Below are 273,927 nucleotides of genomic sequence, written 5' to 3'. Positions count from 1 at the left end.
TTGTATCCAGAAGTGATGTGAATCAAAGATTACTAAACAATTACCTTTGTGTTTAAATGGCATTCATTTTGGAGTGGCAGAAAGCTGCAATGAAAGATTGGGCATAGTGTTCATATTTATCCATTTGTTTTGAAACATTTGAAATCTGTTTTCTCATTTACCCGGCAACCCATGACCTCTCAAAACTGAGGCAGAATATTCCATAAGAGAAAATAGATGCATCTGAGAAAACAAAATTTACTAATGATTATAGAAGAACAAAGGCAAATTATGAATGGACTTATAATGATAAGGGAAATTTCAGCAGCAATTGAAAAGAGTAAACCAGAAAAGATATCTAGGCCAGATGGGCTAGTATATATTATATATGTTTTGAGAACGAACGTTTACAGCCTTTACAAGACATGATGAATTCTATTTTACAAGGTGGAAAAAAATGCCAGAAACTTGGAAAGAGGCTAACATAATGCTAATATCTAAAGAAAGACAGCACTTAACTTTAGCAAGGAATTTCAGACCAATATATTGATGAATAATGATTATAAGCTGTTTATAATTATTTTAATGGGAAGATTGAAAGTAATTTTATGAGACTTTATTTATGAGGATCAGTGTAGGTTTTTATTAATGTTTAATCTAACATTATCTTTCAAGACAGTTGAAAGATAGCAAGAGCAAGAACACTTTGACTTATATACTGCTTTACAGTGCTTTACAGCCCCCTCTAAGCAATTTACAAAGTCAGCCTATTGCCCCCAACAATCTGGGTTCTCATTTTACCAACCTCGGAAGGATGAAAGGCTGAGTCAATCTTGAGCCAGTGAGAATTGAACTGCTGAATTGCTGGCAGCCAGCAGTCAGAAGTAGCCTACAGTACAGCATTCTAACCACTGCACCACCATGGCTGAAAGATAATGTTAGATTAATTAATGTGTTTTATATTTGGAACATTTGGAACAACATAATGAAAAACAAGCTGCATTGATCTTTCTATATGCAGAGAAGGCTTTTGACAACTTAAATTGGACTTTCATGTTTAAGGGTTTTGAAGATATGAGTTATGGAAAGAATTTTATAAAATGGGTGAAATTAATTTATACTTAGACAGTGTAAATAATTATTAATGATGATTTAACCAAACCATGTGAGATTGAAGAAGGAATAAGACAAGTTTGCCCATTGTTTTCTGTTTTGGTTTATTTTAGTTCTTGAAACATTAAATCAAAATATTAGAAAAGATGAGAAGACATGAGCACAATGATTAAAACAATAGTGGTTAAAAGGTTTTGCAAATGTTTTTGGTGTTGACTTTAGCAGACCCATTAAAGGAACTGAATTTCTAATGAAATTTCTATATAGCTGCCCCGAGTCACCTTATCAGGAAGAAATTTTAATAAATAAATAATGAGTAAATTAAAAGAATTTGGTGCCTTAGCTGGTTTAATGATTAATAAATGAAATATTTTTGTTAACAAAAAATAGGAAGACACAAAATCAAAGAGAGTTGACGAATAAAATTGTCAGGCTCTAAACACCAAGAAATACATGTTGCAATTTTTCTAAGCAGATATCTTTATTGTCTCTCACCTATAGACAGAAATTTTGATGAGCTAAAGCAGACTACTTGCATCATAAAACATATACCCTGGAAATTATTATGGAGGAGCTGTCCACATCCTGTTACTCTCACACAAACTATCTACGGTAAACTGTGTTGTCTCTTCCTCTAAACTACACTCCCTCCCTCCTGGGAATCCAGACAATATTCCATCACAAAAATGGCTTTTTTAAATCGAGAAGAAAGTAAAATCTTTGGGTATATAACTATGACAAACATGAATTCTATGCTATTTCAAAATAATTATGTTAAGAAGTGGAGTGAAGTTAAAAAAGATATGTCAAAATGGTACAAGTTACAGTTGTCATTGTTAGGTAGAATTTCTGTAATTAAATGAATGTTATCCCTAGAATGCTATTTCTGTTTCAGACAATACTTGTTTTGACAAATGATATACCATTTAAACAATGACAGAAGGACACATCTAAATTAGTATGGCAAGGGAAAAAGCATGAGTTAAATCTAAGGTGTTACAAGATGTGAAAGAAAGAAAAGGATTAGAGCTACTAGATTTAAAACTATATTTTTGCTTAACTTGGATGAAAGAGTTGATTTTGTTAAGGATTAGAAGGATGTTGGATTTAGAAAGTCATGATCTGAGATTTGGGTGGTGTAAATATTTATGGTACGATAAAACTAAGGTGAATGTAGACTTAAAAATGATTATTTAGCCAGGCTATACTTAAAATATGGAATAAATGTAAATTTAGGTTCTGCCCAAAAATATATTTGTGGCTTTCAGCACAAAAATTATTTTGTAGATGAGAAATGAGAAGTAAATACACAGAGTTAACTTACCGTGATGTACTAGAATTCTGTCAAAGGGATTGTAAAGCAAATTCAAGAGAAAATCTGGTAATAGAAGGATTTCCACGTCAGTAGATATTTTTATGTATATCAGAAGGGTTTAAAGTAAATAAAATATTTTTTAATTTTGATCAAAGTAAGACTTATGTTCAAGAGAATATTGTGCCCCCTGAGGTAAGATCTGCCCCTTACTTTTGGATTTCCAAAAGGGCTTGATGGGGCTATGTCATACTGGAGGTGGTTAATGGACTGAGATAAAATCCTCAACTTCTCTCTGTGTGCATCTTGATCCCTTCTTTGCCATCTTTGTTAATTTTTAAGTCAATTTGAGTGTTAATATTATTTTAATGTTTTATCTTATCATTTTTATTGGTCATAAGCCACCTAGAGTCACCTCTAGGAGATATGGGTAGCATATAAGTTAAATAAATAAATAAGATTGAGTTTGAAATAGGATTTTATACAAATGATGAATATGCTAAAATGTACACATTTTTGTTGAAATTTGAAAGAGGCAGAAGAATAACAAATAAAAGAAAGTATGAAAAATGGGCTAAAAACTTTGGTTATAATATACAAATAGATCTATGGGAAAATATATGATTGAAAGGAATGGAATTCACCTTCAGCATTAAAGAGAATTTATCATTAGCATTTGTCACCAGAGACATTATCTAGAATATATAAAGATACTTTGAATCTTTGCTGGAATTGTGAACAACAGGAAAAGATACAAATACATATATTAATCCATAAGATTTTAAAGATTAAAATACAAATAAAACCACAGATTTTTCTTTTGGGACTAATGGACAAACAACGAAAAAGTGTGTGTGTGTGTGTGTTTGTGTGTGTGTGTGTGTGTGTGTGTGTGTGTTGGAAAAAATTGACATTTCCAACAATAGCAGAATGACTGGTGAAGATGATGGAGCTTGTAGGGATGGCTAAATTAACCTCTTTCATTACAGGAAAAAAAATCTATTTATGGCTGGTTGGAAACTCCTTATAGAATTTTTTTGCATGAAATAAAAAAATGCACTCTTGATTTGTCATTCTGATGATTAGAAAAAAATGGATAATGAAAAAAAAGATTTAGGTTAGGTTGCTTTTGATATTGCTACATAGATAATAGAAAAATGTGAAGATTTTTTTTGTAATCATAACGTAAGAGACAATATTGTAATTGTACCTGTATTTGCTGTAGAAGAAATGGAGGCGTTTTCTATTTTTTTTTAGTTTTCTTCTTCTATATTTTTTCTTTTCTTTATTTTTTTTCTTTGCTTTTTTATCCTTTTTTAGCTTGTGTTAGTTTTATGTTCTTTGTAAATCTTTAATTAAAATTTTATAAAACAGAACAAAGGACCTCTCTAAACTGGACTCACAATTGCAAAAGCAATTCAGTATAAGCAAGTATAAAATAATCCATGCTGGCACAAACACATCTTGCCTATATATTAATGGAATTTGAATTGCAGTGATCAACCAGGAAATGAATGTTGGAATCATGGTAGACAGCTTTGTGAAATGTCAGCTGGTGGGTAGCTGTTATAAAAAGGCATATTCCGTGCTTAGAATCCTTACGAAGGGAATTGGAGGTAGAACTCCCCATTTTATTTGTTTGTTTGTCTGTTTATTAAATTAGTATAGCCATCCATTTCAGAAGTATGACTCTGAGCAGCTCACAACAAAACAAAAGAAATAGCAAAAACAAACAAACAAACACAACAGCATAAAACTATTCTAAAATAATTAAAAATTCAGTAAAAGATAATCACAGCCTGTGAATATACAGCATACATCTATTTAACGTAGCTACTGCCAAGATTTACCACTACTGCCAGACCCCCCAGACATGATGGCACATCCAAGTTTTCAGCTCCTTTCTAAAAGCCAAAAAGGTGGGTACCAGCTGAAGTTCCAAGGCACCATGGCAGTAAAGCTTCCCTTCCTGGGTCCAGTAAAATGGCATTCCTTTGTAAATGGGAAATGTAGCATGCCTGTCCTGCCAGATCTAATGGGATGGGTAGATATAACTGAGGAGAGGGTGATTCTTTAAATATCCTAGTCCTGTGCTCTGTAAGGCTTTATAGGTTATTACCAGCACCTTGAATTGCACTCAGAAGCACACTGGTAGCCGATGCAGCTTGTGGAGCAGACATACAGCGTGTGCTACTCAAAGAATGCACATACTGTAACTGCTTATATTGCCACATTTTGCACCAGCTGCAGCTTCCAAATGCTTTTCTAGAGCAGCCCCATGCAGAATATGTAATAGTAATCCATTCAGAAGGTAACCGGACGACAGAGAGCAGAGTTTCCTGGCGAGGAAAGAGCACAGCTGAACAATATGCAGCTGTGCAAAGGCTCTCCTTGCCAAAGTTGCCACCAGCTCTTAGTTGGAGTCCAGAGTCCAGAAGGATCTCCAGACTGTAGGCATCAAGTCTGTTTCAGGCTGTGCAATCCTATCCAGAAAAAGAGGTTGTAAATCCCAAAACAGAAGGCCCCACAACACAAAGCTAGGATGGAACTGAACCTTGTTGCTCTGCATCCATACCCCCACCTCCAGACATTGAGTCAGGACATGAACAATAACAAAATTTAATAATGATGCCATAAAAGTTATGTTAAGACTGTGTGCAAGAAAAGTGTTCAATTCTCGTGATAGAACCTTGAAAAGAATATCCCAGAGCTAGAAAAGCTATAAAAAGGGCATCCAAGCATCCACAAGGAACTTGGAATGAAGGAGAATAAAGAAGAGATAACATATAAAATCTTGCATGGCACACATAACATGGAGATAAATAAATTTTCTTCCTCTCTCACAATGTGGAAGAACTCAAGGTCACTCATGAAACTAAATGCAGAGGGATTCTGGACTGCCAGAAGGAAATGCTTTTTCTCACAATACATATTTAAACTGTGGAATTTGCTGCCAGCAGTTGTAGTAAAAGCAGACAATTTGGATGGCTTTAAAAGGGGACTGGACACGTTCGCAGAGGATTAGGCTACTGATGGTGATTAACATTAATGGCTGTTTACTGCCTTCTCAATCATAGGCAGCTAGCACAAAAAACTAATTGCTGGGAAGAGACAGAGGAAAGAGACAGTTGTTGAGCTTCTGAGCTTCTGAAATGCATCCAGTTGGCCAATGTGTGAACAGAATGCTGGATTAGATGGATCTATAGCCTGATCCAACAGGATGTTTTTATGTTCTTACAGATGGACTGGATATAACACTGGAATTTTTCACTTCTTCACACCCGTTACCCTATACTTTTGCAAAATATAGACCTCCCTCTCAAGATTAGCTGAAGTCTGGTGCTGGAATGGTAGGCTGACATTTCTAACTCTAAATGTACTACGGACCTAATCAATGTGACTATGTTGCAGTGTTGAGTATGCTAACCTTGCAGAAGAGCAAAAACCAATCTAGTCTTTTCTGAAAGAACATTTTACATATGCAAATTATTTTGCACATGCTTCAGGGAACAATGCTACAAAAGAGAATCTCTGTAACCTCATCCAATAATGCTGTGAAGCATTTTGCTGGCAGTGGTAGCTTCCATGCCCAACCAGATGGCTTAGCATTATTGAAAGTTTCTTCTAGTAACTCTTCCTGCATTCACTTCTCTGGCAAGAATTATTTTTGCACTATCAAAATTAAAGAATATGTCCTTGATAAGGTTGCCAACTTGTAAAACTTAATGGAAAAAAAAGGTACTTGAAACTGGGGCCCACTCCTTTGAATCCTTCACCAGAGCTTAGTACAAAACAAGAGATAAAAAGAAGAGGATGAACTGAATGTTATTGAATGGATCCATGAGCAAATCCTAATGCAATAGTTGTACGTTCAATTACTGAAAACTTGGCTACAAATCAGAGTATGGACAGATTTTATCCTTTGAGTTTCTGGCATTCTAGCTTGAAAGAAATAAACAGCCCAGTCTAGTTAGAGATCACCTGTAATTCTAAACTAATATAATTAAACACTTGAACAGCTGATACTAATAATATTTATTAAATGATTCAGGTACTACTTCTTACCTCAATTATCCCATCTATTCAATCATGAAATAGTTAATAGGATGCGGTGTAATTAGTGTCTGCATAAAACAGCCAAATGCAGGGCCAACACAGCTTATCTCATCATTTAGCTTAGCGGTGCTCTTGAAGGAATAGTGTAGAATATTAATTATTTCTCTTTTCTCATGTATCCCAAGCACTTCCTGCAGTTACCCAGCAGTGAAATCTCTAAATTAAAGGAATTAAATGTATGCATCTAGCCTGGCTTGCTGGATAAAGAATGACCTAGGCAAGATGGGCAGCTACACAATTTGAACAAATACATATGTATTTATTCATATTTAGAGACTGAACTTTTATAACTTGCTTATGAGCTTCCCACTAAGCTTCTTCATAAATGGAGCAGATGGGCCTCTTTGTCTCACCTGTGAGGCTTTTCTAACTGTCTTAATTCATTCCGGAATAGAGTCGCCAGGAAATTACTTTGCAGACTTATCGCTGAAGCTGAGACAGAGCCATTTCTAGTGATTGGAAGAATCTTCATAAGTTCATCTAGCATTATTAAAATGATATAAAATTTGCCCTCATTTTGCTACAATGGTTGAATGACTCTAGAAGATGTTATAAGTCACTAATGGGGAATGATCTGCTTATGACTCTCCTGTCCACATTTCCCACTTAATTGTAATATAAAGTTTGTGGTAAACCTAAGTTAAAATTTTTTCTATAATCTTTTATTTTCTACAAGGGAAATTCTTTTTAATGCATAATGGGAACTATTTCTAAAAGGCATAGTCACACAAATCTAGGGAAAACACTCAGGTATTTCATATGTTTTAAAATTAAACTTTGCTTTTTTGGGATATCTGTGTACAAATTATTCATAAACAAATTTTAATATAGATACCTGCCCAGAAAAGTCAAAGTAAGGTAAGATATAAAAACATGTTAAAGGCTATAGAAAATAAGCATGCCTATCAGTTTGTCTTTCAGCAAATTTGTTCTGTGACTTACTGTGCTCACTTAGCAATCATTTTGTGAATAGGCAAACCCCACATAGTGGCCATTTTGTGAGAGCAGTAATGATATGCTCTTAATCATCCAAATGTGCCTAAAGGTCCAGAAATTTTGCTTGTTTTGTCTTAGTTAATTGGTGTAGTGGTGAGGGTACTTGCCTAGAAACTAGGAGCCTGTGAGTTCTAGTCCCATTCTAGCATAAAAGCTAGCTGAGTGAGTTTGGGCCAGTCCTTCTCTCAGCAAAAGCCACCTCACAAGATTGTTGTTGTGAGGAAAATAGGAAGGAGTTTAAAATGAACATTCTTTACTTGAGTTATAAGCAAAGTAATAAAGGCGAGATAAAAGTCTAATAAAGTACCTTTCCAGTCTATTCAGAATCAAAATGCACACAGTTCAGCTGGAGCGTACTTCCTGATTACCATTCTACAAATGGTCCCAACACTTGGAATCGTTATCATAATTCATATGAAAATAGAGCATTTCAGTGAGTTTTAATTGAGCAACTCGTATTAATTTCTCCCTTTTTAATTTCCCTTGTAATAACATTTAATCATGTAAACCTGAAGTCATATACAGTAGTCCAAATGTTAATTTATAGCTTTTACTGCTGTTATTTGGCCTGTTTCTATAGCTATAATGTAATACAGGAAAGAGTTTACGTCCTATTGATTTCAACTGATAAGAATCAAATATGAATTTATATCTCTACTGATATGATAGAAATATAGTCTGATTTAGCTGGAAGCCCCAGGTTGGAGGATGCCAAGTTAGACTGATCTCTTGTGCAAGGAAGTCCCACATCATGGGTGATAGACAGTTTCTCTGTCTGTGCTCATTTGCAGAGTTCCAATAACAGTAGCACCCACACCAGGATTTCTTTTGTATCTCCTAGAGATGGATAAGGAATCAGTCTTGCAAATGGCCTAATCCCAAGCTGAATAAATAAGCATTTAAATTGCACCCAGAAGTAAAAGAACAGGCAATGAAGTTGATGTAAAGCAAAATTAATATTTTAACTACATAGACAGAGAGTACCACCTCAGGCATTTGAAAGCATGGAAAGAAATTAAGAAAATTAATTAAGATAACCAGGGTACAGACTCATTGGCAATTGTTCTTCTGTGCTGCTAGCAGTTGAGTAGAGCAAAGGAAGGCTTTAGCAAGGCCTATTGTCAAGGATGAAACTTTGGCAGCTACCTGCCTCTGCATTTCAACTTGCCTTTAGATCAGTGGTTCTCAACCTTCCTAATGCCGCGGCCCTTTAATACAGTTCCTCATGTTGTGGTGACCACCAACCCCACATCCAGCTGGCCGGGGGGTATCAAAAACTTGACCAAAAAAAAAAAAGGAAAAAATGGGAAAGTATAGGTAGTCTTCGACTTACAACAATTTGCTTAGTGACTGTTTAAAGTTACAACAGCACTGAAAAAGCGAATTATGATCATTTTTCACACTTATGATTGTTGCAGCATCCCCAGGGTCATGTGATTTACATTCGGATGCTTGACAACTGATTCATACTTATGACGTTCACAGTGTCCCAGGGTCACGTGATCAATGGCCAGGGGGCGTGGTCAGCTGATCACTCAGGTTGCAGAGTGCCTGTGAGGGGGAATCTGTGGGTCTCTGGGATGGGACTGGGGTGGGTGCCTGCCTTCCTTCCCTCCCTTCTCTCCCCTTGTCCCTTCCTTCCTTTTCTTCCTTTCCTTCACCTCCCTCTTAGTCTCTTCCTCCTTCCCTCCCTCTCTCCCATTTTTCCTTCCTTCCTTCCTTTCCTTCACCTCCCTTAGTCTCTTCCTCCTTCCCTCCCTCTTTCCCATTGTCTCTTCCTTCTTTCCTTCCTTTTCTTCACCACCTCCTTAGTCTCTTCCTCCTTCCCTCCCTCTCTCCCATTGTCCCTTCCTTCTTTCCTTCCTTTCCTTCACCTCCCTTAGTCTCTTCCTCCTTCCCTTCCTCTTTCCCATTGTCCCTTCCTTCTTTCCTTCCTTTCCTTCCCCTCCCTCTTAGTCCCTTCCTTCCTTCCTTCCTTCTTTGTCCCTTCCTTCCTTCCCTCCCTTCCATTGTTCCTTCCTTCCTTCCCTCTCTCATTGTCCCTTACTTCCCTCCCTCTTTGTCACTTCCTTCCTCCCCTCCCTCCGTGCCCGGGAAGGGACAAGGAGAGGGGGACAGGCTGCCAGAGGCAGAGGAGAGCTCTGCCCAGCTCACTTGCTAAGCTTCACCAGAAAACATGCCGCTTGCTAAGTTAGCAGAAGCCCCAGGATCAGTGCTGGGCTACAGCTGATTCGCGCTTCTGCTAAATTAGCAAGTGGCATGTTTTCTAGCAAAGCTCGAGCAAGTTTGCTGGGCAGGAGCCAAGGAGAGCTGCTACAGCTGACCTGCTTCTTGGCTGCTCTGCAAAAGCATGGTTCAGCTGTAGAGGTTTGCCCCAATCCTGAACAAGAGGGAAGGAAGGAAGGACGGAAGGGACAAGGGGAAAGAAGGAGGAAAGGAGGGACAAAGAGGGAGGCGAAGGGAAGGAAGGGACAATGGGAGAGGGAGGGAAGGAAGAAGAGACCAAGAGGGAGGGAAGGAAAGGAAGTTCCAGCCAGTAGAGGCTTGGCAGCCTGGCTGCCAAGAAACAGAAGAGCACAAAGCCAAGGAGAAGAAGGTGGCGGTTTCCTTCCAAAGGGGGCTCCTTTTCTCCACCCCTTCCCTGGGTTTGTGGGGAATGTCTCATTACCAATGCTGACAGGTGCTCCTTCGAGCCTGCCGCAAGCTTTCTCACCCCCTTTGCTTCTCTCCCCCCCGCTTTTGTGAGGATTGTGGCGCTCTTGGGAAGCCAATCGTACTTTGAAGCTTAGAAGAGGAGGAGGAGTCCCTTCCTCCTTCCCTCCCTCTCTCCCTGTCAAGCCCCGGCAGGCTCGACATGAACGGGCAGAGGAGGAGTCGAGGATGGGCGGGGTGACAAAGGAGACCAGCGGCCGTTGCCAGACCTCCCGGCTGACAAGCGCAAGTTCGGGGGTCACCAGCTAATGGGCATAGGAGTTGGGTGCTGCGGCGGCCTCCCCTTCACTGACCTGCGTGCACGAGAAGAAGTCAATCCGGTTGCTGCACAAGGAGTCTCTGGAGAGGGTGGGGCCTTGCTCTGCGCCTGCGCTCTTCATGCTCCCCCTGTAGGGCACATTTGGTAGAGTTCGTGCAGACTGCTGCCAAGCAGCATATTTTTCACAAACAAGTGAGGTGGAGCGGAGGGGGGGAGGGAGAGAAGGCGGTTGACAAACCCTGCCTAAGACCATTGGAAATATGTGTTTTCCAATGGTCTTAGGCGACCCCTGTGAAAGGCTCTTACGACCCCCAAAAGGGTCGCGACCCACAGGTTGAGAACTGCTGCTTTAGATTAAGGAGGGGAGGTGTTACTTTCAAGTGGGTAGATGGAGAAATGAAACTTCTTCAATTCAGCTGAAGACCATGAGAGCTTAAAACATTGCCAAGGACACTAGAACAAGTGTGGATTTGGAGCAAAGGGTTCCCATAACAAAGTGAACTTGTAAATATGGATTATGAAAGATGTTGGGGGTTTGGCTGCAAAAAATATTGTTTAAGCCTATGAATTGGTGTTGGAACCTCAGAGATAGTTTTGCTTTGACACAACTAAGCAGTGTATTCAATAAACAGTAAGATTTTCGGAAAGGAGTGAACCTGGAGTTTTATTTGGATTCTCGAGCTGGATGTTGACACCTATACAGTGTATAATAAATGATTGTAAGTTGCTGTCAAATTTTTCCTTTGTTTTGCCTGAAAAACTGTTTTGCTTTTGAGGCTATTTCAAAGCAAAGTTTGCCAGGTTCTCGTTACTGCATTCAGCCTTTTTATTTAGAGTTCTCCGCTTATAAATAAAGAAACAATGCTCTAATTTTCTTTATCATTTCTTTTTGGAGACCTGCCCTTTACAACACACATTTTTCCCGATTCCATGTTGAAGGAGGTCAGTGACCCAGTAACCCTTGATAATGTCATGAGTAATGAGAATTTCTTTTTAACTACTGCAGTGTATTCCCATAACAAATTTTCCTCCGGTGTTGTTGAGTCATATAAATTAGACTGTACACTGTACAATAACAGAGCTGCTGCTTATTCACATGTTCCAAAGGCTGCAGTAGACTGTTACAATATCCTGTTTTTGTAAAACTCAGCAGCCTCTTAAATCCACATGTAGCACATGGTGCAAACATGTGCTGCTTGCATCCTCTCTGTTAACCTAATACTTGCCCTTTTGTTTATAGACTACAGTACATCGGTAGAAAGATAAATCTTTCTTAGCGTTAAGTCTTAAGAGTAAATTACCTCTACATATATGGGAGCTGTGAAAACAAAAGCGTAAGAGAAGCAAAGTGAGGCTACTCCATCCACCCTGAGAATGAAACTGTCTATTTTGCAATTCTTTCAAAAATTCAGAAGATCTGCAAAAAAAAACCCAAGGGAGAAATTAAAAAGACAAAAACAAAATGTGTTAGCCTTCAAAATCAAGAACATGTAAAATTCCAACAACCATCCTTTGCACATCTTTGTTAGTGCCTCTTGCCTCTGGTATTCCTTTCTGATTGAGATCTGTGCTCCCCATAAGCTGTGGAATCGTCTGTAGTCTTTAACCTCAGGTTTTCTTCCATTTAAGTAAGACAGATTCTGCCAATGAAGCCTCATCTTCATTTGCAGTCTTACCTTGGACTGCACGACCCTCTAGCTATGTCTTGCTACAGGGATTTCTGTGTTTAGTTCTGCCCTCTTGCTGGTCTAGGTCTAGATGTCCATAAATTTGGTGAAAATAACTATCAGTTGCACTTTGGGGGAGAGGAGAGAATGGGCAAAATGGAAAATATGCATGACTCCATTGCCTGCCGCTCTGAAAATTTACTACTATAGAATGAATAGAATAGAGCTGGAAGGGACCTTGGAGATCTTCTAGTCCAGCCCCCTGCTCAAGCAGGAGGACTTATAGCATATACCTATATTATATGTCCTGGTTAATTTAATGAAGAGACACTTACAACTGAAGAATCTAAAGGAATGTTCCATCAACTACTTTTCTAGTTAAAAAGTAATTTTGCAATGACTCCAAATGGTTTGGTTTATTTTAAACCATCCTCTAAACTGGACTGTGCATAATATACAAATGATTCATGTGTGTTTGGGTATGCACCTATATGTGAGTACATTTGAGCAAAATTTTAAGCATTTTGGGACTCTACCAACTAAAGCAATTACATTGACATTTAAAATTTGAATTAATTCTTCTGTCTGACATAAGGTAGGCATCAAGATTATTGTATGGGATGAGGATTCCTGGAAGAAGGGATTAAATTGTTTGTTGGCTATGATCCAGTGAAATAATTTGTTTAAATAACAAGACTCTTTATTAAGCAACTATACATGATCATAAAAGGCATAAACATATTCATAAAAAGACAAAAACTATAAACAGATGAGGCCCTGTTCATAAGCTAAAGGAAATACTTGGCACTGCAGAATGATTCTGCTCATTTATTTTATTGATTTCTCTCCTGTTCTATTTTGAGGCATTTCATTTTCTAAGTCAGCTTACAAACTGTAGAACAAAACAGAATGACAGAACATCCTATGAAAGCAATGCCTGATTATGGTTTTGGGCAATGAATCAGACACTGCTACAACTTAACTGGCTAGTTATATGAAGAACAGGTCTTTGCAAGGGGTTTGCCATCTTGTATTGACATATCTCCCTCATTTGTAGATAAACATAGAAATGAATACATAGAAATTAATTTGCATATGGAAATTAAGTGGATTGGTAACCACCTCAGAAGTCCTATTCAATGTGCCTCCAAGCCCAATAATCTGTTACCATGGCAACTCCTCTGTCTTTCAGGCCTAATAGCCCTATAGTGCTGCTTCCCAAAGAAGAGAAAGACCAGGGAATAAAGATAAAACATCACTTTGACCATTAGCCAGAAAACACTGCTGTCCAAAAAGAAATATCTAAATAAATGAGGAAAAAACAAGGCAATCTTTTTCACTCAGCACATTTATATATAATTCACTCATTTATCCATCCAATATAGCGGCCTAAACAATGAAAGAAAATTGATTGTTATGGGACCAGCTTGACAAAAACAGCATTTTTAAAAAATTCTTGTAATGGCTGCATACATTCTATTTTTTGACAGAGAATATAGGTGCATTTGTTTTACAACAGGAAAGAGAGTAGTTCATGGTTCATAAAGGAACAAAAGGAATGCTCCTTTCTTGCCTTTCCCAAAATATTAAATTGTTTGTTTCTATGAAGAAGTTAGAAGCCAAAAGGAACAGGTAGTTCAATATTACAAATATGCTTATTTTTAATGGACAGGCCCAGAAAATGACACACATTCAAATGCCAATCCATTTTAGAATTATAAGTGCAATCTATCAATACTGAATTCATAGAATTCATATTTGTTCAGTGCATGTTTGTCAGCAATACAGTTCCACGGATCATGGCCCTTCTAAAAAAAATACAATAAGGTAATAGAAATGAAGGATTAGACCTTTCACCATGATAAGCTGGATATTTTATCAGGTCACTGAAGATGCTCTAATATTAAATACAGGTAGTCCTTGACTTAAACCACAACTGAGACTGGAACTTCCATTGCTAAGTAACACATTCATTAAGTGAGTCATATCCAATTTGATGTGTGAATACAGCTTTCCCCATCGACTTTGCTTGTTGGAAGCCTCCAAGCAAGACCACAAATGGCAGTCTTGTGACTCCAGGATACTGCAACCATCGTAAATATATACCGGTTGCCAAATGCCTAATTTTTATCCTATAACCATGGGGATGCTAGGACCATTGTAAATGCGAAGACTGGTTGTAAGTCATTTTTTTCCAGCACTGTTCTAAGTTTGAGTGATCATTAAATGAATAATTATAAGTTGAGGGCTACCTGTGATATTCAATTTCTAGCATTAGCAAATGATACAACAGAATATATTGTTTCCTATCAGAGGAGGACAGAAATTTAATAGTTCTGCAACATATGTTGTTGTAGGATTGAGCAAGTTACAAAAATCAACTACCATTGCATGAGAGATAATGAGTAACACCACTCTCACCAGAGCTAGACTGAGAACAGCAGCATCTGGAGGATCACAGGCTTCCCACTCCAGCAGAATATCTGATATTGTCTATCTCTTTCTCAATAACAAGGTTAAACATTAATTTGTTTGATCTCTACATCATCTATGTCCTTGGAATATGTCCTATTTTGAGCCAAATTATTGATTCATCTAGCTCCATGTTGATGACTCAGAAATTCAGAATTCCTAGTAAAAGTGGTAGCAAAAAAATCAGACTTCAGAGTGCAACTACTTTAGACTGAGATAATCATATATATGCAAAGCAGTTACTCAGGCCTGCTTCTTGATATAGAAGGTAAACTCCCTCAAATCATGTCTAAATCTCAGTGAATTAATAGCTACATTCCTGTACGTATCTCTGCCTTCCTTTAAATTCACTATACTAAAAGGTAAAGCAGATATATTTAAGTAATGCAAGAGCATCTGGAATTTGCATAGTGCTGAATCGATTCTCCTGCTTCCTATAACTTTCAGTCTGAGATTGAAAGGAGAAATGTTGGGGGTGGGTGGAGTTCTATAGAGAATCTATTGTTCTTGTCCTATTATTGGCAGATTTCTATTCTTTGATTGTGGCTGGGATTAGTTTTGGGTGAACTGACCTTGAAAAAGGTATGAGAGAGAGATTAAGGGCAGGAAGAAAAGGGTGAGAATTTCAGAAAAGATAACACAGTCCTGAGAAAGAGGAAAGTGTGAGAAAGAAACTTAAAATAAGCACACTTTGATTTTGTTTAGTAGAAGAGGGGAGAAAAAAACTTGGTCAGGTCTTCAAGGTTCTGTTACATTATCTTAACACAATAAAAATATTCTTGGAATCCCGAATAGGCTTATTTTGTGACTTGGCCTATCTCAAAGAGCTGACACCAATCTCAAAATCTCTTCAAGTTTCTCTTTTACCAGAGCCTATCTTGTAGGGCAAATTAAAATTCAGGGACTTCGAGGAAGAGGAACAGTTTGTCACCCTGAATATTGGGGAGGTGGAATATAAAATAAATAAAGTATGAATAAAGTCAAACAGGGTAAAAGTATGTTTAGAATGTCGGTAAACTCCTCCTCCCAATGACAAAATGTAGTTGCCTCCTTCACTTAGCACCGCATTCCCCATGTTGATGAGGAATTGCAATCTAACACATTTGAAGGGCCCAGATTAGGAAAGGATTCATAGCATAATCTTTTAAACCAGTGGTTCAAATTTTCTTCACCCTGGGCCTCCTTTTAATATCTTTTGTGGCCACGGACGATGGTCACAAACCACCAAGACTTAACTCAAGATTTAAAGCATTAGACTGCATCAAATATTTTTTTCAATTTTCTCATGGAGGGCCTTTAAATTTGGAGAGAAGGGGAAATAAATTAATCTGTTAATACACATGCTCCTATTATAATATCTTTATAAGACAGCTACTCTCATAGCCGATTTATACCTTGATTGTTTTTAATTGAGGCAATAGGTTTAAGAAGCTGAGTTTCACAAAACAAGCATGGAAAATCAAGATTTTGTTCTATTTCCCATTCCGTCTTGTTTTCATTCATTCACTCACTCATTCATTCAGATTTAACTGCAAAGAATCATAACATTTTTTCAAACCTTTGTGGACCCCCTGTAACAACCTCTCACCTCCCAGGGGTCCATGGATCACAGATTGACAACCACTGCTTTAAACAACAAATAAGCAATAACATTTCTTCACTGTAGAGCAGTGCTTCTCAATTATTTTCTGTCATGCCCCCCTAGGAAGAAGAAAACATTTTGCGCCCCCCGCGCGACTGTAAATAGTATCATTTGTCTATAAAATTGTTATAAATACACCTCTGCATAACACTGTATCCTTATTAACGTATATGAGAATAAAAAAAAGAAAGAAATGTGGATCAATTTACAACAAAGAATAGCTTTATTAACTGTAGCAGAAAAGATTTAAAGGAGCACAATATTAAAAAAAAAAACATACGCCTCGTCATATTTCCTCGTCTTAGCCTTCGGAAGACTTTCTTTTATCTCCTTCTCTCCTTCTCTCTCCGCCTGTCTTCTCATCCCTGTTAAAAAATTTTTTTCTGTACAGAGGACAGATTTCTGGGTCTAAAAGTCACACGGGCGGGTTTGGCCAATCAGGATAGAGTATCATGTCTATCCAATCGGGTCCTTTGCATGTGTCACGTGCGTTGGCGGTCATGTTGTCCTCCACGTCAGGCTGCTACTGGGGCTGCGCTGGGACAATCTTCAGTGTTCGCGCCGCGCTGCTCCCTCTCTTCAGCTCTAGAGTTGCTAGGCAACCAATGCCGTGTGGGACGCCGCTTGCGAGTGAGTTGGATGATCTGATCTAGAAATCCAATATGACAGTATTTGCCGAGGTCAAACGAGCCCCCCTTTACGGAGCCCCACTATTTGAGAAGCACTGCTGTAGAGAAAGAAATTTATTTCAGAATTTGGGGTAATATAACAAAATGCTACCTGTATGCTGCAGATTGCTGCCGCTCCTATGGCTCAGTTCACACATTGCCCCTAAATTGTAATGTGATTTGCTTTTATTTTATTTTAATGTTCTATGGGAACCCAGCCTTTGTCATTTATGAACCATAGTTTATGTGGTATTAATGTGTGAAATCTAGCCAATTACACTATAAACTATAAATAAATAAAAACCATCATTAAAAACATGGATAAGCAAGACGTGTCAACCACATCAGTAACTAATAACAAATGCAAATTCAATAATCATCCAGCTGAGCTGTTTATTACAGGTAGTCCTCAACTTATGACCACAATTAAGACTGAATCTTCCATCATTGAGGGAAGTGCTTGTTAAGTGAGTGTCACCTGATCACTTTGTTCAGTGATCTGAGTCCCAGCTTTCCCAATTATGGTTCAGCAATTACACAGGTCATTAAGTAGAGTGTGTGTGGGGGGGTGTGCCTCAGGGGCAAGGGAGGCCAAATGAATTTTACAGGCACATGGGCACACAGGAAGCTACCATAGGCCAAGAGGCCCAAACTGGCTACCACAGGGCCCACAGGCACACAGAAATCTGGAGCCATTCTTTTAATCATTCAAGAGGCTCCTTCTCCAAATCACATGAGTTTGCAGAATGAGGCAAAGAAGGCTGCACCTCACATTGGTTAGGTGTACCTGTCAGTAACTGTACAGTAGTAGCCAAAATTTTGGAAACCTTTTGGGAAAAGTGTACAGTAGAAATGCCACCTTTGGTTAAGTTTCCACCAATTTTTCTTCTAATTTCTTTATAACTTTAGCCTTGTTCACTTAATGATACTATTTTACATCGCTTTCTGGGCAACCAGTCAACTCTTTGCACCCTTACTTTAATTTTATTATATTTTACAAGCTCACTAAATGAAAGAACACAAAAAAACCCAGCCAACTTGATAGTGATCACGTAACACATTGACAAATGTCCTCCTCTCAGCTTCAATACATGACATCAATAACTGAATCCTACGGTGATTTGATCACCTGATTGGCTCTCTAAACACTCATGCTCATTGGCTACAATCAGATGAAGGAAAGCTACCTGATATCAGCCTAAGCAAGTTGTGCTTCCTTTTTCTTGTTATTTCATAGAATACAGTACAAATAATTGAACAAACTTTGTTTCATTACATTCTTGATTAAATTATCTTTCCATTGATATATATAATTTTATGGTACTACTCCCCCCCAAAAGTGGTGTTATTAGCCACCAAATCTCAAAAATACACTTTTCCCAAAAAGTTTCCACAATTTTGGTCACTACTGTAGAAAAATGAAAAGATAAATGGAGCAATTTCTGCTTGCGAATGGGCCCTGTGATAGCTAGTGTGGGCTTTCTGGACATGGTGGGATGGGGAGTAGGCCCAATCCCCCAGGGCCACAGCAGTAACTGGGTGTGTGGGGGAGATGTGGGGAAGGGATAGGTGGGTGTGGCAGTTGCAACACCCCTGCGGTTGGTCTCATTTCAATAGTTTCCTATAATTTTTGCACTATGGCAGTGTTTCTCAACCTTGGCCACTTGAAGATGTGTGGACCTCAACTCTCAGATTTCTGACAGAGGAATTCTGGGAATTGAAGTCCATACATCTTCAAGTAGCTAAGGTTAAGAAACTCTGCCCCTAAAGCATGGGCAAATGTTACCTATGAAGTCAATTTACTGGAATTAACTACAATAAAGCCAAGGGTGGGTGAGGCAGGTCACCAATATCTATAAACAAGCCGGTACTCTGCAGGACTATAAGTAGCGTGTAAGACAATAGGACATTGCTGAACAAGATTTAAATTACAATAATTTAACAACAAGAGCAAAAAAAAAAAAAAAAATTCAGCATGCAAGCCACCTAAGTATTTGCAGAGCTTTCCCCATTGTTATGTTAACTGCTCCTGGCTTTGATGGCAAGGCAAGGTCATAGCTGTAAATGGACTTTATTTTTTAATGGGTGATGAAAAGGGCATAACATTTACTTCTGCGAACTTCCATCTGGGGATCTGTGAATTAACCAAACCCAGCAAATATCAAGATAAAAAAGTAAAATTAAAAAAAAAGAATGTTTATAGCTACAGCCTTATTGCTGAGGCCAGCAACCACCTTTTTGAAAGGACATGCACGATGAGGTTGGAACAGAGATGATTCCTAATTTGGCAGTGCTAAAATGAAATTAAAATAATTCACTTTCCTCAGATGGAGCATTGCCAAATATGCAGCTCAGTTCTAGCATGCTTTTTGGAAATAAGCCCTTGTATTAATTCAGGAGTGATTACTCCTATTTTAAAGGTTAGAGAGTACATTCTTTCTTGTTTGAACTATGTTCTTCTCGGACTTGTTGGCTTATTTGCCTATTCGATAGTTTGATTATTTTGTGAATTCAACATTTCCTTTGGGGAGAACTCTTTTTTTGATAACAACTAAAAGATACTTTTATTCTTTTGAGAGGCAAACTTGAGTAGAACTGCTCATCACAGACAAATGAAAAATATCTGCAGTGGTAAAACTTGTGGGGCAAAGCTTATAGGGTAAGATCATTGAGAAACTGAAATTTAAAAGAGGGTTTATATAGAAAAAGAAAATGATTAATTTTTGCTATCACTGCTGTGTTTGTTATAAAAATAATAAGGGAAATTAGTTGTTAAATATCTGGTGATGAAGATTCTCAGTTATCCATGTAGAGTTGTCTGAAAGTTGAGCCATGGCAATTGGACTTTTCTTTTTTGGGTTTCACTATTTATCCAAGTAGTTTCTTCAGTCTGAGCAAGTTGGTTAGGAGGACCTCATATAAGTTGTCCAGGTGGCTTCATTTCTCTCCTAATAGGCTTATTAGTTCAGGAGGCTGCAAGTCATTAAGGGCAGTTGTTCTTAAATCTTTGTCTTAGGTGGGTTGCTAAGTGTGACCTTCTTGGTGAATTTGTGAAGTGGTCTTAATCTTCCTGGGGCCTGATGCAAGAGCAGCATTAAAAAATGGAGGATAGGTTGTGCCTGAAACCTCCATCTTTATTGAGGGAAGGATTTTCCACTTTGGCATAAATGGATTCCTTCACTTCTCTCTCAATCTATCTTCCTTGTCCAAAATGTGAACATTATGGTCCTAAGCTAGATCATCCTAGTTGTTAGGCTATTTTTTTAATTAAAAAATTAACAGCCTAGAATGCCCAAAAGCAATTTACAAACAATCCAAACCTGACTTTGGACAAAACAGTTCAACAAGTAAAACTTGCTGCAAACCGTAATCCTAAACTATTGAATTCAAACATGGTCATGAATCTCTTTTTAGGAAGCAATCCTGCCTATTGCTGACTCTTCTAAGTGAAGCGATATATAGTTCACTACTATTTGATGCTGTTTTTGATGCTGATTTCAGTATCCAGCAAGCTACAAAAAAACAAAAATTGCTGAGTACACATGGCAACAAAGACCTTTACTGTTATAGAAGCTAAATGGATTTTAAAAAAAGAGAGCTATAAATGCAAGACATTTGCAAAAGGTAACTAATTTTGATGTGGATTTATCAAAGTATAACTGTGCAGCACTTTCTCTGTCGTCTGCCTTCTAGATATGATGGATTGCAGAGGGCAGAAGTTAAGGGAATTACATTTTTATTAATATGTTGTCTTTCTAGATTATTTCTCCATTTTATTCCTACTGCTTTTGTTCCTATTTTTATACTCTAAAACTGTAAAAAGTACTGGGTGATGTAATAAACCCCATTGTACCTGCTTACATAACTTTACACTGTATATAAACATCTTGTTCTTTGCATATTGCCTTGGCTCTAGAATAAGAAGAATAGCCTTTGAAACATCACTCTAATGTTGTTTAGCTTTCAGGTAGGTGGGAATTTGTCTAATTCTCAATAAGAATATGTCTTGCCTTTCTGTTCTGGTTGCTTACTCTGGCAAAAGGCAATTTTGTATATAGAAAATGCTGTCTTATAAAGTCATCATGCAAGTTCTGCCATTCATCATGCAAGTGGCACAAATAATTATATATTGAAGGATATAAGAACATCAGAAGTGAGCTACAGTAGTGGCCAAAATTGTGGAAAACTTTTGGGAAAAGTGTACAGCAGAAATGCCACCTTTGGTTAAGTTTCCACCAATTTTTCTTCTAATTTCTTTATAACTTTAGCCTTGTTCACTTAATAATACTATTTTATATCGCTTTCTGGGCAACCAGTCAATTCTTTGCACTATTACTTTAATTTTATTACGTTTTACAAGCTCACTGAATGAAAGAACACAAAAAAACCCAACCAACTTGATAGCGATCATATAACACACTGACAAATGTCCTCCTCTCAGCTTCAATACATGACATCAATAACTGAATCCTACGGTGATCTGATTGGCTCATTGCCAAAACAAGATGACACCTGACTGGCTCTCTAAACACTCATGCTCATTGGCTACAATCAGATGAAGGAAAGCTACTTGATATCAACCTAATGAAGTTGTGCTTCCTTTTTCTTGTTATTTGGCTAGAACCTTTCACAGAATACAGTACAGATAATTGAACAAACTTTGTTGCTTCATTGAGTTTAAATTATTCTTGATTAAATTATTTTTCCATTGATATATATAATTTTATGGTATTACTCCCCCCCCAAAAGTGGTATTATTAGCCATCAAACCTCAAAAATACACTTTTCCTAAAAGGTTTTCACAATTTTGGCCACTACTGTAAATCAGATTCAAATCTAACTAGCTCTCTATTCTAGTCTACATCGCTGCCTATGAGAAGTTCAGGATAGAAAGTACCCTTGCTTGCTTGAATTTTCCAGCAATATCCTGTTTCTGATACAGGGAAGATGATAAATACCCTTCATGACTGTTGGCTATTATTTAAACCTCTTTTGAAACTATCTAGCCTAAAGCCCTCAACATAGTTTGAGGTCAAAGGCTCTCTCAAGATTCTCAAGACTCTCTCAAAGGTAAAGGCTCTCTCAACTTAAGTTTACCGTATATTCCGGCGTATAAGACGACTTTTGAGAGCGTCGAAACAGCCTCCGAACTCGATGGTCGTCTTATACGCCGAGTCATCTTATACGCCAGAAATAAGGTAGTTTCTGGCATATAAGACGACTTTCTAGACATGCGACTCGGCGTCGATCGTCTTATACGCCGGAAATAACGTAGTTTCTGGCATATAAGACGACTTTCTAGGCATGTGACTCGGCGTCAATTGTCTTGCGACTCGCCGTCGATCATCTTGCAACCCGGCATCGAACTAGGGGGTCGTCTTATATGCCGGGTCACCCTATACGCTGGAATATATGGTAAGTCCTAGTGATTACATGGATATGTGTGTTAAGCACCAATACTGTAGTGGATTGTTCTTGCCCTTGTCCAATATGTTTTTTTTTCAGTTTCCTAATCTGACCTATAGCCATAAGATCTCTGGATGGTTTCCCTTCCAAGTACCAAGCATGATTGACATTGTTTAAGTTGTTTGTTTTGAGATAGTCACAGTTAGTTTATTATTTTGTGGGCTTTCAAAGTTGATCCAAGCACAGTGAAAAGCAGTAGATTTTGCTTGCCCTGAATCACCCACCATTTTGCTTCAGTGGAAGAAGAATGATGAGAAAGGGAGAAGCAAATACTTCCTATCAATTTTCTCCAGGCTAGACATAATTGTCTAGATATTTCCACTGTCTATTTTATACAGCTGAAATGAAACAACAAGAACATCAACAACAAAAAGCAGAGATCTTGTCAGTGAAGGGCAATTGTTCCAGACATCATCTTTATTTCATCATTTGCAAAGGTTGCACTTCTTCATTTATGCTAAAGAAGCCATAGATTATTTTAGGGAAGAAGAAGATACTTTGGTTGCACAAGATCCTAGATTCAGTCCTTGGCTACTTTAGCTAAAAAAAAGAAATAGAAGGTTGGGAATGACCCATATTTAAAATTTCTTACAGCTATTTGTTGTGGTATTATAAATTGCACTAAGCTAGACCCACTGATACTATGGCAGCTTAACTGCCCATATATAATAGAGTTGGAAGGGACCTTGGAGGTCTTCTAGTTCAACCCCCTGTTCAGGCAGGAAATCCTTTACCATTTCAGACAAATGGCTGTCCAGTCTCTTCTTAAAAATTTCCAGTGTTGGAGCATTCACAACTTCTGGAGGCAGGTTGTTCCACTGATTGTTCTAATTGTGAGAAAATTTCTCCTTAGTTCTAGGTTGTTTCTCTCTTTGATTAGTTTCCATTGCCTTCAAGTGCTTTGGAGAATAGCATGACTTCCTTTTCTTTGTGGCAACCCCTGAGATATTGGAACACTGCTATCAGGTCACCCCTCGTCCTTCTCTTCATTAAACTAGATATACCCAGTTCCAGTAATTGTTTTTTATATGTTTTAGCCTCCAGTCCCCTAATCATCTTTGTTGCTCTTCTCTGTACTCTTTCTAGAGTCTCAACATCTTTTTTACATCATGGTGACCAAAACTGGATGCAGTATTCCAAGTGTGGCCTTACCAAGGCGTTATAAAGTGGTATTAACACTTCATGTGGTCTTGATTCTATCCCTCTGTTAACGCAGCTTAGCACTGTGTTGGCTCTTTTGGCAGCTGCAGCATATTGCTGGCTCATATTTAAGTGATTGTGCACTAGGAATCCGAGGTCCCTCTCACAGTTACTACTATTGAGCAAGCTACTACCTATACTGTTCCTGTGCATTTGGTTTTTCTTGTGTAAATGTAGAACCTTATTTTTTCACCATTGAATTTCATTTTGTAAGATAGCACCCAATGTTCAAATCTGTCAAGATCCTTCTGTATCTTAAGCCTATTTTCTGGAGTGTTGGCTATTCATGCCAATTTGGTGTCCTGCAAATTTGACGAGATCCCCATCTATCCCCTCATCCAAATCATTGATGAAGATGTTGAAGAGCACTGGGCCCAGAAGAGAACCCTGGGGCACCCCACTACACACTTCCCTAAATGTAGATGCACTTCCATTGAGGACCACATGCTGAGTATGGCTGGTCAGCCAGATGCAAATCCATCTGGTGGTGATGCTGTCTAACCACATTTTTCTATCTTATTAAGTAGTAGGTTGTAGTCAACTTTATCAAATGCCTTCCTGAAGTCCAAGTAAATTATATTCACAGCATTCTTCCTGTCCACTAATTTTGTCACCTGGTCAAAGAATGCAATAAGATTTGTCTGGCACGATCCGTTTTTGACAAACCCATGTTGGCTTTTGGTAATGACTTTGTTTGTCTCTCGGTGTTCGCTGATTCGTTGCTTGATTATCTTTTCCAGAATCTTCCCAGGTATTGATAGATCTGTAGTTTCCTGGCTCCATTTTCCCCCTCTTTTTTGATGATGGGAACTACATCAGCTCTTTTCCAGTCCTCCAGTCCTTTCCCAGTGCTCCAGTATCTTTGAAAGATATAGTTCAGTGATTCTGAGATCACATCTGCCAGTTCCTTCAGAACTGTGGGGTGTAATCCATCTGGTCCTGGTGATTTGAACTCATCTAAGGTGGTATATGCATATACCAAATGCCATATGCATGCATGGAAACTAGTAATGATGAATTGAAGATACTCCAGTTGCCATAACTATAGAGCCAGGTAAATTCTAGCGCAGAATTCTTGTCACTACCTATGGTGAATCCAACTCCCTTTTCATAAGCATGGTTTTAAATTATTTAGCACTGATTTATAAAGAACCAGTAAATTAGGAAAGGAATTAAAAATGTAGATATATGGTTTGTATAAATACATTGGGGATTCTTTGATGTTCTTAACTCTGCTCAAAGATACTGAAAAAAAAGAGTAAGAATAAAAGTAAAAAAATATATGTAAAAAGGATTGGAAACAATGTTTTTGTCTCTGCAAGACCATTATAATGAAGATCCCCACAGCACATTACATTTTTTCGCTTCTTTCTGTTGTCCCTTTTTTTAAAATAACTTATCAAAAACTAAGCAATCCAATCACCATTGCCAAGGAAACTAGAGATTGACTGAATAATAGGAAATTCATGTCCCTTCAGTGTGAAGTATCAGTTATGTTAACTTTCTTAAAAAGAAGCCCTCATTCTCAAAGTGCTTTTGATTTTTTTTTCAATTGTTTGGGACATTTTCACTGAAAACCATGGAAACCATATTTTATGAAGTCATGAAATATGGTTTGTGAACAATGCCAGGAAGCGAAACATAAACGCAAATTCAGTAAAAGGAAGGAGGAAGTAGTGGTGATGAAGAATCTTTAACTTCCCTGCATCAGTTAGTGTGATACTGCAGTGTTTAAACAAAGGTTGTAAGTTAATTCTACATAAATGGAAATTGTTTAGACTGATAATAAATGTGAATACACATATGAATATGTGTATTCGGACCCAGAACAACACAGTACACCACCACCATTCACCCTCACCAGACCCAAACCCAAGCCCAAACCCATCCCTCAGACGAAATGCAACCATCATCCAGAAGCCAAACCACGACATCACCAGCTGCTGCACCTCCCTCCGACCCCCATACAAAGCAAACAGACACGCCATGAACACAGAGCTAGACCGCAAACTCGGAGCCAAACCAAAGCCCGGCATGTTACATCACGGCCTTCTGCTCTGGACATCACATCACAGAACTCAGGAGGTTACAACGCTAAAGCTCAGGATGTTACAATACAGCCAACCACCCAGGATGTTGCAACACAGAACTCAGGATATCACTACACTAGATCTCAGGATGTTACCACACAGGTAACGACTCAGGTCGTTACAACACAAAAGACTAATGGGCACACAGCCAGCACCTCAGCTACTCAGGATGTTATGAAACAGACAAACAATCTGCAAACAATAACTCCAACACAGCCAACCAACCCACCTATAGCAACTAAGCCAGCACTCCACACACCCCCACCAATATTTATAGAGAGACGGCAGCTCCACTACACTTTGCTCGCACAAGCACAAAGCCGAAGACCCCAGCCTGAAGATGACAAGTGGGATCTCGTCGAAATGTTGCCAAGATACTTTCAATCTTACACAGAAAAGGACCCGAATACGCCAAGACCTGCATATACATACATACATACATACATACATACATACATACATACATACATACATTTCCATTTGCTCCTGGAAGCACGAAGCCGAAAGCACCAGCCTGAAGATGACGAATGAGACTTCGTCGAAACGTCGCCAAGACACTTCCAATTTGACGCGGGAGAAAACCTGAATAACCAAAGACCTACATATATATATATTTATAAGAATATTAAAAACAAAATGGTGATTCCTGGGTAGACTCATGTTAAACAATAAAATATACGAACACCAGGAAGTTACAAAACTATAAAAAGTTTTAATAAAACCAGAATAAAACCAAGCTTTCACTGGCTTCTGCCAGCATTATCAGGGTAGCGTCCAGTCGATGGGAGAAGCTATTTATAAATGTGGCGCTCTTTGCGCCCGGCTTCTTGACCTCGTCATGGGTCCCAGCCCATATATATGTGTGAGTGTGTGTGTTTTGTGTGTGTGTGTGTGTTGTGTGTGTGTGTGTTGTGTGTGTGTGTGTATGTATATGTGTATGTGTATGTATATATATGCTTTTTTTTGGATTACTAACAAAGAGTTAAAGGGGGACTGGGATAGCTATTTCGAGCTAATTAATTCTCATCAGCCAGCCATACCGTTCTAAGATTCGAACCTGGGCTGCTTGTACATTAGGCAGCTGTGTTGACCCCTAGGCCACAGGCTTTTTCTCACTTTGTCAGCTGTATTAGGGAGGGAAGAGACAGGGGAGGAGATAAGTCTTGAGTGTTTTTTGATGCACCCTGTTAGCCCAAATATGGAAGATATATATATATATATATATAAATACTCACACTCACTCACACACACACACACAGGAAAATGGATTGCATATAAATTGAATAAATAAATAAAATTATCTAATGTTTGCTTGTTCAAAACTAAGATTTCTACCTCACCAACTAGATGCTCTATTTAGCAATATACTAATTTTGAAAGCATGTTATTGTGGTGGGTAACCAAAACAGACTATGAATTTTGTCACTTTGATCCACTATGCTATTTAATTATTTCCGTTCTTAAAGTATTACCATGGGAGTGGTAATGTTCTACTCTAGAATTCTCATTCAAGAGATTTCAGCCTACACTGAGGTTCTTCAGTCAAACATTGTTCAACATTTCATATATGATATGACAACCTTGGATTTGTCCCAGTGACTATCTGGCCTGTGCCTAGAACAAGGCATACCCTTCATTTGGTATTGGTTTGAATAGTCTTGGTGATTCAAAAGTAGAGATGCTTTATGTGACTCTGTTGTCATGGGGGGTTCGTTCCATTGTCAGCACTAGATTAATTACTGGTTATGACTCTCCACCGGTGGTAAATCAATTTAAATGATCAACCCCAAATGCTTGATGGATCCAGATGCTTCCTGAATTCATTTATCAGAGAGATTGCCAAAATCATGACTATCCTATTGTTTAATGAATTATGAGAGCTTCAAAATCAATGAAAAAAAATACCAAGATGAATTAGAGAAGGTATAAATCTCATTGGAATCCTAATCCATGGTGGCAAAACCAGCAGAGAATATATAGTTCTCTGCTACTATCTTGTCTGCACGTATTGTTTTTCTGTCCTGTGAATCATCAGGGAAAGGAAAGCTGGAACATGTGCTGGCAGTCGATCTGCTTTGACTGGGACTTGTTTTAAGCAAATCATGTTATTGTAAACCTGCCCATTGCATGACATCCAATTTTGGTTTCGTTTGATCTGTAGACATGGCTAAACCGTAAGGACAGCCTAATATTACTATTAGTTTCTAGCTAATTAAATCAGTGAACATGGGCAATATTCAGAGCTAACAGAGGTGATTAATTCCATTGTGCATGGAGGACATGTTTCCATCTACACTAAGAATGGAACCTTTCATTATCTCAAAAAAGCTGGGTAATTACAGTATAAGCTAATCTCAATTGTATTATTTCTGGCCAATTTGGTAATGAAAAAGCCACTTGAGTAACATGTTTGTTGTTGTTGTTAGTTGCGAAGTCGTGTCCGACCCATCGCGACCCCATGGGCAATGTTCCTCCAGGCCTTCCTGTCCTCTACCATCTTCTGGAGTCCATTTAAGCTCATGCCTACTGCTTCAGTGACTCTATCCAGCCACCTCATTTTCTGTCGTCCCCTTCTTCTATTGCCCTCAATCTTTCCCAGCATCAAGCTCTTCTCCAGTGAGTCCTTCCTTCTCATTAGGTGGCCAAAGTACTTGAGTTTCAACTTCAGGATCTGGCCTTCTAAAGAGCAGTCAGGGATTGATCTCTTCTAGGACTGACCAGTTTGGTCGCCTTGCAGTCCAAGGGACTCGCAGGAGGTCTTCTCCAGCACCATAGTTCAAAGGCCTCAATTCTTTGGCGCTCAGCCTTTCTTATGGTCCAAATTTCACAGCCATACATTGCAACTGGGAAAACCATGGCCTTGACTATACGTACTTTTGTTGGCAGGGTGATGTCTCTGCTTTTTAGTATGCTGTCTAGATTTGCCATAGCTTTCCTCCCCAGGAGCAAGTGTCTTTTAATTTATTGGCTGCAGTCCCACTTTGTGGTGATCTTGAAGCCCAGGAAGATAAAATCTGTCACTACCTCCATTTCTTCCCATCTATTTGCATAAGCCCTATCAAACGAACAAACAAGTAAATGGTGGCTCCAGACATACATAAAAATTGTTGATTCTGTACCCATTTCAGTTGGGCTTTTAACCATGATATGGAACCAGTGATTACTTTGGTGGATAATATATACCAGGAACCAGTGGTGTAAGGTGGAAGAAATATAGTCCTACTAATTTTTCTGGATATCTTTCTGGCTGCAATAGTGAAGAATATACCTAGCTCAGGGTTGAATTATTAGGTACTCAGTGTTCTTTGAGTTTGCTTTTTTTTCTTGCAGATATTTTATTACTAGGTTAGTTAATGAAACATCTGCAAGAAGAAAAGCAAGCTCAGAGAAAGCCAAAAAACCAACAACTGTGCTGGCTTTTAATATTTTCGACACTTATGAATCTGCCTGGACTCTTAGCACAGAAAAATTCCTTTTAAAAAGGTCCCTGCATTTAGAAGTTTGTTGAATATCTTTTTGAGTTAGAAAACTTATAGAAAAAGTGTTAAATATTCCATTTCAACCTGGCTTCTAAAAGAAAGATATCAATATTCATAAATGTATTTTAATTATGTTGCTTTTAATTTCTTTGTGCATCTTATTGTTTAGAACAGGGCTTTTCAACCTTTTCACCCATTGTACCACTTTTAGGATATGGCAATATCTGAGTACCACCAGTTGCCTAGCAAGGTGTCAAAAACTTGACCCCCCCCCCAAAAAAGGAAAAAAGTGATAAAGTACAGGTATTCCTCGACTTACAACAGTTCGCTTAGTTACAATATCACTGAAAAAAGTGCCCCCCAAGGCACAGCCGAGCAAGACACCTGCCTGTAGTGCTCTTCCTCCTGCCCGAGGTTTTCATTGTTGTGAGCATTTCTGTTGAGGATTGGCAGAGGGGGTGGGGTAGGGGGTGTTTGGTTTTTATTCCCCCCATCTGCTGGATGGTTGCAGCAAATTTTGGTCACTTCATATGACCCTGGGACACTGTGACCATCATAAATATGAATCAGTTGGGAGGCATCTGAATGTAAATCACAAGACCCTGGAGATGCTGCAACAGTCCAGCTGATCGGCACTTCTTCTGGGCTCAGCAGAGGTGCCAGATCAGCACCAAGCTCCAGCTGGAGCCTGGCACTGATCCTGGCGCTTCTGCTGAGCCCTGACAGCCCTGCAGCTCCAGCCAGCTCTCGCTCAGGCTTGTGCAGTGCTGCCACCGGTTCAGCTCATTCCCCTCCCCCCACCACTTTTCTAGGATGGTCGCGTACCACCTGCCAGGTGCCAATGTACCAGAGGTGGTACCTGTACAACTGGTTGAAAAGCCCTGGTTTAGAAAACCGCTTAAACTACCCACGGATTAGAAACTCCCCTTTAGTCAAAATGACTCACAATGGCATTCCAGTACCTTAGGTTTTTTTGAGTGGGAGAAATATTTTTGTGTAACAGAAGAAAGAAAGAAAGAAAGAAAACAAAGGGAACCTCTCAGAATTAGTCACCTGTTGCTTGCAAAGCCAGAACTAAAGGGTCATTTTAATCTCTTTGGCAGAACATGAGGTTTCCGTCAAGGAAGCTTTATAACCTAAAGTTAGTAAGTAAAATATTTATTAAGTAGAATATCTATTTTTAACTAAGGATGGTTTCAGTTCTATTATTTATGTATCTATACATATTCCATCACCTGCACTCTTGTAGGAAATGTGACTTGAAGCACTCTAGGCTAGAACTGGCAATATTGAGGGGGGGAAAGGGAGGGGCATGAAATACAGGCATTCCTTATACGGTAAAATAGCAAGTATTGTCAAAGAACCCAGCGGCAGGCCGTTCTCCAGTAGGGAAAGTATCAGTAGGGGCCATGTGGACAGTTAGTTACATTTTGCTTCTATGCACATAGGTATAGAGAGATGGCTTGTGGCATTTCAAGAAAAAAGAACACTGGTCAAAATAAGCTGGTAATCTGTCAAAATGTAAAATTACCAACCCAGATGAACAAGGACCTTTGCAGGTGAAAAATAAATAGAGATCATCACTGCAAGAAAAATGGTAAATGTTACATGGTAATAAGTTCAAGTCAGATTGAAAAACTACCTTTTCATGCATTATTAATAGTTTTACCCCATGCATGTCTACCTATGTATGCAACCTTTGTGGGGGGAGGGAGATGTAAGGCTGTATGTGAGTCATGTGGAATATGTTGGGAGTTACATGTGGGTGGCAAGGAGAACAAGGTTTGGTCAAAACAAAACAAAATGGTGGTGTCATTCTTTCTAACTTACCAAGTCTTTAAAATTTAATTTTATCTTCTTTTTAAAAAAAATCAGCAACAGTTGGGGAGAGACTTGGGAGCTGCTGAAACAAATTGTGGAAGTGACATGTTAGAGGGATTTTTTAAATGCTAAACTTATAGCCATGAGTATGATAACTGGTACTGAATGAATAATCATTTTGGAATAAGAATGTTCCAAAAGGTTAATTCCTCCTTTTTGAGGAACACATTTAATTTGGTAAATTCCAACACATTCCACAGTGGTTTTTCAATGGTTCAGAGAACAATTATTTTCCTTCCTTCCCTCCCTCCTCTCCTGCCTGGCACAGTAGGTTGAACGGGCAGCTTTAGCAGACAAGGAACATCAAGAGGATTTACTTGAGATCTTTTTGCCATTAAATACTCAAGCTCAGACGAGTCTTCTCCTTAGAGAAAGCTGGCATTAATAATTATCTAAATTCTTCCAGACTGATCTCTTAATTCCAGTATAGGTTTCATAGTATATTTCTTTTTCCTTTTCTTTCCTTATACTATGTTATCATACCGAGCATGTTGTGGAACATAACGTACAACAGATCTCAGATATATGATCGCATCTCTGGGAATACAGGATGAACAAATCTGCTTGCATTCTTTGTTTAACAGACCACAGACAATTTTGCACATGCATTTGGGAACTCATTTTCTCTTTAGATCCAGAGGGAAGGACTCTTCCTTGAGACCACGTTAACATTTTTTTCCTCCAATCTTTGACTCAGAAGGGCTGTAAATTGTGCTTCCCCCACAATCTATCTCTAACACATTTTAGCAACAAGCCAAGCAATCTTGCTGTCTGTGCAGTTTTTACTTTGGGGCATTTACAGCCTAGTAATTGCTAGATTCCCTGCTATCCTTTTTGCCCCTTCTCAGCATCATTTGCCTCTAGAGAATCCAACCATCCAGCGCTGTTCTGAAGGGATGATATGGTGGGCTGGGTTCAACCCTTCCTTTTTATTGATTTATATTGTAATATTATTCACTATGGCTTTGATGATGATAAGGTGGATCACCCATGCAGCAGATTTGTGGCGGTTACTCTGACTGCATGGGACAGATGCCCTTTCTTTTCTGGAATGAAATTTACAGTTCACTTTCTGCTCACATTGACTCAGAAGGCCAAGGACTGCAATAAGAGAACTCCTGTCTGCAAATTCATTATGATTTTGATTGTATGTGGCACACAGGCAGAGTTGAACAATGAATGTATCCTTTACTTGCATTCATTTTGCAATTTCTAATTCTAATCTGGATAGCCATTAGATCGCAGCATCTACGAAACTCTTTCATAGGATAGTTGATCCTGTGGGAGATTGGGAAGCCTGTCAGGGAAACAGGACGGATTGGAATAGCTGATTTAAAATACAAAGCAGAGAAACCGAAATATGATATTGTATTTATCTAACGGAAACTGGCTGGATTCTAGGAGGCTTGCAGAAATTAACTGTATTATTGTTCTTCTGGATCTTTCTTTTCTCCGACCTGAAGCCTATCTCTCCTGTAAATTATTTTTGATCTAACAAACAGCTCTCTTTTACCATCTATTCCATTGTTGTGTACAAATTTTCTTTACTGTCCAATCTTTTCAGCAGTATACACGCACACATGAAACATAATAAATAGCAGTAGCAGTGATGCCGCCCAGCAAAACTCTAGTCTCCCTGGAGTGCCTAAATAGTGGGCTGAGAATGATATAGCAACAACATCATGAGGACATGTTTCTCAAAAACAGCAAGTTAGCAAAGTATCTTCAAGCCATCACAGGAAGTGAGGATCACCCTTAAGATTCAAATCCCCATTTAGCTGGGTATCTTCAGGTCAATCACAGACCACTTGATCTTCAGCCTAACCTGTTTTGTGGGTTGGGAAAGGGGCACAAGAAAATTATGCTATTTCAAACTCCTTGAGGGGAAATGTGGGATGAAATATACAATAATAAATGAAAAGGAAAGATGTAAATACAAATTAAACATGTTAACATACACTTTTTAGTTATTAAAAAGTCTTTCTTCTTTTCCATAGCAGGAATGTTAAAATTTGGTAAGCGTTATCAAGCAGAACTAGAACTAGAAGTAGAACTAGAACTAGAACTCAGCAGCCATTAATCACAGAAACCAAGACTGGATCTTTCAGTACCACTCTGATCAAGACCTTGGTTTGCTGATTGTCTTCTTGTTGCTGTATTGTATGTAACACAGAAGAGGGAGGACTAGCACAAATTCACAAGAACACAGTCCTTCTTGAAAAAGCCAAGACTAGAATGGTGATGTCTAGTCTAAGTGCAGTTAAACATAAGTCATTATTTAAGACTACTGAAGTTTTGGATCATGCTCTTCCTAGCCTGGATGTAGCCAATACAAAGGCTTCTTTCCCATCCCATGCATCTATCATCTGGGAGAGTGAATCAAACATGCAGCCATGTTGAAAAGAAGTAGTCAAATGGCCCTGTAAGGAAACACTATCAAGTGATATAGGCTCAGCTGGTACATAGATGAGTAGAGATTCTGCTTACAGAAAATCTGTTAAAAAGCTGAGGAGGTATGTGCAATAGTATATGTGGCGGTAGAAGAGAACACCAAGAAGGTACAGGCAAGTTAATGTTGTGTAACCAGCTTGCTTGCCTGTTGTTGGGTTTTGGATGGACTGAAGGTGTGAGGGAGTGCTTTGACTGGCTAGATTGGTTGTGATGTTAGAAGAAATAGGTGGAGGTTAGTTTGGTCTTTTAGGGGAAAAATAAGGTAGCTTTTGAAGGAGACAGAGAGCCTTAGATTAAAAAATATAAAATGGAGGAGACAGAAGACTAGAGTGAAGGAAGCAGCAGCTGATATTAGTGGTAGTGAAAAACTTGGTATTAGCCTTGGGAAAATAGCAGAATGGATTAAGAAAGTATTCAAGCTGGTGAATTCAGTCAGTTTTGCTCTAAGCCTATAAATATGTATAACAAATAGAGAAGATGTTGAAAGTTAAAATTCTATGAAGATGAAAGCTTTATGGCATTTGCTGAGATTTATGATTGAAAGAAAGGGGTAATTATTGAAGTTCCATTAAAAGTCTCTCAGGCTAATATAAACTGTCCCTTGGGGGGGGGAACGATAGGGTTATACATTTAAAGTTTGAACTTCACTCACTCTTGCAGGAGAGTTAGTTTCCTCCACAACTGTGCAATTTCCCAGCATTGGTCATGAGCTTCCTGAGAAGCTACATTGACTATCAAGAGTTTGTCACATATGGTCTGACATTCTTTCTTTGCATTATTGTGTAGTCAGAACTTCAAATACATGGTTAACTGGATTGGAGTCAAGTATGTTCTGGTAAATGTGGTGGTTTGAACTCATTTAGGCCTGGTCAGTATGACAGGCTGCCTATTCCAAGTTCTGGATATATAGGGAGAATCATCATTACCCAAAAAACAGAGGATGGATGACTACTAAGCGAGTCAGAAATATTCAAAATGTATGAGCAACTCAGGATCTCTCCTATAAAGCTGCTGGTGAACATTTCTTGGAATATTTTATTGCCCAAACATCATCTCCTTGAGGGTCTACAATTTATTTTGATGGGCATGTGGGAGTAGCTATCAAGCAAAAATGGGGCTCTGAGCTCCTGTTAATTAAAAAGAATTTTTTTTGTATTGTTTACTATGTAGGTTTTTTATATAGCACAAATGGAGAAAAAAAAAACCTTAGAAATTCTCAGTTATTTTGAAGGCCGTATAAGTAGTGTTGGGGATAGCAACTTTTAGAGGATTTGTGAATTTTAGAAACTTTTCTATACAGCTAATTCTAGAAATCTTCAGATGGAACGCACATAATTTGGTGACTATACTGTAGGTCAAGAACTGAATTCTGTTTGCTTACTTGTTTACTTGGAAGTGTTCCCTGATTTGATTTCTATTCAAGAAATATGATTTCTGGTAACCCTGAATTTTAGAATCCAAAATTGTATTGCTCTTTGTAAAAAAATAGAGCAGATGGAAGGGGCATAGGAGTAGCTATCTTTCTTAAGGAAAACGTAAATTATATAAGAGTTTAATTATGCTGAAACATTACTGGAATGAATTTCAGTTGGAATTTCTATGAATAAATCATCTGATCTTTTACAGATTTGTAGCATTTATAATCTGTGTTGCCCTCATTTACAGTTGGGCTGAATCATCTACCAATATGAAGAGAATTTATATACTATAAGGAGATTTCAACAACCAATACACTTTTATGGGAGTAAAATAAAATGAATAGGAAGGGGGAAAGTTTAGTGAAGGTTTGGATTTTACATTTCTTAATGACACCCTGGAATGTGAGAGAATTCTTCAGAAGGTTTTGTTAGATAAAAGTCAGTTAATGATCTTGGCTTTTTAAAGTTAGGATTAAAAATTCATCTGGAAACCAACCTAAACACAATCATTGGGAAGGGCAAATTGTTGGTTTTGAGGTGACGCAGAGCAAATCGTCAACACCTCAGATCAGGGGTCCTCAAACTTTTTAAATAGGGGGCCAGTTCATTGTCCCTTGGACTGTTGGGGGGCTGGACTATAGTTTGAAAAAAAATGATTATAACCAAAGCTTCCTTAGCAATAGGATGGGAGCCCACCAGGATAGGCCAGGAGGAGGGGGCAAGGGGATGGCAAAAGGGCAGCAGGACAGGACTAAGGCAGGACTTCCCTCAGATCCTCCCTCCCTCTCATTCCAATCTCCTTCCTTCCTTCCTTCCTTCCTTCCTTCCTTCCTTCCTTCCTTCCTTCCTTCCTTCCTTCCTTCCTTCTTCCCTCCCTTCCTTCCTTCCCTGCCTCCCTCTTTCTCATCTCCTTCTTTCCTCTGTGCCCAGGAAGGGACAAGGAGAGGGGGAGAGGTTGCCAGCATGGTCGGTGGCCATGGCTTGAAAGGCCACTGTAAATTCCTGGACAAGAGCTGCACAGCCTTAAGAGCAGAGTGGCAGGAAAATATTTGCGATGAGGGAGGGATAAAAACAGGCAAGTAACGCAGCTGGGGAAGTGTCACCCTCCATGAGGAATGAAGAAAGGCACCATCGGCTGGAGGTGACCAGCAATTGGCCCTTGCCCACTTTACACACTTGGCTCTGTGGGCTCCGGGGGAGAGGACACTGTGAGTGGAGTGAGAGTCGGCATCTGCCGCCCAGCCCCTAGCCTGCCCACTTTTGGCAGGCAAGCGCCATGCTCTCCTCACAGCATGGAGAGGCTGTGCCGGCAAGGTGAAGATGGTGAAAAGCTGAACCTGCTTCAGTGTGCTCACAGGAGGCGGTAAGCAGTACAGTGCCTGGCATCCCAGGTAACCATCTTGCTTTCACCCAGGACGCCAGGCCCTCTGCTGCTCACCACCCAAGATGGGCAGAGATGAGTAAGAACAAACAGATCATTTTTACTCCTCATTATATGGTCCTTCCAATCCAGAAGATCTGAACGGTCAAGCCTAGCAAGGCTGATAGGGAATTTCTGAGGAGTCTCAATTTTCCTCTCCCTCAGAGGCCAGCTATTTCCACTGGTGCGGAACTCACACTTACATATAGCTTCATGGACTGACCAGTTGGCTGGCAGCCCCTGGGTGGACTTAAGTGCAATGCAATGTACCAATAGCAGGGAACTGATTGGAAATTGTAACAGCAACCTGTGGGAATATGGGATCCAACAGAGGTAGTTATTGGGCTATTGTTGATTGATTCAGCATGCCTGTGACCTTTCTATGTACACAGTAATTCTTACAGATACTTCTTTTTAGAGGTTTCAGTAAATCAAGGAAAGGAAAATCTACTCCTGAGTCTAGTATAAAATGTCCCTCTCTTCCTTCTACCAGCAGGGATCCTTAGTTCAGAGTTGCCTTGAACTGTGAGATAGGCAACAAATGAAGTTCATAATAATAATAGTACCAATAATAATAGCAGCCTTGGGTGCAATCCCAAAAGAACTGGAATCACCATCAGTCAATTGCAAAAGGCAGCTTTACTGGGAACAGCAAGGATGCCTTTAACACCATCAAGCATTCATATCTGCCGATCCCAGGTCCTTGGGAAGGACTCGCTAGGTCAGACATGTCAAACACACGGCCCGGGGGCCGGATCTGGCCCGCGAAGTGGTTTCATGTGGCCCACGAAGCCATCCTGGAAACAGTGAGGGAACGGCCCCCTCTGCCTTGGCCCTGGCCCATGCTGGCCAGGAACCAATGTAAAATTTTGTGGTGGCCATCTATGCTGAAACGCATTCAGTCTTAGCTCCATAAGCCCCCCCCCACATGGCCTGAGAGGAACAGTGAGGCTCCTCCAGTGGACCATGCCTTGGCACTTGCCCTGGTCCCACCCCCTTCTGCCAGAGACCCTTAGATCTGTCCCATTCCTGCCCAGGCCCCCACAGGCACCCTTGATGTGAACGATGTAGAGCTGGCCACACCCACCCAGTAGACCACACCCACTCCATGCCCACCCAGTAGGCTGCACCCACCCTGGCCACACCCACCAGGCCCCCTGAGGGCAACCGCAATGCTGATGCGGGCCTCAATGAAATTGAGTTTGACACCTCTGCGCTAGGTGTACAAAAATGCCAACTCCAGCCTGGATCTCTGGCTGACTGTGCAATGAACCATAATAACCATAATAATAGTGAGCTCCCTCCATTCGTCAGGAGCATTTAGGTTTTGGAAGGGCCTGGACTGGTTGCTATGAGTGCAAGTGCTGCCAAAGGAGGATCTGAGAAAGTGGATCTTACACAAACTTGTTTCAGTATTTGCAATTTAGCAAAACTCACTCTTGTCCAGGGAGCTGGAGTAGATATGTTGGTGATATTATTCAACGGGAAATTGGTTTTTTAAAAAATAATAATGTACGGTAATGTAAAGTTTTTCTCTTTAGGGGTTGCATTCTGTTGCATGAAAAGTTTAGTTAATAAATTAGCCTAATTTATATAATAAATTATTATAAATTTATGGTGGTTTCAGGATTTCCTAATTGAAAGAACATTGTAAATTGGAGTAGGTAATACATTATCCGACTTTGCAACCTGTGGTAAATGGAATCCCCTAGGGAAGTGTGGTTAGCTGCACACTTTTTAATATAAATAATAAATTATTTGCCTTCAATTCTCCTACCAGCTGTTGAAATAAATGGGCTAAATTGATTAAAAATAGGAAAATGGATCTAGCTGTGAGAAAACAGAATGAAGCTTTAATTAAATAGGGAAAGCAGGGAGACTTTGACTAGCTTGTAATGAAGGCAGCTTAAGAAAATGCTGTTCAATTCATTCTTCAGCTTTGATAATGATGTTCCGTCTGGCCGTGGTTATCATGGTCCTGGGCTGATAAATTCCTTCCGTCCACCTGTGCTAAGAAAGCAAAGACCAATCTCATTCCATTCCATGGGTGGCGTCTTGAAACCATATGGTTTCCATTAATGGATTATTTGCATAACCATCCTCCACTGGTAAACATAATCATCCTCCTGGTATCTGAAAACTTCTGTCTGACTCATCTACCAACAGAGTAATGGGAAAAGGAAGAAAATATCAAAGGGCTACAAGGGAAAACTAACAGGGAGGGAAGGAGGAAGGTTAAGCCTTTCATTGGTTTACTAACGTTAATTTTTTTTAAAAAAAACCAACTCCAGTCTTTTACTGGTCTACCTTGGGAAAATCTATAGGAAGCTTATCACAAAACAATCAGAGGTGATGGGGCATTCCCACTATAGCACAGTAACCATTTGAACAGAGCCATTGGCCAACAATGAAACAAGCTCAGGGAGTGGACAGAGCAGTACAGTTTTCATTAGCAGAAATCAGAAACACTAATTTTAATGAAGAGGAAGAAAGAAGAAGTGGAGGTTGTCTTTGTGCATTCTTGTCCTCAAGAAACCATTAGTAGACTGCTGGGGTATATAGTACATGTGGATGAGCCCTAGGATGGTGGCACAAATGCACAGAGGAGTTAAAGCTAATTTTAAATTTTTAAGTACATATAGTTGGAAACATACAGGGAGTCCCTGACTTACAACCACAATTGAGCCCCAAATTTCTGTTGCTAAGCGAGACAGCTGTTAAGTGAGTTTTGCCCTGTTTTACAACTTTACTTGCCACAGTTGTTAAATGAATCACTGCAGTTATTCAGTTAGTAGCACAGGTGCAAAGTGAATCTGGATTCCCCCTTGATTTTTCTCGTCAGAAAGTCATAAAAGGTGATCGCATGTCAGCAGGACACTGCAACCGTCATAAATATGATCCAGTTGCCAAGCATCCAAATTTTGATCACCTGATCATGGGAACACTGCAATGGTTATAAATGTGAAAAAACATTCATGTCACTTCTTTCAGTGCCGCTGTAATTTCAACAGGTCACTAAATGAATGGCTGTAAGTGAAGGACTACCTGTACCCTAACTGTGATTAAGTTATAGATCAAATATTATCTAAACAAAAAATAAGGTGTAAGACTTCAGTAGAACCGCTATTACTATTCTTGAGTGTTTTGCAGGGAGTAACAAAGGAATGGTTTTTAGTATTTGAAAATTGGCAAGTAGGAGGTTATTAGTAATCAAGAAAGTTTAGGAATAAAAGTATATGCAGGCAGTGGGGAATTTACTATCTCTGGAAGGGAGATGCTATGTATTATTTTCATTACAGAAATAATGTGTGTTTTTAGTTTAGATGTGATTGAGTTGGTATCCTGCTCCCTTATATGCAAATAATCTTTTCTTTTCTGCATGGTTATGAATACTCCCATTGATAAATATGAATTATAGCAGGAAGACTTGTCTATATTGTATACAGTTTTTACTGAGGGTTCAAGGGAAGCAACATTAGGAACATGTGGCTCTTTCTGTTCCCACCGTTAAGAGTTTATAAGAGGTACCATTTCTTGTATTGTCTTCTAGTTACAGTATGTCAACTGAATTACTAGCAGTATTTTTAGCTTTGGAATGGATTCACAATACCTACATTGAAAGAGTGGTAATATTGTTAGATTCTTTATCAAGGTTGACTGCTGACTTAATAGAGGAGTGGGATGTAAGAATGGTATGGTGAATGAAATTTGATTTCAGAACATGTACTGTAATTGCAGTTATAGGGTTTTTTTTTATTCATATCTATCTGTTGGATCCCAACATTTTAGGAGATGAAAAAGTAGGAGAAAGATTTGTGTCTTGCGGATGTGGATATTGCTTTGCTTTGCTTTTCTCTCCTTTGACGATTAAATGTGGGCTTAAATGGGGAAATTAGAAATGAATGGCAGAAATAATGAGAGTTGGAACGTACTGCATCAGATTATCTTCCTTCTGTCCTAATTCACTGATTTTTCAGGAATGTTACTGCCTTGGTTGGGTGAAGCAGGTTAGTCTTTCCAGGCTCTTATTGGTCATTGCACACTAAATTGGAATCTCTTCAGAACAGTGAGCAAATGCAGCAGGATATGTGATGCTTGTAGAACAGAAGAAACAATTGATCATCTCCTTTGTGACTGTTTGCATTGTAACAATGACAGAAGTCTCTGACAGGTGTTCAGATTCCTTCCTGAAGTCTGATGCTTAGTGACAGTGATTCAACTTTGCAGATCTTGTGGATCTTTTTGTGAGATTTGTGTTTCATGATTTCGTGGATTTACACGTTCTTTCAATAAGTGGCAAAAATAGAGCCTCTATTGCCCTTTCTTTGATATTAATCCCTGAGAAGATAATGGAATGGAGAAATCATAGAATGTTAATTTCAAAATGGGTATACTTGTGTTCAGATTTCAGGTAGCACTGAAACCTTTTAAATGACCTTGGTCTAGATAGCCACTCTTTATTCGATTAATCTGTGATACAGGGCTGACAGTGTGATAAACTTCATGTATTGTGATAAAATGTGTACTTGGAGAAGGAGTGGGAGGGGAATCTTGGCAAGAACACCACACCTCCCAGGAAAGAGGTAGTACATTTCAGGGAGAAGTCCAAAATAAGACAGACTGCACAGTCCTGAACTGGATAGGAAAGAAGGAAGCAGTTCAGGGTAGCCACACCTTAGAATCTCTTAGGATATAACTATTCAGTTAGATGACTATAGCTTTAGTCTGGTAAGATTCTGTCTATCAGGTATAAACAAATAAGGAACTGGACTCGATTGGATTTCATGGTGACATCTTTGGGCTCAGGCCTGGCACATATGTTATCCTTTTGCTCCTTAGAAGAACAAAGGAATATAAATATATTAACTATAAGTGCTCGCTTGCCTTTTGCAGGAATTCTTATACATACCAGAGTACCTAGGCCAGGGTTAGGCAACCTTGGCTCTTTTATGACTTGTGGACTTCAATACCCAGAATTCCTGAACCAGCCATGCTGACTCAGGAATTCTAGGAGTTGAAATTCCACAAGTCATAAAAGAGCCAAGGTTGCCTACCCCGGACCTAGGCAGATTATCCAGGGCTGATGGTATTGCTCTTTGGATCCATCCAAAAAGGATCATCTAGACTCTATTTTTACTTTGCTCCCAGGTTTTACAGTATGGGAAGATATGGTTAAAAATCAAAGGGGCTAAGCACTGTTGCTAACTTCAGCTAGACCTGCGCTGAAGTGACTTTGTATAACAGTCTCAGTACCGAAATGGGAAGGATTAGTTTAACCCTTTTGCAGTGGAATGACTGCTATGGAATTAAAAACCAAAGGCGTGATGTTTTAGTTCTACAAGTGAAATTTGCTTAGCTAAAGAATGTGTTGACAAGGTAGTACATTTATATAAACCCTTGTAATTGGAAGGATGCTTAAAATTGGTGTTCTGCCACTTGGACTGAAAAAAGATTTGAGGCTTTTCTTTCTCAGAGAAATAAAAATGATTTTGTGTTCCCAATCCGTTTCTTAGCTGCCAGGCCTGCTACGTGACACACACAGTCAATATCCGTAGCTCAGAGCATAACAAACAAATGGACACAAGAGACCGGAAAGAGTTCTGAGCATTAATGGGTTTACAGAATTTCTAGTGGCGTGACTGAATAGTGAAGTGCTTTTAATGCAGCTTCCTTCTCCAGAACAGCTATCTCTGTTCTTTCAATCAGACCTTGATTAGTTCTCTTTGTCCTATGTCTAAAGAAAAATCAGAAAGCTGTTAAATGCCCTCAACAGCATCCGCATAGGTGAGTTCTGGTAAAAACCTGGGTGGTGACAGGTTACAGCTTGGTGACTAACTTTTTCATGATTCGTGGTTTACACATGGAAGGCATGTAGACTATATATTGGTAAAGATTCATGTATTGTTTTCTATTAAGCTGTGTACCAAGACAGCAGGCAGTAATATAAGAGAGTCTGTATAATAACCATGTCAATTCCACGCATGGGTTATAGATTTATGAAACTGGTACTATGTACAGCTTCAGGCAAAGAAGTCATTATATGCCTGTATAAATTGTTCCAAGTGTCTGGGAAGAAGGTCATGCCTTCTACTCTCCTGCAACTACCACCATTGCCACCACCACAACACTAGTGGATACAGTGGTCATTAGTTCTGTGGCATCAAGAATTGCTACTCCTTGAATTCTAAGCACCATGGTAGATAGAATGTTTTCTCACTTAAAATGCTTGTAAAAAAAACTAAAATTATGGAATTAGTTAAGGGACTGTATGGAGAAATAGCAGAGCCTTCATTTTCTGTTGAATGTTTCATTGGAAATGTTTATTCCATACAGCAACAGCTGGGCTTGGAGGAAAGCTGGGTATTTGAAAACAATAAAGAGCTCAGGAAATTCCCTCCCCCCCCCAAAAAAAAGAATTATAGCCTGGAGTTTGGGGTATAACATGAATAAGAACTATATGTAAAAGTATAGAAAGTCTGGAGAGTTAATATTGCTGTTAATATAAGTGCTGACATGCTGGTCTGTTCTTATTTACTTGGAAGTCAATTCCACTAAATGAGAATGAGACTTACATGTAAATATACATATGAGAGCAGCCTTGTGGGAAATTTATATAAATAATAAGTGTGCAATTCTGAATGCCAAGTAGAGCTGATTAAATTTTGACTATTATACAGAGAGAAAGCTGGTTTGGTGTAGTGGTTGAGAAATCAGGCTGGAAACAGGGAGACCAAGGATTCTTGTCTTGTTTTAGACATGAAGCCAGCTGGCTGACCTTCCTCAGTCACTTTCTCTTAGGCTCCAGGAAGAAGAAGGCAGCAGCTGAGCACTTCCAAAAATCTTGCCAAGAAAAGCGCAAGGAAGTTCAAGGAATCAACAGAAATCAGCACTGACTCACAGGGACACCTCCCCCCCAAATTATAAAGAGACCTTCTGCATTAACGTACTATTCCACGGGTACAACTTTATAACAAAATGCAAGCTATCTTTTGGGACTGACATTTAGGGCTGAGTCTCTGAATTGGTGAGTGACAGAGGACAAGTGTGGAGGACAAGTATGTCATCATATACTTTGGAATATCTTGCAGCTGGAGGTGAGATCCACCCCCATCCTTTTGGACTTCCAGAAGGGCCTTAAAACCTGGTTCTGCTGATTGGCTTGGGGCCCCAATGGGGCCACTCTACAATGGAGGTGATTGGTGGAGTAATAGAAAAGATCCCACCTCTCTAGCACTCATGTTCTTGGTTTTTATCTAATTCTTGTTGTTTTTATGTTTATGATCTTATGTGTTGTAAGCCACTCACAGTCATTTTGTATAGTGAGATGGATGGTATATAAATGTAATAAACAAACAAACAAATAAATAAACAATCCATTATGTTTTTCTTATTGTGATAGGATTGGTGGGGCATTACCACTAACATACACAAACAAACAAACAAACAAACCTGTTTTATATTTTGAGCTCAATTTGTGATTGCTGGGTGTGTTCTCAAAATTTCACATGTGCCACAGATCCATAAAACTTAGAAAACTGCAATAATGCTTGTTTTACTCTAAGCATTTGTCCTTCCAAGTAATTGTTTTAAGGGGTGTAGGTATGATGCAAATATCGGACTAAACACTAGATGGTAGGAGAGAATTGCTTTTTTTAAAAAACCCTATGGCTGCCATCTGATGGTCATCCAATTTCTTTTCAAGTTTATTCTTTATGAATTGTAAATTATCTTAGTAGAATTTGTAGAATAAGCATTCCGGAGACCACACCAGCATATAGCATATCTAATGTTCCCCAATGATCCTCCACATTTCCAAAAGAAAAAACAATTGCAACCAATACTAAAACATTATCAGAGGTGTCCAATCCATGAAGGGATGTGTTGTTTATTAACCTACAGTCAGATGATATAAAACTAATTTCACATTATTGAAAACATCACTATTTTAGCAAGACACAATGTTCAAGCGCATTATTCCACAAAAATAAATAATGTTAATTATTTTGGCTTCTTTCAGCTTCTTAAAAAATGAATTACTACAGAGTTTTTAAAATGCATCCTAAATGATCAATATAATAATGATTCTAAGCATACTAATGTCTTTTTTGAAGAAGAAGAAGAAGAAGAAGAAGAAGAAGAAGAAGAAGAAGAAGAAGAAGAAGAAGAAGAAGAAGAAGAAGAAGAAGAAGAAGAAGAAGAAGAAGAAGAAGTAGTAGTAGTAGTAAATGGCTGCAGAGAATAGTTAGCAAGAAATGCACAGTGATGGGAGGAGTATGACTCTCTAGGCCATACCCTTCAATCCCACTTCCCTCCTGCCCATTTACCTGGAGTTAAGCCTCACTTTAACCAGTCTTCTCCTCATTCCTTGTGAGATTCTCACAGGGGATTTTACAACCTGAGCAATTTACTCATTCACTATAGACTAGTCTTATTATATTCCAAGTGATTATGGAAGAACCAAGGTGAGTCTGGCGGGAAACGAAGACATTCTGAATGGATGTGATCTGGGGGGGGGGGAAGTATTCTGTTAGATTCTCATGAATAAGAATAAGTTGAACAAAGGTAGGACAACAAAGTATGAGTCCTTTATGGAAGATATTTGAAAATAAATCTATCTTGAAGCGAATGAATGTCGATGTAAAAAAAAAAGCTATTGAAGCTGCTTATAATGGAGTAAAAGATTTTTTTATAGACTGCCTCAAAAGACAACACCACTAATGTGGGGGGAGGGATAGAGAGAAGAGCTTGGAATCATAATAAAAATCCCACCTCACCCCAGCTGTGTTCAGTGTCAATTGAACTGCTGCAACCACCATCTTGCCTGTTTTGATACCACCTGGGGAGGCCCCTGCTCAAAAATGTGGAGGGTGAAAATTGAAAGATAAAGTGAAAGAGGCTGTTGATGAGGAAAAAATGCACCAAACAGAAGGTTTGCAGCAAAATGAGAGAATAATAATTGATGTAGATAGATTAAAAATGTTTGTACAGCAAAAACTATAGTTGTAAACAATGGCTTGAAATGAAGCAAGGAACAATTGAGATTAAAAGAGGCAGAGAAAACGCAAAGCGACCTTGAAGGAAAAAATGGTTCAGAACTTGATAAAGAGGGCTAAACAATGAGCTTCTGGCAAAGTGAATGGAATTAAGAGTTATGAAATGGTCTGGAATAAAACTAAAATTAAGGAGTACTGGAAAGAGTATTTTAAATATATATCTGGAAATGCTAGTGATATGTCAAAGAATAGATTCAATAGAAATATTGTAGATATTACTTTCCAAGAAAAATGGATGAAAAGGAAATAACAAATGCTGTAAGAATGTTGAAAAATGCTAAGACTGCAGGTATAGGTGATTAACTTGAAAACAATTAAAATATGGTTATGGTATGCTCATGAAACAGTTTCATGGCTTTTTAATATCTGTATGAGGATTGCATCAATGTGGATAAATAGAATGCTTACTGAATAGTGTGTGGGGGGGGAAATAAAGATGTTTGATGTTCCCTTGGTTGTTTGATGTATTTAAGGAAAAATAGATAAGGAATACAGGTGATGACACTAAAGGTGTGTTGCTTGAAGACATAAATATATGAATATCTTTTATGCAGATTATGCCTGTGCAATTAACATAATTATGCAAATGTTAGATTTTATAATTTGAATAATGAATCTATAAATTAACAAAGACAAAGTAGTTTTTAATAGAGAAAATGAGTGAATAATTGCAAGATATTCACAAAAGCTGAAAAATTAAAGGAAACAGATGAATCGGTATCTTGTTGAAATGTTTCTAAATATGGGGAAATGAATGGAGCAGTGTTTCTCAACCTTGACAATTTTAAGGCATGTGGACTTCAACTCCCAGAATTCCACAGCCAGCATTGCTGGCTGTGGAATTCTGGGAGTTGAAGTCTACATGCCTTAAAATTGTCAAGGTTGAGAAACACTGGAATAATGGAGACTTTTTAAGATTAGTAGATGCTGGTAGAAAGGTAGTAGGTAATATGTGATATATTGTGATGGACGAATGTTTGTCTAAAAAAATGAAACGTAACTCTATACAAGAGTGCTTTTGCCGACTTTTTAAAGTGGAAATGAGAGTTAGGTATGGCAGAAAAAAATATAAAAGAACATTGAATATAATGGGAATGGATGACTTCATGGAGTGCTGTATGTAATAAAATGAGAATGGATAGGATCAAGCATAAACAGGTGTTCAAAGAATGTGGATTGAATATAAAATGAGTGATCAGTATGAAAAGAAGTATTTTGGAGTGATTTGGTCTTGCAGAGAAAATTAATGTGAATCAACTGTAAAAGAAATGTATGAAAGAAGTACGAATGGATTATGAGGAAGAGCAAGACCAAGAAAGTTGTGTTTGGATAGAATTGACAAAAAAAAGAGAGAAGTTTAAATAACAAAATGTAGTACAAGAAACACTGAACACAATGGAAGCCACAATAGTTTCAAAGATAAAATGTATGGAGAGCTTTGGTTAAAAAAAAAAAAAAACATGGCACCTTATTTCACGCCTTTAAGGTCTTACTATTTGGGGGCCTTTTTCCTATGCAGTGCTGCTTACTCCAAAGGGAATAGCATGATGGATACATATGTACTTATGAAAGAAATAAAGAAAAATAAAACAACCAAAAAATAAAACAGGAAACATCAGTTTAAATGTCAGCAGCCACATGTAAACATATTTCACACTGAATGTGTTGTGATATGCTATACAGATGATAAGATGAACACTGTTCTTTTCCAAAGGTCTCACAGCAGCCTCCCTCAACTCTGTGGCCTTCAGAGGCGTTGGGAGACAACAATGCTCCAAACCGTCAGCCAGTTGATCATGCTGACTAAGGAGTCGAAGAAGTGAGAAATCCCAACCTTTCTAGAGAATACCACATTGGGGATGGCTAACTTTAGATGGGAAAGAGAGGGTGTGGGGAAAAGGAGAAGTCAAGGATAAGATGTGCACTAAGAATTAATTAGGTAATTAATTAATTAATTAAAAATAAAAATATGACTTGGGTGGTGACAAAAGGAAGGACAGTTAAGATGATGCTTTATCTTTAGTACCTATCTGTCAGAAATTGTGTAGGGTCTCCTGTTTGGGCGGGGCGGGGGTTGGACTAGATGACCTACAAGGACCCTTCCAACTCTCTATTCTATTCTATTCTATTCTATTCTATTCTATTCTATTCTATTCTATTCTATTCTATTCTGTCCTCTTCACCCTTGCTCTATCTTATTATTCTCTTCTTCTTCTCCCAAAGAAATCAAGTTTCTTATATCTCTTCCCCAAAAGGTTTTGGCAGTTTTCTCCACCTAGCTTCAGCCTCTACCCTCTGTGACTTTTTTGCTGGATCTTTTTAAAAAGAGAATGCAGTAGTTTTAAACCACAATTTACATTTTTAATGAAACTTCATAACTCTGATACCCAAATGTGATGCAATATTGATAATGAGCTCTGCATCCAGCAAGCAGATTGCCCGAGAAAGCTTCTTAAGATCTTATGCAATACATAATAAAATTGTTTGTAATAAAAGGATCCACATCCCTCTAGCACTGCAAGAATTTGGCTTATGTAAAGAACTTCCTTCCTTTATTACTTGGCTGCAAATGTCAGGCACCAGGAAAGAAAGGGACTTTGGGGAAAGGGACAGGGAGAAAGAGAAACCCTCATAGATGTCAATCTGGAAGAGGAACTGCAGCAAAATGCAGCAAACTTCAGACTGAGATCTTTGCCTGCTGCCTTCCAGAGCCAAAGAGTAACCCATCTTAAAGGCGCAGAGGGCCTTTTAAAAGTGGCCGTTCACTTGCAGGGTGCACTATTGCTGAACCATACACCCAAACTCGATTATGCTGCAGGTTCTTCCCCCCCCTCCCCAAAAGACATCAATCCAAAGTCATTGTGTCAAACAAGCTGTGAATCTGGCTGGCCGCACTGAATTGATAAGAGTTGCAGAAAATTTATGTTTCAATTTTAAAAAAAGTGGATCAAAGCTCCAATCCCTAGTGAAATTTCTACAGGAGCTTCTTTTCTTGACACTTCTAGGCCGTTTATTTTAGCTCTGAGTTCCTGGCATCTAGGGCAAAAATATACCATAAGCCATTAGAGGTAGAGAACAATAAAACAACCCACAACTGTGGGCAAATACAGGGAGTAAGCAAAATATATGAAAGAGTTTCAACAAAGGGGAAAAGAGTACACAGCCCTTATCCAAATCAGTGCAGCCTTGTGAAATTCCTACAGGAATCTGCATAGTTTAATCGGATTGAGAGTCGAGTCGAATCAGTTCTGAGGGCACCTTCCATCTCAGTTATTGCACAATTTCTCTGAATGGGCTTTCAGTCTATGTGGGTTGTCTGAAGCATACATGCCTGATCATAGCTTTGGCAAATCCTCTTGGTAAAGCTGCCCAGCACTTGGCCTTTATTAATGGGGGTTCTCTGGTATGTTTCATTGGCTGCTCTTCACAAAGGGGCTAGAACCGTAGCCTGAGACAGTTTTGGAAAAGAAGAACTATTACAATAAGGAGGAAAGGGCTAATCTTCCAATTTAGCATCTAGAAAATTGGGATCGTGCTTTGAATATGAAAATACTGTGCTTCAAAAATTTTGGAACTTATTAAAGAAGTGGTTGGAAGAAATTTTGCAAATAGATATAGAAGCCAAACTGGAATTTTTCTTATTGGGAATTATAGAAAGAAAATATAAGAAAGACACAAATTATTTACTACTGCATATAGTAACAGTGGCACGAACAGCCTTCGCTCAAAAATGGAAAGAGAAAGATACTCCAACCGAAGAGGAAATATTATTGAAAATTTTCAATTGTGCTGAAATGGATAGACTTACTCAAGGACAAAAGTGAAACCAAGTACTATAAAATCTGGGAACAATTTTATGATTGGATAGACAATAAGAGGATAGTGAAGATAAATCTACAGTGCTAGAATAAAATATAGATAGACAAATGTATATTTAAAAGATAGATATATAGAAATAAGGGAAAAAGTGTTAATAGTATATTATAAATAATGAGCAAAGTTCAAGAACTATATGTCTATATGAGTACTAATACTATTGTAAAATGTTGGAAGATGTATGGAACCAGTGACGTCATATCTATGTCCAATGTGTTTTTAATTTTATATTATTAATAAAAATTTAAAAAAAGAAAAAGAAAAAAAAGAAAATACTGTGCTTGAAGAAAGGTAGAGGAAGAGGCAGAGGACTGAGCAGTCTTGAAAGCATTTTCAAATCCAAGATGCCTGCTGAGAAATGAAAGGTACTGATCTACCTGCCAGAATATCTCCCCCGATAATCAACTGTACACACACAACGAATCTCTAGCGATCTCTTTCCTGTGGGTTATTTTGGAATACTCTGCATTTCTGAAGCCCTTCACTAATTAGGGAACTGGAGTCTATTTAAACAGCAAATACTGCCAATACCAAGTCATGCTATAGACTTAGAAAAAATAAATAAATTTCTGCACCAGAAAGAAACGGGGCAGCTGCTTCAAGTTCATCTTTGCTGGGTGGAAATTTGTTCCACAGGAATGGTGTGGGATTCCCTTGAAAAGTTGACCTGTGTATATTGAACAACGGACTAGAGCATTGCTGGCTGTGGAATTCTGGGAGTTGAAGTCCACATGCCTTAAAATTGTCAAGGTTGAGAAACACTGCAAGTCTACATGCCTTAAAATTGTCAAGGTCCACATGCCTTAAAATTGTCAAGGTTGAGAAACACTGCAACTAGACCCTGAATATTGATGCAGCTGTTCCTTCATCCATCTCTCTCGCTGTGCAAAATAGCTTTTCCTGATTTGCTGTCAGTCAGGTATTTGGTCTTGCAGCAAGTAGCTGAGTTCAAGGTTGGAATAATATAATGCTGAACAAGTCTTTCAACAGCACTTTCTGAAGGTCAACGGGTATGGCTACAATCGCTCAGTAAGGCAGGCCAGGTTTGGTAAATGTGGCTGAGAAGCAGTGACCTTCCTAAGATGACCTGCTGTGTTTATTGCTGAGATGTTTTATTCTTGGCTCTTTTTTTTATTGTTGGCCACCCCGAGTTTGTTTTTATTAGAAAGGAGACGTAATAATCGCCCAAATAAATACATAGATCTGAAATCATTGTTATTGATTTGTACATCACCTTGATATCTGACGTGATCAAAATGGCTAAAACAAAGGGGGGGGGGGCAAATCAAATTCCAAAATAAATTTGTAGGCAGTCTAATTAAAAATCAAGACAGTGATAATAAAATTATCATTAAAGCAATTCTGACTAATGATGTATGTCTTTATATCCTTTCCGAAGAGAGAGGCAAATACAGGCAATCCTTATTTAATGGTGAAAAAAGCAAGGTTCTACATTTAGGCAAGAAAAACCAAATGTGCACATATAGTATAGGGGGTACCTTGCTCAATAGCAGTAACTGTGAGAGGGACCTCGGAGTCCTAGTGGACAATCACCTAAATATGAGCCAGCAGTGTGCTGCAGCTGCCAAAAAGGCCAACACAGTGCTAGGCTGCATTAACAGAGGGATAGAATCAAGATCACATGAAGTGTTAATACCATTTTACAATGCCTTGATAAGGCCACACTTGGAATACTGCATCCAGTTTTGGTCACCGTGATGTAAAAAAGATGTTGAGACTCTAGAAAGAGTAGAGAGAAGAGCAACAAAGATGATTAGGGGACTGGAGGCTAAAGCATATAAGGAACGGCTGCTGGAATTGGATATGTCTAGTTTAATGAAAAGAAGGACGAAGGGGGACATGATAGCAGTGTTCCATTTTCTCAGGGGCTGCCACAAAGAAGAGGGAGTCAAGCTATTTTCCAAGGCGCCTGAAGGCAGGACAAGAAGCAACGGGTGGAAACTAAGCAAGGAGAGAAGCAACCTAGAACTAAGGAGAAACTTCCTGACAGTTAGAACAATTAACCAGTGGAACAACCTGCCTCCAGAAGCAGTGAGTGCTCCAACACTGGAGGTTTTTAAGAAGAGAGTGGACAGCCATTTGTCTGAAATGGTATAGAGTTTCCTGCCTGAGCAGCGGGTTGGACTAGATGACCTCTAAGGTCCCTTCCAACTTTACTATTATATTATTATTATTATTATTATTATTATTATTATTAGCAACCACTTGTTTGAACTGACAACAGCATTGAACAAGTGGTAGTTATGACTGTTCGTCATGATTATAGCCATCACAGCATCCCTGTGATCATGCTATCACCATTTGTGATCTTCTTTGCTGGCTTCCTATAAGCAGAGTCAGTAAGGGTAGCCAGCTGAAGGTTGAAAATGGTAACCAAATGTTGTCGTCACTTAATGACCCACTATGATTTGCTTAACAGCAGCCACCAGTAATTTGCATTACTAAGTGGTGCAGTGACATGATGTCACACTTTACAGTAAGCAATCAGTAAGCAATCGAGATTCCAGTCCCAATTGCCATTGTTAAGTGAGGACTACTTTATAATATGTAAGGAAATATTTACTATAGTTCAGTGACAACAGACAAGAAGGAACTTTCTAAATAAATAACCAACAGATGTTTACAAATGCAGTACCTTCAAATTTGTTCTTCCTGCATATCTAGGGAGTTTTATAGCAAGAGGTGCAATTCCTTCAGGCAGCCAGTTCCTATGTGACATAAAGCTTTTAAGATTTAAACAAAACCTTACATTGAGCCCCCAGATCAATTGACAAACAAACGAGTTATTCAAAATGTCTATCATATGACCCTGATATTGTGTATCAGTTAGTAACTTAGCTGTTGAATTTTCCACCAGCTGAAGTGTCCAGATACTTTTATACGGTTGCCCCAGATAGATATCTATTGCAGTAGCCTAGTCAATGCATGGATAACTGTTGCCAACTTCGGTTGGCTGAGAAATAGTTATAAAATGGTGCAATAAACATAAGCATGCCAGCCCACTCATTGGCTCCCACTGCTATCTGCAAGTTCAGAAACAGATGGATTTCTTGGCTTATAGGTCACGCTTTCAGAGATTCCTTTCCATCAGTTCTCAGCTTTTTTTGTTTACACCATTTACCGTTTACATTAGATTTTCTTTTCCAGATAGAAGGCCTTATCCCATTGTCCCCTATGTGTTCAACAGCCAATTCTCCTTATGAACAAACCATTTACAAATTCTAGCCTTATACATCCCGCTCTTATCCACAATCTATATCCATTTCTTTCCACTAATCTTCACAACGAAAGAAGGAGAATGACTCCAAACGAGATCAATTGCACCTGGTTCATCTGAACTACAAACAAAAGCCAGCTGGAAACCTGTTCCCTTTTGTTTTAACTATGGGGAGAATTATTCAGAAGCAAAAAAAAAAAAAAAAGCCCACAGGTTTTTTTTCTACTCTGTCTAAATTTTTTAAAATAATGTCATATACTTTGGAGAGAGAGGGAAAAAAACTATCTGGGGAAAATGTGACATCTTTCAAGTTCTTCTTATTGTGAATGAATTTGTCCAATCCTGAAACAAGAATTTTCATTGATTATATTAGATTCACTTTCTCACTTGCAGGGCATTCCTGCCATAACATGGTTATCGCTGATAGCCCAAACAGAAGCTTTGCTACTTTGTCGAAGAATAAAAAATGAATGTCCAGGTGCTCTCCTGATGCTTGGAATTACATCTCCCACGTTCCCTATTAACTCAGCTTACTGGGATTTATCTCCCAAAAACATTTGCAAAGTATCACCTTGCCGCACTTTCATTTTTTTAATAAAATTGCTTCAAATGTAATTCTTCTTGTGGCAAGAGTTCTGCATCAAAAGATGCAGCCAATTGGTTTCATATTGAGAAGAATATTGATATCCTCACCAGTTGCACACAATCTAATTATGCACCAAATCTAATTATGCCTGGAGAATCATCCTTAATGGCTCAACAAGTTAATGTTGGAGTCAAAGGAGTATATTCAGGTAGTCCTCACCTTATGATCACAACTGAGCCCAAAATTTTCATTGCTAAGCAAGTCAGTTATTTAGTGAGTTTTGCCCCATTTTTATGACCTTTCTTTGTTAAATGAATCATTGCAGTTGTTAAATTAGCAACACAGCTGTTAAGTGCATCTGGCTTCCCCATTGACTTTGCTTGTCAGAAGGTCGCAAAAGGTGATCACATGACCCTGGGACACTGCAACCGTCATAAATACATGTCAGTTGCCAAATGTCTGAATTTTGATCATATTGTTATGGGGATGCTGCAACAGTTGTGTAAAATATGGTCATAAATTACTTTTTGCAGTGCAATACTAAATGAATAGCTATAAGGCAAGGACTACCTATTCCCAAAATGAGAGAACAATTCCTGTCCCCATGGTATCTGTATCCAGCTGGGATAGTTAAAAATCAGAGCTGCGATTATAAACTAATAATAATATGATAATAATAATATATCATACCTTCAAGTCAGTGTTGGTGACTGCCTGAATAAGTCCCTGCAGTTTTCTTGGCAAGATTTCAGGAGTGGTTTGCCCTTGCCTCCTTCCTAGAGCTGAGAGAGAAGTAACTGGTCCAATGTCAGCCATCTGGCTTTGTATCTAAGGGGAGGTTACAACTCAAGGTCTCCTGCTTTCTGCCCCAGTGCTTTAACCCTTACGAACTGGGTTTCTCTAGTTCCAGAAACAAGCCAATCTCAACGGAAGAGAATATATGTAGCTCAGGATTGAACTATGGAGTCTCTTCATAACAAGATGCCTGCAGGTCTGGTAACAAGATGCCGGCAAGCAAACAATCAAGCTCAGAGAACACCAAGACTCCACAATCAATCTCATTTTACTCTACAATGCTTTGCAAACACAATTATTGAGAGAGCAAGGAAATAGCATGAAGAGGAACAGTGGGGGTAGGCAGAAATTGCAAGCCTGCAAGACACCTAAATACCTCATTGTCTCCAGCCTCTAGTCCACGGGTTCTCAACCTTGGCAACTTTAAGACTTGTGGACTTCAACTCCCAGAATTCCTCAGCCAGCTTTGCTGGCTTTGCTGGCTGAGGAATTTTGGGAGTTGAAGTCCACAAGTCTTAAAGTTGCCAAGGTTGAGAACCCCTGCTCTAGTCAAATGTCCTTCAGATATGCTATAATCCCTAATCACTATCATCCATAGTGTTGCTGGTGGGGAGTCATGGGAGGTTCCCAAGACTGAAAATATGCATTTTATAGAAACCAATGGGGCTTCAGCACTTTTTTTTCTTGTTTCTAGCTTACATCATGCGGAGAAAAACTTCACAGTTATACAGTGAAGTCATATATAACCTATGAAGTGTACAAATAGTTGAATGAAAGAAAAACAAAATTGAAGAGACTTGTCCCTCTCTATTTACTGTGTCAGCTCCATATGTATCATTGTGAGCAAGTTTTACTCTGGGACATGTTTCTTTTCTTTGCTATAGGAATCTGAATCTTTTCTTGCTCAATATAATACCCAAAAGATGCTCTTCTTCATGGAACTCTTAAACACAGGTAGAGATTCTGTGGCTGTCGGTATCTCTCCACTCTTACTGGCCATGCTGGCTAGAGCCGCTAAGAATCATGGTTCAATAATACCTGGAAGGCCACAGTCTCTCTCTATTCCTTCTTTTAAAAATGACAGATATTTCTTAACGAAATGTCAATTCAACACATTCAATTTTGCAGCTACTAAGATTGTTGGGCGAACAGGCACAAAAACAGCCAGGGAAGAGATTGAAGCCTGGGAAACGAGTTCTTTGTCAGTCAACAAGACTTCTGATTTATCACCAGCTTATCAAGTACTTAGGAGGTGAAGGCTTGGCAGCACAAGGAAACCATAACCAATGACTTAATCGCCAGCCATCAACATTCAAGTTAACAACTAAAAAGCCAGATACAACTGGCACCATGTAAATACCACCCACAGAATAGCTCAAAGCACACACTCTGCTAGAAAGAAGTTCCCTGAAGATGGGCTCCAGCATGAGTCCAAAAACTTTTAAAACTAAACCTTGGTCCAGTGATTGACCCAGATAAGATCCTGCAACATGATCCTGGGACACGTATATTTGCCTTCATTCATGTCAATGTGTCATCCATAAATCTGTTCTTGGAGGTGAGGGGAATTGTTACTGCTTTGAAACATTGATTTCTTTCTATATCAGGGGTTCTCAACCTTGGCAACTTTAAGACTTGTGGACTTCAACTCCCAGAATTCCTCAGCCAGCTTTGCTGGCTGAGGAATTCTGGGAATTGAAGTCCACAAGTCTTAAAGTTACCAAGGTTGAGAACCCCTGTTCTATATGAACAAGCAGATTCTAGCTTGTTCATATTGAAAGTAGCTATTTCTATATGAGCTAATTATATAGAAGCATTATCTTGATTTAATGTCCTTGCAGGGAAATGTATATTACATAATTTATCCTCATGCAGGCCAAAGAGATACATTCCTTTGTTTCTGCTCTAAGAACCCCTGAATTTGTCAATAACCCTGGATTCCTTGAGTGTTTCATTCTTTAAACTCATGTTCTTTATAGGGCAGCTTCCAGATGCAGCCTTTGGTTACTTGTTACTTCTGGACGTATAGCCCAAACATCTGAAGAGCACCAATTGAAGAAACGCTGGTGTAAACAAGGAGTAAGTTGTTTTTTCCCCAAACAGCAGTAATTCTTTTTTCCATGAATACGTGTGGATTCCTACCAGTTACATTTCCCGTCCGTCTATGCATCAGCCTGAAACACCATCAGAGTCTCCTTCATTTGTCCCTGGGAGCCTTGCAAAGTGTAACATCCTCTTCCAGATTGTGACGACAATGAATCACAGGCGGGGAGAGAGCTCCAAGAGAGCACTAGGGCCTGCTGGCTCCTGGCCCAGAACATGTGCATTTGGAGGGAGGCAGGGTTGAGTTTTCTGGTTTTTGCAGCTCCCTTGATGACAGCTTTGCTGCTGCTGCTGCTGCTATTGTCTCCCTTTCTTAGGGAGGCCAGCTTCAACTCCCTCTTAAGAGGTGCTCAGTGGAGCCACTCCTGGTTAATGCTTAAGGCTGAGCCTGGGTTCATTGACAAATCCAGGGGTTCTTAGAGCAGAAACAAAGGGGTATATCTCTTTGACCTGCATGAGGATGAACTGTCTGATTCCCCTGCCAGCACAAGCAGAATCTGCTTGTTCATATAGAAAGGAATCAATGTCTCAAGGCAGCAATTCCCCTCACCACCAAGGATAGTTTTATAGACGACACTGTATTGACCGTTAAGAAATACATGTAATTTTTTTAAAGAAGGAACAGAGAGAGCTTGTGGCTCTCTAGATATTACTGAACTATGATTCCCAGCAGCTCTAGTCAGGGCTTTAGAAGGCTTTAGAAGAATCTTTCTTGGCATTTCCTTAAGGAACCAAACAGGCGTTAATGGCAGAAAACACCCCAAGCTTCAGATTAGTTGCTACGTTTGAATCTAAAGCTTTCAAAACAGGAGAGAAGTACTTTAAGAAAGTAGATGGAAAGAATGCTGCCTTCAGAGAGAGGGAAACAACAGAGAAAAAAGAAAGCACAGCTTTCCAAGGTTGAAGAATGGGAAGGGAGTCCACTCAAGAATCATTATAGGCCTGAGGATCTAACTCGGCAGTTCCTAAATTTTCTGAATGAGGTCAGGTAGAGCACTGCACAAGTACTGAAATATTCAGGCAGCCTTTCTCAACCACTATCCTTGAGTGTTTACATAATTTACCCATTCCCCATCTTTCTGTCCCTTTTTTCACAAGCATAGATGAGATGAAGAATGATTGATGGAAATGAAAAAGAAAGCCCAAGAGGGATTAAATTAAGTTTCTTCAGATGAAGCCTTGGATGCAAGAAATGATTCTAGACCGGGGTGGGCAACAACGGCCCCTTTCCTGAGCATGGCTGGCTCAGGAATTCTAGGAGTTGAACACAGGTTGTAAAGGGTCAATAGTTGCCCACCCACCCCACCCCACCCTCACTCTGTCTAGATTGCCTTATCATTCTCTGCTCTACTCAAATCCTCTGAAAATTTCCAAGGCAGGAGCACACTTGAGAAACACGAATGCCTACTTTTGTCTGTTGCCTGTGAAAAAATAAGGCTACATAAATCCAGGCAACCATTAGACGACAGCAAAGAAATATAGAAACCTTGCTGCTATTTCATGAGCAGATGTTTGCAGCCTTGATCTGGTTGCTCTAAGAAAAGAGAAAGAGGAGAGAGGGAGGAGAAAATATGTAGGACAGACTGGAGTCCTCTATTCCTAGAGAGTGACAGGTTGATGATCTCATTTCGGTTAAGATGACCCAGAAGCCCACCCATGCATGAGGTGGGAGGTGGGGCTGAAGGTATCCTTTTAGCTAATAAAGCCCCAAAAGTCTAGCAGAGACAGTGACCTACTTTCCACTGCCATAAATCTAGTAGGATTACTCTGGAGCAGGACAAACCACAAGCTGAATGGGGAATCAACCCCAAAGATTAACAAGATATTTTGAGGAGATTGTTGTCATTATTTCGTGTTGCCAGCTCTCCATTGTAACTGTGTGTGTGGGGGGGGTTGGGTTAATGATGGCTGGGAAACATCTTTCTTCTGATCCCTACTTAGAAGCGTTCAGAACCACTGTCCTCCTCACCCTCATCCTCACGGTTATCAAAACGAACGATGTTAGAAAAAAATAGAGATGGAAGGGACCTTGGAGGTCTTCTAGTCCAGCTCCCTGCTCGGGCATGAGAACTATACCATTCCAGACAAGTGACTGTCTAGTGTCGTCTTAAAAATCTCCAGTGATGGAGCGCCCACCATTTCTGAAGGCAAGCTGTTCCACTGGTTAATTGTCCTCGGTGTTAGGAAGTTTATCGTTAAAGTGGGGTGCTTTCCAATAGCAAGATTCGGGCTTGTGAATCGTCCCTTCAAAACCTAATCCGCCCTCCGGGTCACTGTCCGGGTGCTATTCAGGGAAGGCTGAGTTTTGCCGGCCACGCAGGGCGCTCTTCTCCCAGCCCCGTCATTGGGTGTCGCGCCTAGCCGACCAAGCGTCGGTCCCGGCAGCCTGGGAGGGACGCCTCGGAGGCGCCTGGAGGCCGTCCCCGCACGGGAAGGGCCCAGGCACTCTGCCAAGTCCTGGAAGGCGGGCCAAGCTGATGCCAGGAGGCAGAAGGAGAGGGAATGAGTTTCTTCCGCTGACAGCGCCGAAAGCGCTTCCCGCGAGGCGGGCGGTGGTCGCGGGAAAGTTATTTTCCTAGCAGCCAATCGCCTGGCTTGGAAAGGGCGGGGAAAGGGTGCAAAGGACGGCGGCGCGGGTGCGGGGCGGTAGTGGCGCTGGAGTCTACAAAAAACATCCCGTCCTTCTCGCTCCAGTACAGGGGTTCTCAACCTTGGCAACTTTAAGACTTGTGGACTTCAGCTCCCAGAATTCCTCAGCCAGCAAAGCTGGCTGAGGAATTCTGGGAGTTGAAGTCCACAAGTCTTAAAGTCGCCAAGGTTGAGAACCCCTGCTCCAGTAGGTGATGCGGACATCCCGCCCTCCTCCTCTCTCCCATTTCCGCTCGGGAAAGAAGAGAGGGAGGCCTACCCTGCCTCTAGGGGCGAGGGCGAGGGCCGGAGGGACGCCGCGCTGCCAAACTCCCAAGCGCAGCTTTCAGCTGCCAAACCAGGCCACGGAGCCATTCTGCTTTTATCACAGAGAAGAGCGACCGAAGATCGGCCGTGGCAAGTTTTTTGGGGGAGCAAACTGCGCTCCTCGACTCACAATCCGGCCGGTTCCACGTGGAGAGAACAACAATCCTTCCCCACCCTCGCCGCGAGCCAAAATGAAACCTTTCTTGGGTGTCCCCGGGGGAAAAAGGAATCGGAAAAGAGAACTAAAATTATAGTTAGGCACGTTGGTCTCTCTTTCTCTCTCTCTCTCTCGAAACGGGCAGGTGAAGAAGCGGAGAGAGACTTCGCTTCTCTTTGCTAGTTTGCCCAAACCTCGGGCTCTCGCTCTCGTTATCTCGCTCTTACGTACTATTTTAGGTCGTCCGCACGTTTTTCGTTTGCCCTCCTAGAACTGACTCGTTCAAATCTGACGTCCTCTTGTCAAACGCAGTACAGTAGCAAACCTAAAGCTGCGGTAGCAGCTCGGCTTAAGTAGTACACAGGGAGAAAAGTTACGTTCCATAGACCACCGAAAGACACAGGTTTTCTGTTCGACTGAGACGCACACTACAAACGAGCCCCCCCCCTGTATCTTTAGACGGTCCTATGGGGGTCCTGGACTACGGGGGGTCCTGCAGTCCCAAATTACGTTTAAAACGAGACTGTCCTGATGATAACCCGCCTCCATTTTACACACTAGGCATTCCCCTCTTGAACATAAGCACGCGTTAGACAGCAATTATTGCAATTTCACACGGGAAAGTTGCACATAGGCGGATACCCAGCGCACCTCCCTCATGCATTCACAACATAGCCCTCCAATTCCTGACAGCCGCTACATTTTGCCCGAAGAACTTCCAAGCGGCCACTTTCTTAGAATTGTTGGAGAGTAATTCCGGGAGCCCATCGCAGATCTGCTTCTGTGCTTAAAAACCCCTCGAGGCACGCGGTCCTCAACAGCAATTTCCCACCGTCCGAAGAGAACCTGCCCTGCCGCACAGGCGCACGCCTTACGCATCCGACCGGGCGCCGGTTCTTTCCTTGCGTGCGCAGGCCGCGCCCCCTCCCTCCCCCCCGCAGGTTGTCCCTGCGCGCCGTTCCATTTATCGCAAGGAGGAAAGCAGCAAGTACGTGCAATCACCAGACCTACTCAGTGTCCCTCTATTTTGACTCAGACCTCCTGAATCAGGAAACTCGAGGGCTACCGAGCAATTAAACAGGGATTCCACCCTATTATGACGTCAGTGGCGTTGTAGCCCCTCCCGCCCTCTATAAAAGGAGCCCGCGTACCGCAATCGGCTCAGCAGTTCGGTGGATAGTTCCATGGTGCTGAAACTCCTTTTGCCATTTTTTTTTCCCGGAGCTCCGCGCTGTTTGGGATGTCTGCTCCGGTCATGTTTGCCGTGGTCCGCTGCAGCTTCGTGTTGGTCTCCCTTTTCTACTTAAAAGGATGCGCCCAGAATTTTGGACAGACTCGGTTTATCTGCACCTCGGTGCCGGTGGATATGGACATGTGTACCTCTTCTATGCAGAGCAGCGGTAGCACCGAAGACATGAAGACCACAGTGCTACAGCTCCGGGAAACGGTGCTCCAGCAGAAAGAGACCATTATGAACCAGAAAGAAACCATTAGGGAACTGACCACGAAATTGGGCAGGTGTGAAAGCCAAAGCACTGTAGAAGCGGGCCCTGGTGAATCTAAAACGGGTGGGGGCTCCGGCAGAAAGCAGACCGGCTCTTCCAAAAACACGATGGGAGATCTCTCCCGGATTCCAGCTGCTGAAACACTGAGCCAACTTGGGCAAACTTTGCAGTCGCTCAAAACAAGGCTAGAAAACTTGGAGGTACAACTTTCTCCTTTTTGTTATTTCTTAAATCTAGGCAAGCAGACACTTCAGAGTTCGCTGTGAGTTGTCCAGTCTTTGCTGATTTCCACCTTGTTTTAATGGTGCAGCTTTGCCCTGCATCGGAGGCAAAACATTCACCATCCCATTCAAAATATTCTCCATCGCCCAATTCTTTAACAGATTGACGTGCTTCTTTTTAATACAGCACTGCTCTTTCACTCGGTAAGCTCTGAATGAGTTTAGCTGTGTCAGAGTAGTGAGTCTCAGAACGAGCTTCTGGAAAATAATGCTATGGTGTTAATTTGGTTTTCCCCAATCCACTTACTCTCTTTGCTTCTCCCCCAACCTTGCACAGCAATTCAGTAGGATGAATTCTTCGAGCCAAACCAATTCCCTGAAGGATATACTTCAGAACAACATTGATGATTTGGAAAAGCAAGTGCTCTCTCGAATTAACAGCCTGGAAGAAGGAAAGTACAACTCCAAGAATGAGTCTGAAGAAAGAGGGAAAATAGAAAGCACTTTAACTTCTCTTCACCAAAGGATCAGTGACTTAGAGAAAGGTAAAGCAACCTGGATTGAAATAGGTAGGGCTTATTCTGAATAGTGACCCACTTGGAGGAAAGTGGCTTTTGCATGTCCTTACACACACACACACACACACACACACACACACACACCACTGTAATTTACATTCCTTAGTAGCAGCAGTTACTATCCTGGGATGAATTGTGAGTTTATGAAACTGGGAAGGGCAATAAATAGGTTCTATATAATTTTTCTAAAATAATATTGGTCCACATGGGAAAAAATACTATTCATTAGTGAAGTATCTTAGCAGATAGTACCTAATGCACACGCCTTAATATAACTGCTTTATATAGATTGAGTTCTATCCTCTAAGTGACCTAGAACAAGCAATAGCACTTTTTTTTTCTTCAGACTCCAGTAAAATCACTGCATCCATTTACATTCGTTGCTCCTACTGTGTGTGTATATAGAGAGATAGAGATATAAAAAGATATTAAGAGTAAAAAGAGCGAAATGAGAAAAAGAGCCTTTTTTCTAAGTGCTGCCCATGTGATTAGGATTAGTGTGCTGAAATGTGTTGGAGGGATTTGAATACTGCCATCTTAAGGCTCATTATATAATGGAAAGAAAGAAAGAGAGAGAGAGAGAGAGAGAGAGAGAGAGAAAGAAAGAAAGAAAGAAAGAAAGAAAGAAAGAAAGAAGAAAGAAAGAAAAAGAGAGGAAATAAATTTTAAGGTAAACTGTGTTCAGGTCTATGTGTGCTAGCCTTGATGCTGAGAAGGCATTCCTACAAAGCTTCAGTCCATATCTTTGGCACTGCCTCAGTAGAACTATCCATAATACTGTGCATGTCTACTCAGAAATTAATCTCATTAAACTTGCTTCCTGATAAATGAATTAGCATCACAGCCTTAGTAACTATGCAAACACAGAGCAAACTCCCTTTCTTATTTTCCTCCAGGTCAGAAAGAGAATAGGCCAACGGATAAATTTCAGCTGACCTTCCCTTTGAGAACCAATTACATGTACGCAAAAGTGAAGAAAAGCTTGCCAGAGATGTATGCATTTACAATTTGTACGTGGATAAAATCAAATGCCTCTCCAGGTGTAGGTACACCCTTCTCTTATGCAGTACCTGGACAAGCCAATGAGTTGGTACTTATTGAATGGGGTAATAATCCTATGGAGATCCTTATCAATGACAAGGTAAGTGTCATTCTTTCAGTGAAGAAATATGCATGTATTAATAAATGAAAATTAAAGGAGGCAAATTACTCATTAAACATGTAGATAAACAATGAAAGCTTTGCACTTGTTCTCCAAATATCATTTGCACATGAGGAATGTGTTTGCAAATCTTTGGTGCTAAATAATACCATAAGTACTGGTATTAAAACACAGTTCTATTTTTAATGTAAGAAGACAAGATGAGTTGTTAAAAAAACTTCAAGTTTCAATATATTCTCTAGGGCAAGTAAAATAAATCTAGTTTTTTATATGGTTCTGAATTAAACTATTTCATTTGACCAACATTTCAAGAAGGACTATTATGCACAATGTAGTTTTTAAAACAAAAAAGGAGAACTTCTAACTTTAGTGAAAATTTGGACATTCTCATAAATATGACCAGCTTGTTTGTTTCATCCTTTCAATTACACTGTGCCTCCCCAAATTTATCAAGATATATTCCAACTCAAGCAATACATTCTTCTGAGGCTTAACAAATGACTTCTGTTTTAAATACTGAAGAAATCAACTCTCATTTTCTCAAATTTCCAGAACTGTAGAAATACATGACAATGTTTTCAGACCTGTTTCCTTATTGTCATGGTATTTAAACCTGCAAATCTAATTCTGTGTCCTTGAACATAAAACAAGCATTCTCATAAACTGTACTTCCGATGCCATTCTGTTCATGGTTACTCAGAAGTGAACCTTATTAAATTCAAAAGGATCGATCCCGGATAAGTGCATTTTGCTTTAGACTGCAAACTTTTCTTATCCTTCAGATAATGTAAAATGGAGCTCAAAAAGTCCCATGGCTACTATGGAGATTTGGCAAAATTTCCATCTTAGTAAATACAACAGACTTGGAAGGGGTCAGCGGCCAGATCTCCAATACAGTGCACAATATATTGGGGGAAATGCATATCTGCAGCAATTCTTTCAATTTTCTTTCCTCAGGTAGCAAAGCTTCCTTTTGTCATTAATGATGGGAAATGGCACCATATCTGCATTGCATGGACAACTCGGGATGGTGTCTGGGAAGCTTATCAGGATGGCACCCAGCGAGGCAATGGGGAAAACCTGGCCCCTTATCACCCGATCAAGCCCCAAGGGGTCCTAGTGTTGGGGCAGGAACAGGTAAGGTTGTGCAGTGATCACAGCAAATGGCTATTCTCTGCAGCAGGGATAAGCAGAAGTCGGATTTGTGGGCTTAGAACTAAAATCTTGAGATCCACCAAATGAGACCATGTGTAACACACATAATTAAAATGTGAAGTCCAAAAAATGGTTTTGAATGCCAGAACTGAATGCCATTCATAATCTTCTAATATACATACAAAAAGACTCCTGGCTATCCCTCCTAGTCACCCTCCATTTTTTCCCCCGATTTCTGCAATACGCTTTGATGGAGGGCAGGTTATAGTTACTGCTGTTAAAAAAAAATCCATGCCCATCTGCTGCAGATCACCCAGTGATCTACATAAATAATGATCTGCTCATCCTTGCAGTAATTTGCTGTCATTTCATATAAAGACTAGGGTAGAAAGTGCTAAGCATTAGAAATAGAGAAAACTTCCACTTCAGGTCTTAATTGCATTTAGTAACTTCAGGATTTGCTCTTCTGAATTGTTCCAACCTGATACAAGATCCCCTTCAATTCCAGATTGTGTATATGTGTGCGTACTGAAATCAGCTGGGACTGAGGGTTTTATGCTCTTCTGTTTTAGGTCTGATCATCCTAGTCACAGGCTCCTGGTGCTAACATCACCTGATCATATCAAAATACCTTAACAGCCAAAGCATGCTTTGTTCATACATTATAATGTTTCCTGCAGCTACGTTCCCTTGAGTTTCAGCTTTTAATTGGTTAGATATGAATAGATTTCCCAGACTTGTGATAGAATTTCCAAGCTTTGTTCCCCAATAGTAAAGATGGTAGAATTTACTTTGTTCAAAATAATAGCAGAAGGGAAATTAAGATTGGTGGATGGGTGGGACAGTAGGAAAAATGCTTAAATGAGGAGGAATCCAGAATGCATAGGAGCTGAAGAAGATTAATCCATTTCTTTTTGTGCCACGTATTTAAGCTCTATATACACATCTCTACACACAACTGCATATTATAAAATACATTAGCATAGATTTTTCCTACTGCACAAATAACATTTCCAAGAGATTCTTCTGCAATAAGACTTAGGCACCAAAACTACTAATCAGTAATCTGTATCAGTTTTTGCTAACCTGTACTTTTGGGATATGTTCAGTTGTAATCATCCATTTCTCAGCTACCTGTGCATTGCAGTTCCAATATATTTTGAAGGTATTAGATAAGGAAAGAGGGGTTTACACAGAAATGTCAATGTGTCACTTCTGCTGTATGATAGTACTATGTTTGGGGAGTTCTGGTCATCATATCATAGATTCAGACTGACCTGAATATTTCCATGTAATTACCAATCCCAAATCATCTCAGATTCTTCCCCTCCCACTTCATAAAAGCAGGCTGTTGTTTTCCTGACCATTTACAACTCAAATAACATGGATAAATTCTCCTTAACAATACCACTCATCCACCTGAAGGAAACTCAGTTGTCAGAGATAGAAGGACAAATACTGTATATTCTTGCTTTGACACGGTAACTATTTCACTGAAAAGTTTAAAAGTTTTCAGAATCAATTTAAAAATATTGGTACACATTATTACATAGCAGCAGAAAGAACAAACATAAATATAGCCAGTTAGAGATAGGGTGAAAGAACAATAATTCAGTACGTAGCTATTTAAAAATCTGGGCATTAAAAAAGCAATTCTTGTAGCTGATTATTAAGCAAATAGGAATGGGATGGATTTTCTTACGAACATTTTCTACCTTACCTCTTTAAGGCACACCAGGAATATTAGAACAGTTCTATATGTTCCACAGAAAATGCACTTCAGGGACTGAACATTCTTGTCTTTATTCAATTTCTCATTGAGCTTCTTTAATGCAGTCTATTCTAGCTGACCTTTCCTTGCTACCTGAAAATCTTTCTGGCTCATTTCAAGTGTTTATTATAACAGGTTTTAAGATGGTCAATGCCGCGTTCATTCTCTGGAGAAGGAAAAAGCACCCTGTGTACATGATGCTGCACCTGTTTGCAGAGAATGACCTTTTCAAACCTTTGATCTTCATTTTTTTTTCCCATTCAAGGATACACTTGGTGGTGGATTTGATGCCACCCAGGCATTTGTGGGAGAACTTGCTCACTTCAACATCTGGGACCGAAAGCTCACCCCAGGGGAGGTCTACAACTTGGCTACTTGCAGCACCAAAGCCCTGCCTGGGAGTGTCATAGCCTGGTCTGAAACTAACATTGATATTTACGGTGGAGCCACCAAATGGACATTTGAAGCCTGCCGTCAGATCAACTAAATCTGCCACACTTTCCCTTTCCTTCTCCCAGATCCACTCAACCCCAGGTGAACAGACATTCTTCTCATCCAGGAATGATTTACAGACAACTTGCCTTCCTTTTTTTTCTTTTCTGTCACTTTCGAAAATCATGTTACTTGTCCTAAAGAACCAGTATTTTATCGGGAGGGGGGGGGAAGTCTAGGAATCTAGGAAATGTACATGGAGTTCTTGATACCATTCTAAGACCACCTGGAACTTTGCAAACTGACAAAAAAATGAGAAGGTTCCTAGTTTTTTCTCCCACTGCTTTATGACGTCACAAGATGAATGGTCTGGTTTTTCTGGCTTGCCAACTTCGTTTGAAGCCTGAGTGCCTTTGGGCTGGTGCAACTCTTTCAGCACATTTGTCTTCATTTGCATATACTTTTTAAAGGTTATCTCTATATATTCCTACTCTACTCGATGTCTTTTAAGCAGCCATTCTCCTCTAGGCAGATACTGATTTTTTTTAAAAAAAATTGTATTTACAATTAGTTTTCCAAGTTAATGGGATGGCAAAAGCTTTTGAATGGTGCATAAGGAGGCTGGATAAGGATATGAGGGGAGGGAATGGTTTATTTTTTTAAAATTGATCAGGTCCTCTACTGTCCCTCACCAGTGGTGTTCACTACTGGCTAAAGCCAGAATAGGACAGGGCCATCTTTGCCCTTTCAAATGTACAGGTAAGACTCGGGAGCATTGCCAAGCTGAGGATCCTGGGTGGCTTGTCCAGATCTGGGATAATTTGTAGGAGCAGCTGTTGCTAATCCATGTCAATGCAGCTGTAAAACAGCCTGCTTTCCTACACTGCCTTTATTTTGCTTAAAGCCTAAAAGGATCTGCCTCTGTTAGCCATCAAGCTTACGTGAAGTCTAGAGAGCCATCATCCCAGAGACATTAGCTACTCTTTCTTCCAAAGCAATGTGGCCTGAAGACAGCAGTGAATTCCCAAACCCCTTCCTGGTTGACCTTCCCTTCTCAATTTCATAGCCAACTCTTCCCCTCCAAAAACAATGCATCTTGGACTTCTAATGGAAGACTTGACAGAGAGATGGGATCATTTTCTCATCCCTTTGAGACATTCCACACCCTTGCTTAACCTCCTTTACTCTAAGAGCCATAAATCTGAAGGGCTTGTTGGGGGGGAGGAGGGAGGGAGGGGCGGGGAGGAACAGGAGTCAGATCCAAAGTATGTGGTTACCTTCTGACTTCCATGGCCATACTTGCAAACTGAGAATTTTGTCTTTTCAGTATAAATGGGGCATCATTACAGGGGGAAGGATAGCCTAGTACAATGAGCCTTGCTTGGACCTTTCCCTAAAGGGCCCTGTGTCAGGTGCTGTGTCAATTTGTTCAAACAGTTTCCTTTTTGAGAGGTGAAAGGGAATGGAAGAACAGATTTCAGCCAACAGAGCTAAGCAGCCAAGCGAAGGGCCAGTCTTGGTTTTGCTCCATAGCCCCAGAGGATGGAGGAGGGACAGCTGTACAGCCTTTCATGAATCTTTTTGGAAGTAACCCTGTGCTGTACTTTTGAAGCATACAAGGAATAGTGGCCCGAATGAAAAAGTAGATTCTTCGCAAACTTTTGTGAAGGAGACAAGGTGCATTTCTGTTGTAAAATCCATTGTATTAAGGGTATCTTGAAAAGGACCTAAAAATAGGAAGGCATCTTGGTTGTCTTCTCCTATGGGGTTGTGCTTTGTTTAGATAAAAGAACCTACTTCCCCTGCACACACACAAACACACATCTTCAGTGGCAACAACTTGCAGTTCAGTGATGTTCCTTGCTTTGGTTCCCATTTATGGTACTCTTAGATTTCTGCAGGCTTCTAGGGAGACCAGGGGTGCACTGCCATTTCTTGCATGTTTCAGTAGGAGCCTCAATTGTGTTTCCTCAATCTAATGCTTGCCTCCTTGCATGGGCTACTGCAGAGCTGTGGGGGCGTTTGCCAAGCAATAGTTCATGCTTTAAAAAGAAATCATTCAAGCACATTAGTCGAGGTCAGGGGTGGCTGGACAAAAGGCAGTTTACTCATGCCGTGTTCTTCCCCCTGATAAAAGCATGACCTTAAAAACAACAACAACCACCACCTAAAAGACGAGCAATGGACTTGTTGACATTCATATCAATGGGGACTGTTTCTTTCAGCATGCTCTTACCCCAAATGTTTTGGGATGTTAGCGTTCTCCATTCAGCACCCGAGTGATTCCAAAGAGGTGCTGTTTATGCCCTTCTGTTGCTCAATGAACACTGTGCTTTTGGATCAGATTAACTGATATTTACCGAAGTGCATGTCCTTGGGGTTGTCCCCTTTAGTGTCACTTTGGGGTAGCCTCTTCCATGCCAGATTTCCTCGGAAAGAGACTTTCAGTGTTGCTTTCCTGGACATGGACTAGATAGCAGACCACCCTGCCCCAAAACCAAGGCTACTGCTTAATACAATTGATGCTCCCTCTTGCACTGAATAATTCATGCCTCTCTCAGGTGATGTCCTTTTATACAAGCAAAATGAGCACTAAACAAGCAGCACGCGTGTTTGCCTGAATATTGTCTGACAGTTTCACCACATTCCTAGGGAGGGTTTTCGCTGGCAAAAAAAAAAAGCCATCATGGTTTGTTTTGTACGGACCACTGTGTGAGCTTTCCTCTGTTTTAGGCAGTCAGTGAATCAGCCTCCTTCTGCCATTTGATTCCAAACATCCATAATTAAAAGTAAGTTCTATTTGCATCTAAGGAGCCTACTTGCAAAGAAGGCTTAAATTCACAGATTAAGTGTGAGATTAGTTGAACTAGCATTCACCTTCCCTTGACAGTTTATCTATTGTTCGATATATCCAGGCTTTTTGTTTAACACAAACACTCACACGCACTCACGATCTCTTATATATATTTAAGAAAAAAAGTTTACTTACCAAGAAAAGGGTATTTTTATTAGAAAAGAATATATTGAAAATAAACGGGTATTCCCTGAAAAATGCTTTTAAACTACAGAGGAAGGGTAGACAGAACAAGAAAGTTTATTTTGAAATATATAATGTTTTATATGGTTTCTGTAAAAAAAAAAAGGGGGGGACAGACTTCCTGGTTTGTACGACTGTATTGCAGCCCTCAACCTTTTCAATCGGTCTTTCCCTTTTGAACTTGGTCAAGGCATTTTTCCTTGGCTGTGAGAAAGAAAGGGAGAGGATTGTAAGATGTTCGAAACCCTTTGAGTAACTCCAAAGCTGTGGCAAATGCATATGCAATTGGATAGGCACAGAAACAACTCAGTGCTAAGGATGCACTCGCACACAAAGCTGCTGCTTGTCCTACAGTGAAGAGGGTCGTAGAGTCCCTCACCTGACAAAGCTGTGCAAGAGAGCTAAGGGGAAAGAAAGCCCACCTAAACGGAATCACCAAAAGAAGCCCTCTAAATAGCTTTCTTTTAAATAACACCACCCAGCAGCGTTTCTTAAACAGTGCTCTTTTAAGCTGACCAGTCAAATTGTACCTTGTAAGATCAACCTGCTAAAGCAACTTATTTTGACACCTTTTTTCAGTATAATCTGGTGAAGGGGGAAAATCGTGACATGGTCAACGAATTCAGTCCAAATTGCATGCCACTTGCCCTATAAAGGGGGGGGGGAGGATAAAGTTACAATTGTATATACTGTACAGTGTGAAAGACAGTATGTTTCTTGAGTTATCATTCTGTTAACCAAAGCTGTATATTTTCCTATTTCTTGCTATTAGTCTTTATTGGATTTTGAAAGAGTTATTGTTATATCTGACATCCAGAGAACACATCAGCAGTTCTTAAAATGCACAGTTTCTACTAGTTCTTCATGCTTTCCCCTCCATTTTATTGCTGAAACTACATGAATTGTCGAGTTTATTTTTACACAATAAAAAAATGATGAAAGACACGAGGTTGCATTCATTTTCCTCCCCACATAATTTCTTTCCCCAGAAGAACCTGGACACTGGGTACTGTCTCACTGCCAGCTTTCTTAATGCTTCTGGGAAGAGGTTGCTGAGCTGCTGAGATTCACACTCAGATCATCCACAGAACTGCAGCACATCTGCAAAGCCAGCTCTTGCCAAAGAGGTGCAACTCCCGACTAGATGCCAAAAGGCTAAGACCTGCTCAAAACATTCACTTCCATTTCTTCTGTCTAAACAGTTTTGGTTGCTCAGTTTTTTGGCTGCCTTTTGCTCTAGTACCAATCTGTCACAGACTTTTTTTGCCCCCCCCCCTTTTATTAATTGCCTTGATTGAATTTATTTCTGCACTCACCCGTTGTGTATTTTTTTTTCTACCCCATGCTATAGTAGGTTGGGGATCAAGACTGCAGATATCTTCCATTTCTATGTCTTAGTGATCTTTTTTTAAAAAGTTTTTTATTTGTAATACAATTAAAACAAAATTGGACAAGTGTGACATTCCAGAGTAAGTATTCCAAATAGTTTGTTTCTCGTGGTACAAAAAGGTAATACACCATTCTTAACCTCTATATAAGCCTCATCCTTCTATGTAATACAATTAAATATACAATTATATGTACAATTATATATACATTTCAATCCTATCATTAACTTGAGATCTCAGCAGTTCTTCTTAATTCATACCAATGGTAAAATTTGTCCCAGATTTTGAAGTATTCGAGTTCTGTCTTGTCCTTCATAATCATTGTAAGCCTGTCCATCTCAGCACATGAGAGGATTTTATACAGAATCTCTTCTTCCGTTGGGATTCCTTTATTCCTCCAGTTTTGAGCAAAGACCAGTCTGGAAGACCAGTTAGAATGTGTAACATTAAATAAAGTACGCCTTTGTCGTACTTTTGCGTGGTTATCCCTAATAGGAAAAGTTCTGGTTTTGGCTCTACCACTTGCTCTAATATTTCTTCCAACCATTCTTTGATCCTATTCAAAAATCATCCCACCACATATGATAGTATGTTCCAATTGTCAGATTACATTTCCAACATTTAGAGGAGACATTAGGACACATTTTAGCTAATCTTAGGGGTGGGAGATGCCATCTATAGAACATTTTATAGAGATTTTCTTTGTAAGAGGTGGCCAAAGTAAGCTTCTTGTTTCTTGCCCATAGTTCTTGCCAGATGTGTAGATCAAAATTAAGACCAAAATCCTTGCTCCATTTTAACATAGTCACTTTTACTTGTTCCTCATACATTGCCAGATCTAACAAATAGTGGTATAATTTTTTAATCATTTTATCCTCCGATCCCAATATTATTTTATCCAATTCTATTGGTTCTAATTTAATGCCTAACTCTTTTTTATCTTTCCAATATCTCGCCTGCAGTTGCAGGTATGCCCACCATTCTAATTCTGTCTCTTCATCCTGGAGGGTTTTCCTGGATTTCAATTCCCCTCTTTCATCTAAAATGTTTTTATATGTTATGATCTTATCTAATTGGGTAAATTTTGAGTGTACATATATTTTTAACTGTGTGATCCAACTAGGTACATGGGTATAAATTGGTTGCCAAATTTTTATCCTTACATCGATAAGAGCTTGTTTAATATAGTGTCTTCGAAAATATTTATGTATTTTATATTTATGATCCCATAATATAGCATGCCATCCTATTTGTAGGTCATGGCCCTCCAGACATAATAGTCTCCTGTTCTTTAATAATATCCAATCTCTTACCCATACTAGTGCTATAGCCTGGTAGTATTTCTCCAAGTCTGGAAGGCCAACCCCCCCCCCTTTTCCTTTGAATCCTGCAATACTTTTAATTTAATCCTTGCTCTTTTTCCTTGCCAGATAAATTTGAGCATCATTTTATTCAAATTTTGAAAAAAAATCTTTTCTAGTTTTATAGGTATGCATTGGGACAATATGTCTTAGTGATCTTAGAGGACTTGTAGCATGGATTTCTGATGCACATTGTCTGATCACATTCTCAATCTTGTCATCTCCTGGTAGAACCACAGTTCCATGAACTGGTGAGATCTGCCAGTGAGACAGAATTAAAAGCTGCAAGTCCAAGAACGAGCAGAACAGCCTCTAAATTTCTGAAGTAATACAGTTTATTGATACAGAAGTATGACTTAGTAAGACCCTTTATCTAGACAGTGGTTCTCAACCTTCCTAATGCTGTGACCCTTTAATACAGTTCCTCATGTTGTGATGACCCCCAACCCCCATCCAGCTGGCCTGGGAGGGGGGGCAGGAAGGCCGCTCTGCTGGCTCCGCCCAGCCTGGTTGGAGAAATGCCATTCCTCTCCCTCTTTCTCTCTTTCTCTCTCTCCTCTCTTTCTCTTTCCTCTCTTTCTTTTCTCTTTCCTCTCCCTCTTCTCTCTCTTTCCTCTTTCTCTCTTTCCTTTCTTTCTTTTCTCTTTCTCTTTCCTCTCTCTCTCTTCTCTTTCTCTCTTTCGTCTCTCTCTTCTCTCTTTCTCTCTTTTCTCTTTCTTTCTCTCTTTCCTCTCTCTTTCTCTCGTCTCCTACCATTGCTGCATCTCCTTCTTCCTTCCCGGCAGCCTGGACTCCGGCGCGCCTTCTCAGCCAGTGGGGCCAATGGTCGGGCTGGCTGGGGATCACAGGGGTTGGTCTCCCTTCGGCCACGGCTTGCAGGAGGGCTGGCCTGCTCAGTGGAGCCTCCAGCGGGCCGCTCCCAGCACGGATCCCGGGACTTCTCCGGGCAGCTCCAAGGCCACGAGGCTCTGGCCGCACTTTTCCCAGGGGGTGGGGCACCCGGGCTCAGGGCCAATCAGGAGCCCTGCAGGAGGTAAGTCCACCTGAGAGAGAGAAGGGAAGCGAAAGTGCCTCTCTGTCTCTCTCTCTGCAAATGGCGGAGGAGGCCATGCGGAGACGGATGCGGAGCGGTGTCTCCGTTCCTAAGACCATTGGAAATATGTGTTTTCCAATGGTCTTAGGCGACCCCTGTGAAAGGATTGTTCGACCCCCAAAGGGGTCACAACCCACAGGTTAAGACCCACTGACTAGAGCCTAAAATTTCTCTTTTCTACTTCTAAGAGATCTAACATTTAGATCACGAGGGAGGTATGTTATTTCACAGAAGAAAACCAAGTTACCACATACCTTCTTCACCAGGAAATAACAAAAATTAGGAAATGAAAATGGGAAACAGTGAAGAAATGACCCTCAAGATGCAGTTTAGGATGACAAAGGCCACATTGCTCTAATAAGCCACCAGAAATTACACATCAGTTTCTGCTTTAACAGACACAGGTAATGACATCTTCCAAAAGTCAACTCTCCCCTCCCATTTTCATTGCCTCCTATTTTCTGGTTGTCAGGGAAACACCGTCTTGGAGCTGGGCTCTTCACCATTAAGTGCAAACAATTCTACCAAAACACCTCTTCTCTCTGAGAGAGTTTTGATATTGGAGTTTGCCCTATTTCTTTTTAAAGAATTGTTTGCAAAATAAATAAACAAGGGAAATGGAAAGAGAGCTGCTCTCCTATTTATAGACATTCAATCTTGTTTCAGGAGTTCCAGAGAACCAGACAGATTTATTCCCATAGATGTTTGGGATACCTGTGACCAGAATTTCAAAATCAGCAGTACAATGTAGCATTCTAAAGATCTGGTAGAAGACTTGATTAAAAGAAACTGCAAGAGTCTCAGCTTCATCCCCTTGGTGAGAGAAACAACAATGAGGGAAATTATCCCTCCTGCAATTCTGGTGTTGGACTATTCAGTTACAACCTGGAATTAAGGAGAAACTTCCTGACAGTGAGGACAATTAACCAGTAGAACAGCTTTCCTCCAGAAATCGCGGGGGCTCCATCACTAGAGTTTTTAAAGAAGAGGCTGGACAGTCACTTGTCTACGATGATATAGGTTCTCCTGCTCGAGCAGGGGGCTGGACTAGAAGACTTCCAAGGTCCTATTCTATTCTATTCTATTCTATTCTATTCTATTCTATTCTATTCTATTCTATTCTATTCTATTCTATTCTATTCTATCCGTATAATTTTCCAGCAGAAGATCCACGTTAAAGTGCAAGGGAAAAACTCTGAATTATGGATTCGTATGATCACCCTACAACAGTCTTTCTAACAAACAGAAAACAATCAAACCACCAACAAATCACCATTTTTTAAAAAAGAGATCCATGTATCTGGGTAACTGGACAGGAAACATTATTAATGATTAAATTGCCAAACAGAAAAAAGAATAGGCTGGTAAAGGAGCAACATGGCTTCTGCAAACTTCTCCAGCCTTTCAGAGATTTTAAAGATTGTCAAAAAGTTTCTCAAAAGGCATCATATTGTAGAGTTAGTTAGGGATGAGTGGCAAAATGGCGATGTTTGCTTATAATGCAAGATTATTTAGGATAGCTAAACTGTTAAGGCATTGGGCTTGTTGACCAGAAAGTTGGCAGTTCAAGATCCAAGCACGGTACTTGCCCTATCTCCTGCCCACCTAGCAGTTTGAAAGCATGCAAATGCAAGTAGATTAATAGATATACTTCAGTGGGAAGATAATAGCATTCAGCATAAAGTCATGCCACATGACCATGAAAACGTCTTTGGACAACATTGGCTCCCTCGGCTAAGAAATGGAGATGAGCACACACCCTCCCCAAGGTCAGACATGACTATACAGGGGAAACATTGACCTTTTTTTTTTTAATAGCCCCTTTCCCAGGCATGATTATAGGAGACATCTGCATTTTCTTTGTGGTAATGAAATATTCTGTTGAGTTTGGGTGTGCATGTATGTGTCTCCTTTCTTCACAGGTTGCATATCCATGTGTGGTATGTGGGTGTGCACACTCTGTGAAGCATAGTGCAGGCTGCCTACATTTGGAGATGTGAGCTGGGAGAAAAAAAGGGGGTTTATAATGGGTGAGTCAGCAGCATTCGGAGTCCCTGCCCAATCGCCACTCCAGCAGAGATGCATGGAAGGATCTAGTCCAGGGATAGGCAACCTCGGCTCTTTTATGACTCATGGACTTCAACTCCCAGAATAGCTGACTCAGGAATTCTGGGAGTTGAAGTCCATGAGTCATAAAAGAGCCGAGGTTGCCTACCCCTGATCTAGTCTATCTTCAAACCCCACCTTTCTTTTGTTGAGTTCTCCCACCGTATCAAATTTGGTTTTGCTCTTCTGTACTGCTTGGAAGAGTGATTCTACTGATGGACAGATAGACAGAACGCCATTGCATAATTACTTTCCAATGTTCTGTGGGGGTGGAGAGATTAACGAAGACAGCTATGAGCTGCAGAAGTATTTTTGCGCGCTGTTTCTAGCAGGGAAGTATACAAACATTCATACTGCACTTGAGTGCAAATAGACATCTAAAGCAGCAGTCACCACAGAGATCTTGGAGTGATAGAGTAGCGGAGAGCTCAGTGTTCAGCTGCTGGAACTGAAAATAAAACAGCCAATATGTAATATCGTTATATAAATGGATGATGCAATCCCACTTAGCACACTGTGAATATTTTTCTTTATCACACCTCAAAATGGATATCATAGGGCTGGAATTATTCTGAAAAGCCTAAGCAGAGCAATCAAAAGCTTGGAGCAGCTGTACTCTGAGGGGAAAAAAAATAACTTGCTAAAGTTGATCAAGCTTATAAAAAAAACAAGAAATGGGAAATATAATCAAGATTCTGAAACTGTGGGCAGAAAGTAGGGAAATAGATAAGGTAAAATCTTTTCTCTTCTCATGATATTAGAATCTAGGGGTGATCTATTGAAATTGAATAGATTTAGACAAGAATTAGAATTCTTGTCTAAATTGTAATTTAGAATTAGACAAGGGAACTATGTCTTCTCTCAGCTTGTAGAATGGACTTTCAGAAGTATAGTAATGGCCATAAACTTGGGCACTTTAAAAAACAAAGATTAGAGAGATTCATGCAGCATGGTTATTTATCATAATGGTTGTGCGTCACTTCGAGTGTGAAGCAATAAAACATTTAGTGCTACCTAGCAGAAAAGAAAACTGGAAGGATGCTACAGTACTTGTGTCTTGCATAAAGGCAACTTGATGATTCCTTCAAAATATACTTTGGGTATATTTTAGTATCTGTTGGCGGATCTCCCACTAACAAATCTAAGCAACTCATAGCTGAACCTTTGTGTACTAGTAATTCATTACAGGTAGTCCTTGACTTATAACAGTTCATTTAGTGACTGTTCGAAGTTACAATGGCACTGGAAAAGGTGACCCTTTTTTGCACGTATGACCACTGCAGCATCTCCGTGGTCACGTGATCAAAATTCAGACGCTTGGCCACTGGCTCATATTGACGACAGTTGCAGTGCCCTGGGGTCATGTGATCACCTTTTGCCACTTTCTGACAAGCAAAGTCAATGGGGAGGATGACCTGTATTCTAAAATCTGATTCATGTCAGAATTTCATCAACAGGTAGAGAGAGCTGGTGTTTAATACCAGACTTGCATTTAATTAGTAATAAATCAAAATCAGGTCAGGACTTTTGAAATTCTGAACATAATCCTTTTAGGATTCATACATATTTTTTTCTTCAAAGCATGCACATATTAAAGGCTCAGCATTTTTTTCCTTTTAGCTGCTTGCAGCACATTCTTTGATGTTTCCATTATGCTTCTTAGTTGTGGTATTCTATTATTCCAATTATGTTTTTTTTTCTTTTTGTTATTTTGCCATATATTCAAAAAGAAACAATTCTTAAGCATCTCGTCATAATAATACTATTCATAAGGAGGATCTTAGTAAATGACCAGTGCTGTCATTTCTGAATATATAAAGATATGATTCAAGATAACATCACCATTAGGACTATCAAATGTGCACGTCTCTTTTCTTAATCATTAATAGGAAATTCAGGCAATGAGTAGTGATTGAACTGGAGCCAAAGCGGGGCAAATAAGAAACATATATATTGAAAAGATATATTCTCAAGGAAACAGTGAAATTTGTATACCACAGTAGACGAAGTATTTTATCTTAAACAAAGGGGAGGTGAAAAAAAAAAGATGTACATAAACATGTCTAGACAGAAATATTCTAGAAGTGGGTTGAAAATGCTTAGTAGCCAGGAAATGATGTATGACGCTTATTGAAGAAAATAGAAAAACTAGAATGGACATATAGGTTTAATACAGTATCCCGCAGGAAAACATACCTCTACTTGTATTACTTCTGTTTCAATTGGACCTATGACCTGAAAAGGATACTTATAGTAGTAATACTAATGCTCTCTGTGTGAATCTTACATTTATATCCTACTTGATGGCCAGGCATAATTTCAATATTATTACATTATTATTTACATAATTATTTTTCATACTTTTTTTTCTTAAGGATAACCTCTTCAGTATGAGAAATAGCTTCCATCTTTCTAACAAAAGTGTTAAGGTTTATAGATTGGAATGTGAGTTCAACTGAATTCTGACAGAGACTTCTGCCCCCTGCTATGATGTTAATTTGCTCTTTTTACATAACATCCTCTAGTTTCCAGTCAGAACTGGCCAAAACATTTTTTTAAGTTGTTTTTTTTTTAAGTTGCAACCCAGGGTTCCATCTTCTGGGAAATAAAACCCTCTTACCAGCAAAGAATAAGCATCTCTTCATTTTAGATAACACTGATTGTGTTTTCAAGTGCTTTCTATCAGTCTTTAACCCAGGTAATGGACGATGGTGCTGTGGGTTACAAAGAGATAAAATCAGAGAGGAGGCGTGTGCAGGCATATGCAGGGTCTCTTTGGTAACAGCAAAGATAACACCAAGAGGCAGTTTGAAATTCAAGACATAAGCTCGCATTATGGGAAAGCGAATGAGGGAAAGCAGTTGATAGACTGATTGGTACATAAATAGTACTTGGCCATGATTCATCTTAACCATATTATCAGTGGTGAGATTCAGCCGGTTCGCATCAGTTTGGCAGAATCAGTAGATAATTTTTTGTTGCCCAGGCCCAGAACGGACTTCTGGAAGTGGCATCCACACAGAGAACCGGTTGTTCACATATTTGAATCCCACCACTGCATATTACATAAGCCTTGATGGCGGCATTTGTCCAACTAGCTAATGCAAATCAAATCAACCACATTAGCAACTTGGTGTGATGACTGAATCCGGTTATTAAATGGAATCCAGGACATTTCTTAATAGCTATAACTGCCCTACAGCCAGCAAAGCACAGCTGAACTAAAGGAAAGTCTTCATGGAATTCACTGATACCTTGCAATCATTATCTCATTCTGCCTCCAGATATAATTGCAAGAGGAAGGGGGGGGGGGGAATACTGTGTTCTACTCTTTAACCATGATGACATTAATGGTTATATATCCTTACTTTAGGATAAATTGATAAATTGACACAAATGATTCAGGATATCAGGGCAAAAACCAGCTATAACTGATTGAAAACTTTAGCATCCAGAATAATTCTTCAGGATGAAACTAAGCAACAGCAAAACAACAAAAGCACAAACTTCAGTCACAAAGGAAAGAGGAGAGAAAACCTCCAGTTTTGGATTACATTTTATTTACCTAGTTTGTTTGTTTGAAGTATTTTCATCCCAGCCTTCATCCTGGGAGACTAAAGCAGGATGCAAGAGAGATTTTTAAAACATGATAGCAATTCTTCCAAACTTTACCACTAAAATTATAGAATAGCACAATAAAAACAATCACAAAAATATAAAAGCAGCAGTGTGCACAAACAAATGGCATGGTACTTTTGAAACAAATGATCCTATTAATAAATTCAGAGAAAACTAGTCCAATCAGAGTCATATTTTGTGAGATGGGCAATTATATAAGGTTGATTCATAAATACAGAAAATATAGTTAGCCTGGTATAAAAAGATAGCAACAACAGATTTGTTTCATGATCTTTACGTGGCACTCACTACGTGTATATGTAAGTTTCTATGTAATTACTCCTCTTGTTAAGCATCTAATGATGTGGAAAGCAATGATAATTTTGTTGACCCATTAAAACAAATCTATTTTTCATAGTATAGGAGAGCCATTTTGGATTGTAAAAGTTTTTCTCTACTAAGGATATTCATTTTTCCCCTGCTAATAATTATTGAAGTTCCTCATTGATTCACCTTCTCATTAGTTTTTCTTGCTAATGTATAGATTCTTCCATTAGAAGAATCCATAAGTCTGGCAAGAAACTCTATAATCAAGAGTAAAAAGCCACATGATAATAACTATCAGATGTTCTAATATAACCACAGTCATTTATTTTAGAATAGTACTTTCATACATGAGTAAATTTACAGTATATAGACACTGGATCTTTTGGGCAGGGAATAAAGGGCTCTGATTTTAATATATATGATATTTGGGGTTTGTTTGTAAGCCTATACTAATTATTCATTTTAGAATAATTAGATTGGGAATATAATTAATGTGCTAGTCTAGGCCCTGATGTGCTGCTAAATGCCTTCTCAAAGCTTTTCTTCCTTATCTATTATGAGTCTCTGTTGGAGATTTGAGTCTCAACAAATCTCCCATCAGCACTGACAGAACAAGCCACTGGTACATTAAAAAGGAGAGCAAACTCCATTCCCTTCTAGCACTGAAGATGTTACCTAACTGGGTAGAAAAATGTCTGCAAGCAAACAACCAAGCTCAGAGAACACCAAGGACTCTACAGTCTCACTTTTGTTCAGCCATCTTCAATCTGTGTCCTCCAAATGTCTTACACCTATAACTTTGAGAACGTCTAATCAACCTTATTGGCTAGTATTTGGAAGTTGAGTCATGGAAACTAGACTTCCTCTTCCTCATCATCATTCTTTTTCTTCGCCTTGAAAAGAAGTTCAGTTGCCCTGACTCAACTTCCAGACAACTCTGGATGACTGAGAATCTTCATTGATTTGCTGGCTAGCAATTCTGGAGAAGTCCTCTGAGAGAATACCATTGTTCTCTATTCTCCTCCTCTATGCTGTTTCTTTCCTTCCACTTCTCTATGATTTGAGCTTTCTCATGTCTTCCTTTACAATTACTGGTGCTGGTTGCATGTAACTTCCTCACTTCTCTTTCCACACAGACCCTATTTCCTTATAAACTGAATAAGCACATGCATGTGTGTGCATTTTGTCTAAATGTAGGTGTTATGATTTCATTTCATTCAAATGAAAAGAGTCATAATAATCAATGCTCCTCTCATCAATGGTTTCTCACCCCACAAAAACACAATAGTGAAGTTATTTGATTGTCATGGTAAGATTTGGAGTTAGAAAACCTTCAAAAAATATCTTCTTTATTATGCATTAAAAAAAGGCATCCACAAGGGTCAAAATAGAAAATGCCATGAATCATGTGTTCAAACCTCATCCTTTTTTTTTTTTACATGCTTTATGTAGTTCTGAGCAGGCTACATCAAACTGAATTATAATCCTGCTATGCCAATGATCTTGGGGCTACATTTGGCTCTCTGGCTAATTTCTCAGAGCCTCAACCCAACTGAACATGCTTAGATTTTACAATATTCTGTAGAAAATTAGTTCAGACTTCTGGGGAGATTAATCTGATCCATTCTGGTGGTGCAGAAGGAAAGAGAGAAAGAAGAGAGTATCAGGAAAGCAGAGGGATGTCAGGAAGAGAGAAAAAATACTCCACACAGTTTGAGATTTGAGATCTGCCTGATAAATCAAGTGCTCAAATCCCCACCCATCCTTTAAATGCAGTCTGCCAAATTGCTTCCAAAGGGCACGGTCCTCCCATGCTACCTACTATCTTTGCTTAGGCCAGGTAAAAGTGACCTTTTGTTTCTTAGTCCTCATCACTTGCCTGTATAGATTTTCTGAAAGCCTGCAACAAACTCTTGCAGATCATCTTGTCTCATTCTCACATTGCAACTGATAATTGGTATTTTATGAAGCCAGATGGAATGCGCTCCCTACATGACCAGCCTCCCTGCCTGTCCCCCCATGCTAACATGACTGCAGGATGGTGCCAGCAAGGATTCCTTCCAAAAGCAACTTCTTTTCTGGTTTGTTACTCAAAAGTCATACAACCCCAGGCTCCCTTCGAATTATTTATTGGGTTTTGGCAGGCTATCAAGGCTTACAAAATTAGTCTCAAAGCCAAAATATTTGGTGCCATGGATCTTGCCTGCTGACTGATGAAACACTGTTATTGCACTGTTCTATTCCATTTAATTTTTTGCTCCAGACTCCTGGCTTTTGATGAAATAAGTTTTTTTCTCTCATGCACACTCTTTCTCCCCAGCATTCATTTACACTTATTTCCCCAGTGCATTATCCCAGCTCTCTGAGCAGAGCATCTACAAACATGTTCAAATCTTTGCTGTGACACTTTGTTTCTGTTAGAAATGAATTGTAGAATCAGGAGTAGAAGGGATTTACCAGATCCTCAATTTCAAGTCACAGCCAGAAGCATGAACCTGCTTTGACCTCTCTTGGTCTATGCATCCTCAGCTCCAAAAACATTCCATATCACTAGAAATACCTTCATACAGCCACCACACAAAACAACTCAATAAATGTCTATCTTGTCCTACATACCTTGAAACAACTTTTTCCAGCCTGCCACCATTCTTAGAATAAGCTTCATCTTCCCAATGGCTAGTCAAAACATTTTCACAAGCATTTGGATTCCATAACCGCTTGCCTTGCTACTTTAGAATAAACCCTTTACAGAATTCACCTTTTTGCTGGAAACCTTGTTTATTCTCCCAGTTCCTTGTGTCCAAGTGCAATAACGTCTGAGGTTCATCACCTAATTTTGCCCTGAAATTAAAATGGAAAATTATTTGGGAGACTTTTTGCTGAGGAAGCACATGCAATGACGTTTAAAAGAAGCAAAATCTTTGGGGTTGGTTCACACACAATTGAGGATGGCATGGAAAATTTTAATAAAATCAGGATGTTGTGAGAAGTGTTTCTAGGAACATCCTGGTGGGTGGAATGTCTGTAGCTGCTAAAGAAAAATTAGCCAAGATACAAATACAGACAAGTCACATTGAGATTACAGTATGGACCGGAGTAATTAAGGAACCCAAATACTTTTTTAAAAAGAGCTAGAGTATAAATTACTTATTTATGTCTGTTTCAGGGATGGTAGTTTACATCTTTTCTTGATAAATCCATAGTACCGGCCATTCTGCATCATCATTAGCTCGTTGGTACACTCTTGAGTAGACATCTTTCCTGAAAGAAGGGAGCAAACATTATTGTAATTGGAATACAAAGTTTGTCATTTGTGCCTCTCCAGAGGCTAGGAATGACTAGGTCAGTGGTGGTGAACCTATGGCACATGTGCCAGAGGCGGCACTCGGAGCCCTCTCTGTGGGCACACATGCCATGCCCCAGAGATGGCAACCACCCTCTTCAATCAGCCGCCCACTAACTTGATGAGGTCCCACGTGGCTGGATGCATCCCAGCACCCATGCACTTGCTGGCCTTTGTGTGTGGGGGCCGATGGTGTCAGGCAGCAGCCACCCCGGCCCCTGTCTCGCCTTGCCCTGCGACATGGCACCCCCGCCCTGCCTCACTCACCCCACAGTCTCCTACCCACCACCCCACCGCCAGAGACCCCTGGATCTCCCCCAACCCTGCCGGCATCCCTCCCCAAGAACAACATTGGCCACGCCCACTCTGGCCACACCCACCCATCTGCCATGAGCACTGTAGCCATGCCCACCCGGCGGGCCACACTCACCTGGCACCCGGCAATACATAAGTGCATTTTGGGTTGAAGTTTGGGCACTCGGTCTCTAAAAGGTTCGCCATCACTGGACTAGGTTGTGAGGCTCAAAGAAGGGGATAAAGAAGTTAAAGGAACCAAGAAAAAAATATTCAGCACCATGAGTTGTGAACAGCAAGGAAACCGTGAAGCTGAAAAAAAAAATCCAGAGAATGACAGCAGATGGACCACTATTTCAGTGAGGATAACACCCACAACCCAAGAAGAGAGGTCACCAGTACAGAGAGGCCCTCAAGATCTTAGGTTTGGGCAGATCTAACTCTTTGCCTTGTCAGTCCATATTTAAAAAGGAACATTTCCACATTTGCAACCTAGGATGTAAAATCTGTTCTTAGACTGAGAAAAATGAACAAGGATTGGAGAGGAACCTGGGTTTCTATGACTTAATTAGTAAAAGTGGAAGCAGTGTTGATCATTAAACATCCATTTTTCTTATAGATATGGAACATTATTTGGACACCATAACATGATTTTGGCTTTTTTTTAAAAAAAAAAAATTGATTTCATGTTAAGTCAGAACCTTCATTCCACTAATGACAAGTTACCAGACAGTCATAACTTGCATGACATTTATTATGCAACATGAAAGATTTCAAGAGGATCTGGGGGGGGGGAGAGAAGTTGGAAGAATTGTGCCTAGCATACCGCTGTGATGACACATTTCAAGTTTCTTTTTTTGGGGGGGGGGAAGCATTCAAATGGAAAACTTTCTTTTAAACTTTCCTAATTAGGAGAAGTTAGTTGAAACTTTGAATGCTGGCATTATGACAGGTTCCTGTCTCCTGCCTGATTTTGCCATTGACACAGTCTTTGGGGGATGAAGGCATGAGATTTAGGAGGACAATAACAAACAAAACTCTGAACATGAACAAGCCAGGCTCCACTAGAATGGATACATTATAGATGAGAGTTAGAGATAGATAGATAGATAGATAGATAGATAGATAGATAGATAGATAGATAGATAGATAGATAGATAGATAGATATGTGTGTGTGTGTGTGAGAGAGAGAGAGAGAGAGAGAGAGAGGGAGGGAGAGAGAGAGAGAGAGAGAGAGAGAGAGGGAGGAGGAGAGAGAGAGAGAGAGAGAGAGGGAGGGAGAGAGAGAGAGAGAGAGAGAGAGAGAGAGAGGGAGGAGGAGAGAGAGAGAGAGAGAGAGAGAGGTACTGAGGAAGACCTGAGGATTTTCTGGAATGCTAAGGGGATTCATGATGTGGTTAGGTTAAAGACTTCTGGCCATCCAATTGCTAATCTTGCCATGCAGGAAAATAAAACCCAAAGCTGCAAACAGAATTACATAGAATGTAAGAAGAATGAACATGAGGAAGTTCAAAACAGTGAAAGGTGAAATGAATTGACTAAAGTTGATAACTTAGGCAATATGGAGAGGAATACATTCAATCAAAAGATCATACTATTTATATTACTCAGAACACAAAAAGCAGAAAAAGAACATCATTTCTTTGACTGCCGGGAAGGATATAGTTAAGTCAGACAATACAATCCTTTAATATGATGGTTATCCAAGTTTATGCTCCAAAAATTGATACGAAAAAAGAGGAAGATGGCAAGTTTTATGGCCAGGTTCAATCTGAAATAGGCAACATTCAAGCATGATAAAGGAATGCCAAGGCTGGAAATAGTACAGAGGATAACATAATTGGGCTGAATGATCTAGGAACAGAAATGAACTAGGAGAACAATTCATCATTTTCTGCCAATCTGGAGATGTATTAATTGTTATCACATTCTTTAGACATCTCAAGACATAATAGCAAAGAAATTTCATGTTCTTATTCAGATGCACTACAGCCAGTGTCTTCAGACTTGGCCCTTTTATGTCCTGTGGACTTCAACTCCCAGAGGAATTCCTGGCTGAGGAATTCTGGGAGTTGAAGTCCACAAGTCATAAAAGGGACAGGTTTGAAGATCCCTGCACTACAGTAACAGAATCTTGCAAGCCTGATTATGCCTTACTTCCTCCCATTGTTATATTCATGAGTTAAAGGATGAGACATTTACACATACATTCTTATTTTTGACTTAAACCATATTTTGACCTTTGCTGGTTTGATAACAGATCACTCCTCTCTATATCAAGGTCATCCTCTTGACATTCTACACTTGGCCATGGGTTAATTATGGAAGAGATTATGATTGCTCATGTGTCAACTCCAGTCAAGCTAAAACTAAACGTTTTCACAAAATGTTTGCTGTTTTCAAGGAGAACCTCAGTAATCGCTTTGAGGTCCTGATCCTCACTGACAGAAAATTAGATGAACTATGGAATGCGATCAAATTTTTTAAGGATAAATATGAAAAGAGACTGCCCAGTACCAAGAAACAGAAAAAAGCAAACTGGATTTCAGAACAAATGGTGGAAATTGCCAAGAACAGAAGAAAAACTAAAAGCCCAAAAAACTAATATTTTAGGAAGGAACTTAACGAAGAATTTCAGAATGCTGTTGGAAAGGACAAAGAACAGTATTACAAAGACATCTGTGAAGACATCAAAAATGGAAACAGACACACAAAAATAAGGAAACTCTTACTAAAGAGGTTTCAACCTCAAACTGATTGGACAAAAAAAATCAAACAGAAATGGAAGGAGTATAATGAAATACTGTACAATATACATGTCAACATTCAAGACACTTTAGAATATATTTTTTATTCAAAAAACCTCTAGTACTCGGAACTAAAATTATATCAGTACAATGGTCATTACTTTTGGATAGGATGACTGACCTCTCCCTTTTCTTCTTTTTTGTTCCCCTCTAGATCTATTTGTTTTAGGGAGGATATTGTTGTTGTTGATGTTGTTGTTGTTGTTGTTCTAAAATGTTTTTAACAATTTGAACCACCCAGAGTTGCTGGGAGCAATAAATTATTATTAAACCATTTTAGAAGACTACAGGAAATAAACCTATGAACAAGATAGTCCACATAAAATATCACAAAACACGCTGCTGCAGCAGATGAATGAGACAAGGTTATATACTCTTCTCTTCTTTATTCAAAATATATTGAGGGAGGCTGGATTGAAACAAAATCAGCAGGGTTTTAAACATGGATGAAGCAATTACCTGTGCTATGTTGGTGACATTACTCTGATAGATGGAATTGCAAATGATCTGCAATGTCTATTAATGAAAGTCCAGGAAGCACAGTGAAAAAAGGAACTATAATTAAATATAAAGACCAAACTAAAAGCAACAGGTACCACAATCGGCTTTAGAACTGACAATTGAATTGATGGATAGCCTCTGCTTTTAAGAATTGGCTATTAATAGTACAAGAACCAGTAGTCAAAGAAACACCCTGCAGACTAGCACTTAGTGGGGTATCACTGATGATCTTGGAAAAGATATTCAGGCGCTGTATTCTGTCTATACCTATAAGGATCAAAATTGTGGCAGGTTTTTCCTGTGATACCCTATGAATACAAAAACTGGACGTAAAAAAAACGTCCAAAACAAACCTGCTTTTAGGGATTATATGCATACCCTTCTAAGGTTTAGAATAATAGGGAGGAAGTCTCACTTAGCACCTGCAGTTTGTGATGTTTGACACTGCAATGTTTGACACTGCTTTATTATACACGCTTTTGGTAAAGAAGTCTACATGCACAAGGAAGAAAGGGGGAGGGACCAACCTCTATTTCCTAAAGCAACATATAACTGTGCTTCAGAAGCATTTCCAGTGCTGACAACAATGAAACTCACGGCCTCTTTTTTGGTCTTCTTGTCTCAAGAGTTGGATGTTTGGCTGCAATTTTATTTTTAAGACCTGCACTAATTTACCTGGTTTCATAGGAAGAAAAAATATTTTTTAAACTTTTATTTTTATGGGTTTGTGTTAATTTTTTGTTGTCTGTTTATATTGAATAATTTTCTACATTTGTAAAATGTAAGAGGTATATATAATATATGTATATTTCTAACCTACAAAATGAAACTTTTCTTTTCAAAATTTTTTCTTAGAGGAGAGAAAAATATTTTTTCAGGAAAATTTTAAAAAAGCAGCAGTGAAAGCTCCTTTTTCCCTTGCTTCCCTCCTTCCTGACCCTTTTTGAAGAGTGAATCAATAACGTGATCTAAAGTGGACGGATGAACACAAAGAGGACATAATTATGTATGTTTTTTAATGCAGAGGTCCATGCTGTTCTTGTTCGTCTCTTTGGTTTTCTTGTTTTTGTTTTGTTTTTTACAGGCAGAGGGCCATTGAGTAGGGATTCAGAGGGGGTGGGGTTCTTTTTTCTTTTTTTCTCTAGCAAAGGAGGAATACAATCAGCGTTTTGTATTCGGAATGTTGTGCAATATTTTGGAACAGGATATTGGCATGTCTAAAGATTTAGTTAAAAACAACAAAGGTTGATCAAATCTGTACAGTTTCTATTGTTCCAGATTTTTTTTAAGTTTGTATTAAAAGCATGATACATAAAAAAAAAACTGGACATAGAGGAAACAGGAACAGGATAGAAAAAATATTGTCACTTTTGCATTTTAATATTGGAAAAGACATTTGTGAATACTATAGATATCCAAGAAGACAAGCAATCTGACCTTATAACAAATCAATCCAGAGTTCAAGCTACGATATTTTAGACACAAAATGCAAGGAACCAGTTCTCTTGAGAAGTCTGTAATGTTGGGAAAGTTGGAAGAAATGAAAATAAGAGGACAAGCAGGAGTAAAGTAGATGTTTCGGTACATCTAAAATGCCAGGGTGAGGATACAGGCAGTCCTCACTTAACAACTGCTTGTTTAGTGACTGTTCAAAATTATGACGGTGCTTAATTAAGGGAGTTACAAGCCATGCCCGAAGTTATGCAGCGCTCTTACAGTAAAAATTTGGGTATTTGATAGCACACTCGTCCTTACTAACCTTCTCCCTGAAGGGCTGCAGCAAAAATGAAATGAGAGAAATATACCAAAAATATGTGTATACAGTAAATAAAAGGTAGTCAAAGAGGAAAAGGAAAGGTTAAAATCAAAAGAGGCAGAAAGATTTTGGTAAACATTTTTAAAATGTTTTGGAAGTGCATGCAAGGATTAAATAAGGAACCCACTGCCGAGTGAATACGATTACAAATAAAAGCAATGAAATTATTTGGAATGGAACTGAAATTGAGGAAGTGGTGAAAGATGCATTTAAGGGATTTGTACAGGAAGGATAGTGATATGTCAAAGAATAGAACTGTAACAAATGAGATACATATTAGTGCCCAAGAAAATAAAGATGAAAAAGAAGTTACAAATGCTGCCAAAATGTTGAAAAATGGTAAGGCTACAGTGTATTGGGCAGAATTCTGACTGAAGCTATATCAATGAGCAAAATTGAAAAGTGCAGAGTGGCTCAATAATCTTTCTGTTATTCAAAATTGTGTCGATACCATGAGAAAGTTAACTGTTGACTGAGAGAAACAGTATGATAAACTGTTTTGAACATTTAGGGATTTAAAGGGTGATTGTTGAATGCATTAGAGTGGTATATGATGGAAGTATGTACATAATGAAACACTTTGCAAATAGTTTGAGACTGAGTGGGAAATAAGACAAAGAAGTCAGATGTCCTCTTGATTATTTAACATATTTATGGATAAATGTACAGTGTAAAGATTGCTTGTATGACATTAGGGATAGGTTGGTGGGAATGCATGTTTATTTTGTATGCAGATGATGCTATGATGGTGGCTGAAAACTTAACATAACAAAGCTGAAGATAGTTTACTTGACATAGAAAATAGAGTGAATGATTGCAAGTTATATATGCATGCACTAAAAACTAGTGCATATAAATGAATTTGGTAGAATGTTTATTAAAGATGGGAATGATAGAAAATTTTAAGATGTCCATATATTGTTAGTAAGGTGACAGGAATATTTCTTTTTTTAAAGATATACTTTTTAATTAAATAGTTTTACAATACTAAAAGATGATACAAACTGAAATCAGAAAAAGAAAATAATACAAAGAAAAGAAATACAAAGGAAAAGAGAAAGAAGAGAAAAGAAAAGAAACAGAAAAAAGAATATCTAAAGACCACGGGTTGCAAATTTGGTGGTGATGCTGTCTATCCCACATTTTTCTAGCCTACCTTTAGATTTTTCCTGATTTACCCTCCTCTCACTTTCATGTAATGAACTTGGCAGAAGCGCACACTTTTGTTTTTTAAAAGAAATATTCCTCTTGTGAAAAAGGACCTGGGCAAGGATTTATTTTTGGATTTCCAAAAGAGAGTTGCTAAAAACTCAAAGAAATCTTTGAGGTGAGAAAAAAAAACAGAGATTCAATCCTACAGCAACTTGATAAATTAGAAAAGAAAGGAATATAAAGTTGACTTGTTTGATCAGGGTTAAAATAAGAAATATTTTTTATTAAATTCTAGAAACCCTTTATACAGTTTTTGCCATTTTTGGATAGAAATGACAATGCTCTTTGGATCTGTGAATAGGATTGGGGAGGAGGGTATGGAAAGAAGTGAAGTATGTATGTAATTTCAGAATGGCTGAGAAATATTAATTTGCCCATACTTGTTGCAAAGAAGATTGGAGTTGCTTCTTTAAATATTCTTTTTTCTGGGAGGCTTTTGTGAGCCTTTCTTGCTTTGCGCTTGATTCCTGTTTCTTTAAGGGTACAGTGAAGGGACTGGGAGGGGGGGTGCATTCTTAGAAGGCAGAGAGAAAGAAGAGAAGAGAGAGAGAGGAAGAACCGCCGACCAGCCAGCTGGTAGTGGTGCATATTAATAAACATGGATAAATTATCATACATTTGTCAGTGCAAAGGGAAAGTGATTCAGCAAAGGAACTGCCACTGAAGAAATTAAAACCGGTACTATTTTCCTTTTTTTCTACAGTTTGTAACATTTTATTAGATAGAATAAAATACAAAAATACAAAAGCAAATAGTAGGACACAGTGGGGAGGAAAAAGGGGGGGAAAGTGAGGGGGAGAAGGGAAAAAGAAAAGAAAAGGTATTGACTTCTGACTTCCTCTGTTGCAGTAGAAAGAAGCATTAACACTGAACCTCAACGTTTTACTTTTCCATAATATTATAAACTAGCCATTTCTATAACAACAAATGAATCTAATCCATAACACCCAAAATCCGCCCTCCCCCCCCCCCCCGGTCAGTGATAGCAAATCTTTTGGGCCCCAAATTCAGAAAATGCCTTACTTGACTCTGCTGGTCTGTCACACAAAACACTCTCTGAATGAGAGATAAACAATTCTCTATGTCCCACCCCCATCTAGGCCATGCTGAACAGTGGCACTCACGACAGCACTGAGGTTGGGCCTAAAATAGAGTCCCGTACCTTGATTTCAGCCCCAGAGCCACTACTGCCACTTAAAAGGCTGACTCAGGCCATTCCCCAAAGCACACAAGCCTTGGAAAATGGAATGATTGCTCCCATGGCCCAGCGCTTCCCAGAATCTGAGGCACCCAACTTCTCTCCAGGCAATAGTTTCTTTTTGTTGACATGTTGTCCTGGCAACCTCCCAGAGGTTGCTCTGAGTTGCATGAGCGTCAAAGAATGCTCTTCCATGGTCTTCTGCAGCCTCCAAAAATCACATGACGACAAGGCATGCTTTGGAGAATATTTGTTGTCAGGTGTTGATGAATGCTGGCATGTCACCCAAAATGTTGTGGCATGTCACCTTTGACACATGTGTCAGAATTTCGCCAACACTGTTTTACATGCATTCAATACAAAGGAGTTGCTGGTTTCAAGGATGTACCTAAACAAAGTCAGAACAGAACAAAATAAGCCAGCATCACCTGGAGGACCTGCAGTTCCACATCCTAGCTCAGTTGTTTGTAAGAGAAGAAAACAAAAGCTGAACCAGTGGCCTTGAGTTGAAAAAACAAATTTGGGTTCTGCTATTGACATGACTTCTGATCAACATTCAGCCAGCAGGCCCTCCCTCCACTCAGCATATCTTACCTGTTGATTGGCAAATGCACACGTTCTAGAGGTTGACCCTGACCCACAAATGAAGATTTCCCTTTACTGTGGCAATTGCCTTAATAATCACTTACTGTTAGCAGCAGACATCCCCAGTCAATTCTGTACTGGAAAGTGAAAACAGTTCACTACTCTAGCCTTTTGCCAGATTCTCTTGTTTCTTACTCCTTACTTCCTTTTCACCATTGCATTATTTCCTTCTTTGGGATACACTGTTGAAGTCATGCTAACCACAATTCCTCCTTTTAACATTTGCAGCAAACAAACCGCAAGGTAAGTGCTCTCCTTTTCTAATGATCGGAGGGGAAAATGTAAAATATATTACTGGATATCATTCAAGAATGTATGTGTGTGAATCTCAGTGATAAAACACCATTAAGTTGCTATTGAGTAACACAGGAAATAGATAATTTCCATAAGATTTGTGGTTTGAAATCATCCCTCACTTCCTTTTTTAATATTCTTAAGCTTTGGCAGGCTGAAGTGCTCTTCCAGAACTAAAGCTATTAAAAAGAAAGCTGAGGATGCTTTCAAACATATTTTCAAGCTTCTCTGGCTTTTTCACTTGTTTTCCAGGCTTAGAATAACATACAGGGCTGGCATACTCCAATATAAGTTTGCTACCCAGTGATTGAAGCCTCAAGGGATGTGTAATGAATCTTTGCTGATCAAACTGCACAGATGGGATACTGCAAATACTTTTCAGTGGAAAAAGTCTCACATTCAGCTGCATCAAGCAATGAGAAATCAAGAGATTAACAAATGTGGCTGAATCATCCTGATAATCACTCAGTATCGGCTTCAATTATTTTGTCCACGATTAAGAAGAAAAAAAGGAAGAGTAAGCTTAGCTGGTTAATTGGTTTGTTCTTGCTCAATTTGACATAGGGATGTTTCTGGCCAAATTAGTCCTAGAAACAGTTCAGCAACCCATATGGAATAGTTTGGGACTAGGGAGCTGCAAACACAATTCATCCTCCACCTTGAAAGTTCATGGGTGACTTTATATGAATTACCAGTTATGGTGGTAAAAGGACATTCCACCAATAAACCCATGAGCAGCAGTCACTGTCAAACCTATGAAATACACCCACCCACACATCCACACTCAATACATGTGAAGCGTTTAAAGAGCCCTTGTAAGAAAACATTCAGAGCAAGGCCTAATTCACACTGAATTCAGGAGAGGAATCAGTGCATCAAATTGTTTATACTCATTGACTGTATCTCAGAGATAATAGGTTAACATGCTGACCTAATAGGAAGAGATGAATCAAAATAAGGTGACCCAGATCACACTGTGAGAGGGACCTTGGGCTCCTAGTGGATGATCACTTAAGCATGAGCCAGCAGTGTGTGGCACCAGCCAAAAAAGCTAATACAATTCTTGGTTGTATAAACAGAGGCATAGAACCAAAATCATTTGAAGTATTAGTACCACTTTATAAAGCCTTAGTAAGGCCACACCTGGAATACTGCATCCAGTTGTGGCCACCATATTACAAATAAGATGTTGAAAGTTTGGAAAAACTGCAAAGAAGAGCAAGTAAGATGATTAAAGGCCTGAAGACAAAAATATATGAAGAACGTTATAGGAATTGGGTATGGTGAGTCTAGAGCAGTGGTTCTCAACCTTTTTAATGCCGTGACCCCCAACCGGTCGTAAGTCGAGGACTACTCAACCGGTCGTAAGTCAAGGACTACTCAACTGGTGCAGCACCGTTTGCAGAATGGGACTTTTGGCGGGCTCAGCAGGGCAGAGACAGCCTGGACAATTCCTATTGGCTTTTGAAAGGGAGTAGCACAGCTAAGGAAAAGGAGAAAAAAAATGGTGGACTGCGTTGTTTGGCTACCCCCGTGAAATGGTCGTTCAACTCCAAATGGGGTCCCGACCCACAGGTTGAGAACCACTGGTCTAGAGAAAAGTAGGGGTGACATGATAGCAGTGTTCCAGTATTTAAGAGGTTGCCACAAAGAGGAAGGGGTCAACTTATTTTCCAAAGCACCAGAATGCAAGACAAGAAACAATGAATGAAAACTAATCAAGGAGAGAAGCCACCTGGAATTAAGGAGAAACTTCCTAACAGTGAGGACAATTAACCAGTGGAACAGTTTGCTTTCAGAAGTTGTAGGAGCTTCATCATGGGAGATTTTTAAGAAGAGACTGGACAGCTACCTGTCTGAAATGGTATAGGGCAGTGGTTCTCAACCTGTGGGTCGGGACCCCATTTGGGGTCGAACGACCATTTCACGGGGGTCGCCAAACAAGGCTGTCCGCCATTTTTTCCCCCTTTTCTTTGGCCACGCCCCTGGCACCCGGTGATGTATAAGTGGTTGGGGGTCACCACAACATGGGGAACTGTATTATGGGGTCGCAGCATTAGAAAGGTTGAGAACCACTAGTATAGGGTTTCCTGCTTGAGCAGGGGGTTGGACTAAGATATCCAAGGTCCCTTCCAGCTCTATTCTGATTGATTGATTGATTGACATCCTGCTGTAATTGACACTGTATCTGCCTTTTCCTTTGTCTTGCCTTTGCAATGTAGTAGGCCAAAAGTATATAAGATCTGGTTCTGCTTTTGCTCAGGGTTGCTCAGTAAAGGGCCCAAACCAGTAGTGGGATTCAGCCAGTTCGCACCAGTTCAGCAGAACCAGTAGCTAATTTTTTGTTGTCCAGGCCCAGAATGGACTTCTGGCAGTGGCATCCACACAGAGAACCAGTTGTTCACATATTTGAATCCCACCACTGGCCCAAACAATGATGCTTGCTAAATAAAAATTCGTTGCATCTTCAGAATGATTTGGTTGTTTTAGGTGAGTCAGGTTGGGCCACAGCCTGGCTCTCAGCCAAACCTACTTCACAGGGATGTTGTGCAGAAGAAACTGGAAGACATGCATAACAATCATCCCATGTTCCTAAAGGAAAGCCAGGATATAAAATGTATGAATGAATGAGAGTTCAGTCTGGACCGTGCTTTCTCAGCTTGGTGCCCTCCAGATTTGTGGAACCACAACTCCCATAATATCTAAGCTTCAGATGATGGGAACAGTAATCTAAGGCAATCAGAGGGTCACTTTAACCTATATTTTTGTCCTTTTTACGACCCTGTAATCCCTTAATTCAGAGTAGAATCTGGACAACTGAATGGAGCTGAGTGATGACTGGCTGCCCTTCCTGATGCCTACATGGAGTTTGTAGCAGATATTTGTCTTTGCGCTGTGAGAAAGAAACATCTGTCGCTACCTAGGATCGAACTCTCAAGCTTCTGAGTGGGAGGCAAGTGTCTTCACCTCTAGGCCACCAAGCAACTGAGCTCTAGCCTATACTATTGTCCCCAAATGTCTATTGAACAGACAAATGCCTTCCCTTCTTCCTATGATTTTTAATAGTTATGGCTGCCCATTGCTTCTCTTTTTTTGATACAATTTATTGTCTTGTTCAAAGCGACTCCACTAACACCAAGGCAACAGAGACCAAGGCTCCAGTACCACCAAGGGAGAGGAACAAACAAACGGTTTCAGACACAACGTGGCAGGTAGCTGAACCAAAGGACAGGATGGCGATTGCTATTCAAGGAGGCCAACCCAAGTAGTCATAGGAGAATAGGGACTGCCAAGGAGATGCTGGAAACTCAAATTGAATCCGAAAGTTCCACTGGGGAAGCTTTGGGGATTTGCTAGTAGATGAATCAATTCCAGCATCGTCCATTTGGCGACCCAAACAATGCATTTTTATGAGTTTCTAACATCTTGTTATGTTTAGTCAAAAGTATCCAGGGCACATTGATTCTCAGCCACTAATATAAAGAGGGTGAGTCAGATCAAGAGAACATAAATATGCCAAACAGAATTAACTTACCTGGCATATATTAATTCCTGTCTCAGCTTGATTGGTCCAATTTAAGATCAGGTTTTGGGGACACGTGCAGCTGGAATACTCATAATCAGATTCGTTTTCAGCTAGAGGGCTCGGCTGGATTCTTTCTGCAAAAACCAGGCTCGGTTCTGCAATCTCAATTCTGTAACTATATATGAACCATATACAAAGAATGCCTTTCTTTGCACTCAACTTCCAAAACTAGAATTGGAAAGAAGATTCCTCAGGGCAAGAACCATTTAATGCTCTGAGCTTCAGCATTTCTCCTAGTAGAAGTGAAACTTGAGTGCTCATTTTGGCATGCTGAAGGAAATCTACTGCAACATCTTTTTCCTAATGGTATTCAAAGGCCACATCCAACCAGCTGTTTTGCCAGATGTCCATCTCATCCTAGAGCCAGCAGGAAACAATTTTTGCTATCTCCTTAGCTCACCTTCAGGTGCACCTGGAACAGATCTGTGTGCACGGCTCTCCATGCAGTCTTAACATGCAACATTCTCAGAGTTGGCTAAAATTCCAGCCCTACCTAGCATTTTTTTCACATGTGAAACACTTTCTATAAGTGGCACACACAATTCTCTGGTTATATTGCAATTTTTTTCTTTTTTCCCCATCATGCTGTTAACTGAGTAAAAAACCTACATTATTCCGTGAAACTATGGGTGGACAACTTGACTATTCTATTGTCCATTAAGTGGCAGCAAAGAGAGATTTTTGTACCTTTTGGGTGACCACTGATACTTATCTGAATATGTCCAGCTGCTGGATAAGTCCTGTTAAAGAGCTGGAATTAGCAGTGAGGTTGGTGTGGAATCTGTAATTTACCCTGAAGATTTGAGGAGAGAATAGGAGGAGTCAGAACTCCTAAGAGCAGCTACCACTGGAAAGTCCATTCTCTGCCAGGTCAAGCCTTACAAAAGCCTCAGACTCTTTATAGAAACCAGTCCCCTGGCCAACCAATATATTTAAAAAGTAACCACAAAAGTGGGGATTCCAATCTTCATCAAATACAAAAAAAGAATTAAGAAGGGGGAGAGTGGGTCAAGGACTACTTGGAATGGGGAAGTCCCACAAGAAGCTTGGCAAACCAAATTTGCTGACATGAAACACATCACTTTAGGCTGCCTCCTCCATGTGATGAATGTGCATTAAGATACCATTCATCACCTATCTGTAACATCTGGAGATACAGCAGAAGGGAGAACAACCCATTTCCAGAGCAGTGTCTTAAGCCATCCTTGGTAAATAAGTTACAGCCAGTGGCATCGAGAGATGTCTCCTTGGAAGTGGCTAGCAGCAGGCAAAGAGACTGGGTAGATTGGCTCTAAGTATCCTTTTAATTGTCCCTCATCTCCAATCTTAGGCCTTCCAGATGTGTTGAAATGACAATATCCATTTGTAGAAGTTTCCCAGCCAGAATGTTCAAAGTCTAAGGAATCATGTGAATGCCAGCCCAACTAACAGGGACAAGAATAGGTTTGGAAGGGTTATTGTTGCTTCCCAGAATTCAATACACAGGCATGATGCAGCCTGTGCTTGAGGCTTGGAACATAGACTAATAGAGTTGGAAGGAACCTTGGAGGTCTTCTAGTCCAACCCTCTGCCCATGGCAGGAGATTCTATACCATTCTGGACAAATGGCTGTCTAGTTTTATCTTGAAAACCTCCACTGATGAAGCCCTTACAACTTCCAGAGGCAAATTGTTCCAACTATTAGTTGTTCTCACTAGTGAATAAGGTGCAATCATCTACATATATGAAATATTAATCCTATGTGGGCTTATACCTAGGTGTACAAGACTGAACTCTAAAGGACATTTACAGTCAAGCTATTAGGTCAATTTGGAAATGGTTTCCCGTGGGGAAAAAAATCCTCCCGTAGTACTGCTGCTTATTTGTCAGGTATGCCGCTAACTCTCTGAAAGGCTGGGCTTCCTTCGAATCTGCTCATTAAAGGAGGCAAGTTGGCATTTGCCTTGCAACTTTGCTCAGGAAATGGTAAGTACAAAGTGTGCACTGTTAGGGAGGTGAGTTATGTCATAAAGTGGGTTAGACACCACATAAGTGACACTGGAAATAAGGTGACCTTGTTTCAAGGCATCACCGTGAAGCCTTTATTTCTCCCTTTTTCATCCAAACAACAAAAGCAGACGAGCTGGAAAAGAGGCCTGTTCTTTTGATTGTACCCAACTGCACCTCAGTGGCCTGGTTCTGCCATAACAATAAAATTTGGTATCAGCTGTCTCAGTCTGAGAGCATCTACTGAGGGATCCCATGTGTATTGCAGTAGCTCTTGCCTGGAGTGTGATTATTGCTGCTTTTGTAAAATGAGAGCATCCAATGTAGTACACAGGTATGTTCAAGCAAACTCACATTTTCTGAGCAGGGATTGGATATGTAATGGGTACAAAGACACACTGTATTTAGTCTTTTTGAAAATTTGCAAAATTTCCTGAAAGAGGGAGAATATTAGTAAGACTCAGGGATGTACACAACTGGTAAGCAGCACAACACCAGTATTCAGCCATCCTGGCCATTGTTTAGTGTCCTTTCCTCTCTCCATTATTGATCTACTGACCTACTGTTTCCTGTGATCCTACACCAGGGTTATTCAGACTTGGCCATTTTATGATTTGTGGACTTCAACTCCCAGAATTCCTCAGCCAGCATGCCTGGCTAAGGAATTCTGGGAGTTGAAGTCCACAAGTCATAAAAGGGCCAAGTTTGAAGACCCCTGCCCTACATCTTCCCAAAGCCACAATTCTATACCCAGGGGTTCGCCATGTCAGAATTATTGGATGACTTCTTCCTGAACCATTTCCTCCTTCTCCCATTTAGAACTGTCTTCTTAACAGGCCAATATGCAAACAAAGCTAAACTTTGGAGATGAAGAACAACCAAATGTTATTCAAAGGCTGTCTGTGGAGAAAACAGTTTTTGAGGAGGGTGGGAGATGAGTTTCTCCAACCAAGACAAGATTCTCTCCTGGATCCAAAGAAGAAGAGAGGAACGGACTGGTGGGTGGCATGTTGAGAATAATAACTGAACTTCAGGCTGAGCAGTTGTCTTCTTTCAGCCAATCTGTCGAATGTATGCGAAAGGCCAAAGAATTGTGCAACCTGGAAAGCAGAGCCTTGACAGCATCTCCAAAGTACACAATACAAAGTGGCAATCGTCTGTTAAAGAATACCATCTTTTCGCCCCTTCCTGACTTCCCCAAACCTCCAATCTGGCTCTAATTTCCTGAAAGAAGTTAAAAAGGAGCCAGGAAAGCAAAGTGCCACAGATTATAAAGGCTCCCCAGGTGCACTTCTGTGGGCAATGTGAGAAGAAGATTTTCTGTGGGAGATGAACATTAGAAAAACCACAGTATGACAGATGGAGGTGGGAGACTAGAGAAGAACATGGAGCAGGCTGAAGCAATAAAGCAACAGCAGCAGAGGGGAGCCTCAGCAATTCCTTAGCAAAATAATGGGGGGGGGGTAGTTTATCTCCTCCTAGTTCATGCAGCCAGGTGTTTGGGGAAGCTTTTTTATGAGCAGCATGCTTTTGGAACAAGAGAAAGGCTGCCTTCGTTTCTCCTGCAACACTGTATTTGATTGAGGATTATCACTGATTTGCTAAAAGAGAAACGGGGGGGGGGGTACTAATGGCAACGTAAAGAAAGCAGGAAAATGGGCTTTACTAGGGAGCCAACCTTTTCCCAGCATTTTTTCTACTTATTGCCTGCAAAAGCCCGATAGGCCATGATGCAAAAGAGGCCATGATGCAAATAGTCTGCAATTCAGTCTCAGTTTTCCATTCAGAAAGTCTCAGGGAGAGGGCTGGAAAAAATAGCTATGCAGAATTCTAGGCAGCCATTGCTGGCTAATGTGTATAAGGTTGTGCTAGATCAGTGATGGCAAATCTATGGCACACATGCCAAAGGTGACATGCCCCAAATTTGGGGCAACGTGCCTGCATTCACCAACACCCAAAAACTATTCTTGAAAGTACACCCTGTTCTTGCAAAGTTTCTGTAGGCTGTGGAGGCCACATGAGAATGGGGTGTGCTCTCGCATGATCTTTGGAGTGTCGGCAAGTTGTACAAGAGAGCCATGCTCTTGCACAGGCTCCAGAGTCCCCAACAATCATGTGAGAAGAGGGTGTGCTTTTGCACAGTTGTCAGAAGCTGCAGAAGAGCGTTCTCCAAAGCTGCTTCAAGAACAAAGGTCTTTTGCAACCCAGAGCGCCCTTGGGTAGAATGCAGGGGCCTGTCAATAGAAAGAGAATAGCACCCTGAAAGAAAGCAGTGCACAACAGATCCTAAGAAATGCTGGGCTGAGGGCCACACAAAATGGATTTTGTAATACTTGTGTTATGTACTGAGTTTGAGAGCAGGTGCACCCGAACAATAAGCAGACCACGTGGTCTGCCCAGGGAGACTTGCTGTTGCAAGGAATGAATAAGCATGCAATTTGAGCGGGAAAGGCTGTTGCAATGATTGGCTGGCGACGCCCCAGGGAGATTATATAAAAGGGGGTGAAGCCATTTTGTTGTTGTTCTGTTTTACTTGAATAAAGACTTATCTATGCATGACTCTGACTATTCAGTGCCTACCAATACGAAGAACAGAACTTGAAACATGGTTTTTGTAGTACCTGGCTAACCAACACGGGTCTTCTTGCATTTTAAATTTGCTTTTTCAAATGTAATGCTAATCATTTCCCATAAACTTTAACCTTCAAGAAAAGCCTTTCTTTCTGAAACCAGGACTGGCAGGAGAGCATTCAAGACATTGTAAACAACAGTTTCATTTTCAGCCGTCCTCAAGCCTCCATGAACAAAGAAAATGTTCAAGCCCAACCTTGGGAAGCATTGAGAATGTATTCTTACCCACACCCGTGTTGATGTTTTTGTTTTGCAAATGTTTCCTTTACTCAGAATACGGTGCTCTTTTCTATGGCTCTGCTCACATATTATTGGATGCTTTGATTCTTGTGATCTAACTGGACAGATGACTATTTCTAAATCAATCAAATTTTGCTCTGAAGTTCTTTGTTGTGTTAACTATCTCAAAATGTGCAAAAATCTCTTAGACTTTCTTACCTGAGATCACCTTGGAAGAAAGTCAGATAAGTGGGGAATGAATGGAAGAGAGAATGGCAGTGGAGACAGCAGAGGTCATGCAGTCTTATGCTCTGCCCATTCAAAGAGGCAGAGGAAAAAGGGAATGGCCTTGAGGGACAAGAGGAAGCTACCAAAGCAATGGCCAGGAAAAAAGCCCTGAAGAAGATTATAGAGTAAATGTCTCAAACAAACTCCCTAGTTCTCCTAAAGGTAAAGGGAGGGAGGGGGAAGCTCACTCAGACTTGCAAGATTCTGATGCTAATACATTTACAATAAGAGTAGCACTTTTCTATATAGCATTGGTTTCTTAGTCTGATCTACCTTGAACGGCTGACATAGAAGGATGGGGTGGATGGCACTATACCACAGTAATATCTAAGACCCTTAGTCAAAAAAAAAAAAAAAGATGTCAAGGATGGGATAGAGTCTAAAGTTCACTATTCTCAGAGTTCTTAAAAGCAAAAGCTTAAGACCAAAGGACACGACATTTGACTAAAATCTGGCTCCTAGAACCAAACATTGTCTGATAGCAGAGTTAACCCGTTCGTAGGAAGGGCTGAAGGAACCAGCTGTATACCCAGAATTTGGATAGGAATGAACACCAATATCCTTGAAATCTCCAAAGAAAATGTTTTTTGTAATGGGCATCCATAGATGTAGAAAGCAATCTTGAAAGGATTCTGCTTTAGGAAAAGGCCAGCTGGAGAAGTTCACTTCTCACCACAATACTGTTCATGGTACCACTCTTTTTAAAATAGGAATGGGCCACCTGTGGTTCCAGCAAACTGCACTCACAATACATGGCTGGGGTTGCACAAACTGTAATTCAGCAGGAAAATAAGGGATGATGTGATTTTCATTCCTCATTTTTCCCGCTGTGCCAAACAAACAAACAAACAAAAAAAACCTTAACCACTGATGTTAATAGACAATCCCAATATTTGTGGCCTCGTTGCTGGGAAACTGATATGTACAGACTGTGCTGTTTCACTGATTAAGTTTTCACACCTTGTGAGTGGAGATCCTGCTATTTTCTCTGCTACTTGAATGCCTCCATCTCCGAGTCCTTCATTTCAAAGTAGTTCAGCTCCCAGAGCTATGAGTCCATGATCTGCCTGTTTGGTAGCAAATTGGACTGGGCAGGTGCATATTTTTCTCAACCTCACTTTTCATCAACCTTCCCAACACAGTGTATTACACAGGTTTTCCCTAGAACTTCATCTGAAATAAGAAGTGTAGGTGCATGTAAATTTGCTTCTTATTTGCCAGCTGGCTGTAAAACAAGATGAGAGTAGCACTTACAGAGGGGCAATTCCCTTTAATGCTAAAAGGGTCAGTCTTAATTTACCTTCAGAGGGCTTTGGGGCATAAGATGCAGGTGGCTGGCTGATGGAACTCATTCCCCTTTTCATTAGCAAGTGTGAAAAGAGTTACAGTCTCAGAAGTCCTGAACATCGTTAGATCACAGCTGTGATTGATTAGAAGCCACTTACAGCTGTTACAACTCAACAAGGCATAGCAGAGATCCAGAGATTGGTTGTTTTTCACTTCCGGAATCCCAATGATCCAGGTAAAGGGAGGGTGTTAGTTTTATTGTTAACTGACTGGTTTTCTCTGTAAGAATTGGCAAGGTGGTGGTATGACTCTTGTATGATTCCCTCAAAAAATGGCTGTTGGGATTCAACTTTAGATAGTGGCATTTAATGGAGAAATGTCTTCTTACTGGTAGTTCAATTTGCTTGGTCAAATTAGGCTTTGCAGCAAACAATCTCAGAAGAAATCCTGAGGATGAATCTTCCATGTTCTACCTAATTAACTTCCAAATCTTGGTGCATCTTTCCCATGTGAGGCAGTTTTCATCATCTCTTCACCAATACAAACCAAATCTAGATCTGACTACAAATTGTCATTTTCTCTCAGTGACACAGCTTGTGTGGATCTCTCTCTATATATATATGCTTAAAGTGAAGCCATAATTAACAAATAAGCCTGCTCATATATCATTTCCTCATCCCATCCTGTGTGATCCTTCTCTCTCCTTAATTAAACATTTATTTATTTAGTATCTTGCATTACAATTGTAATCTGTTAATTTATTGTTTAATTTTTAAGCTATCAACCCATCAAATTTTTTTTTTTTAAAAAAAACTGATTAGCCACCAAATTTTAAGAGGCTTGTCCAAGCAGTCTCCAAGAATCAGACACTATTCAACAGAAGAAATAAATAAATAAAACTACAATACTGTTAGTGAGTTCCCGGTGATACCCTAGATTTGCTGGGAGCACTGTGAAAAGATTACTGAGATATTAAGGGCATCATGGACAGAGAAAGCTAGGAAACCTCTGCTGTAAATAATTCAGATTCACACTGCACTAAGCCGTAGTTTGGTTTGCTTGGTTTTGACCCAGCATTTGGTGTACATGAAAGTTAATTTTCACGTGCATGGTCAAAAGCTACCTGGTATTTGACCTGGCTTTCAAACAAGTAACTGATGGAAATTTTCTCTCCCCTTTTGTTTAGAATGGGTGGGAGAAAAAGAAGTAAGATAATTGAGCATGGTTATAAATAAAACTTGCATTTGGTTCTTAGCCATCTCTTTTGTAAAGGTTTCTGTTTTCTTCAATTGTTCCACATCAGATGTTCCTTGATTCCTGCATGCTAGACTTTCCAAGGCATAGAGTGTCACATGAATCCAACCAAATTGCCAAATTGCCCCCAACAATCTGGGTCCTCATTTGACTGGCCTTGAAAGGATGGAAGGCTGAGTCAACCTTGAGTCAAATCAGGATTGATCTCCAGATTATGATAGGTGCCTGCTGGGGAGAAAGCAACCTGGACAAATGATGTTGTGTGCATGAAGACATCATCATGCAATAATAGATTTGTGTGGGTGGTTATGATGCAAGTACACAGTCACATTGTGACTGCGTGCGTGTCATTGTGTGCATGTCATCATTCGGACCCCATCATGATTTTTCATAGGTGCTAGTATTTCTAATATGTATACAATTTTCTCTCCAGATGAAGTAGTTCAGCATCTCATTAATCTGGTGCCACTTGCAGCCCCTTACTATTTGACAAACACAGATTTTTGTTTGAAAATAGTGCCATCTTCGCATTCTACGGTACCTATATTTTTTAAAAACAAACAATGTGAAAAGACTGTGATGAGTATCCCTGAGATGCAATTCTTAATTCTTATTACCTCCCATACTTATATTCAGGGTGATGTCTTTTGTTTAACCATCAGTCACTGTATTTTTAATATCTGCCTGACAAAATTCAGCCTGTTTTCCTCTATAGTTCTATTTACTTGATTGATTACACTTCAGAATGCCTGGACAATCTGTGTCTGATGCCAGCAACATGCCCTGGAGAGCTGGATAGGAATGGGGAGATTATGTTCTAAGGGATGGGAAAAGGAGATGGTCTGGATTAAATCAGTGGATTAACTCAGCTGGGTGAGGGGGATGCTTCATCCTCCCCGAGTATGCACCGCTATTTTTTCTCTCTTCCCACAATCATGGCAATCCTATGTCTACCAGTAAAGAAGAATATTTGTAGCTCAGGATTGAAATGAGGGATCTTTGGTGCTCTCTGAGCTTACTTGTTTTCTTGCAGACGTTTAATTACCCAGTCTAGCACTGGTGATGTTACTTAGTTTGGGTAATGAAACGTCTGAAGGAAACAACCAAGCTCAGAGAGCGCCAAAACCCCCTCAATCCTATGGCTTATTTTCAGAGCTCTGCTCACCCTTTTTCTCTCTGATGTCCTCTTCTTGGTGACTTGTGGTTTGCCTTAGAGCAGTGGTTCTCAACCTGTGGGTCAGGACCCCATTTGGGGTCGAACGACCATTTCACGGGGGTCGCCAAACAACGCAGTCCACCATTTTTTCCCCCTTTTCCTTAGCTGTGCTACTCCCTTTTATTCTATTGGCTTTTGAAAGCCAATAGAATAGACTCTCTTGAATAGAGTCTAATTCTATTGGCTTTCAAAAGCCAATAGGAATTGTCCAGGCTGTCTCTGCCCTGCTGAGCCCGCCAAAAGTCCCATTCTGCAAACGGTGCTGCACCAGTTGAGTAGTCCTCGACTTACGACCGGTTGAGTAGTCCTCGACTTACGACCGGTTGGGGGGTCGCGGCATTAAAAAGGTTGAGAACCACTGCCTTAGAGTGTCCTTGAAATGCCTTCTTTTTTATTATCAATTCAGTTGCATTGCTTTGCTTTCCTAAAAGATATGACTTCTCTTTGGAGAATCATCCAGTCCTGCCAGCAACTTCTTCATTTCCCAAAGGAACACTACCAGCCGGAATACCAAGAATCAGCTGCAGAAATGGGGGAAGGGAATATGGTGCCTGAAGTGAGAGCCTTGCTGTTTTTCTTCTCTAGCAGAGCAGGAGGCACTTCTGGACAGTTTCCCCCCCTCTCCAGAAATATATGAATAAACTTTCTAGATGGGAGAAAGCAATGCAATTCTCTCCCCCTTTGGAGACTGCCTGAGGTTGGGCTACAAATCCCCAAGGCTGCAACAGCGTTGATCATGCTGGCTTAGGAAGATAGGAACTGTAATACAATGAATCTGGAAAAAGCTAACTGAAGGAGAAAGAATCAAATCTCAGTTGTTTGCCTTATTTTTTTTTCCTTCCACCTCTCCCTCACCCTTTTGCCCCTATTCTCCTTCCTCTTTATTTCCTTTCCATTTTCTCCTGAACTATTCTACCTCTTCTCATCATCCTTGCCTCCTTCAATCATTCCAGCTCTGCCTGCCCTTTCTTCTCATGCTGGTGCTGTCAATTCATTGTTCCATCATTTTTCTTTTTCTCATCTGAGCCTTGCGTTTCCTTCAGCTAAATGTAGTAGCATAGTGATTAGGACAGGGAGGTTATCTTGCTGGAAAAACACGCCATACGTTCTAATGAAATTTTGGACAACAGCTAGGAAAAGGTACAAAAAAAGTGTTGTGGAGACAAGCTATTTTAGACGCCTCTTCCCATCTAGCCCCTGCCCCCCCCCATGTGGGAAGGACATTATTTCTTAAATCACAGAGCAGTATTTAAAGCAGATGTGGCCATTCAGCTGAACTACAGATCCCAGGAGCCCTATCTAATAGTGAGAGACAGTGGAAAGTGTAGCATGGCAGCATCTGGAGGGCCACGGGCAGTGAGTGTATGTGCTGCATGACTTGAATTGTCCGGCAAGAACCAAGTGTTAAATATTCAGTAATTTTGCAAACGTTTAACAGCACACACCTAGCATGCCATTCTGCTTTTCCATGGCTAATGGAGTGGGACAGTAGCAACAATAAAGCTAGCAGAGCTGACTGTTAAACATTTACCAACACACCATTAGCCACAGGTTTTATACTCTTTGAGAGTAGGGTACTGTTAGCTACTATAGCTATTAATTCATCTCAGACTATGTTGGGAAGAATGATGTTGAGCAGGCATGCTTCCAAGTGGCTTGAGTAAAATTAGAAGTTCTGAATAATGACTATTCAATTTAAAAAAACCCTATTATGACCAGGGATGGAGGTGGGGGAAAGAGCTCAGTTCCTTGGGCAGATTCTGAAGAAGCTGAAGTTGGTCCCATTTCTTCCCATTATCCCTACCCAGAATAGTCCCTGTTGGCTAGGCTGGAGGGCAGTGCTGGCACCGGGGGACACAAAGGCGCCCCAGACTATTGACCAAGGAGAACCTCTTCTCCCATCACTCTCAATATATTTCTTTTTTGTGTGAGAAGGAAATTTTGGAGTAGCTTCAGGCCAGATCCCTTTTACACACCTTTCACTGATCCTGTACAATTTGCTCTCACACATATCTATAGTTGTATATCATAATCAAATGAGAATCACCACCATAAGAACATCCTGTACTTGCAAACCTCTTATAGATCAGAAGATTCATAAATGATACATTTAAATAATGTTCTCCCGTTTTTAAAAAAATCTTCACTGTCAGTGCAACAGGACTAGTAAAGAGTTGGCTGCAAAGGAACAGCACATTCGTATTCAGACCTCTTGAGGTTACAGCTTTGTGACAGGAGAACTACTCTCAGGTGTAGTTCTCTCTACCTGCCCCTTTCCTAAAAGTATATCTCTTTTGGGGCAAAAAAGGATCATGTTCACCAAAGAATGCCATGGCTCTCAGGCTTTCTTTGGCTAACGTTGAGGCCAGCAGCATTCTTGCAAGTTCAATGATTCTGCTGAGGCAGGGGTCCCCAACCTCGGTCTGTGGACCGGTACTGGGCCATGGCATGCCAGCAACCGGGTCACACAAACAAGCAAAGACCCATCCGTGGGATGCAGGCAGCACACAAAACCACGTCCTCTCTCCACATAACCGGTCCCAGGTGCCCAAAAGGTTGGGGACCTCTGTGCTGAGGGATGTGTCTGTTCCATGCAGAACTAAGCATTGTGAGAGAGCCCCTGCAAGAGCCTTTTGAAACAGACCAGATCAATACCACCATTAGAAGAGACGTCAGTATTATGACTGTGCGGGCCACTTTAGCTGACTGTGTTCAGCAGGTCAGCGGTTCAAATCTCACCGGCTCAAGGTTGACTCAGCCTTCCATCCTTCCGGGATAGGTAAAATGAGGACCCAGATTGTTGGGGTACACCGCTTAGAGAGTGCTTGCACTTAAAGCGGTATATAAGTCTCATAAATAAATAAACCTTCCAGTAAAGGCTTGTGGAAACAGGTCGTGTGTTTCAACTATACCTGTACTGAGATTGTGGTAGGACCTATCACTATTTCATATCTATAGAATGTTTTCCTTCCTTCCTTCCTTCCTTCCTTCCTTCCTTCCTTCCTTCCTTCCTTCCTTCCTTCCTTCCTTCCTTCCTTCCTTCCTTCCTTCCTTCCTGTATAGTAGCATGTTCATCAGAATAGTTTATCTTCCTGTTTAGCAGTAGTATCTGGAGCTGCCTTTCTGCCCACAGGACATACTCTCTTGATGCATATGCAAATGAATGCTGAAAAACTACTTTTAAACCAAGTCAGATAAAAACATTTAGTTAAATCCATCAACAACCCAACCAAACGGAAATTTTGCATTTGCCCATGGGGGTCCGCCATTAACCCTGGACACAGCTGTAACAATTATGGGAACAATTTTGATAATAAGGCAGACGACCCTGTGTCTTGCTAGGTGAAGGAAACCAGGACAGGTTGTCCGGTGATGAGCAATTGAGAGGAAAAGTCCTGCAGGTATAGCTCTTCAGATATCCTGGACCCTCGAGGAAATAAGGAGCCCCTTACTTTGGAAATGTTTGACACTTGGTTGTGTTTGCACAATGCAGCCAACCTATTACATTAGCCCAAAGAGTGCAATGGCTCAGCGGTTAAAGATGCTGAGCTTGTCAGCTGGAAAGCTGACTGCCAGATTCGAGACCCAAGTGCCGCGTGTCGGGGTGAGCCCCCATTACTTGCCCCAGCTTCTGCCTACCTAGCAGTTTGAAAGCATGCAAATGTGAGTAGATAAATAGGTACCACTTCGGTGGGAAGGTAACAGCGTTCCATATGCCTCAGCATATAGTCATGCCACATGGCCACAGAAAGGGTCTTCGGACAATGCTGGCTCCCCCAGCTAAGAAATGAAGATGAGCACCACCCCTTAGAGTCAGATATGACAGGGCAAGGGAAACCTTTACCTTTATCACAATAACCCAGCCAGAGGGGTTAGTTATGGTTCAATATGTCATGTGAATCCAGAAAATCAAGTTTGAGGAATAAAACATAATTCAGTTAACTACAGCTAAACAAGCTGTGAGGAAGCAGCCCCAGAGCTGTGAGCCTCATCTAGAGATGCTGTCCTGTTGAGTTCTACGTAGAAAATTGGAAAGGGGGGAAGGAGTGCTCCAGCTGCCAGCAGCGCCGATGGCAGGTTAATTGGATCTCCAGTTTGTACAAACAACTAGATATCAGGTGACATTTACTGAGGAAGCTAATTGATATATGAGCAATTTGTCACAGCAGCCTTCGAAACTGTCAGGCAGATATTCCCCCATGTGCACCCATCTCCAGCTCACCAGAAACAAGGTTTGTGTGTTAATCAAAGAGCTTTAATCACACCAGTTGCCATCACCTGTTGCAGAAGGTATTAAAGAGGCCGTTGCTTTTCTAAAGACTTTTCAAAGGCTTTTGGAATTGCTTTGAGAAGCCATTAGCTGCCTGGGAAAAGAGCTGAAAGTAGAGTTGTTAACGAGACCACACAGGCTGCAAGACATAAGCTTTCCTCCCATCAAGTTATTTCTAGAGCTAGGCCATTATTTGTAGGCATACTTTATCATCTGAGACTTTATATGGCAGGCAGACACTTCTTCAGCATAGCTTTTCTAATTGGAGATTACAGCACCAGCAGAATTTCTACTCTCTGTACTGCACTGAAGCTAATTCTGAGCTCTTACAGATGTTCTTGAAGAGAGGGCACAATATATGCCCTATGTCCAGGTAATACCAATAGCAATAGCACTTACACTTACATACCATCTCTTTACAGCATTTTATAGATGGTTTATAATGTCAGCATATTTCCCCTGACAATCTGGGTCCTCATTTTACCCACCTCGGACGGCTGGAAGGCTGAATCAACCTTTAGTCAGTCAGGATCAAACTCCAGGTTGTGGACAGAGTAAGCCTGCAATACTGCTTTCTAACCACTGCACCACCAGTTAAAGTTAGCTTCCCTTCAGGACCCCTTCTACGGTAGGGGGCCTGGGACATCTCCCAGAATTCTCAAAGCCATAATGAGAATTTTGAGAACTGTAAATTACAGCAGGCATATTGTGCTGGGCTGCAATAATCTGGGTAACCATTAGATGGCAGCAAACACCTCTTTTGCCAGCACAGATGATAGGCCAGGGGAGTCAAACTCGTAATCTCATGTGACATGTCGCAACGTACTGCAACTTTTTGCCCATTGTCGGAGCTGGGGTGAGCATGGTTTCAGCATGACCCATCTGGGCCAGCAGTTTGGCAACCCTGTGATAGGCCTATTGTACTCTCTACACATCTGGCAGACATCACACTAGGAAAGAGTTTGATGAGAGGACCGATGCTGCAAATAGTTCTTGAAGATTAAACCAAGTTTGAGAGGGGAGAGATTTATTGCTTGAAGTATTGGTACAATGTTTCAAGAAGGAGAGAGTTTGAGAAGCAGGACCACGAGAAGAATGAATAGCCCCTGAAAACTCTAGCCACTGATTGCAAGGCAGGCTAGTCTAATTTTTCCTCATTTACATTCTGATCTAAAATACGTCAGCTCAGCCTGATCCAGGTCAACGAGATTCATTCTCAAGTAAGACCGTAAAATGTGGTCACCCCAGGGATTAGCCGACTCTTTGTGCCCAGCCTGAAAAAGTGCCACATTTTTAAAAGAGCTGTTCCATTCAAAACATATCCCGGTTTTCTAAGCAGAAATGCTGGAGGGAAATGAGAGGGAAATGTCACCGGCTGAAGAGTCATACTATCTCCCTGCTCAAGTGGTCCCAGGACTACCTGCGTCAGGCTTCCTATCTCTCCCTCCACACCTTCAGCTCTTAGTGATACTGTTGGCTGTGAATACAGATAAGAAACAATACAAGGCCGCAGATCTGTCCAGCAGTAAATCAAGAGAGGCACAGTCTGCCTTAAAGGATGGTATATCACAAAAGCCCAGCTGCTGGTGCTGCCACAGCCCAAGCCAAAGTAAGGCCAGAGGTGTCATTTAAAAAAAAATACCCAGAATAAGTAAATTAAGGCTCTCCATCCTCCTGAGATTTAAGAAACTAGGAATGGTGCCTAAACGCAGCACATTGTAGAGAAACATTTTTGCCTTGGGTAAAAAACAATGCCCAGCCATCCACTTTCTTCCAAACCAAGTTGTTTTCTCAGCTTCATAATCTCCTTCTCCCATTAAAAGAAACCGGGGTTTTCACTGTAGGTCAGACAAGGATATCTTCAAAGGAACTGATTGCTGACAGAGGCAGGCATCTGAGCAGTTCCTTGCTCCCTTTGGATATTGCTGAGCCCTTTCCTGGCTCAGAACAGACTCACAAATAACACAGCCGCCTTCTCACTGGCTGAGACACCTGCTGTGCTCCAGCAGCTTTCCATACCTGATAATTTGTGGTTGTCTGTAAGGATGTGATTTGTGGACAAGCAGACAAGTGGAAGCTAGGAAAATGGAATGGAGGGGAATGTAGGTGACTTCATGTGTTACGGTATCTTGCCTGGGGTGCTAAAGCCCAACTGAACTCACCAAGGTGGAGACGGAGTCACAAAGCTTTATTCTGCACAGAAGGGCAGGAGGAGTTCCCCTCAAAGCCCACTCCTCATTTGCTGAGGGTCTTATAAACCAGTGGTTCTCAACCTTTTTAATGCCGCGACCCCAACCGGTCATAAGTCGAGGACTAACCAACCGATCGTAAGTCAAGGACTTTCCCTGCCCGGGAGCGCCGCGCATGCATGGTGCCGCCCCCTGTGCTGGCCGAGGCGTAGCTGGCAAGCGGCAGAGAGGAGGTAAGGCACCTGCCGGGCCCCACGCGCGCCAGCAACCCTCCCTGAGCCCACCGGCCTCCCACCTCCCACCCCTGGCCCTCTTTTACTTACATTTTTAGTAGTTGCTCAGCAGGGAAGGGTGGAAACTTCCAGACAGCTCGCCTTCGCTGCAGACAACTTGCAGCACCATTTGCAGAATGGGACTTTTGGCGGGCTCAGCAGGGCAGAGACAGCCTGCACAATTCCTACTGGCTTTTGAAAGCCAATAGAATTAGACTCTATTCAAGAGAGTCTGTTCTATTGGCTTTCGAAAGCCAATAGAATAAAAGGGAGTAGCACAGCTAAGGAAAAGGGGAAAAAATGGCGGACTGCGTTGTTTGGTGACCCCCGTGAAATGGTCGTTCGACCCCAAATGGGGTCCCGACTCACAGGTTGAGAACCACTGTTATAAACAAAAACCACAATCCCCCCCATGTCACAAAGTCATAAGATTGTTTCCCATTTTTTACAACAGAGGTCCCCAACCTTTCCAGCTCTGCAGGCCAATGGCGGTGGCGGCAGTGGGGGGGCAGAGGGTATGGTTTTGTATACGTGCACCTCAATTGTACAAATGCAGCTTTGTGTGCTTGTTTGCTTGCACGCCACTTGAACAGCCCATTTCCAAACAGGCTGCAACCCGGCATCAGGCTGCAGCCTGGGGGAGGGGTTGGGACCCCCTGCTTTACAAGAATATATTTTACAGATATTAGCAAAAATATGAAATATATGTCCATGTACATAGATTAATGTCAACTATATATTTTTACAAGCAATGTTTGGCTAGCAACTTATTTTTTTCTTAATATAAATCAGCCAGGCTTTCTGTTTTCCTAACTGCCATTCACCTTGTCCCACAATTCATTTGGGATAATGTTTGTGCTTAACCAAGCTTTTTAGTTATTTATACATATCTATTTTTGTTTTAGTTTTCTCCTTATCACTTGCACATGTCCATGTGGTTTTCTTGGCAACTATATAGACATACTTTTGCCATATCTTTTTCCAGGATGCTAGATGCCTAAACTACCCTAGCATATAGCTATAGGGTTTCTTAGTGTTAGCCCATCCAAAAATTAACCAGGTTGCATCTTGTTCTTTTTTTTTCAAAATCAGCCCAGGAATGGTTTATCATTATCCCCTGTGTAGGTGTGACACCATTTGGGCAATCTTCCTCTGCAGACTGAGGTTATAAGCCATTTGGTTAAGAAGTCCAACTTGTAGAAAGGTCAGAAGCTGAGCGATTCCCAAGAAAGACATGGCCAGTCTCTTAAGAACCTGGAAAGAAAAGATACCGATAAGCTTGTCAAGGAGAAGCTACATGAACCTTATTTGTTGGAAAAGAAAGATCTTTGTTTGATATTCCATTCAGAGATTGTGGGGGAATGCAAAATACAAACATTCTCCTCCTGTTCCTTTCATTCACAAGTATCAATCCAACACAAGACAAAATGAGATGGCCCTTGTGATTCTTACACAAGCTTTAAGCAGGCCCCCAAAGTGTGAAAATACTGGGCTTTTTCTCAGATATCGAGGAGAGAGGTTTTGCTAATCTGTTAAGCGGCCCTCTTCTTTCCCATCTCTTTCTTTTCAGCCTATGCCTGTTCCCCAGTTTACACAGCGTTTAATACATGTCAGTTTTCATCTCCACAAGGTGAGCCAAGGCTGCTGTTTCCAGCTCTCTTGGAATAAAGCAGAGTGATTGCCTACAGCCAGGAAAACAGCTGCTACATATCTGACAAGAGAGTGGTAATGGAGCCTCATACTGATTACCAGAGGAGGCTATTTTCTCTCTCAACATCTGCACACGCTCGCCCCTTTAGAAACACCAGCAGTGCAGCACTTCTGGGCTAACCCTGGTTATTTCTTCTATTACAGGGGTTTACCAAAGGACAGATGCTTCAGAATTGCAGCATGGATTACATAACACGGTAGACGAGAAGCTGGTTGACTAGCTTGAGACTCAATCTGTTGTGTAAACCCAGGTAGTACGGTTAGTTTATCACTGGGTTGGGCAAACCCAGAAAACAAAACAAGATGGCCTCCGTGTAGTCTTTGTATTTCCAAAAAGAAAACAGAGAAATATCCAGGTGAAAGGCTTCCTCTAGCCTCTTTGTAAAGAGTCATCCATGAGGCACTGCATGCCTTCCTGAATTTCCCAAAGTTTCTGGTTGTTCATCCACAATCGAACATTTACTACATGGAAATAATTTAATAAATACTCAATTACTAATGGTACAGATAGTCCTAGACTTACATTCATTCATTTAGTGACCGATTTTACAACGGCATTGAAAAAAGTGACTTATGACCATTTTTCATATTTACGACTGTTCCAGCTTCCCAATGGTCATGTGATCAAAATTCAGACACTTTCAATATTTATGAGGGTTGTGGTGTACCAGAGTTGTGTGATCACCTTTTATAATCTTCTGTCAAGCAAAGCCAATGGGGAAGCCAGATTCACTTAACAGCCATGTTATTGACTTAACAACTGTAGTAAGAAAGGTCATAAAGTGGGACAAAACTCACTTAAGAACTGTCTTGCTTAGCCACAGAAATTTTGGGCTCAGTTGTGATCGTACATTGAGGATTACCTCTACTATAAACAACAACAACAACAACAAATAGTCCCATTCCCTCTTGGAGGGTCAGTGATGACCACTTTGGGGAACCCTGGTTTAGCGCTTTCTCTGTACCCATCCTATGAATAGGAAAGAAGAAGTAGGATCCCTGGAGTACTACTGAAGCTGAACCACTTTATTTTCTGTTAAGACACCTTTTCAATTGGCCCAATCAAAACAGCTCTGACTAATTACCTATGTGGTGATCACACATTGCTCTTCCTAGTGGTCCAAGCCATTATGGTCAATGATGAAAGGTGTTAGGAGCTATATTGTGGGTATGTCTAGTTTAATGAAGAGAGGGACGAGGGGGGACATGATAGCAGTGTTCCAATATCTCAGGGGCTGCCACAAAGAAGAGGGAGTCAAGCTATTCTCCAAAGTGCCTGAAGGCAAAACAAGAAGCAACGGATGGAAACTAATCAAGGAGAGAAGCAACCTAGAACTAAGGAGAAACTTCCTGACAGTTAAAACAATTAACCAGTGGAACAACCTGCCTCCAGAAGTTGTGAATGCTCCAACACTGGAAGTTTTTAAGAAGAGACTGGACAACCATTTGTCCGAAATGGTGTAGGGTTTCCTCCCTGAACAGGGGATTGGACTAGATGACCTCCAAGGTCCCTTCCAACATTATTATTATTATTATTATTATTATTATTATTATTATTAGTATTAATCTCCCATGGCCTTTGAGAGAGAAAAAAGCCTTCCTTTTCCTCTCCAAAACACTTTTGTCTGGAATATATCATAGGTGACTCTGTTCTGACAATGCCATAAACTGACTGGGTTAAGAATGGAATAATATGAAACGGATTATACAATTGAGAGTGGCAACTCTAAAAAATCTCCACAACATGGCAAACTGCTAACTTTAAAGGACAAAATACCCTGGCCTTTCACATCCTCTTCCTCTTTCCCTCCTTGGTCAAAGAAAATAAAGGAAAACTTTACTGAGCTTCTGTATCAGACAGAATTGTCTCAGAAACTGATCTTTCTAGCTTTCCTCATCTCTGCTGGGCAGGCCAGATTGTTGTGTCATCCTCATGGCACCTCTCAACATTACCTCATTCCCAATTAATTTGGATGTCAAAGGCATGCGTCATATTTCCCTTTAATTTACAAGTCCTTAAAATAAGACTCCCAGATTTCATCTGCCACCAGAAAGCAATATGCCAAATTAAAAATTTGGCTGACTTCTCCCAAGAGCAGAGTTTCTTAAACTTTTTTAAGACCCCCTTCCCAGGTTTAAATATGAGGGAGAATCCCCAAAGAGCTTATATTTTTATGTTTATATTTACCATATTAAAATTAAATGGATACATTCTCTGCTGCTGCCACTTATTCATGTTTGTTTGATGGGACTTTAATACTGCCTTATTTTTCAACATGGACTGACGAATAATTTGTGGTCTTTGAGGACCCTTCAGAGAACCTCGGAGGAATCCCAGAAGTCCTAGGACCCCACTTTAAGAAATGCTGCCCTAGAGAATAACAATAACAACAACTTATTTGGGTGTTATAGTCACTCATCTCACATGCATAGTTCTATATTAATGTCAGTCACATGCTCTTGTTCAGTGATTCTTTTCTTCATCAGGGACCTCCTTTAAATACCTTTTGTAGCCATCATTCATGGCTACGGATCCCCCAAGACTTAACTCAAGATTTAAATCATAACATTTCTTCAAGCCTTCGCAGACTCCCTGTGATGACATTGCAGTCCTCAGCGGAACCACAGGTTGAGAATCACTGCGTCTATTTCAAGAGGCCACGGTTAAAAGATGAAGAAGGCAAGGAAGAAAAACAGGATGGTAGAATAGTGACAAAAGGGCCCTAGTCACCAAGGGCCCACCGCAGCCTCTCCTTGACCATTTATTTTATAAAATATAAGTAGCAAGCATTACCAACAGCCAAGACAACCAGTGGTGGGACATACACAGTTGGACAGTTGAGGAAACATTTCAGGAACCCCATTCCAGGAAGTGGTTGGATAAATCTCTCCTTCCATTGGGGATTTGGGGAAAATGAACACCCAAAGTGATGATTCAAACACAGCCATAAAAGAGAGAAAGCACACTTAAAGGTACTCTTTTCCCCTCTTATGGTGAAAAACTGCAAAGTCAGGACAATGGCTAATTAACTCTGTGCAGGAAACCAATTCATTTCATTGAGTCAAAATCTGAGAATCATTTGCACTTTTTACAATGTTGGGAAAAAAATGTAACCATTTCAGTGGGCTAGAAACTCAACCTCCAATTGGTCAGCCCAACTTATCTTTAAATTGTAAGACTCCCAATTAAAAGACTATTAACCATGAGCAAAATTGCTTTTGTCCATGGGATGAAGGACTATAAAACAACCGGCTTTCTAACTAAAATTTGCTGACTGAATAAACCTCTCCCCTGGGATGAATGTTATTTAAAAACCTTACTGCTCAAGACTTCATAATACACTCTCCGGGGCAGTTTACAAGGCAGGGACATTGATAGTGGCGTTTGAGTAGAGTTGCCCAGAATCTGCAGCATAAAGAAGAATGAGTTCCTTGCCCCTTTCTCCAGGTTTCTTATAAACACCCATCAATTTATGGAGAGACTGGTCTTACCAGTTGTGGTAAGTGATAGATGTAATCAGTGCTTTTTTCCTAAAAAAAAAAAAAAAAGGTGCCGTAACTCACACACGTCATACAACCCGCCTTGCCTGCCCTATAAGGTTCCATCCAAAAAAGGTGCCGGAACTCCATTTTGGGCGTTCTATGAGAAAAAAAGCCCTGGATGTAATTGGTTTGGTTTTGACACAATGGGTGATATGAATTCAGCCAATCACTATGGTTTGCAAACAATGGTTTATAGCTTAGCAAAAATCTGATTTATAAGCTGCATATGCATGCATACATACACCCCAGGAATGTTATGCAGGGTGCAGAAAAGGACTAAGAATTAGAGAACAAATTTAAGCCATAACATGAATAAGCTACATCAGTCGTTTTCAACCTATGGCCTGCGGACTCCTGGGTGTGTGTGTGCTGCAATGTCACTGGATGTCCACGAAAGCTTGAAGAAATGCTATGATTCGAATGTTGATTTAAGTTTTGGTGGTCTGTGGTATTTAAGGGGGGTCCGTGGTGAAGAAAAGATTGCAAACATTACTCACTATACCTTTTTATAGTCTTTCTATTTCTGTTCTTGCATATCAGACTTGCTTCCATTGCATCCTTCCACTAAGTCAAACATAGCTACCTTTAATACCTTTTGCCACTTAAGCATTTTGGAGTAGAGATAGAAATATTAATAATAAATTTAGAAAATAAGTAACATTTTATGGCTTTCATTCATAATGAATGCACACATTCACTTCCAGCAGTTGCTCTGTATAAATGGTGGCTATGTTCATTTCATATACAGTAACATACTTAATGCTCATTCAAAGACCACAGTTTGTACGAATGGCCCGCTGATAGGTGATTTACTGTACCTTCTCTTACACTGTTTGATCTCACCCTGGATTACTTTATTTTGGCCTCTGGATACAGGAGGTATTGCTTGCAGCATTTGCAAAGTCAGAATGCTCCAGTTCCTCTTCTATGCATTTTTTTTTTTTACCTCCTGCCAAAGACGTGCAGGGTAAAACCAGCTGAGTAAAACGTGCAGGGTAGTAATCTGTGGAAGTTTCAATTGCTGTTAAGCCCCCACTAAGAATTTGTTTTGTCTTCTTAGCAATTTAAAAAAAAAATCCAGGAAATGAAAGCCACAAAGATGGCTGAGACCCCAAGTAAGACAGCTTCTCTGGAGGCTATGTTAGGTGGAGTTTTGTTAAGTATGCCATGCAGTAGCCTAAAGCAATATCCATGCTTCCTTGATGGCATGCAGGCTGATAATTTGGGGTAAAAAAAAAACATATGCATATCTTCAGTGGTGTAGATTTTTTTGTACTCATTTTTAAAATGTTATTCAAAATATTAAAATAAAAAATCCAAAAGAAAAAAATTAAACAGACACAAAACGAGACACAAACATTTAAAAATGTGAATGAAAAGAGAACAATACATATTATCCCCCTTTGTTAAACATCAATAAATCAATAGCAAGAAACATAGCTTCCCCCCTTGCAAAGCAGGCCCACAATTTATAAACTTCTATATCTGTTTGCAATCCAAGTGACCTGTCATACGTTAAATATATGAAACAAAAAATAATTAACAGGTTAAACAACAACGAACTTAAAGTTCAAACACTCTGTCAAGTCTGTTATTGTAATTTATTCGTAGAAAGTCTACACAGCTTCTTATTTACCACAAATCAACTCAGTCATTATCTCTGATCAGTCCAGGATCAAATACCCTAGTTTGGTACATAACAATGAAACTTTCCTTAAGTTTTTAATTGGGAAGTTTCCAACAATTGCATCTCACTTCCAAAGTTCATAAGTCTCTGTAATACTAGGAGAATTTTTCATACAATGATTGTAATAGAAAATATCTGCTACCATGTGAGAAATTATGAAAGCCCTAGAATGAAAAGCACGTAAGCTTCGGCGTTTCTCCAATTTCATAATATATGGGATTGAAGGAAATTTCTGAAGCTGTGCTTTTTTTGCCTTAGTAATAATGGATGGTTATCTTCCATCTGTATGGAAGTGTGATCTCTACAATGACCAGGAACAGAGATGGCTATCTGTCTGTCTGTCTGTCTCTCTCTGTGTGTGTGTCTCTCTCTCTCTCATACACACAGAGAGAGAGAGAATGAGAGAGAGAAAAATATATACATTCAATAAGATTAAGGGCATCATATTTTATGGAGCTGAACATCCTTGGAACAAGATTGCTATTGAAACAAAGAATGTGACAACCTTAATTCCATCTTTCATGGATTCTTCCAAAGACCATACTCACAGCTGTCAAACTGGAACCATGATAATTATATATATATATGTATGTATGTATGTATGTATGTCTTTGATTGTTCGGGTTTTCTCCCACGTAAAATTGGAAGTATCTTGGCGACGTTTTGACGAAGTCCCATTATATATATATATATATATATATATATATATATATATATATATATATATATATATATACATATATATATATATATAGGTCTTTGGTTGTTCGGGTTTTCTCCCGCGTAAAATTGGAAGTGTCTTGGCGACGTTTCGACGAAGTCCCATTCGTCATCTTCAGGCTGGTGTTTTCAGCTTCGTGCTTTGAGCAGCAAATTGCTGCTCAAAGCACGAAGCTGAAAGCACCAGCCTGAAGATGACGAATGGGACTTCGTCGAAACGTCGCCAAGACACTTCCAATTTTACGTGGGAGAAAACCCGAACAACCAAAGACCTACATACAAATACACGCGAAAACCTCAGAAAACATATATATATATATATATATATATATATATATATATATATATATATATATATATATATAACATTATGTTATAGACACATCTTGGCTCTTAGCTGGCCAATCAGGGCCAGTAATACGATTTAAGAGCCGTGCGCAAACGTTACTTGAACCTACTTAAACCATCTTTATTGCAATGGCCTTTTAGTCCTGACGATGCTGGGGAGTTTCCCCCAGCAAAAGCTTGGCAACTTTTTAGTACTTTTAGTAAAGTATTTTTACTTCAACTCTGGTGTTTGTATGTAGGTCTTTGGTTATTCGGGTTTTCTCCCACGTAAAATTGGAAGTGTCTTGGCGACGTTTCGACGAAGTCTCATTCGTCATCTTCAGGCTGGTGCTTTCAGCTTCATGCTTCTAGGAGCAATGTGTGATTGTAGCTGTTTCCTCCTTTTCACTGCCAGTGGGGGTATGAACTGATTGGATGAGAGCTTGGCTGTGTTCTGATTGGATGGAGGTGTGTTCTGATTGGTTAGGACCTTGGCTGTGCTCTGATTGGCTGGGAGGTTGGCTGTGCTCTGATTGGCTGGGGGAGTGTTCTGTTTGGGTGGGGGCTTTGTTGTGCTCAGGTTAGTCTGAGTTGCAGGCGGGGTTTAAAATGGTGAACTGCATTGCTATTTTTGGGCTTCGCGTTCATGGTCATGCCTCATCTTCACAGTGGGTGTCAGTTTGCTTCATGTATGGATTGGAGGGGTTTAAAGGGGCTAATGATGCAGCTGTGGTCTGGCTTCTGGTTTGTGGTCGTGCCTCATCATCAGTGTGGCTTTGGGGTTGCTTTTTGCGTGGATGTGTGGTGGTGACATCCTGTGTGGTTTTTGTGAGTGTGGGTCTGGTGTCATTTTTTGTGTTAGGGAGTCGTTTGTTGATAAGGGCGGGTTTCCAAATGGCTGGTAGGTGGGAGGTATCATCTCGTTTGTTCATGCTGTGTGGGTGTTTTTCTATCTCGATGGCTTCTCTGATTATTCTGTTATTAAAATGTTCAGTTTTGGTGATAGTTCTGGTCTTTTTAAAGTCAATTTCATGTCCTGTGATTTTAAGGTGTTGGACCAGGGAAGAAGTTGGTTCCTCTTTTTTGACTGAGTTCTTATGTTCTTCAATGCGTGCACTTATTCTTCTGTTGCTTTGTCCGATGTATATGGTGGGACAAGTGGTGCATGGGATTTCGTATACTCCTTGATATTCTAATTCAATTTTATCTTTGGGGTTTCTTAGGATGGTGGATATTTTTCTGTTTGGGCAGAACGCTGTCTTAATGTTGTGTTTGTGGAGGATCTTACTGATTCTGTCTGTGGTGCCTTTTATGTAAGGGAGGAGTGCTTTGCCGTTTTCTTGTTCTCTGTCTTGGGTTTTAGTGGGGGGGGTTTGGATTAGTTTGTTAATCTTATTTTGTTGGAATCCATTGGATGTAAGTACATTAGTGAGAGTATGTAGTTTGGTTTTTAGGTGTTGTTCATCAGCTAAGCGTTTTGTTCTAGAGATAAGTGTCTTGGCTACGGAGTTGATCTGTGCTGGGTGGTGGTGTGAGAGAGCATGCAGATAGCGGTTTGTGTGTGTTTTCTTCTGGTAGATGGTGTGTCCTAGGGAGCCATTGGATTTCTTGTAGACTAAGACATCTAGGAAGGGAAGTTGGTTATTAGCTTCTGTTTCCATGGTGAACTGTATTTTGGGGTGTAGGCTATTGAGGTGTATGAGGAAGTTGTCCAGTTTTTCTTTCCCATGTGGCCAGATTATGAAGGTGTTGTCTACGTATCTGAGCCAGAGTTTGGGTTTGTGTTCAGATTTTTCTAGAGCTTGGGTTTCAAAGTGTTCCATGTAGAGGTTTGCAACCCCAAAGATAAAATTGAATTAGAATATCAAGGAGTATACGAAATCCCATGCACCACTTGTCCCACCATATACATCGGACAAAGCAACAGAAGAATAAGTGCACGCATTGAAGAACATAAGAACCCAGTCAAAAAAGAGGAACCAACTTCTTCCCTGATCCAACACCTTAAAATCACAGGACATGAAATTGACTTTAAAAAGACCAGAACTATCGCCAAAACTGAACATTTTAATAACAGAATAATCAGAGAAGCCATCGAGATAGAAAAACACCCACACAGCATGAACAAACGAAATGATACCTCCCGCCTACCAGCCATTTGGAAACCCGCCCTTATTGACAAACGACTCCCTAACACAAAAAATGACACCAGACCCACACTCACAAAACCCACACAGGATGTCACCACCACACATCTACGCAAAAAGCAACCCCAAAGCCACACCGATGATAAGGCACGACCACAAACCAGAAGCCAGACCACAGCTGCATCATTAGCCCCTTTAAACCCCTCCAATCCATACATGAAGCAAACTGACACCCACTGTGAAGATGAGGCACGACCATGAATGCGAAGCCCAAAAATAGCAATGCAGTTCACCATTTTAAACCCCCCTGCAACTCAGACTAACCTGAGCACAACAAAGCCCCCACCCAAACAGAACACTCCCCCAGCCAATCAGAGCACAGCCAACCTCCCAGCCAATCAGAGCACAGCCAAGGTCCTAACCAATCAGAACACACCTCCATCCAATCAGAACACAGCCAAGCTCTCATCCAATCAGTTCATACCCCCACTGGCAGTGAAAAGGAGGAAACAGCTACAATCACACATTGCTCCTAGAAGCACGAAGCCGAAAGCACCAGCCTGAAGATGACGAATGAGACTTCGTCGAAACGTCGCCAAGACACTTCCAATTTTACGTGGGAGAAAACCCAAATAACCAAATATATATATATATATATATATATATATATATATATATAGATAGATAGATAGATAGATAGATAGATAGATATAGATATAGATATAGATATAGATATAGATATAGATATAGATATAGATATAGATATATATGACAGATTTCTCCCTCCAAAAGCTGATTTCTTATTTGATTGCCCAAATACCATTCTTCCACTTTACTCAGGTATTTTTTGATTTATTTGCAGGGATAACCTGTCCAGAAATAATATTGTTAGGATTTACTGAGCCATGACATCAAAACCTTGTTTCTTGGAGTCAAATTTCTGGCATGAAAAGTTGTTCCAGAAATGAAACTACAACTCCTCTGTCATTCAATTCCTGATTGCTTCATAATAGTCTGACAGTGATTCATTACTATCAAGCAAACAAAATGTTCAAAGTAGAAGGTCACAGTCGGCATTTTTTCATACAGTTGCATAATATAAACTTCATCCAAGGTTTGCCTGTATTTTGAAAAATTTGCTTCACAATTAAAGAATTTATTTGTCAAGGACTGGACTCCGGGAGACAGACTTTGGGCATTCTCTTGTTTAAAATGATGCCGTGGTTGCTGTACGATTCCTGTGAAGAAAAGCTGCAGCCATTAGGGCTTATGCAGTTCAGTTCCCAGGATAAAAGGGTGGAAAAAGACATGACAGAGCAATGGATGAGAGCATGAATGGCAAGGAGTGAAAGCAAGAAGAGAGAAATTTCTCTCCCCCTTTCTTTAAAATAGCCCTAAGGTGTTTTTTTAAAAAAAAAAAAAAAAAGTGCTCCCATAGGAAAAACACAGTCCATTCTGCCATCTTAAACCTCTCCCGCTCATGTATTCTGCTGCCTGACTGGACTAGGATTCCGGTGAGTTTTTCAAAAGATTTACACAAAGGCATGGATGTTTATTCTACTAAGCATCAGAGCAAAATAGAGCACCACATTCATTTAGCTCTTTGATGATTGCATGTTTTCATCCCTGTGACCTACTTTGCACTTCCCTGAAGCATTTGGTCGGCTTCTGCTGAAGATGGACCAAAGCAATTACCGAAGGGATGAGAACAGCACAGTGCTGCTGTGATCTTCTTGGTTGAGCAGACAATTCTTTTATTGAATGGGTTATGTGCCGGAGACTGCATTGTTCCTTTCCATCTGCAAAGTTTTTGACTACTGGGACAAATGGAGCGAGAACGAAAAGGAGGAGGATTTCCACATCGTCCCTTATCTGGACTCTTATTAGTAAGGCCGGGGTGGGGGGTGGAGGGTTGCCTCTGCTTTTAAAAGACTAGCCACTCTCCCCCCTCGCCAACCCTCTGTCTTCAAGATATAGTTAAGCTAGAAGGAAGGCTTTCCTATCTCATGTATTTCTTTATAATGAAAGTCAATATTCACTGACAGCTGGGGTCTACATCCTATATCACAAGTAATTTTCATTTTGAATGGGATTTGCTCCTGGTTAATTCCTTGGTATTCTCTAGCCCTTTACCTAAGCGCAGGAGTAGCAAGGATTCCTGCTAAATTCAAATATTCAATAATATGCTTTGATTTTAACAGGATGATCATCACATGAGGCACAATAATACTAGACCAGTGGTGGCGAACCTATGGCACGCGTGCCAGAGGCGACACTCAGAGCCAGAGATGGCAACCGTCCCTCTTCAACCAACCGCCCGCTAACTCGCTGAGGTCCCACGTGGCTGGATGCATCCCAGCACAGCTGGTTTCCCTCCCCCCCCATCCCATTCCTCCTGGCCTCGCATGCTCTCCTTTTCCTGGGCACGACCCACTGCATTGCCTCCTCAGTTGTCAGCCAGCTATCCAGCTCAGAGGCAGCTTCTCTGAACTGCTGGCGGTGGGCTGCGGAGCCCCAGAGTGTGCCGGTCGAGAGGCTGGCAGACTGTGGCTGCTGATGGACACTGTTGCCCCCATGTGCTCACTGGCCTCTATGTGCGGGGGCCGATGGTGTCAGGCAGCAGCTGCCCCAGCCCTTGCCTCGCCTTGCCCTGCGACAATGGCACCCCTGCCCTGCCTCACCTTGCCTCACCTCACCCTGCAGGACGAGCCTCCTGCCCACTGCCCCACCTGCCAGAGACCCCCTGGATCTCCCCCAACCCTGCCCAGCCCTCACAGGCGTCCCTCCCTGCGAGCAACATCAATATGACCACGCCCACCTTGGCCACACCCACCAAGTCTGCCATGACCAGCACACCCACCTGGCACCCAGTGATAAATAAGTGGGTTTTGGGTTGCAGTTTAGGCACTTGGTCTCTAAAAGGTTCACCATCACTGTACTAGACAGAACTCATTGTAAGCTCGGGAATCTATTTTGATGACATCAAAGCTCTGCATCTTTATTTATTAATGGGTAAAATTAAGGTGACCAACTGTCCTCCTTTAGGAAGGACAGTCCTCCTTTTGTGAGTTCTGTCCTCCCTCAAAAAGTGTCCTCCTACATGTCCTACTTTTCGATATTTGAAGACTAATCTGCAGGACTTTTTTTCTCATAGAATGCTCAGATGGTGTTCTGGCACCCTTTTTTGATGGTTTTTTTTTCAACTTTTGCATGAGCTGTGCTACTCCCCCTATTGGCTTTCGAAAGCCAATAGGAATTGCTGCTGAGCGTGCCAAAACATCTGGCCGGCAAACTTTGCACATGTAAGTTGTCTGCAGCGAAGGCGAATTGGCAGGAACTTTGCACCCTTCCCTGCTACTCAACTACACCATCTCCTAGTTAGTCCCGAAGATTCCTGGAGGAGACTGGAGTGGCGATGCCATGGTAATTTTCTCTTGATCTTCGGCCCTGCTAGGGCAATACTGGCTGTGGGTGCAAGAGGCAGAGGCAGCAGGGCTGCTGCGGGCGGTGGTGTGAGGGGTGGCAGTGGCCAGCTGCCCCCCGTGCTGTGGGAGCGGTGGGGCCTGCTCTACACAGGGCTGCTCTACACGGTGGTGCTGGTGGGGCAGCTGCAGACGGGGTGTGTCGACGGCGGGCTGACCCCCGGGGCCAGAGCCGGCACAGCTGGTGCTTTGGGAGCCACGGGGCCCACTCTACATGGCGGGGCAGCAGTGCTGGCGGGGCGGCTGCGGGTGGGGGTGCGGCATGTAAGCATAATTACAATATAAAATGTTATTGTTACAAATGTTTTTATTATGCATTTATCATATTATAGTGTATTCTGTATTATTATTGCAATGAATAAAATGTTTCTTTTATTTACGATATTTTTTTCTTCAATTTATTTGTGTCCTCTTTTTCATTGTAAAAAAATTGGTCACCTTAATAAAATAATGTAGTGGCCCATTTCATTATCATGACTCTGGGCGACTTACAGAGTCAGAATAGCCTGGCTGAAAGTGTTGCATTCCTACTAGCATATTCGTGAGGAGCTCGCGGGGCTTCCCAGAAACAGGTTATCTACAGCTTTGCAAATAACCTACTGGGGGTTTTTTTGGGGTGGGGTGAGGGCAAGTGGGATCAGTGTTAGCTCTACTTGGATACATCTTTTTTTTTTCCTGTTTCCTAGTTTGGTTTCCTCCCCCAGTTTTTACCAATTATAGGCCACCTACAATACAGGCCTTTCCCTTATATACCCTGTAAAGCCTATGCTTTAGATGGAGAGGGTTTTAGTTTTACATTAATAAAGTCTGGCATCTCTACTCACCTTATGATCTGTAAGATTTTGCAGACAGCCAAGGCAAAGAGGCTTGAGAGGTCCTTTTGGTACAGCTAATCCTTCAAATAGGAGCACAGTGCCTCCCAGAAGCATGGGCCATGTCTCCTACCACCCGCGCTTCCCGTTATCTTCTTCTCCCCTTTAATGACCTGCTTCCTAGCTGAAAGAGCCCATCCTCTGTCTAGCAGTGGTTCTGGGAAACCGCACGAGCTTTTTAGGAATACACTGGTAGGGAATCGGCACATTCGGCCAGCCTGCTCAGAGGTCAACTGCTGGCAAGGGACAGCAAGTGAGGACTGGCCAAGAGTTTTTGGGTCATTCTAAGAATAGAGAGCTGAAGGGGGAGGTTGGGGATCATCCAAATAAAGGGCTCCCCAATGACAGAGTCCAGAGAGACCTAGTCATGTTGGAGTTCTTGGTTTGGGAACAAAATGGTACTTGACTCAAACTAGCAACACTTCTCTTTAGATTAAAAATAGGAGTTAATATTTGTTTGATTGTTCTTAGCAGCAGAATGTGTAGGTCACCAAGGAATCTAAATTTCTTGGGCATGTTATATTACTAACACACTGAAAGATCTAACAGTGTTAAAAAGAAGAAAGAAAATAAAGTATAATTAATTTAAAACTGTGCAAATATAACCCGCATTCTTTCAGAATAGAAAACACAATGGAAACGTCTGTGTCTGTGTGTGTATGTGTGAGAGAGAGCCAAGTAAGATCCTTCATGTTGATGGACAAGAATATTCAATCTGTTTCCTCTTTTGCTGTCCAGGAACTGCTGTTGAATTCTAGGCTGGTAATTCTGGCTACAAGCAGTGATAAAATCTGGCATTGTTGAAAATGAATACATGGAAATCCAGATAGAGGTTTTGGCTTGAAACTGTTCCTTTCTGCACAGAACCTTTTCTCTGCAAAGGAGAAAGCAAAGAATAAAGTAGGGTATATAGTTTGGTGAGTAATCCTGCAAACAATCTCTACTTAAGCATATTGTATCTTTAATGCAGTGAAAGAAATGCTGCCCAATCTGTATTCAGAAAACACAAACCCTCCAGATGTTAGGGATACCAGCTTGCTGTTAATTATCCATTGACATAATGCAAATAAAACTTGATGGAGAAAGGTGTTTGGTGAACAGACATTTCAACAGTCTAAAGAAAAAAGTGAAGAAATGCCACTCCACATATCTCTCTATGAAGATTAAAGTTTCACATATGTTGAAAAAGGTTTCTTTGTTTCTTACTTCTAAACTGATAAAGCACCCAGCTAATCTGTCTCTGTCTTTACAGAGCCAGCAAGAAGGATGAAGTGATTGTATATGTGTGCCAAGGAGTCAATGTGTGCTTAACATTGTTGGCTAAGATCTAATTATTCTGCTTGAATTTGGAAATACTTCCATTAACTTTGGAAGGACAAAGTCTGAAAGGCAGGAGCTTAAGAGCATGTTAAAGAAGAGAGCATGCTGAGTCTTAGGACTGTGCAAATCCTTAGAAAGTAGCACATTACAAGGTCCATAGAAAACATCCCTCTTCAAATCATCAAAGCAGCTGCATCTTTTTTTCTGGATTCATACTGCGCTCTGTAAGCTGCTCTCATTATCTCCTGAAGTGTAGGTATGCATAGTCACTCTGCTTTGCTGGAGAAAATGCTAAGTGAAATTAATGTGGAATAATGAACAATCACTAGAAAAATGATGTGTCTGCATAATTACTGAAATAGTCCTGTGTCAGTAGTATGTGACTAACCTAATGCGCATTACACTTGGATACAATGTATGTAGCAAACTCTCCATTATATACCCGTGAGAAACGAACCTACTGTATTACAATGTGTATTTCTTTGTTCCTGAGAAAAGGAAAGTATAAAACTGAAGTCTGAACCCGCCCTCGGGGTTCAGAATTGCTTGCTGCTATGGCTTCTGAACCTGCGCAATAAATCTCTCTGCTAAAACCCTCTGGAATTCGTAAGAGTCCTTTCGTTTTCCACAAGAAAGTGGTTATGTGTGTACATGCAGGTGGAGATAACTCCATGCCAACCTGAAAATATGTGGCTGCTTTAACATTGGGAAGAAAGGTATCTTGTATAGGATCAATTAATATCCTGCCTTTATTTTTTTATAAATAACTCAAGGGGATAACCTTAGAGTTAAAAATGTATCCTAGTGGCAGGCAACCTGTCACTTACAGATTGTGTATATTCCTCCCAGCACGTATTTTCCTGTTCTGAGAGCACTCCCTGCCCCCATTGAAAATTGGCAGCAATACTCTATGCGACACTGACATTTTGTCTGTTTTTAATCCTTTAAAGGTTAAATCATCCCAAGGCTTGATGCATCTATTTGGATCTTTTAACTCCATCAAAACCTGAGAAAAATGACTAAGCGTTACTTCCATTCATCCCTGGTGATGTCACCATCTCAATGGACTTTTTCTCAGCAGCTTTCAAGAGCCAAATTGTTGCTAGTGAAGATTTTCACTAAAGTCCACTAGAAAGAAGAAAAAACTGCCCATTTTTGACTTACGTATGAGAGGAGATTCCTGATTTAATTACTTCTGAAGGGCTTTGAATTTACTGGACAAGAATTATCTCACATGGTGGCTGTGTTCCACCAGATGCCTAATGAGATCAGGCAAACCTTTAGTTCTTGTAGATTGAGATGTCATGTAAACTCACCTATTGAGTTAGTTTTCATTATATGCGTATAAATCCAGAAAATGTATTAATCTAAGATCCAGATTATAACTATATAGTTTTACAGATCTGGACAGCTCAAGGCATGTGACTGCCTCAGTCAAAGAGTAAGAGGACTTCCTTTTTTTGGCAGATATAGGACTGGCAGATATAGGACATAGCAAATGTTCCTCTGCAAAACCTGAGACAGCCAAATGGTTTAAGCAGCTCTTGGAGAAGGCTGTGGAGAGTGAACTGCAACAGACAAAACATCAGGGAAATCAAGGATCAACTGCCAGGAAATTGCCACTGCTATCTCCTTCTCCAGCACTTGCCACCAGAGGTGGCTGCCTCCTGCTGCCCTCTGTAAGGAGACCAAATTCAAATTCCTGAAGGAAAAAGGTGGGGAACTTCAAATCACTGCATCAGCTTTGAACTACTAACATTCCCTATTTTAGGTCCCTAATCTGTTAAAAGCCCTACCTGATATACAGGACTGCAGTTCAAGCTGACAGGGATCACCTATAAAAGTCCTGAACATTTGTGGGGCTATCTTCTCCCAATCTGCCCATTGTTTGGAATCTGGAGAAGACTCCCTCCAGGTCCCATTCTTAGGAATGTCATCTCCAAGAACTCTGGGGTGAGCTTTCTTGGTCTTTGCTCCCCTTCTCTCTGGAACAGCACAGCACAGATATGTCCCTGATTATATTGTCATTATATTATCTTTACCGTGCTGTGCTTCACTTTTAATCTTATGACTGTTTTGGGTGGTCTCTTAGTTGCTCAGGGCCAGGCATGATTGTGGTGGTATTGAAATAAAAATAAATAATATAGAATAATACACAGGTAGTCCTCGACTTACAGCCACAGTTGAGCCCAAAATTTCTGAGAGTTATTAAGTCAGTTTTGCACCATTTTACGGCCTTTCTTGCCACCGTTGTTAAGTGAATCATTGCAGTCGTTAAGTCAGTAACACGGTTGTTAAGTGAATCTGGTTTCCCCATTGGCCAGGCATCTGAATTTTGATCACGTGACCACGGGGCTGCTGCAAAGGTTGTGTGAAAAACAGCCATACATCACTTTTTCAGTGCCATTGTAACTTTGAACAGTCACGTGACTGGCTAAGGAATTCTGGGAGTTGAAGTCCACAAATCATCAAAGGACCACCATTCCCCACCCTCTGACATAGAGTGATGTGTGAATCGTCTTGATTTAAAAATAATAATAAGAAAACAAGACTAGTAGCTGGATTGAAACCCACAGATTTCTTCCCACCATCAGTCTTTGAAGAGGATTCATTGACTGAGCCCCAGATGTGTAGGGTGAGAAGGCACAATTGAAGCAGGGAGAGGAACCAACCCAAGCTGGTCAATAAAGGAGAAACTCCAATCAGGGACTGCAAGTGAAAAATGGAGTCAGACATCCATTCTGAAAAGGAACATGCTGCTATTGCTGCTGCTGCCACTGATAATGATGATCTTTCTAAGATGTGGGGGTGCTATAGGGCTCTTGTTGAAACCTCCAAAGGCTCCTTCCTGTGTCCAACATGCACGTGGGCACAGAAACCATAAGGAAGAGGCTAATGAAGTCATCTCATTCTGTGGCTTTCCAAATCCACCGTCTTCCACAGCCCCTTGCCTCTCTCCAAGTGATCTTCAAGCCTTGCTTGGGTTATTCTACTTTACCAAGGAAGCAGAGGAGGCAGGAGACTCTTAGCTTCCTGCTCTCTTTTTTCCCACTGACAGGTGGCAGGCTGCCTTCCAAATGGTCCTGCAGGACCCCAGTAAGTGCTGCTTCCAGCTCCTGTATGGAGGAACAAGTGAAGCATTAGAATGATGGATGGAGCCATCTGGCAGGTGGCATGGAGATTCAGGCTCTGACACTTTCACAGCTGTGGGCAGATGGCACCACCGCTTTCAGCCAGATTGTATTTGCCTTTGCAGTCGCTGTTCACCAAAGGACCCTTTGCGTTAGCAAAATGGCTGAGTTGCAAGATGCTTAACAGCCCCCGTGTTTCCACCCGTTTGGATCACAGCTGAGCATCTTATCTGTCGGAAGCAACAAGCTTTGGTTGCTTTCAAAGGAACACCAGCTGCAATGGCTGGGGTAGCATGGCCTCCTGCTTCAATTGCCTCAGCAAAAGGGGCTTGGAAAAATGTGCTGACCAGCCTTAGGCATCCCTGCTGTTGGAGGGCTTGGAAATTCAGTCGGGTGAGGAACTTTGGCCTAGCGTCAAAGTTCAATGTTAAAAATGCAGCACGGTTGCAGAAAGATCTGACAAGATGGCAACACAGACTTAAGGGGGTTTAAGAAGGGAGCAGGCGATGGAGCCGAAATGGCAGCTCATGACCCAAGTAAAGGTGGAGAAGAGCTACTACATGGGATGAAGTCAGGGTGCCGGATGAGACTCGTGGAACTTTGCTGGAGGCAAAGTCCAGAGTTGCATGTCAAAACTAAAAGGACTTAAAAAGGAAGGGAGGAAGGGAGGGAGCTTTTGATAACCTGTAGGATAGAATTGAATGGAGGAGATCTTGTAGATGCAGTCATAGGCCAAGGATAATGGATGTCAGGATTGATCCTGAGCCAGATAATCCAGGGTCGAACTTGAGTCAGAAATAGACAGAAGTAAAGGAATACAAGCTCTGGCTGGTCGGCTTAAGCTTTTGCTGACAAGATAGACGGCAGATTTCCCAGGGATCTGCAGACTGATTTCTGCCACGTCTCTGTGTAAGCAATACGACGAAATCCTCTTTCCTGTCAGCTTCAGGGTGAGCTATTCAATCCTGCCAACCACCATGCTGGCCACTACAGCCTCAACTGTTGGAGGCCAAATATGACTGTCTGCAGGCTGCAGGTGGCACAACGGATCTGGCAGGGAAGATTTAAAGCTCCTCATAAGCCTGTGTTTTAACCCGGGGCCTTGGAGCCTCCTGCAAAACAAGGGAGCAGATGGTTGGCTTCCGCAAGCTACACACCCACCCAATACACAAAGTCCTCTCTCCACCCATCTGCTGGGACCATAGGGGGCTGGGAATTCAGCATCTGTTCCCCAGGGAGGTGTGAAAGTGACAGCAGCAATCACAATCACGCAGACAGGGAGGGAGGGAGGGAGAAGCCAGATATTGGAATGACTCGATAGCAGGGGGGGGACCCTCGAGCAAAAGGCAGACATCCATCACACCAGCTAACTGATGACAACCTTTGTGCTTAAGTAACATACTGCATTTAAGAACACTTCTCACTAAGGACCTCCAATTTCTTCCTTATTTCTCTGTAGGAAGTCAGCATTCCCCCCCCCCCCCGAGAGAAGGAAATAGTTTGGGTGATATTAAAAAAGGCAGAATATTATATTTCCCCAAAGGAATAATGGGAGAAAACCTTAAAATGCAGAAACTCATCTCCCCCAAGCAGAAACTCAGTAGGCCAGCTCTGTAGAAATGCAGATTTGATAATCCATTCAGAAAGACTGGGGCCAAGAAACTTGGAGCTGATGGGATTAGAAAGATGAAGACCCCTAAAATCTACACCCCTCAGGTCAAAGTTCATTGCACAGGAAAAGAAACAACCTCAAATAGGAACAACTCCAAAACACAAAAGCCCCAAAAAGTATAAAAACCCACCACTCCCAGGTCCTTGTCAGCCACCCCAGAAACATGCTGCTGTTACTGAAGTTTCTGGCAACTAAATAAACTGAACCTTCTTCCCTAAGCAATCTCATTTTGTTTATTCCTGGCTTGGACTGGACCTGAATATTTTTCTTTCAACATCCCCAATAGCACTTCAGCCTTTTTTTTTTTTTTTTTACAGTACATGCAACAACAGATTCCAGGAAGCACATTGTTGTTACCTTATCCAATAATACACATGGTACCCATACCCATCATTTAATCAAATACCAGTCAAGATTTATTTTCAGCATTTCACTTTTAAATCAACTTTGTTTCTAAATTACCTAAATTTAGATTATCTAAATCTATCATTGGGCTCTTACAAACTGGAATGTGGTGCTTTGCGTGTGGCTGTATCAAAGACAAAAAAGAAAAAAAAACACAAGATGTTTTTCCACACTGAGACCACGATTTCCCCACCATCAGTGCTATTCTTCATTTTAGCAGAGTATGAATCATCCTTAGATATTCCACATGCAAGATGTTCTCCCCAAATGTTGAACGTGTTTATGGAAGCACATGTACACTTGCATTGTACAGATAGACTCACTGGAGAGCTCGTTTGACACAGTTTCCAGCTAAATACTAATTAAAAAGTTGAGCTTAATAGTATGTGTCTTGTAGATGGGAAAATGCCTGGTCTCACTCTCTTTCCTTTCAACAGTCTCAGAAAAAAAGATCTTGCTATTTACATTCAACACTGGAAGTTTTTAACAATACTGGAAGTTTTTAAGAAGAGACTGTCTAAATATGGATTACAAATTGAGCTGATGCATCTCAAAAAGGACATTTTTGAATATTTGAGAAAATTGAATCAGGATGCAATTTATTTGCAGGAAACATATCTAAGGGGAAAAGAAGATGTAAAATACTTGATACATAAGGCTTTGGGGGAGGAATTTATATCAGCAAGTTCGAAAAGACTGTTGCATTATATATTAGATCACAACTGAAAACTATGGTTCTCTCAAATGAGCATGGTAGATATGTTGCAGATGAAGTAGAGATCCAAAAGATTAAATCTATAATTATTGGACATTATGTCCCACATCAGGGGTAGGCAACCTTGGCTCTTTTATGACTCGTGGACTTCAACTCCCAGAACTCCTGAGCCAGCCATGCTGAGGGGAAAGGGAGAGGTTTCCAAACTGAGCCATGCTGGCTCAGGAATTCTGGGAGTTGAAGTCCACGAGTCATAAAAGAGCCAAGGTTGCCTACCCCTGTCCCAAATGATGATAAAGGGATTTTTTAAAAACAATCTATATTTTCACATGAGAATTGAGTTCTGTTGAGAAATGGAATGGAGTAGTTTGCCCACAATTTGACAGCACTTTAGCCAAAAGAATCAATTCTAACCAAGGAAAGTTACCGGTCTTTTTTTTTTTTTTTAATTTGATGGACAATGTGCTGCTAATAGATTCTTGGAGACAAAAGAATGGAAACAGTAGAGAATATACTTTTTTTTCAGAAAGACATAAATCTTTCTCAGGAATTGATATATGCAAAGCTTGACAAATAAGATTGTTAAGGTGGATATTTTATGAAATATTTTTTCTAAACAGACCCAGTCACTTTAATATTTAAGAAAAAAACTACAGCTTTTAACTGGCGATTAAATGAAGCAATATTGCAAAAATATTGTAAAAATATTTTGTAAAACTACTACAAAAAGGAAAAGTTGTGGAAGACTATAAAATGAGGTTAAATGAATTCTTTAATAACAATTTAGATAAAGGAACTGACTTAAAGACTGGGATGCTAGCAAAGTGGTAATGACAAATTATTTTATTCCATACAGTAATTACTGTAGCTTTGCTGTGAGAAAAATGGAGATTAAATTGTATTAAACAGAAAAACTTTGAATATGCAAATAAACCAGGGAAATGAATGATGTGTAAGCTAAAAAGCAGGGGAGGGGGGGAGAGAGAAAGTCATGTCCATAATTTTTATTCAACCTTGTATAAAACGACATGCCTCTGGCAAAGTCTAATAAGTATCTGAAAAAAACAGATGTTTATTTAAGAATATAATTACACAATACCAAAATACTCCAATGAACAAGACTGGTTTGAAAATTGAAAAGAAATTTAAATTACTGGTTGTTATGTTAATATAAATTATATGCTGTTTCAGAATAATTATGTTAAGATATGGAATAATATTAGAAAAGATTTATCGAAGTGGGACAAACTATAAGCGTCATTATTGGATAGAATTTGAATGAAATAACACGAATGTTTTACCTAGATGTTATTTTTGTTCAGACAGCACCAATACTGATGACAGATAGACCATTTAAATGAGGGTAAAAAGTTATTTCTAAGTTTGTACGGTAAAGGAAAAACCAAGAATTAAATATAAATTGTTGCAAAATGCTAAAGAAACTGATACCGTGTTTTTACAAAAATAAGCGCTAGCTTGATTTTTACACGAGCACCCAATATAAGCACTACTCCAAAAATAAGCCCTATTTAAGACTCCACCCACTCCATTGCTCCTGATTGTACAAGGTAGGATGAGGCACTTGGGTAAAAATCAAGCTAGAATGTGGGTGGGGGGTGGAGCTGCCACATGCGCCCCGCACTTACTTTACCTTAGGATAGTTGCAGCCAGGCCTCCCATGCCCCAACACCTGTCTCTCCTTGCTAGCCCACTTCTTCTGCAGCTGCTCGCCGCCACTTATCCGCATCACCCCCAACTTCAATTTCACCATCAGAGGCCTTCAGGAAAGGTAAGTGAGGCCTTACCTTTAGGCCTCTGCAGCCGAGAAATGAGCTCTGGATTGATGTGTGTGGCGCCCCTGGCCTCCATTTCGGCATCAGAGGCCTTTCCCGAAGTGTTTTTTTGGCTGGTTTCTGGCATTTTGTTCTGGTTTCTAGCAAAAAAAAAAACACAAAAAAACCACCCATTGGATTCACTTAAAAACTACCTAAAAAGGTTATAAAATTTGGTGCAGTTACATGGTGGCTCACTTAAAGACTGCAATGACTAATACTGCAATTCTGGACTCAATTTTGGTTGTAAGTCAAGGACTACCTGTATGTTTAAGACTGCATGGGAGAAAACTTGAATAGAATGCTTGATCAATGGGAAAATATGTGGAGTAAAGGATTAAAATGTACATTGAATTATAACTTGAAAAAATGTATTGAACCACATTCATGATGCTCCATTAATGTTCAGAGACTGTTTTCATTTATCCTGGAGAGGGGCAGGAGGATAAAAACCTTTAGAGCTGCCAACAAATGCAGGGAGATTTGAAAAGCTCATTAACAGACTCTCTGGTAGCTAATTAATTAATTGAGCAATGTTTCCAGTATCTCCAGGAAAGCAGTTTTCGGAGATTGTTTATCGACAGAAAGTGTTTCTGCACTTCTAGGTGAATGCTAGAATACCGTGGGGAACAGAAGCTGCAACCTGCAGCCTGCTGACTTTCTAATAAGTGCCACTGAACTCAGGACTTCCTCCTTAGTAAACAGATTTGATTTCTTCATTGGCCTTATCACTAGCCTGAGCAAAGTTGTGCTAATCTAGACACTCTCTTCTCTATTTCGAAGCTGTTGCACAGTTGATGCAACACAGTGAGATGGTACTAGAGAATAGAAGCCCTGAAACAACTTCTCTGAAATTAGAACTCTAAGAGTGCGTAACCTAGAAACAAGCTACTCATTTCTGGCACTGATGAGTACCTGCTCTTGGGGAAGAGAGACAAGAAGTGGGCAGATGACACAGGCCTGAGAACTAGCAGCTGCCTAGCTCTACCACGGCATCAGTAGTCTTTCCAAAATCTCGGCACCATTCCAGGCAGAGAGCAATAACACAAGGATAGCCAGTGAGGCATCAGGACAATGTTCTGTGCCTCTTCAGTATGGAATGGGACAGCTCACTGCAGCCAATTCATTGTGGCCAACTCACCACGGTCAGCTCGCTGCAGAACTCACTACGGCCAAGTTGCCACGGGACAACTTCACTGCGGGACATTTTAACCATTTCTTTAATGATTCTATTCCACCGTTTCTTTGATATTAGTGTCTCTTGTCCTGCAGCGAATTCTCTCAGAGGGAGTTGGGTGTGGTGATTTGGCCATGGTGAGTTGATTTCGGTGAGTTGGGTGTGGTGATTTGGCCATGGTGAGTTGATTTTAGTGAGTTGGGTGTGGTGATTTGGCCGTGGTGAGTTGATTTTGGTGAGTTGGGTGTGGTGATTTGGCCGTGGTGAGTTAATTTTGGTGAGTTGGGTGTGGTGATTTGGCCGTGGTGAGGTGATTTTGGTAAGTTGGGTGTGGTGATTTGGCCGTGGTGAGGTGATTTTGGTGAGTTGGGTGTGGTGATCTGGCCATGGTGAGTTGATTTTGGTGAGTTGGGTGTGGTGATTTGGCCATGGCAAATCGTTGTAGACCCTTTTCAGACATTCCTTTGGCTAAAATGGGGAAAAAGGAATATAAAGAGTATTTAAGGGACCTGAGATTTCAAAGATAACCCCACCTCTTTTCTAGCTAAATAACAGGTTTAACCAGCATCTATTTCATGGCAGGAAAATTGACCAAATTGTTGTGAATAATTCACGCTATTCAACCTATTAAAACCAGTATATACCCCCCATCATCATAGATGCACATACACTGCCACAAGGAGTGTGCAGTGTACAAACAGGATGAATGAAATAAATAGAAAACAACATTTCACAATCATTAAAAACAAAATACCATACGATAGTCAGCGTTCAGGGTCTTCTGTCAAAATGTAATGCAGTGTTAGGAGATGTATTTTTTGCTTACAGGGATCAGTCCGAGCCTATGACCATTAAACTGGTACATAATGACTTATTTCCTTCCAGATATGTTGGCCCTCAACCACCAGAATTCCCAGGCAGCACATCTGGAAAGGACCAAAACTGGGGAAGCTATCCTAAGTTTCAGGATTTTCAGTGTACTAAAAGGAGATTTCAGGATAAAGAATGGAGCGATGGCAGAAAAAAGAAATCCTCCCTGAGGAATTAGCCCAAGGTTCTCTGCACTGCAGGAAAGTAAATCTGTCGGCTATACAGCGCAACCTGCCCACCACCATCATTGCCTTAGATTACTACTTATCCGGGTCATTTTGTTTGCCTTTTGTGTTCACTTAAAGCCCAGGCCCACTCTGTTAAGACGGTGTTTCTTGCTCCAAAACGCAGCTGGCAAATCCCTGAATGAAAGTACTCTTGAAAGAGCTGCCTTTGTTGTCTTTGACCTCTGGGCAGTGCTTTGTTGAACAGGATATATTCTCGTCCCCAGGATGATAGCCTTAGAGATAAAAGCTCATCTTTGTGATTAGCTCTAGGAAAGAAGGGTACAAAACAGGACAGGGTCAAACTAAGATGAAAAAAAAAATGAATCTGAAAGAGTATAAGGTTTGGAGTGAGAAATTGTACCAACTTAAGCACCCGCCTTGGAACAGTCATACCTTAGTGCTTTCCTTCATCTTTGTGAGCTTCTCCCATTCTGACACTTTCCAGATCTTGGCCTCTAAAGAAGGAAGCAAGTGATCAAACATGGGTCATGACAAAAATCTATGTACTTGCATTAGATGTTGGGATGCAATTATGTAAAGACGGAGTATGTTATCCCAATCCATCTGTAGAGGCTGGATCTTAAATTCCACTTCTTTTTTCCTTCATAGAAAGTTTACTCATACTAGTGCTACTCACTGGAAGATGGATTTCTAAGAATAAAATGTCATTGTCCTAGAACGACTCTGGATGCATCACAGCAAAGGTGACGTGCAACTCTTTCAGAACATACTTATTTCCTAGATACCTCTGCTGCCAAAATAGCACTTTTGCTCCAAGATATGAACATGTTTTATGATCATCTCAAGGTGGTAGCAAGCCTGATTCAAACATGTTGGGAAACCATGTAATTTGCAGAGGCGTCTGAGGCTTTGCCAGAAATAGCTGGTCCTGAGGAACAGGACGGACCCTGGATGCTACTTTAATGCCTTTCCCAAAGAGCATTAAAAAAGCAGATAGACTGGCGTGTGTGTGGCACATACAGCTTTCCAGCTGCATAAACGCCTACCTCTCTGGCTGAGGAGGGGACACAGCAATGTTGACCTCCATATGTTTCCGGACATATTCTCTGGATCTTATATCTGCCTATAATCAGGGCCAAGAGGAAAATAAGAACAAAAGACTAATTAGGATGACTGGTGCAAGTGACAATTTCTAGGATTCTAGGAGAATGGGAGGAGGCAGAAAGGATAGGGCGGCTGGGCTCTGACATTACTGTACCTAGAGGGGAAAAAAAATCATCTCACAAATATCAGTCCTAGTCAGATTTAGGCCAATCACAAAGCAGCTTCTGTCCCAAAGAGAACTGAGGGTTACATCTCATAATATACCATATTTTTCCGTGTATAAGACGCTATTTTTTCCTGCAAACACCCTGTTCAAAAATCAGGTGTGTCTTATACAAGTGCAGCGTCTTATACATGAAAAAATAATGGTAACCTCCGCAGCCCAGGGCATGCCTGTGGGTTCTTTACATGCCGCTGCCATGCTGCCTGGTGCAGGTGTCAAGCCCATGGGCTTGCCACTAACGGGAGGGGGGAGGGGGCAAGATCAGATGGCGGTGACCGAAGGCAGCGGATGGGACCAGCAGCATGGACGGCAGCGACAGCACTTTCCCTCGCTCGTACCTGTATGCTGGCCGGGGACCCTGTGGAACGCAGCTGCGAGGCCGTCCTGCTTGATAACAGTGGCCGGCTGAACTTTCAGATTTGCCGGCTCAGCTGTTCGGCACTCCACCAAACAGCTTATTGGCGTGGAAAAACAGCGGGGAGTTTAAAACCTACGTTTGCTTCCCTTGCCTTGCTGTCATGCCGGTGCTCATGCTGGTTTGTTTACCGGGGCCGGAAGGCTGCTCCTGTGAACTGACTATGCATGCTCATTGTGCCAGATGCTGGTTAGGTGGGTGGGGGGTGGGTCCGGACGGGAAGCATCTGTTTAGAGCGCTGGGAGGCGGTTGCTCCCAGCGCTTTGTTTGCTGTAAGCTTGGTACTCACATGCCAGAGCGTCTTATACAAGAGTGCATCTTATACACAGAAAAATACTGTATTTTTGGACTGGGAAGAAAATGAGTCTCTTCTGCTCACCACAGGAAATAATTTATACAAAATAATAAATAATTTATACAAATAATTTATACAAAAATCCATGTTGAATGAGACCATTGGCTCCCCTAGCTAATATTATTTTTCAGTTGTGCTCATGGAAATGTAAGAAGCGTATTCTGAGTCAGACTATGAGTCGAACCTCTATATATAATCTTTAAAAATGTGGATAGCAACTGTACACTTCTTTCCCTTACCTGAAAGTAAGGACATCTGACTGGAATAAAACTACCACATCAAGATAAGGGTAGTTTTCATTTTTTTTTACTTTACTGTCTCCAATTTACATTGTTAAAAAGATCCACTAAATAGCAGGTTTTCATTAAAGAGGTTGGGAACCAGGCTGGGACTGCACCAAGAGGAGAAAGGCTTATAACCGATAGCTTCTTATACATGCCACATTACATTCTCTATCTGAACCAGTTCCGCTGTGCTTCTTTCTGAGAAAGAAGCAAGAGAATGCCAAGCTGCCTCTTTCAAACAATGTGTATTTTATTCCACTCAAAGCAAAATGAGCAGTTTGATGTGGGCTGCCAAATGCTACCTAAAGGAAATAAATGTGTTAATGGACACCATGCTTGCTTTTCTAGGATTGGGTCTTTCAATACATATAGAACTGCTGCCAAATTCTGGAGCAAAGCCAAATTGGGTGACAGCTTTGGCATCTGGTACAATTAATCTTGCAGTGGAACTGGGTAAGGGATGAGAAGGTTGAAGAAATTCGATGGCCGTTTGAATTTGGAACGATTCATCTCAATGGGCCATAAGCAGGTCTGCACAGAACATATTTTAAAGATGAACGAGAGACTTCCCAGACTCGTCAATCTGCTAGCAACAGGAATTGAAGCACAATGCATCCGACAAATGGCAGGATGGGAAAGACAAAAAAAATCAAGAGGTCTGGTAGTACCTTTTCAGATTAACAAATTTTATTAAAAGGCATCAACTTTTGTGAGTTGCACTCGCGTCATCACTTCACTGTCACCAAAGCCTTTTAATAAAAGGTGTGAGTCCTTCTGATTTTTGCCATCATAGACTGACATGCCTTAGAAGAGGGAGGGTGATCCAGAAACACCGAACTGCTCTGGCAAAGGACTACAGCAAAACAGAGGGAAAAGACAAAATGTCCCCATGCGTGCATAGAGGCAGTCAGGTTTCTCAAGCCTGTCATAGCCTCAGAGCAGGATCTAATTGAGAATCTTCTTCCTCAGGTTGATTTCATTGGAGTAGCAGCAAGGAATACATAGGTATGAAATTAACCTGATGTACAAAATCATGGAGGCCCAGATGTGTTGAGAGTCACTTTTGGTCAATCCTGTTCTATCTCATTGACTTAACTCCTTATGTGAGCAGTTCCTTTGCAGACACCCTATCCTTTGGCTGCTTTCTTCAATTCCGCTATACATTCTACCTTCGGCTACTCTTAACTACCGTTTTCACATTCTTCATTTTGTTTTTGTTTTTTTTTGAAAAAAAATTTTATTTTTCATTTTTCAATACATTTAATACATTCAATACATTATAAAAAAATACCTTTGAAATAAATTCATACATAAAACCTTAGGTGTCGCTCGTCCATCTCCCCCCCCCCGACTGTATCCGCCCTCTCTACCTTCCTTCCTTACTTCCCTCCTCCCTCTCTCCTCTCTTCACCTCTCTCCCCTCATCCTTTCCTCCCAACCGACTTCATTTTGTTATTCTTGATTTATCCTTTCTCTACAATCATTACAAGAAGTATATAAGAGTGATCAGGCTGAAGAAAGTAACTACCCTAGGACTACCAAATCTGGGCTGCAGAAATCTGGACAACCACTAGACTGCAGCAAAGGTGATCCCTTAAGTAGTATGCAGAGGCTGTTTTTTTATTTTTTAGCCCAGATTTGATATCTCTAGACTAGCTCCAAATGACCTAGTGAACTTTCTGGGTGAAGTGAATCCAATCCCCCCCCCTTTTACAGGTATACTGCGTTTTACTTGTTGAACAATGCTCCTTGTGTCCATTTAACATAGGTCTTCTCAGCCAAAATTTTATTTCACTTTCCTAGGAAACAGGACAGTTTACAAGTACTCGGCAGAGATTATGAATTTCAGGCTATATCACAAAATAGGGAACAATGGAGGGAATGGGAGGGATGCAGGCTGGTATCAAACATTAAATCCTTTGGTTTAGGGACACTGAATCAATGAACCCTGTAGACCAGGGGTGTCAAATTCAATTTCACTGAGGGCCACATCAGCATTGCGGTTGCCCTCGGGGGGGGGGCAGAGGTGTGTGGCCTGGGTGGGTGTGACCTACTGGGTGGGTGTGGATGGAGTGGGTGTGGCCTATTGGGTGGGCATGGCCAGCTCTACATCGTTCGCGTAAAGGGTGCCTGTGGGGGCCTGGGCAGGAGTGGGACAGATCTGAGGGTCTCTGGCAGAAGGGTGTGGGACCGGGGCAAGTGCCAAGGCATGGTCCACTGGAGGAGCCTCACTGCCTGCTAAACCCCCTCCCCCAGAGCCCATCAAGCTGGATAGGTGAAGTAGGCGAGGGCCATTTGCTGACTACTTCCAGGCGATGGTGCATTTCTTCATTCCTCACAAAGGGTGACAACTCCCTAGCATGCACCAGGGGGCAGGGCCGACACGGCAGGGGCTGGTTCCTCACTGTTTCCAGACAGCCTTGTGGAGCTAAGGCTGAATGCATTTCAGCACAGATGGCCACCACAAAATTGTACATTGGCTCCCTCCTGGCCAGCCTGGGCCAAGGCAGCGGAGGCCGTTCCCTCACTGTTTCCAGGGTGTCTTCACGGTCCGCATCTGGCCCCCAGGCCTTGTGTTTGACATGTCTGCTCTAGAATGCCAATGATGATAGGAACTGCAATCTTATAGGATCTAGAATGGCATTACTGTTTTAACCTATTATGTTAACTATGCTATATGAAAGAACAGATAGAATCATTCACTATTGGTACGTAATGATTTAAGCTTCCAGGTTAGGGAGCAGATAAATAACTTTCTGTAACACAAAAGCTTGCATCCCTCATGAACGGGGCCAGGGACAAAAAGATCACCTTGGCTATTTTGCATGTCCACCTTTTATGAAAAGAATTGGGGCTTGAACATTTAGATACATTTGTTATGACAAATTAATTTGTTTTAGATCTGCCTAACAAAATTAATTTACATCATTTGGCTCCATACCAACCAATTCTACAAGGCAAAAACTGTTGAACACAAATGGCTCAAGCCAATAATTACTGGCAATAACCGAAGCTAAAAGCCGGTCATCTCCAACATAATTAAATGCCATTTAGCCATTTTGTTTGTTTTGTACATATTTTAGCCAACTTTTCTACTTTAAAAGCACCTGCAAAACATTTTAATAACCAGAAAGTTGGAAACAGAATTTTAGATATTTAAAAACTAAAGATGGCTTTGCAAAAGCAGAGATGGCATCTGCAGCAAAGACCATGGCTGGTGAGCATACCAGTTCCTTGGAACCTCTAGATCAGTGTTTCTCAACCTTGACAATTTTAAGGCATGTGGACTTCAACTCCCAGCAATTCCACATGCCTTAAAATTGTCAAGGTTGAGAAACACTGCTCTAGATATAAGCAGACTGCCCATATTGGCTCCGGATGGCTGCTGCTCCTGGCTAGGAGACCACAGGAAAGCCGTTTTTCACGGGTTTGAGCACAGGTGACAATCGGATTTGCCCTCTTGCTCCCAACCAAGGTGAAGACTTTTAAAGAATGCTAAGTTTGCAAACCTCACTTTCTATTTGCTTTCAGAAATTGCTTATTAACTACTCTATAACTAGATCTAGATCTACTCTATAACTAGAACTAGATCTAGGTTTGAAAAAACCTCTTCGGGTGAGTTTATCTCCAACTCTGAACCAAATATATTTAAAAGCTTAAGAACTTAAAGAATTTGAAATAAACAGTGAAAAGCTAAATAAGATTTTGATCTAAGGTAGTTAAAAATTGATTAAGGGTCCGGGTAAATTTACAATATTGTAAAATAAGGTTTCTGAATTATCTATAAAAAAATAAAGAACTTCTTGTAGGAAACAGGTATAGTTTGGTTATCCTAGCAATGGTAAGTCATAACAAAAGATAAGTGATGATTTTAGAAAGTGGACATTGGAGGGGAATAAAGTTTTTAAGCAGGAAAAAAAATATAAAGGCTGATGTCAGTTAATCCTGAGACTTACAGAATGATACAAAACATTATAACAAATGTTAATATTAAAGGAAATCTTTGAAGAATGGAGTCAGAAGTTAATAATTACAATATCAACATTGTCAGTAATGATATGCTTCTATGGATAGACTAAAACATGTTAATGGAGGAATGAAAGATGTGGACCGATTTTTTTTACTGAATACAGATTATAAGACATTTACAACAATAATAGCAGAAAGGATAAAGAAAATTTTGAATAATTATATTCACCCAGATCAAAATGGATTTTTACCAGGACGACAAATAAAAAATAACATGAGGATAATACTGAATACTTTAGAATTTTACGAAGTTCATCCTGAAAGACAGGTTACGCTGGTTTTTCTTGATGACCAGAAGGCATTTGATAATTTGAATTGGAATTTTATTATAACACAATTGTACTATATGGATTTTGGGACAAAATTTGGAAAGATGGTTGAGAAAATATATATTAAACAAACAGCTAGGGTAATTATAAATGAGGAAATGATAGAAAAAATGATATAACCAAAGGAGTAAGACAAGGATGCCCACTTTCTCCTCTTCTATTTATTTTATCATTAGAAATACTTCTTACAAAAATCAGAGAGGACCAAGAAATAAAGGGTTTAAAAATTTAAAAGGAGGAATATAAGGTCCAGGCCTTTGCTGATGACTTGGTATTTATTTTGGAAGATCCATTAGAAACCGGCTTTAAATTGATTCAAAAAATAAAAGAATTTGATGAGGTAGCCGGACTTAAGATTAATAGGAATAAATCCAAATTAATAACAAAAAATCTTACAAAGGCACAAGAAAGGGAATTGGAAGATAAAACAAAGATAAGTATAACCAAGAAAATAAAATACTTAGGGATCTGGCTTACAGCGAAATGCTCCTCGATTAAGGAGGACAATTATGATAAAATACTACACCAGATAAAAAAAAGATTTAGAAAATTGGGAAAATTTGCAAATTTCATTTTTAGGGAGGACCGCTACGGTCAAAATGAATGTATTGCCAAAAATATTATTTCTGTTCCAGGTTATTCCAATAAAATTAGGGAAAACATTCTTTCAAGAATTAAATAAATTGATCACTAAATTTATATGGCAAAAGAAAAAACCCAGGATTAAATTAAAACTCTTGCAAGATACGAAAGATAAAGGGGGATTGGCGTTACCAGAGTGGGAAATATACTACCAAGTATCAAGCTTAACTTGGCTAAAAGATTGGATGGATTTGAAAAATACTAGAGTCTTAACAATAGAAGGACATGATTTGCAAGCAGGGTGGCATGCATTCCTATGGGACGAAAAACATAAAATACACAGATATTTTCAAAGACACATAGTTAGGAATGCATTGCTACAGACTTGGAAAAAATAAAACAAAAACATTATACAAGAATTCCAATGTGGTTATCCCCAACAGAAGCTTTGAAATACCCAAATCTATTGGATATAAATAAGATAATTAGATACAAGGAATTAGTAAATGAACAGGGAAATTTGAAAACAAAACAAGAATTGGAACAAGACATTGGCAGAGAGATTGATTGGTGGACATTTATAGAAATTCAACCTAAATATACGGAGGACAAAAAATTATATGAAATCCAAAAAGAGCCGCAAGAATTGGATAAAATTATACATGGAGCAGAAATAAAATTAATTAGCAATTTATATAAATACCTATTGAGATATAAAATGGAAGACGAGGTTGTCAAAGACTAGATGGGCAAAAAATTTCGGATATAATATAGAATTGGAGAAATGGGAAAAAATATGGGAAATAAATATAAAATTGACTATGTTGGCAGCATTCAAGGAAAACCAGTTGAAAATGTTTTATAGATGGCATCTTCCACCTGCAAAGCTTGCCAAGATGTTCCAGAATAACTCGCCAACATGTTGTAAAAAAGTACATGGAACATATTATCATCTATGGTGGACATGCCCAGTTGCAAAAAAATACTGGTCTACAATAAGAAAATGGATCCAAGAAATAATAGACCAACCTGTAGACTGGAAACCAGAGATCTTTTTGTTGGGTATTTTAAATAGAAAATATAGTAAAGAAATATGGTACTTAATTTTACATATAATAACGGCGGCAAGAATAGCATATGCACAGTGCTGGAAAAATGAGAATATACCATCAGAGGAAGAAGTAATAAGAAAAATCCTGGACTGTGCTGAGATGGACAAATTAACAGAGATAAAAGAAAAGGAAGACACAGAGTATTATATAGTATGGAACAAGGTGTATGTCTGGTTGGAGACTAGAAATAATAGAGGAGAATAAATATGGAAAGGTCAAAAGTGAAAATATGTGTACACATGAAGGAAGAAAAATGTAAATAAGAAATAATGGGGCTATAAGGACAAATATTTCAAGAAGAATAATGGGGAAATGTAAATATTAGATTACCGTTAAGTAATTGCTGTAAAAAAAGGAGGTATATATTGTGTGTATATGTGTGTTATGTGTTGCTTTGTTCTGTTTTGGCTTGTTGGTTAAAAATAAAAATTAAAAAAAAAGAAAGATGTGGATCCAATTTTATGTGATCAAATAAAGTAGAGAACATGGAACTACAAATGAAAGACAAAGATAACGATTTGGAAAATGATGTGTTAATGGATATACAATAGAAACTGGCAGAAGTTTTAAAAATTGAAAGGAAAATACAAATAATTCGCCAAGAAAATGACATGGAAAATACATTCATATTGGATTTAGTAAAGGTAGAAAGAAGATAAAGAAGAACTGGGAAAAAAATCTTATGACAACTTTTGATTGAATGAAAGATTAAGATTGTTAGAAGTAAAATGAAGAACTATATAGTTGCTTGATTTGATCAAGGTTAAAATATTTTGTTGTGATATTCTGGCAACCCTTTATGGACTTTTTGCTAACACTAAGACTGAAATGTTGAGGTTTTACAGATTTATTTATAGTTCACATGGGATGAAGAGATGACTAATTTTGAAAGTTGTGGTGATGAAGGTTGGAAGTTCTCTCTTTCTCTCTCTCCCTCTCTCTCTCTCTCTCTCTCTCTTTCTCTCTCTCTCTCTCTTTATTATATACTCTTTTCGTGTTCTCTTTTCTTGCACATTCATTCTTTCCATTCTCTTCTCCTTCTCTAAGTTTAGTTTGTATTAGGTTTTACTATTGTAATTAAAATTCTTAATAAAATTACATTTGAGATGATTAAAAACAAAAGATAATCAGTTTGGGATGAAAATAAATATGGCTTAAGATGAGACCCTTACATTGTATGAAAATCTCTCTCCATAATTGATTAAAAAAAAACTAGTTAGCAAATAACTATTCCTCTTTGACCAAAGTCTGTGTTCTCAGTGATGAATGCTGTGGCCCAGAGATTGCAATGGCTAGGTATACAATTGGCTCAATATCCAGGAAATGGCAATACTGAACATTTCAATACCTTTTCAATAACATGCCTTCTGTTTCATTTTCCTGCTTCCTCATCAAAGATTATTAATGCCACCCTCATTGTGCTTCCATAGCAGGGAAAGGGAAGAGCAAAGTGTCCTCTTAGATTGTAGCATCATTTCACTCTTAACATTCTGCTAAGACGGCTTAATCTAGCTTATTAACCCAAGAGGCTAATCAATAAGGGGGGTCATGTTGCCTTAATAATCCTTCAAGATTGCATCTATTTTTGGAGTAGACTAGCAATAGCATTAGAGACTAGGGATTAGGCCAGGAGTATCAAAAAATAGAAAACATCAGGCTGGTCAGACTGGACAAGAAGCCCAAGACTGTGCAAGTGCTTTTTTTGCAACCTAAGAAAAGATGGCAAAACTTATTACTTCTACTATGTATTATTTCTATTATCCCAGGGCTGCAAGACACCTCTTCTTACTTTAAGCTTGTTTCCACTTTTGGGCTGCAGCTTGACTTTCCCCAGAGAGAAAAGTGGGAGTGGCAGCATAAAGATGCTAATGGGCTGTGAAATGCAAGACATGCTGCAGCAATGGAAGAGAGGATGGGAGCAAGCAGGACACAGAGTTGTGTCTGTGTTGCAATGGAGATACATCAGAAGGAATATTACTGGATGACTAAAAGTTTGAAGGCTGTCAGTTTTGGCACATGAAATTTTACTTCAATAAAATGGCATCAGAGGTGATGCAAACACTGGCTCTCTTGAATACTTATGGCTTCTGTGCCAGTGCTGGAGGCATTGACAGTCAAGAATCATGCATATATCTTCCTACATACTAGAAGAAGGAACATCTGCTGCTTCTAATCACTATCATGCACAGAGCATGGACCCTAATTTTGGGGCTGTGTTATTTGTTCAGTAATTCTTATGAAGATGTGTGGGTAAGGAACATAGGAAGCTGTCCAATATTGAATCGATCTGCTGGTTTTTCAGCTTGGTACTATCAACACTGCCTGAACGTGGGTTTCAAGGATTTCATGAATGCATTTTACTGACCTTATCTAAAGATGGCAGGGAATGAAGTTGACACTTCTGCAGGCCAAGCATAAATCATTGAGTCATCTATCATTGAGCCACACCTTAAAGACAACATCAGGAACAAAAATGCAAGCAACAATCAAGGACTGATCAAACGCAAGGCTACCAGATCTGAGTTGCAAAAATCCAGACAACCAATAATGGAAGCAAAGAGATGCAGAAAATCTTAACATTTTGTTGTCGCCTTGTGGCGATTTGTATTCTGCCTTCCTTCTACAACTAGATTTTCACATCTAAAGTATGTTTCAGCTCAAGAGAAGAACATCTCAACATGCTGACCTTTGTTTCCCTAAAACTATTTATTGCTGGGACCTATAAGGGGTTTAAATGGACTCTCTCTTTGAAGCTTAGAATGAATCTAGCCTTTAGAAAGATGCTGACATGGGTGTGGTGGCCCTTTATTGACTCATAAATCTGAGCACTCTGAAATTAGGAACGGTACCTTCTATTAGAATTGTCACAAGGTGAGGAAACTGCTCTGCTTAAGCTTTTCTTTGCCACATTTGCCACACATTGAAGGGATGGATGCAACTTGGCAAGTCTGTGGCCGACACATTTTGTGCTAAAATCACTCCTTGCTCAAACTGTCTCAAGGTACATAAATGGTAATCCAGCACTGCCATCCACTGGCTGCATTCTGGTTCAGCAATCTCTGTAGCCTGCAGACTCCTGGAAGGATCAGCAGTACAGTTGGCCCAGCAGATCCTATTCACTGAGCAAGCAACGTGATCCAAGAACTAGTTGTATAGAGCTTTTTGTTTAAATATGGGGTGCTTATTCACTGAGAATACATCCTGGCTTCTAAATCCAAACATTACTGTTCTAAAGATTTTTATTTTTTTTTTCAAAAAAGGGGATAACATGGATCTCCCCGAAAATGGAGCAGATACCATTTCTGCAAATCCGGAGTAAATTTTAGGTTTTAAAAAGGAAGTGTTCCTTTTTAAAATCTAAACTTTAAAATTCCTATTTCAATTTCTCTGATACTGCGCAAGTTTCAACTCTTTGGAAGAGTCTGATATAAATGTAAATTTTGTATACATTTATTTTAAATTAAAAATGTTCAATCTATTTTTGGTTTTCAATCAACAGGAAACCTAACAGTTGAAATTACTATATCTTGCTTCTGATTCAATCAAACTGCATAATTGCTTATGTAGTCCCAGATGAACTATGTCATTTTCTAAATTTCCAAATCAAGCCCTAAAATGATTTATTTGCACATTTTCCAGGAGACGGAATATTGAAAATAAACAGCAATAGGATTGCTGTCAACTTTGCAGCCTATTTATGACTTTCCAGAAGTATTTGGTGAAGTATAATAGTAAAATAAATGAAGTTCAAAATGATCTGATAGAGCAGAGCTCAGATCACCTAGCCCCCATCTAGTTTCCTAGCCTCTCCTAACAAGGGTGTCCTCTAGAATGATGAATGGACTTCTGCTCCCAGAATTTCTAGCAATGGTCATTGTTAGTTAGGAACTCTGGGAATTGAAATCCAAACGTTTAGAGAGTTGACCAAGTTGCTTAGCTTGAGGTTGCTGGTATCAACATTCTATCATACCTGCCGGATGGGCTCAGGAATCCGATACTTGCAACAAGAATGGACCAGGCGCACAGCTGACAGTAGATTTATCTTATGGCCTACTGAGATGTACACAGGTTTGGAACTCTTGGCACAGCTACGCAACGCCTGGGCAGATAAGAAACAGAGATACTGCTAGACACATGCAAACTGTGCAACGTCCAAGGAACATGAATGAAGAAGAACAGGTGTCTCTTCTATTTAACAAAATAGCTCTGTGGAAAATTTTAGCTAATGGAATGAGAAACTGGATTTAGAAACGGAAGAAAGAAAAAGAAGGTGAATATGCAGCATTCATTCATTCATTCACATTTATTGATCAGTTTTCTATAAGCACCCCGGACAAAATCTGATATTTAAGACAATGTTCATGTTGGAAAGCAAAGACTGCTTCAGTGACTGAGGATAAATCCGTGACTGAGGATAAATCGGTCTTTCTTTTTTATTGCACTCATTTCTTCAGATTCTTTCCACTTCCAATAGACATGCTCTGCCTTCCCAAAAGTACTTACCATACCCAAGATTTTCCCAGAGGTACTTGTGAGTGGGAATGCATCTCCTCCTGCCTGAAGATCTTGGATCTGAAGTATGGAGAAAGAAATTTACTACAGCAGATGTGTTGGGACAGATGAGTAATTGGATTAATTCCGGATTAATTCCTAAACTGTAGCCTTTTCTGAAAAAAATAGGAGGGGATTGTGCTAGTCAAGTATTAGTGTTTCTTTTCCATTGCTGTTCTACACAGGACATCTCTAAATAAAAGTCTGAAATCAAAATAGCTTGGCTGGAATTCTCCTTTAAAGGTTTTATTCTGCATAGAAATAAGTGTCTTCCCCTGCAATAATCTTCATGGGTCAGAACCATGCAACATACACACACACACACACACACACACACACACACACACAGCAGGAAGCCAAGGTTAACTGTATTTTTTTAATACAGTGAGCAGAGCATCTTGGTCACTACATAATTGTCGATCAATCTGAACATATTTCATCCTGTAGGTAACACCATCGTTTTCTCATTTTAAATGGGGAAAAAAAACCCAGAACAGCTATTTGTACATAGCAGTTTCTCCAATTTTGACAAGATGTTCCTCTAACATCTCCCTACTGTTTGGAATTAAGAATGTGAAATGTAATTCACACCTTTCAACACTTACTTGTTTCTTGTGAATTTCATCATTGGCCAAACCTTCAACCTGCAAGAGATTTTTGGCTACACCAATACAGGGAAGACCTGTGAGAACACCAAGATGGCAAGCAATGCCAAAACCTGTTGAATATAATGCAGAAGAAGGAGAAATTGGGGAAAAACTGGTAAGAGAAGTTTCAATTTTGTTGTGAAGAGAAAATCTGGCACCACTTTTTAAGGGCAGGGGTTTGAACAAGCTCCCAAAGGAAGGGCAAACCATGATGAAACCAACGAGAAGGAAATAAGACTGCTGTCAATCTTGCAATGCATTTCTTGATGTTCACCCAAATACCAACTGATTATTCTGCTGTTCCTTTTGGGCATGAGGGAGGACAGACTTTTCACTGTCAGCAAGCAGGCTAGATCAGCCTACAGAGAGATGATGGAATTCTTTTGTTTGCCCTTCCTTCCTCTCTGACAACTGCCAAGGAGATGAACACGGATAACTTCTTTCCCCCAAGAGCTCTGCAAACACTACAATAATGAGAAATCAACCAATGACTCCCCATGCTGGCATCTACCAGGTATGCTCTAAACATCTCACAGATGGAAAGTAAATCTAAAGGATTTATTTTAAATCTACATGCAAACGTACATTACAATAAATCTAAAGGATTTACTAGCAAGGACGGCCCAGGAAACTTACCTCTGTGGTGCAGAATGCCGTTTCCATCTACAAGAAGCACCTAGGGAAAAAAACCCCACAAAGGGGCACTTCAGTAATAGGTAACACAGTGGGAAGTTTTTTCAGTAATGGAGATGTCAGTGTTGCCTGTGTTGGTCTGCATGCACAAAGTATCAAAAAAGAAGGCAAATAACATTGGTGGTCCTCTTCCATAAAGTGAAACCTAGTCACAGAATCTCAGTCACTGAAAAACATTTTTGAGTCTGCTGTGCAAGTGCATTGTTTGACTTCCCTCGAGATCAGATATATATATAAAGTGACATGTTCAAACTCATATTCATTTTTTAGTTGAGATCTCACCCTGGCTGGTGTTATCCAAGTGTATGGGTTTATAAATACTATCATTCTCAAGCCAATGCAAGTTATGGCTGTGCAGACTGGGAATTATGGGAGTTGTCTTCCCATCAATTTGCAGGGTGCTTTAGTTCCAAGAATCTCTTTTTGCATCTGTTTTATGAGAGAAAAGTTGCTGGAGGACTTTACTGTGCTATCTTGGTGAGCTAGGGCCTTCCACACTTTCCTAAAATGAAGCCTCTCTAGCTGTTTCATCCTGGCAGGAAGGGTGCTTTCGATTCTGACTGGATGACTCAACACTTTTAAATTAGGTTGGAGCAGCTGTCCTTTTGGGTCTGTAGCATAGCTTAAAGATGTTGGCTTTGGGCCTAGCCCTCTTAGAGAAATCATAGAGATGTTCTTAGAACTTCTGGCCTTCAGGTGAGAAAAAAACAGTCACAGATACCTAAATGGAAGATCCATATTCACAGGGACTAAGCCACAAAATGCTAGAGGCTAGAAGTCTTGAAGCCCTAGTTATTAGTTCTTTGAAGGAGGGGAATTCTGGATGAAATATATCCTTGGCCTAAGGTAACAGCACTCCTTTCATTCACAAAAACTATCCCACCTGGGGCCTGAGGCCAGGCTTCTGTGTCTCTAGCCGCTGTACAGCCTCCAGTAAAAAAGGGACTTCTCGGAAAGCCAGGAATCCTGCCACATAGGGAGCATTCACAGCCACCACGTAGCAGTCTTCGTAGAGGACCTGTGATGACAGAAGAAAAAGTGACATTTTGCCAAGGAGCAAGACTAGTATTTTTAAGGTCATCTAGGTTAGAGATGGGCACTACAACTCATGAACTGAATGGAGCTCCCAGTTCCCATTTGACATGCCCTAAACAAATCAACAAAATGGTTCAAATTTAACCTTCTCATGTGTTTGCAAATGTAGGGTGAAAATAGATACAGCACTGTAAGCCTCTGCAAGGCAAAGTATCTACCGTTATTGCAATACTACATTGCTCCCTACAGTTCTAGAGACTTCTTTAAAATGTAAATAAAAGTAAATAAACATTTAGCATTTACTTAAAATATTAAGCAAGAAAGAAATAAAAACCCAGGTAAGAAAAAGGATTTCCTGCTTCTGATCTCAACTAAAACTTAAAGAAGTGTCACATCCCTTTCCTTTGTCTACCAAACTGTTCTTTGAGATTATCTCTTTCAAGTCTCAGAGCTGGGGGAAAAAAAAAAGCTTATCTCCTGCCAATTTTTTCTCTCTCAACAACTCCAGAATTTTGTATTTGGCAGCCAAGGCCAGGAATATTTTGATTGCTCAATGTAGTGGGCAGACAATCACATTTGTGCTCTCTTGCAACTAAAATAAATAAATAAATAAATAAATAAATAAATAAATAAATAAATAAATCAGAGGACTGGGAGATCACAGTTTGAAAAGTGACAAGTTAAATTGACAATAGCTGGACCACATCTAAATTTGACAACAGTCCCAAAACTCACCATTGACTCTTGAATTGCTTCTAAGATTTTATCCTCAATCCTACTACCGAAACAAATATCTCAGTAGCTGGAACCCAATCAGTAATTAAAATTACTAAGGCAGGCAGTCAAACTTTTGGAAACTGGATTTTTAATCTTCTTAATATATTAATCCTAGATGTGCAAAAATTCCTTGTAATGCCTTTAGCCTTTTATCTTTGTTACCTCAAGTTCTGGGTAGCTGAGCACCACTAGTGAAGCACAGGCACGTGTGGCATCTTCTTTGAGATAAGACAAATCCATTCCTCCAACTCTTTCCAGTCCAATAAAGGAGGAATTGCTCTGCCATTCTTCTGTGTCCTGTTCAATCACATCTTCTTTCATCTGGATCTGTTGACTAAAGAATACAATAGGACTAGATAAAACCTGCCTGTTCCCAGTATCATTTAAGGCAAAAAGCACTATGGGTGATATAAAAAGTGGTAACAAACTCTTGTGGAAAAATAAAGCCTTAAAAAAATAAAGGGCTTTTACGAAATTCCATGGGTGAAAGAGAGATCTTTATTTTTGCGCAAAAAGGTTCAGAAGTGATTTAACAATCAACAAATTTCTGAACAAGGGGGAGGGTCTGAACTAAAGCTTTATAGGTTTCTTTCTCTCAGGAACAAAGGAAGCATAGATGGAATCTTATATTGTATATGGAATCTACTTTGTGTAACATTCAGATAGTTTCTCACACGTTAGCTCCATTTCTCATGGGAATAACAATGAAGGCAGTTTTTTTACTTTTATACAATGTTTCTAAATATGCATTAGGTCATCCACGTACTATTAATACAGCTTTTGGCTAACACAGCTTTCAGAGATTATGCAGACACATGATTTTTGCTTTTAGTGATTTTTCATTATTATTATTATTATACTTTATTCTTCTTTATTCTATGTTATTCTATTCCTTTCCCACTTTAAAACGAAAGAGAGAGAAATGCATGTAACCGACAAATGATGCTTCCAAAATAGAATGTTGAACTATTTTGAATTTTTTGAAAAAGAATTTTTTTTCAAATGATCATGAATATTTATTGGTTTCAAAGAACTTAAGAAATGACCCTATTCTATGCCTCCACTATTAATCCACTGAAGAACATAAAAACAGCCACACAAATCTGCTAGCTTCCACTGTGGCTGACCAGATGTGGGGACTCCATAAGCAAGAAATGAACCCAGTATCCCGCTGAAGTTGTCTAGTAACTGTACGTGGAAGCATAGTGCCTCTTATACTGGGGCTAAATATCTTCAATATCCTGGTGGCAATAATCCCACTACTCAATTCATAAACAGGAATCCTGGGGGTCTCCAGATATGGACAACCTGTGACCTTCCACCTACTTATTGAGACTAACAGGAACTGGAGAACTCAAACAACTTGTTTTAAGTGTCCTACAGTATTTTCTTCATCTTCTCTAAATCTCCCACTATTTTTCATGGGATGATCTCAGCTTCTAGAACTGAGCTATAGAAAGGAAAACTTCTCCATCTTCATTAACGCTGTATCAGATTGTGTTGCTATCCTGTGATCCTTTGGTTCTCTACCCAAAATACTCTTTTCTATGCTGAAATGTTCTACTTGAACTGCATCTTTCTCCAAAGAGGTCTGCTCCAGCTTTTGATTTTTACTGACTTGTTCTGTGCCCTGGAGAACGTTGATGGATTTCATGGGCTTTTTTTCAGATGGTGGATTAAATGTCACTGTAGGCAGGGCTGTGTGGTGATCTGGACTCTAAAGGGAGAAACACAGGAAAAGATGCGCTCCTGTGCCAGCCAGGCTTCCCTTCGAAAACCCCTTCGAATCAAGATCACAGCTTGGTCCTAACTAGAGAACCCGGGGGAAATCAGCTGATAATGTCTAGATCCGGAGCCCTGAATTCCGGGAAGAAGGCACCACACCGCCTCCTCTCTGCATGCTCAGGGCTGCTCGCGTTCTTGTGTAGAAGCGAGTCCTCTTCAGCTCAGGGCAGGGGGGGAGTCCGGCCAATTGCCCCTAACGGCTTCCCTCCCTATTCCCAACCCGGCTTGCAGGGAAACGCCCTCTATCCCTCTGCAGCCACTAGGGACCCAGGAGGCGGAGCCAGACTCAGTAGCTCAAAGAAATACAAATCCCAACTTCCCCGGTAGCAGGAAGATCTCCCGAGCCCTTCTTCATCCCTGGTTCCCCCGGCTGGCGTTTTACCGCTCCCAGCGCCGCAAAGTCTCTCCTTCTTCCTCCCTTGTTCCCGTCCCGTCCGTCATTGCGTCCGCGCCCTGGGTTTCCTACTTCCTGGGACTTCGGGGGCTCTTCCTGCACGGTTACGACGCCCGGTGCTCCGTCCCTTCCTTGGGCTTCCTGTTTGCACCGAAGGGCGGAGGCATGAGCGACCGTGCTGGCTTGGAATCCAAGGCGGGTTGGATCTGTTCCGACGGAGCGTCCATAGCGGCAGCTACAACTCTCAGCTTTTTCGACCGAGAGCGTCCGCAGCCGTATACGCGCTTAGCGCACGACTAGATGGCAACAGGGAGATGGTTTTAGATAATGTCTACCATTCGAGATTTAGTCCAGACGTGGCAGTTCTGGTGCGAAGCCACTGGTGTTCAACACGCTTGTGAATAAATCCAGAAATTACACCCATTCTCTAGCGATAGCTATGGGTAATTAGTTTGATGAAGAAACAACTTTCCTGTTTCCTAATTAGAAATGGAAAATCTCGTTGCTGTGCGGCTCCGAATGTGTAATCTTGCAGAGTACAACTCCAGGAAAGTTAAGTAAAAAAAAATCCAATTAAGGGAATTTCATAAAGGGGGAAAAAGAACCGACTTTATTGGACATACTATAAACCAGGAAAAATTACCATCGAACCGAGAAAAGATTCCCCTCTCATTAACTAAAATGAAAGGAGAAATTACCATTAGAACGCATGAAGACCAATGTCTTCCCAATTTTCCTTACAGGTGGCAGGTTGGGTGACTTTTCTTTCGCACCAATGATTAGAATGTGTGGTTAATATCCCAATTCTTATAGAAGGTTCCTCTCACACAAAGAATCTCTGAACAATTTAAATCTATGGTTCATGGATTACATTCACATAGCAATGACGAGATGTGAGGTAAAGTTCCCTGCTTCGAAGAAATCTGTGGTAAAATTGTTAACGGTTTTAGCTTGGTGAATTGCTAAATGTCAATTAACTAAACGTTAAGCAGTAAAACCAAACTCATGTTCCCCAGCTCAAGAAAGGTGACGTAAGGTGCTATAGAAGTAATAAGGGACATAGTCTGAACACTTTTGTAACAAGGGATTTTTTATTATAAGAAAAAAAAGGCTAGAAAGTAACTTTTATAAATTGCAATTTTTGAATAGTGAAAAAATAAGTGGAGGCATAATGTTCTCTGCCAGCATAGCTACCTGTATTAAGACATTATCCCTGTACAATCGAAGGAAGAACACAAACTCTGTTTCTTTAAATCCTAGAGGTCTGGAATGACAATGCCTAATGCATAACTTGATACAAATATCAATTAACAATTAAAAAAGAATGGAACTATTTAAATACATACTTATCTTTGGCAACCAAAAACTTTCAGTCTTTTTTTTTTATTTATTTAGAACATCTTTTAACAGGAAAAAAAATAATTTCCAAAACTGCTTAGAAAAAAACTCAGTAAATCAAAGAAAGCGCAACCTCATGGCCTGTTTCATATAGTATTCAATTCAGAAGACTATCAGTAAAACATGGTTGGGATGGTTCACTTACATACTTGCTTGATTCTATCTACTTGTTCAAATACGTAGTCTCAGAGAAGTAGACAATTCAGTATATGAGAAAAGAAAATTACAAAGAAATTATGTCCCTGGTTAAAAAAAAAAAAAGACAACTGATAGCATTTATAAAATCCAGGGAAGTCTAGGGAAAGAAGATTGTTTCTCTGCTCCCCGCCAATTCTAAATAGATTAAAGAGGAAAATTTATAATGAAGTCTATAAACCCAAACTTACAGATGTTACATGGTCCTTTCAGAAATCTGTTAACAATGAAAATACTTTTCTTTGAATGAAGTGTAGCTATCCAACTTGTATTTTCTAGAAATCCTTCGTTATCTAAAGCACCAACTCCTTTATGTTTGTGCATCACTATTTATTCACATATAGCACCACAATCCTTTAATTTAGGATCACCCTAAGTGCAAAAACTTGTTATTTCCTTCCTTTCTTTTTGTACAAGTATAAAGAAAAACCAACAATTAAATACACTGCTCTGCTCATCAGTGAAGAGTGAGGAAGAGTGGAAAAGTATCTGGATTAATTTCCTGGACCGCATCCACCCCGTTTAAGAGTAGCAGCTATTTTCCAGGCCGCGATACACTGGGAAACCTGGATATCTTCTGGGAACATATCATCCAAGTCCTGAAGCTCACTGCTACCTTTTCCTTCAAGATAGGGAATAAATGCTTCTTTCAGGCTGGAAAAAAAGAAAACCAATAAGCCCAAAACAATAAGATACTCTACAAAACAGGATGTATTTCACTATAAAGGGATTGGGCTGCTCACACTCTTACCTCCACGTAGGACTGTACTCTTCTCCAGTTCTGGCATGTTTCAATTTCAGCATGATCATTTCATGCAACTCTTGAAGGAAGGACTCCAGCGCTGTCTGGGTGAGGAAAGCTTTGAGAAGATCAATACTATCCACTGTGAGTTCCTCTTTATAGTCTGCGCTGATCTCTCCAAAAGGATCCTGGATAATACATTATGAGGAAGAGACGGAGAGAAACAGTTAAGCGGGGAGCGGAAAGAAAACAGCGACAAAAAGTGTCTAGCGAGCACATCCTTATCCACATCCTACCTTTTTCAAATGCAGCAGCTGTTCTGATTTGTGACTAGAAAGGAGCTGCCACAATGAAATGGCATGCTTTAGCTGACATCGGCTCAGTGCCTAAAAGAAATATAAACATACACAAACAAACATAAAGGGTTATTTTACAAATGATAAATCAAACGTATTTCTAAATGGCATTCATGGATGGCCATTTAGGCCAGTGGTTCTCTACCTTTTTATACGGCGACTCCCGATCATAAGGACGCAACGCGCACGCACGGCACCCCCCCATGTGCGGCGCCCCCCATGCGCGGTGCACATGCGCAGCGCCCCCGAGGGGAAAAATGGCGGATCACGTTGTTTGGCGACCCCCGTAAAATGGTCGTTCAACCCCAAATGGGTCGCAACCCAAAGGTTGAGAACCGCTGATTTAGGCAATAAAGCCAAATATTAATATCAACTTTTCTAATAAATTCTAGAAATCTTTTAATGGGAAGAGCACTTGCCAACATTTTTCATGTAAATTCTGTGCAGACCAACACCAAACTCAACTCTTGTATGAGACAACTGATGCCAAAGAACAACAAACATTCTGCACTGCCTCTGAACACCTTATAATGCAAAGGCATCTAGATTGTATATTGTGGATTACATCTCTGGCACCATAATGTCTTGGCCCAGTCTAGGGCTATCCTGGGAAGAAAGGGGGTTTTCTAGGTGACTATAGCAATGTTCCAGTTGGTAATTGTAATAGTCTTCTAGACAAAGAAGTAGACTTTTTAAAAGGTAGGACTAATTATAATATTACATTTAACTACAAACAGCAAGATCAAATATAATTAAAAAATTAGAAGCCGGGGTGCACAAAATGTTTTGCCATGAAACATTTCAAATATTAATTTAGTGATGTTTCCTATCTTGAGATTTCAAACTATTCCAATTGTTAAACGGAATTCTTCTGAATAGTGTTTGAATCTGGAACAGAATTACAGAATATTCATATTTCAAGCATTTTCTCAATAATTAAAAATGATCTGTTCTGCACTCGAAAGCCCAGCTTTGAACTTAAGATTTAATTAAGTTTCACATTTAGAAGTAAGATGTTCTATGCACTCGTTTTTTTATCTCTACTGTTTCCTCTGGATGATACATCTTTTGGATGTTATTCTTTATTTTATGTCCAGAGATGTTAAGCTACTTATAGTTGTTATAATTGGTCAACCTGGAAAGTTGCTTAATAAATCCTAGAAAGTACTACTTAAAATGTGGTAATGGCCATTGGCTGCCAGTAGAAACAGTGGGATGTATTTGTTTTACTTATAAATTTCTTGTAAGCAAATAACCTGTTTGAAATGCACTTACTTGATCCATCAGGGATCTTTTTAAGCTCTCCAGTCGTACTATACTTTTCCTTTCCACCACCCGAACACTACCAAAGTACAGTCCAATTAAAAGGATAATTCTCTACTATAATCTCAAGAAGACCAATATTTACCACTCATGAACATGTTTAGAAACTTTTTTCAGTGATCAGAATAGTACAGATCTGATCTAAGTGAGGAAAACGTCAGCTACCTTTCTCAGTCTGAGCTACACATACAGTATATAGCCTCAGCCTCACTGGCTTTTCTCTTTCCTCTTGCAGAGATGAAAGGTGAGCCTCTGATCCCCTGCACTCACCTTCATCACTGGAAGACTTATCTGATTGCTCATCCGCAGGACATTTTCAGTGTAATCAGTCAAAGTCATATGTGAGTCACCCCCAGTTGTAGCCAAGAATCCTAAAATAATTTCAATGACCGAAAGTGCATCACAGATGTCAGTGTACGAAACCAAGTCCCCTCTGATCATGCCCATTTTAGAACTTGAAAGAGAGCTCTGTAATAGAAGGAGATAAGATCAACTGGTATTTTATTCCTGAAACATTTTTCTATAAAAAAAGGCACTTATGCTATCTGACACCTCTTCAGGGCATGTAAGCAATGTAAAACTGCACACATATTCAAGCAAGCTGCTGCTTTCACCAATGCTCAACCTCCATACAAAGTTTTTTCTACTAAGTAATAAGTAAGACTCCCAAGATAAATAGGTAAAATTACTTCAACTGAACAGTAAATTTTCTGGAGACTTTAGCTAAGTTCCCTCTTTAGCCACCAGGGTGCACTGTCTGCATGGGTAAAGACTTCAGGGAAGTTCCCTCTCTGACCACCAGGGCGCACTGTCTGGATAATGACTTCAGCGAAGTTCCCTCTTTGGCCACCAGGGTGCACTGTCTGTGTGGGTAAAGACTTCAGGGAAGTTTCCTCTTTGACCACCAGGGTGCACTGCCTGTGTGGGTAGAGACTTCAGCAAAGTTCCCTCTTTGGCCACCAGGGTGCACTGTGACTAGTCTGGTCTGTGCTGTTAACACAAGCTTGAATCATTTGTTTCTTTCTCTGCTGGCATCTCAAGGAGAGGGGGTCTCTTTCACCCAGCAAGAGCCAGTTGTCATAGCAATTAATTGCCCTATTTACAACCGGGCTGATAAGCGATGCCTCCATGAGGGATATTCCTTTGTTAGCTTGTCTATTAAACCAGTTCTGAATAATTTCTCAAGTCAAACTCAAACAGAATTCTTTCTTACTTTCATCAAGGAGACAACTTCTTTCCGTTGGGAAGGTAAATTATCTCTATTTACTTTGAGCTTAATTACTTCCTTTCTGTTGGAAAGGCATTCCTTCAACACACACACATCTCTTCACTCCCCACCAACACATTCCTGGCATTCTAATCCCGCTGGTTTGCATGCGAAAGAAAGGGAGGGAAGAGGCTTGCTTCAGTTTAAAGTCTCTCTTTTCACCTTTGCGTAAAGGCACAGCTTTAAATGTTTTCCTGAGATCTACTTTTAGTCTTTCTTACTCCAGCCAAGCAGATGTATGGATGCATTATATGCAGGAGTTCTGGGAATGTTGCTAGCAAGCAGCCAGTTAAAGATACAGCTTTAGTTTTTTGCCAAGCATGGAAAGTAATATCTCTTTTTTTACTTTTGCCAAGCAGATGCATAGAGTTGAATTATTCCTTTTTTACTTTTCTGGAACCATGAACTGAGATGCGTTATAGTTCTGATCCAGATAGCATAAACTCCACGAAATGGTTTTAAACAAATATTTATTGTCCAGGAATTCTAAGCCGAGACTTATTTTGCAGTAGATACATCCGATCATTTGCATATCTGTCCATTCTCGTAGGTAAAAAAGGAATAATTCCCCATCTCAGCTAGGCATGGTAACCGATGCCAATCGATGCGTATATGATGCTTGATTAAAACAAAGGCTTTACAACCATGGTACATAGCCAGGACCTCCTCTCATAAACCTTGAAGCCCCTCCCACTGACTAGATAAGATATAGGACTGACTAACAACTAAACTACATTCTCTAGAAGCCACCTCTTAAGGAGACAGTGTTTAACCCTTTAAATGCTAAATGCTCTAACACAGTTCTTAAGCTAATATATGCTCTGGCCAGAGTTATACTGGTCCAGCACAGTAAACACACACCTTCCTATAAGCAATGCATATTGAACATCCCATGGTTTACAATCAAGTAAATAAGCACAAAATGGAATGACAGTGAGATTTGCTTGTCTTTTTCTCTTTTCAAAAGCTCACCTGAGTTTTCAGCTTTGTCTTGATATTGCTGAACAGATGCTCATAGTTTTGGTCACATCTGTGTATCAGTGTGGGTATGCCCTATTAAGAAAGGGAGCAAAGCAAATGCTTGGTCAACACTTCTTTGTAAGAGTATCTTCTGGACTAGCAGTTTCGATCTCACAGGCTCCGGAACACTAACTAGTTGCCTCACATTTCTATGGTGCATCCTGACAGTCCCCATATGTCCTTTATTAAAAAGGACAGTCTTTTATTTCAGACAGCTGTCTTTTAGATTTATGTATTTGTTTTCTTGGTTTTGCTCTTGAATTTTCTTCTGTAAAGCAAAATTATAAACATATACAATTATCTTTTTTTAATCCTGATGTTCCTCTTTCAGATTTTCCCCCTTTCAGGTTTGTCCTTTATTTTTTCCCCCAAGAAAATTTGATCACGGTGCATATACCTGCAATGTGATCCTGGGCTTCCCTTGTAGGAATCTACTGACAACTTGCTGTTCAATTTTTTCCAAGTCAAATTCCTGCAGGGCCTCTCCTCCTTTCTGCACGCTATACTGGCAGTTGGACAGGATGACTGGGATCAAATCCTTTTCTACCTCATAACTGATCATGTGCAGATCGGCCACTTCAGCAGGGCTGACAGAGTATCTGTTGAGAAGTAAGAAGGGAAAAAAAGAGTTAACCAACTGCTGTTTGCTCAGCAGTATCTGTCAGCTGCAGGGAGAACAGAGAACTGCATACCTATTGGCATCTGTTAAATCATTTGTTATGGTGTTGACGAAATCATTGTGCAACTGAATGAGGTAGCTGACCAATGATGTGGCGCAAAGGCCTAGACCTCTCCGGCGAGGCAAAAGGATTTCAAATGGATCTTTCACAGTGCGGTCCGAACTGCAATAATCTTTAGGAAGCTTAATTTGACCTGCAGGGGAGAAGGAAACCAGAAAACTTTGGAAGCCAGAGACGCCATCTTACTGTTGAATACTCCCCTTTGTTTTTGAATCACTTATATAATGATTTATTGCATCATACTTGCCCCCCCCAGATATTGCTGATGTACAATTCCTTCAGCCCCTCCATCCCCACCCCTAACTGCACGGCCAATGATCAAGGATGCATGAGGTCAGCAAATTTTAGAGAGCTACAGCTTCAGCTTTATGGGCTACAGTCTTTAGGCCAGTTGAAGATAATAAAACATGGCTTTTTTCTTTTGGTAGTATCAAGGAATCTCTTATTGTTCCCATTTGATCTGACTGATAAAGTAAGCTCGAGTCTCACCATTTGTTTCTATGGATAATCTGAGCTTGTTCCACACATCCAGAAATTTTTCCACTCTGCCTTTCATTAGTAATCTGACACCTCCTAGAGAATGCAAGAAACAGAGTAAAAACTGATGGGATATTGCCAAAATGTGTTGCTTTCTGATTAAAAAAATGAGATAATAAAAAGAACTCTGCTGCAGCAGGCTAAGATCTATCCAGCACAAGATACCACACCATTTTTCATGGCTGTCAGTCACATTTATTATTTCATCCCTGAAACCTCAATGACCCTAGTAGCTCTGGGGCATTTAACTCAAAGGTTTAATTTAACTAGTATATACTTCAGAAAGAGATCTATAATCTGGGAAGATGCCTAACCACCCCAACAGGATGATGTGAAATCCATTAAGTCTTTATCCTTAGGCATAATCTACTGGTAGCTCTCAATTTATGATCACAATTGGGACCAGAATCTTGGTCGCTAAACAAAGTGGTCATTATTTATTTATTTATTTACTTATGAGACTTATATACCGCTTTAAGTGCATGCACTCTCTAAGCGGTGTACACCAGTAAGCAATGTATATATATATTTACATTGCCCCCAACAATCTGAGTCCTCATTTTACCTACCCCGGAAGGATGGAAGGCTGAGTCAACCTTGAGCCGGTGAGATTTGAACCGCTGACCTGCTGAACACAGTCAGCTAAAGTGGCCTGCAGTACTGCACTCTAACTGCTGCGCCACCTCGGCTCTTGCATTAAACAAGACGCCCACATGACCCCTTCGCTCAATGACTACAATCCCAGCTCTCCCAGTTGCGGTCATTAAGCAACTGTGCAAGTTGTTAAGTGGACAGAGTGCTAGAGCTGCCTACTGAAGGAGGGCCAGCAATTTCCCTCCATGAGTGGAAGGGAACTCTTGTACTAACTTGCAAAAATAAAGCTTGGATCTTCAGGATCCAACCTTCATTTATACAGGGTGCCACAGGATCCTTTCTACTACCACCTCTGTGCAGAAAGGAACCTCTGTGATGGACTACAGAAATGAAGCCTGGATCCTGAAGGTCAAAGTTCATTTCTGCAGTCTGCTGGAGGAATTCATCTTCCCTCCATATGCAGAAGATAACTGCTCTGGCTGGCTGCAGGAACAGAACTAGGATCTTTGTGACCTGAGCTTTATTTTTCTATCCCACTGGAGTCTATATGCAAAGGGGAACTCGTCTGAAGGGCTGCAGAAATGGGGCTCAGATCTTCGATGTACTGTATAACCTCTGTTTTGGTAGCTCTTTGGAAGAGTTACCCTCCCTTCTATGCACATAGGAGAACTTCTTCAAGAAGGTACAAAAACAGACCTCTTGAGATCTGATCTCTGTTTCTGCAGCCCTTCAGAAGACTTCCCCTCCCTTCCATGCAGGGAAGAGAACTCCTCCAAAGAGCTGCAGAAGTGGAGGTCAAGACCTTCAGGATCTCTGCTCCAGATTTGCAGCCCAACGAAGCAGTTCCCTTCCTCTCTCAGCAGGCAGGCCTTTTTGCTCTCATTAAATAACTAATCCTAAGCAGAGGACTGCTAAATAGAGAGGAGGGATTTATCTACCTGGTTCCCACATTGAATGAGAATTTTCAAAATACTAGCTTTGTTTGATCTAGGTTACATCAGTCCTGATGATGTACTATAACAGAACAAGGAAATGAAGAAAAGGCAAATTTAAATGATTTGTGCCAGTAATCAAGTTGATAAAAAAATATGGGGCATCATTGGCCCAAAAGCCGGACTGTTCCCTTCCTAAACCCTCAGAAGGCCAGTGGGGGTCAACAGGTTGGCTTCTGGCAGGGGAAGCCCTTTTTGTGAACTCAGCTCCTGGATGCCCTCAAGAGCTGCCTTCCATACAGAAGGAAGAAGGGATTGCTTACATCTGAATCAAAGCATCCCTTTCCTGCACACAGGAGGAAGCTCAGAGCAACTGTGATCGATCCCATTTTCCTCTCCTTTCCTTACCGAGGTTTGCAACGCTTGCTAAGCACAGACTTTGCACAGATTAATACTCTCCAATCAGCTAAACACCTTTATTTACTAAATATGCTTGGTATTAAGTAAATACTTTAATGCTCTTAAACTTTGCTGTCTAACCAGAGAGCACGGGAGAATCTCACCTGAGGAAAAACTGCTGAGAAAATCTTCAATTGTGCCATGCTCAATTTCTGAGATGTTCTGAAATCTCTTCACCAAGTCTTTCTGCAGAGCAAGAATTTCTGGCAGAAATTTCACCTGCCTCAGTTCAGCTTCCTAAAGGCAGAAAAGGTCAAATAAGAAAGTAGAAGCCAAGTCTTTAGGAATTAATACAAGTTAACTATCAAGAAAGAATACCATACGTACTTTATACATTTAGTTTGTATAAGGTTAATTTATGTACACACACAGATGCATACATAAAATCTGGTTTTCTCAACGGCGGGACAGCATTGGGGGCATGTGCTCCTGGTTTTGCACATGGATAAGGTTAACAGATCAACTATAAATCAACATTAATAGATATTCACTTTCTGTTCTGAAAAATCCTGAAATTTGTCCTTGAAGCTGGGAAAGTAATATTGTTGACAATTTAGAAAGGTGTGTGATAATAAGTAGCTGCTGCATCATCAACAAATATAGTATTTCAGACGTGAACTTGTTCCCTCTTACGCTTCATTAACACAAACACTGATCGTTCCTCTTTCTATCCTTATTCTACCTTTGGGAAAGCAATCAACTGGCAACCCAGTCCTCAACACTTGCTTTCAGATTGTAAATTCTTTTTAGCCAGAAGATGCATATTGCACTTTAATATTGCTGAGAACAAGTGAATTTAAAAACCTTCTGAACAAAGAATATAGAATAACAGGGTTGGAAAGAAATTTAGAGATCCTCTAGTCCAACCTCCTGTTCAAGCAACTCTGCATGGGTTTGGACACCATTTAGATGGGCACTGGAGAATGTGCAATGTTTGTGAATAAATCTCTTGAGCTAAAGTTAGTTTTACATTGATTCAACCTTAATAACGCAATATTATTTGTGATGACAATGCCCACTCTTAAGAAAGAGCTGGCCCTAATAAGACATTTCCTTTCTTTCTTTCTTTTAACTAAAAGGTAGTAGCCAAGATTGTTGATCTGGTTTCAACTGTTTGCCTGATGCACACAACAGATTCACATGCAATTAACATGACATTTTTTTCTCTTAATCAAAAATAAGACAACAATAATTTCTCCCACCACCACATCCAGTTAAGAGAAGTGATTCTGTGATTTAGTTTATTCCTGTCCATTCCCACTACAAGGGTATAAAGCAGCTGATTTCTGTGGATGATCCAGAAGCAGCTGGATTAGCATGTAAATGATCAAACAACCATGTATTTGTCCCATCATTAAGTTTTACTATTAACTTCACATGTGCAAGCATGAATTTAAAAAAAGCTAGCCTGATCTAAATCTGACAGGACTCAGCACCTTCCAAGTTTAGAACAGATTTGGGTCTCTGGATGACAGCGCTATAGAAACACCAGCACAGAGGTTTCTTATGTTGCAGCTGTGATGTTAATATTTCAAAGTTTCTGCTCGGTTTGATGTAGCTCAGCTTTTAACAAACAGCTGACAAAAGAATTTCTGCTCCTAGATCAAAGCGGTTACATTAATAAAACTAAAACAAAAAGAGACGGCAGACACAAGTTTTTGTGTTGGACAATTAATTAGGACAAGCAGCTGACAACTAGATTCCAGCAATGCGTATTTTCTGTTTCACAGATCCCATGACCTGACCGCTAGTAATTGACATGCTCACCTTTTGCAAAAAATTCTGCAAGATGGGCACAGTATCCTTGCCACCTTTCAGTTGGACAATGTGAGTCAGATGCTCGACTGAGATCCTCTTCCTGCAACTCCATATCCGAGAGGAGTGTATAGTATTGTCCTTAGGAATACCATTATGGGCTATACCTCGGCATGCCATAGAAGGTATAAGGAAAGGGGTAAATATGGACAAGGTCTCTTACGTACAGTTATTAAGATGGGATGGCCAAGACTGGCAGTTAAAATCTTTGGAAGAATTAACACATGAAAACTTAACTTATTCATGGTTCCAATATAGACAAATAGTGGATAGATGGAAGATGGATTGTAAAATGGGCTGGCTTAGAGAAGATGAAATTTTTTTAAAACAAGTAAGAGATCAAAGGCCAACCCATATTAAGAGAGTTTATGGGGTTTTAGTGGAATTAGATTCAGAACTTGAACTAGTTAAAGATTGTATGATTAAATGGGCACAGAATATTGGTGAAACGATTTCAATGGATACTTGGGAACTTATTTGGATAAGAAATGTTAAATTCACACAAGCGCAAAATTTAAGAGAGAATTTTTATAAGATGTTTTATAGATGGCACCTTGACCCAAAGAAAATGTCCATTATGTACCCTAATCTACAGCCGAAATGCTGGAGATGTGGATATTTGGATGCTACCTATTACCATATTTGGTGGACGTGTAAGCATATAAAAGTTTTTTGGATTAAGATATGGTGGAATATTCAAAGAATTTTTAAAAGGAGGGTAAAATTTACTCCGCAATTATTTTTACTAGGTATTGTTATTGACTGTGATGCTAAGGAGGTTATATTGATGTTAAATTTGATTACAGCCGCTAGGTTGTTAATAGGACAATATTGGAAGAAGGAATCTTTGCCTACTTTACAAGAATGGTTTCATAAAGTTTCGTATTTGGCAGAAATGGCAAAGATTTCGGCTTTCTTAAAGGAGCAATCTCAAGAAAAATTTTTTGCGGTATGGGAAAAATGGATAAATTTTATACAACATAATTTGGATATGGAAAAATATTATTTAGCCTTTTTATAATTTGTAATGATTGTTTTTTCTTTCTTTCTTTCTTCTTTTTCTTTTTTATATATATACATTTTTTATGTATTATTATTCATATATTTTTTTTTATATATATATATATATGCTTTATTCTTCGTCTACTTTCTTTTTTCTTCTTTCTCTCTCTCTTTTCTCTTTTTATTTTTTTTTTTTTTTCTTTTTTAGTATATATTATTCATTTTAAAGTTTATGTTATCTATATTATTATTATATATATTATTATTGTGATTTTTATTATTATTATTAATTATTTTATAAATTGCAAATGTTATTTTTAAAATATTTGTTAAATAATCCTATATTCAGTTCTGGGAAGTCGGGGGGGGGTGGGGTGGTTGGGGAGGGGGGGGTGGATTTTTATTTGTAAAACTTTTGAAAAATTTCAATTAAAAAAAAAAAAAAAAAAAAAAAAAAAAGTATTGTCCTTAGGAAGACGGGATAGGAAGATTGTGGGGTCCCCATAAATTATTTTCACTACAGGGTTGGAAGAAAGTCTTTCATCTTCACTGATTTGTTTATTCAAGTCCAGAAGTGCTTTATCCAAAAGCTGTTTAGAAAACATGGAATGTTGTGTGACAGGCATCATAAAAACAGAAGGCATAAAAACAACTTTTTTAAAGCAATATCAGAATTATAGAATTCACCCAGGAATCTGCACAGCTGTAGTGATAACTTCAGTGACTGACCTTGGTAACTTTCTTAATTCAAATATCCTGAGTTTTCAAAAGCTGAATGATAGTTTCTTAAAAGCTATAGTTCAAAACTGTGGTTCTGAAATGTGTCCCGTAGGTCTCTATTCTGAATAAGAGCTATATAAAAGGTCAGCTTTTGCCAAATTCTGGATCGAGATAAAAAACTAAAACCATGGTAGGGTACAAAGGGTGTCTCAATATCTGGTGGAACATAGTTTCAGGCTGCTTTCCAAAGGGGAAACAGGCAGCAGAGATTGTAAAGTTTGGTCGGCAGGAAGAGGATTAAAAAACCTTCTCCAGAGCATAGGGAGTACTGTATAGATATACAGTATAGAGCAGTGTTTCCACATGCCTTAAAATTGTCAAGTTTGGGAAACACTGGTATAGAGTATATATGTAGCTATGCAGATAGTTGCTTTAGTCTAGCAAAATTCTGTCTATAGGTGAAGAACAATAAAGGAAACAACTCAGAATTAACTCCATGTGTTGTTCCTGGTTCCTGAGAGCCTGATACATTATCTTCCTTGTCTGTTGTGATCTGGAACACAACTCTATACAATATCCAGAGCTTACCCCAAGCACTATAGTTACCATGGGGATGCTGAGTTTGCCTCTATGCAAGGTTGTATATATATTAATTCTTAAGTATAGGATTGGGGGAAAGTTAAAACAGAGGATATGCCAGCTCTCTCTCTTTTTGGCATGAAGTATACTCAAAACTAATGAACAAAATCTCACAAGCGTACTTAATTAATTAAACAGAACTAATTAATACCTTGCTTATTTCAGATCATTGAGAAAGATAGCAGCAATTTCTTATTTTCTAGAAATTGATGTTACATACTGCTAATATAACACATGATAGAGCCCCAACTAAACCTTTATATAAGATTAATGTGATGTATAGACTCAAGATAGTATTGCCAGCTGACTTTATGTCTACAGCACAGAAAAAGAACACATACTGTTTTTCTTATGTCTAATCACATTTTGCCCAGTGTCACTGTTTATATGCTATAAAGCATATAAAACCTTCTTTCATTTAAAATTCAGCCTGGCTTGTTAACAGCATGCTAGAAATCCTTTCTAAAATTAGTGAATATTGTTGCCTACAATTGTTTACCTGAATTAGCTATCACATTTCTCACTTATTCAGATATACACACACACACACAGAGAGACACACGTATATATAGAAAGGAGAGAGAGAGGTTCATACTAAATAATGTATAGTTTTATATCTATTATTTGTCTTGACTAACAAATGTATTTGGAAGCATTTTTTCCCTTTTTTTACCTTTAGTTCAGGTAGAATAATGATGCGTGCAACACTTTCTTCCCAATTGTTTCTGTACTGCTTCGTGGAAAGCTGACTGTAAAAATGTACTGGCCCTGCAAAAGATTTATTGCATTTATTTGGCCCCCAACCAGCCAGTTATTTTGCTTCTTTGACTCAGAAGAAAAACTCTGAGATTTTTTAGAGGGGTATAGCTCAATTTCTGAAATAAAATAAACCAGTTTTCTTCCTTATATTGCTATTGTGACAAGAGAATAGTACAAAGAGTTCTGCATGGACTACATATTCTTTCCACAGTGAAACACTTCAACGTACAGTTGAATTACAGACACAGAAGTGATTTCCCCAAACCTATACAAGAAACCACATGGAATTCAGTGGGCTCAAGATTTAAAACGAACAATGCAAGTTACTGGGTTGCAAAAAAAAAAAAAAAAAAGTCCACAGAAAATATTGGTGGGTGAGTTTTACACACCATTATTTTTTCTCCCTCTCATTGTTTATTATCACAACAATTATCATGCAGTATTATGCAGGTTAATGAGGAAATAGCATCAAAGACTTTTTGGACATACATAAGTTATCTAACACATCTAAATTCCTTAATGAAATGAGTGTGACTATGAAATCAGACGAAAAGCCTAGTATGCCAATCACCCACTGACAGTGATTTCTTACGGGTATAATATTTAATCACTCTTGATCACTAGTTCTCCCAGTTCCTTTAAAGCAGGGGTCTTCAAACCTGGCCCTTTTATAACTTGTGGACTTCAACTCCCAAAGTCATAAAAGGGACAAGTTTGAAGACCCCTGCTTTAAAGTATATTATTAAACCATGTACTGCGATGTCTTGAAATGTAAGCAGCATTCAGCAAGCTACTCTCCTTACCTTGTCCTGCATGTTGGTCCTTGGAAAGGCTACACAGAATGAGATGGATGACATTAGCGGTTTCATCAGCACTCTTCCCAAGAGTATTCATCAGCTGCTTTAAGTCTTTATTAATATGCAGCAGCAAGAAGTTTACTGGATCTTGAATCCGTGGCTTTATGATCTGCAAGACAGACTGAAACAACAGAACCTACTATTCAGAATTCTTCTCTACATGACTTGTGAATGAACATTTAATGACAAAGGTAGGTACTTAAGCAAATATATCCCTTTAACTTACAATATATCCCTTTAACTTACAAATAAATGAATACAACACTATTACAAAAGGGGAGCCCACAATTCTCTGGACTTTAATTTTCTGCTACCATAATCAAGCACTACTCTGTCAATCTATTGATTTGTTAAAATTTCTATTCCATCTTTCCACAAACAGCTCAAACCGGCATAAAACAGGGTTCCCTCCTTCCATTTTTCCTGTAATAACAACTCTGAAAAGTAACTTGGAATGATAATCACCCAGCAAATTCTATGGCTGAAGATAGATTTAAGCTTGAGTTTTCCAAGTGCCAGTCCAACATCTTGGTTCTCTGACTTGCATTCTTCGCAAAGAGTGTGCAACCTGAGATGCCTGGTGTGCTCATTGCCCATAGAAGCATTACTGACATTTTTAGTAACACATTGAAACTAAAGGAATCTGTATTTTAGAATTGAGTGAAAAACATAATTTTGAACATGCTACATGATTACATTTTTTACTGAATTCTGAAATGCAAATTATTTTCAATGTGTTATTAAAAATATCAATAATATTTCTCTATGGGCAATGAGCACTCACATCAAAAACAAAAAGACCCCAGACATTTCAGGTTGCATACTTTTTGCCAAGAATGCAAGTCAGAGAATAGTTAACTACAGCCCCTAACTACAGAGAATAGTCAACTACAGATTTGATTAAGCAAATCACATTTGCAGCTAATTCTAATGTAAGATGGACTTATGCAGGCCACTTTTGAAAGCAGGATGGGTGTGAAAGAAGTGAAGCCAAGTATCTGAGGGAAAGGAAACTATAAGACTTCATCCAGAGTAGTGATTTTCAAACTTGGCAACTTTAAGCATGCTGGATGGGTGTACGCATCTTAAAGTTGCCAAGTTTGAAAAACTCTGCTCTAGAAGATCATGATCTCCACTTTGCTTCCTGGCAACTTTGAAGCATGCATGGAACAGTGGCAGGACTCAGGGCGTCTTATGCTCCATGATCATTAAACACAGAATTGTAGTTATGCTGCTTTAATGAAATTGTTATTTTATAATTAGTACTATATTACTATAACATGGCTACGATTATGGCATATTCTTAGCATCTATAATTATTTCTTTTCATAATACTGAGAAAACCTGATTTTTTTTAAGTAATTCCATTTTAGATAAGTCATTGTATGTTTGTGTGTATTGCACTTCAGAAAAAAGCAGGTAAGTTGCAATTTCTGTGCAAAACGAATACCTGGGCATCATTTGAGGCTCCCAGAAGCAATGCCAAATGAGTGAGCAAGCGAATCAGAATTAGGGCAGCTGGAGACAACTTCCTCTCTGGTGTGATCACTGGATCCCTTTTCCTAGGATCTCCAAGTATGTGGCCCGTTTGTGTCCTGTCCTGAATATTGCTGCAAAGATATCACACAGGGAAATTTGCACATTTTCCTATTATTTTGCAATGATTTCCAGATAATGAGAAATATAAAAAAGTATTTATCATCCAAAATTGGGTAGATATAGGTAGTCCTCAACTTACCACCATTCATTTAGTGATTGTTTGAAGTTACAACAGCACTGAAAAAAATGACTTATGACCATTTTTCATACTTATGACCATTACAGCATCCCCAGGGTTACATTCAGTGGTGGGATTCAGCCAGTTCGCAATAGTTTGGTAGAACCGGTAGCTAAATTTTGTTGACTTCAGAGAACCGGCTGAACCCATGCTGCTTCTGGAAGTCCGTTTCTAGGCCTCAGAGGCCTAGAGGAGGTCTCCCAGGCCTAGAAGGACCCACCGGAAGTGCGTGGATGTCACTTCTGGAAGTCCGTTCTAGGCTAGGTGGAGGCCTTCCAAGCCTAGAACAGCCCGCTGGAAGTGTGTTGATATCACTTCCGGAAATCCGTTCTAGGCCTGGGAGGCCTGGAGGATGACTCCCAGGCCTAGAACAGCCCGCAGGAAGTGCATGGATGTAACTTCCGGAAGTCCATTCTAGGCCTCAGAGGCCCAGGTCTGTGTCCGCGCTGAGAACCGGATGTTCAGGTATTTGAATCCCACCACTGATTACATTATCAAAATTAGGAAGCTTGGCAACTGGTTTATATTTATGATGGGAAGCCAAATTCACTTAACAACTTTGTTACTAGTTTAACAATTCTAATGAATCACTTAACAACTGCGACAAGAAAAGTTGTAAAATGGGGCAAAACTCACTTAACTGTCTTACTTAACGATAAGAACTTTGGGCCCAGTTGTGGTTCTAAGTGAAGACTATCTTTATATTGTGTAATACACAGAAAGACTGTTGTTTCTCTGTGTCATATAATGTATGTGGGTATATGCATAATTCTGTATTTATTTATTTATTTATGTCATATTTATGTAGTGTATATTGGAGGTTGTGACCCTTTGAGAGCTGTATACAACAAAATTTCATTTTAATGTATGACGATTAGTGTACATTCAAAATGACAATAAAGTTATTATTCCATTCCATTCTGTTCCATTCCATTCTAGCAGTATTTACTTTCTCTAGGAACTATTGCAAACCAAATTAAATACATTATATGATTGCTGAAATAATCCTAGCAAGCAACTTAAACAAATATTCTGTTTGTTTTGTTCAGGGATGGGGTGGGTCATGAGGGAATAGAATGGACTGATACAGAGAAACTTCAGGAGAAAGGGGAAACAAAAGAAACTCATTATTAGTCCAGATTATCTTCTGATCTGCATGCTAATAGTGTTGAATTCAAAATGAGATGTGACAGGTACCTCTAACAGTGTGAATTGTAAATATTCCAGTTAGAAAGAAAAGCATCCTCAATGAGTGGTAAACTAAATCTTTACATCTCTAGAAAAAATGATTAGCCACTCTTGATGTTAGATAGCAAATCAGGAGTTTAATGGAGACTTTTTTTTTCTCTTGACTCCCCCTTGGAACACACTATAATTTCTTCCAGGACTCAGGAAGAAATTGGGCTCACAGAAATTTCTAGCTGCAGTGAGTAGTAGAGAGAATTTGATTTTCTTTACGGTTTGATTTTCTTTAGTGTGAGCTTAACCCTAGTTTCTGTCAAAGTTGATTCTCTCCCAGAAACTTAAATTAATACCTTGGATGCACCTACCTATTCTTAAGTCTCATTTTTTTTCTACCTTAACAGCCATCTATGGTATTCTTTGTTGTTGTAATTTTAAAACTTTCAGAACTGTTTAAACAGATAGCTTTGATGCCAATTGTAGGGGAGCTTGCCTCAGAATGCCTAAGCTTCCCCAAACGTATTTCTAGATTATGGGTTTATGCTGACCTTGGGTTTTTCAATTGGCAGGAAAAGAAAAGATTTCCCCTCCCCTTTTGGTTTTGTTCTTATATTCCTGAGTCATGGAAAGAAAAAGGGGTGGTAGTTTCAAATTCCATCTGAAAGCAGTGGCTGCTGCATTACCCCAGGTTGGCCTGATTAGTAGAGCAGAAAAAGGCAGAAAGATGGTTGACCAGTCTGTGCAGACATCCTGAAGTATCAAATAAACTTACAGAAAAAAACCCCATCTTTTATCTCAGATTGGACTGAGCACAATTGTCTCTGCAGAAATCTACAGTCCAAAAGTCTTGCTAATTCACTGCAATCTCACTCAAAAACTATAAGTGCTATGGAATGGTTGCTTCCACAATAAAACAGGGAAAAAAATCAAGTGCCTTAGTATTGCTTCCCATTTCACATAGGAAAGCATTTTGGAGGATATAGGAAATACTTTGACTGTTGCTCCTCAAGCAACATACAGAGCACCCAAAATTACATTAACAATTAGAACATTTAGTAAACTAGAAAAAGCTAAAATCTTGCAAACATTCACAAAAGAATAATGACAAAATCCCAGAATCGTTATACATGGGAGATAATTTGGGTTAGGAACGTTAAGTTTACCCAAGCTCAAAATTTACGAGAAAATTTTTATAAAATGTTTTATAGATGGCACCTTGATCCACAAAAGATGTCTCGTATGTATTCTAATTTACAGCCCAAATGTTGGAGATGTGGTTGTATGGACGCAACCTATTATCATATTTGGTGGTCTTGTAGAAATATAAAGGCTTTTTGGATTAAGATTTGGTGGAATATTCAAAAAATCTTTAATAGAAGGATAAAATTCACATCACAATTATTTTTGTTAGGTATTATTGAAGATTGTGATAGTAAAGAGATTATTTTAATGTTGAATTTTATTACGGCAGCAAGGTTATTGATTGGGCAATATTGGAGGAAAGACTCCTTGCCTTCCTTAGAGGAATGGTTTTTTAAAGTTTCTTACTTATCAGAAATGGCAAAAATATCGGCTTATCTGAAAGACCATTCGCAAGAGAGATATAATTCTGTATGGAAAAGATGGGTAAATTTCGTTCAGAATAAATATGGGATTAGAAAGTATTATTTAGCTTTTGAATAACTTATTGTGTAAAGTTGTTATGGTTAGATTTGTTGATTTTATTGTAATGGAGTTAAAGGGGTTCTTAAATTTTTTAGGATTTATGTATAATTGATTGATGCTTATTTAATTTTTTATGTTCTTTTTTGTTGTTTTTAGCTCTGTATTCAGCTCTGGGAAGGGGGGAGGGTTAATGGGAGGGGGGAGGGAGAGAGGTGGGGAGGGATTTTATTGTAAAAAGTTTATAAAAATTTTAATAAAAAATAAATAAATCCCAGAATCATTTTACATTTTATAGCAGTTCATTGGCTTTGTATTCCACATTCTGTTCAAGAAGTAAGGCAGCTAGGGTTTTTTTTGTTAAACCCCCCCCCCCCAGAAACTAAATAGTTAAGAACATTACTCCTAAAATTAATGTTAAATTCATTAACAACAGAGATATGCATCTTGTGGCAGGACAGCACCGCCCCCTCCAAGAGAAGGAAATATTTTGTGGAATATTAAAAAAGGCAGAATATTATATTTCCCCAAACGATCTTAAAGGCAGAAAAGCAGGCCCAGTTTTTCTTAATAGCCCCAGCCAAAAACTCAGAGACCAGGTCTGTAGAAATGCAGATTTGATAATCCCATTCAGAAAGACTGAGGCCCATTCATGAGCAAATACTACCTGCAGGTAGCCCATTCAAGACAGTATCTTTGAAAATCCCCTGGAGCAAGATTTGATACCTAACAACAACAGAGTGATAGGATAAGAACCAGCAACCCCTCACCAAAAAAATCCAACACAGGACAAAGCCATCAGCCACAGCTCCAGAGAAGCAGGACGTAACCTTTAGGACATAATAGGATTAACCCACCACCATCAGAATACCAAAAGGGCACACTGAACCTCAGGTCAAAGTTCATGACACAGGAACAGCCTCAAACAGGAAGAACCTCAAACACAAACGCCCAAGAAGGTATAAAAGCCCATCATTCCCAGCTACATGTGGTCAACTTTCCCAGTGCCTCATTTCTGTCTGGCTCTACTCTTCAATAAACTACAACCTTCTTTCTAAAGCAGTCTCCACTTCGTTTATTCCCACTGAAGATTTTTCTTTCAACAATGTTCTGATTGCCTTCATGCTAAGGGAATGAAAAGCAAATTCAGCTTTGGACAGAAGGCAATTTAGAGTCTGGGAAGAACGCAAGAGAAGGTTCTCCTTTGCCTGCCAGAAAGATGATCCTCTTGACACCGGATGCCAATGGAGACTGGTTGTAGCAGGAATGAGCAACCTGTGAAGCCGTGCTCCCTTTTTACACCTCCCTAATACACCCTGATGAATTTGGCCACCAAATGATCCCATTTCTCTGGGGAAAATAGGAGTGATCCTACTCCCATTCTTATCTTTAAAACCCGGGGGGGGGGGGGGGAGACCAAAAGCAGAGCAAAAAATAATTCATTTCTGCCCTTTTCATTGGCATCACCATATCACTACAGAATCTTCTACTACTCCTGGAAAGCCAGAAGGCTGAGAAGCACCCCCAGTTCCTCAGCTGGTACTCACTCTGCCTTAGCTTGTCTCTCTGTCAATCTCTTAGGGCTTTAAAGAGTAATGCCAACTCCTCAAACAACTAGAAATGTGATAAGAGATAGTCCTCAACTTAATGAGCACAACTGAGCCCAAAATTTCTGCTGCCAAGCGAGACAGTTGTAAAGTGAGTTTTGCCCCATTTTACGATCTTTCTTGCCACAGTTGTTAAATGAATCACAGTTCTTCAGTTAGCAATGGCTGATTTCCAGAAAAGAGAAAGTATGAATTCTCTCAATGAAGTTTTCCATAGTCTTTGGAATTGGAGAAGTAAAAGCAAGTGAAAAAAATACAGGGTAACCATTTTTCCATAAGGGAAAAAATGGAAAAGTAAAGGGTGTTACAGAAGAAGAAAATAAGACGAGGAACAATAATGCAGTAAGTACTCAAGTAGAATAAATAGATTTTGTTAGGAGAATGGACACCTACTACAGGAGAAATAATTCTGATAGCATCTACCAGCATCAGATTTAGTATGTATTCATACAAATGGTATGAGACCACACCTCAGTCCCGAATGCTCTTCATCATTTTTATAACAAGGTGAAAAGCCTTAAGAGAACACTCAAAACTATCCAGATAAGGGACTACTGGATTTCAAACAATGAAGAATTCAGAAAATAAAAGTACATTTTCCTGTGTCTTATGCAGTAGCTCTCCACAAGAATGCTGACTGGACTTACAGGATGGTGAGGTTTCCCCAAGAACAGAAGCAGGATAGAGTATCAGGTGAAGCGTCAATAGGGAATGAAACTCTACCTGGATTGAAAGCATCCGATTTTAGGGGTACACAAGGCAACATGTTCCTCTTGAGAAAGAAACTATTTTGAGGAGAGTTCAAGGACACATACATTGCCAGAACTGCCACCTGATTTTTGCTCTGAATGGGAAAAATGGGCCAGACCTTTCAAAAAGGTTTGATTTTTCTAGTGATTTCCAAGGGCTGGCAGCAATGTGGCAAAACCTTGGAGCTGGAGATGGTTGAGACAAGATGTGAAGATGCCAGAGAAATTCTTGGCCCAGAAGAGGAATGTAGGTGAAAAGGCTACCGCTGCCTTAGGGTCTGCAATTCTTAATTACTGCTCCCAAATGGGGCTCACAAATAGGTGGAGCAATTGAGACAAGCTTGTTGTGGTGCTTTTACAAGAATCTAACGCAGGACACAAAAATACAGTAAATAATTTCAAAAGGACTGACAAAGCTCTCAGAGAATGAATGTGTTATGACTATGGTAATCATAAACAAACAACAAAGGGTGGGAATCCCATCAAATCTCTAAGCTTTAGAGCTTAGATTCTCTAGGATTCTAAAAGGGCTCTTCTCGACCTATGTATGAGAATCTTCCACCATTTGGAAGACCTCTTGATGACAACTAGCAGGATTCATACTTGAAACTGTTGTAATTGGCTCTTAGTATATGAAATCCTTTCTATGAAATCTCAGAAATTTTAGCTTGTTTGACAACCACTGACTTCCTTGTGAACCACTGACTTCCTTGTGAACTTTGCCTAGCAATAGAAACACTCTCCTTTTTGAACTCAACACTCTTCCATATTTGTAGATCAGGGTTGAAATGAGGGGTCCTTGGTGCTCTCTGAGCTTGGTTGTTGTCTTGCAGATGTTTCTTGTAGATGTTTCTGGCAGATGTTACCTAGTTTGAGTACTGAAACATCTGCAAGACAACAACCAAGCTCAGAGTGCACCAAAAACCCAAGGTTGCATTTATATCTATCCCTTTGCATGCTAGGTTCATCACGTTATAAATACTGATGAACTAGCTTCAGACCAAAGAGACTAGGAGAGTAAGCATAGTAAGATCAAAATTAGCTAGAGCTACTCAGAATGAAAACTGACATTAGGAGTCCACAGTTGATATTCAAACTAATTTGCCAGGCAGGGAAACTATTTGTATACCCAAAAGATCAGTAAATGCCTCATTTTTTTCATCGGCATTTATAAATAAATTTTTCTCTCAGAATTCCAAGAAATTGAAATTCAAACCTTGCTCTTTTGAAGTTTGGCACTGGCCTGTGGTTTACACCTCCGATTTGAACACCACAATCAACACAACGACTATGTTGCATAGGCTGACCACACTGAAAAAAAAGCAAATATTAAAAAGAGAAGAAAAATAGTTCTTCAGTGTTTCATTTTAGTCCAATTACCATGTGCTTAGAATATCACTTCTAAATTATTAATCAAGGAATAATATTGACTTAATTGGCTGAGAAAATGTTCTCTTAAGAAATATATAATATACATACACACACACACACACATACATACATACATATACATTTTTTACCTCTCCAATAACACAGGGGTGACCATTTGGACATGCTAGTTGAATAAAGAAAAGCAAAAAGTAAATCAGTACAATGCTGTCAAGAATTCTAAATTATTCTCAGGATTCATCATTATAATCTAACTTCAAAAAGCTAATGACATTGTAAAAAATAGATAAAACAAAGGAAAAAAAGACATTCAACGTGCAAATAACATGTCATACTTTCCTTAACTAAATACTAGAAAGATTGCCTGTGAAATCCTCAAGACTATTATTTTTTTAATTTTGCTTTTTACTTTTAACTTGTACCTTTTATCTTTATACTTGAGTCTTTTTAATCTATGCTTTTATTTGTGTATGTTTATTGTTTTATTATGAACCACAGTCTCTTAGGTGAGACAGGCATTATAGAACTTAAATAAACATTGAAGAGTTTGATTTTTGAATCTTCAAGAATAGCAATATCATATGAAACAGAAGTAAATATGAAAGCTGCATTAGCATTTATTTCTTAGAAAATAATGGGAGAACTATTCAGGGGAAAATGTTTACACCTGTGCTGTAGAAACCAAGTGCAACTGAAAAGGTTTTGTACATCAATATAGCAGCAAGACTAAAAGTATTATCTTTCCAAGTTTTTTTTCTACTTTTCTTCAACTAAAACTGCATCTGAGCCAAACAACACTTTAACATCCAATTCTACTGTATTGCCTGATGAAAACTCCTTTTAAAAATAAATTTTGCGGGCTGCTTTCAGAGATGGATTGCGCAATTTTGCAGATCATCACTGTATCTGTTACATGGCATTGATATGTATGATCAGAAAACAGTGATGCTTTTACTTTCTTGTTGTATGTAACCACTAGGGCAGGATTATTTGTATACTTCTTTACAAATATTTCCCATTTCTGTAAATCATAGTCTGTGAGCTTCTTTAAACTATCACAAATTGACATCCCTGATCTCACAGCAAATGGTTTAAATTGGCAGGTAGAACAATATGGGCACCATTGAATTTACACCTTCATTTCCTCTACAAAATGCCATGCTCTTAACCTCTTGTCATTGTGTATAAATCTCTCCTTGGTTCATAAAGAAGCTAGAAACCAGAGCTAGACTTGGTAACCCCAGTTGGTACAGAAGAAAGGAAAAGGCTGCCTTGTATATATATTCATAAAAAGGAAGGGTGTAAGGGAGAGGGAAATCCTACATAGAGACATTTGTGATGGAGATAAGGATTGAGTGTGGAAAGAGAACAGTTGGTTTCAATAGAGCAGGTTTGTGTTTTGGAGCTCAATGACATCTTTATCTTGCATTCAGGTTTAATTTCCATTTTACATGCTTTAGCTTGCCCTTCTATGAAATGGTCTTTTATGACTAGCTATTGTCTACATGGCTATGATTTTGTCAATAGTTCTCTCCTCCACCCCTCCACGCCCACCCCTGCCACCTTCACCACAGACCTATATTCTTATAGTCCTACGACATTTTCTTAAATATCATCATGTAGGTCACAAGACTAATCATTTGAGGACCATCACCAAAATATCCCTATGACTTATGAAAATATGTTCCTGGTTGTAGCCAAGTTTATTCAGATCTATATTCTGGATATGTCTGTTATGACTTTCCCATCATATACTCCAAAGGTTGATACTCACTATACCAATGGACCCTTCCCATTGATTTCCACTGCACAGCTTGAGCCAACATGTCTTCTGGCATGGTTGGCAGAAAAGCATTCTGGTAAAAGGATAGATGGAAAATTGAATCATGATATTAAATAATACACAGTGATTATTTCTGACTGATTTAACTGCTCCAAAGTCATTTTCTCATATAATTAAAAAGTAAATGTTGTGTACTGAGTTCATTGAGGCATAGACCAGACCGATGTAATACAATTATTCTTTATTCCTGAAAACACAGAAGTGGCTCTGACAACCACTTGACATCTATTTATAGAGTGCCACCACTAGGCGGCGACCAATCATTTTAAAGAAAAATTTCCCACTTAAATTGCAGGCTAGCAGTTTGCTCCGTGACAGTTGGAGACTCTTTTCAAACATACACAACAACGGATCATATTAATGACTATTAATGACTAACCTAATACATTACACCCCTTCCCCCTGGATAAGTCAACACATTGCAACTTATGAACATAATCACTCAAATATGCAGGCGGGTTTCATATCTGTTCAGAGCACCGCACTGTCGTTTGAGGTCCCCGATCTACAAGCCTCCTTGTTGGGCCGGGTAGACCAGGGTCCCTTGGCCCAATCACTTCAGGAAGACCGGTACCTCATTGATCGTTCTGGCTGGGTAGACTGGTGCTGCCATGTTCATTATTGCCAGGTAGACCAGTGCCGCTGTCTTCGTTTGCACCACTGTCTGATGGACTCGGGACAGGGTTCATTGGCGACCCCAGTTCTGCAGGCATATCTCAAAAGTTTTGGGTGGCTTAAGTCCCGGCAACCCACTAATCTCTTCTCTGTCAGCGGCCAGGCTCTGGCTAGCTTGACGTCGCCACAATTGGTCTATGTGCGTCGAACCATACAACCATCGCCCAGGGCCACTTCATAAGACTGTGGCCCTGACACATTTGAAACCACAGCTGCCATCCAAAGTGCCCCCAGCCCGTAATTTCTCACCCATATGTTCTCACCAAGCTGCAAACTTCTTAGAGGCTTGGGTTGCGATATTTCCACAGCAGCCCTGTCAGGTTGTAGATGGTCCAGCCTGGTGGTCAGCCAACATCCCCATCTCAGTTCCGCTGGACTACAGCCTGTAGTGGTGCAAGGAGTAGTATGTTGGCAGAGTAGAAAATCCGCTAAGTGATGATGCCAGTCACCTGTCATTAATTTCTTCAGTGCTTCTTTGGTCATTCTGACCATTTGTTCTGCTTGACCATTTGAGGCAGAATGAAAGGGGACTGAGGTAGGATGTTGGAATGATCCAGAAGGACTGGAACTCAGCTGTTGTGAATTGTGCTCCGTTATCGGACACAATCACATCTGGCAGGCCGTGCGTGGCAAAGATTCTGCGCAGTTCCTGGATGGGCCTGGCAGTAGTCATAGATGGGACAGGTGCTACCTCTAGCCATTTAGAATAGCTGTCCACAACAATGAAGAACACCTGTCCTTGGAAGGGTCCTGTAAAGTCTATGTGCATGCGAGACCCAGGAGTTTGCATGGTCTCCCAGCGATGCACTGGTGCTTGAGGCATTTCAGGTCGGGTCTCCTGACAGACCTGGCAGCTCCTTACTTGAGCATCTATATCAGTGGTGGCGAACCTATGGCACGCATGCCAGAGATGGCACTCAGAGCCCTCTCTGTGGGCACACGTACCATACCCCGGAGATGGCGAGGGACTGGCCCCTGCCGCCCTGGCCACACCCACCCAGTCTGCCATGACCACCACGGCCACGCCCACCCAGCACCCAGTGATAAATAAGTGGGTTTGGGGTTGCAGTTTGGGCACTGGGTCTCTAAAAGGTTCGCCATTACTGCTCTATATCCTTATCCAGGCCAGGCCTCCTAGCAAGTGCCTTCATCCTAACTATGCCTGGATGATTCTCATGCATATTCTAAAACTCTGGCTCTTAATGTGGGTGAGACTATCACCCTACTTCCCCATAGCACGCAGCCTTTATGAGCTGACAGCTCATCTTTTCTGCTAGTGAAACTATGAAATTCTGGACCTGGTCTGCTATCAGGCCACCCCCTCAACACCCAGTCAGTGGCAGTTTCAGCAGCCACATCTCCAGCATGAAGGGGAGTCTCAGGGAAATTCTGGATTGCCAGGATGCGAGCTGCTGGTGTTCGGTTGGGGTCTGTGTGAGGCAAAGGCAGTCGGCTGAGTGCATCAGCATGGCCCATTTCCTTGCCTGGCTTATGGACTAGCCTGTAAGAATAGGCAGCCATGAATATTGACCATCGCAGCATCCTAGGAGAAAGGATCTATGGGGTCTGCTTGTCTGCTGTGAATAGTCCTAAGAGAGGCTTATGATCCATGAAAATGGTGAAGGAGCGCCCATATAGGAAGTCGTGGAATTTTTTAATTCCAGCTACAATGGCTAAAGCCTCCTTGTCTATCTGCATGTAGTTCCTCTCTGCAGGGGATAACGTCCTGGAATAGTAAGCGATGGGTGCCTGGCGCCCATCTGCCATTAGATGGCTTAAAACTGCTCCTATGCCATACAGTGAAGCATCACATGCTAAACTGACAATTTCTCATTGAAGTGAGCTAGTACTGAGCTTGATGACAGCAGTGATTTGACATAGAGGGGCATTCAGGGTTCGTCGCCTGCAGTTTGGTTCTGCCAATGCTGCCTTGTGTGGCAGGAATGAATGGTAGAAATTAAATAGCCCTAAAAATGCCTGCAGCTCCCCTTTTGACTTAGGTATGGGAGCCTATTGTATAGCTTTAAGCTTAGAGTCAGAGAGGTGGATTCCCGCAGCATCTATCCTGAATCCCAGGAACTCAATAGAGTTCACACCAATTTGGCACTTGTCTCTTTTTAACTTCAATCCTGCTTCGCGGAACCGTTGAAAGACTGCTCTGAGACATTCTGCTAAGACTGCTGCGGATTCCCCAGCAATCAGAACGTCATCAAAATAAGGGCACAGACCTGGAATATTCTTAAATGTGTGTTCTATTACACTCTGGAACAAGCCCGGGGCAACACTTACCCCAAACTGCAGGCGACGAACCCTGAATGCCCCTCTATGTGTGGCTATTGTCTGAGCCTCTGCAATGGCATCATCCACAGGCAGTTGCTGATATGCCTGTGTGAGGTCCAGTTTAGCAAATACACGACCTCCCTGCAGTGATGCCAGGATGTGGCTTACCACTGGAACTGGGTAAGCATGTTGCTGCAAAGCTTTGTCAATTGTGCATTTGTAATCAGCACAAATATGAATGTCCCCATTAGGCTTCACTGGAGTTACTATGGGGATTTCCCACATGCTGCTATCTACAGGTTGAAGCACTCCCTGCTGTACTAACTTGTCTAGCTCTGCATCTATTTTAGGTTTTAGTGCGAAAGGCACTCTGCAAGGTTTGATCCTGATAGGAGTTACTGTTGGATCGAGGTTAAGGGAGATTGGCGCTCTCTTGTATTGACCTAAATTAGGGATGAACACATCAGCAAATTCCTGGCTAGGTCAGCTGTTTGTGTGTGGTTGATGCCGGTTAGGGCATCAAACCAGTCCAACCCAATCAAACTGGTGCTCTGGCCTTCAACAACCACAACATTGAGGGGACCCTCGAATTCTTTGAAGCTGACTCTTACTGTGGCTTCACCTTTCACCACTATGCGGCAACTATGAAAGTCTGTCAGAACAAAGCTTGACGGTTTGAGTTGAACTCGTTTCCTGCCTTGTCTGCGGATGTAGCTAAACGTTTTGTGAGAGATTATGGACAGGGCTGACCTGCTGTCTAGTTCCATAGAACAAGGGACCCCTTGTAGCCTGACTTTAAGTCTCAGCTTCTTTTTGACAGGGCGTTGGGCTCCTGTCTTTAATATGTTTCTCCTTCTGGAGCAGTAACTGACCCTGTTCTGTCCTGGGGCCCATTTACCTCTCCATGGGATGTCTTTGGGCAGAACTTCTCTCTGGTGACCTTTATAGACTCTGGTGATGTGCCCTTGCTTGCCACAAGCACAACACACTGCAGTACGGAATTTGCACTCAGACCTCTTGTGCTGTTCACCGCAATTGGTACAGCTAGGGAATAGAACTGCCTTGTCAATGGGACGTTGCTGTCTGATGGGTTGTTTCTGTAACTGGTCAATCTCATCACCCTCGTCTGGGTCTTCCAGTATTTTTGTAGTGTCGTGGTGCACAGCTGTCTGGCTGAGGGGAGTCTTCTGAGGACGTAAAGCCTTCATTGCTCCACCGGCGGCCTCGTCTGCCATGACCTCTTTTAATGCATCCTAGAACATCAGCGTTTCTTTTGCGAAAAGCTTCTGCTGCAAATCTCGGTTCCTCAGGCCACACACGAGTCTGTCTCTGAGTCGATCTTCTAAGTCAGGAAACTCTCAGAGTCTTGATGCTTGTCTTAGTGTGGCCACGAATTCAGCTGCTGACTCCCCTGCCTGTTGCTGTCTTTGCTCAAATGCATGCCGCCAAGCAATAATGGACAGCCTGGATTCAAAATGTTCCTTTACCCTCCTCTTTAGATCAGTGTATGTGACTGATTCTAAGCTGGCTGGGGCAATCAGGTTCTCCGTGATGTTGAAGGTTGCCTGCCCGCACATGCAGAGCAGGATTGCTGCCTTTAACCCATTGTCTCTCACCTGGTTGGCCCGCAGGTAGTTCTCCACCCTGGAGACGTAGGAGCTGCATTGTTCACGGTGAGAAACATCAAATTCGTTCAGCTTGCCCACTTTGGCCATAGCTGATACTCACGAGGTCTTGGTCAATGCTTTCTGCTGCTAGGAGCTGCTAGGTAAATCCTGGGGATGGATCCCTCAGGAAGACTGTGCCTCCAGTGTGACTTTACTGGCAGGCAGGGTGGAGATGTGGTCTCTACCAGGGCTCTGGTGCCTGGTCTCACACCCTAGTGACTTCTGGCTAAGTGCTTCAGCTCTCTCTCTCCTTAGCAGCATCCCACCTTCATCGCCATTGTTGTGTATTGAGTTTCTTGAGGCATAGACCAGACCGATGTAATACAACTATTCTTTATTGCTGAAAACACAGAAGTGGCTCCGACAACCATTTGACATCTATTTATACAGTGCCGCCACTAGGCGGCGACCAATCATTTTAAAGAACAATTTCCCGCTTAAATTGCAGGCTAGCAGTTTCCCTGTGATAGTTGGAGACTCTTTTCAAACATACACAACAACGGATAATAACAACTATTAATAACTAACCCAATACATTACAGTAAACACTGAGAATTATCTCGAAATTGTAAACGTATAAATAAACAGAGGGGAAGCTAGGAAATAAGCTAGTTTGTTTGAGCCATGATGGCGCAGTGGTTAAAATGTAGTATTGCAGGCTAATTCTGCTCACTGCCAGAGGTTCGATCCAGATCGGCTTAAGGTTGACTCAGCTTTCCATCCTTCCGAGATCAGTAAAACGAGGACCCAGATTGTTGGGGGCAATAGGCTGACTCTGTAAACCACCTAGAGAGGGTTGTAAAGCACTATGAAGTGGTATATATGTCTAAGTGCTACTGTTATTGCCCAGCATTACCTCTAAAGAATGTCTGAAAGGTTTAACTGGTATGTTATACAATTTATTAACCAGTAAAAGATTCTGCACTTCCATTGTACCTATACCAAATGTTTCCCGAACATAATTTAAGCAGTTGGTGTTTATATTTAATGCTTTAGATCAGTGGTTTCTCAATCCTGGTGACTTTAAGATGGGTGGACTTCAATTCCCAGAATTATCCAGCCAGTTGAAGTCCACCCATCTTAAAGTCACCGAGATTAAGAAACACTGCTTTAAATGGCCTACAATTGGTTCTCTGAAGGACAGACTCTCCCATGATGGATCAATCCAGTTGTTAAAATATGTAAGAGAGGCTCTTGCCACAGAACATTCCCAGGTTATGGAGGGTTTGATACCCACTCTCTCTGCCTCTAGAACTGCTTTCTCTAAGCCTTGATATCTTGCTCATTAATTTGAACATTGTTCATTTCTGTATTTTTTTAAAATCTGCATTACATATTATAGTAGTTGTTAATCTTACTAAATATTCAACCTAACAAATAGGCAGGATGCATTTTTTAAAAAAAGAATTTAAGTTAAAAAGAAGTCCAACATGAACTTCCTTACCAGCATGGTATTAGGTGAGAATGCCAGATTCCTTAGAGGTTGAAGGATTTGATTCTGGCCACAAAACAAAACAACTGCAGTGTGAACTGCCATTTCAATCACCATCGTGTTGTAGCCGAAAGACAGAGGGGGCAGGGTCAGCAAGGGGAGCTGATTAGACACAAGAGATTCAGCAAATGCCTTCAGTTCTACAGATGGAAGAACCCTGGAGTTCCGGATGAATTCTTTAAGTATATCACATTGCTGAATAAAGGAGGGAAAAAAAGGTAAATAAGATTTTCCCACAGGTCCAAAAGACTTAATCTGTGACATAACAATGATTAATTATTTACTTATTTACACACTCATTCATTTAATATTATTGCACTTTGTTACCAGCAGTTGTTTGCTGCCTGCTTTAGTGATTCTAGGAAAATTACAATATAGTAATACTAAAAGACCTCAGGACAGTTTGGATTATGATTTGGTGGAACATTCAAAAGATTTTTAAAAGGAAGATAAAGTTCACCCCTCAATTATTCCTATTGGGTATCTTTGTGGATTTAAATGACAAAGAAACTACTTTAATGTTGAATTTATTAACTGCAGCAAGGTTACTAGTAGGCTCATATTGGAAGTAGGATTCGTTGCCTACTTTAGAAGAATGGATATTTAAAGTTTCTAACTGCAGAAATGGCAAAAATTTCTGCTTATTTGAAGGATCATACACAAGAAAGATATATTATTGTGTGGAGAAGATGGATAGATTATATTCAGAAAAAATATGGGACTATAAAGTTTCATTTACTTTATGAGTAAATTTTATAGTAACGGTTGTAGAGATTTGTTTATATGACTTAATTTAAGGGAAGTTAAAGGTTAAGTATGATGTTTTTTTTTCTTTTTTTTTCTTTTTTCTTTCTTCTTTTCCTTTTTTTTATTATTGTTAACTTTCTGATTATAACCCTGTACTCTGCTCTGGGAAGTGAGGGGGGGGAGGGTTGAGGGTGGGTGGGTGGGTGAGTGGGTGGGTAATGATAATATAGACATGGTAAACGCTTGAGCATTTCCCCTATGCTACGTTCATGTGTGTGAGAGGGATGAGAGGGGAGGAAGGAGCAGGGAGGAAGTAGGATGGTTAGAGCAGAAGGGGAGGGGAAGAGAGTAGGAGGGGAGGAGAGAAAGAGGAGGGAAGTAGGGAAGGATTAGAGAGGGTGGACGCAGCCTGGGAGGAATGGGAAGACGGTACCAATGGTTAGGAATTTATTTTAATTGAATTGTATTTTGTATGAATAAATGGAAAATAAAAAACTTTTTATTAAAAAAAAAGAGACCTCAGGACAGGTATGAATCCACTAACATAAAACACAAGTAGCAATACAGAAAACAGGTATATGGAAATCCTATCTAGTTTAGAGCAGGGACGGACAATTAATTTTCCCAAGGAACCACATGAGAAACTGAGACTGTTGTGGAAGGCCACCACTCCCCTGCCCCCTGCCACCCAGCCCCCTGCCATCGATGCTATCACCACGGGCTGAACTGGGACTGCCCATGGGCCAGATATGACCCATGGGCCTTAAAATGCCCAGGTCTGGTTTACAGGTACAACCTTGTCACAAATTTTCCAAATGGAAACAGCTGAGAGAAACCACAACCCATTCGGGACGTGCAAAATGTTTGACCATGAAATGATCTGAGCTCAAAACTGTTGCTGTGAGTTTCCTGAGGAGAAAACACAGAACACTTGGTTTTGCGCACAACCGACCTATATTTAGTTTACCCCAATCGTTTCTATGATTAGCAGGACCTTTCCATCTAAAATAGCCCTTATTTACAGGTCACAATGAAAACGAATTCACCTTCTGCTTAGGGTGAGCATTTGGGTCTTTGAATCTATACAGTGATGTGAGCTCTCTGAAGATAGTCAAAAGAAAATGAACTGCCGGTGCAGAGCTGGAGTCCTTATGTGCCTGAAGGGAAAGATACAAATAGCCGAAACTATTAAAAAGAGACAAGACAATCAGGAGTAGTTTCCATCTTTGGCTGGTAACAGAATGATTAAGAGCACAGAATAAAACCAGAATTAATAAAACACAGCCTTACACTCCAAATTCCAAAGAGCTATTGAATCATAGTATTTTTGTGAAAGTTTTCTCACCAACTGTAAAGGGAAAACCAGGCAAGGGAATGGCACAGATTTGCATAAGAATCTCTATTCCAATCCAGCAGTCCAATTTATTCCACCAGCTAGTGCAAGTAATTTGGACTGCATTACTTTTTATCTTTTTGAGTTTCTCTTTGTAAGCCAATCTGTCTTCCACACCAATCAAACATAATATACAAAGCATTCTACAAAATAAATCACTGATATCAGGTTAATTAGCATCAATGATCCTGATAAGACCAAAATGGATTAAAACTCAGATCCTTTGTACATATTTCTTATTCCCCACTGTGTTTCCCCCCATATTCTATTAATCAAAGCAGTTATGAATAATTAAGCACACTGCTATGAAAAATGCCAGCATGAGCTTCAACTTTTTGTGAAGGAATGCCTCCAGGCCCCAGGAAATAAAATTAGGAAATGATTACAGTGTAGTGCTTTGTTTGGAAAAATTCACACACACACACACACATACACACACACACAAAACCAAAATAAGATAATCTTAAATGACAGAAAGGATTAAGTAAATTGAGTAAATTTCCCTATGGCTGCCATGAGAATTAAATCCCAAAGGGGTTCACTAGCTCAAACAGGCTATGAGCTATTTCTGAAGGAAGAATAGTTTTTCATTTGTAAACAATTACAGCAAAACTTCCTTCCAAATTTTCAAACTGGGTATCTAACACTGTCTAGAAAAACTGGAGAAAAAATACCAGAATGCCATTTGGCTCTTGAAAAACAGTATCAACAAAAATCTCTCTTTTTTTGTCCAGCATAGCTAATAGAAACAGAAATGACTGGAGCATCTGAGAAATCCTCTAGTACTTTGTGCTTGTTACCAAATCAGAGAAGGCCCCCTTCCTGCCAACCAAGAAGAGCTAAGCTGCTCAGAAAGAAAGAAGTTACCTTCAGGGCTGCTGCGATGACGTCTGTCTCCAATTTTATCAATGCTTCCCCCACAGCATTGCGTATGGCTTTGTAGTCTTTGCCACAAACCAGGAATTGATCAATGCGACCAGATTGGAGTCTCTGAGGCCACAAACAACAAAATAAAAAAAAAACCTCTTAAAGGCATACTGTATGTACTAATTCACTCATTCATTTAACTTGTCCCTACCACAGTCAATGGGATTTTTAGACTTTCTTTAGAAAGTTGGACAACTGGAAGCTTCTGAAAGTTAAAACTTTATGTCATCCATAAAGTAAACAGGCATATGAATCCATTGGCCATCCAGAACTGCTTGACAGTTTAATCTTAGATAGCTGCCTCTCCAGCCATTCTGTTTTAACACTAATATCTCACAGCAAGACAAACTAATCAAGGTAAGCCAAACAAAGATCCTTTCAAAAAATTTCTTCTGACACCCATTCATTTATCTGTTCAAAGCCATCTTTGGAAGAGGTGCGGTGGCGCAATGCTTTGAATGCAGCATTACAGGCTAACTCGGCATTCCACTGCCGGGAGTTTGATTCTAACCAGCTCAAAGTTGATTCACCCTTCCATCCTTCGGAGGTTGGTAAAATGAGGACCCAGATTGTTGGGGGGCAATATGCTGACTCTTTAAGCCACTTAGAGAGGGCTATAAAGCACTGTGAAGTTACTGCTATTCCAGAAGCTATTGCTATTCCAGTTGTTAACAGAAATATATTGGAATTACCTGTTGCTCTTCAATTATTTCTGATGGAAATACCCAGTGATAGTGGTGGTTACTCAAAAGCTTCTGTGTGAATTCCAACCCGTACTGGCTAGTAAGCTTTCGCACAAGGTAAATGTTATACCAGTTATTCTGAATACAATGGAAGAACTGCCTCATTTTTTCCAAGTAGATTTGCTTTTCTTTATCTTCACTATTGTCTGCAGAAAGAAGAAAAGTTGGTATTTAATTCCCAACTATTCCACAGCAGTTCTAAAAAGATGGAGAACGTATCCTGCAAAGAGAATTTGTCTTGCAAAGTTTTGTATTTACAAAAAAAGATTTTTTTCTTCAATTTTTTTCCCACTGAATAAGAACTTGCTTATGAAAGTTTTCTGGAAAGTTAGCATTTCTATTTGGCTACCATAATCCACTTGCCTGAAGTTTCGTGAAGTTCAAAGATCACCTCTGCAGCTCTATCCATGCATAGACGGAGGTTGGCAATTCCTTGCAAATACTCAATGGTAATTTTTTGGGAGACTGGATGGTGGCGGTTCCACTGATGAATATAATTTTCCAGAAAATACCCATCCTTTGCCAAGCAACGTATTTTGGTTTCTTTGGGGAAATTTTCTATTTTCTCACACAACGAATCCTGAAAATAAAAGAATATTTTCCAATTATTTTCCACCTTATTTTATACCAGTTAAAGCTTCCAAATTAAGCAATTTTTAACTCTTCTGTATGAAAAAAATTACTCTACTCTATTAAGCCTCTGTGGTATCAGCCCCCTCTACCACAAAGATCCTGCAGGAGAAGGGCAGTGTGGATAACCGTGGGATCTGGCAGGGTGAGAGCTGTGAACCATAAACACAAAGCTTTTGCTGTGTCCCTGCACAACAGTTACAGTGCCCTTGCTGACCTTAATAGGGACATTATTAAGGAGACAGGTAAAGGTATTTGTGAAGATAACTCAAATAAGCAGGGGATTGTGGTCCAAGATGAAGAACTAGATTTCGACAGGGAGAAGTGTGAATCAGGTATTACACATCAGTCATGCAAGAACAGAAAGGCATCCAAAAAGAGAAGCTACCTTTTGGTAGGTGATTCAGTTATAAGGGATGTAAATTTAGGAAAGGACACAGAGGCTTCGAAAGAGGTCAGGTGTCTTCCAGGTGCTACTGCCAGTAGGGACAAGAAGCGTATTTCTAAAATAATCAAGAATGGCAGCAAAGACTGTGATGTGGAGGCTATTGTACATCTTGGCACTAACAATCTGTCCCAAAAAGATGTACTCTCTGTGCAGAACGATTTCCAGAGCTTGGGGAAGGAACTTAGCAGAATAGGCTGTAGGCTTACTTTCTCAGAGGTTTTACCAGTGTATAAGGAGCAAAATGGAAAAGGCCAGCGCATAGCACAATTCAATATGTGGCTAAAGGAGTGGTGTAAAGGGGAAGGCTTTGGATATATTAATTACGATGTCTGTAGCTGGTCCAATGAAAAGATGTACAAAAGAGATGGTTTGCATCTATCAAAGAAAGGGACTGAGTTTCTCGGCTATAAATTCACAGATTTTCTGGAGGAAAATTTAAACTAAACAATGGGGAGTTAATTGATACAGAACAACCTTGTCCCCGGCAATCTAAAAATTATAGGGCTATCAGTGGATGTAACATAGATGTGTGTGTGGACAAGAATACCAACCTTGCTGTCAAGCAGAATCAAGCCTCTAATAGCAAGTGCCACACAAAGTGCACTAACCAAATAGGTGGTAAGACAATAGGGGAACTCAGGCACCACACAGGTTATGTAGAAAGTAAACACAGGGCCAGTCATAAAGGACTCAAATGTCTATACACCAATGCACAGAGTATGAACAGCAAACAGGGTGAACTAGAAATTCAGGTTAATGAGGGCAGATATGATATTGTTGTCATTACGGAAACATGGTGGGATGAAACCCACACATGGAACACACAGCTAGAGGGATTTAAATTATTTAAAAGAAACAGACTAAATAAAAGAGGGGTGGAGTTGCTCTCTATATAAGAAATAACTACATCTCTACAGAAATAGAGCACAACAATGATGAAAACTGTCTTGAATGCATTTGGGTCAATATAAAAGGGGGGGAAATGACATTGCCATAGGTGTATACTACAGGCCACCCAACCAAACAGAGGAAATAGATGAACTTTTTGCTAGTCAGCTAACTAAGGTATGTAGGAAGCACATCACAATAGTAATGGGGGACTTTAACTACCCTGATATCAACTGGGAGACAAACTCTGCACCAAGTGGAAGATCAAACAGGTTCCTGGCAAACCTAGCAGACAACCTTGTCTCCCAAAAAGTAGAGAAGGAAACTAGGGGATTAGCCATTTTGGATCTAACTCTGACTAACAGAGATGAAATGATAGAAGGTGTTGAAGCCATAGGAACCCTGGGAGGAAGTGATCATGCAATATTGGAATTCAACATTATGGAAGCACAAGCAATAGAACACAGTCAAACTAGAGTCTTAGACGTCAAGAGAGCTAATTTCAATAAACTTAGAAAGGGCTTGGGAAGGATTCCATGGATGAGAATCCTCGAGGGTAAAACAACTCAAGAAGCTTGGGAAATTTTGAAAAATGAGATAATAAAAGCCCAATCTAGCACAATACCAACAAAGAGGAAAAATAACAGCTCTCAAAAGAAACCAGCATGGCTACATAAAGAACTCTCTGACAAATTGAAAGATAAAAAGGACAAGTATAGAAAGTGGAAAGAGGGGCACATAACTAAGTCAGAATATCAGCAAACAGCTCGAGCCTGCAAAGATGAAGTGAGGAAAGCCAAGACTCAAAGTGAACTAAGGCTTGCGACCAAAGTAAAAAATAACAAAAAAGCTTCTTTCAACATGTAAAAAACAAGAAAAAAGTGAAGGAAATGATTGGTCCATTAGTGGGTGAAAGTGGCAAGAAGGTGACAAGCAACAGGGAGAAAGCAGAACTATGTAACTCGTTTTTTGCATCTGTCTTTACAAAAAGGGAAAAACAGACCAACTATCAAAAATAGTGCCATAAAAAACAGAATAGAAACACAAGTTAAGATAGGCAAGAAAATGGTAAGTGAGCACCTGTCCAGCCTAGACAAGTTCAAATCACCAGGACCAGATGGATTACACCCCAAGGTTCTCAAGGAACTGGCAGATGTGATCTCAGAACCACTGAACTATATTTTTCAAAGATCCTGGAGTACTGGGGAACTACCAGAGGACTGGAAAAGAGCTGATGTAGTTCCCATCTTCAAAAAAGGAAAAAAAATGGACCCAGGGAATTACAAACCTATCAGCCTGACCTCAATATCTGGGAAGATCCTGGAAAAGATAATCTAATAACGAATCAGCAAATACCTAGAGGCAAACAAAGTCATTACTAAAAGCCAACATGGGTTTGTCAAAAATAGATCATGCCAGACAAATCTTATTGCATTCTTTGACCAAGTGACAAAATTATTGGATCAGAGGAATGCTGTGGATATAATTTACTTGGACGTCAGTAAGGCATTTGATAAAGTAGATCACAACCTACTACTTGACAAGATAGAAAAATGTGGGATAGACAGCATCACCACCAGATGGATCTGTAGCTGGCTGACCGGCCATACTCAGCGTGTGGTCCTCAATGGAACCGCATCTATATGGAGGGAAGTGTGTAGTGGGGTGCCCCAGGGCTCTGCTCTTCAACATCTTCATCAACGATTTGGACGAGGGGATAGATGGGGAACTCATCAAATTTGCAGACAACGCCAAGCTGGCAGGAATAGCCAACACTCCAGAAGACAGGCTTAAGATACAGAAGGATCTGGACAGACTTGAACACTGGGCGCTATCTAACAAAATGAAATTCAATGGTGAAAAAAGCAAGGTTCTACATTTAGGCAAGAAAAGCCAGATGCACAGGTATCGTATAGGGGGTACCTTGCTCAATAGTAGTAACTGTGAGAGGGACCTCAGAGTCCTAGTGGACAATCACCTAAATATGAGCCAGCAGTGTGCTGCAGCTGCCAAAAAGGCCAACACAGTGCTAGGCTGCATTAACAGAAGGATAGAATCAAGATCATGTGAAGTGTTAATACCACTTTACAATGCCTTGGTAAGGCCACACTTGGAATACTGCATCCAGTTTTGGTCACCGCGATGTAAAAAAGACGTTGAGACTCTAGAAAGAGTACAGAGAAGAGCAACAAAGATGATTAGGGGACTGGAGGCTAAAACATATAAGGAACGGTTGCTAGAATTGGGTATGTCTAGTTTAATGAAGAGAAGGACAAGGGGGGACATGATAGCAGTATTCCAATATCTCAGGGGCTGCCACAAAGAAGAGGGAGTCAAGCTATTTTCCAAAGCACCTGAAGGCAGGACAAGAAGCAATGGATGGAAACTTATCAAGGAGAGAAGCAACTTAGAACTAAGGAGAAACTTCCTGACAGTTAGAACAATTAACCAGTGGAACAACCTGCCTCCAGAAGCGGTGAATGCTCCAACACTGGAAGTTTTTAAGAAGAGACTGGACAGCCATTTGTCCGAAATGGTATAGGGTTTCCTGCCTGAGCAGGGGGTTGGACTAGATGACCTCCAAGGTCCCTTCCAACTTTATTATTATTATTATTATTATTATTATTATTATTATTATTATTATTATTATTATTATTATTATTATTATTATAAAAGAAAATGCTGAATCGAGAATTTAGACAATTTACTGAGCTCCTCAGGGATGGCATATTCAAAGAACCTATCTGGAATATTTTCAACAAAATAATTAGGTCTGCTCTCTGGGAGCAGGCAATAGAACAGTGGAGATAATGACCACCCCTAAGTTTAACTGTCCTCATATTAAGGCAGATGAAAGGGAAAATAGTATTCCAGCTTAAGGATGAGCATTGTTCCCTGGCTTGGTGGATGCCTTAGGGGAATGGGTAGGTGCCTTAGGGGAATGGGTAGGTGCCTTAGGGGAATGGGTACGTTTTGGATCTAGTAGATTTACCAACTCCAATCTGCCCAAGCATGCCTCAAGCTTTACACTTTTGACTTAGGTGCAATCAAGGTTTCTGCACTTTTAACCAAAGTTTATGGTTAACTTTGTGTGCAGGCAAAACTGGAAACTGCCTCTGTCATGTGTTCACTGGAATGGCCTTAACTTAAAAGATTTCTTAAGTGAGAATTCCAGATGAAAGTGAAACATTCAGGGGAAAAAGGGGCTACAGGGAGACCTGGTACTAAGAACTAAGATACATACATACATACAGTACATACATATATCATTTGGTTTGTTAAAATCAGGAACATGGTGACAATCTCCAGTTAGTAAAATTAATAAACTTCGTTCATTTGCCATGATCTGCAACATGATTTAAGCTGATTTTAATAAAAGTTGGTACACTGTGGTCTATGAAAAGCTGCTTAACAATCCTAGATTCAGCAATTGATAACTTAGTGAATGTAAAACTAAACTGGAAAATGAGAAGCACTGACTAAAGAGACTGATTCACTTTACTTTTTAAATTTTCAGTCATTTCCTCTAGATTTGTAAAAATCAATTAAGAACCAAAGTTGACTACAATATAGCAGATTCTGATACTGTTAAATCCTTCGTTCGTGTGCGAATGATGAAGACACATGGTGACAATTAACAATGCTTTATTCTCCTTCTCCAACTCCAAGCAAAAAGCAAAAGGCATGCAGGCCTTTTTATAGGGCTTGAAACCCGAACAGAGTGAACCAATAAGAGTTCTTCTTTCTTCGTGTCTTGCGCATGCGCACAAGGCTGGCACCATTCTGTCTAGTCCCGGGCAGCTTTTAGAATGCCCGGGACCATTTGCAACATTTCTGGGCCTGCTGAGTTTCTTTATCAGGCCCAGGACACAACAGATACAATAGCATAACAGCATCTTAATCATGTCTTTGAGTTTGACTTAAACACAATGTACAATTTTTTGAGAAAACCAAAGTGTACAGGAGCCAAAAAATGTAGCAGAAGTAAGATAACTACAGATTCTTTAGGAACAAATATCTTTTTCCTTTCCTTCTCCTTTTCCTTTAAGGAGAGCAGCACACACTTTTTTTTTCATGCAAATATAATACTCTTCCTCATCAACCTACTGTCCCACTGGCCACATTTCCCTCTAAAAGAAATCTGAAAAAGACAGTTACCTCAAAGCAACTGATGAATAGCATGTACAGCTCTATTTTATCTTCCTTGTCCATGATGTGATTTGCTTCAACTTGTGATAAATGCTCTTGTACGTAGACTTTCACATCACTGAAGCTATGAAAAGAGAAACCTCCATTTATCCACAAATAATGTAGAGATTTTTTTTATTATTTTTAACAATTTTCAGGAAATAAAAAAGATATCCCCAGGGTCTTAAGGATGCATTTCTGCAGTTGTAGAAGGGAGCAGGGAGAAGAATCAATTAAGTTTTAAAAAATGATGTCTGAACCGTAATGAGGCCTATAACGAAAATAGTTCATGCAACAGAGATGCTGAAGTAGAATGTTCTGCCCCGATTTATGCATCCCAGTTGAAAATCTTACCTGTATTTCAGAAGCAATTTTAACACCACAGAACGGATTACAGGAGTTTTATCCACCACATCATCAAAGGGGGACAAAGATTTGGTATGTAAGTTTTCAGGGCCTAAGGATATAGCGCAAATCAGTCTGGAGAAACAGTACAATCTTTCCCTTTAGGTTAGAACAATCTCAACAGATGTTATGATCATACCTTTCAAAACTGACTTGGGCACAAACATCAGATTCAATAGCTCTTCAATCACAGATTTCTCTGGGGGATTATTGCCTTTGAAACACATTGTGGAAACCAGGTCTATGAAAAAATTGTTGCATAATTTACGGAACTGGGTGTTTTTCTTTATGGCAATGCTGTGGAGAAAATGGTAAGTTATTATTTATCTAGTAAGCTACCAAGAAATGCAGCAACTGAGTGTCCTCAGAAAAATTTATCTGTTGGATAAGAAGGACAAGGTTCACCTGTGCTCCTCAGATACTGTGGGATTGTAATCATCTGGTGGACTGACCAAGCAAAGTGGACAGATCATCTGTCCCAGCCCCAGCCACGGTTTGATACAATCGTAACAAAATATGTGATCACAAGGAAGATTTACTGGACCTCTAGGATCGCCCAAACATATTGGGCATGACCTTAAACCAAACCTATGAAATCAAAAGAGAAACATGTAAGTAGCAATATATACTTAATTACACAGTTCACAATGAAGCATAGGTAAGCCCTGTTCTACCCTTCACATTTGTTTTTACTTATTTAGAGTATTTGTATGTTGCCCATTCCTAATATGGTCCAGGGCTGCCTCCAGAAATATAATAAGAGCAGCAAAATTACAATTAAAATGCCTTGGCAAATAACTTTGCTTTAAGCCCTAGCTTCAAAAGGAGGGGTTTGCTTTAATCTCAGTGTCAGTACCTTCCCCTATACAACTTCTCTCATAGAAAAAGTAAAGTTAATCACAGATATCTAATGAATATATGCAAAGATTCACCAAGAATGTTTCAGTGGTGACCTAAAAGTGTGAGGCGTACTCTGTCAGAGTAAGCAATCCTCAACTAAACTTGTCGTAAACCAAGTTCATTGTGATCAGCTTGCATTGGTACCACAAAGCCACCAACAACTAGGAAAAAAAATTCAACTGGGAGGTTATGCCAGACCTTTGGGAGGTTGTGCTACATTATGGTTTGGTTACAATTTCTGGACCATCTTTAAGGAAAGCCACAGACAAAACATGCTGTAATAATTTGATTTTGAAGTTACCAGCATATAAGTCACCAAAAAATGATCTTTTTCCTCCATGTAATGATGCAACTGATTCATAGGCAAAGCTAAAAAGAATCCTCACTTATGTTTCATTGCTGTTTAAGAATAGGAACTACAAACCTAATTTTAAGAAGCACGTGACCACATTCAGAAGAGATGTTTCTGCTGAATCCTGAAATCTAGCCCTGAGAATCAGCAGGCATAGTTTTACTCAGTATACCGAAGATTAAAGTAATCTGAAGTTCTGTCTCTTTTGTTAGTAATTCCCTATAATCTTTATTGATGCCAATTGACTTAGATTTACTTTCTAGGCAAGAATTTTATTTCAAAATATACCTTCTTTTCTCTTCTTGTAAATGCTGCCACTGTATGCCAGTCCACTGCATTATAGCCTGGTTGTTTAAATTAGTTTGAAAAAAAAATCAGTTCCTCTTTAATTTTATTCAGATTTCTGTATTATGTGACAGTGAGATAATAAACATCCAGGAAAAGGACTAACACGGTGATGAATGTTGAAATAGGTTTGATGTTGGTGCATATTCTGAACCTATGTCTGTGACCTTGTGTAAGCATTGCTTCCATTGCTTTTTTCCACTCTCATGGGGAAGAAAGAGATAAGAGTAGAAGAAGAAAACACAAATCTATAAAGGCAGAAAGGGGTCATTAATTCATAAGGGCTCCTACCTCTGCTGCCTCTATCTACAAAGAGAGTTTTGGGAGCCAGGTTGAGTTACTATAGGTCTTGACCTTTTCGTTAAATGCCAGGTTGAGGTTTAACAGAAATGAAAACATTTGTGATATTTTTGAAGCCTTTCTTACAATACGGATCATTTCATTCCTAAAGCATTACCTGCAAAATGATTGACTGGCATCTTCCTTGCACTGACATAGCATTCTCATCACTGCACTGAATGTTCTCATAGTTTTGAGGTCAGAATCCCATTGAAAACACTGGGAGAGGAAAGTGGGGAGAGAAATGCCATCATTACAATTTCCAAAAGTGGACGTATAGGACCAACATGTTTTCTCACTTACCATTTAAAGAATATTTAAAATGCTTAAATATCAACTCTTTTAAAAACACTGTTTTAATTTTAAATTAGTAAGGAGAAAAAAACACGAGGATGGAAGATCAAAAGGAACTGTTACAAAAACTGGTTCTCAAATTGAGAAAAAAGCAAAATAACTGCATATTAAAATGACTTATAAATTGTACATTATTTCAAAATAATTAGAATAGAATTGAATAAAATAATAATTTTATTGTCACTTTAAACGTATACTAATCAGCATATGTTAAAATGAGATTTCACTGCATACAGCTTTCAAAAGGTAACCACTTCCAATATACACTACATAAACATGACAAAAAAAATAAGCATATACCCACATACAAACACATATATGACCCAGAGAAACAACAAAGTCTAGTTTGGATGTATACATATATATGGTGAGAAAAACGAATCTTGTGAGTTTACCAGACAGATGGCGTAGGGAACAAAGCTGTTACAGAATCTGGTAGTTCTGCTATAAATTTATTTATTTATTAATAAAATTTATATGTCACCCAATCCCTAGGGACTCAGGGCAGCGTACAAAATTAAAACAACAAGTATAATAATTAAAAATGAATACATTCACACAGCATGTCCCAATCGAATCCCGGTCCCCCCGGGGACATCAACCCCAGGCCTGCCGGAACAGGAGAGTTTTAATAGCTTTCTTGAAGGCCTGCAAGGTGGGAGTAGTTCGAATCTCGGGGGGAAGTTGATTCCACCACATCAGAGCCACCACAGAAAAGGCCCTTCCCCAAGGGCCCGCCAGCCGACATTGTCTGGCTGACGGGACCTGAAGGAGGCCCAATCTGTGGGACCTCACCGGTTTGTGGGAACTATGCGGCAGTATGCGCTCCTATAAGTAACCTGGTCCTAAACCAACACCTTGAATTGCATCCGGAGATCCACAGGAAGCCAGTGCAGCTCGCGGAGGATAGGTGACACGTGGGTGTACCTTGGTGCACCCACAATCGCTCTCGCGGCTGCATTCTGAACCAACTGCAGCCTCTGAACGCTCTTCAAGGGTAGCCCCATGTAGAGCGCATTACAGTAGTCCAGTCTTGAGGTGACAAGGGCATGAGTAACCGTGAGTAGAGCCTCCCGGTCCAAATAAGGCTGCAACTGGTGCACCAGGCGAACCTGGGCAAAGGTCCCCCTGGTCATAGCCGATAGATGTTGTTCCATATTTAGCTGTGAGTCCAGGAGGACACCCAAGTTGCGTGCCTGCACTGAGAGAGGTAAATTCCACCCCCCAGGACTAATGATGGACCATCAGAATGACCCTTGGGGGGGAAGACACAGAGCCACTCGGTCTTGTCAGGGTTGAGTCTAAGCCTGTTCACCTCCATCCAGACCCTCACATCTTCCAGGCACCGGCATATCATGTCGACTGCTTCACTGAAAGGACACGGGGTGGAGATATATAATTGGGTATCATCCACATACTGATGATACCTCACCCTGTGTCGCCGAATGATCTCACCCAGCGGTTTCATGTAGATGTTAAAAAGGAGGGGGGACAGGACCGAGCCCTGAGGTACCCCATAATCGAGGCGCCTAGGGGTCGATCTCTGTCCACCCGCCAACACCGACTGTGACCTGTCAGAGAGGTAGGAGGAGAACCACCGCAATACGGTGCCACCCACCCCCACCTCTCCGAGACGATGCAGGATACCATGGTCGATGGTATCGAAAGCCGCTGAGAGGTCAAGAAGCACCAAGATAGAGGAATGAACCCTATCCCGGGCTCACCAGAGGTCATTGGTCAGTGCAACCAAAGCAGTCTCAGTGCTGTAGCCGGGCCTGAAGCCAGATTGAAAAGGGTCCAGATAATTCGTTTCATCCAAGGATCGCAAGAGTTGGGACGCCACCACCTTCTCTATAACCTTCCCCACAAAGGGGAGGTTGGAGACAGGACGAAAGTTCTTCAAAACAGCTGGGTCCAGGAAAGGCTTCTTGAGGAGGGGCCTCACACAGCTTCCTTTAAAGGTTGCGGGAAAGACCCCTCCATCAAAGAGGCATTGATTATTGCCTGGAGCCAGCCTCGTGTCACCTCCCTATTGGCAGAAACCAGTACTTCAAAACCTCCTCCCAGAGGGGAGCAACAGAAAGAGACCCCATGAAGTGGCTATGTGGGGTCTCTAAACAATATTTCAAGCTTTAAGCACATAGCGCTTTTAAGCAGTGTCCTGCATAATGGGAAACAAGCTTCCTATAATCTTCCCGGCCGTTCTTACCACTCTCTGTATGGACCTTCTATCTGAGGTACTGATACCACCAAACCAAACAGTGATGCAGTTTGTTAAAACGCTCTCAATTGTGCCTCTGTGAAAAGTGGTCAGGACAGAAGGACAAATTATGTTAAGATGTGGAATGAAATTAAGAAAGACTTATTAAAAATGAGAAAAGTTACAGTTATCATTGTTTGGAGAAGTTATGAAGTAAAGATGAATGTACTCTAGAATGATGCTTTTATTTCAAACAATATCTATTTTGAAAAATGATTTGCCTCTTAAGCAATGATAAAAAAGATGTATCTAGATGTACATGGCATAATAAAAAAACCAAGAGCTGAATATAAAAATTTTCAAGATCCAAAGGAAAGAGGAGGATTAAGATTATTGATTTTAAATTGTATTTTGCAGCCTGCTGTTTGGTTTCGATGAAAAAGTGGGTGTTGTTGAAAAATAAGACAATTAGAGTAACATAATCAGAGGCTTGATTGGCATGGCTTTTTATGTTAAACTTTTACTTTAAGTTAAAGTAAATATAGATTTTAAAAATCATTATGTGAAAATATGGAATAAATACATGCCTAGGTTGTGCCTGAAAATATTACTGGTCTCAGCACAGGAAACATTTTAAAGAAACAAAACAAGAGGCAAAGAAAAATGGTTAAGTATCAAGATCTATTAATATAGGAACATGGAGAATTCAAGATAAAAGTCAAGACAACAATTGACTTCAGAGGGATATAGATAATTGTACACACAAACACACATATATATTCATACACACACACACACACACACACACACACACACACACACACAGAGGGCTTTTTTGTCATAGAACGCCCAGAACAGAGTTCCAGAACCTTTTTTGGATGGAACCTTGTAGGGTAGGCAAGGCGGGTTGTATGACGTGTGTGAGTTACGGCACTTTTTTATTTTTTTACAAAAAAAGCACTGTATATATACACACACACACACAAACATAAATAGGAGAGAATGTGAGTAAATGAGATAAAACTGATATTGTGTTAAAAATTAAGAGAGAATTTTTATAAAATGATGTATCATTGGTATATGACACCAGAGAAATTATCAAAGGACTATGAAGGCACTTCAAGCCAATATTGGGGATGTGAAAAACATGAAGGGACATTTTACTATGCTTTTTGAACTTGTGAAAAATCTAGAAAATTTTGGATACAAATACATGCAATGATAGAAAGAATGTTAAAGATTAATACTAAAAAAACAGATCTCTTTTTACTGGGATTTACTGGTAAGACAATTAGAAAAGACTCATGGGTGATTTTATATATGGAGACTGCAGCAAGATTACTATATCACCTATAATGGAGGAACACCAAAATACCCACAATAGATTGGAATAGACTGAGAAGATGCCAAAATTGTCAGAAACTGACCCATTTGGTTAAAACAATTGTTTTTATAAAAGACTGGAAAACTTTTGGGGACTTTCTGCTGAAAATAGAAAAGAGCAAAGTAGTGATTTATGGGTAGGATGACTGAAAAAAGATTAAGAAAGGACTGAAGGGATATCAAAGAGGATATCAAAGAATAATGTTGGAAAGAAAGCCAGAAGTCACTTTTTTCTGATTATTTCTTTACATTTTCTTTCTGTTTAGCTCTTTGTACTTTTTCTTTTCCCTTTCTTTTTACTTTACATTTGTCTTTTGCTTATGTAAATATTCTTTATAAAAATAATAAAGTATTGTTTTAATTTTAAAAGTTAACGGAAAGTTAATACACACTGTAAAGCATCAGCTTCAATACTCGTTTTTATTTCTAAGGATGTTTTTGTGATCCAGGTAGACTTCAAAGGTATTCTGAGAAAACAAGATATTGGACAGTAACAATCCAATCCTTGTTTGGATAAGCAGAGAATATCCTGGGAATTTAAGCAGGTGTGGTGAGGAACAGCCTCATCATTTTGCCATCTAATAAATGGGTATTTTATGATGGGCCAAACTCATAAAATATAATAGTTCCCATAATGTAGCTCTCAAAATTCCACTGAATGAACTGATCCCAAAACTCCACTTATTTTTTCCTCCAAAACAAATGGCACATTCCTTAGTATAGAATAGACCATGGATCTCCTGATCAAAATATATTTAACTCTTCAACTACAAATAAGAAATACCTACTATATAACAGAGTGAAATGAAATACACAATGAAGTCATCCCAGTTGGAAATATGTACAACATTATGGAAATAAAACTCAGCAAATGAAGATCGCAAGGAGGAGGAAGAGGAAGCAACAGCTTACCAAAAAGAAAAAAAAGGGGGGGCCACTCCTATTCCCTACAATTGAACAAAGTATAGCTTCTGAGGTTGACATATAGTAATTAACCTAAATGTTTAAATAGAGAAGACTGTACACCCTTTCCTCACTTAGCAATCACAGTTCAGCCCTTACATTGGAAACAAAATGATCACTAAGAGAACATATGACAGAGAGAAATGGAAAAGACACTGTAAAAATTCCTGGTTGCTGCCATCTTTTTCAGATAAAGTTCTCTCATACAGGGTCTTGTGGCTGACCCGTTATTTCACTCATTTTCCTTTTCTTTTCCCTCCATGCAGAGCAGAGGTTTGTTTTTCTCCAAAGCCTTCTCCAGAAAGTGCTAATCACAAATTAACAAGCCCAGGTCTTAATTAAGTTGCTTGGAACCCTCCTGTCGGATGACTCTGCTGCCTGAATCTGACCAGATCAATTTCACAGCTTTGGTTGCCAGGCATAGGAAATTTGGTCACAAATGCACGATTGGTTAGAAAAAATGATTTGTTTTAATTAACAAGGAGTGCTTATATTGTTGACAACCAACTAAATAAAGGAACACTTAAAGTAATATTTCCAATCAGGTGAAGCTATCATTCTCACCTTGTCGAGTTTCACGATATACTTCTTCATCAGCTCCTTCAGTTCTGGAATCAGAGTTTCTGCTCCAAGCAGCACATGCTCCAGAAAGAGGGACACTGAGAACACCCTATTCCATTGGCTCCTATTGGGAAAAAAAACCCTAATTTATTAAAAAAGAAAAAAAGCATACTATCAAAAAACTAAACTGAAAAATTTAAATGGACTCTAAACTATATAATAAAGAGATCAGTACTGCCTTTTATGGAAGCAAATAAACCTATGAATTCACTTGCAAGCCCGACTGCAAGTAGAAACGAAGGGTTACTTTGGGAATTAACAATTGACCCAGACCATCTTGAAAACTGGGGTTAAGATGTGATCAAGTGCAGCAGGGCAGAGGAGCAAATGCATCTGCTCTTGCCAAAAGAGCTTGAAGTACACATTAGTCCTCTTGAGCCAATCTAGCTTCAAAAAAAATCACGACTGTCAAACATAGCATTCCACGCTTGCCACTTTGCAGGTTCAGATCCAACCTATGTTAGGATTGAGACAACAGGAACTAAAGATGTTTAGAAAGCCTGCAATTATCATAGGAAGTCAACTTATAAAGTTGGCTGGAAAAAAGTCAGCAACTTATCAACAATAGAAAAAAGCAACAGTGAAATGATCTTACCACCATCAAAAGTAGACCTATAACAACATTTTCTACCACCCTGAAATTTTACTCACTTGACCTCTTGAAGCATTTGGCTGCATTGGCTTCCACTGCCTTGGCTGCAATTTGCTGCACATACAAGTTCAATGGGCATTTGAAGGTTCTTCACCTGCTGGAGCCATGCACGAGATTTCCATGTCAGGACTGTCGAGGATAACATTTCAGTACAGGCCAGTGCAGCAAACACATCTAGCACCTATGGCAAACAGGCATAAAGAAGCCTCTTACCACATACGTGTAATGTAAAAACATACACTTTGTCCTACCGTTAGGACCGAGAATTACATTAAGATGATCAAATCTAAGCATCCTTTGGTAAAGCAGACCAACTTGGATTTTGATGCTCTCACTGCCTCATTTTGTTTATGGTTTTGTACTTTGCTAAATAATCTGACAAGTATGGTGGTATAAAAATCAAATACGTAAATAGTTCCCTAAATAAATACAAGGAGTTCTCATTTAGCAACTGCCTTGTTTAGTTATGACAGTTACAAAAAAGTAATTTTATGATCAATCCTTGCCATTCACAATCTTTGCAAGTCTGTAAAACAAAGGAAAGCTGGAATTAAGATCATAATCACCGTCACAATTTAATGACAGTTTTACCAGCACTTTGCTTAATAACTAAGTTGCCAGTCCCAATATCAGTCACTAAATGAGGACTGCCTGTAGTTCTCTTCTGTAATACCATTAGTGGTTTTAGGTAGATTTCTTCCCATCTATCCCATCCATCAGTTTTATTGGCCCGTTTTACATCCCCTTGATTTCTGTTTGACTTTTTGATTTTGACTTACATTTCTACTGACTTAAAATCCCCATTTTTCTTTTCATGTCAACTTTACACCTCTTGTTTTCAGCCTGCTTTATTTGTTTAATGAAAAGTATTCGTTGTAATTTTATCACGATATATTGAGATCAGTTACCTATATCTTATTTCAATTTTATTTATGGGAGAGTAAATATTATATATCGACACCCAAAAAAGCAATTCTATTATTTGACCCCGCTTAGGAGATTCTCCCATGTATTCCCATTACAAAACAAATACAATCATTAGGAGTATATAGCGCATAAAAGCATTTTTGAAGACCTGCCTGGAGTTTCTTTTTTGCAGACAGATTCATTTCTCCTGATTAAGAACACAGAGAGAATACCACTTCCCCCACCCCACCCCAGGTGTCATGTTTTCCTATTAAGATTAAATGTTACAGCCCACCCACCATTTGGCTGTGCAATGTGCAGCTTCTGTTCTTTTCTCTTTGTTCAAGGGTATGAAGCACTTCAGGGCACACAGCAAGAATCCGGGAAAAGTTCTGCAGACGACTCCTAAACTGATGATAACCAAGGTGGACCCAAGGAAGGGAGGGCACTCTTGTTCCTGCACCAGAAGAGGCGGCCTTCATTTCTTCCACGCATGACAAGAGGGCCACTTGCAACATCTGAAAATATACAGCAGCATATTGAAGGTGATTCTCCTCACAATCACCTGATGAATCGTAAGGATTTCAATAGTCTTTCCAATACATGGGACACATTTATCTGCGTGTCATATAGTGGTAATTAAGTGCCATGTTTACTCACTAACCAGCACCTATTACAGCACGCAGCTGTTGGGCATCCCGAAGCAAGCTTTTGACTCCAATATCTAGCCATCTAGGATTGAAATACGCACATTTAGTTCCCTCTCTGAAGTCACACCCATTGCCAGGAGAATAAAGTCTCTGACATAACAATGAAAAAAGATGGCCTTCTCTTCCTCCAAGTAGCAAGCAATGTGTTTCCCCAGGGGTGTCTGCTGAAAGATGTCTAGAAACTTCTCTGCATGGGCTGGAAAACAAAATAGGATTTAAATTGTTTTGCATCTCCCCCGGAAATAAAGTCAACCAGTCCTCTTTAAAGCATAAAACAAATTTAGTATGAAAAATACTATTTTCTTGATTTTGTTTTTTACTTAATTTATCAAATTTTTATTCTGCCCATTAATCGGTTTACAAATTATAGGCACTAATTTGAGCCAAATTTTCCCAGGTGTTTCAAACAAAGGGACCTCTTTTTAACTTCCCCTTGGTATTCTCACCATCATTATTAGTAATATGTTGTGCATGAACCCAAAGATCTTCCAAATAATCCTTTATCTTCCAGCTGAAAGGCATCTTATTGCCAGCCCCTGTAGACACTTCCATGTAATTCTGCACCTGAATTGGTTTTGTTTGAGAGCTAAAGAAGATAAAGAAAGTTTAAAATGAACAGATGCTTTTTCAATATATTTTGAATCTATTAATGTAAAAAATAATCAAGCAAGGTATAATGAGATATATTTTAATTTAAGTACACATAAAATGTAATCAGTTTAAAGACAGACACTGAATGGATTGATGATTATATGGTGGATGTATTTAATACACCCCATTTTTTATATATGGAATAACAGAAATACCATCACGTAAAACAAATCTGTTTCAATTTGTTCTATTGAAACTCTGTTTACTCTACCTCACTCTTTTATCAAAATGTTGGCGATTGGAGAGATTTCTTTCCCTATCTTTTAGCTATATTCAACAGAGGTGTTAACTGTTGAGCCAATCTTTTTAATAAGCCATGTTCACTGAAAAATGAAAAGCTAAACAAGAATTGCACATCACTGGTATAGGTATACTGTATAACCACATTATTCCTTCATATTTATTTCAAAATCCATTTACTTCTCTCTGTGATCAACAAATCTGTTTCTTAACTCTGTCCCCATCTTCTTCCCATAGCTTACCTGCTCTGACCCATGACATAAGGAATGTCTAGAAGTTTTAGTTCACTGAAGATGAATAACCACAAGGCTTTCACACAATTTTTTGTTGTTGGTTCGACCAGCAAATCCAGATTATAATCTCTGTCCAAAATAGATATCATGTAGGCCAGAAATGGGGTCACCATACTCTGGATCCGTTTCCACAGCGTGCGTCTATATAAATCAAGAGAGGAAAAACACATTCTAAAGAAACCAAATGTCTTTTTTTTTGTTTCAGCTGATTTGTTTAACTTCCTAGTGTATTAAAGATACCTTAAAGAAAATTTTAAAACCCCAGATGCATATTTTATTACTGAAAGTAGATTAAAACTTTAATAAGGGACAAATTGCAATTAAACTAAATCTCCCAGAAGCTGCCATATTTGGAGTCAAGGCAGTTTTTCAACCTGAACAACCAGTTAAAAAAAAACACCAGGTGGCTCCAAAGAGTATTTGATTAGTACCTGAATGTAATACCTAATCTATCTATTATACCTAAACATTCCTCCTTCCTGGAGGGCAGTAAGGTTGGAGTTTCATGTGGAGTCAGTAAATACAATACAAGGCATCACTGTGCAGAAGCCATGTTGTTACAGAGAGAGGGAATACAACAACAGGAATCACAGGAACAATGAGTTGAATCACAGAGTAGCAATATGAAACAGGAAACAAATACAATACAGATGAATGATAGAGCTGCATATAAGGTAAACATAACACCCATAACATCTTTCCCTTTTCATATTAAGCAAACAACATTATGAAATTTTGGATGAGAACCAGTAAGAACACTTTCTATAGGTTGAGTCTGTTGGGTGGTTGCAAATGTCTGGCCCTCTTTATACTAAGAGTTTCTCCAACCTCGCTGAGGTTGCTGGGCTCTTCTCATCACTTACTGGGACGTTCTGCATTTGACTGCTGTCAGGTATACCGGCTCGCTCAGGACTGTTATTAGCATTGGTCTGTGGCATCAGTACTGTGCATTCCCTATTGCCAGTGTGGCCCAGGTGAGCCATGTTTGTCCACTAGATATGGAGTCAGGCTCCGAGTCAGGCTGCTCAGCCATACGCAGATCCATACAATTGTGACGGTAGAGAGTTCCATCAGTATTCAGTAGATAGGAGCTTGGTGCCACCCGTTGTAAACAGATAACCATTTTCCAGCGACTTGTTCGATTTCCAGGCAGCAGTTTCATACGGACATGTTCCCCAATATGCAATTCTGGCAAATCTCTGGCTGATTTGTCATATCTTGCCTTGAATACTTGTCTCTTGTATCTTTTCTAGGACATCTTATATCACAAAGGTCTCAGATACTGAAGTAATATGTCCTTCAGCTTCATACTTGTCCAGTTGCGCTTCGACCAGCGGCTTAATGGCTATTGGCATATCACATTGTACTAGTGAAATGGTACGATCAAGTTCAAAGTGTACCTCTCCTGGGACAGATACTATGGGGCCCTCAAACACCTTATTGTAGACTTGGAGGATTTGCTGTTTTGTCAGCGGCATCACCAATGATTTTGAGGGGTGAATTTTGACATTGTGTAACTTAGCCGGCATGGTGAACTGCATCAAACCCAGATGCTCACATGTTGATCCAGACAATTATGGTTTCTGATCGGCTTCCACAATCTCAAATTCAAGTTTGTGGATACCCCTATGTATGCTGAATTCTGTTTGGAAAAGTCCCAATAATTCCATTACTTCTCCTGAATATAACTTTAGTTTAGTGCTACTAGGCTGAAGAGGTATCTCAGGTGCCAGTTTCATTTTGTCCTTTAAACTCATGACATCATATGTTGCACCCGAGTCCAACTGGCAGGGCTAGATTATATTGTTGAATCTGAAATTTACGAACTATTTTTTGCCGTTAAGAGTTTACAGCACCAATGCATTTTTTTGTGTAATGCACAGTGTGCGTCCTCAGGATCTGACATTTGCTCAATTGGGTGTAGCTTCCTCGCTTCCATTTTTCTTGAGAGACACACTCGTGCAAAATGATTTGTCCTCCCACATGTTCTGCAGGTTTTCCCATATGTAAGAGACTGCTCTTTCTCTTATACATGCACACTGTCACAGTACTTGCATGATACTGGGTTGCTCCAAGTTGAGTTGTGTAGAATGTAGATGAATTTTGTGTTGACACTTGTGCTCATATTTCTTCAGGCTTAGCTGTTGTTTGGAGGCTGCATTGACACTGCTAATCTGTTTATCCTGCTCCAAGGCTCTCAGCCATTTGTCTGTAAGTTCTCTCTTACGACATACCTCAATTGCAGCTTGTAAGCTTAAATCACGTTCCCTCAAAAGGCAGCAGCGTGTGCTTTCACTAGTAATACCCGAACTATTTTATCACAAATAAGTTCGTCTCTCAGAGAGCCATAATCACAGCTTGCAGCTTTTTCTCTTAGCCGTGTGACAAAACTGTCTATTGCTTCACCTTCTTCTTGCTTACAGCGGCCAAATAGCTCTCTCTCTCATATATGATATTTTTAGAGGGTCTGAAAAAGACTTCTAAGGCATCTAGGATGGCTTTAGTATCACTCTTTTGCTCCTCTGTAAGGATTAAATTATGCTTGTAAACATGGAGGCATTCGCTGCCCATAAGTCTTCTCAGTGTGGCTGCCTGCACTGCTGCTGGTTTGTCAGCTAAGCTTGTGGTTAGGGAGTAATCCTCAAACTCTGCTCTGAAGTTGGCCCAGTTACTGCTGCAATCTCCACTCACCCTCATTGCCTCAGGCAGGGGTATGCTGTTAGCAGCTGCCATGATGCTGGCTTTCTTGCTTCAAATGCTCAGCTTTCAGGACAGGGCTGTTAAGTGCTAGACTGGCATGCATCAAATGTGTGGGGACAGCGTAGATTCAGATACTTCTGATACCATGTTTCATGTGGAGTCAGTAAATACAATACAAGGCATCACTGTGCAGAAGCTATGTTGTTACAGAGGGGGGAATACAACAATAGGAATAGGAAATGCATCACAGGAACAATAGAGATGAATCGTAGAGTAGCAATATGACACAGGAAACAAATACAATAGAGATGAATGATAGAGCTGCATATAAGGCAAACAACACCCATAGCAAATACCTAATCCATACATTATACCTGAACGTTCCTCCTTCCTGGAGGGCAGTAAGGTTGGAGGCCTCCCGGAGCACCCACTCCTTCACCTGGAAAAAATTCTCTTCCTGTTTCTTCAAAAGGCAAGTAAGACGGCTCTTTGTAATCTTCAGGAAGTTGCCTGAAAAAAACAACAGGACAGCCTAATTTTTATTTTTATAAAATTTTTATAGCCACTTTTTAGGAATATATTTCAAAGAACGTGAAAGAAACGGCTGATGGGTAATTCAGATTTTGAATCAAAATTAACCCTTCCTGGTCTTTTGCTTGATGATCCTACATAGAATCATAGATTTGCTTTCATAAGAAGAGCTACATGACTTACAAACTTGGGCATTACCCTCAATAATTTGAGATTATTTTACAATTATTTGCAGTCTACACACCCATTGTGAGAAGTATCAGTTTATTCCTTTTCTGTTTTCTATTCTTTAACTACTTAGTGATGCCACTTATTTCACCACTATTAATGGTATGCTATAAAGGAAGGCTATAAATAAAGGTATGCTATAAATAAGTACCAGGCATGGGGGAGAAGAGTCATTATGCAGCTGTGAATGAGACTGAAACCCTTCTCCTTTTGCAGGATTCCTCGATTCTATAGGATTCCTATACATTCGCTTTCTCTCACCCTAGACTGGGAAATAAAATGATTGATCTACCAATTCACATTCAACAAGGGTGTGTAGATTATGGTCCATAATTTTCAGTGAAGAAGCGTCATCCTATAATGGATTGATTCAGGCTAACAACAATCTGCTTCATCAGCACATACACAAACACACTTACTTGACACTTCCAAGGAACTCTAGGAGGAAGGCAAGCTCTCATCTTTTGATTTTCTATGCGGTCTAGTCAAACACAGTCACAGACAGAGCAAATACATTCTAAGAATTATAAAACAGAAACTGATCCTTTATTTTACCCTTTATTGTACATTCAGTATCCTGAGCATTCGTATAACATAGCATGAGGAACTTGCATTAAAATATCTTTCACTTTAACAAAAGACCATGCTCCTTCTGGACATGTTTGTATTATATACCTTCCTCAGATAGGAGGCTAAGAAGAATTTCAATTCTCTTCGCGCTACGACCAGCTTCCTCATTTTGGTCTCTTAGCATGCCGACAGCACTTTGAACACAACTCCTCAAAAGAATGGTAGTATCCAACGCCTGAGACTTTCCAGAAACAGAAGAAGAATAAAAACTTATTAGTTTCACTTTTGATATGTGCCATTGTGCCCACAGTAAAAAAATGACAATAAAGGTTATCTCATCTCATCTCATCTTAAAAACTTATTAGTATATCCTGAAACATGTACAATAATTTCCTCTATGGTTATCAGATCCCTTGAGATGTGAATGAGCATCTGATTAAACTGAGCTGGACAGCCTTTTGATAGTTGAATTGAATGTCACATTTGAAAAGTATGAGATAATAATACAAGTAACCAGGACCATTATGTTTCCCTTCCATGGGGGAGGATTCCTAGAAATTTTTTTCCCACTAACAGTGCAAAAAATCTGAAATATCTCCAAATTCGAAATTTGCCAGAACAGTGCTTTTTATCAGCGGAAAAGTTCTAAGTGCAAAACAGCCTTTTCAAGTTGAAAAGGGGTATTCCAAGCTTGAAACAGGGCCATTTGATGTCCAGGACATTTCTCTGATGGTCAGACCAACATTTTATCACAACCACTGGGATCAGAACAATCGTTTCAATTGTTTTACATAGCACTACTTTTACTTTTCCATTATACAACAGGAGGAAATTACGTCAGCCTTTTTTTCACCAACTTTTTCACCAAAACAAAAACAAAAAACAGAGTTTGAGGGCCAGATAAGGCTCTGGTGCTCTAAGATGCCCACTTCTGGGTTCACCCAAATGCCTGGGAGCACAAAGGAGAAACAATCACCCAGGTACCGAAAAAGAAAAAGATCTTGCCTGGATAAACACCTTAGTAAAATAAAAACAATGCAGCACTAGGAACTAGGGAGATAGGCAGCCAGGTATAGAAAGTTCAATTTCTAGAGAAAACAGATATGAAAGAACACCTTTGCATAACTGAAAGGGCATACGTTATTGCCCGTCTATATAACCTTCTGAAACAGTAGCTAATGGAGTTCACAAATAGTAGCTAATGGAGTTCACAAATAGTAATCCCTATGGAGTGATCACAAATAAGAATTAGATCTGATGTTTATGCATGTTACTCTAATAGGGCAATGTGTGAATCATCCCAAGGCTAGAACAGATAGCTAATCATAAGTATCTAGAAACAAATATGTGAAAAACATGTGTTATGTTATTTCTATAATCAATTTCACTGACCAAAAAAAGCAGGTTGTTAGAAAGAAGAACATCACTGGCCCCAAGATTGAAGGGAAACAATCAAACTGAATGAGTGAGGCACATTAAGACTTACAAGTATTTCTGGTTTGGATATTGGTGATGCCTCCACTTCCATCTCCTGCTCTATTTCTTCTTCTTCCTCTGTCCCTGCAGTTACAAAGATAAAGAAAGTCTCGTACAGGAATGCTACCTGATTCTAAAAACGATGATGGGAATTACTACAAACTGTTGGAATTAAGCACTACATAAACATGTAGTTGGAACTTCTTACTTTCAGGATTATCTGCAGACTCTCCCATATTTTCAGAAAACAGCTGGCTGACAGTGATGCTTCGGAGGGATGTTATATCCGAGACCATGTCCTTGCAGGTTCTTAGATCATCAATATGCACAGACTGCCAGAGCCCTGAAAACAACAGGTGAGATGTCACAGCTATTACCTGTATTCCCATTATTCGCTTTTGAGGAAAGCCACTTAACCTTAATGCAGGGAAGGATAGGATAATACAATAATGTATCTTTTACCATATAACAGCAAGGGCCTTAATTCAATTAATGTGTGGATATTGTGTATAAAACTGAAGTTAAATACAACCTTTCAGTTTGGCCAATCATATGTCTCAGGGAAGATGAGGGGGGGCCTAAGGACAGGATTTTGGGAAACCAACAAATACGTTAGCCTCCAAAGAAATCATGCGATGTTTTGTCAAGCAAAGTTAATGGGGATGCCAGATTCACTTAACAACCCTGTTACTAATTTAACAGCTGCAGTCATTCACTTAACAGATGTGGCAAGAAAAGTTGTAAAATGGGGACAACTCACTTAACAAATTTCTCACTTAGCGACATAAATTCTGGGCTCAATTGAGGTCATAAGTTGAGGACTACTTGTATACCTTTATATTTCTATTAAGAAAAAAATATGGAAAAATAGATTTTGCATTTATAGCAACATGAAGTAGAAGACCTCTCCAAAATTAAAAGATACGTTTTATATAGAGAGCCAGTTTGGTCTAGTGGTTAAGACACCAGATTAGAAAGCGGGAAACCCTGAATTCTAGTCTTGCCTTTAGGCATGAAAGTCAGCTGGGTGACTTTGGGCCAGTCACTCTCTCTCTCTCAGCCCAACTCACTTTATTGTTGTTGTTGTGGGAAAAAGTAGGAGGAAAAGGGTGTTTTGGGTGTGCTCACTGCCTTGAGTTATGTGTAAAAATAATAAAGGGAGATATAAATAAATAAATACAGGTGCTGAATTCGGCCTCCTGTAGTCATCAGCAGATTATAAGATTCTTTTTTACCCAAGGAGGCCAGTTTACTCCTTCTGCTCTGCGTATATATAAAGCCAAAACCCTGGCCCAAACTCTTTATGGAATTCCCATATGGATACGAGGCTTCAAGGATTGTATTGAAAGAACCCAGGCTGTTCTTCTTAGGAAACTTCTGGGTCTTCCTCCCTGTGTTGGATTTGCTTCGATGTACCTGGAACTGGGCATTCGTTCAGTCGAATGCATGACGTGGATTAACACCTTTAAATGGTGGTTTCAGGTGTTCTTTTCGGCAGTCCCTGGTAGCTACCTCTCCCTGGTGTTTGCTGATTCTCATATTTCTCGTTGAGAGAGGGAGCTGACGAAGAAACTCCACTTGCTAGGTTTTACAGGGGATGCTCTGGGAGATTATGGTCTCAAGGACGCCCAGTTTAGGGTAGTCCAACGGCTTGTGGACATAGATTTGCAATACTTAAGAGCCAGAGCCAACAAAACGTGCTCCCCGTTGATCTTTAGCCATTCTAATAATTATGGATTGAGGATGGCTTCATATTTCTATACTTTAACCATCCCCAAGTATAGAAGAGTCTTTTCCCTAGCCCGTTTCAATGTCTTGCCCTCAGCACTACTCGACGGGCGATTCAAGAGGCTCCTGTTTAGTGAGCGACTATGCCCCTGTGATAGGGCTGAAGTTGAAACTGTGGAGCATGTCTTATCATACTGTCCTATGTATAACACAGCCAGATTTAAATTATTGTCTCTCCTTGGAATTGATCCCTCTGGTTCTAATGTTAGTAATTTGGTCTTATATTGTCTAGGGGATGGCTCCTCCTATATTACTTCTCAGGTTTCTAAATTTCTTTTAAGAGCTGTAACTATTAGAGGAGAACATTGTAATTCCATTTAGCCAAGGCTTCTGATGTTAATTGTTTGTGATTATATTTTTCTTGTGTTTTCTTTTGTTGCACTTGCATTTTGGTCTGTGACCTCAAAATAAAAATTATAATTATTATTATAAATAAATAAATAAATAAATATATTCCAATAATATTTTCCCATGTCAAACTATGTAACTTCAACAAAATCCTGATATTTCTTAAACCTCATGTATGATTTTTGTCTTAAAATACAAGCTAAAGAACAAAAGGCAATGGACATAAAAATGTGATGGACTTAAGAAGAGAGAGAGAGGGAGAGAGAGAGAGAGAGAGAGAGAGAGAGATCTAGTTACACTTCCTTCTTTTTTCTGTGTTGTTTTCTTTGACTTTTTTGATGGTCCTTTGGCCATAAAAATTGATTTGAGTTGGCTTTTCTTTAAGCCTTCTTTTATTCATTTCTTGCATATTGCATAACTTCATTTATCCCAAAAGGGAATAACATAATGGATATGTAAATATTTATGGCTGACCAAACTTGAGGAATATGCACTAACAGTAAAATTAGCAGTATATATCCAGAACAGAAATATGAGTAAATTTAAGCAAGAATGTTTCCCTATACCGCCTGAACTCCATACCTTTATGGTGGTTTTTTTTTAGTGGACTGAGGTCCAGTAATGAAAATAGGGATTTACTTTTTCTTTTGTAATTCAGGAAACTCGGCATAGGAGGAGTAAAGTTAACTGTATTAAACTTATTTAACAGCATATGTTTTCATGTTTCCCAATTAAATATGGCAAGAAACCGAATTACTGATTTTCAGCAATTTTTGTCACCAAGGTTTTGTGATCTTTAAAGACGGTGCATTGTGGACAACCAAAAAAGGGATTTGGCAACCTATAGGCTGAGGGTCCCATCCTGATTTATGATATGGTATTACCCTGGCTTTATTTCAGAGCTATCTTGACAATGAACACAATCAGTGCTGTAGTAAGTAATAGAAGGACTCTCTATGTAATAAATAACATATATAAATGATATGAGTTTCATACCTTGATGCATTTACAGAGCTGTTCAAAATATTTTTCTAACAATGTGGAAAATCAAACAGCTGTATTTATGAACGATACACAAGAAAATTTGCAAAGCTTTTCTTGCACAGAAATGACATAATAAAATTTTCATCTTATTTGTAGCCTTGTGCTAGAAGCACATCTCTTTTTATACTGCAGTAATTTGTAAGTCACATTGCTGGGACCATTTGTGAGAGGAAGCATGACGCAACCCTGATGCCATAGCAGCCTCTTTAATAGACCTCCAGCCTCCTTGTTCTGTATTCTTGCACATAAGCCAACCTACCTCCGTGAAATCCTATATAGGAACTTCCTCCTTCAATTCGTGACAGCTTAGTGATGAAAATTACAAACACCTTGGCTTGATTCTTCTGTATTTTGTTGACTTCGTTAACAGTTGAATATCTGCAAGGAAAGAGAAATAGGCATCATTCTTTTGTGAAGTTAAAGTAAAGTCTTTATATTCACCTGCCCAACAGCTCCTATTATTTCAACACAGATAAAAGTTTATTTTCCCACCTCATTCTGATGTATGATAAATAGGTGGAGATAGTTCTCCATGAAATTAGAATATTGGCTTGGAGTATTTATTGGAGTATGTAAAAATCTATGAACTTGGCTGGCTTATAATTATGGTTAAATAAACATATTACAGCAACTATTAATTGATTATATGCTCAGTATTGCTTATCTAATAGTCTTATATAATAGGCAACTTACCTGGCTGAGGCAATGAGCTGGGCACTGAGTGATCCATTTTCAAAGTCAGTCTGAATAATGAGGATTTTACTCCCATCGGTCCTCACAGCAAAAAATTTCCTGAGAAAATACAGAAATATTTAAATGAGCTGCAGAAAGAATGGATCACTCACATCCAGACCTTTATTTAAAACAAGGTCACCTCACCAAACACTCCAGCAGTTTGAACACTAACATAACTTCATTGCAATCCTACAATTTATATTTTACAATTCAATTATAAAACTCCTCTTATCATATGAAATTTATTCTATTAATCATTTATTTTACTACAAGCACTTTTATGTTACTTCAAAAAAAGAAATATAAAGACACATACAAATCTGCATTATTCTGCAGCCATTGTGGATGATGAAAACTCACCGAATATCCTTTAAAAACGAGTACTCCGTGTCAAATTGTTGCAAGAACAAAACTTTCAGGCTGTCTGAATCATGCTGCAATTCTGCCTCCAAAATCTCTGTGTCTGCTGCAGTCAGGAGCCTGGAGAAGGTTGTGATCTGTAACAGTTAAGACAGCAGGTTTTTCTGTCAAATATTAACAAGGTTTTCACAGGATGGTCATGCAGTCTCTTGTTTTTTTATTATCCAAGTGGAAATATTTTCTTCCCTTCCTTTCTCCTACACATACAGGTGACTCTCGTTTAGAGACCACAGTTGGGAACAGCAACGTGGTCATTAAGTGAAGCAATTGCTAAGTGAAATCTTGACTTTGTTTATAAGCTTATTTCAACCTTCATTAGCTTTACACACCTCTGAAAATCATAAATGTGAATATTCTTCATCACCATCATAATTGCAAATGATCATTAAATGAGGCAGTCATTTAGCAATGGCTACCAGTGTAGGCTTTGGGACTTGGCATACAATCAGGAAGAATCTGAGTGACACTATCAATTAGCTGGTTACAAAACGATCAGGTAACTTCTAACCATTTTAGTTTAGAAATTTTATTTATTAAGATTTTATTTATTATCTAAATTTGTATAGCAAATTCCTTTGTTCTATTACTCAGAAATAGTCCTGAAGTAGTCCTTCGTTTGTTCCAAAGAAAGCTATGCTCTACTTCAAACATTCCAGACTCAACATTTCTGCTACATATGGACATGCTAGGAAAACATTCTGAAGACAAAATCTTATTTCAATTTGCTCAGCTACAGTCTTCTTGAATCTTGGGATTCTGACAAGAAAGTGCATTTCTATACCCTAAATATTTCCTGCATGTATTTTTCATTTCAAAATATTTAGTATTCAGGGTAAATCCAAACCATACAACAACATAGCAGCCATCCAAATTTCTGGAAAATAACAATTCACTAATATAAAGAAACCATAGCAAGCTTTGGGTACACGTAGTCCTAAAATTACAACTATGGAGCCTTCCCATTATGATCATAAGTCGTGACGATCGTTAACAAATTGTACAATGCTTTCTGAGGCAGTCTTTAAGCAAATCCATGGTTAAGTGAATGCCATGGTCATTAAGCAATGGTTTGCTAGGGGCACGTTTTTTGTGAAATGTGTCGGATTTTGGCAAATCCATCATAAAACGTGGCCATATGACCATGGAATCCTGCAACCAACCGTAAATGCTGCTGTGTTGATAAATACCCGAAGTTCTTGCATGTATGGGGGGGAGGGGGAAAACGGCCATCGGAAGTTCAAATCCAGTCACAAGTAGCCCCAAGGTATCTTTCCTTCAGCTAAACACACAAACTTGAAGCTTTCTATATTAATATTATTGGAGTAGTTCTGTGATTACATCAGAGCAAGCCATTTTCTACAATCTATTAAGCAACAAAGATTGCTCTGTAAGTACAGATGATAGTATTAATCATCATCTCAATAGCATGGACTTGGTAAAAACAATGACTTTTCCCCATGCTAATGTTATTTTTATCGAGATAGACTTAAATCTTGAAAACTGTTTGTATCTATAATCTCCAAAACAAAATATAAAGTAACTAGCCCTATGAAGTTGAAACTCGAATACTTTGGCCACCTAATGAGAAGGAAGGAGTCACTGGAGAAGGGGCTAATGCTGGGAAAGATTGAGGGCAATAGAAGAAGGGGACGACAGAGAATGAGGTGGCTGGATGGAGTCACTGAAGCAGTAGGCGTGAGCTTAAATGGACTCCAGAAGATGGTAGAAGACAGGAAGGCCTGGAGGAACGTTGTCCATGGGGTCGCAATGGGTCGGACACGACTTCGCAACTAACAACAACAACTAGCCCTAACTCCTAAGGATAATAGAAATGTATTCTAATTTGGAGCATTTTAAAATTGTCTTTAAGCAACTCTTGCCATATACCATGCCAGTTTTAAGAATTCATCATATTTATGAATACGAGAAAAAGGGGACGGGGGGAGGGAAGAAACAGGAAGAAACAGTTTAATTGCAGTTTACCTCAATAAACACCGTATGGCCTCTAGAGTATGACTGAAGGCATCCATGCAAAAATTCGGCAAAGGAAGTGTGTTGCTGTTGCTGAAAGTATATCTTAGCCAAGTTTTCTCTTAAAAAGTCCAGTTTAGAGTCACCGAGACGGACTACAGAATCAGGGGTGGCACAGTTCAAGAGGACTAGCTGGGCCTGCTCTTGCACTTTCTGCCTTAGCTGTTGAGGGAGAAGAGACTCTTTCAGGTTTTCTGTCACCTGCAGGACAACCGAAGCGCAAGAGTCTGAATGGTAGCCAATGAAAACATCAGAAGGAGTGTATGTTTGTTGACCCATAAAATATTTCTCAGTTTTAACTGTTACAAAGTCATCCACCCATTTCTTCAGGTCTTCAACAATGTTCTTTTGCCACTTGTTCAGTACGGTATTAATATCCAGATAGTGTTTTTCAAGCCGGTTAATCAGTGGGATGGGAAACTGTTTGTACACCATCTCTTTCTCCTCGATGACAATCAGTCGAAATTTGGGATGCACTCTGCATTTCACTCGATGGGTCCCCAAACCTAAGTCAACATATTTTTGACCAGCAAGCTGGACATAATACTGATTGAGGGCATCGTAGAGGCTCTCATAAAGGTTTTGTAGGTTGAGAAGAACAACCATCTTCCCAGTCTCCATGCAAATTTTTATTTGGTTTATGTTCCTGCAAATCTGAGTGTATTCTTGATCTTTGGGAAAGCTGGAACCAAAAATAATTTCTGGTTGAGCTTCTCTGAAGAAACACTGTTGGAGAATCTGAAGCGCTGCATAATTTTCTGTTAATACTAACAGATATCGGCATTCACCATCCTGGTAATTGCTATAAATGTTCTGCTCAACTAAATCAATTGTACTGATATCCTTATAATTTTCATCTCCTCCTTCCGGAATCTTTGACATAAAAGTATCCAAGACTTCAACACCTTCTTTGCCACTGAAATTACGGAGAACTACCTCTGCTATTTTACGGGGACCTGGAATGCTTTTAGAATTTTTTGTCCAAGCAAAAAGCATTTTTACAAGACTGTAATAGTCACGCAATCCAAAAAATTCCTTAATTTGTTTCTTACAAATTTCTTTATATGAGTTTGCAAAAATAGGAAAAAAATGCTCAACTCTTTGTAGCACAAAACGTTCTGAAGAGCAAATACCTTTTGCGCTTTCTATGAGTTCATTTTTATTCAGGTCTCCACGGGATACAAAGATGCCTCGATTCATCTTAGCTGGATCTAGGGCCCAGTTAGATATCCCAACGAAGCCAACCTTTTTGTGAGGAAGTGGATCATCATCAATGCATCCATCTTCTAAGAGAGGGTGAAGAGTCTTCAGAGGCATTTTGGGAGAGTCTTCTGCCAATCCAATTTCATCTAATACAACCACTGAGACATATTCACCAAGGTTTTTTCCTTCCTGGAAACGAGCACAATGTTTGAAAGTATTTATGATCCCCTCAGGGGTTGAATGTGGGCTGCACTGAAAAGACACCAAGTGGATCTGCTTAAGTTCCTTATAAAGATCAGAATATGCTGCTTGACCCTGCATGGCATCAGCCACGATGGTCTTGGCAAGAGATTTTGAGCTGCCCGGCTTCCCAATAAGAAACAAAGGGATTTTAAGTTCAATGCAGATTACCATCATGAACACATTTTCCTTCAAAGCTAGGTTTTTTGCTATTCTTTCTCTCACAGGCACACCATTCAAAAAAAGATCCTGAACTAAGCTAATTTCTTCAAGAACTACTTTCTCATTATCATATGGTTTGGGAAATATTTCGTAGATTACTCTCCAGTATGTCTCTTTCTGTTCCAGGGAAGCATTGTAGCAAATAGCAACTGAAAGAATCAAAGACCAAATTATTCTGTCTCTCTGGAGTACACTTTTAGTAGGATTACTTTCCAGATACTTCTCCAGATGTTCAATAAGACGTTCACTGTGGCCGTGAAACCATCTGAAGACTTCCACACAGCGTTCGACATCTCTGAGGCTGATAAAGCTGCATTCGTCTTTCTGCTTTCTCATGTAGGTCTGTGACTCAAAAAGCACCTCAATAATCATTTGGATCTCATTAGCGGACAATTTGATCGACTTGGCAAGCTTTTGCACAATCTGTTCTATGTATAGTTTTTCAGTGATATTGTTCAATTGCCCAAAATCCCACACCAGAGGTATCATGCTTGGTGGGAGTGCATGGACACGGTAAACAAGCTGCCTAAGGGGAATGGAGCCAAGCTTTTCACTGGTGTCCTCTGCTTTGACACGATAGCCCAGTCCAGCTGACTCCAAGCGCTGGATCATTTTTGGTGTGTGTTTGCGATAAGGATTGCATGCAGCTATGATCTGTAAACCTGAGCCGGGCAGTAAAGGCTGTCCTTCTATTGTGTGGTCACATAACACTTCCTTGATGCAGCTGACAGCTTCTGTGGTGTTGGCTTCATCAAAAAATAAAATTGTGTCAAACTGATAATTTGACTTATTGTATCCTGCCATATCTTCAGCTTCCCTCACTTTAGCATAGATCGCATCTGCTGTGGTACCTCCATGAACTTTGACAAGCTTCATATTATCAGCATTGACACCAATCTTACGCAATTCACACAGGTATTTTATAAGCCTGGTTTTTCCACAGCCAGTTTCTCCCATCAGGACGACAGGAATTCCACACCTAAATCTCATTTCAATGGCAAGCATTTTTAGTATATTGTCTGTTGTAAGTTCATAAGTTTCATCAGGATCGGTTGGCCACTCGATCCCCAAGACCATGCAAAGTTTCTCAATTTTCTGAGCTCTGGTCAATGCATCAAAATTAATATTGAATGGAACGTTTTGAAGAACTAATCCCGTGTACAGCTGAGGGGTCATGACATTTCTCTCAATAATATTGCCATTCAAAGGATTGATGGCATCAATGCTGCCATTGATATTGAGCTGGAGATGAAAGCCAATGAAAGTCATAGATACACGGTCCTCATTGAAGAATATGTATGGATGGGGTTCAGATTCCCACTTTTTCCGAAGCAAAAATGGAGCAAGAGCTTCCTTAGTAACCTCTCCGAAATCTTGCATTCCAGGGCTTTCATCAGAAATGTTAAGTGAAGGAGTTGCAAAATCCTTTGCCATTAAAATCATAAATTTGACCACAAAATTTTTAAAGCCCTGCAAAGTATCCTGGACAAATTCAGCATTACAGAAAACAGAGGTTTCACAATTTCTCAGCTGAAGGTTAAGAAACCAAGCAAAGTTTCTAAGTTCTGACCAAGAAGGATCAATCACTCCACAGTAGATCAAGAACAGCTGTAGGCATTCTCCTGGAGTCCCTTCCACTGAGCCTTTTCTATACCGGAACGCATCAAGATTTTCACCAGTGGTTTCTCTTATCAAATACTGGAATGGTCTCTGAAAAGCTTCACTACAGAACATTTCTTGATCTACTCCAGGATCACTGAGGTCATGAAATAAATTCTGAATATCATTGTCCAGTACTTCTTTAGGAGATCTGCAAGTTACTTGGGGGAATACATCAAGGAAACTATAGTTCAACCCTGATGATTTCTGAAAAAAGACCAGAAAAGGAAGGAGTTATAATACAGTCAAAAGGTTTTTTGAATTTATTCTCCTATTTCACAAGCTCCGTTTTCCACAGTATTTTCATTTTGTACTATGGAAATGGTTTGTCAATACTGCAGAATTGTAATTACTACAAACAGAATTATTTCTTTGCTACAAGAGAGTATGGGAAAATCTCTTTAAGGGTCCCTTGCAGACACTTTCACTTTAATCCCAGATGTTTTTCCCTCTGTCCCTTGTAGTTTTTTTCCCCTTAAGACATTCCATAGGCACAACTAAGGGGAAATCCCTATTTTCTCCATTGTCTTACAGAAACCAGTTTTGAAATCCTGCTCTAAAATACTAAAAACACAGCAAATATATATTCTATGCCTCTGGATGTACTTACAGATCCTCTTTGTTTTTTGGGTGAGGGGGACGGTTGCAGAATTTCTGCAACATAGAGGTGGCACTGTTTCCGGAGCCAAATTTTCCCATCTGTATCTTCCAGATACCGTAAGATGAAGAGCTTGAACAAAAATTCTGAAATTCCAGTCTGAACCTGGAAGAATACAGAAACATAAGGTCCATACAAATAAACAGGGATGTTCCTCCTCTAGATATAAGAATATCTTCTCATAAAAGGACGTATTGGATGAAAAGGAAAATTTCATCAGTCAAAACTGTGACATACTCACAGAAGAAGTAATATCAAAATGCAGAATCATAGGCCGTTTCTGGGACTTTTGGTCCAGGAGTAGAAACAGAGAGTTCAGGATTTTTCTTTCATTCACATGAAGATCAATCAGCCGAATAGTTCTTAAAAGAACTCTGTGTCCTTGCAGTTGCTCTTTCATTTTTTGATGCAGCCTCTTTATATAGAGAGACTTTCCTATAGTTTTTAACAAAAAAAGCATTTAAGATATTGACAGGAAAAATTAAAAAAAATAACTAATTCATTTGAGACTGAGAACTCACACAGTCTATACAAATGCCTAGCAACTAATATAGAGAATATAGGGAACATCAAAGAAAACCAATCCATTTAAAAATAAAGATCAGAATAAATTAAAACTTTTTTAAAATTCCATTTGCTTCTTTTCAAAAGTAACTTTTCAAAATGTTTCTGCTGAATTTAGCAGTATACTGCTGAAATACTGAATCTATCATTGTGGCCCCATAAAAATGTATAGTGTTTCTATCATGCATACAGGCTTGCTGAAATATCAAATCACCAAACATATGTATTTCTATCTCACAAGAATGGCTTCTGTTAGATAAGATTGTTATTTAGTGCTTACAATGAAGGTATGGATGGGCAGGACTTGTGAATCTGTATTTTTCATACATATAACAAAATATAACACACTATTTCTTTAACTGAAGAAACTAAATACAGTGACTGAGGACCACACATCATAGAGTTGCAAAGATTGTGGGGCAGAACAATAAGGGCATTGAACCTGGAGATTTTTTACTTCTTTTCTGAGCTTTTTAACAGGAGGAAGATGTTTCTTTTTTTTGTTATTGTTGATTTGTTTCTTTATTGTTCATAAAAGTGCAAAGGCTTTAAAACATACACTTACAAAGAAAGTGCTTTCTCAATAGGCCAAAATTTGAAGCTCACAAACATTTACTTCCTCAGCTTCTACTCCTCAGTCCTTTGGATTTAGCCAGTTATAATAAATTCAGATAAATAAAGAAATAATATAAATAAGTTCTAAACTAGATCACTTTTATGTATTCCTTTTTTTCTCTAGTTCTCCGGTGTAGTGGGCAAGAAGTTTAGAACTATTCACATTACATGTTAATTAAAATCACAATTCCAATTAACTATAGCACTACTTAACCATAAACTGCTACTATTATTAACATAATAGTAATGTGGAATAATGAACAATCACTAGAATAATGATGTGTCTGCATAATTACTAGAATAGTGCTGTGTCAGTAGTATGTGACTAACCTAATCCGCATTGCACATGGATACAATGTATGTAGCAAACTCTCCATTGTATACCTGTGAGAAACAAACCTAATGTATTACAATGTGTATTTCAATGTGTATTCCTTTGTTCCTGAGAAAAGGAAAGCATAAAACTGAAGTCTGAACCCACCCTCGAGGTTCAGAATTGCTTGTTGCTATTGCTTCTGAACCTGCACAATAAACCTCTCTGCTAAGACCCTCTGGAATTCGTAAAAGTCCTTTCGTTTTCCACAAGAATTTTGGCGATTCCGCTGGGACTTTTAGGAAGAGGCCGTTGACCTTCCAGATGGACTGCCCTGGTGGGGAGCCCCTCTCCTAACGACGACTCCTCCAAGCTGGCTCCGTGGCCTTTGTCTATGGGGAGACCTCGATGGGAAGGGAGGGGAATACACCCACCAGCGAAGCACTCCAGTCAAGGATCCACCGAGGGTAGCAGATGGGTCTTGAATCTGCGGAAGGGTCTGGAACGCCTGTAGGAAAGTATTATAAAAGGGGATACCTGATCCCGTTTGGATCAGAAGAGGGGATTGATCACCCCGTAAAAGACAAGGCGGCGTCCTTAAGTCTTCAACAGGTAGGATTGTGTGGGTGGTTAAACCATCGCATTTCCTGAAGAGTGACCATTGGAACGTCCAGCACCCCAGGTCGGTGGTAGTGTGTTAAGGAGAAATGGGTGGAAACCAGACTAAGAAGGGCATTGGTCAGACGCCGCTTCAGTGTACGTTAGGAAATTTCAAAAAGGGTTTTTCTAGGGACTATGGGGACCCACGACCAAATCCAGCCATGTTAAAAAGATTCTGTGAATCTGAATGGACCACCTTTGGCGTAGGGTGGCCCAAAGAGGGATCGGTGAATCCCAAACTCGTGGCACAGGTTCATCAAATTGTGACTGGAAGTGGTCATTGGGACCAATATCCCTATATAGACCAATGGCAGATCAATGTTGAAAAAAACCCTCGATGGTTAGCAAAATGTCAGATAGAATGTGCTAAAATATATTTGGCAAACCAAAAAGCCAAACCTCAGACAAAAGCTAAGATTTTGAGCCAAGAAGAAATGGAGGAAGTTGCCAGGCCCCCGCCCTATGTTCCTAAAAGAATAGAAGGGGGGATATATCCGCAAATTCCACCCCCTCCGGTTGAAAGGAATGAAGTCCACCTTCAACCAGAAGCCGGTGTGAAAAGAAAGATAAAAAAAGATAAAACCGTTCAGAAGGAAGACCAGGACTTGGATAGCGATGACAGCAAAACATCAGTTTCTAGGTGAACTAGAAGTAAAACAAGGGTAAAAATAGAAGAAATGATAGCCCCTCTAAGAGAAGTTTTGGTCCCTGGACCAAACAACGCCAATATTCCAATGCTCCAGTATGTTCCCTTTACAACTACTGATCCACTCAATTGGTGTCAGCAATATGGACCATTTTCAGAAAAACCTCAAGAAGTAATAGACCTATTCTCCATCATTATCCAGATGTATAACCCCACGTGGGATGATATACAACAACTTATTTCTACTTTACTGGATATGGAGGGGAGAGAGAAATATAGATTAGGTAAATTAAAAGTACTTGACCGCCGACACCCTGATGGGGGAGTGAATTATCAGGCAGACAGGGATACCAAAGCAGTAGAAGAAAGACCAGACTGGAATGCTAACGATGTATGACATCAAACTTTGTTGTGGAATTATCGGCTTTTATGTTTAGAAGCCCTGAGGGAAGCCGCAATTCGTCTAGTTAATTATGCTGCAGTAACTAGAATTTGGCAAGATAAAAATGAGTCACCAACCACTTTTCTCAGCCGACTGATAGAAGCTTATAAAATAAATACAGGTCTTGATATGGAGGTGGCACAAAATCGCCCTCTCCTAATCAAAAGATTTATCACCCAAAGTGCCCCAGATATAAAGAAAAAGTTACAACGCACAGAAGGGGCATTAGGGAAGAATATAGCAGAGATCATGGAAATAGCTGAGAAAGTGTTCCGTAACCGTGAAAAAGAAGAAGAGCGTAAGTCAGATCAGAAAGAGAAAAAGAAGGTTGAAATGTTAGCAGTGGCCTTGGGCGGTATGCGTATTGGACCCAACCAATGTGCCATCTGTAAACAGGAAAGACACTGGCAAAGGGAGTGCCCCCAGAGGAATGGCCAACCTAAGGGGCAATCTCGCCAGTATGGAAGAGGAAGAGGATTTAGAGGGACTTTCCAAGGAAGTTGCAGGGGAAGAGGGCGTCCAGCCTATCCCAGTCAGACGGAAGAAAGAGAAGAAAACATGATCGGTTTAGCCAACATGGAATGGGGAGACTGAAGAGGACCGGGTTCTATGGTCCCACCTCCGGAGCCCATTGTTAAAATACGGGTGGGAGGACAGACTGTCCTGATGTTAGTTGACACAGGAGCTACCAGATCGGTCCTAAATAAATCTATTGGCAAGCCAGACCATCCAAATTCAGGGAGTATCCGGAGAAACTCAATCTCGACTACTCCTGGAACCCCTAACATGCCAAGTGGGACAAGGAATCATTAAACATCAATTTTTATATGTCCGAGACTGTCCAGTCCCATTATTGGGCAGAGATTTGTTAAATAAGTTAAAGGCAACTATTTGGGAAGCAATTAATTCAAGTCGCCACCCAGTGGAAGAAATATGGCGCCTAATGGTAGTAACTGAAGAAGAAAAAAGAAAGCACAATTAGTTCAAAAGACTGTAATGTATTTAGGTTATGAACTATCACAAAGACAGAGAACTCTGGGCCCCCAGAGAAAGCAAGCTGTGTTACAGATTCCCATCCCCCAAACAAAACAGGAAGTTAGAGCCTTTTTAGGGATTACAGGCTTCTGTGGAATTTGGATTCCTAATTTCGCTCTCACAGCTAAACCATTGTACCAAGTTTTAAGAGGACCAGAAAAGGAACCTCTTTTGTGGCAACAAGAGCAAACCCAAGCAATGAAACACCTTCAACAAGCCCTTACTACGCGCCAGCTCTAGGACTACCTGATATATCTAGGTCATTTTCACTTTATGTCGATATGAGACAGAATGTAGCTTTAGGAGTCCTCACCCAAAAGCAGGGAAATTGGAATCGCCCAGTCGCTTTCTGTCAAAGCAATTAGAATGGCAGCACAAGGATGGCCACAATGTTTAAAAATTCTAGCAGCAGTTATGCTGTTACTACAGGAGGCAAATAAGTTACCCTTTTCTGCTCCGGTGGCTGTTTCTACTAGTCATGCCCTGCAGACAATTATTGACAATAAGGGACATTTATACATTAGCAATCAAAGGATGCATAAGATACAGGCTCTTTTATTAGAAAATCCACAAGTTACACTGCAACAGTGCTCTACTCTCAATCCAGCCACTCTTATGGCAATACCAGATTCGACTATGCCAGTGCATAACTGCATGCAAACAATAGAACTACAATATTCTTGCAGACCTGACCTTACGGACCAACCATTGCATAATCCAGACTTTCAGTGGTTTACCGATGGATCCAGCTTTATGGATCAAGGAATTAGATAATCTGGGTACGCAATAGTTTCTCAAACTACAACTTAGAATCAGCACAATTACCTAGCCAAGCACGTGCACAATTTGCAGAATTATATGCCCTAAGGCCTAACCCGAGCATTGGAAATTGCTGCAGGAATGATTTTAAATGTGTATACGGACAGTAAGTATGCATTCTTGACAATTCATGCACATGCTGCCATCTACAAAGAAAGAGGATATTTGGACTCCACAGGCAAGATCATCCAATATGCAACTTTGATTAAAAGACTTATTAAGGTGGCGCAGTTACCGTCTAATGTTGCTATCATCCATTGTCCTGGACATCAAAAAGACTCAAGCCTTATTACCCAGGGCAATAGGAAGGCAGACAAAGAAGCCAAAATAGCTGCGTTAGAAGGCCCCGCCCTCCAGTCAGATGTCACCAGGTTCATGTATTTAGACACTTACTTGGAAAAACTTGATCCTACATATACGAAAGAGGAAAGCCAAAAGTTGAAGAAGGATGTACAAGCCGAACTGATTAAAGGCTGATACACCCTTCCCAATGGACGCATTGCTGTTCCTGTTGCGCTTGCCTGCCCCCTTATTTTTCAGGCCCATAAGCAACATCATTTGGGAAAAACTGCATTATTACAGCAGCTTGAACGATTTTTCTATCTTCCCTTTGCTTCTTCACTAACGGCCGAAGTATGTTCTCAATGTTCCATTTGTGCTCAAACCAATGCACGCCAAGGACGGTAGTACCGCCTGGTCAACAACCAATTGCTTATTTTCCAATGGACTATGTCATTGTTGATTTTACTGATATGCCTAGGAGTAAAAAATATGTAGCCTTGCTAGTCATAATCGATACCTATTCAGGGTGGACTGAGGCCTTTCCGACTGCAAATAAGAAAGCTATACAGGTTGCCAGAATCTTTCTTAAAGAAATTATTCCTAGATTTGGTTGCCCTTCTAGGATTTCATCAGATAATGGCCCTGAATTCGTACATCAGATTAATAAGGCTTTAGCCAAGGCATTAGGTATTAAGTGGAGATTTCATTGTGCTTTTCACCCCCAATCAGCTGGTAGGGTGGAACGTGCTAATCGCATGATTAAAACCCTTATTACCAAATTTTGTTTGGAAACTCATCTCCATTGGCCAGACGTTTTGCCTATGGTTTTGTATGCACTCAGACTGGCCCCCCACACTAAATTGCAACTTAGCCCTTATGAGCTCATTTTTGGCCGTCCCCCTTGTCTATTTGGCCGGACTTGGCTCATAAGGGGGGAATAGATCAACAGAAATTGTTACACCAGTTACAGCTTCATAATTTAGCTGTTCAAATTTGTGCCATTATATGATGGAACAACAACCCCCTCCAGTGGTCACGGCAACATATGGGTTCAAACCAGGAGATAATGGATAAAACACTGGAAATCAGATCTCTTGAGCCCAAGATGGAAATGACCATATACTGTTGTCATGTGTTCTCCATTGGCAGTGAAAACCTTGGAGGGAAAGTAATGGGTTCACTGGAGTAGACTGAAAGCAGCTGCACCTGCCGATCCAGTAACTTACAAGGTGGATAAAACAGACAAACCTTTAGTGTTAAAATTTGTAAGAAATACACCCTGTTGAACCCTACCAGGAACGGGTTCTCAACACACGGTGTGAACATCAGATCTTGCTGAGACACTCCAGAAACTGTCTCTCTACACACAGTGGAAGACATGAGGATGGAATGTATGGATACCGTACCCCTATTTATATGCTCAACAGGCTCATTAGGTTATAAGCGGTGGTAGAATTAATTACTAATGAGACTGTGAAGGGACTAACTGAATTAGCCAAAGAAAATGTGAGATCCAGGACATATATTATGCAAAATAGGTTAGACTTAGATTATCTGTTGGCCAAAGAAGGAGGGGTATGTGGAAAATTCAATCTAACAAACTGTTGCATCGAAATAGATGAAAGTGGAAAAGTGTTGAAGGACATAACAGACAAAATGGTCAAACTAGCTCACGTTCCAGTGCAAACCTGGAAAGGATTTAATTTGGAAGACATATTTTCAGGATGGTGGCCAAAGTTACCAGGCCTACAAACCATCATAGTTATAGCAGTCTTGTTAATTCTAGGATGTATTTTGATTCCCTGCTTACTCCCCTGTGTTGTAGCAAAGATTCGAAGGATCTCAGAAAGTACAGCCCAATTAACTGCAAAACATGAAACAATGTTAGCTTTATGGGAATATAAAATGTTGCCCTCTAAAGATCCTGAATTGGAGGAAGAATGATGGAAGTTTAAGTAAGAAAACTTCCAAAGGGGGGAATAATGTGGAATAATGAACAATCACTAGAATAATGATGTGTCTGCATAATTACTAGAATAGTGCTGTGTTAGTAGTATGTGACTAACCTAATGTGCGTTGCACATGGATACAATGTATGTAGCAAACTCTCCATTGTATACCCGTTAGAAATGAACCTAATGTATTACAATGTGTATTTCAATGTGTATTCCTTTGTTCCTGAGAAAAGGAAAGTATAAAACTGAAGTCTGAACCCACCCTCGAGGTTCAGAATTGCTTGTTGCTATTGCTTCTGAACCTGCACAATAAACCTCTCTGCTAAGACCCTCTGGAATTCGTAAAAGTCCTTTCGTTTTCTACAAGAATAGTACATGGTTTGAAACAGATTTTTATAAACAAGCCCAATTAATAATATTAATTATTAACTACTACACTAATATAGATCATTTTCTTGCTAAACTATGATTATATATCCAAGATCGGAGGTGTTTGAACTTGGTTTTCTCACCCATTCCAGCTCTTTCAGAAGATACAATCCCAACACACATGTTATTCTTGAATATGGAAGTTGATGGATTTCCAAGCTCAGTAGCTTTGTAATGATTCCCGAGGTAACTTTGGATGTCTTTTAGGGGCCGAAGAGGGGTCATGTGAATGATGAAATTACTAAAGACAGAGGGGATATAGCGGTCTTCTCTCTCACAGTTGCAGAATATCACTAATTGATAGTCACTGGTATGTTTTAAATGTAGTTTTTGGTATAGTTCCTCTAACTTATAGCCAACATCGTAACTCAACTCATCTGCAAAGAGTAAGGTATAAATCTTCTTTTCTTTCTTGTTTGGAGTAAGGCATCGCCTCATAAACAATTCCACCTGCTCATAGCTGGTTTGTGGTGTACACAATAAGACTTCATCATAAGAGGGTAGCGTCTCTTCTGGATTGTTCATATAGATGGAAATTGTAGAAACCAAAATTTCAGAGCGATGGCAAAGAATGAGGTTGGGCTGTCTAGAATGAAGACCTTGTGGTAACATTCGCTCAATATTCCTTCTCTCTAAATCTGCCAAAGTAGATAGGAATCTACCAAGAGTTTCAAAATCAAAGCAGTGTGGAAGAAATAAACCCATGTTCTCCATGTAGGACCCCCAGATTTCCTCCAAGTGTTCAGTCACCTCTCTTCTACTTGCCTGGTGTCCATATGTTACATCAAAACTCTTTGGTATTTTAGATACCACTAGTTTGGAGACTTTATCAGTATCTTGTCTACTGCAGTTGTGTTTTATGAAAGACAGCATCATTAAGGCAGACTCACTGGGTTCCCCCGAACCAAGCTCCTTGCATAAATATACAAGCTGTTTAGCCATGTAATAATTCAGATAAAAATACTGGGATCGCTTCTCAGACATGAACTGATTCCATCTCTCCAGAAAACTCTCCATCTTCCTGCACATGGCTGGCAGAACCTTTGCCACATCTCCACTTCCACAAAGCCCACAGATGGAATTTAAATTAAAGTTCATATTAATGCAAAAACGACTTTCAGGTGAGCAATATATGTTAGCAATCCAGTTTCGGAAAAGCATGTTTCCAGCAGAATAAAGGTTCATGAAGGACAATGCGAATCTTCGAATATTGGAAAATACCTGAGTGAAGAATACATACAAAAACACAACAGTAGATTGAATCCAAATCATTATTAAGCAATCTATACAATATATATGTAGCCTCAATCAACTTTTGATTATTTAGAATACAGATATGCAATCCATATGCATTTTCTGTGCAGCTCCCAAGTCCTGTCCATTCTATGCTCTAACAAATAAGCTCATAAATAAGCTATGAGAAACCATTAAGACCATATTTGCTGCTGTAAATGGGGGGAAGAAATGTGAGTAGACAAAAAAGAGCATAGAACTGTGGAAGCGTGAGAGATCCAGGAAAGGGCCAAAAAATAAGACATAGGCCCATGTCTGACTATGAGAATGGGATCATTGTGATATTACAATACTGCATCACTGTAGTAGCAATGAAACAATTTTACTATTACTAGAAATGATTACAAATTGTGTGTCTATGTGCTTTACCATCCAAAAGTCTGATATGAGACATATATAATATCACAAAGAGATGAAACAATCCCATTTTCCCCAAAGAAACCTCCTGACCATTACAATTACAGCTATTGTAATAGCTATTACAACTGAGAGACAAGCAATAATCTTTATATACAAAATATATCTATTTTAAACACTTTGGGTATATAAAATCATCAATTCCTCTTAATTAGCATCAGGAAGCTTACTTCAGAAAATTTCTCCACTTGTGCACTTTGTTCTTCTTTTCCAGACATCAACATCAACTTGTTCATCAGTTCTTGAAGCTCTTCCAGAGAATACTGCCGAATCTTCTCTTGGTCCCCATGACTTTCATGGATAGTCAGGTCCAGAACAGTATCCAGGCAAACCTTACAACAAAACATAATATATACAAGCACATAATGAAGACTGCCCATTTTTAAAATATATTAATTCAGTAAACATTAGACACTCATAAAAAAGCAATTTATTAATAAGCATACTTAAACATGATTGTAATATAGTTGAAATGCAATTTAAAATGTTGATGGAGGTAAAAATTGCATGAATACCTTTTTTTTGCTAACTCCTTTTCATTACAAGCAGGCTATTTAATGCAATAATATCCTTTTCATATATTACTGTATTCGGTGTTTAATCCTTATTTTATTTTACACCACGTAAATAGAGCTGGTTCAGCAGTAGAGGCAAACAAATTAAATGCACAAAGAACATTTAAAAATAGTTTTGTGGAAATTAGCAGAAAATAAGAAAAAACAGACCTGTTTTGGGGAATCATTTTTAAGCAATGTCTCACCTTCTGTCCCTCTACTGGGGCCTTAATTCTGTAGATTCCTTTCTCATTGATTCTGGTTGCCAGGGATATAGAAGACAACTCCACAGAGCCATGACTCTCTTTGATAGTTTTTAACCAATCCAAGTATCTTGCAGAATCACGCTATAGGGAGAACATATGATAAGGAATATTCCCATTAGCTTGTATCTTTCCTAAGTCGGGTAAAATAGACAAAATTGAAGCAGACATTCTAAAATTTCTACCCCACTGTTTTTTGGGCTTTCAAGCATATTTTACCTAAGTTTAATTTCACTAAAATCGCCAATTGACATAATATGCAAACTAGACTTTATAAAACATAACTCCATGTTTCTCTTTGAATGCAGAGCACCTAAGTGGTTTGTAGATTTCAGGTTCAAAGAATACTTTTACTAATTAATATGCTATCAGCATAAAGCATCTTTATCAAATGCACAGCCATTTAAAGGGGAGTAATGGAAAGATACAAGGCTGCTACAGTAATTACCAGCTTCTCGGGAAGGTTGTGATCACTTTCCAGAGCTTTCCATATATTCTCCAAACACTTCATGAATTCCTCAAATCCTGCCTCTTGCTTTAAATCATACAGCAGGGAGGAGTAGCCAAACACAGCATCATGGAAACAAGCCACACGATCCACTTCCATGTCATTCTCTCCTGCAGATATTGAAGCCAGCTCCACAAACACTTTCAGCTCATTTTTGTCTAATGGAAAGGAAGAAAGCACTTTGTGAGGTAAAAAGGAAATTTATATTCTATGAACGGCTTCCCTGGATGTATTGAAGTGCTTTCTAGGATGGCTTATAATTGCTTTTTTTGTTTTTTATACAAAAATAAACAATAATGATAATAATGCAATAATAGACATGTGAAAACCCAGCATTCTGAAAAACATTGGAAATGTTCCATTCCACACTGGCTACTTTGTTCCAGATGTGATTCAACAATTTTTAGAAATTAGTCCTCTGAACTTTAAATGTTTTTGCTTCTAAATAGAGAATTAACTAATATAAAATTGTTGGGACATTTTAGAGGAGAAATAGAACATTCCAAAGTTCCCTAAACATTAGTTTTTTTCCAGATAAAGCAAGGCAAATGATCCTGAAGTTTTATCATTATTATGATTAAACTAGATAATGTAGTAAGTTTTGAATTAAAAGAAGAAAGCAATGGAAAACAAGAGTAATTGTAATCTGGAGTTTAATTAATGTAGGACAGGTGTGTCAAACTGGCCGCCCTCAGGCCGGATACGTTATGCACAGGCAATGTCCATCCTGCCTCAGCAAAGGTAAAAAAAGTCGCACTACATCACGATACGCAATTGAGTTTGACACCTGTGATGTAGGGTGTTTTTTTTCTGTTTGTACTTTTCATCATTGTTTATACCTTAAATTTACACTTTAGCTTGATTTATGTAAATAAAGTATGTAAGAACATGTAGTAAATTTCAGTTGGAGCAGTAAATAACTAGTATATTAAAAAAAATTAAAAGGCAGCAATACACTTACATAAATAGCTGCTCCTCACTTTCCCAAAAAGCTTTACGTTGATGAAAACCCACCTCACTCAGCTTATGAGTACTAGTTCTATTCTTTTAGGTTCAAGAAAACGGCTTCCTAAACTGATTAGCAGGCATAAGCTCCCAGGGATTACTAGGTCTCTTTCACTTTCAGGTTGATGAAATGGCAGATGACTGGCTGGTTATTCTCTAGCACGCATGATTTTGTTTCATTTATCTTCATTCTCAGGCGCACCCCAGGGTCATCTAGCTATGTCCCGCTTCATGCTGTTCCCCTTCATCTCTCTTTTCTCCAGTCCTCCCCCCTCAAAACTTTGGTAAGTCTTGTCCCAATCTTTCTCAACAACCATAAATCCAAATTAGGGGAAAGCCTTCAGTTTTATTAACCAAGCTGAAGCCAATAAATCACAGTCCAGGTTTAGCAGGCATTTTAGCCATCATCACATCTTTACCTGACAGCCACCTCCTCCATTATTCAAATTATTTTCCCCAGAATCCTCTCTGATGGTGCTTTAACTCACCATTATAGTAGAGTTGTCTGATATTGATACTAGACCATCTGCAGCCTTTTCCTTCTCCTTTGGGAGTTTTTCTAAGGGAATCAAACTGACCCTTGTTCCTTCCTCCTTGTTTCTAAGGCAAAGTGCAAACTATTTTGTTTGATGTCTGCATGAATATGAAGATACATGAAGATCCCATGGTAGAGAACAAGCTCATCCCAGGTCATCTTCCTTAATTCTTTACAAACATGAAAAAAGTCACGATCCACTACTGAAATAGGCCTCTCAATATTAACAAGCTATGTGAAATATACCGTATGAAAATTTTGCTGCTTAATTGAGAAATAGTTTTAGAATACAGAGAAGTCAGAAAAATCAGAAGTATTTTACCATTTTCTAACACACTTAAGGAGAGCAGATCAGTGTTGAGTTGGCCTAAAGCTAGAGTGCCACTGCTGCCAGCTGAAAGGAGGGTCAGGGTACAGTGTATAAGGCTGTGGTTAGAATGCCATATTGCAACCTAACTCACTGCTCACTCCAGGAATTCGATCCTGACCAGCTCAAGGTTGACTCAGCCTTCCATCTTTCCAATGTCAGTAGAATGAGGATCCAGACTGCACCCATACTGGGAGCAATATGCTGACTCTGTAAACCTCTCAAGAGAGCTGTAAAGCATTATGAAGCAGTATATAAGTCTAAATGCTATTGCTATTACTGGACTGACCAGGGGTAGCCTATTCCTGTCGTTCCTTTCTTCCAGTCTTAACAAATTCAGACTCTTCATAACACACCTCCAAAACAAAACCACCATGGGTACTAATCCCTGAAAGCTTTTGCCTGCTGATCCCACAAAATAGCACTTGCAGCTATGGCTGAAATCCAAAAGTAGAAAACAAAACAGTCCTCAACATCTTTATTTGTTGATGTTCAGAAGTAGTAGCAGGTGCACCCAAATTCTTCTATTACCAAGAGATCCTTAGAGTGATGTGCAGTAATCGTATCTGTATACTAGTTCCATGGAGAGGACTAATACAAAGAAAGATATGTTGTTGCTCAATCTCCTGTGATCCTATAATGTTAAGCCTCACATGGTGCCAACCGCATTAATTACTGCTGCTATTACTACTTATTTTTCTAGCTTTCCTCCTCCCTCCAAATATTCATCAGCCACTTTCCTATATATTGTAGATTAAACCTAGGGCTATGGGCACTCAGGCATAAAGTAACATGGATTCCCAGGAATAGGGTATTTTTATAATTACCACTTTACAGACAAGCTATAGCTATAACCTTCACTTTGATACAGAATTACTCTTTTCCAGCATTCATCTAATTATAGCCTTTATCTTTGTTTATCCTATGTCTTAGTTCCATCTTTCTTACAATGTCTTACTCATTACTCTTTCATTATCTTTATTCAGGTCGGCCAAATCACAGCACAGTTCTCTGCATGCCCAGTTAGTATTATATTGCTGCACTTAGACTTTGGGTTGGGAACAGGTTCTTGGCTTTGTAGCTTGATAGAACTTTTGAAATATCAGCAGACTTTTTTCCTAGGCTGCTACATCATACCTACTGGCCTCTGTCTGGTTGTTTCCAGCACCCTGGGATTCTCTGGGGTATCTCACAACATCTCAGGCTCCAATGGCTGGTGCTTTAGGCAGCCCCATCCTGGATGCCAATAGCTTGGGCTCACGTTGCCATCTTTTCAGCTTCCTCAGCTGCCTACATCAACACTCCCCATGTCTAGTAGCTACCACCCAATATTAATCTGCTGCTGGCTCCTATAGTGATCCTGTCATCACCACACCATTTAATATCTCTCTGCCCCACCCCCAACATTGATCTTTCTATTGTTGCTGCTGCTGCTATCACCGATGGCCTCTTGTTCTCCACTGTACCTTCGAAACCTCTGGGTTTTGCTCTGCTCGCTTTTCTCCTTCTCATTCCATTCTTTCAGCCTTGTGATATAACACTTCTGCATTTGAGTCCTCAATGATACTAAGATAGCCTAGCTCCTTCTTAAAAGGCCAGTTCCTCATTCTGGCAGGGCAAGGAGACCTAAGCTATAGGTGTCATTGCCTCATACCTGGTCTCCTCCTACACAGGAATCTGAAGGGAAAACATTTCTTTAACCTTTACCTTTATCTTTTTCTACGGCATTTATTCACAATAGCATATGTGTGACTTTGTTTGATTACACACGATTGTGCATCTAGATCAGGAGTCCCCAACCCCCAGTCCATGGACCAGTACCGGACCGCAGCATGACAGCAACCGGTCCACACAAAGCCCCATCCATAGGCTGTAGGCAGACACAAAACCACGCACCTTCCAGTTGGCGGAAAAATCTCTCTCCACAGAACCGGGCCCTGCTGCCCAAAGTTTGGGGAACTCTGATCTAGATGTTCTATTTGTCAAGGTTTAATTCATGCTTTATCTCTGGATGGGTAACAGTAGAGAAAGGAAATACACATTCAAGTATGTGTATGTTCCTCATTGTACATCCAAAGGAGAGAAAGTGTATAAGTACAAAAATGTCAGACTGAGAAAAGAGAAAGAGAATACTCAAAAAGATAAATAAAACTTATGTTTTCTCTGTCCAGGTGTCTTCTTGATAAACAGAGTGGAGAATACAACAGCTCGACCCAACACACAGTTAAAACTTTCCTTGGGGAAACAACAGAGATATATCAGTTTTACCTTCCAAAGCCTCTTTGACCCAGTTGATGAACTCCTTCCTAAGTGCCAGCTCTTCAAGGCACAGGCGACGTTTTTCAGTAATATCTTGCAACAGTTTCTTAGCATGCATCAAGGAAGAGCTCATAGAAGAAAGCTTTTCCTCTTGAAAAGACTGGAATTCACTTGTCTGAAGAATAAATTACATATAATAAGAAGGCTGCATGTTAAGAACACACAAATTCCCTCCCCCCTTTGTTCCACAGACTTCTAATTTTGTTTATCCCTTCGGTCTTAGAGATTCACAGAACTGACTTTTTCCCCTAAATACCATTCCTTTTAGGAAATGTAGGAATACAGCAGAGGTTTGTAATTTCCAGCAGCTTAAGGGCCATATCAGTAGAGCATGTAGCCACTACATATCATACTTTTATAATTTTATGAGACTGAAACTTTTTGGTTACTGGACTATCTTTTGAATGGCAAGTTAAAGAGATGTACTTACTAAGTTCAGCAATTGTTGCAGGACACCGAAATTACCAGTAAGTTTCAAAACTTCCTTGACTTTGTCGATAACTTTAGCAGAATCCAATGCCAAATCCAATTCATGATACTGTTGGATCTGCTGGATCCGTTCATCTATCCATTCTCCATTATCTTGATCCTGCAGTTGGCGCATACTTTGGAAATCACGTCTGAGTTCTTCATAATGATTATTAAAATCTTTGAAGAGAGCATTCACTTCAGCAAATGTGATGTCTCCCAATTTCAAGCTGTCATAAATCCTTTGGAACTCCTTGTAACAAGGATTAAATAAGTAATCATACACTTCCTCCATATCTAGAGTTTGATCAATGCCTGAATACTCCATGTTGTTCATCAGTCTCTTGGCTGCCTGCTCCCAGCAATGCAGGAAAATGTGGTTATCTTTATAATCATACACACATTTAGATACAACTTTCAGCTCTGCATTCAAATGGAGAGAGGTCCCTATTCCATCATCACTGCATGAAGTGGGTTTTCTCACTTTCACAAGAGCATCCAAAGTTTTCAGTGACAGATTTCCGCTGTGCCTTTGTTCCACTTCAGTTAAATCAACTTTAAAAAGGGGGAAAAAATATATGTTGGAGCATAGTAATTTTCAGTTCATTTAAGCATTTGATATAACCTGCCCAAAGATTCATTTTAGAGCACCAATCTAAAGAGTTTGTGTTTTCATATTTGTATTATTCCATTTCTCTCATGTTAGAATTTTCAGTTGCTTTCCCATTCATCCTTCCATATATTCAAGCTCTATTTTAGGAGGATATTATTAACAATAACTGCAAAGAAATATCAGATAGCAATTTGCAGAAGAAACTATAAACACTGATTTTAAAATGATCGTCATTTAAAAAATATACCTTTTAAATAGCACTGAACCTTCCTCAACATATCCAAAAGGACTCCCAAATATTTTTGCTCCTTCTTGACATGCAATACTTCCTGTCGTCTCAGATCTAAAACTTTTTCTAATTTCAGTTCTTTAAGTAATTCATTTGGGAGTGACTGTTCTGTGCATTCTGTAATCAAAATTAGGAATTATTATTATTTTGCACCAGCAGATTAAGGATTCATCAGACAATGCACAGTCAAAAATCAATAAACAATATAAAACACTAAAACCCATCTAGACAGCAGATAAACAGATATAAAATCATAATAGCAATAATCCTGAAGTTCTAAAATGCCAAAACACTAATAATGTGTAAAATTTAGTATTTTTAGGAAGGAGATTCTAGGGGACATTGGAATAATATGTCTTTTTCTAAACTAGGCCAATCTGAGACCATCTCATAAACAGACTGTCTTCTGTTCCAACTTTTTTGGAACAATTTTTTTTGTTCCAATTTCCAGATTTTATTTTTTTTCAAAATTAGCCTCCATCCCTGGCACAGCTGCATTAGCATGGTCCAAAATGAGAACATCCTAGCATTCTGTATAACAGTACATATCTCTAAAATGTTTCTTAAGTTGCATGGAAAAAAGCGAACAGATCTTTCATGGCATGTAACATAATTTAAGTATCCTATGTGAGATGGCTCCATAGATGAGTTGGACCCATAAGGTTCTTTCTTCAGTCAGCATCTATCCTCAGTGGGCAGGGGATCTTGTGAAAAGTCTCAATTTAAGACCTTATGGCGCTATTAAGTAAATACGGGAGGAATCATTACTGCAAATAACTTGGGGTCAAATTGCTTAGGAATTTAAAAGTTATTACCGGGTTTCAAAATGGACTCTAGGCAGTGTAAATGATAAAGCACTGTCATATCAAGATAAATCAGTTAGCTACAATAAATAATCCAGCTGTTTTGTGGAAGTAGCTGGCCTAGTTTTAAAGGCAATCCCTCATAGTAATCCCAATGGGAGATTGTTGGCTCAGCCCAAAGCTGGGTGGTTCAAAGCTGGTATAAATTAACCAATAATTATACAAATGTGGGTGGGCACATTTAAAAAACTTTGTTTCTGTACAGAGGTAAAGAATTTATACTCCGGGACTAACATCTCAAGGCAAACGGGCTCCCTAAATTCAAATCACCACATACTTTAACTTTTGGCAGGCTTTCTTTTATTATCTCTAGGCAGATTTTCCTAGCTCCCTCAGTAACTTGCTGCTAGGAACTTCAACTTGTGGTGCTGTCTAGTTCAACAGGATGTATCAGTTCAGGTAGGATTGCCCTAATGCAGTGGTGGCGAACCTATGGCATGGGTGCCAGAGGCGGCACTCAGAGCCCTCTCTGTGGGCCCACGCCGTCGCCCCATTCCTAGATCTTCAGCTGGGTTTTATAAAACCTTTTCACTTTAGGCCTCCACCTCCATGTGCAAAAAAAAAAAAAAAGGTTCAATCATTCAATTTCAACTTCTTGCGGGAAAAAAAAGATCTTGTAAAGTTGGAATTGATTGATTGAACTTTTTAGTCCCACCCAGTCTGCCGTTACCACCGCAGCCATGCCCACCCAATAGGCCACACCCACCCAGCACTCGACGATGCATAAGTGGGTTTTGGGTTGCAGTTTGGGCACTCAGTCTCTAAAACAGTGCTTCTCAACGTTTGTGTGACGGCGACCCCGTCACACAAACGTTCTGCGCATGCGCGGGCCGCGCGCATGGGGGCAGGGCCCCCACGCGCAGCGTGCATGCGCGGCAGCGCCCCCTGCATGGTGCGCATGCGTGACGCCCCCCACGCGCAGTGCGTGTGCACGGCACCGCCCCCATGCGCGATGCGCATGCGCGGGGCTCCCCATGCGCGGCGCGCGTGCACGGTGCCACCCCCATGTGCGGCGCGCGTGCACAGCACCGTGAAAAATGGCGGATCGCCGCCTTTGGCGACCCCCGAAAAATGGGCGATCGACCCCAAATGGGGTCGCGACCCATAGGTTGAGAACCGCTGCTCTAAAAGGTTCGCCATCACTGCCCTAGTGGATTGAGTAAGCGTCTGCATCTTGCTGATGCCTCAGCTGACACCCCCAAACCCACATTCAATGGCTTCATGATTTAAAAAAATGTGGGAATCAACTAGAGGACCCAAGAACCCCAACATACATACAGTATAATATGGGGTACAAGAATAATACTCTTGCATAGCTATCTGAAATGAAGGTAGAGCCATTCTAATACAACAAACTGGTACATCCTGTTGAACTAGATAGCACCCCAAGCTGAAGTTCCTAGAAGCAAAAAGTTTATGTAAGTTACTGAGGGAGCTAGGAAAATCTGTCTAGAGATAATAAAAGAAAGCCTGCCAAAAGATAAAGTGTGTGGTGATTTGAATTTAGTGAGATAATGTAGCTAATCAGGATATCAATCTCCTCATAGACAGGCACAAGTAAGGGAGGGAGGGAAGAAGGAAGGAAGGAAGGATGGATTGCATAGAAGTCTGAAAGCACGAAGTGAATTCCCCTCCCCCTTTTGTAGCCTGGGCTGAAGTGCAAATAAATTATAGTATTAATGAAATCTTATCTCCAGGTTCTTTACTTCTAACATTGCTGCATACTTTCCCAGCCCTCTTTTCTCACATCAGGGTTCTACAAGAATAATGGTACTGCAATTCACTTAACAGTTTAAGAAAAGTACAGCTTCAATTATTTATTTAATGGATTATTAAACCAATATAACATAACAAATTATAATTAAAATAAAAAACCTAAGGTAAATTCAATAATTAAAATAGTTAACAAAGAAGAGCTTGCCACCTTCCTAAGGACTGGGAGAATGGGAGCCAAATGCACCTCTTTAGGGAGTGTCCCCCACTGCTAGACCACTACACAAGGTCCCTTTCTGATATAAAGCACTGTATAAGATCAGCAGCTCCATTTGCAGGAGCAGCCGACAAGTGTGCATGGAACCATCCCCTACCCAGCCCTGCCGATCTGCAAAGACGGGAAGATTGGGGAACTCTGCTCTAAGATGACTCCGCATAAAAACAAAATATGTATTTCTTTATTATCCTGGTGAGTTATGATTTATGATTTCATAAAACCCAATTAACCATGCAATTAAACTACATTCACACAATTCATCCCTCTCTCCATTAGTATAAGCCACAGGTCGGCAACCTGCGGCTCTGGAGCCGCATACAGTTCTTTGAGTCTTCCCCTGCGGCTCCCAGTCTCCTCTGCCATTTGCAGAGAGAGACAGAGACAGAGAGAGGCACTTGCGCTTCCCTTTTCTCTCTCTCTCTCTCTCTCTCTCTCTCTCTCTCTCTCTCTCTCTCTCTCTCTCTCTGTATGTGTTTGTGTTTGTGTGTGTGTGTAAAAAAGAGAGTGGACTCATGGTGTTCTCCGACGGGCTGAAAAGCTTATTGGGTGGGGCTCCTCTCTTTGCTGCGTCTCTGCAGGAAACAGGAAGCAGGAAGGGCAGGAGAGAGCTAGCTAGCCCAGCTATGCTGACTCAGGAATTCTGGGAGTTGAAGTCCATGAGTCATAAAAGAGCCGAGATTGCCTACCCCTGAGCTAGCCCAATAAGAATGTGTATCAGCTTTTTGGAGAGCAGGTTGAAGCCAGCTTGCCAGGTGAGCAGAAGATCGGGGAGAGGGAGAGGGGGGGAGAGAAAGAGAGAAAGAGAGAGAAAGAGGAAAGAGAAAAAGAGAAAGAGAGAGAGGGAGAGAAAAGAGGGAAAGGGAGAGGAACAAGAGAGAGAAAGCGAAGAAAGAGGGAGAGGGAGAGGAAACAGAGAGGGAGGGAGGAGAAAGAGAGAAAGAGAGGGAGAGAAAAAAGATAGAGAGAGAGAGAGAAAGAGAGAGAGGGAGGGAGAGAGAGAAAGAGGGAGAGAGAGAGGGAGGGAGAGACAGAGAGACAGAGAGAGACCCTTTTGACATTTAAAATGAAGATAACACTGCATATATCCTTTTTTACCTTTATTATATATATATATATATATATATATATATATATATGTATATGTATATGTATATGTATATGTATATGTATATGTATATGTATATGTATATGTATATGTATATGTATATATAACAAATAACAAGCGACCACCAGGAGGATTTAAGTAAGAAATACTTTACTAAAATCGGCAAGCTTTCATTGGGAACTCCCAACATCGTCAGGGCTAAAAAGCCAGTTAACAATGATGACTTAAATAGGTTTAGCTGACATTTGTACCCGGCTCTTGGACCGCGTCACCGGCCCCAGCCAGTCAATTTGTGTTCCAGATGTTTCCTTTGTACTGCGTTCTCTTCTGTCGTTCTTTCGGACCTTCCTACCTGCCCCTTCATTGTCAATATTTAGATTTGCTAACACCCTTATTTCCTCCTCCCTTCTGATGGTATTTACTCTCATTTCATCTTTCCTTCTGCTGCAGGTCTCGGGGGCATTAGATTTTCTCTTAGTGTTAACCTCCGTTCCACTAGGGCTCCACGTACTTCTCACCCCTTTTAATTGTGGGTCGATGTTTTCTCCCTGTTCTGTATTCCCCTCTCCCTTATCCACACGGGTGGTGCTTGTCTGAGCACTATGCGTTCTAGCGTTTGTGCTCCCATCCCCCACCTTGACGTTCTCTATGTTATACCTATAATAAAGATAAAAAAGAATATATGCATTGTTATCTTCATTTTAGATATCAAAAGGGTTTTGCGGCTCCCAGTGTTTTGTTTTCGGTGGGAAATAGGTCCAAGTGGCTCTTTGAGTGTTTTGGGTTGCCTACCCCTGGTATAAGCAAAAGGGACTTACTTATGAATTGTGTCTTATATTTTATAATTAGCTCCAGATCCTTAATCAGAATATGGCCTGTTACGAGTTCATTAGCAGCATTTTGAAACGAGAATTCAGCAAGAGTCATTAACGATCGAGCTTCATCAGTAAATTTGTTTAGAGTGTTTTCTTCTGCACCTATTAAACATATCAAAAACAGTAAGAAAGATTTGGGGGCATTAAATTGCTCAAGTTAGGTACTTCTTTCTTGTCATCTGAAAACAATGCCATGCAAAATGACTTACAGGTGCTTGATTATGACCATTAGTTCAGCAACTGTTTGAAATTATGACAGTGCTAAAAGGACTTTACGATTTGTGTCCAACTTACCGCCAATGTAGCCCCCTCCTGTGATCATACGATTACGATCACGGTCACATGACTGCAATCTGGATGCTCATGATGAGTCGCCAAGCACCCTGCAACTATGTGATCACCATTTGCAGTCTCCCCTACTGGCTAACCCTGGGAAGGCTCTGCCTCTGCTCTTTTCAGGGGGCTTGCTGAAAAAGGGCTGTTTTTCAGCCAGTCTCCTCGAGGACAAAAACACTCAACTTTCTTTGTCAGGAAGAGTTTTGCTCTTAAAGGGGCAGCAAAAAAGCTGCTTGCTTGGAGAGACTTGAGTCTCATCGGCAAGCAGTTTTTCCTCCTTCTTTGAGCAAAGAAAGGGAGAGACTCAAAGAAGGAGCAAAAAATTAGTCCATTTTCACCCAACCTCTTTAAGAGAAAGAATGCTGCCTGACAGATTGATTTTGCCCCACTTGGGGTGGAGTGTCTCCAGCAGGCAGGCAGGAGAATGAATGGGCTGGAGAAAAGTTCTGATCATGAAGATCTGAGCTGCTTCTCCACAGCCAACAGCTGTAGTTCCCTTCTGTGCACGGAAGGGAACTACCCACCTCCCTCCATCCCTTAAATCCACTTAACAACCACACCTGGAAAAGCCAGTATGCAGTCAGAAAGCTGGGTCAGGTCATGTAGTGTATGACTATGATTCTGGATTCAATTACAGTCGTAAGTCGAGGACATCCTGTATTCTCAATTTCCTATCTCCCTTACATGCATACTTTCCTATATCTCATTTTTCAGCCCTGCCCATAGATGTAACTCTATTATTTTTGCCAAACAGGAAAAAAATTAAAAATACTATATATACATTTAATTAAAATATCAACGAACATTTGTGAAGCAGATTACTATTTCATAATTTCATACAATATGCTTGTATCAAATATACAAATGTATGAAATATCCAATATAACTCCTCCATTATTCTATATTATGTAACTATTTTCTGTTATGTAGCTACTTTGATCATTTATATATTCCCTCTGACTATAAAATGGATCCTGTAAATGATTTACATACAATTGAAAACAAACAGGTATCTGCTGTCCTGCCATTCAAACAGATGCTTTAGTATACTTTGAAAGTCTCTCAAAGGCATCCCCGCATCATCCTTTGGCCAGGATTTTATGATGGCTGCAGATATAATTTTACCCAGCTTGTTCATATCATATTTAGATATCAACTCAAGCAGATTCTGTTGTTTCTAGAAAAGACATAGGAAAAAAGAATGTAGTATTAGGCAGTAATGAATTCAATATATCACACAATGATTTTGCACCTCTGTCAAGGTTGTCACAAAATTCATTATATCGTATAATGGGACTTCCCCAATGAAAAAGTATTTTTCCTTCCATGTGGATTTTTTCTTCCACTCGCTGAGATAGATACTGTTCTTACAACAGGGACAATCACCACTCTGTGGGAATGAAGGATCCTATAAACTGAAAAACGATGCATGGGCAAGATTTGAAGGCCCTCCCTTTAACTTTCCTATATTGTATCTATAAACTACAGGCTAAATAACAATCCTTACTCTTAGGTAACTTAGGGAAAGACATTACTATTGTTACTCCCAGCAAACCAACCTTCACTTCTGAAAGAGACAGAATGATCTTGAAAAGCTGTCAGAAATGGACTGAGAACAAACATTATGTGAATGTAAGTTCCTATTCATAATAGGTGTGAGAATCAACTTCTGGAACAAAGAGGAGATTGTGACAAAGAGCATCCCTGCTGTCTGGAAAAATATAAAAAAACTCAATCAGCAGAATCGGCTAGTTTAGTATATATTGCATACAAATAAAGGTAATGTATACTAAAAAAACTAATTTAATGAATGGAAAAACATGAAACTAAGGTTGTTCTTCTATAGTTACAGTAATAGGATATTTAAAAAGTCCATGCTAAAAATTTTAAAATTTTATATCATTGTAGCAAGGATACATTACAGTTCAGGATTTGGTGTACTTTGGGTTGTATGCACAAGTATAACCAATACTCTGCTACAATCTTGAAATTCCCTTGCAAGGCAACATACAGTATTGTTCTCTGTGTCCTGCCTGCTAAAATGTATAGACGAAAGATTTCTCAGCCAACTTGGAAGGAGAGGATGGCATATGTCTGGAAGGTACATTGCTTTAATCTGTGACTATCTGAAACATAACAACCATTGTATTTACAGAAAGATCAGACAATCTTTGATATTAAATAAATTACCTGGTATGCTGAATCAATAGCTTCAAGGGCACAATTTTCAAATGTTTCCAAAATCACAGAATTGAATTTTTGAATTTTCTCATAGTGACTACAATAGACTTTAATTTGTTCAACAGCTCCTTCCTAATTAGAAAACATCAAAATAGAAACAAAGCACAATTTGGGGTTACAAAATATTTATAATCTCCAAAGTGAAGACATAGAACAGAAGAATTTGTGATTACGGCAATAATATCTGAACATAATAAATTATTTTTCAAAATATATAAAACGTTCTGCTTGTTTAGGATGGAAATCGGCATAGGTCACCACAATTATCTTTTGTAATAGTTTTTCTACAATAATTGGGCATTTATAGAGTCACTTAATTTATTCCTTTTTTAATTCGCACACTTGAGAGACTCTCAGAGGGTTACAGTCACAACAAAAAATGTCCATGCTACAATTAAAACTGCATAATAATTAATCAGTTCGCAAACATTAAGCCACAGATAAAATTATTCTTTAAAAAAGAAATAAAATCAATGGTGGCATCTTTAAATCTTCTTAAGAATTTGATGTTTAATAATTCCTTAAAGCCTAACAAGGTATGAACTGACTGGATTTCAAGGAACAGAGAATTCCGTAACATTCATGCTGCCACAAAGAAACATTTGTAGACCTCCCTTCCCTAAACTCATGGAAATGGGGAGGCTACTAGTAGTTTGGAAGAAATTCCATACTTGTTTATGTCAGGTGCTTCATTCAAACTGAAATCAGATGTTCTACATAGACAAATCACCAACTATCTGCTCAGATATGAAAGTGAGGTCTAAACTTGTTACTTATATATGTTCTACCAGAGATATTTGGGACAAGTCCATAATTGCCACAAAGATCCTGAACTCCCAAGCCTGTTTCAACCAATCCAGAGAGTATGGAGATTGAAGTCACTAAAACATGAGAAGTTCTCCAATATCAGTCTGAGACCAAATCAAGGGGCTCACAGAGGGCATCTGCTGATACTACACCAGAAGGATACCCAAGTTGTCCCTACAACCAACTTAACATACAGGCATTTATTTCTGATTTAGCCTCCCTGGCAACAGGCACAATCTCTTCAGGGTTTAATATCCTCCATCCTCTTTATCCCTGCCAGCAAGGACCTAAAACCCAGGAATGCAATTCTCTGAGAAGGCAAGAGCAGCACCCTCATCAGATATCAATAAAGCATACCAAAAATGCATTTTCTTCCCAAAACAAGTCTTAGACAAGAAAGATTGCAATAAGAGATTTGGTTTAGATAATTTGGAGACTCTTTCAACAACAGACATGATATTAATCATCAAGAGCCCAGGAATGTTGAGAATTGTAGTCACCGCATTTTTGGAGGAAACTAGGTTAAAAAAGATTGCTATAGAAGAAAAGCCAATTATTGGTTTTAATTGTATAGTTAGTTGCGCCAAGCCATATTTTAACCATTAATTTTTGAATAAGCTGCACAACCACACATCAGCTCAAAATAAATGGTAAGTTTATATTACTGTAGTGATTCATTCTTGTCTAAAATCATATTTTGCTGATGCTAGAAACTCCAAGCAGTTTTGCCAGATATGATAGTGATCAGACTAATCTTGGTTTAATGTCAATAAAAGAAGACACATGTCACACATTACATAAAAGCTTTTCATACATTTGAAGTAGGTTATGCTCATCTAGATTAATTACTACAAGCAGATTAATATCTCATGTATATAACACTATATATCTACATACCTGTTTAATTCTGCTTTTCAAAATTGTACTTAAAGTTTCTTTCCAATCTTCAGAATGACTGCTATTAGGAAACTTTATTTTCAAAAAGTGATCCCATGCCTACAAAGAAAACATTATTTTACATTTTTAAAGCCACAAATGAAAAACTGTTTAAGGCAGAAGTAGGAATGAGAGTATTTATTCCACTCAAATGGAAACATTTAACTTTAATGCTAGAATACTTCATCACCTATTAGAAAAAAATACATGGTTTTTAAAGTATGAATCGTCAATTAACTATAATAAAAGGGACAGAGAATTGGAAACCTAAACTAAAAATGTAATGTTAGGTTAAGCTCCATCTTCAAACCCAAAGGAAACTACAATTTGAGATCCTATTATGATTTCCAGGAAGTAACTATGAAAACAATGTTCGTAATTTCTAGAATAAAATAAATTAGTTTCAACTTTGGTCTCATGTTTTCTCTGTCCTCTAATCTTTCTGAAGTAACACTCTGCAGACTTGTAAAAACTGAGAAAAATATTGCAACTCATGTCACATGCCTCCGATAGGCTAGGATGATCAACAGAGATGCTGGTTCACTTCACAATGTACACTGCAAAAAATCACTTATTAAACAGTTTTCAGTAAAGATTACTGATATAAAAAAGGCTAGGAAAAGAAAATTAGAACTACCGTTAAAAGAAAAAGGAAACTACAAATTATAGCGTTCTGGATAAAATCTAGATATAGTTGCAATTCCAAAACACAAACCTCAAGTTCCTCTTTCCAAGAAAATGTAACTGATCTTTTTTCCAGCAAAGGTTTTGGAAGACGGTAATTAAACCAATCGCTAGCAGTTTTACGAACACTTTGGTATATTGTTGTGGCAAACTCCATTTCTGAAGCCTGTCATATGAAAAGGAAAATATAATTTGTTGAAAGAAAGAACAGCATATTTCCTGAATGAACATAAGTAAAATTTTGAGAGAGGAAAATCCACTCAGAGGCAGTTACCCATCTCTAGTAATAATAACATCATCAAACAACATTTGTCTATCTCAGGTCCTTGAGAAGGACTCAATGGGTACCTAAAAGGCTAAACATCTGGCTATGAGATGAAACTTAATAATAAAAGTAGATTTAATATTTTAGTCCTCGATCTACAACTGTAATGGAAACTGCCCATTATGTTCGTAGAGTGAGTCACTCGTGTGGTTGACCTGATTTTTACAACCTTTGTTGCAGTGATTGGTGAGCAAACATCAAAGTCAATAAGCGACTGCTTCAGTCATTAAGTGAACACCACAGTCACTGAGCAAACCAATTGTTCACTGTGGGCCAGTTTTGCCAAAAGTAAGTGCCTGTTTTCAGCAAAACGTCATAAACTGTAATCACATGACCATGGGATGTTGCAAACAACCATAAATCAAGGCTTACCTTTATAGACATCCATTCATGTCAACTCTGGGTGACTTACAAAATATAATACTAAATTTAAACAGTTAAAAACATAAAATAAAACAAGTCAGCTCAGGCTAAAAGCAATCTTTAAAATGCAGCACAAGGCACCCCCCAACACATTAACACCAAGCCTAGGATCATGTGACCATGGAAATGCTTATAAGTGTGAAAAATGATCATAAGTCACTGTAACTTTGAATGATCACTAAGCAAACTGTTGTAAGTCGAAGACTACCCGTACTTTTATCTGCCTGAAGTATTCCAAAACGGTGATGTTTTCATATAACTACCTCACCAAAGCTGTTTGTCCCAATGAATTCCACCCCCCAAAGTCTGAAACTTTATAGGGTCTCCTGCTTGAGTGGGATTGGGACTAGAAGACCTCCAAGATCCCTTCCAAATCTGCTATTCTGTTCCTTTAGTCAGTGAGCCTTTCCCCCACTCATCTTAATGAACTACCAAAGGGCAAGAGAGAGAAGCTTACCTCTGAGGGTTCGAGTGCAAGAACTGTTGAAACAATCTCCACTGCTGTAGCTAATAACTTGTAATGTGGTATTGCTGGAACCTGATGGCTGCACATCTCATGAAGTTTTTGACAGGCAACAGCAGAGTTTTCCCAATCATCTTGCTGAATTGTACTGAATTGCAGAAAGTTTGTATATTTGTGCAATTAAGAGAACACCAGAAATGCACATTAAAAGTATGCATAACAAAACAAGACTCATGAGTTCAAAATGACATTTGCAATGAAAACTAAGCTTACAGGAAGGTAAAATACTTCTCTTCATCTTCATAACCAGTCATACACATCTCCATAGTTGATTTTTTGAACCAGGAAGTCTTCTATAGAAGCCATTTTGTGACTATCAACATCACTACTCATAAAATTCCAAACATGTGCCTCCCCTGGAAAAGTTGCCTACTACTGTATCAAGGTTAAGTGTTAAAGAGAGTCCTAACAAAATACTGGTAGTTCTGAGATTACCACAGCAATTGGGTGGGTTATAATCAAGAGCAACTACCTCTGGTAAGTGATGCAAACATAAAGCATGACATCAAGTAACCACATTACTTAGCGATGGCAGTCCTGTTTGCTATCATAACCTTAGGACTGTGTGGGTCACTAAGGGGAAAGAGGCAGGAGCCCAGGATAAGGAGTGCAAGCAGATGTGTTTGGGGGGGGGGGAATGCTGTGAGAAAGTCTTGGAAAGCATGGAAGGATTGGCAAGGACCATGGGGGAGCTGACAAAGGCAGGCCCTGGGAAGCACGGAGGGCCAGCAAGGGTATCAGGTAGGCTGGCAAAGGTGAGCACTGGGAAGCATGGGAAGTTGTCAGGCTCAAACAATAGTGCCACAGGTGAAAGGTTCGAGTTGGTAACTTTACTGCATTTTACCTACAATACAGGAGTTTCCCCAGACTGCTTGCCTTATCTTGGGAATAGACAGGTATGGTTCCATGGGGGGGGAGGGCAGTCCTGGGTCTCCTGCAGCTGCACAACAATTCAAGGCTAATCCCCTGCTTGATTCCTTCTCCATGACTGGCTGGGCATTCCTCAACAGAGGGCCAGCAATGGCAGCAGGCGGTTGCTAAAACATGGGGACAGGGAAGCAGGGTCTATGGAAGCTCATACTCTGTAGTGGGACTTCTTTGTAGGAAGGAAGAGTGAGGCCATATTTTTTCTTTTTCCTTTTCTCAAAATCACTTCTTACTTTGTTCTAACAGTCTGCAATTCTCCTTTTCTAGTAGAAATAACCCAGCCATGAAATGCTAATCATGGCATTGTCACACATGAAAGTGGCATATACATGTTAATAAATAAAACAAATGAATCTTTCTAACTTCTGTTAAAACATTTTTATATACTAGTCTTTATGGTTATTAAAATAACATGTAATCTTTTATGACTAATAGTTTGTGGATCGTGAGCAATCCATTTGATGGAGCACTTTATTGTGCAGAGGCATCATGCTTCCTTCAGACAGTGAGGGCCATGTAGGCCATTTTGTCTTAGAAGGCTGGGCCACACTTTTGATCAACAAGTCAGCTTTGCAAATGGTGGTTTCTGAGCATGGTCTCTCTAGAAATTGCACACACATCAACTACTCATTCCGATACCTGATTGAATCAAGTACCTCCTGAATGACCTAAAGACACCTAGTTGTGGGTTATCATTTTCAGCTGGACAAAACAAAGCTACATAAGCGATTCATTATCAATTTTTCTATTGTTTACTTCATTAAGGTGTGTTCTAAATGAATGCTTTTTTAAAAACAGAAAAAGTACATGCATGTTTTACTTACATCTTTTTTTCTGACAGGATGTGCAACAATTTTTCTAAAAGCTTTTTTACATCCTAAAACAGAGAAAAAAGATCAGATTAAAAAGAATTACTGTTTTAGATAAACATCTCCCAGACAAGTGGCTTGGTACAATTTGCTACCTAAAGAGGTGTGTGTGTGTGTGTGTGTGTGTGTTGTATGTGTTGTGTGCATCTAAATGCCTCCATTTGAAAGAAACATATCCTACCCTTGAGAAGACTTGGAATTCTGTGCAGTGTATCTCCTTAAGGGCACAGGGTACTTTATTATCAGTTCATGATGGCTACCTAGTTTTGTCTGAAGCTGCCAAATCTGGCCAATTATTTCCCAAGTGAATGAGTATTCCTCCCATATATGAAATTCTATGACGTAAGCCAGGACATGCAGTACTGCCCTGATAAGAATAAAGCCGCTTTGCAACCTACTGTTAATATGGGACCCTTCCAGAGGTGAATGATGGATATTGTGGGCCCAAGATATCAAAGGCAAACAGTACGTCTTGACCGAAGGAGGTTATTCTACCTGGTAGACAAAAGTAGCAATTTGGTATGCCAAAATGATGCCAAATCTGTAAGTCATGCCTTAATGACCAATTTACTAGAATAGCTCAGACAAACCTAGCTCTCATACTTGCTGATGCATATTTCACATCAGAAGTAATGACAAATCTATGGGTCTCTGGTATCTATCCCTTGTCATCGTTAGACAAAGATGATTAAAAATGTTAATTAGAAATCAGAACAGACCTGACAATTTTGAGAGTCAATTCTCAAGTTCTTCAGTCTATAAAAAGTTCCCAGAAGACAGTCGAATGGATCAGCATAAGGGCCAGAGATAAATTCCACCAGGTCACAAAGTCGTAACAAGCAGAACCAGGATCTGAATAATGTTTGGTTTCCTTTCAGTAAATGCTTCTTTTCCATTATTAGATTCCTTTTCAACAAACAGAAATGCATGACAGTGACACAGAAATTTGAATAAAAACATAAACACAGCAAGTATTCTCCAAGTACACTTGTAGGAGCTTCAATTTCAAAATTATATGGAATGTGAGGAACTGTCAATCCAGAAATTAAGAAATTTCAGGTTGGTTTTGTATTTGTCAGCTACTATATATAAAAGAACTGGGTTTGCTAATTCAGATTTTATTTATTTATATTTCATACTCCTTAACTGCCCATCTCCTCTGGAGAGGTGCTCTGGGTGGTGTGCACTTTAATCAATAAAATTAAACAATTAAAAACAGAACAATTTAGGATTAAAATGTTAAAATTATAAAACAACTTTATAAAATTGTAAAAGATGAACAATTCAAATATAGGGAATTAGTTGTTAGTACAGGTGGGGCTGATTCTCATAGGGTTAACCAACTCTGCAGTTGTGTGGGTGGGCCCCTCTGTCTCCCCCCATGCAAGGCTACACAGCCAGACTTTGATCCTTTTCCAAAAGGTCAAGAAATTGGGGGCTTTCCTCACCTCTGAGGGCAAGCAGTGACAATGCAATGACATAAAATTATCATAAAACATTTAATGACAAATCATTTGTCATAAAACATTTCCTGTGTTTGATTATGCTATACTTTTCAACATGGGCTATTTTTAAGACAGATTCATCTCTGAGTATGTCCCTGATTTTTTAAGACTTTAAAATACATTAGAAGCTCTGCATGGTAGAAAGTAATTGGGGAATTTGGTATGAAAATATCTCTGAAAAGATGATCCAACAGGTCATGGGGTTCTCTGTTTTGTTTATAACATTATCAGTTTTGCTTTGTTAAAAAAAAAAATACCTCCAAAACATGACTACAACCCACATCAAATCAGAACTATGCAACATTATAAAAAGTTAAAAACAAAAGAAAAATAATTTCAAAGCCATGTACAGTAGCACAGATGTGTAGATTACTGAACTTCTTAATTGAAAGGAAAAATTCATATGTTTTGGTGCCAAACATAACTGAGTAGAAAGGAGATGAGGTACAGTCCCTAAATAAGTGCTATTACAAGCCACAGCATTTTCAATTTTATTTCTGCCTGGAGCCATATAAGCTTCCTTAGTCAGTAGCACCGTAATAATTAAATGCTATGGATAGAAATATACATAATTTGAGTTATTCAAACTATACCCCCTGTTTAAACTCTTTCATTCAGCATTTCTATTTCAGCTTTAAAAGAATTCATGATGCATTCTGGCAAATGAAAAACTTGATCTGTTTGTTTGTTTATCACTTTTTGGATCGCCCACCTTCCTCAGAAATGGACTCTGGGCAGTGTACAATACAATGTTATTTTATGGAAAAGAGTATATATAAAAGTTAAACATTTAGAAGAAGGCAAGGATGATTAACTATTATTAAAATTAGTTAAAAGGCAAAAGGAGGACTTGCATGGCACTAACCAGCCCCAGAACTATGTGCTCCTCTGGGCTCCCCACGCAAGGCCACAGAGCAACATTTTGACTCATTTTCGAAAAGCCAGGAGAGGGGGGATTTGCCTCACCTCCAGGGAGATGAATATTCCACAGGGCCAGAGTAAGGCTCTCTTCCAACCAATCAGAGTTCTTAACTGTCAGAGTCTGCCATATACCTGACCTGATTGATCAGGTGGGATGGCTGATGTAATGGGATAAAGATGGCTTCATAGGTAGCCTGGCCCCACACCACATAGGGCTTTATAGGTCATAACCAACATCTTGAATTGGACCCAGAAGCAAACTGCCACCCAATGCAGCTTGCAGAACAAAGGTGTTACATATACCTTTCTTTGGGCACCTAAAATTGCTGACATGGCCATCTTCTCTACCAGCTGGAGCTTCTGGATAATTTTCAAGGCTATCCCCATGTACAGCATGTTCCAATAGTCCAGTTTTATTAGTTATTTAATATTAATCATTGGAATATTGTTGCAAAATATGGCACTACCTAAAGTGTTAGTTACCACCTCAGAAGTACTCCCCATGTTACATAATGGTTTCTTGTCATCTCAATTCTTTCTTGAAACCTTTGCACACACCCCAGTCATTTTAATGGACTAATCAAGCAAAAAGATCCAGACACCTAGAGAAAGTTCAATTATTCATACAACAATTGACAACTTACTATTGTTATTAACGTCAGTATTGTTTGGGAGGTCACATCACCAAACAGAACCATTTCTATTTCTTGGAGTCAAGTTTTGCAGTCTATAAATACTGACAATCCATGCCCTAGCTCAAATCAACTTTTAAAAGTCAAAAATCATTTCAAGAATAACAATAGGCTGAAAAACCTACCTATTGAAGTTTCTGTTTTGATCTCTGATCCCCAAGTACTGAATACCTTCCAACCTTGCCCATTTCTCTTCTGATGAATTCCAAGTCCTAATCTTACATTCAGAATCAGTCACAGTAAATAGGTAAAGAACTGGGAGTGTCCACACCCACTGGTGAATCTTTTCTTCAATACAGCTGTTACAGAGCATTATCAACTTCTCCTCCACACTGAAAGAGATAGAAAAAAATAAGTTCTAGTGAAAAAAACTATTTATCAGAAATTCTCTGTGCAAGCTAACTTGCTTTTCTTACTGCCAACAGAAATACAGTCCTTCAGAAATATAACAAAATAATGTAATTTTGCTTTCTTCCTGTTCTACACTGGTGGCCTCCAACCATTTGAGACCAATAAGCAGATAGGGAATACAGTGGCAGGCCAGAGAAAACACCTGCCCTAAGACAATATTTGCAAAATAGCTGCCATAACAACACAGCTACTGAGATTATCTTTAATGATCTAGAGATCAAGCTACCTTTTTTACCAATAGCAAATGGGATCTGTTTTCAAATAGTGAAAGAAAGATCTTGGGTGTTCTTTACGTGAGAGGATGCACATAATTGGGACTTATACATCTCTTGCAAGAGCTGTACAAGACGTTTCATTTTCTTTATTTCCTATTCAGTTAATTTTGCCCCTCTTCATCTCCATCCTAGCTACATTTTCCAATTTCTTTTCCCTTTCCCTTTCTCCCTATTACCCCATTGTTGTTTCTTCTTACTTTTTGAGGGAAAAAGTAAGGGAAGGAGGGAAATGTCTTCTGGGAAGAATATAGAAAATGTGTTGTGCTTTGGATATACACAAGCCAAAGGTCTGGTCAATTACAGAGTGTCCACCTTTGATCAGAATGTAAACTCTTTGCAGGCTTGCCTAGCAAATAATCTTTTCTCGTGATCATGATGAATAATAAGCTTAATCAATAGCACGATGAATATTCTAGTGCAATGAAGTACATACAACTCATCTAACAGAACAGATGCAGGGAACTACAGCAGTATTCTTATGCTGGACTAAAGCCACCGTATGCCAAAAATCAGAGAAGATCAAAGTTTCACTGATGGATGAAAGCAGTCAAGAGCCAGGACATGATTCCAGGGTCAAAAACTGCCTGGGAACACCTGAATCTCCCCTCCCAATTGTTTCCTGTGTGGGGAAATATTTCTGGAATCAAGATGCTCCAAGACATGTTTTGGAAACCACCCAATTACTAATTTAGACAACATATTTGCTTATATCAGCTGGGAAACTCACATTGATCAGTGGCATGTACTTCTGACTGAGCTGCATTGAAATTAAGAAATGTACTAAAAGGACAACAATATTCTAACTTTACAGCAATAAATCCATGCAATTATTGTACTGTGCAGTATTGCCTTGTGTGGTGATTATGCTTAAAGATAAAGATCCTGAGAGGGGAGGGAAAAGATTCCTTATGTTTTCTGTGTGTGTGCGTGTGTGTGTGTGTGTGTGAGAGAGAGAGAGAGAGAGAGAGAGAATGTATTTTTGTCTGTAAGGGAGAGCATGAAGATAATGCTTAAGGTAATTTTACAAACAAAATTTGTTTTATAAACAAATATAATTATTAGTTACCAATTCAATTAATATTTCTTTTTTGCCTGGCTCTGCCCCTTTTTTAAAATGTGGTTTTTATGAATATTTATATCTGTCACATGACAGCTAGCATGGTGCCGAAGTTAAGATGCTAGACTGGCACCAAGAAGACCCAGGTTCAAGCATACCCTCAGCCGTTGAAGCTCACTAGGTGATTTTGGGCTAGTCCATCTCTCCAATACCTACTTCACAGGGAAAACTGATAAAATTTATAGACAAGTAACTATTTGAGCAATTCATGTCAAATCACTAAATGCACTAAAGTCAAATTACATACCCCTGACACTCTGAAAACATCTCTCTGAAGCACTTGGTTTCATTTACATCTGCTGGTGATTTCTCCAGACAAAGAAGCATGCATAACTGTTCCAATTGCTTTTCGGGCAGTTGAAGATTGTAATCTTTTACTAATGTAAGGGTGATCAATGCTAGACCTAGTTTATCCCACATCGAAGTGTTTTGTTTGAGGATGTTACTTGATTGTTCTATCAAGTAATTCATAATCAAATCTTGCAACTTTAAAAGGGAAGGAGGGAGAGAAAGAGAGAGAGAAAGAATTGCATGTTTAACCATATATCATATTAAGGCATAAGCTATAGCTAAAAAACAAAACATTTAGGTGCATTCATTGTCCTGAACCTAACCCAAAGAAAACACATTATACATTAGACTTAAAAAGGCCAAGAAATTGGTTTAGCGTAAGCTATTAACCTGTGCAACAGTTCTCTGTTTCTGAAATAGTGATTATGCAGAGGTGTTAGATCAAAAAATGATCAGACTCAGGTGTCCAATTGATTTAAATGATTTCCTGGATGTATTGTGCAATTTGCCACCTCATCTGACTGCAATATTATCAAATCCTATTATGCTCTATGGCAGGGTTGTTCAACCTTTTCACCCATTGTACCACTTTTAGGATATGGCAATATCCGAGTACCACCAGTCGCCTAGCAAGGTGTCAAAAATTTGATGACCCCCCCCCCAAAAAAAGGAAAAAAGTGATGAAGTACAGGTAGTCCTCGACTTATACCAGTTCACTTAGTGACTGTTCGAAGTTATAATAGCACTGAAAAAAGTGCCCCCCAAGGCACAGCCAAGCAAGACACCTGCCTGCCCGCCCAGCTGCGCTCTTCCTCCTGTCCGAGGTTTTCACTGTTGTAAGCATTTCTGTTGAGGATTGGCAGCGGGGGTGGGGTGGGGAGGGTGTTTGGTTTTTATTCCCCCCCGTCTGCTGGGTGGTTGCAGCAGGTTTTGGTCACTTCACATGACCCTCGGATACTGTGACCGTCATAAATATGAATCGGTTGCCAAGCATCTGAATGTAAATCACAAGAGCCTGGAGATGCTGATACATTCCAGCTGATCGGTGCTTCTTCTGGGCTCAGCAGAAGTGCCAGGATCAGTGCTGCTTTCCAGCTGATTGGTGCTTCTTCTGGGCTCAGCAGAAGCGCCAGGATCAATGCTGCTTTCCAGCTGATTGGTGCTTCTTCAGGGCTCAACAGAAGCACCAAGATCAACGCCGAACTCCAGCTGGAGCTTGGCACTGATCCTGGCGCTTCCACTGGGCCCTGACAGCCCCGAAGAAGCGCTGATCCTGGCGCTTCTGCTGAGCCCTGACAGCCCTGCAGCTCCAGCCATCTCTCGCTCAGGCTTGTGCAGTGCTGCCACCGGTTCAGTTCATTCCTCTCCCCCACTACCACTTTTTTAGGATGGTCGCGTACCACCTGCCAGGTGTCAATGTACCACAGGTGGTACCCATACCACTGGTTGAAAAGCCCTGCTCTATGGAATATGAAAAGGCTAAGGGAGTAGAATCTAAGCTGCTATCAGTCTTCCAGTATTAATACAAAGATAAGAAAATGAGAATAATGAAGCAAAAGGGATGACAGAGCACAAATGAAAGAAACCTTGGGAAATTATGCACTGGGGTCTACTTCTAATCATAGAAGAAGAGGAACTGAACAGTGCTTGCTTGCTTTTATTGCATCTGTTGAAAGTAATTCAGTACCTTCTTGGCTGGGATACTAAAAAGGAGGAAAAAACAGTAGCTTAGAGCAGAGTTCCCTAAATTTTTTGACTTTGTGAACTGGCAAGGTGGGGAGAGAATGGTTCAATGTGCACCCACCACTTCCGCGGCCCAGTTCTGAAAGGCTCAGAGGAAGCAATTTTTACCATTTGTGTAATTAAGGTCAATCACATCTTCCTTAGATTGGGCATCAGCATTGGGACATATGAGAATATGTAATGTCTACACCCATTTGTTCCATTAATTTAAAATTCTTTCAGTTTGTGTATGCTGAGAGCATGGTTCACAGTAGAGGATCAGGGTTATCATCTATTTAAAAACATTTTGCGACTGATTAAATCAGCCAAAATGTGACTGGCTTTATAGTTAAGGGAAGTGATCCATGCAGATGTGTAGGTGGGAAATGCCCAATACTAGAAATTCTTTTATTTGAATTTCAAGATCTATAATGCTGCAATCTCTGACTTTATTTAATATCTATATGAAACTGCTAAGAGAGGAAATATAAGCATTGAAATAGGGTGGCCATCAGCTTTCTCCTTACCATTTTACTCTAAAGAAATAATCAGTATCAGTATTGAATACTGACAAGGGGTTAATAATGGAATAGATTAGACTGACCATAACTCAGGGAAGTTCAAAATACACAATGAGCCATAGGAAACATATCTCAGAAACTGGGATCTTATTATAGGCTCCTTGCTGATCCTCAACTCTTATTAGATTTATAGGTGGTAACTATGGAAAGGAATGTATTTGGTCAATTATGTCCACTGTGTCAGCTATAATTTATTTATTTACTAAATTTGTAATTGCTCCTGAGCTGGCTAGATTTACCCATTATCCATGCATCACAATTTAAGTTATTTTCTACATTTAAAAGGTTCAATTATTTCAAAATGTGACCACTATAACATCAGAATCAGTCTTTTTAATTAAGCATTTTTTTAAAAAAAGGGTAAAGGAAAAAAGCCCAAAAAATATTTTAAAAGGGGAGAGGGAGAGAAAGCAAGAAAAATAAATTAGAAGATAGATAAATAATTTATAGGCATCATAAATTTACAATATTCCAACAACTGCTTCAAAGAGATGAATATTATTCTAAAAATTATCAGTCCTTTTTGAAATCCCATATATGAATATCAACACAAATAATCAATATACTATAATGCATAAAATTGAGAATTGCAATAGTTTCTATAGAAACAATTAAAAATCCTATTAAGAGAAACTCCAACTTCATAGGTCTATATCAGTGGTTCTCAACCTTTTCAATGCCACGACCCCCCTAACCGGTTGTAAGTCGAGGACTACTCAACTGGTGCAGCGCGGTTTGCAGAATGGGACTTTTGGCGGGCTCAGCAGGGCAGAGACAGCCTGGACAATTCCTATTGGCTTTTGAAAGCCAATAGAATTAGACTCTATTCAAGAGAGTCTATTCTATTGGCTTTCAAAAGCCAATAGAATAAAAGGGAGTAGCACAGCTAAGGAAAAGGGGAAAAAATGGCGGACTGCGTTGTTTGGCGACCCCCGTGAAATGATCGTTTGACCCCAAATGGGGTCCCGACCCACAGGTTGAGAACCACTGGTCTATATAGAGAACTATAATCCAGAAAGGGTTTCCCAATTGAATTAAATCCTGCATCAGTTTCACTTTTGAAATACAAGTTATTTTAAACATCAGAGCATATGCTTGATATCAGAACGTTTCATTTCATTCATGCAATGACTTAAGTCCATATTCTGTCTTTTTTGAGCATCTTGAACTCAGTACTCACCCCAGTTTAATTACTTAGCTGCATCATTTTATTTCAAGGACACTGTAACAATGAACACTTTGCTCAGCACAGTCAAGATGTTACAAACTCTTGGGTACAAGGTTCTACTTGGATGTATAATAAAGAGAAAATAATACCTGCTGTTCTCCAAATTGTAGCTCTTTCCATTCTTTTCGACATCCTTCATGTAGCATTATCCTTTTATTTACACAGTAAAATTGTTGGAACTGCTGGAAAAAGCTTTTGATGTTAATCCGACTCCACGTTTTAAGAATACTGAAGAGGCTGTCCAGCATTATTCTTGCGGCTATACATTTCCCTTCCACAGCATCCTTTTCCTCATCTTTCCTAAATGGAATTTGATTCTTAAATTTCTTCCACCAACTATCCTCAGGTTTAGTGCATATTATGTCATCATACTGATGCCAATCTGTTAAAAAAAACACTGTATTATTAAAGTTCTGAAATGGAAGATACAGCTAGCTTTGCATGCTAATGCAACCGCATGATGCAATTTTCATGGACACCCTGCTTCGTTATGGTCTCCTTCCATAGTCAAACCACGCAGATACACAGAAATGGTCATTTTCTTCCAACTCCTGTAGAAGGTATTTCTGAGCTATATTCCATCCATATTAATTTAAACTGTTTACTGCTAGGATGTGTTTTGAAATACAGCACTACACAATGATAAATAAATGTGCAATTTTTATCTTTAGCAAATATGAGAGTAAGTAAATTGCTTAATCCAAAAGTAATGAGCTTTGGTGACTATCAGCTTCTTAATACAGTTTCTTGACTTACAACCACAACTGAGCCCGACATTTCCGTTGTTGTGCAAAGCAATTGTTAAGTGAGTCATGTCCCATTTTAGGACCTTTTTGCCACATTTGTTAAGCAAATCAATGCATGTGTTAAGTGAATCACTGCAGTTGTTAAGCAAAGCTAGCTTTCCCCATTGACTCTGCTTGTGAGAGGTTGATGGGAAGCTCACAAATGATGATTACATGATCCTGGGATGGTGCAACTTTCATAAATATATGCCAGTTGCCAAGCACCCAAATTTGAATCATGTGATCATGGGGATGCTGCAATGGTCATAAATGTGAGAACTAGTCATAAGTCACTTTTTCAATGCTGCTGTAGCTTGGAACGGTCACTAAATGAATAGTTGTAAGTCAAGGACTACCTGTAACAATAATGATCATCAGAGACCACCAGCTTCCTGAACAATGGCACATGATCCATTTATTTTATAAATATCCTCTGTTGGGACAAGAACAGAATTTTCTTTTGGTATTGATACCAGAGATATCTAAACAACAGATTGTCTTCTACTGTGTTATTATTCCAGAAATCCAGGAACTATATTTTAATTTTAAATGTGTTGGAGTACAGCTCTTTCCAGAAGGATCAAGCTCAGATACAATGGCCAACTTAACAGAATAAAATAAAGTCTGCTCTTTCATAAATACAATCTGAAATTGGACCAGTACCACCTGGAAGATAAAACATCACATTTGGGCTTGGCTAGATAGTGAAGAGATTGGATTACCAGTCATATATGTCTCCAGCACACCAAACTAGAACACTTTCTTCTTTTTTTAAAGCCCACTTACTATTCGTTCAAAAAAATGACATCAACTTTCCCTTATCACAATAACTAAAGAATTATATTAAAAAGAAAATTAGGGAAACAAATGACTAAGATCTGATGTAATCCTCCAAAATGATAAATTCAATGACAGAGTTGAAAGGGACTATAAGGATCATAAAGCACATCAAATAGCTCAGTGCAAAATCCTCTGGGGCACCTCTGAAAGATGATTACAGGTAAATCCTCGACTTACAACAGTCCATTTAGTGATCGTTCAAAGTTACAATACACTGAAAAAAGTGACTTATGATAGTTTTTCAGTCATGGCCGCTGCAGCATCCCCATGGTCATGTGATCAAAATTCAGACACTTGGCAACTGACTCATACTTATGATGGTTGCAGTGTCCCAGGGTCATGTGATCACCTTTTGTGACCTTCTGACAAGCAAAATCAATGGGGAAGCCAAATTCACTGAACAACTGTGTTACTAACTTAACAACTGTGGCAAGAAAGATTATACAATGGGGCAAAACTCACTTAACAAATGTCTTCTTAGCAACAGAAATGTTGGGCTAAGTGATAATACTACAGCTACACTATATGGGTAAATATACCCAGGCATTCGACAGCACTGTGAGAATTAGGTGTTCAGCAGATTTGATGGCACAAGGGAAAAAAAATCTTTCCCTATGTCTAATTGTTTTGGCATGCAATACCCTGTAATGGAGTCCCGAGAGGAGGAGCTGAAACAGTTTATGTCCAGGATGTGAGGGGTCTATAGATATGTTCTCAGCCCTCCTTCTGACCAATGCAATATACAGGTCTTCTATGGAAGGCAGCTTCTTTGCAATTGTTCTTTCTGCAGTCTTAACTACCATTGGAGTCAGTACCTGTCCTGTTTGGCTGCTGTAACAAACTAGACAGTTATAGAAATACAGATGACAGGCTCAATAATTCCTCTGTAAAACTGTATCAACAGCTCCTGGGGCAGTCTGAACTTCCTGAGTTAACGCAGGAAGAACATTCTTTGTTGTGCTTTTTTAATGATGGTTCTAGTATTAAGTATCAATTTCAAGTCCTGGGAGATTATAGAACCCCAAAACCTGAAGGACTCTACTGCAGATACCAAAAACCTGAAGGACTCTACTGCAGATATATTAAGAGGTGGATAGAACAGAAACTGTTCTGTTTCGTATTTTGAATTCTTGTTTTCTTGGATGCTACAAAATCTAAGTTTCTTTAATATAACACTGGGAAGACTGTAATACAAGGAGCAGTTTCTTACCTGTACCACTTATTGATTTTGATGATAAATACAAGGAGCGATTTACATGGAGTCCTTCTGAAGCAGGTTTGTAAATGAATTCATACAACAGTTCTTTGTCACATTTAACAACATATTTATAAGAAATTTCTTTATCCAAGTTTTCCTTAGAAATTATGGTGTGGCCTTCAATCAGGTATCCATGATCTCCAAGATCTCTAGTATTTAAAAAATTGTATTTTAGCAACAGAGCAGAGTAAAAACAAGGAAGCAATTTGTTGTTGAAATAAAAGTTTACAGGCATACCAAATCATTAATATTGTCCCTGAAACTGGAATGGTCTTACATTTCTTATTACATACATTAGCAATAAAAGTAAAATGCAATACAGGTAGTCCTTGACTTACAATCATTCCTTTAGTTACTATTCAAAGTTACAATGGCACTGAAAAGAGTGACTTACAAATGGTCTTCACATTTACAACCGATACAGCATCCCCACATTCATCTAACAAAATTTGGGTGCTTGGCAACCAGCATATAGTATCCCAGGGTCACATGATCATCATTTATGACCTTTCCTGCCGACTTCTGGCAAGCAAAGTTCAATTAATGACTGCATGATTCTTTTAACAGCTGCAGTGATCCATTTAACCATGGCAAAAAGGACATAAAATTGGGTGTGACTCACTGCCTCACTTAACAATCAAAATTCTAATCTCAGTTGTGGCCATAAGGCAAGGACTACCTGTACTAAATTTTCCTTTTCACTTTCAAAAGTAACAGGCCTTCATAAATCTCCATCAATAAGTACAGGTAGTCTCGAGTTACAAGTGTAATGGAGCCTGCCCATTCCACTCGTAACTCGAAAACTCGTAGAGTGAATCTCGTTCGAGGTACAAGATCACTCCCTTGCTCGTTAAAACGTACATGGCTCGTTAAGCGAACATGAGGTATCTCAGGGTGGGGAAGGCCATGAAGGGCCTAGTGCTGGAACAGACTCCAAAGGACTCCCCAACCGACTAAGATACCGCATGCTTCCCCCTTCCTTCCTGCCACACCGGACTCACCTGGAAAAGATCTGTCTCCTCTCTACCACTATCCTGCTGTCGTCCAAATTTGAGGCTTGGGAACGCTTCCATGCACCTCCTGTGGTGTGATCCGGACTCCGGAGGCATTTCCCAGGCTGCTGCTGCCCGGATTTGAGGCCAGGGAACGCTTCCGCGCACTCCCATGGCCCGATCTGTGCTCTGGAAGCCTTTTCCAGGCACGATCAGGCCACAGGGGTGCATGGAAGACTTCCCTGGCCTCAAATCCGGGCAGACATGGCCTGCAAAAGGGCTCCGGAGCCCCGATCCAGCCTCCAGAGGCATGTGGAAGCATCCCCCAGCTTCAGTTCCATTCTCTGTTGGAGAGAACAGAGGCCTAAAGTACCATGAGATCACGCAAGATCAGTAGCGTGAGATCTCACCCCACTGATCTCGCATGATCTTACATTAATTTAGGCCTCTAGTTTCTGTGAATGCACTGAAGGCCTGAAACAGCCAAGAAAGCTAAGGTTCTCGATCTTCTCAGGGTGAGTATTGAAGGCCTGGTGCTTAGGGAGGCCCAGGGCAGGGGTGGGGAGAGAGGGAATAACCAGGGTGAATGTTGCAGAGCCACTTCAGTCGCTCGTGAGGCCAAATGACTGTCGAGGTGCTGCAATATTCATAACTTTGGGACATGCTCGTAAGCACTAGGGGGCGCTCATCATGTAACTTTGAACAAGCGTTAAGTGAACACTCGTAACTCAGGGATTACCTGTATAATGAAGGCTGTGGATCTGCCAGAATTTTAAAAAAGCAGAAAATGACCTTTACTAGGACCAGTTGCCATTCTTTGCAGACCATATAAGTGCAGCGCTCTGGGATGTAATACCCCCTTTTCTCTACTGAAATATTAGTAGTAATAGCTTCCCTTTGCATTTTTAAAGTGCTAAGGACATAAATAACACAATATAGCATTTCTTCATTCTAAAATACTTACAATCTCACAGTTTGTACAAAGAAGTGCTAATAAAGGGGAATATGTGTAGCTCAGGGTTGAAATGAGGGATCCTTGGTGCTCTCTGAGCTTCCTTGATTCCTTGCCCATGTTTCATTACTCAAGCTAATTGGGTAATAAAAGAAGTGCCTTTGCCCTCCCTTTATGAATCCCATCATTCATGAATAACTGCCAATAAAAACACAAGTATCTAGATTTTCTCTAATTACCTTTCCCCTGTAATATAAATATACTATATGCACCTGTCCCAAGGTAACTTTGCTGAAATACAAACATAAGCATGCACACATTCAGAAAGAGCTAAATTCTAACCTCAAAAAAGAAGGCTAAATGCCTTGCACATAACTGAGATATTAATGAAAGCCGTTTAATTCAGAACTGAGAATATGCTATATCATACCAACATATACTTACTGGGTACACTTCAGCTCACATACAGGATCTTTCCAATTAATATAATCAGAAATCCCCCCTGCCATAATGAACACTTTATCCTTCTCAGGATTCATCTTGAAGTCCTTAGATAGAATAGCATGGAAATAAACCGTAATATTCTCCGTAGGTGTGTGACTGCAAGAAAGAATAAGAAAATAGAAGATGGCTCCATATTAATACTACTTAATTATGATACATAAAACTTCTAGCAAACATATTATATACACACATGCACACACGTACACACGTACACACACACACACACACACACACACACACTATATACATACATATGTACATACGTACATGTTTCTCCAAAAGACCTACCGCAAAAATAAGTCCTAGCTTGATTGGGGGGGGCTAATATAAACCCTACTCCAAAAATAACCCCTAGTTTTGGAGTGAGATGCATGCCTAAAAATCTGTTCTATCCCAGCCTATTACCGTCCTTGTTAACTGCACCAAACCCCTGCTGATACAATAGGCTGGAGACTTTCAGACAAAACAAACCTCTTTTAATATGGGTGACAAACCTGTCAAATAGTCCAAAACATAAACAGCAAAACTCAAGTCCAAAGGAAACACGATGCAAACACACGAGAAGTCACAAGCAAGACGAACAGACCAGGATTCCAAGAAGCACTTTGCAAATGGTTGCCTTCAGCAACCAGCACCGCCCACACCTCCCCCTTTTATACAGCAGTCCCAAGGCGTTGCCTCTCATTGCCTTCTCCTTTTACTTTGGAGTAGCCGCATTGACTGCTGTTGATTTCCTCTCGCTAATTGATGACGTCTGCGAGCATCAATTAGCAAGTCCATCAGATGTGAGTCTTCTGAATCTGACTCATTCTCCTCACACAGCTGAGCTTCATCAGGAACATGACTGGAGGGTCCAGGCTCTGCATCAAACTGTGAGTCCTGTAATTCATCAGAGCCTCCCTCTGCCCTTGATGGCCCCTCAAATGCCTCCTCCACCTCCTCCTCAGATTCCTCAGACTCAGCCGTTGGGAGCACAGGCTGGCACGGAATCACAACAAAATCAAGCTAGGGCAGGGGTGGAGGGGTAGAGCTTCCCCAAGCGCCCTGCACCCACATACCATTGTAGCCTACCTCTCCTTGTCGGCCGACTTCTGCAGCGTCCCATGGCCTGTATTTCCCAGTCAGAGGCCTTTCCAGAAGGCCTCTCACAGTGAAATGCAGGTCAGAGCTATATTCTCAGCTGCGGAAGCATTTCCTTTGGCTGCAGAAGTGAGCCGGCTGGAGCTTCCGGTTTGCCACGTGGCCGCCATGGACACCTGGAAGATGAGCTCAGTCTTCCTTGTCCACTTTTGCATTGCTGGGGGGCCCTGAAAAGGGTCAAAAGTTGCCCTGTAGGGGCAACTACCAAGGAGGGACCCTCGCTGGATCACGGGAGAGTGGTAGCTCTCTTGCTAGAGCCAGTGCAACCCTCCAAACCGGCAAACGAAAGACCGGCCATAGTAATATGGCTCGTCACTAGGCTGCAGACAGCCGAAGTCACACTTTCCTAGGCAACTTTAAAACAGCACAGAAGAGACTGGGTGAGATCTACCTCTCTTAAATCCTAATTATCTTTTGTGCCTGCATAAGCTGCTTAAGTACTTTCCCCCCCCTGTGGATAAGGAAGGGGGATTTCAGCCCTCTTTCTAGAAAAAGGGTGACTGACTACTCAGGGGAGTTTTAAAACATTGAAAAAAAACTTAATTGGATCCCATTGGAATTTTATTTCTTAAAATTTGTGGACTAAAAGACTTTCTATTCTTTATTCTCTATTTTTATTTGCACTGAAGATCTGACTTTTTCTTTATAAAACAAAAGCAAAACTGAAAAGATTAAAATAACTTTGGGGCTCAAAGGACAGCTTCTAATGGTAGGAGCGACATCTTGTGGCTAAACTTGATATTTCAATTTGTTATTGTCTAAAAGAGACTAGACTGACAGCCCAGAAAATAGATTAGACACCTGGAACCTTGAAACATTAGAAGCTCAGCTGTGCTCCTAAATCAGTGGGGGGGGGGACTTTCTTTTTGAAATCTCTGACTGTAAAACTTCTAGGCTAGCACACTATCATGGAAGAAAATCAGGAATACACTTTTTTGATGGAGAAGGATCAGGAGCAAATTCTTTAGATGTTGAAAGAATTTCTCCAAACTCTCATTATAGCTGGTAAAGAAATAAGAGGCTATAGAAAAAAACAAGAAGGCAGCCTGGACTTGTAAACTCAAACTTTAATCACAACTAAAGAATTACCTATACAGAATGCAACAGCAAAGGTGGAACAATTAAATACACAGATAAAGAAAAATCCAGAAAAGAAACAGATAATATGTGAAAAAGAAAAGATTTTCTATATAAACCAGAAGGAAGCTGAGGTTCAAGAAGAACAGATGGAAAAGAAGACAAACAGTTCAAGACAACCACGTTGAGATGGAAAAACAAAGAGAAGATCTCCTAGAACGGCTAGTCCTCTCAAAAAAATGGCAACTGGATGGCATCTGCAACGTCAAATAAAAAAATATAACAATACAAGGAAATCTGTTTGATGATTCAAAAGCACAGACATGGAAGATGATTTGGCAAAGAAAAAAAGCTAGAATAATACTGAAGAAGAATGGGATTTCGGTTTACTTATGAGAATTAAAATGGAATAGACTTAAATAGATAAGATGTATACTTTGAATATGAACTGAGATAAAGGAAATTTTAGCCATTTAAAATTTAGAAGTATAAGTATTGATAATTAAATTTAAATACTGATTTGTCAATGAAGGTCATGTAAAGGTGATTAATATATATATAAGCTAAAGAAAATTGAAGAATGTAATAAATGTGTTTTTATGTAGCATTAAGAATAAAAATAATTAGCTTAAATATAAGATAATAGATACAAAGAGGAGGAGAGAGGAAGTATTAAACATTGAAATAAAAGAAATTTTGGTCATTAATTTAAGACATTTGGAAATTACTAGAAAATAAGAATATTATACTGCATTATTAATTTGTTGATGTAAATGGCAAGAATGTAAATAGATAAGACGTGTATCCTGAACATCAGATTTCGTGAGGAATTGTGATAAAGGGAATTGAGGTCATTTATAATTTGGAAATGAACAATATTAAACATTAAATCTAAATGTTAATGGTAAATCAAAATTGGGAAAAAGTCATTAGGTTTTTGATTGTCAAAAAGATTGAGTGCTAATATAAATAAGATATATATAAACTAAAAACTATTGAAAAAATACAAGAAAGTTGCTTCTATGTGATTATTAGTATAAAAATTGTGTTAATTCAAATATGAGAATATATATTAAGAGGAAAAGAGAGGAAATATTTACTGTATTAGGTTGAGATTTGAACCAATCATATTTGTATGTAATTGGATTATTGTAACTCAGTCGTCACGTTGCTTTTCGACTATGTAGTTGTAATATTAGAAAACCAATAAAATTTATAACAATAATAATAAAAAGAAATGGGCCAGCTGGCTGTTGGTGCCAGAGTTGAGTGGAAAAGACACCCCCGAAAATAAGACCTGGTGCCTCTTTTGGAAGCCAAAAAAACCCCAAACCACTGGGTCTTATTTTCAGGGAAACACATGTATGTATGTATGTATGTATGTATGTAACCTGAAATAAAACACCTCCTCAAAGGGTGCACAAATTTTCAAAACTACTGCTGAAAATATAGTGTAATAAACACACTATCAAAATACAGTAACAAATTAAAGAAGCAGTAGCTTGATACAGTAGTGATAGCCACTATGAGCTCTCCAAAACTGAAGTTAATAAAATTATCTTTAGCATGCACTTAGCTTGTAGTAAAATTGATACAGCCTTTATTTCATTTGAAAGAGGAAAACACAAAAGTAAAACTCTCTGCTTGACCTTGAAAAAGGAAGTAGCTTTAGCCCTGCTTAGAATTTGAATGGGAGACTACAAGGCAATCCCAGGACTATAAGTTATACTAAGAAGTTGAAAAGTGACACAGAAAGTTGAAGCAACGAGTCACTTTTATATTGTTGCCAAAAGAAAACCTTATGAATTGTCCAGATGATCACTAGAAGCTGGCTTGATTCAAAGGACATTTTAGTCTCGTGTACATCACTGAATGGGAACGACTGGCCTGCAAATCAGGGCTGTATGTGGACCTTTAGATCTCGTTGTTGTGGGGCAGCAGAATCCATTATTTCCAAAGAAAGCTTTTTAATCAAAAAAGTGAAATGTTGGAGGCTGCTATATCTGCTGCCAGGAAATTCACTTGTGCAAGGCCATCACCAGGAGACAAAATATTCTCTCTGAAGCCAAATGCAATTGATGGAGTTTAAAATTTCAGTTATCAGCATAGAGCAGTGGTGGCGAATCTATGGCACAGGTGCCAGAGGCGGCACTCAGAGCCCTCTCTGTGGGCACGCACGCTGTCGCCCTAGTCCTAGGCCTTCAGCTGGGTTTTATAAAACCTTTTTGCTTTAGGCCTCCGCTGCTGTGTACAAAAAAAAAAGGTTCAATCAATCAGTCAATTTCAACTTCTCATGGGAAAAAAAAATCTTGCAAAATTGGAATTGATTGATTGAACTTTTTAGTTCCACCCAGTCTGCTGTTACCACCATAGCCATGCCCACCCAATGGGCCACATCCACCCGGCACCCGACGATGCATAAGTGGGTTTTGGGTTGCAATTTGGGCACTCAGTCTCTAAAAGGTTCGCCATCACTGGCAAAAGCATTTTTCCTTTCAAGAATCAGGTGATACTATTCCCAAATGTTTGGTTCAGCTTCTGATTTCAAATAAAACAAAGCATTGAAAAGCACAATGTCCATGAAAACAGGACTTCATTTGCAAGCTATCCCAAACAGGGTTCCCAAATGAAAGCACCATCAAAACATCCCTTGTAGAAATTGGGTTTCTTCCATGTCTTCCAGATGTTGAATTGCCCCCACCTTAGACCAGCAAGGTTGGAAGTCCAACTTCGCTGGAAGACACCAGGTTAAGAAAGACCAATATTTTCCTTTGGGAGAATAGCCTCACCTACATTATCAAGAGCGCACCTGTATTTGGTAAGAGCTTAAATCACAAAGAAAGGTAGACACGGATATTTAGCTGCATTCATGATTTCCTTACAATGGGAGGGAAGAAAGAATAATCAAAAGCACTATAAGTTTACACAGACGCACACAAAAATAAAAATTAAGCAATCAAATATAGGTTAAGCATATTGGAATTGCTTTCAAATAGGGGGATATTTTTGATCAAGCCTGTTAGAAACTGTATTGTTTCCACTGCTGCATATTAGAAAAGTCTATGAAGGAAGAATCATAATGTTAAAGTTCTACTAAATCTGAAACTTCCAATTCATCTGAATAAGGATAAAAAAGAAAATAGGCTTTTGTGGAATTGTGTTACAACTATTATTAGACTATTATATTAAATGTCAACACATGTATGTATGTATGTATGTATGTATGTATGTATGTATGTAAGTCAGTCCTGGAGCACCGGTCAGTCCTGGAGGAGATCAGTCCCGACTGCTCTTTAGAAGGCCAGATCCTGAAGTTGAAACTCAAATACTTTGGCCACCTAATGAGAAGGAAGGACTCACTGGAAAAGGGCCTAATGCTGGGAAAGATTGAGGGCAATAGAAGGGGACGACAGAGAATGAGGTGGCTGGATGGAGTCACTGAAGCAGTAGGCATGAACTTAAATGGACTCCAGAAGATGGTAGAGGACAGGAAGACCTGGAGGTACGTTGCGATGGACACGACTTCGCAATTAACAACAACAATGTATGTACTGTGTGTCAATGGCAAATAATTACACCGTACTTTTGTTTGACAGCAGGGACTTCATGATTCCTCTCTTCCGCACTGGCTTCATTTCTTGTCTGAGGCCTTTGATTTCCAGCAGCAGCAGAATCTCTCCTTTTTTCCCCAGACTCTTCCACTGGAGTGCATATTGTTTGTCCCTTTTCAGAGACATATGCCTGTTGGGCCGCATTTACCTTTGCTTTCTGTAATAAAGGCATATCAGATATACAAAAGCAAGCATTAGAAAGTGTCCATGCAAATAAATCAGTGAGTAGCCTAGAAGGGTTTTTGCTAAACTGCTGTGCAACAATTACTTAGGATAACAAAAAAGGGGGGAGCAGGTTGCCAGCCAAGAGTTGCCAGCCTTTTGGGAGAGCAGAACCCCCTCTATGGAGCGGAGAAAGGTGGGACTGTGAGTTGCAGAGGCGGCGCAGAGGCCAATCGCGGGCTCAGAGCAGACATGAGCGAGGCAACTGTGCAGGGTAGGTTAAGCAGGTAGGTTGCCTCCTGTCCCCTGTGGCGTTTGCCGCCATTACTAATGCTGCTGCCCTCGGCACACGAGGCCGAGGCAAGGCAGCTCTCCTGCCCCCCCGCGCCTTTCACCACCATTGCTGCTGCCACCCTTGGTGCAGAAGGCCGAGGCAAGGCAGCTCCCCCGCCCCCACCCTCCACGCCTTTTGCTGCCATTGCTGCTACTGCTGCCCTCACCGCCCAAGGCTGAGGCAAGGCAGCTTAAGCAGGCAGTCCACCCCCCGCCCTCTGCTGCCAATGCCATTGTTGCCCGTGCCGGCCCTCGTCATCCTCCTCCCCTATGTGGCCAGCCAATGAAACTTACCGCTGTCGACTCGGGCTCACTCACTCGCTGTCCGCTCTGACTCATGCTTGCTCGCTCGCTGTCTGCAGCAAATGCTGCTTCTGCCGAAAGTTGCTCCTTTTATAGCCTCTCGCTTATTCCCAGACTGCACATGCGCAGAGAGCTATAGGTTTGCCACCACGGAACCATGCAATTCACTATATGGAAAAGTCTTCTTCTTGTTCCTTTTCCTGCTCTTCTATAAGATGGAAAGAAAAACAGGGTACTTAAAAATGGAAAATCAGATTTTAGTGCATCACAAATAATTCAAATAACTAAAATTATCCCTTTCCCATTAAATACAATAGAAACTTCTAGATTTTCAGCATTTCATCATACTATTAGCTGTATTTTTCTACTGGACTTTTAAAATCAAAATTATAAGAGACTGGAGTATCAAAGCTTGTCTCCCTTCTTGTGAGATTTCAAATGATTGTAAACTTTGCTAGTTTGCCTACAGTTTGTTACAAAGAAAATTTAACTGCATTCTACCCCAAGCAAGCCATGCAATAAAAGAGTAGCAAGGACTAAGAGTAGGGGGGGGGGAATGAACAAAATGTGGCCAATGCGGCTGCTGAGGACACTTGGAAGGCGAGCTCCATCTTCCACGTCCGGTTTCCCACCACTGTAGGGCCGACGAGAAGGAGGGGACCCCTGCTTGATCGTGGGAGGATGGCAGCCCTTCTGCTCGATCCGGGGCAGCCCTCCAAACTGGCAGAGGAAAAACCAGTAATATGGCCCGTTGTGATGACCCAGGGTCACGAACGGAGGCAAAGCAATCAGCTGGCAAGAGCAATAGTCTTTTTAATCACTGCCAATGTTCCCCCCAAAGCC

General features: G+C 39.8%; 3 protein-coding genes and 1 long non-coding RNA gene across 11 annotated transcripts; 1 reads left to right on the top strand and 3 right to left on the bottom strand.

The window, feature by feature from the left end:
* The first annotated feature begins 60,258 nt into the window (after positions 1-60,258).
* On the top strand, positions 60,259-67,142 carry NPTX1 (neuronal pentraxin 1). The gene is made up of 5 exons (XM_039346099.1): positions 60,259-60,809; positions 61,168-61,375; positions 62,305-62,549; positions 63,528-63,707; positions 65,762-67,142. Exons 1-5 carry the CDS (start codon positions 60,345-60,347, stop codon positions 65,981-65,983), a joined length of 1,320 nt encoding a protein of 439 aa, XP_039202033.1. The 5' UTR covers positions 60,259-60,344; the 3' UTR covers positions 65,984-67,142.
* Positions 67,143-75,013: 7,871 nt separating this feature from the next.
* Positions 75,014-83,669, bottom strand: LOC120307581. 2 transcript variants are annotated; one of them, XR_005556585.1, is made up of 6 exons: positions 82,632-83,669; positions 82,006-82,119; positions 81,617-81,699; positions 78,479-78,527; positions 77,534-77,627; positions 75,014-75,361 (listed from the first exon to the last, which is right to left on the bottom strand). It is a non-coding gene; the product is annotated as an uncharacterized LOC120307581 (long non-coding RNA). The 2 variants fall into 2 exon arrangements; XR_005556584.1 differs by lacking the exon at positions 82,632-83,669 and having other exon boundaries at positions 82,006-82,296.
* A 40,778-nt stretch (positions 83,670-124,447) lies between these two features.
* On the bottom strand, positions 124,448-155,298 carry ENDOV (endonuclease V). Of its 7 annotated transcripts, XR_005557010.1 has the most exons (11): positions 154,269-155,290; positions 152,264-152,435; positions 151,173-151,307; positions 150,233-150,272; positions 149,555-149,667; positions 148,902-148,970; positions 148,369-148,497; positions 137,012-137,088; positions 136,398-136,459; positions 133,704-136,270; positions 124,448-125,529 (listed from the first exon to the last, which is right to left on the bottom strand). XR_005557010.1 is itself a non-coding variant. In XM_039346066.1 (10 exons), exons 1-9 carry the CDS (start codon positions 154,325-154,327, stop codon positions 136,399-136,401), a joined length of 855 nt encoding a protein of 284 aa, XP_039202000.1. In that variant the 5' UTR covers positions 154,328-155,298; the 3' UTR covers positions 124,448-125,529; position 136,398. The 7 variants fall into 7 exon arrangements, 5 of the variants coding, with proteins under 5 accessions (XP_039202000.1, XP_039201991.1, XP_039201979.1 ...); XM_039346066.1 differs by lacking the exon at positions 133,704-136,270 and having other exon boundaries at positions 154,269-155,298; XM_039346057.1 differs by lacking the exon at positions 124,448-125,529 and having other exon boundaries at positions 132,653-133,831; positions 154,269-155,297.
* Positions 155,299-155,352: 54 nt separating this feature from the next.
* On the bottom strand, positions 155,353-273,288 carry LOC120309132 (E3 ubiquitin-protein ligase RNF213-like). Its single transcript, XM_039346031.1, has 65 exons — positions 273,076-273,288; positions 272,259-272,443; positions 266,399-266,554; positions 263,963-264,159; positions 261,217-261,509; positions 257,553-257,791; positions 255,628-255,834; positions 253,104-253,290; positions 252,340-252,392; positions 250,523-250,676; positions 249,349-249,483; positions 248,595-248,693; positions 246,840-246,962; positions 245,643-245,826; positions 244,257-244,415; positions 239,439-239,597; positions 238,541-239,133; positions 238,060-238,225; positions 233,825-234,042; positions 233,320-233,460; positions 232,730-232,891; positions 230,933-232,070; positions 223,331-223,524; positions 223,042-223,194; positions 219,060-222,638; positions 217,017-217,153; positions 216,615-216,713; positions 216,181-216,299; positions 212,950-213,084; positions 212,752-212,825; positions 211,371-211,506; positions 210,311-210,446; positions 207,186-207,377; positions 206,499-206,638; positions 206,094-206,248; positions 205,642-205,860; positions 204,436-204,617; positions 203,728-203,848; positions 198,382-198,482; positions 196,733-196,915; positions 196,467-196,624; positions 196,277-196,379; positions 195,893-196,007; positions 190,132-190,348; positions 189,718-189,914; positions 188,966-189,088; positions 187,752-187,862; positions 185,911-186,153; positions 179,776-179,857; positions 178,133-178,167; positions 177,829-177,923; positions 171,086-171,245; positions 169,582-169,756; positions 168,693-168,787; positions 167,133-167,250; positions 165,611-165,744; positions 163,948-164,080; positions 161,811-161,894; positions 161,274-161,454; positions 160,979-161,180; positions 160,534-160,614; positions 158,565-158,762; positions 156,912-157,001; positions 156,625-156,803; positions 155,353-156,527 (listed from the first exon to the last, which is right to left on the bottom strand). The coding sequence occupies exons 1-65, from the start codon at positions 273,118-273,120 to the stop codon at positions 156,368-156,370; spliced, it is 14,517 nt and encodes a 4,838-aa protein (XP_039201965.1). The 5' UTR covers positions 273,121-273,288; the 3' UTR covers positions 155,353-156,367.
* Positions 273,289-273,927: the final 639 nt, after the last annotated feature.

The sequence above is a fragment of the Crotalus tigris genome, unplaced genomic scaffold (genome assembly GCF_016545835.1).
Source record: "Crotalus tigris isolate CLP2741 ecotype Arizona unplaced genomic scaffold, ASM1654583v1 scf7180000017551.9496454, whole genome shotgun sequence".
NCBI lineage: Eukaryota > Metazoa > Chordata > Lepidosauria > Squamata > Viperidae > Crotalus > Crotalus tigris.
This window is presented reverse-complemented; position numbering and strand designations above follow the sequence as displayed.

Bases quoted from the DNA above. Each gene is read 5' to 3' on its own strand.
- LOC120309132 (XM_039346031.1), bottom strand. From the start codon at position 273,120: ATGAGTCAGAGCGGACAGCGAGTGAGTGAGCCCGAGTCGACAGCG. The intron at 272,444-273,075 runs GTAAGTTTCATT...CCTTTATTACAG, and splicing joins GTGAGCCCGAGTCGACAGCG to AAAGCAAAGGTAAATGCGGC. The intron at 213,085-216,180 runs GTAGGTTGGCTT...TGTTGTTTTCAG, and splicing joins CTATATAGGATTTCACGGAG to GGCTCTGGCAGTCTGTGCAT.
- ENDOV (XM_039346066.1), bottom strand. From the start codon at position 154,327: ATGACGGACGGGACGGGAACAAGGGAGGAAGAAGGAGAGACTTTGCGG. The intron at 151,308-152,263 runs GTAACAAAGATA...CTGTCATCACAG, and splicing joins TCAGCTACCCAGAACTTGAG to GTCCTCTACGAAGACTGCTA. The intron at 150,273-151,172 runs GTGGGATAGTTT...TTTTTTCCCTAG, and splicing joins AGCCTGGCCTCAGGCCCCAG to GTGCTTCTTGTAGATGGAAA.
- NPTX1 (XM_039346099.1), top strand. From the start codon at position 60,345: ATGTCTGCTCCGGTCATGTTTGCCGTGGTCCGCTGCAGCTTCGTGTTG. The intron at 61,376-62,304 runs GTAAAGCAACCT...ATTTTCCTCCAG, and splicing joins GATCAGTGACTTAGAGAAAG to GTCAGAAAGAGAATAGGCCA. The intron at 62,550-63,527 runs GTAAGTGTCATT...TTCTTTCCTCAG, and splicing joins AGATCCTTATCAATGACAAG to GTAGCAAAGCTTCCTTTTGT.